At 37.0% G+C, this 226,781-nt stretch overlaps 7 protein-coding genes across 12 annotated transcripts; 3 read left to right on the top strand and 4 right to left on the bottom strand.

Moving 5' to 3' along the window:
* Window positions 1-11,742: 11,742 nt before the first annotated feature.
* On the top strand, window positions 11,743-16,018 carry LOC149069553 (uncharacterized). Its single transcript, XM_089249581.1, has 2 exons — window positions 11,743-12,290; window positions 15,538-16,018. Exons 1-2 carry the CDS (start codon window positions 11,856-11,858, stop codon window positions 15,973-15,975), a joined length of 873 nt encoding a protein of 290 aa, XP_089105707.1. The 5' UTR covers window positions 11,743-11,855; the 3' UTR covers window positions 15,976-16,018.
* Window positions 16,019-24,329: 8,311 nt separating this feature from the next.
* RpS3 (ribosomal protein S3) lies at window positions 24,330-34,107 on the bottom strand. The gene is made up of 5 exons (XM_089249437.1): window positions 33,985-34,107; window positions 30,285-30,509; window positions 29,958-30,052; window positions 27,443-27,630; window positions 24,330-24,564 (listed from the first exon to the last, which is right to left on the bottom strand). The coding sequence occupies exons 1-5, from the start codon at window positions 34,012-34,014 to the stop codon at window positions 24,389-24,391; spliced, it is 714 nt and encodes a 237-aa protein (XP_089105563.1). The 5' UTR covers window positions 34,015-34,107; the 3' UTR covers window positions 24,330-24,388.
* Window positions 34,108-43,393: 9,286 nt separating this feature from the next.
* tim (timeless) lies at window positions 43,394-106,113 on the bottom strand. 2 transcript variants are annotated; one of them, XM_089250231.1, is made up of 24 exons: window positions 105,925-106,113; window positions 85,926-86,039; window positions 82,262-82,356; window positions 81,164-81,222; window positions 68,706-68,892; window positions 67,764-67,933; window positions 65,511-65,571; window positions 64,744-64,797; window positions 62,594-63,465; window positions 60,888-60,957; window positions 60,525-60,637; window positions 60,257-60,373; window positions 59,832-59,938; window positions 59,517-59,709; window positions 57,672-57,734; window positions 54,359-54,494; window positions 54,143-54,255; window positions 51,722-51,878; window positions 51,515-51,580; window positions 50,775-50,940; window positions 50,341-50,385; window positions 49,857-50,057; window positions 46,539-46,652; window positions 43,394-45,561 (listed from the first exon to the last, which is right to left on the bottom strand). In XM_089250231.1, exons 2-24 carry the CDS (start codon window positions 86,029-86,031, stop codon window positions 45,542-45,544), a joined length of 3,285 nt encoding a protein of 1,094 aa, XP_089106357.1. In that variant the 5' UTR covers window positions 86,032-86,039; window positions 105,925-106,113; the 3' UTR covers window positions 43,394-45,541. The 2 variants fall into 2 exon arrangements, with proteins under 2 accessions (XP_089106357.1, XP_089106356.1); XM_089250230.1 differs by lacking the exon at window positions 105,925-106,113 and adding an exon at window positions 90,161-90,290 and having other exon boundaries at window positions 45,420-45,561.
* Window positions 106,114-108,046: 1,933 nt separating this feature from the next.
* LOC149069550 (transcription factor IIIA-like) lies at window positions 108,047-122,199 on the top strand. 2 transcript variants are annotated; one of them, XM_089249837.1, is made up of 9 exons: window positions 108,047-108,278; window positions 108,395-108,507; window positions 111,634-111,700; window positions 112,632-112,714; window positions 113,634-113,707; window positions 115,716-115,796; window positions 116,319-116,542; window positions 118,843-118,899; window positions 121,681-122,199. In XM_089249837.1, exons 1-9 carry the CDS (start codon window positions 108,171-108,173, stop codon window positions 122,038-122,040), a joined length of 1,167 nt encoding a protein of 388 aa, XP_089105963.1. In that variant the 5' UTR covers window positions 108,047-108,170; the 3' UTR covers window positions 122,041-122,199. The 2 variants fall into 2 exon arrangements, with proteins under 2 accessions (XP_089105963.1, XP_089105964.1); XM_089249838.1 differs by having other exon boundaries at window positions 108,070-108,278; window positions 108,407-108,507.
* Window positions 122,200-134,870: 12,671 nt separating this feature from the next.
* On the top strand, window positions 134,871-182,223 carry nvd (cholesterol 7-desaturase nvd). 2 transcript variants are annotated; one of them, XM_089249711.1, is made up of 9 exons: window positions 134,871-135,020; window positions 153,393-153,625; window positions 157,216-157,449; window positions 158,808-159,003; window positions 161,560-161,748; window positions 168,444-168,622; window positions 169,313-169,558; window positions 170,401-170,574; window positions 181,916-182,223. In XM_089249711.1, the coding sequence occupies exons 2-9, from the start codon at window positions 153,395-153,397 to the stop codon at window positions 182,078-182,080; spliced, it is 1,614 nt and encodes a 537-aa protein (XP_089105837.1). In that variant the 5' UTR covers window positions 134,871-135,020; window positions 153,393-153,394; the 3' UTR covers window positions 182,081-182,223. The 2 variants fall into 2 exon arrangements, with proteins under 2 accessions (XP_089105837.1, XP_089105838.1); XM_089249712.1 differs by lacking the exon at window positions 134,871-135,020 and having other exon boundaries at window positions 153,519-153,625; window positions 157,221-157,449; window positions 181,916-182,177.
* LOC149069549 (uncharacterized) lies at window positions 165,265-167,581 on the bottom strand. Its single transcript, XM_089249713.1, has one exon. The coding sequence runs from the start codon at window positions 167,514-167,516 to the stop codon at window positions 166,455-166,457; it is 1,062 nt and encodes a 353-aa protein (XP_089105839.1). The 5' UTR covers window positions 167,517-167,581; the 3' UTR covers window positions 165,265-166,454.
* A 3,419-nt stretch (window positions 182,224-185,642) lies between the features above and the next one.
* Window positions 185,643-226,527, bottom strand: LOC149069547 (long-chain fatty acid transport protein 1-like). 3 transcript variants are annotated; one of them, XM_089250055.1, is made up of 14 exons: window positions 226,286-226,527; window positions 225,435-225,567; window positions 208,277-208,946; window positions 200,840-200,990; window positions 198,656-198,893; window positions 198,354-198,524; window positions 198,127-198,196; window positions 197,762-197,963; window positions 193,567-193,759; window positions 193,199-193,342; window positions 192,698-192,835; window positions 190,968-191,132; window positions 189,739-189,882; window positions 185,643-186,186 (listed from the first exon to the last, which is right to left on the bottom strand). In XM_089250055.1, the coding sequence occupies exons 3-14, from the start codon at window positions 208,408-208,410 to the stop codon at window positions 186,029-186,031; spliced, it is 1,908 nt and encodes a 635-aa protein (XP_089106181.1). In that variant the 5' UTR covers window positions 208,411-208,946; window positions 225,435-225,567; window positions 226,286-226,527; the 3' UTR covers window positions 185,643-186,028. The 3 variants fall into 3 exon arrangements, with proteins under 3 accessions (XP_089106181.1, XP_089106182.1, XP_089106183.1); XM_089250056.1 differs by lacking the exon at window positions 208,277-208,946 and having other exon boundaries at window positions 226,286-226,524; XM_089250057.1 differs by lacking the exons at window positions 208,277-208,946; window positions 225,435-225,567; window positions 226,286-226,527 and adding an exon at window positions 204,875-205,250.
* Window positions 226,528-226,781: the final 254 nt, after the last annotated feature.

Raw genomic sequence — 226,781 nt, 5'->3', positions numbered from 1 at the left:
GACTGTTGCTCTCTGTGGCGAGACTTTTTAACGGGGAGATCGGCTAGTATTTGCGCCTTGAAGTTGGGAACCACAGAAAACCAACTTCAGCCGACCACCACTGTGGGGTTCGAACCCGGATCCTCGCATCACGAGTCCGGCACTATAACCACTCGACCACCACAGCGGCCAATTAATTTTGAAATTATTTCTACCATTAGTTCTGAAATGTTTGCTAAAGTTTATTTTGAAATAACTACTTTTTTTCCATCAATTCAAGTTTTTTCATTGTGGTCGTTTTTGTTTCAACATTTCTATGAATTTTGTGGCAATGCAAGTCTTTTTCTTCGGCGGGCCACTACGAAGAAACATTGCGGACCACATGCTTTGAAAACTCCTGATTTACTGGGAAATTTTTGAAGAAGAATATTTTAATACAGAGTGTCCTGTAAGTGCTAATGCGGCCTTCGTCTCATCAACCGTCCGTCGTAGAGGTATGATTACAATTTAAAAAATGCTCAAAAGCCGTTCAAAAACTACCCTGTACCAGTTTCGAGAGTAAAAATACAATGTGTCACAAAATAAATCTAAATTTCTATACGGTATCCTTGTCCTCCAACTTCCGATTAGAAAGTTGTTGCCCTGTACCTCCTGAGGCCAACAGAATAAATTCCATGTTTGTAAGTGCAATATCCGATAAGATATTTGAATACAAAAATGGCTATGAAAGAACACCAAAAACTAACGGACACAACACTCCTTTCCTTTCCTCATTTATGTTGTCCTTTCCCAACTTATCACCGATTTTTGAATTAGATTATCTCGGTGAATATTGCACTTAGAAACAGGTTTTTTTTTAAGTTGGTCTCAGGAAAGACACGGCAATAACTTTCTAATCGGAAATTAGAGGACAGGGGCACCGTATAGAAATTTAAGTTTCTTATTTTACTATACACTGCATTTTCACTCTCAAAACTGGTACAGGGTAATTTTTTAACGTCTTTTGAACATTTTCTAAATTGAAACTATACCTCTATATCATACCTTTCAAAAAATGGCATATTAAATTGAAGGAAGGGGATAAAATCATGTTATAACGATCCTAAGGCCCCTTTCACACGGAGCGGATGCGGACGCGGGTCCGCATACCCTTTCAAACGAGCACTGAAGATGCGGACGAATCGCCCGCATCTTTAGTTCGAAATTCGTGCATAAAAACTGTTTTTTCGCAATTTTTGTAATTATTTTTCTCCTTCACCCCTGATTCAGTGCCCATAGGCAGCCTAGAGGCATTCTTTGGTGGTTTTTATCATTGAGCCTAAAGATGCCTCCATTTCGATCCTCACAAGTAGTCGATAGGAGAAAATATCTTAAAATATTTTCAAAAAATTTTGAAAAAAAATCTGTCTTTTCGGAAAAATACGAAAGAAAATTCCAAAAATATCCAAAGCATTCGATGTTCCAAAAAAAAAAAAAATTCAGCAAATATCAAAGAATTTGCAAGTATAAAAAAAGGGAGGAGTTGGGACTTTCAAAATGTCTGTGCTTAGAAGTATTCACATCACAATTCTGTCTTAGGCCGGGATTACACTATAAAAGTTTTGCAAAAGCTGATAAAACGTGAAAAATTCAACCATTAAGATCACCGGTTGCATTTGCTTGAATGCAACCGATGCGCCTATTGGTTGAATTTTTCAACTTTTATAAAAGATCTTTTACAAAACCTTATAGTATAATCCCGGCCTCAAGTATGGATTGCACTATAAAAATTTTATAATAATTCTTTTAAAAAAGCAACTAATATATTTATCGGTTGCACTTGCAATTTATTAGTTGCTTTTTTCAAGTTTTATAAAATAACTTTCATAAACCTTTTAGAGTGAAATCCCATCCCTAGATTAGTCACTTCTGAAATATAAAATTTCATTTTTTTAAGTTTATAGACTAAATATTGAGTAAAATATACTTGTAGGTATTCGGGGGGAACCACCAAAACTATTCAAGCGCTAGGGTCTTCAAACGTCTTAATCCGGCCCTGAGTGAACACCGTACGTGGATAACGTTGTTTAATAAAAGTATTTTTTTTTTAAGTTTAAAAAAATTAACAGATCAAAAATTTAAAAAAATAACAAATATTTAAAATAATATTTCAGATATTTATATTTTTTAAATAATTTTAAAAATTTAAAAAGAAAAAAATTATTATTTTTAAATTAAATTTGAAAGTTATTAAAGTATGTAGTCAATTAAATATTCATAATGAACAGAACGGCTTATAGTTTTGGTCCCGTCAGTGGCCGTTGTTGGCAGGTTTTATTGTATAAAATTGTGAAATATGGTCAAAAGGCAGTTGAAGTTGCTATATCTCAATCTCAGAAGGAAACGAAGGGATCCACGTATGTAGGTACATTATATTAATGAGCAGGGACCATCATATGGTGTTTTTAAGGGTATTTATGGCAAATAATTAAAAAAATTCCGTGAAAAATCACCTTCAAAAAGTAGCCAAAGATGCGGACGAATTCGCTCCGCATCCGCATCGTCTGAATAGCTCCGAATAAACCTATTGTCAAAACTTCTATGTGCGGATGCGGAGCCCGCACTTAGGTTTTGACACATGCGGACGACGTCCGGACCCGCATGAACATTTCCTAGGTGCGGAGATTTTTCGGCTCGTCTGAAAGGCGCAGTATATTCCAATTGTTAAAACTTCTTCCGGACCCGCATCCGCATCCGCTCCGTGTGAAAGGGCCCTAATCATAAGAAAATCACGTGAACACGGGACACGTCAAATCATTTCGACCCTTCCCCCCCCCCTTCTCCATAGAGCCGCCATCAGAGGTGCAGATGAGGTCGCTCCCGTTTTGGGGACCAAGAACTTACGATGATAAGTCGGAATTTGTGAAAGAAATTATTTTCATCCAGTCTGGAATAACTTCTTTCATAAATTCTGAATTTTCATTCATTCTGCATTTTTATCTAGAAAGAGATAATTCTGGGAATTAATTCTTTCATTCTATTACTCTGGCATTTCACCAAAATTCTAAAATTATTTCTTTTATTTAGTCTTAATTTTTGACTTACATTTATTCTAAATTTTCGATTCCCCTACTCCGCTCCACAGAATATATTAAATATCAGCCCCTTCGTCCCGATACTATAAGGATACCTCTGGCCCCACTATTATTTCGCAACGGTGCCCCACGTCTGGTAGGGGGGATGTGTGGCCACCCTGTCCCCCCTTCCCTTCCCTCTAATTTCCTTTGCATAGGCCTCCCTGACTATGAATGTTGTTTTTGTTTTTTTATTCAGAATAAATTTGTTTTCCCCAGCTGGAGAGACAAAACACGAGCTGAAAATCCCTATATGGAGCCAATACCAACAAAGAGGAAAAAGAGGCTTATGTTTAGTCTTTTAACGCCAATTCTGCTTCTAGTTTTCTTCTGTTTCCAGTTAATTGGCCGATTGCGTGACGTTTACCTTCGCGAATTGTGGTGTTATGATAGAGATTTGCGGAAACGTAATCCTCTCTCTCCGAGTTTCGTGCATGACTGAGGAGTCATCCAACTGATTCGTATACAAAGTATAGATAGAAATTATATGTACATAGAAGAGAGGGAGAGATGTAGAGAGCGTGTGCCAGAGAGTCACACTGTGTAATTGAATTCCTGTATCTGTAATAGTATCTTCTCTGTCTCTATGTGTGTATATGTAATTATATTCCTGTGAGTTCTTTGTTATTGCTTTGGGGTGATAGAGAGCTTTGTAGTTATCGTCCTGCGTGAGAGCCTAATTCAACGTTCTGGAGCATTGTTTACTGTATTAACGTTCATAAACGTCAATTTTAACCAGCGTTTTGGGCTCCTAGATAGAATACGCTGCCCTTCCCCAAGTATGTCCTGAATGTGGCCAGGGCATGCTTGCATCCGGAAAGGGACGATGGGGCGATCGCACCTCCCAAGAGCCAAAACACGAGGGAAAAATTTATCTGTCCCGTAAAATACGGGACGATTCAACAAACGGAAACAATAAATCGCCCCTGCCAACACATCGCCCTGGATCAGCAACTGCCTCGGCTTCATTCACAGCTGAAGATGTTAGATTTCGCTACAGTTGATATTGAATATGTTCACCTTGGCTACATTTGAAGCTGGAGGCATCTGCTGGGCTTCATTCGCAGATCATGATGTCTGCCTCCACTCCATTCCTAACTGGATACGTCTGCCTCGTCTTTATTCGCCACTGGAGATGTCTGCCTCCACCCTCATCGCTGTCATGGCATTATTCGCAGTTGATGGTATCTTCTCCGGCTACATTCGCAGATGCTGGTGGCTTCATCGGATACATTGAGATGTAGGTCTATTCGGAGATGTCTGCGTCTGCTTCATTTGTAGCTAGAGATATCGCCTCGGTTTTATTTGCAGCTGATGGTGTTTACCTTGGCTCCATTCGTAGCTAAAAATATGTTGCCTAGGCATTATACGCAGCTGAAGACGTCTGCCTCGGCTCATGTGTGGATCAAGACAAAGATTGGGGACCATGGGGGAGGATCGCTACTCCAAAAAATGAGGGGGACATTTATCTGTCCCGTAAAATGCGGGACGATTCAATGAACCTAATTAATAAATCCCCCCCCCCCCATCATATCGTCCTATATCCGTGCTTGGTTTGGGAGGAGGAAAACAATTTTGCGGATCTCTATGGGCTGACAGCGCGAGAAGTGTGTTTGCAAGAGAAGAGGGGGAGAAAGAGAGGGAGCTGGACCTCCTACAAATTCGAGCAGTAAATTCGGATGGGTAGCGGGTTCGAGTAATGCGCTCTATATTCTTAATGTCTTGCTACTAGATTGGAAATTGGGAAAAGAGCAGTAGAACCATAAATCGACTTCTGAACAAGGTTTTACCGCGTAGACCGACTGTATACATAGGGATAAGCGAAAAATGATCAACTATGGCATAAAAAAATTCGTAACTCTTGTATAGATGTGAACAGGGCAATCTTGAACATCATGCTTTGAGCCAAGGGCATCATTTCCCCCCCCCCCCCTCCTGCCTCAGCAAAGGGATTTTTCTGAAGCACCCTACCTGTGTAACTATAAATTTCTTCTCGAAAATTTTATCCAGATGTCACTATCATGAAACCACAGGGCCGTGCCAAAGCCTCCTAGATACTAGTACTTCTAGGAGGCTTTGACCGTGCCCATGTGCATCCTACATATTCGAGGGGTATGGCTCCTACGTATTTTCATGATAAGCAAGCGTCCTACGATTTTCAAGGGGAACCTGCGAACCGGCGCTTCCTACGAATTTAAAGGGAAGAACCTACGTACCTGCGCTTCTTAAGAATTTCTATGGAAACCTACGCCTCTTACGAATTTCTATGGAAACCTACGCCTCTTACGAATTTCTATGGAAACCTACGCCTCTTACGAATTTCTATGGAAACCTACGCCTCTTACGAATTTCTATGGAAACCTACGCCTCTTACGAATTTCTATGGAAACCTACGCCTCTTACGAATTTCTATGGAAACCTACGCCTCTTACGAATTTCTAGAGAACCTAGGCCTTCTATGCATTTTAAGAAATACTACGCAAGCTTCGAATTTATGTCTGGGGGAAAAAGCATAATATTCTACGAGTTTCAATTGATTTTTCTAACTTTCAAACCGGAACTTATCCAGCCACGACGCATGGTTAGCTAGAACCTATACCATGCTGACAATGTTCATGCCCATACAGTGGCAATGTTTTACAATGAAGTTTTAAAACAGTTGATGGTGTTTGTTTCAACTATTTAACGATCAGAGACGAGATATCTCGGTTCGGGACTCTTTATTGATAAAACTGTAAAAGAAACTCGACTTTCTTTTACTTTTACTTTACCTCAGCATTGTCTTTTCAGCTTTTTCTCCTTTACTACGGTTTGACCAACACCATCGATAGCAGAAGGCTTCCGGGCGAAGTTCGTGACGTCACTGAAGAAGGTCATCTCACTTATTGCCATTGGATATAGCAGGCTGACGCATGTGCTATCTTTACCCTTTTTTATAGTATATCCAATGCTATAGGTGAGATGACCTTCTTCAGTGACGTCAGAGGCCTTCTGATATAGATGGTGTTGGCTTGACACGATTAAAGGAAAAAAAACGAGTATATCTTACATAGAGTAAGGGAAGCCGAGAGAAAGAGAGGGAATGAACCTGTTCCTTGTATTTCCGATGTGCGAACAATGATACAAGTTTTTTGAGATTTATCTCTGTCAGTTCAACTGCGCGTCTTCTATATTTGTTCGGAAAAACCTAGTGAAGGGGTCAGGCTAGTGAAACTTCATCGCGGTGCATACTGGGTATTGCAATAGATTCGAAGTCGGAACTTCCGAAGACGATGAAGACAAATACTGGTTGCTGCCGGAAGTTGATGCTATGTGGTTTTACAACATGCCGCTGTGATGGTCGAGTGGTCATAGTGACGGACTCGCATCGCGAAGATCCGGGTTCGAACCCCACAAGCGCCGCAGTGGTGGTTGGCTGAAGTTGGTTTTCTGTGATTCTCAACTTCAAGGCGCGAATGCGAGCCGATCTCCCCGTTAAAAAGTCACAGACAGCCCTATAACGATAAAATTATTGAGTCATAGTGAGAAAATTTGGTGGCAGATGGCAGCACATAATAAGCATTACACAGAAACGAAACTTCGTCAGGTTCCCAATTCATTAGAAGTTCCACAGAGGAATATGGACGAGGTGTATGTGTGTGTTGTTTAGTAGTACAGTCGAATTCCGTTTTAACGAATAGCGAAAATCTCGTTTTAACGAACACTTTTCTAATCCCCCAGATAAGCTTACATAGGAATAATGAATAAACCTGGAATTCCTTTGTAACGAAATTTCATTATAGCGAAGCGATTTCTCCGGTCTCTTGTAGTTCGTTATAACGGGATTCGACTGTAGTAGGTTTTATAACTTCAAGGCGCAAGTGCAAGCTAGACTGCCCTTCAAAATGAATCTCGCCACATCGAGTGAGAGTCAATATTTGCATTTCAAATATACAGGAGGAACGGACCTCGTATAGAGAGAAACGATGTCACTCTCCACTGGTTATAAAGACTTTCGTACTTCGCACCTCCTAAACTCCTCCTTAGCATACGTACCTGGCACAGACGAAAGTGGGGGCTGGCATAGGGGGCCGTGCTGCCGCCCCTTCAAGATGTTAAAGAATTGAATTTTTTGACAAAAGTAATTGAAATATTCAAATAAAATAATTTTTTATGATGTTTCAATCAATATTTCTGTGTTTAAATGTTTTTCTAAAGAGGTTAGTAATTCAAAATTTCTCTGAAGAGATTGCTTTGCGTGCCCTCCAAGGGGGTCGATCTAACGTATACCTCCCTGGGAGGAGGTATACATTTTTTTTTTCATTATTCTTTTATTCTTACTCTAAGGTACGTCTCTGACGAGACCACAGGAACCTACACAGGATCGATTTTTAGAGGAATCATACCGATTTTGGGAAGGGGAGGGGGGAGCAAGGAACCTTTTCCCAAGAAATTTCGAGTTATTAACCTTCAAAAGCATTTTGAATCACCAGAAACTGATTAAGATGCACAAAAATTTATCTTCCTTCGATGTTTTAATCTTTTTTACGAAATTTCTTAAATATTGTTAGTTTTGGATCGTCTAAAGAGCCCCGTCCCTGCTCTATTGACCAGAAGAAACGCTTGTCCACGCAGTCTTAACAATTGTTTGTCATAACGAAAGAAAAAAAGCATTATACGCGTTTGATAAGAAATTTCAAAAACTGCGCACTAAAAGCACTGCTATTGAAACGAATAGTTTAACCCCCTTAAATGCACGATTTTCTTCTTTTTTTTCGATCTGACAGGATTTTTTTTCATAGTGACTGACACGTATAGAAAGCCAGAAAAATCATTAAAATCTGTTGCGAATTGTATTGCCTAAACAGGGCATTATAAAGGGTGTATGAAGCCTCAAAAATGACATGTAAAATAAACGTATTGAAGTAATATTACTTTTTAAATAATTAATAATCCATAATTACCTTGTTTGGGATTCAAACTATAGTAAGAAAAAAAATTCGAGTTACAAACATCTAAGTGAAAAAAGAAATGATAATAAAACATTTTAACAAATAAGTGAAATCACAACCACACATGCCCTGCAACAAACAAAGAGCTGTTGTCGTTAATAGCCGTTAATCAAAGTTTTACTGTAACATTTTTTTTCTTCAAAAAATAGACCCCTCTCCCCCCCCCCCCCCCCATATTGCCAAAGTATGCATTGATTCAGAAATCTAAAAAGGGATTAAAGTCAACAGCAGATGATGCTAATAATCTCCTTTTTTGGAATTGGCATTACTCATCGAAACTAAAAAGGCGAGAGATGGTTTTTTTCAAAAGGGCTTAACGTAATGTACAGTGGCATTTTAACAGAAGGGTAGATCGGGGCCTAGAGTTGAAAAAGAGCCCCAAATTATTTAAGACTTTCATTTATTCTGAAATTATTTCTTTCGGTATAATTCTGAAATTATTTCTCTCCTTAATTCTTGAAATAATTTTTTTCATTGCGGCGAGATTTTTAGAATTTCCTGTACATTCTATAATTATAAGATGCCTGCATGAGCGACGGAACCTGGGGATTGAGGATATAATAGCAAGTGCCGGAACTAGATGCTTGGACAGCTGGAGCAAGCACGCATTTTGGCACCCCCCTTGTAATGTTGAAGGAGAGGTTAAAGGGTGAAATTTGTGCCTTTTTTTTGGTCCGGTGCCCGGAGCACCTGACCCGCCGGCTTCCCCCTGGTTGCACTTTGATTTCACCCTCCCTCCTCTAAATGATTAAGGAATATGCAACGGAGGCGTCCTCCGTCCTTTTGCGTACGAGTCCCCTATATTGGAACGATTAGCACCTTTCAACCCCTCTTCAATGTTTTATTCATGTAGACACCTCTGAATGCCTTTTTGGATGTCGATATTTCTTTCCTTAAGAAGAATGTTGTCGGGGTCCTTCAAGCACCCCCTTCCCCACTTATACAGTAATATTAATTTACCATATGCTGCAGGGGCGTAGCCAGAAATTTCGTTCGGGGGGGGGACCACTTTCATTTCGGGGGGGGACCAAAGTGACAGAACAATGGATTTGGCCATCTTTTTCCCTTTTTTCGGTCATTTTCTCACATTTCGGGGGGGGGGGACCAGAACCCCAAGTCCCCCCCCCCCTGGCTACGCCCTTGATATGCTGCACAACGTTGTTAGTGGGGTGTCTAGAAAGCCTCACATGAGGCTTTTTCGAACTATTTTCTAAATTTACTTTTTTTTAAAGTTTTTAGCTATTATCTAAAAATGGCCCACGTCAAATAGCTCCGAGCACCATATGTAGCCCACGGGCCATGCGTTGAAGCTACTGGTAGTTGAAGAAACGCTGTAATGTGAGTACGTTGCGCCATCTACCTGGAAGAAAACGGAAAACAAACGTGTAGGAAAAAGTGATTTTTAGCTTCGATTTTCCGATTTTTTGTATTTTCCGGAAGTTCTTCCGTTTCTATTCCCTTTATTAGGGTTTAAAAAAAAAATATATATATATAAAAAGAAGAATGTTTCCTTGGTGTTGTGCCAAAACCCACACACAAATTATATCGAATTTTCATTCATAAATTCAGGTTTTCATAAGAGCATTTTTATGTTTGCATACAGGGCTGCAACTAGGGGGGGAAAAAGTAAGCGGGTCTGGTGCCCCAGGAGCGGGAACAGAGAGGGCGCCAATTTCACTTTATTCCCTCCACGAGGGCGGCGGCAAAATGCGTGATTGTCCTGGCAGACCAAGCATCTAAAATAGTTGCTACCCTCTTTGTGTGTGATATCGGTAGGAGATGTCGAATTGGTTCTAGACAGGTAAAGCGGATTTTAGTTGGTTGAGGTCCGGGCCCATCGGGCTCTATAGATCTGGAAAAAAAAAGGTTGGTTTATTCCTAGCTCCAGCCTCGACTAAATGTTTCCCGCCGTGATTCAAAATGGCTCTGTCCAGTGTTCGCCAATACGCATCAAAATTCTATGTTATTCCTCCAAATTGAGAGTTGAAGTTAATAGAATTATTTCTCACTGATAAGAAAAATGTTCCTTATAATTTTGAAGAGTAGGGCAGATATTGGTTGGTTGAGGCCCCGGGCGCAGAAAAGAATATTGGGCCTTTAGAAAACAAAGTTTCAGTTGGTGTTTGTTTTACGGGGGTCCAGGGTACGCCCACCGTTAAATCCGCCTCTGAGAGGAGTGACATCAGTTCTTGAAAATTATTTTTACGATAACAGAAAAGCTGCATTAAGAGTTATAACCAGGGCCCAAATGTTGATGGCATTTGCGTTTTTGTTTTTTTTGCATTTTTCGACATTTTTTCATGTTTTAGGACATTTTTTGGCATTTTAGGATATTTTTTCACTTTTACATTTTTTTTTTTTCAAAATAAAAAGTAGACAAAAAAATGTTTAAGCGAAAAAAGAATGTAATATCTAGTATCTATAAAACTAGTATCTTCCTTTATAGATGGCAAACAAATTTTAGAATCAATTCCAGGTAACTCCAGTGAAAATTCCAAGAGCTGGCCACACTTAACCAAACAATAAATGAAAATGAATTCAAGAAATTCTGATCCTATATGGGATGTTGAGAGAGAGGAATATTTTCATTTCACGTATAAAAGGGAACTTGGTATATTACTTGCATGTAACTACAGAGAGAATTTTCAAATCTGCAAATTCATTTTGAATGATCTGGATCCGTAAGAATGCTGCATACAGTAAGATTTCGTAAGCTTCGTTTTGCGTTGGGAATATTGAAGAATTGATAGCGCGCATTAGATCAATCTTCAGCATTCTGGTCATAGGCGGGGATTGACTTGGAGGTCTGGGGGGGGGGGGGGGCAAGGTCATTATTGCTGGGGGGGAATGACGATGTCAGCTCATATATATACATTAGATCAGGGAACTCCACCTTTGACGCTGGGCGCCCCCCCCCCCCGTATCTCCGCCCATGATTCTGGTTTCCATAATTCAGTCCTTGCAGAAAAGTATGGAGCTTATTGAGATGCTATCGATAAAGTCAGTGTGCTAAAAGTGAAGTATGCCAATTTGCCATCATGAAATTCGAAAAAATAATGTGATCAAATGCAGACGTATTACCCACAGAAAATTTTTTGATGTCTTTACGGGAACGTCTGGAAAATTTGAAATGGAAGATAAATTTTAACTCTGTGAATATAACAGATCCCCCCCCCTCCTACTCCAAATATCCCCACTAACGTCTGTTCACTTGGAGAAAAGTTTATCCTGTCCATTTAACAATTTCTATTTTTTTTTCTTTTACATTTCCTAACACACTCATAAATTATGAATTGTTTATCTGAAAAATTCTATTGGCAACTTCTGATGAAATCTGATGTTGAGAATGAATGTGATTTTCAATAGGCACTGGAAGATTATTTTTTTTTCTTTTACCTCCACTCACAAAATAATGACTTGTTTAGTTCCCAACGAAATTTGTTTTCCTATTTTAACAGCATTTTTAGCCATTTTTGGGGAATTTTTCAGGATTTTTTTGTTCAACATCCGGGCTCTATTTATAAACTTTCAAGCCTCTTCTCTGCCACTTCTTCACGTCCATACTCGTACGCTTTTTCTGCGGTGGCTAGCGCATGCGCATTATCTAATCGAGTGAACCTCGGAGAAACTTGCTCATGCGTTAAGGCATGCCTCAATCCAGTTTGAAGGGAGCCATTTTTACAGAGACGCATGTGCACTCGTGGTTCGTCGTTCAATTTCCACCCGTGTTTGTTAGTTTTTCGGAAATACGGTTCTTTTTTTTTTTGGCTTCATGATGTCGCCGGAGGAAACGTTAGAATTTATAAAAGATTACCAATCGCTCGCTGTGTTATGGGACGTTCGGCACAAGGATTATTCGAACAAAATCGAGCGAAATCGTGCCTATAACGTTTTGTCCTCGAAATATCGGTTGACCGTCGGCGGCGTAAAGAACAAAATCAAATGCCTTCGTTCTTATTTTTGCAAAGAGCACCAAAAGCGCACGTCGACGAAAACGAGTGGCGCGGGACCGACCACCGATGAGGAAAAGAGCTCTTCTTCTTGGTTTGCGTACACGTCGATGCTGTTTGTTCTGGAATCGGTATCAGCGAAGGCAACTAAAGACTCGATGATAGATGGCTCTTTTAGTACCGAAACTTGTGTAGAAAGTAGCAGCAATGTGGATATCAATCCTGAATCTGCTGAAGTTACTGAAGAACACAATACCGTAAGTATAGATTGTTATATATAAATTGTTCATTAGTTTTATCACAAACTCCAAATAAATTTTCAATAATTTTAATTTTTTTCTTAGGGGCCGTTCATGTATTACGTCATCATCGATGTGGGGGGGGGGTCCGACTTGCTGACTTTTGATGACAAGGGGGGGGGGGTGGATTTTGCTTACGTCATCAACCACCCTTTATGAAAATATGAAATTTTTTTAACTGCATCTTACTCGGTGCGCCAAAAACGAGAAAAACCTTTCGATAGTTTGTGGGCACTTGAAGTGACATCCCCCCCCCCTATTGATAAGTGCCCTACAGAGCCACTTTAGTGATCTCTAAATTTTTCGCGGATCCAAGTGATCTGGAACTGCGCCACGAATCACTCAGGTCAGGGGCGTAGCCAGAAATTTCGTTCGTGGGGGGACCACTTTCATTTCGGAGGGGGACCAAAGTGACAGAACAATGGATTTGGCCATCTTTTTCCCTTTTTTCGGTCATTTTCTCACATTTTGGGGGGGGGGGGACCAGACCCCCCCAAGTCCCCCCCCCCCGCTACGCCCTTGACTCAGGTGATCCATAATTATATGCCGCGGATCACTTAAATAATCCGCTAATAATAAAATGTGCCGCTGGTAACATGAGTGATGTAGAACGCACTGGGGGCCACTTAAGTGCTCTAAAACTACGTCACATGCGACTCAAGGGATCTCTAAATGTGTCACGGATCGCTTAAGTGTTCTGGAACCCGGGTCATTTAAGTGATCATTAAATCATTTAAGTGTTGATGTGATCATTGTTCACATCTGAAAATGTGCCACGGGCCGCTTAAATGTTCTGGAATTGTACCACGGGACACTTAAGCGATCTGTAGATATGTCGCTTAGTTCATTTTTTTTACAAAATTAGGTTTGAGGAGGACAGGCCGCATCAGATAACCCCCCGGGGCTATATTTCGCCTGCGGGCCAAGGGCCTTTATGCGATTTATCATTGTATGGCTTAGAGGGTAGGTCGCGATGAATTTATTAAAGATAAATTTTGCGTCCACATAGCCTTCAAATAACATTGAAATTAACAGAAATTGATTATAATAACATATAAATGTAGTTTCTTCCGAAATTTGAAAAAAAAAATATTTTTTTGCATTAAAAAAATAAAGTTTTGCTCGTTCACGAGCCCCCCTATGCCCCCTCCCCCCGTGTACGTCTCTGATCCCACCAATATGCGTTAGAATTCAAAGGGGCAGAGCTGATGACGAAATTTTGCTGATAAGGGGGGGGGGGGTCAAAAATGGCAAAAAATTTGCTTACGTAATACTTGAACGGCCCCTAATTTTTTTTCTTTCAGGAAAAAAATTTATAAAAAAAATATTTTTTTTTATAAAATACAGTATTAACAGTATTCTAACCCTGCAGACCTGCTAGAGGAACCTTCAAGTCCCTTGGGGCCCCACAGTCCTGGATCAGAAACCCTAGGCCAGACTTTAAACCATAGTTTCCCAACCATTTTTGTCCCATCGCCCCCTTCTTCAGAAACTTTTTCCCCAACGCAATCCAACCCATAGGATCCTATGTTATACCCGTAGTTTCTACCGCCCCCCTGGAACATTCCATCGCCCACGTTGGGAATCATATCAATCATGCTTTAAACGGACCCTTCTATAGTGAATTTGTAATATGAAAAAACAAAAAAAAAGTGATGGTAATTGTCCCGGGCTCTGTCAGCCCCTCCACCCTTGTGGGGGCCATGGTCAGAAAGTGTATATATTTTACGTTAAAATGTTTGTATCTTATATATTTTTGTGTTTTGTTATATTAAATAATTAAATACAGTAATTATCAAAATTTCTTTTTCCCCCAACCCAAGTTTTTAAAAATGAACTAAGCGACACATTTACAGATTATTTAAATGTCCTGCAGCACATTCCCATACATACAGATCACTTTAGTGACCAGTATCACAGTCATGGCCGGTTCTGGGCATTTTTAGTGTAAGCGAATAACATTTTGGTAATACAAAATCGCCCTGCCCTTCAGTTGGCGCCTTTTGCTGCCGCGTAGTTCGCAGGATTGAAGATTCGGCCCTGAGCTGACACCATGTATTCTATAACAATATCAAAAGGCCTCCACGCGAAGCTCGTGATGTCACTGAAGAAGGTCATCTCACCTATAGCCATTAGATATAGCAGGCGCCATATTTACCCTTTTTTTTAAGTACTGTGTATCCAATGGCTAATAGGTGAGATAACCTTCGTCAATGATGTCACGAGCTTCGCGCGGAGGCCTTCTGCTATAAATGGTGTTGCCTGAGTACATTTTACATAAGAATTAAATGACCCACAGTATATTTACAGGCAGACATGCCAACTTTTGGAATCCGGAGATTCCAAAAGTTGCCGGAGATTCTCCCGAAGGGAGGTTTTTGGTACAGAAATAAAATTAGTTCTAATTTTTCGAGACGTTTTCTGGTAGACGTATTCCATTGAAACTCGGTTTATACGCTATATGGAGAAATGTAAAATGCAATAAAAACGCCACTTTTTCACCTGGTGGTCGAAAATTTATTTTTTTTTCTTTATTCCATAAATCTCTATCCCATTAAGATATCCTAAAAATTTAGCTGTATTCGGATCAGTTTTTAAGAAAAAAGGAGAACATTTTAATTATAATCACCCTGTATATATCTGAATAATAACGGTTATGTAAAAATGCTCTTTCCGGAAGGAACGGGAAAATTTTTCCCACGGGTTTTGCGAAGGGTAATCGTCTCCAACTGGATTCACGCCTGAGCGCGAAACACTTGTAAAATTTCGTGTTTTGCCAAAGAAAAATTGTCATCGGCAACCAAATTTGTTTGAGCCTCGACGTGTTTGCAATCAGGTGCGCCTATGCATTGGTGAGCATTCCATCGTCAAAAAATTCCTTTATGATTTAGTTAAATCAAAAGGCAACTGGGATTTGCACTGGGAAAGTACGGTATACGTACTTTACTTTTATCATCTAAAATCGATGATTCAGTAGGTTTAGTGAGTGAATGCAATGGGTATGAGGTGTCAGACTTTGATAGGGGCATTTTAATATGCGAGGGTCTCTCAGAATAGAGTATCACAATTAGACTGATTCATAGACCTATGTGACATACCAAAATGCTCGTTTCCATTATATCTATCGGAATCTGACGGTGTGTACCCATTAGCGCACTCTGCAAATAGCTCATAATCTAAAGTGAATTAGAAACTTTTTTTACAGGATATTCAAGTTGAGGATAGGCCACCTGAACCGGTAATTAACAAGAGACCAACTAGAAAGACCAGACTGAAAACAGAGACAAATAAAACCCAACAATCGCAGCCTACACTTCTATCGAAAACTGAACATGTCTTAAACGCAAAGAGAAATGTGAAGAGAAAATTGCCCGAACGTGACGAAGAGGAAGAATTCCATTGCGAAGAATTACCCGAGGTCGAAACCATAGAATCAACTGGCAGAGATGTGCTAGATATCTTCGGCCAATTCATTGCATCCCAAATCAGGAAACTTGGCAAGCGAAATCAAGCAATTGCAAAAAACCGCATTCAAAACTGCCTTTTTGAATTAGAAATGGATGAACTGAATAATTCTGTAAATTCGAACAATACAGAACTGCTTATTTGTCAAGTATCGTCTCATTACCCTAACCCTTCATAAAAAACAATCATTCTAATCTAATAAAACGTTTTGCATTGGTTGTAATCTCGTAGACTTTTAATCATTGCTTTTCAAATCTCGGGTAGCAATAATGAAATTAATTGCTTGTATACTTCAATTATATATTTCAAAAAGAATGCATAAATTCCTCATTGTTCCAAAGCTGGACATCTTCTAAGTAGAGAGAGAGATTCCCACACACACCCAATTTCTTTACACTAAAAACCTTGAAATGCAGAGCTTATACCCACTAGCACAATACAGTCAAACTCCGATATAATGTACACCTCTGCTGTAATGAAAATAATTCCTGGTTCGGACTTATATGGAATAAGGTTAATGAACCTCGATTATAACGTTGATGAAAAGCAATCACCATTTCGGATATAACAGCAAATTTTTCGACAATTTTGTTTGTTTCAATGACAAGGGTTGGGTTTCTTCCGGGACAGTGGAAGAAACAGGAAGAAAAAACGAAGGAAAATAAATGTACACCAATTATTGTTTAATCAAAGTCCCTATAATAATTAATGCTTGTTATTTCACCTCATTGGTTGTGAAATAATAAATAAATTTTAAAAACAATATTTTTTTAGCATTTAATTATAAATATCTTACCACACACACACACAGGATGTGCAATATATATTTTTCCAATGAAGCACTCATATTAAAACAAATTATTTTAGTTACCACACAAAATTTTAATTTGAATGTAAAAAAATATTATACATGTTTTAAAGTGTAATTAATACATGTTTGTGCAAAATAAACAACTGTATTGCATAATAATTTTATGGTAAAAATGTGTTAAGAACTTGAAAAAGCTGATCATCGGCTTCATACACGATAATTACGGATGCGTGAATTTCGCAAGAAAAAAGAATCCGAAATTTCCAACAACAAAAAAAATTCAGGTTAGAAATTTCGTATTTGTTCACAAATTTTATTTTTTCACAAAAAAACAAAAATTTAAAAAAATAAATAAATATATTTAAAAAAAAATAACATATATATATCATAGGCCCTCGGCTAAAATGATTTTTCTGAGGCCCCTCCCCACCTTGCTAGAAATGCTTACTCCCGATAATTTGAACCAGATCTCATTTTCACGAGGCCCCTCTGCACTTTGAGATTTCTGGGCCGTGATCGGTCGGACCCATGCATCAAGACGGCACTGGTTGGATGTGATGCGTAAAGTCAATTTATTTTAATTCTTTTCTGCTGCTGTGTCTTCAGCAGAATACTATGCTGTTCATCAATTTCAACATACAGTAGTCTCGTTTATCCGACCTTCTGTATTATCCGACGTCCCACCGAAAAAAAACACACACACAACAGATCAATCACCAACTGTTGAGGTTTCAGAATTGCATATAACAACGTATTTAAGGCTCTAGAAACTGCAATTAAATACATTGAGCAACAGGAAGAAGCTACAGGAATCGACATAATGATGCTGCAAAGATGGCGAGATTGGACAGCGAAGAAACGTACGATCAAAAAAAAATTTTAAATCATCACAGGACTGAACTTTTTTAAGTACTGCATTTAATTTCAAAATATTCTGTAACTGTAAGTTCATTTTCTCAATTTTTTCTGTTGTTTTGCTGTAAACACGATTATTAGGTCCGTAATGTGCAAAATTATAACAGTTTGACGTTTAATAGGCTTTTCCTTAACACCTCCGTATTATCTGACGTTCTGCCGGTCCGAGAGACTACTGTACTCATTCGTCAATTTTTTTTTTTCTCGTAAAATTGCCCTTGAAATTTGAGCCCAAAAGATTGCTAATAACAAAGCATGCTCCACAAAGCATGCGCGAAATGAAAAGTTTGATCCTTTGAAATTGTCGATTTGCATAATTTTCCTACAGGACTAGGAAACGAAAGTCAATTGAATCCGTCTTTTAGGAGCTAGAATTTCATTGTCAAAACTTATTTTTAAGAAACTTATGCTGGAGTAATCGTCTTCACATTTATTGAGAAAAGCAGCAATGTATGATATTCGCTCAGATGAATGACACTTTTGAACCACGAATTCTGCCTGGTTACTACAGGCGTCGGGAAGAATTTTGCTGCCAGTAATAGCTCTTACAGATAATATATATATATATATATACACTTATACAGTCATACACAGATACCTTTTTTTCTTTTTGGTAGCTTAAATACGTACTGCTCATTTTTCTTGCGTGCAAAAAAAGTTATCTTCGTCTTGGCCACAACAGAATTAAATTCTATGAATTCTTTAATGAATGTGTCATCCACAAGATTTACTTTATTCGCCCAGCATTGGTAATTCAAAATGGAGTCACCAAGATGTGTTTTTAATAACTCGAAACACACAGTCATGTAACGCGCAGAGTCTGATACTAGATTCTTTAGTTTCGTATTGTTTTAAGGTATTAATTGTAGCTTGGAAACACACGGAAGAATAAACGATAAAATTTAAATTATCGAGATTTCGCAGAAAAGTAAATGCAAAAATTAAAATTTTTGCATTATTCGTCAAAATTGGCAAATTTCGTATTTATCGCGGTTATTTCGTAAATACGAAATTTACGTATCCCTAACGATAATGCAATAAGACCCAAGCTGCTGGGCGACATCAGATATTACAGCCAATTGAAATGCTTAGAAAAATTTTTAATTGTAATGTTTTTAATCGTGGTTGTGACTATCTGCATGTGAGTGGTTAGAAGCATACTTGACATAATTAGAAATTTTAAGTTGCATGAGGAGAGTTCAAAGATTTAATGGAGCAACTATAACCTATTTCTATAGCACTCAATGCATCAGTGACAGAAAGATTGTGCAAACAGTGCTGATTTTTGTCACTAACGGATGGGGCTTTTTACAAAATGCAGACTTGATTCCTTATTTCCAAGTCATAAAATTAAGATATGAAGAGGCCATTCTCTTCTCTATCATTTGTTTGCATGTCTTATTCATCCTGAATTCACCCTTTCGGGTGAAAGATTAAATTTTAAACAATAACAAGTGGCGAGGAACTGTGGCAAAATTTAGTAACTTGAGATTTTTTTTTTTAATGCATGTGCAAAAACTTATTTCAGTAATACTCTTCAAAGTACTTTTAATTTAGTAATGTGGAGAGAAATAATATGTTCAATATCCAAAATTCACAGAAAAATGTGATTGTGTTCTAAGTTGACACGCAAATTCAGCAGTTTAAAAAGAATTATATATTTTTGGATTTATCCACTTAACTTTGGAACACTAATGCTACCATAGCAAAAAAATTTTCATTACACCATGTTGCACTGAACTGAAAAAAGAATTTTAATTTTAAAACTCTCATTATATCAATAAAAATAATTTAAAGTTTATACATGAAGGATTTTTCATTCAAATATACAACTAATAGCCTTTCAAAATGGATACTATATTAACATTATAGTTGATAAAATCCTCTAGTAATTGCAGTAAATTATGATTGTATGAAAATGACTATAAAATGAAGTAATTTTTCATAAACCAGTTTCTTCCATTTCTTTTGCCTTCAGTTTGGAAGACCTATTTCTTCTATACAGGCAGTTTTTTCCAACTTGGGAGAAACTTTCCTAACTCTGGCAGCGCATACTTGATGAATTTTGTGGATATGTCGAAATGCTTTTAAGCACTCCAAGTTCTGCTGGACTCAGAAATCAGTGCCGTTTAATAAATGAATAATATTTAGTTTTTTTAAATTTTTTTGTGACTTGAAAATAATTTTGTCAATTCGACTGAAATTAGATAAACGAGTTCTAAAACTTCCGATGAAATTTCTCCAGGTCTAATGAAAAGATTCGGCTAAATATGTGAACTTGATCAAAAGACACATAATTTTTACATTATAAATGTAAATACAAAAGGAAGACTAGTTTCTTCTGCTTGGAAGAAGCAGAGTTGCATTATTCTGCAGCAGTTTCTTCCGCACTCTGCAAAAGACTGATACACTTATTAATTTGCATGCATAATTAAGTTAGTGAAATTAAATTTACTTAATGTTATAGAAAATATACATTTGTCATAAATGGAAAGCATAAATTCCAACTTATACGATAAATTATTGAAGGAAACCTATTTCTATTGGCAGGTTTTTTCTGCTTCGGAAGAAACTGTCCAACCCTGTCAATGATGTTTTCCCAAGATTAGAGCTGATCACATCCAGGGAATGTTTTTGCCTGTTGTATTTATATCTGTCATTAAAGCGCTTTTTGGCGCACTTGACTTGCTGATTGACATGATCACTATATGAAACATTTCCATATTTTCGCTTTCCCAGCCCCGAAAGACAACCCCCCCCCCTTTTTTTCAGCAAACTTTATTTTAATCTGCAATCTTCACTATAAGCATAAACATTCATCTCACATATTTGTCAAGTTCACTTTTTTCCCCATAAAAACATTTTTTTAGCAGACTGGCTATGTTACTAGCCAGGGGTTATTCATATATATTACAGTAAAACCTGTCTTTAACGGGAAAAAAAAATCTTCCCGTAATTTTTTTTTAATGCCACTATATACATTAAAAAAATCCAGGATTAAACGGAACCTGTCTAAAGCCGTTATAACACTATAAAAGTTTTACAAACGTTCATTTATCAAACTTGAAAAATGTAACCGATACACTTTTATTGGTTGAATTTTTCAAGTTTTATAAATGAACTTTTCTCAAACTTTTATAGTGTAATTCCAGCCTAAAGTCGGTATTACAAGTTTTATAAAAGAATTTATCAAACTTTTATAGTTTAATGCCGGCCTAACGCGGAAAAGGAAACTACCCTCTTAACGAAAAATTTCACATAAACACTACGACTGTGTTCCGCGACCAATATACAAAAGGATCATACAAAATGGTATTACAAAGTGTTCTATCGAAATTTTTAATGCAAATTCTTGCTTGCCAATGTGAGTTCTAACTTCCCCTCCCTTAGAATTAGCGAAACTCAATTCCGTACGTGATTCTACGGTTTAAAAAGCTATATATTTGTTGCTTTCTTTAACAGTAACGAATTTTTTTTTTTCGGAAAACAGGCTTATTAAATGTGCGACTTACAAAATTGTATGCTTTCCATGATCACAGGGCTGAGTATGGCCGGAATTAGAGGGAGGGAGGATAATTGCACGAGCAGCAAAATTAAGAGGTGCAAATCATCGAGTTTTACAGCGGTCGGGGGCAGCAGTCATGTTGCCTCCCACCCCACAAAAATCCTAGTTACGGCTCTGGTGCTGAGGATTACATAGACCAACTGAACCTGACATATTTTGACACCCTCATTGAAAATTTTAGAAAAGTAAAAAGAATGTAAATGGCGCGCGCGTCAATTTAGATGAACAGTGAGATGTGAAGTTTATACAGATGACTGTGAAAACGCTCAAATATTAGTTTCCCCTTCCTTAGACAGCATAACGAAAAAAAATTCCTATTTTTTTTTCATTAATATCCCCCTAGCACTATTTCAGTTATCCTATAAGATTGGTTCAAGACAAAGCAAAATGACTAGGCCAAAACAGGGAATATACTAGCAACCAGATAATTCTTTTCTCCCTCACGATATAAATTACATTTTTTCCCCCGAGTCTTCCACAGTCCAATCTGTCAACTCTCTTCGACAACTCACAGCAAACTATGAAGGCATACAAGATTTTTAAGAATGACGCTCCTTCGGAAAAAGCGTAGTGTAAAATGTGTAAATTTTTTACAAGCTCCAATATAAATAAGTCTAGGTGAACCGGATAGTTTTGCTGCGCTGCCATTCCCTTTTTTTAAAGGGATTTGTTTACATTTTACTGTTCAATATAAGTGTAATCGTTTTTTGAAAAATGAGACTCTTTCATTTCTAGCTCTTTGAAGTATTGTATACATTATTTATGCCTCTGCATGCCCTAAAAATACAGAAGACAATTGAATGGGTAGCATCAAAATCACCAAGCCTAGAATAGGCCTATGTATTCAATTGCTTTGTAATGCACACTGTTGTTTCACCTATACACAAAATATGCACCATAATTTTGAATGATGAATGTTACTGTCCAAGACCATGGAAAGTAAATACAAAATTATTTTTTCCATCCAGACAGAAGTGTTTTATGACTACTCTATTTGTTGAATCCTCAAACTAAGCAAATGAAAAATTAATAAACAAATGGTCCGCATACACTCCACTCAAATAATCTTGAAAACGATACAATTTCTGCTTTGGCAGAATCATTAATTGTAATCTACGACATTTGTACTATTTTGCAATATATCGATGATTCCCTGCTCAATTAAAACCAATTACACGAATTTTGTTGATAGGATTTGGTAAAACAGTAGGAAACGTAGCCCTGCATACTAGATCATTACATAATTTTACACGTCTAATGAACCTGTGTTCAACGGAAAAAAAATCTCGGTCCCTTGAAAGGTTTTACTATATTTGACATTCTCGCTGACATTTGGCAGCGTTTCACAAGAAATAACCAAAATTAATGAAATAAATTGCATTAACCCGATTTCTCATTTCTCTTGATCAAGTGTGGTCACCCTGATACTAAAACAAATCACACACAGTATTGGATTGCCTTACATTTTGATATACTTTTCATAGAAAAATTTCTTAATGTCAACCTTGGTTTACAACCAGTTATGACAAAATTTCATGGAATCTTCCATTTCGTTTTATACAACGAAATCAGTCTAAGACACTGCAAGAGACGGAAACCTGTCTTAAACCGCATCAAAATATAGTTCAATGATTTTAGTGCTTTTATAAAATGTATAAAATGGAAATGTCCTAAAATACAGTAAAACCAGTCTTCGACAGAAAAAAAATCTTGGTCTCGTGATTTCAATGATAAAGTGCACAATAAAAAAAACCTATGTAGAAACAGGAAACTTGTATGCTCTTTACGGGAAATTCCATACAAATGCTACGAACGTTTCCTAAACCAATAGGCCAAGGTAATCAACCTCACAAAATGTTGAATAGCTCCACCGAAATTTTATGCAATCTCTCCTTGCCAATATGAGTTTTACATCATCCGCCCCTACATTAGCAAAAACTTTATACATATATCTGTACTGGATGCTGCGATTTTAATAAGCCATATATAGTAAGGCAGTTGCTTCCTGAAATGCTTACAAAATCTTTCGGAAAAGCAGGCTTTTCTACAGGGGGAAATCGGTGTAAAGGTTGAATTTGCAAATGATGTATGCAAGACTTACAAAATTAAATGCAAGCTGCTTTCTGTGATTGCAGTGCTAAGGATTACACACACAGAAGACAATGTACAAATTTAACCTGACATAACAAATATAGACTCTCATTGAAAATTGTAAAGAAAGTCAAAAAAAGAACGAAGATGAGATGTCATTTTAAGAGGAAAAAACAGTGTCGAGTGGAATTTTATACAGATTTTGTGAAAACCTTGGACTGAAGAAATTGTGCTTTATAGCATAATGATTGTCATTTTTTTGTATGATTTCTGAAACAAAACTGTTTACTGAAAGGCAGGCAGCAAAGGGCGTGAGCTACATACAGAACACCTTTTATTTACTACTGGAAAAAAAAAAAAATTATTTTCACAGTACCATTTTCAATTTTTTATTCTGCACTATTCAGCTGTGAATAGTTAATGTATTTAATGGACTGTACATAATGTAATGTTGAAATATAGTATGCGTGTATTTTCAATATCATATCAAGTGATAAATAATAATTACTAATTATTTTATTTTTAAATCATTTACTTTCAATTTATTTTAATTTTTTCGAGATTGTTACATTTTACATATTATCTCTCAAGTGGAAACCTGTGTACAACGGGGAAAATATCTTTTTCCTAAACCAATTTTTCCTACAAGTTACCATCACAGACACCCCAATTCAGATGATTAATCTATTTACAGCCACACACCAGTGTCCTTTGAAGGGCTAGTATTTTTTATGTTCCAAAAATTCAATGTCTTTGCTGATGGGTTGAAAAATCTGAATTTAAGGATTTTTACCAATCAGCAATGGCATGTTTCATTTTTAGTGCGTAAAAATCATAGCCCTAAGAGCTCTCGTCAGAGGCAGGAACTGCAAAAAACCAGTCTGAAGTGGAATGCAAGAAAAAACAATTTATCAAAAATGATGAAATATGCAAAATGTCAGTTTTGAAAATATGCTCCATCGTGTGAAATAGCGAAATATTTTAAAAAATGAAAAATATACAAAGACCAAATACGAGTCCCTAATAATCACCTTGGAGAAGGGGAGGAACAAGCTTTATCCCCCCACATGAAGGAACAATGAAAAAAAATTTCCTCTCATCCCTGGTATATAAAGCATCTTACTCGCACCAGAACTCCAAATAAGCAAAATAATTTTTTTTGTCATTTATTTTAACTTTTACAAAAGAGAAAAATGTCCTCTAATAATTTCAAGCTGTCAAAGGTGTCTTGGCATCACCACCTTTAGATTCACTGTAAGGATTCTGTGGCAGCTCCTCTTCCTTAGGCTCAGTTATTCTTACATAATCGGGCAGGGGACGCTTTGGCCCATTCTTTCCAATGGGGTCGTGTGGCAACATAATTTTCACCTTGATGCCAAGGACACCTAGAATAAGACAGGGCGAAAACAGTTTCAAAAAGAAAAGTCATACAATTCAAAACATAAGCAATAACAAATAAAAACCTGAAATGGAGATTTTTGTCCACTAGCACGGAATGTTATTAACACATCAAAAACAGAAGACAGAGCTCAGTCCAGCTGTGTCCAACTGAAATTCAAAACTTGTTCTCTGGCTGCAGAAAATTGCCAGGTGCCGAATTCTTTGCCAAAGTTTGAAAATGGAAGAAAAGAAATGGTGTTATAGTTTAATCCCCCACCCCACTTGTCTAATTTGAATGAGTGAAAAACAAATACTGTTGAACTTGGTTATAGTGCCCCCCAAACATATGATGCCAAACCTGCTCAGCACCAAAAAATTTTCAGCGAACAAATCATGTTCTACATGTTACACATTGATGATTTCATTAATGATTTTATCAAACATTTCTACAGATCACACGTCAAACTGTAATTGGATATAACACTATAATTTAACAAAATAATGGTGTTAAATCGACGTCAGTTACACATACGATATATTTCTGCATCTTATATTTATCTTATATCTATACAGGGTGGTAACAATCACCCATCCAATAACTACACAAGTGATTCCTTGTGAAAAACTTGCATAGAAAAGTGTTTTCCATTTTAGGATCCAATATTTAATGAGTTATGTTTTGAACTTTTGTGACATGTCATTTTTCTAAGTCAGTTGCTGGCCAAACACCCAACGAAAGTAAATTTCTCCGCCAGCAACAAGATACTTGAAAAAACTGAAATATTCAATCCCGTTAGAAGCCAAGTTCAGATTTCTTTCATGATTGTTCCCCCCAATACAGTGTGATAAGTGTTTGCCAAATGAGATCTATTTACAATTTCTTTTAACCAAATCAACATTTTTTGCCAAAACGTGGTAATTTGCTCACCTTCATTGTTTACTAAAAACTTTGGAGGAGAGGTGCACACAGTGCATAGTGTTTGCTATGCAATCGCGTTTTCCTACCATCTTTCGAATTAAATCACATGTTCGTCAATAAAATAGAATATTTTTTTTCAGTTATTTTAAATTTGCATCGAAACCGTTAAGCATAAAATGAAAGACGTAAAAATGGTAGCTTAACGAAGGTGGAAACAGTAAAATGACTGTCAGAAACTTCTAATCTCCAAACTAGTTATTTCATTAATTGGTATATTCAACATAATTACAGGTTTCTGATTTTTTTAAATGATTATTTATCAAGTCCCATTTTCATACCAAATTCTACAAGTTGCAAAAAAGATTTTCAATTTTCCTTGTGACTGCAAGTGATCTTTTATTGAGCATCAATAAATTTACTTTATTTTTTTACAAGAAAGATTTTGATACCACTTCAAAATTTATTATAGCCCATACGATTTGTGCCCGGGCCCCTCTTAACAGACAGACTTCAGGCTGTTGTCACCCTAGGCACTAATTTTAATGCTCCTTTTAGATGCTCTTATATTCTTAATTTCTCCCCAAAAAAATCATGCTACCACACACACATCCAGCTCTCAATTTTTTAAATGAAAGCAATCTCTACCATTTGTTTCTCTAAATACGGTTGCGTATGAGAGGCCTACTGTTTCACACACATTCACAACATAAATGAAATGTTGCATTTATTGTTACACTTCTTTGTGACAATTTATAACTGTGACAAAGCATACATTCACAAAATTGCTGAATAAACAGAAACTGAAATACAGAGACTGTAGCAACACAATCCAATTTTGACAACAAACGAGTGTTCAATTCCAAGGTATCACATATCGCAGCTCACATATCAATGGTTTCTGCAAATCTGATAACAATTGTAACAAAATAATGAAGCGAAATGTGTATTTTATAATATCTAGAATATAAAGAACTGGTTTTTAAAAAGCATCAAAATGTTTGACATAGCTGCAGCGACCATTTCAAGAATCTAAACATGGACAGCCATCAGCAGACAAAGTCAAATTTGTTATTGGAGTGAGTCCACAGCAAAAAGCCACACTGACCAGATTGCTTTGGTATACACTCCACCAGCTTGCATATTCAGTGTTCTCCACAGACTTTGCTGCTAGGTGGGAGAGCTTGGTGCACAAAACAAATAAAGTTAAATTATATAAGTTTTGTGCAGGTGGTCAGTATCAAAACGCTGGCCAGACTGCAAGCTCAAATTGCCAAGCTTTGTGCCTCTGGTATTCTGTGGAATTGGCTCTGGGAAGAACACTGCATACATAAACATATGTACAGAAACAAGTTAACCTACAGCCAATATGCAGCAGACTCTCGATAATTTGGCCGCACATTAGTCGTGCTTTTAAGCAGGTTTTCTTGAGCATTGAAAAATATGTCCTTTATGTCTGTGCACAGAAGTTTATATAATTTAAATGTGCTTTTTCAATTAACTTCCAGTAATTTCAAATTTGATGAAATGGCACGCACTCTTTTCTTTCAAACCGAGCACAACTCAGGTCTATCGCTATCTATGGGCAATTTACTACCTAGTGAGCTGTGCCGGAAGTGTAACTGTGTGTACTTAAGTGTCAGTGCGTATATAGTGTTGTGTGGCCTTTCGGTGCTGCCATCTATATTTCAGAAGTGAAGTGAATGTGTTATATTTGAATTACATTTATACTGTTTGTAGGCTTGTGGCTTTCTGTGGCGAGACTTTTTAAATGGAAGATCGGCTCGCATTCATGCCTTGAAGGTGGGAACCAAAGAAAACCAACTTCAGCCGACCACCACTGTGGCAACAGTGGGGTTCAACGGCAGAAAGTGGTCTGATTTGTGGCAGATTAACAAAAGTCTACTGTATATCGGAATGAAAGAATTCCAATTAAGTTCCATTCAATCTATTTTTTCTCCACTTACCTTGCCTAAGTAAGACATGACGTACAGCTGTATCAACATAGTCGTTGGTTGGATCACCGCTGTGGATCATCAATCCATCCACAAATTTCATAGACTTTGCTCTCTGGCCACGGAGTTTCCCAGACACGACTACTTCACAACCTCTGGCACCACTTTCCATGATGAAACGTAGCACACCATAACAAGCTCTAAGATTTTTAAAAAAAAACGATAAGATATACTCATTGATAAGTTCTGCTTTTTATAATATAATTCATGTTCTTTTTACACACTTATTCGGCTGATGCTACAGATTCCAGTAGACACAAAATAAAAATCTATTAGAAAAAATGAAACTGTCCAATTTCACTGCACAACTGTCATTCCACACATAAGAAAGCAAGTAACGGCAGCAGAAGTCATTAATTTTGGAGTGAGTCCACAGCAAAAGGACACAAGACACTATTGCTTTGGTATACACTCCGCAAACAGATAGTCAAGCCTCTTTCTCAAAAAATGAAAAAAAAACATTGCATTTTCTATACTAAATCAATGAATTTTCACCTGTCTCTCGAAGTAATCTTTGAAAAACTTTACTCAAAAACCAAGAACAATGGTAGTAAAAAGAAAACACAAAAATTTTTTCTTTCGCACAAAATTTCCTTTTCTTGCAATTCTCCAGAAGTGAAAGAAACTGATAAAGAAAGAATTACTTACAGCCCATTGTGTTGATGGATCTTGTCGATTATAGGCAAATACTGTGATTGATGGAGGAGTGGATGCCATGTTCAGCATGGCGAAAAGTTAGCCAACAGATAATTTAAAGTTGCTTCAAGAAAACTACGGGTTTCGAACCAATCATCTCAGTGATGAAGGAATCAGATCTAACGAACCACTCAAATTTCAACAAATCCAGAAGAATGTCGAAAATGGAATTTCAGAACACTAGGGCATTATTAAAAAAAAAAATTTTAATGTATTTAGTGCGACTTAATATCAATTAACTTAACCAATAAATTTTATCAGCATGTAGTAAAATTCAGTTCAGTATTTTGTATTTTATAATCAATAAAATTTTTAGCAATTTTTTTCAGGTTTTCCTTTCCTACAAAAAAAACAAAATTTTTTTCAATCTTATCAGTTTCGAGATAAAGGTTTGACTATTTAGAAAATAACACACAGAAACCTTGTGATTTTGAAAAGCGAGCCTTTTCAAGGATGTTTTTGAAGGCTTTTGAGAGTTTTATATCCAAATCCTAGTCATGGTCAGATTTACGCAAATGAAAAATAAGAATGCAATGAAACAAAAGTGGGACAAATCACCATAAATTCACATGCCTGAATCAATATTTTACTAGCATCAAAATGTGGTGAAAAAATGACAGGTGAAATTTACTGGGCAATAGATTGCCTAGCTGTGAATGATACAGATTCTAACCATATACCTACCACAATCACGTACTTACTAATCAGCATAGTAGCTGGAAACGGGAGAATTGGGAAGGTTTTTGAGCACATGAAAATTCTGTACAAAAACATATATAAAAAGGATTTTCGAACAAATAATATAGGAATTTCCATAAAACAGTAAAATTGTATAGATCTTTTCCCTTTGCAAAAATGTAAAATTGCGCAAGCCAATGCTGATTATTGCCAACTAACACGATAAATTACCTGTCATTACTACTCCCAAATCAAATTACGCCAAACAAACAAAAAAAAAAATCAAGCCGGTAACAGGACACATGGTCTAAACAGATATTTGCAATAAAATCTACTTAATCATTTCCCAGACCAAAACTACAAAAAAAAAAAAAAGAAACATACGAAGATGAGTAATTAAATAAGTCAGAAATTTTATAGTAATAAATACTTTCAAAGAATGTTAATGAATAAAAGCATCACCCAGCTTTATGACATTCATTTCATATGAACTCGTAGCATTCACATGCATGCGTTCAAAATGGCGATGGTTCTTGATGACTGCACGATAAGAAGAGCAGCGTGCTATCATTGATTTTTGTGGGCAAAAGCACTTGATGCAAAACAAAAATTCACAAAGAAATATTTCCTGTTTATGGAGAGAAGGGCTCTTCGTGTAAAGCAGTGTACAATTGGGTCAAAAAATTTTCTCAAAGCTACTCAAAAATTTTACAATGATCAAAGCGGGTGTCCCATTTTGACAGAATCAACAGCGCAGCAAGTGGAGAAATTGATTCGGGCTGATCAACACACAGCTCGCCAAACACACACACAGGAGGTAATTCCAAAATTCCGTTGGGAACTTCAACACCTACCTTACATCCCACTTAGCCCGCCCCCAAGCAATTTTCACCTGTTTAGTCAACTAAAAAACCATCTGGGAGACAAACACTTTGCAAATGATGGAGAACCCAAAGAATTTTATGCAGCTGGTATTGATACACTAATAAAATGATGGGATGTGAGATTATGTGTTGAAATAATTTTTTTTAAATAACAATGTGATCCTCACGTATTCCCAAGGGATCAGCATAATCCACCCAGGGAAAATTACCTTCTGACAGCCAAACCACCAATGAGCTTGAACCTCAAGGACTCGCACTGAGCGATTGCACACAGACCTCTTGAGGCGACTTTCTCAGCATACAACTGAAAAGATAGAAAACATTATGAGAACACAAAAAATAACTAACACTGATGATAAATAGAAAGAACTACAACCAAGCAAGCCGGAGCATAAAATAATTGTGAGGACTACATTTTTTTTTTTCAATTTGTTAAGCTGTCTTGGTTTTCTTTACTTGCGTACCCCCCAATTTAGATCATCAAATATAGTACAGAATTAAAACTGGGAAATGGTACAATGATTGAAACAAATTACTTCAACTGATCCTTTGGGGAAGTTGAATCGCTTCTGGACAACAGATGTCAATTCCCTGATCCTTCGCCCTTTCTCGCCCAACACTTCTTGCGTCTTTGTTGCCAAGATAATGATTTCCGTTCGGGTCGGCGTCACACGGACATCAACACCACTGTAACCATCTTCAGCCAACTCCCGGTGAAGAAACTCGTTCAACTCTGCTTTGAAGACTCCATCAGCAACAAACTATTATATAGTAAATGAAAACAAATAGTACATTATTAAAAGCTTTGAAACCCACTAGTAAAATACAAAGCTTCAAACAACAGGCAAGAAAACAAAGTGATATGCTGTTAACAAACTGCATTTTCAGCTTCAGTGAGAAAATTTGGAATTAGAACAAAAAAATATAATCTTGATAGCAGGGTTTAAGCTGGATAAAAAATTCCTTTCGCAAAAAAGCAAAAATGGGGGGGGGGGAGAAAGCTTTAGCAAAATGCTACGATGCTAAGGGGCCATTCAAGTATTACGTCAGCAGATTTTAGCCATTTTTTACCCCTCTCCCCCCCCTTGTCAGCAAAACACGGACCCCCCCTCTACCCCTTGTCAGCAGCTTAGAATATTTCATATCTTCAAAAACAGTGGTCGCTGACGTAAACATCCTTCAAACCCCCCCGTCATCAAAAGTCAGCAAATCCGAAACCCCTCCCCCCAATGCTGACGTAATACTTGAATGACCCCCCTAATGTAATGATTGATGGTTGGGTGTCTACTCGTTGCCTACCACCTGTACGCATTTTTGCGAAAGTGGCTACTACTTTTTCGCATTCTACGATTTTCTTTTGCATTTTGCGAAAAATGCGACAGTAACTTAAACCCTGCTTGAAAGATAGAAGCAGGGCTTGGCAGATTCCCGGCTGCCATAGCAACTAAATTAGTATCCGTGCCAATTTCCATAAGCTTTACCATATTGGGGTTTCGAGGAATGCACACACAATATTTTCAGAATTTGTCAATCAGCTTGTATGCAAACCTAAAAAGGAGTCAATAAGTCCCAGAAAAGTAGAAAAAAAGACTTGTTTCAGACAGTTTCTCTACATAAAAATATTTTCGGTCCCCAAGACATTTTGGATAAGATATTTTGGCTGGCCCAAAACTTTAATTCCATTTGTGAAGCCCTGGATATAAGATGCCAATGCATTTACAACAAGACTATACAGCACACAATGCCCCTTCCCCCTTTTTTAAGAACACAGTGCAAGTACTGAATCATACAAAGGCAAGAGAAGAGAACAGCTAGTGTTCATCCCTTATTTAATTAATTGGCTTTTTCCTTTCTGGCCGGTGATGGCCACAATTTCTTTTTTTTTTTTTTTTTTTTTGCTACTGATTATTGTCTGAAGGTGACATCTCCAGGAGTTCGATAGTAATTATAATACACTTTGCAGCAGCCTTTTAATTCATCGAAAAATTTCCAGAGTTTATGTTCAATATCCATTACATAGCTGCCAACGTTTGAAAAGGAAAATTAGGGAGATTTTCGTGTGGACCTGTATTTTATGCTAAAACCACTCCCTAATAAATATAAAAGGGATTTTCCACGGAAATAAAATCCCTACGCAAAAAACAAGTGAAATTGGAGGCCAAAACTTCAAAATGATCTAAAAAAATAAACATTGGGTTCAATCAGAAACATAGGCGGAGATTGACTTGGAAGTCTGGGGAGGGGGCTCGATGACGTTAATTCATCTATACATATATACATTCGATCAGTCGAATCCACATTTGACTCTGGGGACCATTGGCGCCCCCCCCCACCGTATCTCCGCCCATGATTAGAAACGATGTGAACAACATTCTGCGCGAATTACCCCAAAAGCATTGGAAGATGAAGGAAAAAAAAAAACACCAATTTTGAAGAACACAGACTTTTTGTGGCGCTGGATATTTCGGTAGAATTTGAGTCCAGGGGCCCCTTTAACGCCAAACTTGTTACTAATAAAGTAGTCTGAACCTTTTTTGCACATCTACGATCATAGGTGTAGGAATTTTACTACATTCTCTCTTACGTCTTATTTGCATATTCACATGCAACTATGTTAGGGTTGGACGAAACGTTTTCTGCACTAATGCATTGTTGAAATACATGTCATTTCACTGCCATCGCACGTTGTTGCAGGAGATTCTGCTCACAGTCGCATTTCAGCATCAATTTTTTTTTCTTCTTGACGGTGTTAAATAGCTTCTGTTGGGCCAAGACCTAGTAACTCCAAACAATTCTGAATTTATTTTTCTGATTTTAATTTCGTATTGTTATGACTTATTTTTAAAATTCTGTCGTATGTGTTTACCACCCATTCAATTCCCTTGGTTTATTTAAATTTATTACGGATATTTTGGATTATTTCACATGTTTGGAAAAAAAACTTTATTTCCTTCTCTTTTGTGGGGTTACATTAGACTCGGCACTGCTTGGCGCCATAGTGGTGACAAGAGTGTTTATACTGCTTTTTAACCGAAGAAAACACAGGCAACGCCAAGTATTTTTGCTAGTGATCTATAAAAATGCTCTGTGGCCACTTGACTGTAAATGTGATGCAAGCCTCTTTAAAGATCTGTAAGTATACAGCGAGCCATTCAAGTGCTGATCTGGAAGCATGCCGAAAGTTACGAGTAGGACCAAAACTAAGAACGAAAATTTACTTCATAATCCGGAGGCCAGAATAGATTTCTGCAGCCTCCGTTATTTTGAACAGATGAGTAAACCCTGTCTTTCCTGATCCAGCATCTGGAGCACCAGATTCCCCTCACCCCAAGTTGCAGCCTTGCACTCCTGTGATTTGGAAATAAGCTTGAGGTTGCTCAAAAAATGGACTTGTACCGTTTATGGCTTAAATTATCTACAAATATGCCGCAAGCAACCAAAGTAATCTGGAAATGTGCCGCATGATTCCACGGTGGTGTATTTCGTGTATTTGAGTGGCTTGAGTTAAATCACTGGCCACATGAGATGACCAGAGGTGCATTTATGGTCTTTCCACATGTGGGCTACACAAATTACTCGCACAACATACTCTAGGCACTCTTAGTCATTCACGCACTTTCACACACTACGTCAGCGGTTCTCAACTGGTGCTCCGCGGTGACTCAAGATGAATCAGTAGATTTGATAGATAATAGAGGTCTACAAGGTTCTGCCATAAAATTTATGTACAAAAAATGGCTCCGCGAGTCAAAACAGTTGAGAACCGCTACTCCAAGTCATTCACATGGTTGCAAGCACTCTAGGTCACTCTTTTAGTCACTCGTACATTCACTCTCTCTCTAGGTCACTCTTTTGATCACTCACTGACCTAGTGCCTTGCTGTCACGGCAAAGGTGGATTTGAGGCTTATAAATTTTGTCGCCCTTCTCCCATTTTTTTGGACACTCATTCCTCAAATTTGCCGTCCTGCGGACATAGCGCCACTAGACTCCAGAGGGCCACATTTATCAAGCGGGCCATGGGTTAAGCATGTACGGCATTGGCGCTGGTTGTAAGGCGAACTTTTATCCCTTCCCCCATCTCAAGCGATGGGCTACCCTCGGCCATCTTAAAACATCCGGGACTGGCACCATCAAATGTGGATTTTCAAAGTTCATCCATGTTCGACATGAAAATACCTATCATCGTATTCAATTATTTAGTGAATAAATCAATTTATGAATTAAATAAACTCACCTTCCTTTTCTTCGAAATATGGGTCGCCATTACTTATGTTAATATTTCACCTACACATATGTTGTTCAAAGGGACTGCTTTTCGTCTAGCAATCAGCATCAACAAACGGAATACCGTTGCCAGATTCTCAGAAGAATGAAGTTTCAATATAAACTCAATTGCCATATGACCCGTTTGTCAGTTGCGATCCTGTATTTTTTTTGTGTTATTTTTTTTCATTTATTTATTTTGGAAAAATTCAAAAAAGACCTTTTTACTAATAAATTTTTGTTAAATTTTTTTTCACAGAGAAAATTAAAGAGGGAGTGACAATAAAAAAAAATTCAAGAAGTGCCATCTAGGGAAAAAGTTGTGAACCATTCCAAAGGTAGCATGATTGTCTTGTTCACAAAAAAAAAAAAACAGGATACATCATACAGGGTGATTCAAAAGTCAGTTAACATTTTAAAGATCAATAATTCCCAGAAAAAAAAATTCATTCTCATTGAGAAAATGGAACTTTGTTGAAGCCTTCAAATATACGAAGGTTTTAACAACTGGATGTTGCGAAGATATATTTTGGAAAGAGAGAAAATTCAACTGCCCCTGCGGGGAATCGAACCCACGTCCTTTCACTGTGTAAAGTGAAAGGACGTGGGTTCACTTCGCAACATCCAGTTGTTAAAACCTTCGTATGATAGCGGAGAGTGACGTCATCCTTGTGCCTTCAAATATAACTACAAAATAACTAACAGATGGCGCTTCATCCGATTACAGATGCTAGAATTAGCATTTCAATGCATTTGTAAGCAAGCAGGATCGCAGTCATCGCACCCAGCGGGGAGCAAATGGGTCTAGTGTCCCGACCTAGAGTGGGGGGGGGGGGCAAATTTCACCCTTTAACCTCTCTTTCAACATTACAAGGGGGCGCCAAAATGTATGGTTGCAATCAGACAGCATTTTGATTTGTTTGAAGAAGTATTGAGATCACACCACTCAATTCCAATGCAGTCAAAGCCGCTTGAAAGGTTTGATGCAGCTTTGAATGCAGTGCATGATACCACAACAAAAAGAAAAGCACCTAGAGACTTGTTCTTTGATGATGGGGATACTGCTTCTGTAGATCTTTCTCCTAGGGACAATTTCAGAGTAGCATGTCATGTTATATTATGTGATATTGCAACTAACATCTACAAAAGTTACTAATATGAAAGTATTTTAGAAAATTTTTCTTTCTTATAAATTGCAAAGTAGATGAAGTTTTTCACAAAGCCCAAATGTTCCAGCAACATTACAATACTAATTTTGATGATTTTGCCAAAGAATTTCTGTAATTTTTGCCAATTAAAGAGGGAATCGAAAACCCTAGTGAAATTTTACAAAAGTTACATAGACTTCTCATTAGACGTTCAATCAACAACAACAATGTTGAGAAATGTCTAAGTATGAATATAGCTTTTTGATTTCTCCTCTACCTCACTTATATAATCTTGCACTGGTTCTCAAACTTTTGCCTGGGGTGTTTCTCGGCTCTATCACACAAGGTGTTGTCTCATGGTGACTCTAGGTATGGAACACCATGAAACAAATAAATCAAAAACATTTTTCACCTGTGACTCCCTTGCCCCCCCCCCCCCCCCCAGTCGTCATCATTTACCCACAACTCCCTGAGAATGGTTTAGAAAAGAACACTCTTCAAAGCACTGAATAGGCAAACTTCCACTGAATAGGCTCAAACATGAGGTGAGGCTCATGGTGAGCTTGACAGCTCACCATGAGCCTCAGCACACTCTACGAAACACTGTTTTAAAATTAAATATTTTAAATGTGATTTATGAGAACAAAAGATTATTCCATGCATTCACAACATTGTTGGGGAAGAAATTCCCTGCAACACTTTGGCTGGTAAAATAATTGAAGGGAATGTGGGGGGGTTACCTCTTCATTTGGGTTAACACAGATGCCAGAACCTGGGGATGAGGGTAATTGAGTCTGTCCTCCCTGATGTATTTTTTAATGAAGCCCTCCTGTATGCATGAAGATACAATACTGCCTTCCCCCACCAATTTATTTTAGTTGGTGCCTTTGCTGTAATGGACAATCATTTTTTAAATGCTGCGGAATAGAGCTTCTACATTGTGAAAGAATTCTACATAACTTTTCAATTCCCATGGGTGTCCATTACTAAGTGGTTCTATATTGTAATTTCAAAATTATTGAAAATTCATAACCAATGAGAGGAATAATTTCAGAATTTAATGAAAATCCTCAATTTTGGGAGCCCAATGTTTGACTTCACTTGCCAAGCCCCACTGAACCAGCTGTCAAGACACTCCTGCTGATCAGGAAAGAATTATGTAAAAAGTATTGCAGTCTTGTTCACGAATCGAATTGCAATGCTGTATATCAAAATACAGTATGTATATGCAGAGCTGCCCTTAGGGGTGTGTGACAGGTGCAGTCGCACCAAAAAACCCCACACTTATGGTAATAATTTCTTTCATAAATTTTCACTTTTTTATCATAATTCTGGAATTATTTCTTTCATAAATTCTGAATTTTTATGGGCGATGAAATATATCTATCAATCATTTTTCTTTTTTTGATTCATAAATTATTTTTTAATAGTTTTTGGAAAATTCCTTTCTGATTTTAGGTTTTGGAATTATTTCTTTTGATTTAAACTTTTCTTCAGAAGAGAAGTCCAAAGTTTTTATGAATTTATACATTTAATTCTGCCCCTATCCTTTTGTAAAGATATGTTTCAGCATTCCTATATATTTTGCATAATGGATTATTTTATGGATGTGGATTCTCCTTTCCTACCGAACATATAAAATCAGGGCTAAGGGGCCCAAAATTATTAAGGTGTTTCTGGCCTCGCTATTATTTTCACACCGGTCACGTGTCTGGTGAGGGTGGTCCTGTGTGATAAAGGAAGGAATAAGACATTCAACAACAGTGAAATATATGCTTTATTTATAACAGATCTAAATATATATATAGTTACATTATGGACGAATAACACCAAAAAATGAAAAATCTTTAAAATATAACCATCACATAATACTCCATCTTGATTCTCCCAAAGATTGTTACATAAATTCCAGTAGATGGTTTTCAATATAGCAAATGAAATTCCAATACAGACAAATATTGAATATAGAAAAGAAAAAAACACTAAAGCAATTCATCAAACCTATGTTTACAAAATATATGTATAGAAATATCAAAACAAATGCTTCATTTCCTGAGACAATGGCATAAAAATTGCACATTTTTATTGAGGAATTGCTTGGTTTGAGAATCTCCCGGGTTAAGCACCAGGGAGTAAATTACACAGACAAGTGTTGGCAATGAATAATCATAAACGGCACTAAACATTGAAACATAGAATGCAAGAACAGTACACCAAACTACAAAACGTGAAAAACATGATAAATCATGAAATGAAGAGAATGATTAACTTTTAATGATGAAAGTGACGAGATAAAATGCATTGATACAAAATGACAATCCATAACAGACGAGACAATGAAAGATGTGGGATATTTCTGTGATCAGCCAAACAATTAATATACTACGTTTGACAGAAATATAGCTAGTTGTTTTGTTTTTTCATTTAGTCTGAGCAGAATCCAACAAGGGATGCTCATATTATGAGCAGTTATATACTTGAACATGTGACCTAATTTATTTTGGACGGGGAAATGCATGTTTCATCTCTGGTTGCCATATTGTATTGCACTTTTAGTTATCGAACTGTTAACTAATTATCATACAGGGTGTAACATAATTTCCTCCAGGGTTCAGAGAGGTCATATTAAAAGAAAACAAAAAAACTTTCGAATACAGCAAAAAGTTTCATACCATGATAAAAAGAATAAATTCAAGTTATGTATAAGCTTTACAAGTGTTCAATATGTGCACCCTTGGGGACGCAACATACATAACCTCTATATTACTAAAACCCCCTCTTCAAAAAATGCCATATATTCTTTAATGAAGTAGGCTTTCTTTCGATTTTCAGCAGGTGCTAACTAAGGGGTATAAGGCTGGGATTGCACTATAAAAGTTTTGTAAAAGTGCTTTTATAAAATTTGAAGGATACAACCAATAAACTGATCGGTTGCATTTGTTCAAATGTAACAGATCAGCTTATTAGTTATATTTTTCAAGTTTTATAGAAGCACTTTTAAAAATTTTTAGTGTAATCCAGGCCTACGGAAAAGTTTTCCATTGAGAAATCAACTTTACAAAAGCATCTGGGCTTGTCAATATTGAAATAAGAGGATTTAAAGTTCGAATTTTACTTGTTGAAGGTATAAATTTTTTCACCCCAGTATGTGGCCCAACTCACACGGGTAAAGGGCTAATATCCCGGGCCTTTTCAGTACGCTTTTTGTGATGTTTATATATTCCAATGGAGCCTACAGAACTCCCGGTCAGCATAAAAAAAGACCAAGGATCCAATAAACAGACTAAGACCTATTCATAAGAAACTCATGATGGGGGACAACACCCATGCAGCAAAGCCAGGAGGTCCGTACGTGGGCTGGAGCGGGATGCCGACCAATATTTTGCAAGCTCTTATGAACAACAGACTCTGAACACTCGTGAACTAAATGTGGCTGGATTCCAGTACACAATTCATGTTGACCCCCTTGACATGTGAAACCCCCTCTCAAGCAGCGCCCTACAAAATGACTTTTCCAAACCCTGGAGGGAATTACATTACTTTCTGTATATATTCAAGGACTTTTTTGAAGTGACACTGAATAAATCATAACGAACATCCACACACACATACACAGATCACGATACAATATCATAGCTGCCAACTTTGAATAATCAGAATTAGGGAGATTTTTCCTGCATGGAAGCCAATTCCATACAAAAACAGTACACAGATAAATATAAAATAGTTAAAAAAAAGGAAAGGATTTGTTTCATTGATGAAAGTTAATATCGTAGGGATTTTTTTCCCTTTGGAAAAACATGACATTGTGCAAGCTATCTCCAGTTAATGCAAAATCACAAGTAGTCATCAGAGAATTATTGTCATTAATCACCACCATTGTTATTTCCCAATATCATACATGAGATGATATGATGGTGGCCCATTACTACACTCAAATCAAAATTACGGCAACAAAAAATTCCCATCGGACTAAAAACAAGACAGATAGACTGAAAGGAACATTTGACCATCCATAAGATACAGGTCATCTTGCGATTCAACTGTGTTGAGGCACAAGTGAGACGCTTTATTTCTTTTTTTTCTCACCAAAATAAAACATTTCACCATGATTTGGTGCAATGGCGACAATTTACTTTATGCATGTCATGTTATTTTGGAGGGGCACACAGGCAACACACATTTTTTGCAGATAAACACTCTAAGGAGAATTCTCCCTCCCCCGAAAAGTAGAAATTTTTCCCACCATGGTCAAAAAATTTGGGAGATATAAGAATTTTTCAGAATGATGAAAGATGAAGTTAAAATTCATGAGACTTAGCAGCAATGTGATATCTTCACAACGAGCAGCAATGTGATATCTTCACAACGAGCACCAACAGTACATACTAACATTGGAAAAACACATGAAAAAAAAAACATATATATGAACAGATTTAAAATGAAAACACTTTTAAACAAATAAAACAAAACATTGATAGATAGGTAGAGATTATGATAGATCAATATGATAAAACACATAGAGTATTACATATATATACAGTCGATGCTTGATATAACAACCCAACGTTATGGTGACCATTCCATAACAACGACTGGTAGGATGAGTCCCAACAATAATTTTCATATGTTTTCCTTTCGATATAATGACTCTGCCAATATTACATTTGTTTTCAATGGGACGAAGGGGGGTTGTTATATGTTATATTGAGCGTCGACTGCATAAAGAAAACATCACACATCCCCGTTTTTAATAGATAGATACAAAATTGATGCATAAAAAATGGGATCGGTTCTGAACATTTTTCAAGCGAACGACATTTTAGTGATAAAAAATCACTCCTCCCATTCAATTGGTGTTCTAAAATATAGTCCCTTTCAGTTGGTGCCTTCTGCGGTCGTGTAGTTTGGAGGATTCAAGATCCAGCCCTGATGAGAAATGGTAAAATGCAAATTTATGTCAAAATCGTAAGGAAAATGTCAGTGTAATATAGAGTCAGTTCTCTGAAAACTCGCTCCAAGACTAAATCATATGAATAAAAGACACATTTTTACTTTAATATATGTACTAATCAGTACAAAAATATGGAACTTTCTTTAACTGGAGAATCGCCTCCCCAAATTCACGTATGTATCAGGCAAAACTACACGCGCTTAAGAACAGAAATTTTTTTTGTACAGTGCAGATTTGCAGAAGGCTTTCATTAGGAATCAATTAAAAAAACAATGTGTCTTTAATGATTTAGTGGACATGACATGATTCTATACTTATATACGCAGGTAATAAAATGAGTACAGTGGTACCTCAGCTAACGAATGCCTTGGTCTACAAATTTTTTCTGCTATTAAACACCTCACCTATCAATTTTTTGGCTAACGAAATTTTTTTTTTGTCCCTGCAAATGAATATGGGTTTGGTTAATGAAAATTTTCATTCATATGGATAAACATGCCAATCATCACCCGAATTACTATCAATCAAACCCGATTAACCTCATATCCACTTCAGAATCTTTTTCCAAATATACCTCCACTTCTCTTCCTAAAAGTTTTTGAACCATTTCATGTAAAATGAGAGATTTAGCTTATCAAAAGTGCATGAAAAAAAAAGAAAGGGAACCAATGTTTTCATAGCATGTGTTCTTATAGTGCAAAGATTATTTAGCATCACACTGAACAGTCTGGACATTCTAAGAGCTTATCTTTTCCATCTGCATGTAACAGACACAGAAATGAACTGATAAAATCACAAATGGATGAGGACACCTATTAACTCAACTGGGTTGTGTCAACACTAGCGTTGGTTGTGTATATAGTGTAAAATAAAAAGATCTCCATATATGAATTCTGATTTATGCAATTTTAAATTTCGAAGGTGTGAATTTGGAAGGAATTTGGCCTTCTGAGAATTTTTGTTTTTTTATAGCTCTCTATAGCATAAAAAAAACTTGTTTCTAAATTAATTTTTTGGCAGAACATGGAATGGCACTACACATAATAAGCATTACACAGATACAAATGTCATGTCAGGTTCACTACACATACATTCTAACATGTACCAATTCGTTAGAAGTTTTGCAGAAGAATGTGGACGTGTGGTGCATGTGTGGTTTAGTAGTAGTACCTGGAACGAATTAAATGATTTTTCATAGAAACCAATTGGAAATCATCTTCCAGCTTACAAAGATATTAGCTAATGAATGTGATTCTGGAACAAATTATTTTCATTAGCCAAGGTATCACTGTATATAGAAAATGAAAAACTGAAGTGATTAATTTTATTGATAATAATGAAAATCATGTTTAAGTAGCTTTTGAAGAAAGACGATATACATAATCTTATCGCAGAATTCATCTTGTTTCAAATGATTCTGGAATAATAAATACATAGGGGATGCTTTCCTAATCTATATATCCCTTTGCAAAAACTAGTGGAATAATAAAACTTGAATCCACCCAAATCATTACCATAGTACCACAGTTCTCCTTAAACATAATGCTCTCTCTCTTTAATAATTATCAAATTACAATATGACTTTTCCCTACTTGGGAAACAATTTGCTGTTTCACATAGTTTGTCACTATTAAAATTTTGTATATTCTTTTTGTATAAAAACTATCTAAATTCATCAGTAATGCTGAAAGCTAAAGTTCATGAGATAAAGGTTAAATGGTGAAATTTGCTCCCCCTCTGTTCGGGCACCCAAGGCAACAGACCCATCTGCAACCCCCACTTGCGACCCTGGGCACGACCATGCATTGCCTGTATGTGAAATAAAATGCACATAATAAAGAACTTATAAGTTTGTTTTTTTCGCTGTTGATTCTTTCCCTTTTTTGGAAACATTGTCTTCTTCTCAATAGCCATTCGGATTAGGAAAGTTTTCAGATTAGTGGGGTTCTAGTGTAATTGTTACATCGTTCTGAAATAGACAGACATCTAACTGGAATGTTTATCAACTATTTTGATACTGATTAGCCAAGGAATGTATGAAGTAAATAATACAGGTGAATCAGCAATGAAAGAATAAAATATACATAGGATTTAATTCAGACATATAGCAAGGAAATACAAATGTAATCAACTGCTCAAAAAATAATTTCTTTCAGAAATACATCAAATCTCATATTCAAGGGTATAGCAAATGCAAAAAAGTTTTGGTATCCCTGTATTAAATACCACAAATAAAAAAATATAATAATTTATGTTCACGTTGAACAACATATTTGAAGTCATAATATGTATAAAACTTCAAAAATTTCCAAAAACATTTCCAGAATTCTAGGAACTGTTTTTCAACTATAAATCTCTTATTCTAATATTTATATGATTACAAAAATTTAATTTTGATACAAAGTTATCAAAAATACTTTCAACTCGTAAATATAATTCAATAGTTTTAGGAAAAATGGAGCAAAATAAAATTTTACTCATGTTTTCATCAATGTTTCAGAAAATAGAATGTTGTTGACACTCACAAAAGCCATGATGGACAAGTTTTGGTAGAAGTTCACCATCTGTCACAAGCAGAACCACAAACAATTTTAAAGCTTCTGACACTCGGTCACAAGAATATTTTATCAAATAATAGTGCCAAATTCTTTTCACATTCATATACACACACAGTATATTTCTTGATGAAAATATGCCTCTTTTCTAAAAATGTCTTCCACTAAAAATTCTTGCAACTACCACCAAGTAAAAGAAAAATAGGGGCTTCAAAAAATTTCCCTATTCATATTATTTTCTTTCATCTCTTTGGTTTTATTCTTTCTTGGTTACCTAAATACTCAAGTATCTTACACAAATAAATCATTCATTGTTCCTTTTCGTATACACACAATAAATTAACACAAAAAATTGCACAGTTTTTCCCACAGTGAAAAAAATTCAAATTTGAGTTATACTGAAACTAATGACAAAAATATTTCTTACTGATTTAATTATTACTGAATACTGAATAGAAATAATTACTGACGAACATCTTTACATTTACTATATTGTTATCACTATCACTACAATGAATTTTCCAAGTTTCAATAAAAATGAGTACTGAAAATTTCAACTGAACTTAATGGTTAACACCAGATTTTCACTCCATTATGAGTATTTCTAAAATCATCATCAGTTGAGTATTCGATTGCTACTAAAATCTCACATGTTTTACAAACAGTTGGCTAAATACAAGAAAATATTTTACACTTGGTGCTAGTTTTTTTTTTTTTTTTTTCGGTCTTTAGTGTATATTGTGGGAGAACTTGATTTGTTACAAAATCTCTTTGTTGGTTGAGAAGTATGATAAAATGATAAAAGTGAACAAAGAATCTGTCAAATCATCCATGAAGTGTTGAGATATATTGAAGAGTCATGTCTTCAGTAACTCCTTTTTATACATGCACCATTTTAAAAGGTGAGACAGTAGTGTACTTCTTTTGCCAGTTTTTATTAACAGTCTACAGCAAATCTGATAAGAAATGAATCCATGTAATAATTTAATACCAACTGTATACCTTTGACTCAATTGTATCAGATTTTGCTGAAACGAGTGTACACAATTACTGAGCTGCTCAAAAAGCAACTACTACTACAATGATACCATGGCACGAACTGCACGGAAACCTGATATTCGCAATCAATACAAATTATTTTTCATATAGCTTCATATGTAGACTATGTATACATAATATAGTCTAATATTCATTCAAACTTTAAAATGTTAACCAATGCATTGAGGTTCTTATATTTCCACAAAATTATGCAATATTAAAACACACGTTTATGCAAAGAAACCATGTAATGATGAAATCGACATACTGGAGTGAACTTGACTGACACAATGAATTAACAATTATGTAGGTATGGTATGAATGATAGATGAAAGATAATCCTTGTTACAATTTGTACCTTCAATGCTCTATGATATGATTATGCAAAAAAGTTCTCAATCAATATATATGTGGTAGGAAAGGTACTCTCTCTCTCAAAGGTACTCATGTCAATTCATGTTCTATCCACACATATATGCATGTTGCAGACAATGTAACAAATAATGTATTTGAACAGTTAAAAGCATTTTTTATCCACAAAACATCGTATTTCACATCATTTAAATTAAAGAAATATTTATGTAGAATTCATTAATTAATTGATGAACCGGATGCAAATTGAACCGGAATCTACAGTTTATTGCCGGTTCTGGACAGCAGTGGTTTTTTTTGTTTGATTCTTCCCAAGAGGTTTGTGCATTAAACGCTTGGTAAGGACTTTCTGTGGTATTACTACTACAGAAAATGTAATGTATTCTATGGTCTTTTAATCGCCACTGTTTCTGTTATACCACCAGGAAAGATTCTGAAAAGAATGAATCGGTTATTAAACTTGTGACACGTCTTTGGTACTTCAGGCAATTCGCTCATAAACCTGAACTACTCCACACTCTACACACAGATGAACACAGTTAAACTATTAAGTGACAAATCACCATTCATGATTGTGACATTAAAAGAAAGATGGAATAAATTGCAATATAGTGTCATTGACTATGCAGCTTGCATGGAAAGTTCGTCATTTTTTGTCACACCAAGGTCATTTTACATCCAAGAGAGAGAGAATTAGACCAGAATTTATATTTCGCCAATTCCAAATGGCTTTTCTTCTACAATGTCTCTCACTGAGAGGTTCTTGCACTAACCACTCACTTGAGGTAGTTATGCACACACACAGTCATCTTGGTGCCATCTCTCTCTTTACCAGTAGAAATTATGTCTCTGTGTCAAGAAAGGCTCAAACAAGGACTATGCAGGTTTCAAATTCATGAACTTGAAGAACATCCTTTGGCACAGAAGGTTTCTCATATACCTGAGCTGCAGCGCCCAAACAGAAAGTTTATTGTCATGAACAAAATGCTTAATATGTTAAATATTTTATTTTGAATAACAATAAAGGAATTTTAACAAGAACTACAAACAGAATAATGACTAAATTTAGTCATTAAAATAAAATATTAACTGTAATAAATGTTACTAAAATATTCAAAAATAATGTGTACAAAAGTCTCAAAAAATGCTTCTCAAACATTAAACTCCTATTTCCTAGAATATGTTTTTAACATAAGAAAAACAAAAATTGCACAAAATACCCAAATTTTAACAGAAGTGTTGCGAAATTGGAAAAAAATTTCCTAAGGTGAAATGGTTTTCTGTTTCATTTGCTCAATCATCTATTACTCTATTGAATATAAATTATATGTTGCTGCTTTTCATGCTTCTTTCCCCTTTTGTTTTTCTTGTATTCTCCAACATTTTATCATCTGCCCCTCATATCTTAGTCTCTTTTATGGTTTAGTGATTCTTGTTTCAATATGTCTGCATGGTGGCAAATTACGATGGATCTCTTTGTTCTGGAAAAAATATGCGTGATAAATATAAATATCATCATCAAAAAGAATTATAACAGTTATAAGCATCATAAAAACATTTTTTCAGAATTAAATACCTTATCAAGATAGAGAGGAAATCACTGTACTTTTTATGCCTATAACCAACGAAATATACGTCAAAAAACATTGGACTTTCTTAGTGCATACTATTATACAGGATTTCCACTTTTCCAATACATAAAAGTGAGGATTGCTATTTGAGTTTTTCTAAATTTTGTTGCTGTAACCATAACTGAAACAAATAGGTTTTGTGTTTCTAATCTCATTCTTGGGATCACATACTCTGAATCACCTATATCTTAAATTTCATTAGCATTAGTTGAATTTTGCAGCTGCTAGGTGCTCATGTATCGACAAAATTATTTGATGACTCCTTCTCCCCATATGTGTAGTCACGAAGTATTTGCAATGGCATAAATGTAGAATATCAATTCTGGCAGCACCAAAATGAAAAGAATTAGCTATACATACATGTCGAAGTTCTGGAACATTGGGTCTGGGCATTTCAAGAACATTTTTACATTTTTCAAGTCTAAAAGTATCAATACTATTATAATAGGAGATTTCATGAAGATCTTCATAATCAGAGTTGAGAACTCTGACCCTATGTTGATATTCATGACCATATAACTGCTTCTTTTTTTATCCAACTTTTTTTCCCTAAGAGGTCGCAACAAAATTAAATAAAAAAAATTATTTGCAGAAAATACATTTCAGACACCCTATAGATGTGAGTAAAGAAATCTATTTGTATTTTCTGCAAAAATGTGACTAACTACTACTCCTATTCTTTAAGATTTTATCATTGGTGAATGGAATTTTTGAATGTTGATTATACATATTGACTTTACAATGATACATTTCTTGAAAGAAGCAGAATTTGCATCTGATTATACGCAAGAAACTATGGTATATGCTACTAAAAATATATGACTTACTGTAACATTCATTTTGCGGTAGATGGTTATTTCCCTCTTTGACAGTATTGTTCTCAGTGATCATGTTGCACGATTCGAAGCCTTGAAGCTCTTGAGAAGTGAACTTCAGTTTTTCTGAGTGTGAAATAAATAGATTTGTTAATAATGCAAACTTGGAGGAAAAGATATATGTTTGAAAATTATTGATGAATAAATACGTCTTTTTTAGTCATCACTTTAAATGAACAAATGAATGGTAAAGGCAAAATGATATTGATTTAGATATTACTTAACTGAAATATGAATGGAAAATATTGAGATGCAGTATTTTTAACCTAAATCAGAGGTGTTAATATGAAGAAAATATTGAGGGTGGTGGTGAAAGAGTTGCTGGTCGTCCCGTATACATGGAACTCAAGTGTGGATGCAGGAGAGAGAAACTGGATTGCATTATTTTTTCAAAAATTATTGGAGGGCTCAGCCCCATTTACAAAATCTATTGGGGGGGGGGTCTCAAAGGGCCTCAGTCCCTAGGTTTTGGCGCTTATAACCTAAATCAATACCATATGAATTTTGTTCCAAGCAAACAAGTTTAATAAAATGTGTAAGGAATATATGTATAATAAATATCGTATTTACTCTAATTTAGCATGCACCTTATTCCTCAGATGGAAAAATGTGCATTGTTTCTTAATATCATCGCAGATTCTAATGAACATCCATATAAACATGCTCGATTGCAGAGGGAAAAGTGTGTGTGTCCCATTCAAGTAAATACTGCAGTTGTAAATAAATTGATTGTGGGAATGAAGCACTAGAAACTAGATAAAATTTTCTTTATATCTCAAGATGAATTCCCCCCCCCCCTGAAATTAGTGAAGTGAAACATGTATGTGTTACGGAAAACACCAAGAAACAAACAATTTTTTTGTTTTATAACAATGCACATCAAAGCACTAACCCTAGTCTTTGATTCCGCTCAAGACAGGCTTCCAGCTTATATAGTGTCCACCTTAGACAGGTTTCACTTGGTGTTTTTTTTTGTATGTTATTGTAAAAAAAAAATTTTAATCTTAACTTTTATTGATTATTGCTAGGTCTTACCACAGCAATGTCACAAGGTCTGAAAAATGCTCAAAAGTTTGAACTTGAACTTTTCACAGGAATACTTCTCTATTTATTTAAAAAAAAAAAGTTTTTCTTCTCATTGCCCTCAACTCAAGCCAACCGATAGCATCCAATACTAGAGCCAAAGCTTCTTCCGCCCCCTGTACCTTTCCATCACCCCCCTATATTGCTCAGTTTGGGAAACAGTTATAGATCAATGGTTCTCAACTGGCGCTCAAGGAAAATATTTTAATATTTATGTTTGATAAATACAGTCAAAATTGATTATAATGACATTAAAGATTGCACGAAATTTTATAGTTAAAACTGAGGTGTCATTAGAAATCAAGATCAAAGTTTCACAACCTTTTAAGTATGAAGAATATAATCAGATGCAATCAAGTAGTCTGCATGAAGTTATTTTATTATATTCACACAGTGTGACCATATTTGATCAGAAAAAATATGGGAAATTGAGATCACAAATAGGGGACATTGCCAATTCTCGCTAAATGTTGCCAATTGTCAGACAAATCGCCAACTTATTAAAAATAACCATTGGTGAGAAATACAGTGCTACAACAAGTCTGCATGTCTGTCAACAAGTCTGTAAGTGACTTAAAATGTATTTCATAGGAAAAAAAAGGTTGAACATGGTCAGAGTCATCTTAATGATATCATAGGATCACAGGCAAAGTGATCGGGCCTACTACTTAGCTAGAGAGAGGAAGAGAAATGCCTGCTATCCAATTTTATACTCACTGTGGAAAATTTGATCAAATCTCATTTTCATTAGGCCCTCGAACCATGCCTAAGTGAGCCTATGCATTAAGACGGCACTGAATATGTCAAATATGCAAGATTAATATTGATTGTTAATCATAACTAACACACACACACACCCTTTCCCTGTTTTAGTAAGGGTTATGATTTAAAGTAGGCTTAGTTAAAAGAAAGGGGCTTTTTTAAGTCAAGAAGAGCAAATTTCCCTTATAAGTGTCATATTATCACCCTAATTATAATAAAGCAGAGTAATCAAGAAAAATCAAAAGAGTAATAAAAAATATGTCTTATATCTGAGGTTGTTGTTTTAACTGATGTTATAAACAAGATCTGTTTATGCTTACTCACCATGGGATTCAATAAACCATCAATTAATGATGTTATAACCGAAGTTGCTATAATCAAGTTCAACTGGGCTCTGCCATACAAAATGTATACTAAAAATGTCTCAATGAACCCCAACTTCTAAAAAGGGCCTTGAAAAACACAAACTTCACATTATTTTCTAATTTAAGGGGCCCAATATTTTCTTTTGCACCCGGGGCATTGACTGAATTTAATCCGCCACTCAGAGAACTGCTATTATAGACTATAAACTTGCACTGTCCTGAGGACAAATCTTGGTGTAAAACTCTTCCTATTTAGCTTGACTTGTCTAGATCTGGTTTTTGTGGATGTATTTTTTCTAAGTGACTCATACCGCTGTAATCTGCCTCGTTATGAAATCTTTTTTCAGCTCTCACATAGTAATATTATCTATCGCACAGTTATCCCATTGTGTATATAGCAACAAGATGACATTAAGGGGCAACTAACATCAAACATATTTTTTGCTTATTTTACTCTCTAATAGGGTTAATAATAAATGGAATAGCTTACCCCTGGGGGTAGTAAATTCTAATACAATTGACAAATTTAAAAAGAAATATAACATGTTGGGGTAAACCATAAGTATGCTTTATAGGCATTGTATAATATTTTATCTCACATATATATATTGTTTCTAGTTTTTGTAATTGCATTTTTAATTGGGTTGCTATATTTTAGAAATATATGACATCCATGTTTGTTATGGGCATCTTTTTCTCAGCCACTTTGTTGGGCATCTTTTTCTCAGCCACTTTGTTGGGCATTTTGCCTGTTGTGGGTTGTATTTGTGTTCATTTGTATTTAGTTACAATCAATTGTGAGCAGGATAACTGTTTCTGGACACAGTCAAATTTCAATCTAATTTCTTCTCACATTTTTTACAAAATATTTTAAGAAAAAATACAATACAGGATATTTTTGACTAAAATTAAACAAGGTATTCTGAACATAATCTCACAATTCACAAGAATAAAAATAGTGATACTAGAAACTAGTTTCCACGGATATAAAGAAATTGATACTGCAACTAAAAAGCAACACAGATATTAAAAAAAAAAAACAATAACAGCAATAACTAACCATTCTTGATTGGCCCCAAGCGAGATGCCACAGAGAGTAGCATTTCTGCTGTCCAAAACACTGGTATCCTTGGATATAACTTACAGACATCTGAACCAAGGAAAACCCCAAGCTTACGAAGAAGGTGAATAAATGTCTCATCTTGCAAGATAGCCTTCTGGTCATCAGTATAGGGCACAATTGGTACATTCAGAGACATTTCTACAAGTTTTTTATAAAATAAAAAAAATTGGTATCAATCAAATAAGCATTTAAAACATAATTCATGATATTATATAAAAATTGAAAGCAAGGATTTATGAAAAGTGTAAAGTGTGTCTTTTGTTCTGTGGTAACATTCATAATAAGATGCAATCTTTTGATGTATCAAAATGCACCTTTCACACAACATTCTATTTGTACATTAACACATATGAAATAAACTAAATGTTAAATGATCTGTGATAAAAGAGGTTAGATAGAAAATGAATAAATTAACACTTACGGCAGCAACATAATATGACAGGCTCTGGAGAGTGATTGGGAGCTCCTAAAAAAAGAAAAGAACATGATAAAAAAAAATCCAGAAGTCAGTTTTTTCAGAAAACAGTTTTTCATTTGAAAATAAAGTGTAAAACATAAGGCAACAATTTTTTTTAAGAAATAGATTTAAAAAAATCTAGAAATTTGCTAATCTGAAAACCTACTCAATCAAAATAGCTCAAAAAATAAAAATGAGGGAAAACTTTTTTTTAAAAGAAAATCCCATGCGGAGAGTCATTTCAACAGCATCATGGACCAATTCCAATTAAAATGGCCTGTAGATGATCATGATTTTAAAGAATTGGTTCAGGAAAAAAAAATTAAAAACCAATTTCATTTACTTGGAAAATAACTATATCATACATATACATCGAAAAATAAATTGCCATAATTTACCAATTTTGATGAAGCAGGTTTCAAGAAGCTGATCCTGAAGCCACGCAATATGTTGATGATGTCCAGATTGCACAAGTTTGCGAAGGATATGAGTAATTTCATCATCAGCATTAGTAAAGTTTTCCATTTCTTCCGAGTCAGAATAAGCAATATTAGTATCATCAATCTGAAATAAATAAACTGCTAAATACATAAAAGTTTAAAGATATATGCATCAGACACAAAATAATTAATGAAAATTTAAAATCTTTGAAATCTAACAAACACTTTCTCATTGTTTTTTTTTTATTACTAATAAAATATGAAATTAATATGCAAAACTAAGATATTTTCGTAGAGATACAGCTCAATCTTTACAAAAAAAGTTCTTTATGTACAAAAATTTTTATACAGAAAATTATTTTGCACATAACTTGACAAAAATTCGAACAATTGGGAGGGAGATTTTTATTTATTATAACATTCAATTAAAAAAGAGCCTGTATTTCTTATTTTCATATTTCAACAAATCTGTTATTAACTTCAAGGGACCCAAAACTTGGTTAGCTGTATCTGATCTCATAAAAGAATATACCAGACAGGAACAAAAAAAATTTGTTAATTATATTTGAAAGTTCATCATTAGCCACATCTGACTGTCTATACATGGTTCATATAAGGCAAGTTTTATGATCACTTTGAAAAACCAAATTTAATGAGCCTATTATCAAGGTCAAAAAATAAAAATTTCCACAACGCACCAGCTTTTTCACCTCTTCAAACTTCTCTTCAGTTATTATTCTCTTTGAATGCAATTTCTGTAAAATCTGTTAATACAAAGTTAGAATGTTAGAAATTATGAATGTTAGAATGGTTAATTAATTGATTTGTTTGGACTTGAAAACTTAAATATTATTACAATAATTTTATTAGGAATATTTGTATATCGAGTAATTAAATCAATTCACCTCTTCCTTGGAAGCTGAAATGTGCTCAGCAATCCTGGAAATTGGGTCCTTATCAAGTTCAAACTGCAAATACCACCAGAAAAGCTCATCGTCATCATGCTCTCGATTCAGGAATATACTGTTACTGCTATCACTGCTGTTGCATGAGCTTTTCTCACTATGGGTATTTAAATTTCAAGATAAGTATTACAGTCATCACTTAAAAAAAACTGGGAAAGCCAATCAATAATGAATCTGTCTATAAAGCTGGTTACGGTGATGCCCAGGCCGAGACTCATCTCAGTAATTTGTTCCAAGACTAATGACATAAGTTAAGGTAAATCTTTCCACTTCTACTTCCTTGGGGGGGGGAAGAAGGGACGTAAATTTGACTATTTCCTTTATTTTTTCATATCCATTCATCTTTTAGACGCTTCTATCAAAAGTAAGCATTGCTATTCTAAGAACGTTAAGTTAAAAGCTTTCAAGATTTGCTCAAAGTGTATCTAATTGAAAAAAATCATTTTTAGGAAAAGACGACATTACTAGGGCTTTCTCAATTTATCGATGGGGTGTCAATACAAATGGTGTTATTTAACTGTTGTATAACCATTCTACGATGCATGTTGTAAATACAGTGAAATCTTGATATATATTTATACTCAAACAGACCAAGAAAAAATATTGTTGCAGAGGGACTATAGTTATGATGAGAAATAGCATTACATCAGCTGCCACCAAATTTATGCTGTTGTGTTGGCATCTCTTCTGAACTGGAGTTGTTATAGTAGCACCATAAAATACATTTATTAGTATTTATTCACAGCAAAAAAATCTAATTGATTAGTTGATGAATAAAATTGAGTTTGTCGTTTTACCCTGTAAAGTAGTTTCCCCCATAACACTTTTGCGTAACCCACAAAAAAAAGTAGCTTCATGGACACTTCATTAGCACTTTTGGAGGGTAGATAGTGCAAAATATACCTATATTATTTGAAACTCTTAGAAAAAAATAACACTGGTGAGGAATTTAAAAATATATTGAAGGTGATTTTCACAGTGAAATATAAAAAGTATCCTTGTAGGAGGATTGTAGTAAAGGATATCACTGAGAGGGATTTAACGTTAGACCAGTGGTTCCCAACCTTTTCTTTAGGTCATGCTCCTCGAAATCACATCTGAAATCCTGATGTTCCCCTGCACTTTTGTTGTTGGGTGTTGGGTGGGAGGGGGGGAGGGAAGAAACCCCTTCCCTCTGATGAAACTTCATAGTTCCATAACAGTTTTTTTCTTTAATATAAGAGTCATTTTTTTTCATTTTAAAATGCTGAATCTTTGCCCCCCCCCCACTCAATTTCTGTCTAATTTTACTTAATCAAAAGCAGTGGTTTTTAATCAGGGGTCCTGGGAGAGACTTTGATAGGTCCACGAGTTTGGCGGAGAAAACCATAAAATAATGGTTGAAATAATGAAAATAATTAACTCATTGCCTCTGCATAGGCTTTGATGGCCGGCGTATAAGAATTTATCAGTCTATTAGGTTGTGGTCTGCTATTTCTTTCAAATTTTTTGCCCGCAGCTGAGGTGGGCATCTTACAAGGTGAGTCAGGTACCAGTGGGTGCCGACGATAACAATCTATAGCAAATGAACCCAGAGCAGTTGAAAAGAAAGGCATCTTGGGGGCACTCAGTAATATCAGACTTATCTCTGAAGATGCCCACCACAGCTGCGAACGAAGCATTGGAAAAAAATAGCAGACCGCTGCCTAACAGTCCGGTAAGTCCTTATTCTCAATCAACTCATTGTAAGTACATTGCTATACACAGAATATTATTTTGTAAAGGATTTGCGCTTCATTTTATTGGCACAGGGTGGAAATTATCTTACTGGCAAAAATTTTCCCTGGACCAGAAAACATCAAGAACCCTTAGTTAGAACCCTCTTCCACTGAAAGAAAAAAGTCATCAAGAAATTACTTGAAAATTAAAAAATTTGAACTGATATAAAAAAATGAAGAGAGTTTGGAATATTCTAAGCTTTTATAGAAAAACTCAAACTGCCCCACCAAGAAAATAGAATTTTTCCACATTGGGAATCATTACAATAGACTATAGATAATTCCAAACAAGATTTGAAAATATAGTTGTAGAGGGATTTCTTAATATATCAAGGTTTCACTGTATATAAGCTTAACATCATAGAACTGTCTGTTATAAATACATAAATAAATGCAGGACTGGAGCTAGAGGGAGCAGGGAAGGAGAACTGCCCCGGGAGGCAAAATTTAAGGGTGGCAGTTTTATGTGGAAATAAAGAACATCATATTATAAAATTATCAAATTTTAAAGTTGTGGGGGGTGGAAAATCATGTTTGCCTTAGGCGGCAAAAATCCTAGTTATGGCCCAAGATGAATGTTTAGATAGATGAATGTGGAACTTACCAGCTGCAAACATCAGAACAACCTTCTTCCTCCTCTTCATTCTTACGCTCATAATGCTTTCCAACACTTCGGCTGAATTTATTCAGAATGTACATCACCAAGTCTTCCCAGAACTGAAAAATGTACATGATGGTTATTTTAACAAACACATTTCTAAATTGTGAATGATGAAATTCTATATACATGTTTATATGTGAAATGCAAAATATTATGAACCTGTTCTAGTTCCATGTCCTCTCTAAGAATATTGGAAAATGTTTTCAAAATGTTTGGCTGCATTAAGAGCTGAGGGGAATTGATGTCTCCAGCCAGGTGATGCATCATCGTAAATACACAATCATTGATGAAGGAGCTTCAGGATGGGAGGGAGGAATTGGATTAAGAAAATAAATAAAATTTTGCCAAAATTAGAAACATTTTCACATTACCTGATTTTTTATTCACAATGAAAGAATTGAAAATGTAAATTTATGCAAGCATTACTTTGAGTGTATATAATAACTGAAGTTTTTAATTATAGAGTTTAACACTTTCCTTAGTTTCTAAGAGGCAAAGAACTTATATGTTTCATTAAACATTTAACAATAAAAAAATCTATATTGAAAAAAATCTTTACTTAATCTTAGTGCCTTGTTTCAGACAATATAAAAAATATATAACAAAAGATATTCATAGCTCATCATTAATTAAGTATACATATGGTTAGAAAAAAATTACTATTTAATATGTCAGACTTTTAAAATGGTTCAGGGAGTTTCCTATAAGCCAAGCAAAACATAGTATACAATCACTGTTCATGAAACAAAATAATTTCTTGATTTCTGAACCGGTGAAGAAATGGTAAAAAATTCTTTTGTATAATGATGGAAAAAAATATTGCTGTTAAGAAGCAGGATTTTTCCATGAAGGGTTGATTTTATGCTTTTAATAACTTATACTGAAAAAAATTTATACATAATACTTCATTTAGACTTTTATAAACTAATTGTCAATCATTTTAAACAAAATAAATGCAATGTATTTAAAATACATAAATTGATTAAAAATAAAAATAATGTATTACATTATTCAAAATTCACATTTCAGAATTAAAATTATGAAATAACTTTGATATACTTGATGAAAGAAAATCACATGCACTGCACCAATAGTGCAAAAAAAATTAAATTAGAATGATTTCCAATAGAATTTTTTTACTGTTCTTGTATCGAACATATCACTGTTTTTACAGGTTTCCCATGTTTCCTATCTGGATAATGGGCATAGCATAAAAAATATTATTTTACGATTACCTATCTTACCAGATGATTACACTGTGTTCAGAAGGGATTCAATTCCCCCATTATTTTTTGGGTGGTTAAATGACTTCTATGCTGCAAGAAATATTCACATATAAGTGCTTTGACTCAGAGATATAAAGAAAAAAAAGATATCATTCAATGAGTTTCAGCAAAAGTTTGTAATTTGAAAATATAAAACAGTACTGACTAGCTCAATGTAAGGTTCAAAATTACATAGTGTGTCTTGTACTAATGCATTAGAATTAATCTCAAATATCTAAATCCTCAGTAAAGTTCAATTTATTATTTGGGGATGTTCATACTTGTAAAATTATAATTAATTTAGTTGTAATTAACTTTAAAGCACATGTGAAATGTTCATAAAATTCTAAAAATTCAACACTTGCACTGGTATATAGGGGCGAATTAATTGGCATAAATCAAACTTCAAAATCTATCAAATCAGGAAAAACTGGGTTGCTGTTAGTTTTTAAGGTTAAAAAAAAAATGAGAATTAGAGTAGGATGCTTCTTTGCCCTTGACTGCAATTAATGTTTTTTCTTGATATCTATAGAGATTTTGATATATTTTTACTAAATTTAACCTTATCTCTTTTGATTATGCTCAAACTTACTTTTTCACAGAAATTTTAGAATATAAATATACAGGGTGGTTATAAAAAAACTATCCCGACATATGGGCCCCTAACTACCATACCATTCACCGAAACTGAATGAAATTTTGGCATAAGGTATTTTGATGTATGTGCTCAAGAATGAAATGGAAAACAACAGTGTCACTCTAACAGTTACGGTTACAGTGAGAAAATTTCGAAAATATCAAATGGCAACACCAAGTTTTTTGTATTGGAATGTGATCTACATTGTGAAAAACCCTAAATAGTGTTCGAATGACAACTGTAGCATGAAAATCACCGGCGGTTGATAGGCTAAAAGTGAGAACAACCAATAAGGACAGAGAAGCAGCATAAAATAAAGCATTTTATTGTGTTTCACAAATTTTCCACATGACCTTGTGGAGGACTAATCAGGCTGGGATCTCAGCCGAAGAAACGGTGTGACGAATGAAACGAACATTAATGCTCTGGTGCACGGCAAAGTCCTTTTTACTTTTTCCTTGCCTAGCTCCGGGCATTTTCGTGCTACAGGTGCCATTCCAATGCTATTTAGTGTTTTTCAGTATGGAGATCGCATTCCAATACAAAAAACTTGGTGTTGCCATTTGATATTTTCCCACTGTAACCGTAACTGTTAGAGTGACACTGTTGTTTTCCATATCATTCTTGAGCGCATACCTCAAAATACCTTATGCCAAAATTTCATTCAGTTTCTGTGAATGGTATGATAGTTAGGGGCCCATGTGTCGGGATAGTTTTTTTATAATCACCCCGTATATACACCTGTTAGCAAAGATACACAAATTTTTTAATCATACATAAAAAATATAAAATGACTGAAGCCTAAATAAAATTCACATATAATAAGAATTTTTTTCAATGAAGTGATTATACAGCCAGACCTGGCTATAATTGACTTCAAATTACCATTTATATTCAGCTTTGTATGTCTGATAGAATAATGAAAAGTAGAACTTGCAGAAACAAGCATAAAAAATATTAGCACTGCCACAAGTGTGTCTGTATAAGTCAATTATAAAAATAAATATTATAAGTTTACATCATCACAATATAAAGTTCATAAATAAACTTTTCACATTCTCTGAGGTTTGCTTATACCTGAAAACACATAGGAAATATAAAATTTCTATTAATTGTATTTGAAGGTTCATTATAAAAAGTTTAGTTTAACTATATTTTATTTTCATGATTTTTGTTTAAAATGGGGTGAATATTACAGTACAATGTCTCCACGAAAGAAATTTAGAGAGAGACTCTGGTTACTTAAAACAAATATATATAAATTTTTGTTTAACCCAAAAAAAAAAACTCTGAACTCATTTATTCATTGACTGAATTTTATGACAAAGGTTGAAGCATATCCTATCTGTATTTAATTTATGATCATATGCATGTAATATGAAGTTTAGAGGCAACATTGATATGCAACATCAGAAATTTGTGATTGGAAACAAATAATAAAAAAGATGTACTTCACCTATTTCAGTGTTATCAATTCACAAAAATAAAAAAAAACAAACTTCACAAAATTAAAGGTGTCTCATAAATAAATCAAGTACATACATTTATTTCAGGCTGACAATTTTGTTACCTGTTAGTCTTGAAGTCTTCTAAAACCCTTCCATAGTTTTGCACAATATTTTGACTTGCAAACCTAAATGAAAAGTACAGCAAAATGTGCATAAAATATTTTAATAATAATACATGTTTCTTTTTCCTCATGGAATACATAATGCCACTACTGAACAAAAATTACATGATAAATATCAAGAATACAACAGAATTTTCACCATTATGAAAAAGAATAAAAATCAAGTGTAAGGAAAAAGATGAGTGATGACATTTGCTTCTCCTATTTTGTTGAGCTGTGGTCTAATGGTTATGCCCAAAATCAGACCTTTAGTCTTTAATACATCAAACATTTTATGAGTTACTAATCAGGAATCAAATATGTATAAAAAAGCTAGAGAGCACACTTTTCTCGCAGCACACATAGAGACCCACACTTGTAACAACACCAGTGAAAGTACCCACCACTGGATTTGGATGAAACATCTGAAAGTGAATTTCCTAAACCATGGCTCGACAACACAAAAGCTGTATACATTTCACCCAAGGATTTTAGTACAACAGACATGAAGAGTATACTATGATAAATTTACAAGATCTTTTATCCCTATTTGACCCTTATGAGCAAGATCAAAGGATAAGTCTGGGTTTAACTCTTTTGCATCACCACTCTAAATATGTTACTCACATTATAAAGCTAATGCATTCAACTCACAGTATGTCCATATCTTCATTCATCAATAATGAATCTGGTTTTCATGTACCAGTGCTATACTGACATTGGCATCGTTTGGCAAAGAAAAATAAATATCACATTTCAGAACACAATGAAACTGAAGTATTTGAACCTGTTTTAATTAGTCGAAGTCAGCTGAATTGTAACTGCAGAGTATTTATCATATTTGGCATAAAGCGCCCATTGGTAAGAACAGATTATCATGCATTCAGTGATAAGAGAGACTCACGATTTTGCAGATTGTTCCAAGTGTGGTGATGGCATGCAATAAGTGTTTGCAGATTGTTCCAAGTGTGGTGATGGCATGCAATAAGTGTTTGCAGATTATTCTGCTTGTGGATGAAAATAGGTTAAAAGTCCTGCTGCTATATTTATTGTTTGCTATATTTCAGGCAGCTCTACGCTCAGTTCCCTACCCAGAGTATATAGGGTGCATAGGAGAGCCTTTGTCCTGGAATAACTCACAGACTGTTGATCCTAGAAGCATACTTCAGATTGGAAAAAGCATCCAAGTAAAGTGTAAACTTCAGATACATGATTTATATTTCAAGGGGTTGTATAGTAATTAAAACAAAAAAATTAACTTTTCCTCATCCTAAAACCCATTAGAAAGTAGTTGCCCTGTCTCTCCTGAGCCTCCCACTTAAAAAAAAAATCGATGTTTCTACATACAATATTTTGCTGAGGTATTTGAATTAGAAAACTGCCGAAAATGAAAGAACGAACAGCATAAGTTAATTGAAAAACTCATTATGTATTTCATATGCCATTTTTCCCCCATTTCCAGAATTTTTCAAATTCAAATATCTCAGCGAATATATCACTTAAAAACATGGAATTTTTCAATTGACAGACAGAGCATCAACTTTATAATTAGGTTTTTTAGGAGTGGGTAACCAAATAGAAAGTTGTTTTTTAAATAACTATACAACCCTGTTGCAATACGAATGACTTATCTGGTCTATACATTATTTGGATATTTATTCTAATTCAAAGTATGCTTCACAGATCAATGATTTGTGAGTTATACCAGGATAAAAGAACTTTCCTACGCACCCTGTATGAGCATAAATAATCAGCTGATGAATTGCAATATGCATGAAAATAATCACATAAAATATTTGTACTTACTGTTTGAGATGGGAGTAAATATTTATACGCTTTGGCTGCCAACAATGTTCTGATCCTCTTTCGATAAGGAGCAGCAAATAATGATTGAAAATAACAATATCTTGCAAGTACTGCTTTGTATGATATGATGAATGGTATGCATGAAGAAGTAATAATGGAAGTTGCCTCAACTGATGAATTTCAGCAATGCCACCTGTATACAAGATGAAATGCCTCATGAAGTCATTTGCATTTCTAATCATGCATTCCTTTTGGTAAAAAAAAAGACATCACATCATTGGCAAATCAACTGATGAAAAATTTACCGCAACTTACAACACAGTTTACGGAAGAATTGCCTGCCTTTTGGATGACTTGCTTTTGATGAATATACATGTATGGTAGTAATGATTTCTTTCAAAGCAGCTACAAGTAAATGTGGGCTGAAGGATGAAAAACAAAAATGTAGATCATATAATAAATGAATTTATTTTCACATTAATTAACAAACAGTTTTCATTTACTAAGAAAGATACAGACAGATAAAGAGATGCACCTGACCAAAATAAGGATTTGTGAATATCAATACATTCTCAATGCAAATCATTGAGAATAAACAGACACCGGAAAATAATTTCATATATATACAGATTTCAAAGTAATAAAAACATAAGTGAAATGTACTTTTCAATTATTTTTAGTAATAACTTCAATGGTCAATATAAATTTTAGAGCTGAAGTATGGCTACTAGTAACCTTACCGTGAAATAACAACAGCAGGGACTGGTTGATTTGAGACAATATACATTTCCATTTCTTCGCAAGCTGAAACACTCTCATATGTAAGATATCCAATCATGTCCAATGAAATAATATTGCTGTGGAAATGAAGCGGGGGAAGAAAAGAACCGCTTTAGCAATTTATTCGCAATTTTTTTCCTTAATTCAAATAAAACCAACTATTATTACTAAGAGCACTTCAAGGTAAAAAAATAAGAAACTGATGAAAAATACCATGGAAAAACTCACCAAATATGACGTAAATTCAGATGAAACGTTTTTCCAAAATGCATGAAATAATTCAACAGCCAAAAGAAATTAGTCTTATCAAAGTCTGATGGTAAATTCTTTGTCAAGAGATTCTGTGTAATACAAAGAAAATTAAATGTTGAAACTAACACACATAAAACTAATGTTAATAGACAAAAAATTTATTCAACAATATAATAAGCAATATAGAGTTACTTCACATGAATTGAAATATATTAAATACTGTTAACAAATGACATTCAAATATTATTGAAAACGTAAATTGGAAAAAAAAAACCATTGCACACAAAAACAGATTATTTTATGATTATAATCAATGCATTAAATTGATAGCACACAAACCTTCAAGTCTAAAATTAAATTTTGAAAGCCACTGTGAAGGAAGCACAAGGTGAAGTCTTTCAACAAATTTCTAGAAGAAAAAAAAGTTGGTAATGTTAGCTTTATTATATTCCAAAAATATTAACCACTAGAGAATCGTAAAAGAAAAATTGATCAAATCATTCATTATTTTTACTCATGATGCATCAAAAGAACGGCTGGTCCAATTAATTATAATTGTTACAGCTGCATAATTTAATTTCAATTCAATAAATTTAATTTCAGTTTTAAATTTCAAAGCATCAGCTTCACCCCCAGGCCCGTAACTGGGTCAGGGCAACTGGGGCACTGCCCTGAGGCAAATGGAGGCCTCTCACAAAATGCTTTTTCCCATTCGGCATAATAACCCTTTCACGTTTGCCCTGGCTTCCCCTCCCTCTTTCTCCTTTGTGAAACACATGTCAACAGATTTTTCTGTTGTTTCTAAGAGAAACAAGCAGCAATATGAAGATGAGAATGATTTTAATATCAGTGAACAACCTAAAAAATTCCTTATTATCTAAAAAAACAACAAAGCGAAGATATTCTAGAACTTAATAGCTATAGTTTAGAATACATTAATTTTTTTCTAGCAACAGCCCTGATTTATTGAAATAAAATCCTATATTGAGTATCAGTGACAAATAGGTGTATGAAATGAATAAAATAAATTTTCACAGCATCATTCAATAATAAACTATGCTATATTAAAGTAGAGATGAGTTTAATGAATGCACAACAGCGCTCAGCCAAAATGAAAAATTTTTCCAGACGTATTTGTTGTGACATATGCTAGCAATCATTTGAGGGTGCAGGGTTTACTAATAGTAGGCTTCCTCATGTTGCAACCTGGATAAAGAAAAATCAAACACAAGTCATTTTGCCTCTTGTCATAGCAAGGATCAAGAGAGAGGGAGACGATCATTCCTCCCAAGTGCTGAATAATATGGAAAAAAAAATGCTGTATCCCATATTTTACAGAGTAATCCAAAAAGAACCTATACAATAAATCTCTCTATAACATATTTCTCTGGATCTGCCCCTGACTTCTCATTGTTTGAAGCAGCATGACCTTGATGGCCCACACACAAACAGAAACAAAACTTTGGTTTCTATTGGTGCATATGTACCTTCGAATTGGAGTTTGGTTTTTATTCATGTGAGGACTATCAAGGTTATGCTGTGCCAAACAATGACAAGTGGTATAATGTCTTGTGGTAAATAGATGGCCGGAACCCACGTCCTTTCACTTTCCAGGTAAACGCCCTAGACCACTAGACTACAGAGGCACAGAATCTTTCAATCTTTCCTTGGAGCTTGTGTACACGGAACCATACATGGACGGCTGGACCAGACTCAGGCCAAGCTCACAACTGCTGATGCTGCCACCAGATGGCGACTTATACAAGGATGACGTCACTTTCCGCTACCATACAAAGGTTTTTTTTTATTTCCAAAATATATCTTGAATAGTTGAATTTTCTCTCTTTCCAAAATATATCTTTGCAACAGCCAGTTGTTAAAAAAAAAAACCTTCGTATGGTAGTGGAGAGTGACGTCATCCTTGTATATTCTGTCTATATTCTCAAATTTATATCAAATTTTACTCACAACCTCAGCAATCAAGTTAACTTTAAAGTGTAAGACTTCACAAGCAAGAAAGATACTTAGTATAAATATTTATATACCCAATTTCTTCGTCAGTTGGTGAGCTAGAGTTTACGTCCAAAAGGGCACTGATGCTGTTTCTTTTTTCCCAAAGAGGATACTTGAATCGTTTGTGGGAAACGTTAGTTGCAGCATCTAAGCATATAGATGGTGCACAACCAAGTGTCTTCCTGCTAATGTAGGCTTTTCCTTTCCAAGTAACTTGAGTGTGTACCCTAGATTTTGCCTTATTGTTTCGTTTACAGCACATACTAGAATCACTTTCCTCAATATCTTCCTCCACATGTGAATTTCTATGCTTATGTTGACTTTTGATATTTCTGGGAATAATTTTAATATTTTTATTATTCTCCTCTGAAGAAGACAGTTTATTGCTAGTTGATATGTGTTCCACACGTTCATCCATTGAAATTTCTTCTGATTCCATTGCTTCTGTATTTGAGAATTTATGCCATGATGCATTATTCACATCCACAAGCGATTTTCCTGTTGTATCACTGTTACAGGCTTTCATGCCTTCACAACTGGAACTAAAATCAGAAGCACTTCCCATACTGACATCCCCATCAGTATCATGCAAACTGAAGGTTTTAAATCTCGCATCTATCTCTGAATCATAACCTTCCTCATCATCGTTGCTATTTAGCAATTTTTTAAAAATCTCTAGATCCTTCCCTAGATTTGCATTTTGAACTTCATCAGTGGAAATATTAGTGTTGAAATCATCTGAACTTTGTGGAAAACCTGAATCTGTTTGATTACATGGATTTTGGTTAGGTCCACTGCTCAAAGAAGCTGAAGAGTTTTTGGAGCCATCACTTTCTTCATCATCTTCAGCACTCTCTGATGTTGAGGAAACTTGCTCTAAAGAGCGTTGAACTCTCGAAATGCTCTACAAAAAGATAAAATTAGAAAAAAAAAAACAATCTTGCGTTAGCTGTAAAATAAATCAATAAATGAAACATCCCCGCCAAAAGATTTGTTTTTCTTCCTAATATTAAAGCTTTTTTTTCTCGTGGTTCATAATTCTTTTTCCACATTCATTCATTAAATTTTCTCCCATGACTACTCAATAAATTAAAATTTCTCTGGCACAGAATATTTTTAAAAGATTGTGATAATCAAATAGAAATTGTTTATTCAATTACAATACTATATGTAATAATACTATGCTGATTGTTGAAAGGCTGCAGCAGGGGTTTTTAACCTATCTTAGCCTCTCCCAAAATCAACAACATGATCTAACTCAATGCTTAGTGATCTCTTTTGAATTTAAAATAACCTATTAAATATTTTTTTATTACCAAAATGTTTAGTTTTTTGAAGTTAAATAAACCAATTTACATAACAATCGCATTTCATAATGGTGTTGTGAGTGGATTCGTACATCCCATTCCAAAAGTTCCTGTGACCTAAGTTTGAGTCAAGACTCATATGTGCATGCTCTGCTTTGTCCTTGAGAGGGGTTTGCTGGAATTTCCCAACCATGTGTATGGCTGTCGCAAATATTTTATCACAAGCCAAAAAAAAAATGCATTTAGGCGAATGCCAGATCCGCCAAAAATGAATTCAACAAAGGATCTTGCTTTGTGTCTTTGTCTAGCCAAGGCTGCAATCGGAACCAAGTTGTGCGTGGGGGGGGGTGTGGAAAATTGGCAAAGGGAAACTAACGGTGAACAGGGGGAATGAGACTGTTTAGGGGGAGAGTGAGCCAATGGAGATGCACCTTTGGATATAGTGGAAGCTTGTGAAGATGAAACTTTGCTATGATTTATAAATAGAATCTTAGGGCTTGTATTATATGGTATCCACTATTGTTCCAGACTTGACAACAGCTGCAAATTTGAAATCCAAAGTAATTGCTAGTCTTAAAAAACCATTCTTTTATCTATTTTTACAAACTTTTTAAGAACCAGATTGGTCAAAGCAAGTTAAATTTTATGAAGCCATTAACTAACAAAATACCTCAATATTTAATGTTGGGCAGGAATAACAGCAGTTTTTATTGCAATTTCCCTTAAAAGGCAGGTGTTCTTTTTAACTGATCAAAATTGTACTCCAACTTACATTTGGGGGTAGGCAACTAGTTTTGGGGGTAAAAAAAAAAAAAAATATATATATATATATATATAATATATATATAGGGCCTATACATATAAATTGAACATACCTGGTTCCTATACAGCAAAGTTATGATTTCTGCCATCGGAATAGTCCAATGAGCCTGAATAAATAATGAAATGAAAGTTTTGAAGTTTCACATATTTTGCCCACTTCAATTTATGGACAAGAAAGGGTGTGAAGCAATTTGGGTGTGAAAATAAGTACCTTAATTTTCCGTAACCAAGCCACAACCTATGCAATAAATTTTTTTCCGAAGTTTAAATTTAAGGTATTTTAATAATTGCTATGAACATTTTTTTATTATTTATTTTCAATCCAGTAAAAAAAGTCAAATTTTTACTCTAGAATAATGTTAAGTATAGAGTAATATTATAAAATTCTGAAAGAACACTTGAAAAGTGAGTGAAACACACAATTTAATTTTATTCTGATATATTTCATTTAGTTTTTTAATTAAAATTACAAGTGGCTCATACAAAGCAGCGGAATGTAAAAAGTAACTGCGTTTCTAAAAAATGCATTTTCCCTGTTTCTTATTGTGGATTAACTAAGTATTTTGCTGCCTGGGGCAAACATCCCCACCGCTTTGAAATTCTATAATTTTATAACAGTGTTCTTTGTTCCCACCTAAAACTGCCTCCCCCCTAAATTTTACCTCTCAGGGCAGTTGCTCCCCCAGTTCCAGCCTAGGCTTATACATCCCAGAGGGCTCATTAGAATTACAATACTTAAATCATTCGCTCATAAAAGTTAATCTGATAATTTTTTTGGGTCGAAAACATGCTTAATGACTACGAAATATTGAATAAATACCTTGTACTTGCTGTTCAACATTAGCAACAAAGCCCCATCCAAACCTTGTACAAACAAGTTCCTATAAAATTCAAGCAATTTTTTTTTTCAAATACAATTTGAAAGTACATCAAAGTAATTGAGTAAGTACACAATACCAAAGTAATTAGTATGCTTTAAATTAATCAATGATTGATATCACATTTGATATAATTTAGCATTCTAGCAGTGATATTAAACACCAAAAATTAAAGACCAAAATTCTTAGATTAATTTTATTGAATGATCACAATTCTCACTGGATCGCCCAAAACAAGTTACATATACAGAGAACAGAACAAGCTTGAAAAAGCCCAGCAAAAATGGGTTCTGTGTTTTACACCCTTCATGCCCAAATCAAGTTTCAAATACAGAGAAAAAAAAAAAGGCTTAAAAAATAGCCCAGCAAAAATTATTTCTGTGCTTTACTTCAACAGAAGATGTTATCTGTCTTATTGCATTGTGAAAATGTGTATAGATATAGAAATATATCTGCTTGGTACTATAATTCTTTTAATCTCCAAAAAGATTATAGTGTTTACATTTTAATTTGAGTTAAAGTCAAAGGACCCAATTATAGGACTGCACAAAAAACGCTTACGTGTAATGTGTATTCCTAAAAATCCATTAAGCCAATACACGTCATTATCAGATAACAGAATATGTATCTAATTATCTGGTTAAATTCCACAAGAAGTCACTATAAACATGTTTGAGAGTGCTGAGATAAATTTATCAAAATTAAGTCTTAAAACTCATATTTTATATAAATTAAAGTTGCAATTCAAATTTTAACCAAAACTTCTGGACAAAAACAGTGTGCTTATGTGTGTTGAAATGTCACCTCACATGCACTTGAGAGAAAGCACTTGACATGCACATGTGAGAAAAAAACAGAAGCCATCAAAAACAAACTGAAATGATTAGAATCAATTTCTAATTGAAAAAATGAAAAGGAAGTGGACATATCATGCAAGGTACAAATACATAAACAGTATAATTAAGAGGCAGTGAAGTAAATGGCTATATCACGCTACATTGGGCATGACCTAACATTTTGTGAATCATTTGTTTGGCAATGGCAGAACATGACTTTTTAAGCATGCAAAATGTTTTCTAAAAATTGAAAGGGAGATTTCTCAAACATTTTGCGACCTAGAAAAGAACATTGATCAAAAAAGCTCTTTTTAACATATTTTTCATAGCATTCATTCATTCATGCAAAAGTTCACACAAATTTCAAAGTAGGTGTCAATCATGCATTACGACAGAATATTTTATGCACAATGAGTAAAACTTTGCATCAAGAACACACACATTCCTGCCATACATATACAGTATGATAACCATATCATGCACAAGCCACATTGCATAATACTGATACAAGGTGTAAGTATAATGGTAATCATTCCATCATAACTGGCTCTGATCATAAACATGGTGAGAGCTGAAAGAGCTACATAATGAATATTTTGAAATGAACTACCCCCCCCCCCCCAATAATTTAGGAGGTGTGCTTAAACGAAATCTATATTCTTAAGAAAAAAACTGATGTCAGGGAAAACACAAACTCATCAACTGTAGGGCACTCTTAAATGAATAAATCATGACTTCAAGCTAAACACGAAAAGCCAAATATGCAGAATTGCAATCTAACAATATTACCATTAATGGACACTAAGTGATGAATTAGGGGGTGTGGGAGAATAAATTTTACATACTTTGTACTTATACATATTCCGGCTTTAATTAGTGTTTGGTGCAACTAATACGGTGGTCTTCAACACATGGCTCACTAAGCTTTAAACACGTGTAGTAAAGATAAGTGACATGTAGGCTTCAATAAAATGCAGCCTACACTGCATCAAGGATTGAATGCACTTAATGTAATTTATAGTCGCTTGGTTAAATTTCACATGAGCAGAATATTTTTTATATCAATAAATGCCTCTATAGTTATCTTTTCAAGCAACTCAGCTAAATCTGAGTTTACTGCATCAATATGCATTTACTTAAGTCACAAAAAAAATTAAGAGACTGAAATCTCACATTATAGTGAATTCAGATACACAATTCAATCTAGAAAATATTAAACTATAGTTTTGAATTCAGATTGAAATTTTCTAACATTTGACTTGAATAAGTATGATGAGTTGTTTTTTCCCCAATTTCACAAATGTGTTCCTCTGAAGCTAGAGCCAGCTCGTCCTACCCTTCATGTGCTTATGTACTTACCACACTAATTTGCTCTGTACAGATTCCCATTCAGTGAAAGACTCTTTCATAACAACGATGGCTGCTGAATCGTTCTTGATATCAGGACAGTGCAAGATATTACGCAAAAGTAGGAGACAGTTCTTAAGATGCTCACACCTCGTCTCAGTTAATGGAAGCTGAAATCGTTCCTACAAAATTGATCATATAGAAATTTAAGATTGTCAGAATAATTTAAACTTATTTGCTATTTTTCTTCAAAGAAACAGATAATAAGCAAACATTCAACCGAATGATAAGTATCGATGGTGTTTGGTTGAAATGTACAGCTTAAGAAACAAAACAAGTAGACATTTAATTTTTGACATTAAAAGATAACCCTACATATCTCTGGGGCATATAGTCATGCCAATACCACACTTATACACCAGGTACTACAGTCTGCAGATGTCTCATCTAGCAAATGATCAGTTAAAAATGGAAAAATATAAAATAAGTCCATTTAAAAGTAAAAATTCAATTAATATATTATGAGCTCACTACACCTTTAAATTTAAGTCTTAAAACAGCCAGTAACATAATATAAAATGCACATTTGAAAAATTATGTTCTAGAGCATACTATAACTCAGTTCTATGAATATCCTAAGCATAAGAAGCTGGCATAGAAAATACACCCCTCTCAGAGAAAAAGCGCAAGTTCTTATTAGCAAAGATTTGGAAGTTTTTAAATCACAGTGGTCACAAAAACTAGCCAGTTGCCATGTAGCAATGGTAACAATTATGTTAGTAAAATTGAACATTTGTATCAGCTTATCATCTTTACAGGAAAATCAGGCATGCAACCCCCCCCCCCCCCTCCTTCTCGGGAAAATAGGTAAGGATATGGGCTATTATTTGGAACCAGTTGATGCACAGATTCACCTACAAAAAATTATAACTAAGAACAATAATTATTACTTACAGATTTCAGCATATCATCTCGAAGGTTGTTCACAATCAAAGCAGTAGAAGCCATATGCAAAAATGCTGTGGCCGATGTCAACAGGAAGGAATGCAGCTGAGACACTGTGTTGCTGACATTCATGGTCAGTTTTATAGTGGTTGGTGGCAACACACATTCTACTGGTAAAGTCAAGTTTGCAAGAAATCTGCACAAAAACAAAAGTAGCCCATGTGTTTTATAACTGCAATTGTAAGTGGAAACACATACGCAAAAAGAATAATTTTTTGCTCTATTCAAAAAAATGTTTAGTGAATAAAAATAATAATTCCAAATGTATAACTATATTTTTTGGTATCATTTTTATAGAATTCATATAGGATGATTTCAGATCATTTCCACATGTTATTTTGACAGTACAGAAATTATAAAAAGATTAGCTTTGAAATATTTACCCAAAGAAAAAATATATATATACAAAAAAAAACGTAAACAATCCTACAAATTTACAAGTGAACATTATTAAATTTAATTATATGTGCAACAATATGCTACATGCTTTCCTTTGTTACATGAAAGCAAAACATTTCACAGTAAGTACTATGTGATAAAATTAAGTTATATTTCATTAAAAAACATAGGATTATATATAAAACATTAAAAAACCTAACAACCACAAAAATGAGAAAATACTGTAAAATTTCATGGCTTTCCCAATCAATCAGCCAGTAATATAATTTTAGAAAAATTCAATATATAATGAAATGAACCACGACAGGCAACAGCCAAGGAAGCTCCAATTCCTCCAAAAATAAAAAATGAATGGTCAAGAGCACAAACTATCTGCATGCAACAACCATGCATATGAACAGATATTTTTTTATGCATTTTTTTTTTTTTTTTTTTTTTGGGCATCAAATGTTCTAAAAATTGGAACAATTCAGTCCAGTATAGATGCCCCATTTTACTTATATAATTGAAAACTTATTATTATTATTATTTTTTGTCCGCTTTTATAAAAAGAAATAGTTTAATTTTGGCCAATATTAAAAAAAAATAAATCAGAAACAATTGAGATCTTATTTTCTAGAAAGCGCACAAAAAAAGAAAACATTCTGATCTTACCCCCCAGAAATTTTTCTCTCAGCATCCTCAAATGCGGCCAACTTCCATATGATCCAATATTATACCTATGCGAATTACCTAAACAAACTATCTAGAAATCATTTTGTTTTTTCTCAAGGGAAATGCCTCTGAAAGCCTGATGAAGTCAAGCTAGACTGTATTGTACCCACAGGTTCCCCCCCCCCCCCGCCCCTTGATAAGAAATAAGTGTCCTTTTTAGACATCACATAATACTTTATACAATGTACTCTAATATGGCTGCAAATAAAATGTCCTTCACAAGATCACTGATCAATCAGTTACACTTTCTTCCCCTATGCACAGCTTATTAGGCAGGAGGTTTCTTAGCATTGAACAGTTCTAATATAAAATTCAGTCGGACAGTGGATGAAACAAAAATTATGAAATGCAACTGTAAATAACTGCTATTTTAGCCCCAGTTACTTCAGATTACATAGAAAGTAGTAGAGCATGATATAAAGGTTGGTAAAACCAGAACTATGCAAACGCAGTCTTTAAAATTTGAGTAACCCATGGGACAGGGGGATAAATTTTTTCATAGTGATAGCAATAAATAATTGCATAATGAAGTATGAATCATGGAAACAAACATCTCAAAACACTTATGTACCAGTAATACAGAGTTGGTTTCCAATTATTACCAATGAATAAAAACACTCCCTCAAACAATTTTCATAAAGTATTATTCATAAGACTTCAATAACTATGTTTCGTTAATATCTTGATGTTACCTCAAAGAAACATACAAAAATTATGCTCGAGTCTTGGCAAACAGTAAACTTGAATAAATTTTGAATTTAAGCTGTGTGCTTAATGATTTCTCAAAAGTAAATTAAAAAGACTTAATAAATACATTTTTTAAATGCATCAAATTATACTGGTGTGCAAAATTCAGTTTAAAAAAAATCTTTTTTTTAGTATAAGCAGTTAAATTTATGGGTATAAAATGGGTCTGACATCAAAATTTTAGAATGATTAGAATATCTATAGCTTAGAAAACACAATAAACACAAATTCAAAATTTTCTAATATAATTGTCCTAGGTGAAATACATACAGCATTTATATTTGCAATTTTTGTCCAAACTAAAATTATTTTGTGTACACAAGGGCCTAAAGTGTAAAGCAGATTCTGAATGGTATATTTTCGCCAGGATTTGAACGAAAACCTGCTGAATCAGATAGGTACACCAACCACACAGCTGTTTCAGCGACTATGAACATTTTTATTAATATATGAATTAGCTTATCGTATATTCCCTTACTCTATTAAATATTATTTTTATTAAATATCGTATATTCCCTTACTCCAGAATTGATCTGTATGCTCAGTGTGCTTATTTCTGGGTCTTTGTAGTAATAAAATATTCATGACTCCAACAGTTGGTCAGACAGTCATCATTTCTCTTAAGAGAGATAATTCTAGACAAGTTATTTGACTATTTTTAATCACAGAGGATCAGGATTGATTGAAGATGGTGTGACTTCAAATATCAAGGAATATCAAATTATATGGTCTCTAGAATTTTACATACACTGTAAAATTCTAGTACTTTCTTTGGATGCAATGAGCACACAGTAGAGTTTCCATATATATATATATATATGGAAAAAATATTACATATTACAATATATTATATATATAAATATATATGGAATAAATGTATAATAAATATATATTCCATATATATACATATATATTGAATATATATTTATTATACATTTATTCCATATGTATTTATATATATAAATTTTTGATATAGAGAAAATGAATGAAAACACAAAGCTTTGCGCTAAACATTTTGCTATATAGGAATTTTTAGCATAAATAAAGGTTTGTCTTGTATAGACGTTATTGTTTACATATTTTCGGCTCGGATAATTTTTTTTAAACTTAACTTTCACACACCATAGTATTTGAATTGCTTCATGCAAAAACATGTTTTAGTCTTTTTTTCCCCTCAACATTTACTTTCCAATGGCGTCCATTTATGTTTATTTGCATAAAAAGTTTATCATTCCATAGTGATTAGAAAGTATTTATAGCAACAATTTATGCAGAAAGGGTTTCAGTTTCGAATAGTTTTCAGCAGTGATGTTGGAGCAGGGGATGGCATACTGCAAAATACTGCAGGCACTCAAGTATTTTGCAGTACGCCATCTTCTGCTCCAACGTTCAAGCTACGAGGATGAGCAGCCCAGAATTCATAAAGAAATCAAAATCTTTTACATAAAGCTCAAACTGATCACCCACAAGTCTAAAACACTTTCAATAACCCTTTTAGTTATTTTTAAAAAAAATTGGTTCAACGTGACTAATTAATGCACTTTTTGTATGAAGCAATTCATTTGTGATTTCCTTTTACACATTGAAATCAAGATTTTCTTAATGAGCTTTTACAGTTAGCAAATAATGAAAGTAGATATAAGCAAACCTATTTTTTCACCACAAATATCAGTATAATAAATGTGGCAAAAAAATTTGTGCGCATAAAAAATTAAAATATCCACAGCAAAATAATCACATTTGCCACAACTTGGAAAAAATAATAATTTTAACTACTTTCAACTATTTATAAAAAAGTTGTTGTTTCTTGCCGTTTTTTTTTTCTTAGAGAAAAATTTTGTACTGAAAATTGATATACATACCTCAATCCAGGTTTTTGTGAAATAAACCCTATGCTTAATGTGTGTGTGGAAAGGCATATTTTATATCTTTATAGAAGAAATAATTTTATTTTATTTTACAGCTTTTTTTCTTCATTGATAACATGTGGTAATCAAAACTGGCACATATGGTTTGAAGGTAGATGCATATATTCACATAGCCAGAATACATGTTAGGCAAAGTATATGTGTCCCTATGCATTCGCAACCTGAACCACTCCATTTTTGTTTTGAGGGGACCAAAGGATTCACATAGCCAAATACACTCCTGTATGGGCCCATAGGACACCAACTGATCCCAATAGAGTCCCGCCATGGGTTGATGTCCCAGCTGTAAAAACAATAAAAGATTTTATTGTAATTAATAGTTCATTCAGTGTTAATGAGTAAGTCAGGCTGCACATGTATGTACAGCAAAAGGATTGCAATATCCTTTATGGCAAAAGAATTCTTTTAACAATCTGCAATAAACAATACTCAAATGAATTGAATAAAAAGCAACTATGGTCAAATAGAAATAAATTAACAATTAAAAAAATACATTTGTTCAGCCACCAAAGTAAATTTTTTTGTGCACAAATGCACACACAATATCATATCAAACAAATTGTTACCAAACATAATAGTACAATTTAACAACTCATGGGCTAGAAACATGCCAGAGTATCAATTTCAGGCAATAGAAATAGCTTTTGCATTTCATTACTGTTAAAAAAATTTGCCTCTGAATCAGATACCCGTATCATACTCTTACAACATTCTGAGAGAAATGTCTGAAGGACCAAATTAAAGAAAAAAGCCATAATTCAAATCAGATATCCAAGAAATCAAATTGCTGGAACCCAAACCAGCTAAACATTTGACTATCAGGGGCATAAGTGTAAAGTTATTGGAATTATTGGGGAGCTCAAACACTATATTTCAATAAATGTAATGGAGTAGTGGATCAGTAGCAAATATTGGGGGTGGGGAAGCTCTGGCACATAGGCCTAGATGAAACGTATGCATATGGAGGATATTTTTAGGATTAGCTTATCATACTTTTGTTTTTTAAGACCTTTCAATTCCATGAAATGAAAAATACATACAGTTGATGCTCAGGCATATTTCTAATACAGTGATGCCTCACAATTCAACAATTATATTATCTGGGACAGTACATGCCTAAAACTGCCAGACAGACATACGCAGGAACTATTGACCTGCAATTCTGAGGTTTTGACATTAGTTCAATATGAATACATAGAACACTAAGATCATACTTTGTAAAATCTTCAACAGGTGAGGTCTTTTCAAAAACTCCAGAATATGTAGGGTGTCCTGTAAGTCCTAATTTGGGCTTTATATCATCAACTGTTCATCGTAGAGGTATGGTACCAACTTACAAAACGCATAAAATGTGTTCAAAAATCACCCTTTATTAGTTTTGAGAGTGAAAATACAGTATGTCACAAAATAAAAAATCTGAACTTTTATACAGTCGCCTTGTCTTTTAACTTCTAATTAAAAAGTTGTTGCCCTGTCTATTCTGAACCCAAAAAACACACACGACCCCCCCCCGTTTTAATTGCAATATTCACTAAGATATTTAAATTCAAATGAGGAGCAAAGTGGAGAAAGAACAGCATAAACAAACGAATGTTTATTTCCCCTCATTTACATTGTTCTTTCCCAACTTTTCTCCGATTTTTGCATTCAACTCTCTCAGCGAATATCGCAGTTTAAAACTTTGAATTTTGTTTTGTTGGGCTAAGAAGAGACAGGGAAACAACTTTCTGATTAGAAGTTAGAGGGAAGGGAAATGAATAAAATTTAGATTTTTTTTTATTTTGTGACACTGTATTTTCATTCTATAAACTAATGCAGAGTTATTTCTGAACACATTTTGAACATTTTTTAAACTGAAACCATACCTCTACGATAAGCGGTTAATGAGATAAAGGCAGAATTAGGATGTACAAGACACCCTGTATACACATACTGATTTGTCAATAATATTCACATTCTCATACATAATGACACAAAGTAAATGTATCTTTATGCTAGAATAATTATCACTATATAGAAGGAATTATCACTTGAAGTTCTCATACAGATACTGTTATGAAATTACCCTCAGTTCAAACCACACTATGGTGGTCATTGTTGGAATGTGGCACTGATGTTAAAAATTCACATGTGGTCAAAGTTCTGTTATATTCCTATCTTCTATTTCTTCTGGTAGGACAGTGGTCACTGCAACAACCTCCGATTTGAAAACAAGGTCTGAGCTAGAATCCAGGTGATAGACTTGAAAGCGTATCTGAAATGAGCTATAAAGTAAGGTCCCACTTTGCGTACGTAAATTGATTTTGAAAGAAAGAAAAATCACTGACCAATGGTCAGTGATATTTTTCTCCAAGATTATTCGCAAAAATGTTCAATCTTATTATCCTTCACAATTCTTTCGTATTTTTCCACAAGATTTCAAGAAAAAAGGGATTTTAGACGATATTTTTAAAAATCAAGATTCAACATCAATTTACGTTATTTCTTATTCATATGCAATAACGCTTCGTTCATAATCGCGTTCACTCATTTGATCATTTTTTGTCGCACCACGGTCATTTTCTGCACACGAGGGCTAATTAGACCGGGACCTACTATTTATTGCCGATTCCGAAAGGCAGCCTTTTTCTTTTTATACTCATCGAGAGGTTGGTGCGCTAACCCCTCGAAGGGGGACTAAGAAGGACGAATCGCGTTCACATCATTTCCACTAAATCTGGAAGCGCAGTAACGAATTTCCTGATTATCGGCTAAACCAATGTTTCCCAAAGTGGGCAATATCGTCCCCCTTGTGGACGATGAAATTGTGTAGACTCACTATGCAGATGGCGAAAACAGATGAAGGGGGTATGTGCCACTATTACAGTGGCGATTGGGACCCCAGCACACCACTTATGGTTATGGAATTGTCTAGGGGGACGATAGAAGCCACCGGTATAGCATAAAATCTTATGAGTACGCTTGAGTTGGGGGAGGGGGGGGGGGAATGAGAGAAAAATATTTCTTAAGAAGGGGCGATGGAACAAAATGTTTGGGAAACTATGTGCTTAACCAATGGTTCTCAAAGTGTGCGTCGCCAATTTGTGTCAGGGGCGTTGCGAAGAGTTGGTGTATTGATGTGTGCCCGTTGAGTGCTTTGAAATGATTCATTTCTAAACCATTCTCTGGAGTAACGATAACTAACGTATAAACGATGTTAGCGGGTAGAAAAAGTTCGAGAACCTCTGGGCTAAACGCTTTTTGAACCATTACACATAGTTCACGATTAATCTGAACCACTGTCATCTCGGAGGTAAAAAAAATCAATTTTCCACCCAAATTTTTTTTTTTTAATGCTAAGCCCACCTGCGTCGTGTATATCTTTTCACAGATCTACACAAAAAGAATCATCATCTCAGAAAGATTTCCAACAAAACATATGAAATCGCTGTTGTTCCGCATAATTTCAATATACCCATCCTACGCTCGGGCGATCACTTCATTCTCCTGTCACGTGCACAAGATTTAGTACAATAAAAACCTCCAGGAAGAAAGCATCGCATTACCCACAGCCAAGAGCACATAATGCTCATACAAAACCTCCACGAAAACGATTGAAGATGATTGCGTACAGCTGTTTACAAGGTGAGGTTGACTCCCCCTCCCAAACAAACCCTTGAAAGAAAAAATATATTATCGTATTTCACTATCCTGCTATGATGCACTTGAGTGTGATTGAATGCGTGCGATGAATTGTACACCAAAATCTTTGGAATAAATGGCTAATAAATTTCTCGCCGCAAATAATAAAAAAAATATCAGTAAGCAATCAAGTCCTTGCTTCATAGATTACGCAGATGTATAAGTGCAAGGTGCAATTGAATTTATTTTCAGAAATTACCGAAAATTGACAGTTATACAACTTCGTGTAGGTATATGCTCTCTCCCCCCACCCCGAAATGTGAGAAAATGATCGATGTACAGTGTACTAAAAACATATTTAAGTCTATTGTTCTATCACTTTGGTCACCTTCCCGAGCCCCCGAAAGAAATTTCTGGAACGGTCTTGATAGAATGAGTCTTTCTCCTGGATACGGAGTCACGGGCGGAAAAAAACGTAATTAAAGTAACATATTTATACTAATCCGGTTCGGATAAGAGTTAACGATAATTTTCTGCTTAAATTACTAATCACGTGAGAACATGAAACAAGTCTGTACATACAGTATAAAGAAAAAGAAAATGATGATGCCAATAGTCAATTATTCTCGTCTTCCTCGTCACGAGAGGTACTCTTATGTTTGACACAATATAACATACACCAAAATTTCCTGCTAATAATTCGTAGATGGCGAATTTTCCTGCTCCGAGAAAGAAAAAATGTCGTCGCACAATCCGCAGCGGTGCATAATCCACATATGTAAATTTTATTAACCAATAATAAAATCTTGAATAATATGCAGGCTGGCTTGTTAGCCACGCTTTTTTAAAAAGAAAAATTCCGATTTTTCTACTAGCATATTTTTACACATATTTATAAATCTTTGAAAAAATATTTTTTGTAAATTTGTTTATTTTTTTAAATATCGATTCCCATACCAAGCTTTCCGAAAAAAAGCTGCAGTTTAATCACAGTGGAGGTCTATAATCCCTGATAAGAAGTTCTGTTTTTTAACGTAGAAATCCACGGGTTATAAGTAGAAAAATACGGTGAATACAAATTTCGGTAAATGACTGAAGTAAATTGCTTGACCACATTTCGATGTTAAGATTATTTCCTTTTAACTTTGTTGGACGATAACAAAGATGAATAAAATTTATCCCGCTCAGAAAATGCAAAATAGTACGATCCCGACTTTTCTTAACAAAAGTGTCAAAAAGTGTTTCCCTCCAAAAAAAGTGTCTAAAGAAACAGAAAGGAGAAAAAATGTCAGTGAATAAAAAATAAAAATAAAAATTCTCCGCGAAAAAAATAAAAAGAGCAGAATTATGCAACTAAACTACTTCGTGAAGAAAAAAGAGCGTAGGGGGGGGGGACCACTATTATATTAATCAGGAATGTAAAGTACAATCTTAACCTGATTGGGTTGATCGAAGAATCTCTTTTCCTCACATAATTCAAGTCAACCGTCTCTTTTCATCATTACGCAAACTAGTTTAAATCACAGGAACTAGTGATAGCCAGAAAGAAGGGGGAGGAGGAAGAAACCAGCGGCACTGAAATCTTCATTCAGAGGCGGAGCAGCCACTCGATTTTTTTACACGTGAGGTCCAACTCACGTGTACGCTCGCTGCTTAACGTAAAAATGGGTACCGTCGGACAAGGGAATGGGGAAAAGTTTCATTTCTTTCCCCGTGAAGTTAATAATACAAAAATATATCAGGGCTCTCTTTCAAAAATTCCAACTTTTCTCGTATTTTGAGATATATAAGACACGGAGACGTCTATTCAACCTGCATTATCGTATCCATTGGATGGCCCATCAAATCCCAACACCAAAATTTATACATAGAATTTAATAAAAGGGTAGAGTGCACGAGTCCTCAAAGGATTAAAAACTTTTTTTTTTCAAACATTTTCTTTTCAAACAAACACAATTATTGATTCTCGTTCCATATCAATTAATCAAAAGAGAAATAATACGGTTACGGCAAGCTGAACAATACTAATCGTTCATAAATCATTTGTAATGTTTCTTCATCGATGCGTTCATAGCCTGTGATAAAATTTCCAAATCCAGCTCATGGCCTCCCTACAGGTCGGGGGGGGGGGTGGTAAAGCTCAGAGAGCTCTAACGTCTGGCCTGAAGGAAGGGGACAGATCCCAAGAACTGACAAAGAAAAGTTGTTTCTCATGGACCTCGAGAACATTCGAGACCTCTCGAATGCTCTCGCTGGAAGTCCCCTCCATGCTCAAGACCAGCGGTTCCCAACCGGGGGTACGTGAGAGGCCATTAAGGGGTACGCGAAAATAAAATGATAATGGCGGCCATCCATCTAAAAAAGAACAAAATAATTAAAAAAGATTAAAAAGAAATTTTAAAAGTAGGTAGAGGTTTTTAGTACTATTGTCAGTTGTAATATATTGACCTTTCCCTATCAATGAAATCTTCTATAACAGAGAGGTGCGTCCGCTGGAAGGGGTTCGGTTTTCCCTCCTCCCGCCCGCGCCCAACCTATGATCGGAATTTGCGAACTCCTTCCTCTCGACTCACTTTTCTCCGGCGTTTTAGATTTGATTGTTGACGCATGCCGGGCTGTGCATAAAAGTGAACAATTAATTCGCGTTATGTTTAACTTTTGTTGTGGGAGTTTGTACTGAGGCGTGTGCGTGTTAATCCCACAATTTTCTACGTCAACTTTTCTACAAAACATCTACTACTCACAGGATTTGCGCTATGGATCAGTGGCTAAATACTAGATCTGTGAGGAAGCGGACTGAAACACCAAAATGAAATACCTTGCACCCGTAAACGTGAAAACATATTTTAAATCTTCCAAAAGTTTCTGCCAAAGCTACCGAAACCTCCTACTACATTCGATATCGCATTGCGAGACGAGGAAAAATCACACTATTGGTGAAAATATGCTGTCAGATGCATGTTTGCAGAGGAAAGTGCTCTTATAATGAGTTTAATATCTCTGTCAAATACGGTGTCTCGAAGAATACAGGACATGCTAGACGATGTCGAGAGAACAGTCATAAGTCACGTCAAAGGTTGTGAATTTTTTTTTTCTATCCAAGTCGACGAAAGTATCGACGTTTTGCACAATGTTCTGTGCTACTTGTAATTGCTAAGTACTTGAAAGAGAATTCGAAGTAAATCTTTTTATTTGTCACCCATCGAAGGGGTGGTACGGACTTATTGAAGCTTATTTGAAGCAATTAATCATTATTTCCTTAAAAAAATAATTCAATGGTCAAAATGCATTGGGCTCACAACAGATGGAGGAAAATCCACGGAAAGTTGTTACTCAGGCCGTCGTGCACGCGTGGCAGAAGTCGCTCCCAAAATGAAATGGACTAACTGTACAGACAGATCCCTGCATCGAAACCGTTATCTTCAAATTTGCGAAACGTTCTTGATGAAGAGGCCAAGGTTGCCAACTTTGTCAAGGTGAATCCTACCAACTACAGGTTGTTTAAATTGTCGTCTGAAGACATGGACATCCTTTACAACGCTTTGCTTTTGCACACCGAAGTTAGGTGGTTGTCCCGGGGTTAAGTCCTGACGATGCTGTTCGAACTTCGGCACAAGGTAGCCCTTTTTTTAGGAAGTGTTTAAAACACTTCACGATTTCTTGTCACGAGCTGTGCTAAATTTAACAGTCGGTCACTTGGAAGGATTCAAATCCTTGTTTGAAAAATATTTTTCAGAGTCGGAAATAGGTGATCGGTGGACACCTAATTCTTTCAAAAAAGAGTATTTTGAACCGGCTTTTCATTGTTGATTGCAGAAAAGGAGAAATTGCTAGAGCTCGCATCAGATACCCTTCTGAAGATTCTCTTCAATGGCGGAATGGCGAACCCAGTCAGTTTTTGGGCTTGCCGCGGTGAGAATACGTTGAAATTTCTAGAAAAGCCATAATGTATTTGTTACCGTTTGTTAGCACGGAGCTTGTTGAGCAAGCGTTTTATTCGTATACTTACATAAAAAATAAATAAAGAAGCAAATTGAAAGCAGCTCCGGATTTGAGTTTGTATTTATCCCCTTTTGAGCTTAATTTTTCAAAACTTTGTAATTCAATACAGTCTCAAACAGCACATTAATTTTTTCCCAATCTTTGTGTTAATTTGTTTGCTTACTTCGAAAATAAAAAAAGCTGAGTAATGAATTTATTTTATTCAATTCAACGTGTACTTTTTTTTGAAGTTTTTCGATAACTGTAATGGTCGAAATAGATTGGGGGGGGGGGGGGGGTACGCGGAAAAGAACCGACCCAGCTGGCGGTACGTGGACTGAAAAAGGTTGGGAACCACTGCTCAACACGATGAAGGAAGTATAACATGACTTTCTCTAGAGCAGCGGTTCTCAACCGGTACTCTGCGGAGCCCTTGAACAAGATATTTAGTCTTGTAAAACGAATTTCAGAAGAAAAATAAACTATGCATGATACGAGTTTTACGCGACTGGCACGAAATAACATGCGTTAAATATTTTTTGTTTTTAATTTAAATAAAATTCTCGTCGCATTATACGCTACTATTAATGCAATCATGCATATATTATATGAAGAGATAAAAAAAAAGACGCTGCATATATGAAGATCCGCGACTCCACATCCACCATACACGATCCGATTGCAATGCTTGTTTTTGAGGGAAATTCAAAAAACCATTAATCATGTAACTTTGTAGTTCAGGCCTATTTAAAATTAAAACTGTTACATGATAATAACACCAATTAAGAACTTCATGCAAAATTCAAAACTTGGATTCAAACATATTCATTTAAATGTAAGGATAAAAATGAATAAAGGAACAAAAAAAAAAAAAAAACTTGAAAAATTACAAAACAAGCAGAAAAATAAGATGATATTCTTTCATTGACGAATTTCCAGGAATTGCATGCATTCAAAATGAAAGGTCACAAAGGATGTCCAAAAGTTAAATATTGAAGATCATAGAACAACACCCACCTCACCACTGTGGCACGAAGTTTGACGTCTTTGGTATGGAGAAGTATAGGAATCAGATCCTGCATGGATAGTAGGAAGAAAAACAAAGACACTTATGTTTAAAGTTTGATAAAATAAAAACTATCACGATTGAAAAAACATTTTCTGGTCCTTGGTTAGTTCAAAAGAGAATTTTAGGACCTATATTTGTATTTGTATCACGGTCAATATTAACCCTGAACAAATAACCGCTGAGAATTTTCAACATTGGTTGCAGTAGAATTCCGATTTTCTGAGGTAATGGTGGATAACCGAAAACCCACGATTAAACCACCAGAAAAAGAACATAAGTTGAAACATACCAATAAATTACAAAATATAGTCGATGCGCGTCATAACGACCTCACGTTATAGTGACCATTCCATTACAACGACCAGTACGTGAAGTACCAAAAACTTTCGTATAACCACATGTTTTCCTTTCGACTTTCGATACATCGACCACCCGATATTACGTCCGTTTTCGACGGAGGTTATGACGATCGTCGACTGTATTTCGAATTTTATACATGTCTCAATGAGTGCAATTTCTGCAAATTCTGGAATCAGTATATTAATCAGCATTACATTGATTTAAAATTAACCATGCCAGAATTTTGGCATTTACAGTGAAATTTCTATACAACTATAATCGCCTGTAAAACGATTTCTCCAGTGCCGGCACACTCCCCTCCCTGTAGACATTAATATGTCCCACCTCTATAATAATTTTTTTTCCCTTTCTAATAATGATGGGCATAGATAGTATCACGACTAGCAAAAAGTTGAAGATCTCCGACATAACCACAAGCACAGAGCGCTTCTTGAAGGCCCTCCTCTCCGGAATAAATTTTTGGCTACGGCCCTGTATATGGGTCTAGTATTATTGGTAAACAATAGGCGTTATTCCATGTTTGGTCAATAACAATTATTCAACCCAATACTAAAATTTTTCTTCTTGATCGTTCATGTGTATAGCCTACATAGACTTCTTTAAAAGTGCAAACTGACTTTCGAAATTCCATGCTGCACACAAAAGTTTTGGTAGGAAAAGAAAGTTTAAAAACGCTTTCAACTTACATTTTCAATCAGCTTTGTTTGAGAGAGTTGGAGACGAATGCTTCTGGTGAAAACATCATCTTCCAACAAAAGATTTTCAAGTGCTTCCACGGATTCTTGAAAAATAAGTGGGGTTGGAAGAATGAATTCACATACATAGAATAATCTAGGAATTAGTATTGAGAAATTAACATGCACAGCAAGGTGCTGGGAAAAAGTTTAAGGACATCTGAAAAACCGCTATATCTTGAAAACTTATACTTGTGAATGCATGAAAATTTTAAAATGACAATGTGTGTTTAATTCCACAACTACAAGTGGAACTAAACACTTTCAAGTAAAAATAATTCTGATGAGTGCTGCACTTTTTCAGAAAAAAATTGTTGAATTTATAGGCTAAAACCTGGAAAAAAAAGTATAAGGGCAATTTAAAAGTTATGCGCAAAAATTTGCATTGATCAGAAGAGATACCTTTTTCTTTATAAGATTTATCTTTCGAGATGTCACTGATAGATATGTCATTAATAGCTAGTTGTTTAATCGTCTTCCAAGCTTCTTTGATCAAAGCAATAACGTCATGTTTGTTTTCGTACTGTGTACCACTTCTATAGGCTTCGTGAGTCAAAATATCATAAAAACTAAAGACTAAGCAATAGGACTAAGAAAAGGACTTCTCAATCACCACTCGAGGGGTTCAACTGAACTGGCTTCAAACAAATACCTTCTAGACTTTAAAATGTACAGGAGAATTTTATTTTTGAAACAAAAACTGTCTAAAAGTTATTAGAGGTGCCTCAGTAAGGTGAATTCCGCCAAAACTGTTTCTATATGCCTATATTCCCAAGACATGGCTCTGTCATTGCATAGGTCAGTAATATTTAAAACCATCGAGTCCATCTAAATTGATTTTCATCAAAGAAAATATCTTCATCCTACTAGGTATCAGAGATACATGCTGTTTGGCCGATTCACGTAGCTTTTATCTGCGCTGTTTTATAAGGCGAGATTTTCATTTCTGGGTTTTGCATACTAAACATTTGAAATTTTTTCTATCACATTAGGCACAGTTCGACGTGTGCAAGGCAAGTTGTATTCCTTCTGGAATTACACCAGAGAATTTCTTCTTCACGCAAAAAACTGTGAATAATCGTCTTTTTCTGACGAATGGTAGGAAAAAAAACCTTTTCGCTCAAGCTTTCAGTCCACATTTATCGGGCCCATTTATGAAAATGTAACAATCTTCAATCTCTTTTCATTCTCCTCACTATTGCAGGAAAAGGCATCATGTTTTTTCTGAGAGTAAGCTTTTCGCCCCTTCAATATTCAATAAATATGTTGTCTTTGGCGCAACTTCACAATTTCAGAAAAAAATTTGATTTCACAGCGCATGATTGATCGAAACAGTCTCGGGTGTTACGCCAATATGAGAAAAATGCAAATTTCTTTCTTCAACGTCAGAAACCATGAATGTCCTTAAACTTATTTCCAGGTTTTGGCTTTTACTATAAATTCTACAATTTTTTTTTTTTTGAAGAAGTGCAGCATTGATCAAAATTATTTTTAGTGGAATGTTTAATTCAATTTGTAATTGTCACTAAACTTTTCATGCACCTACAAGCACAAGTTTCTAAAATATAGCGGTTTTTCTGTTGTCCTTGAACTTTTCTCCAGCACCTTATATCACAATATGAAACTAAGTCCATATCAGAAGAGATAAACCAGAAATCTGATATTTATGTATCGACGTAAGTACGATATACCGCCTCGTATCATCAATATTAAATAAATTAATTCATTCTTAAATTTTTATAATTGAGGAGGTATTGATAAACCATCATCAACAAAAATAAACGAAAAAAAAAAAAACACACTGTAGTAATGAACATTGCGGCAAAAATAATATTACGCATCCGACGTGAAATGCCTAAACAGCTGCCGCCGAATATTGTCGGGTAAAAAATCGCTGTTTTGCATTCGATTGAGGTTTCTCAATCTAACAAATGGAAGCAATCAACAACAAAAAAAATTTGGAAAAATACAATGCTTGTCTAATGTCATTCACAATAGATATGGGGAGCAGGGAAAACCATAGAAAGAAAAATGAATTTTAAAATGATCATGTTTGTGAATGTCATTTTCTCTCTTTCTTTCCTAACGGCGATTTCTGGGACTAGTACCGCATGTGTGTTCTTCGATTTCAACCAAAGATATATTTAGTATTCCCTCCGTATACACTAGACGTCATACAGCACGTCGTTTCAAGAAACAGAGGATACGCCAAATAAATTATTGTAAATTTTTTTCCTGGAAACAAAAAAAAAAGAAGAAAATGGCTAATTTGAATCTTTTGTGTGTTTGTGTTTTGTGAGGCTCCACGTGAACATCTGATGACCTGATAGTTTTTTTTTCTCCACCCCCTTTCACGTTATTTGATGAAGCTCATGCAAATGAGGAGAAAGAAGTCTATATGATAGGGAAAAAAATAACGCGTCTCGTTTTCCTTATTTAAAGAGCTAGGTGTTAAAAACAAATATCCAGCTTTGATGTCCTTTTATCGACACGTGTTTCAAGGGCCTCGCACAGCTAGAGAAGCCAAAAATCCGAGACGTCCATATGTGTTGCTTTCTTATTCCCGGTATCTTTCATAAAGAGTGCCCAGCTTGATGAAAAAAGTGTGATCGGCTAATTGTGTCTGTAAACTTAGCATGTAGTGTGGTCATGGAATAACTTTACCGACATACGAGCCCCTGGCGACAGCAAAAATTAATTAATGCAAATGAAATTTGAGGTTATAGGCGTTTCAGAGTATGCGCTGGAGAATTGGTAGAGAAACAAAAACCTAGCTTTCGCGGTTACGGCAACAAAATTTCGAAAAGGTCAAATAGATATTCATCACATAGCACAACTTAAGGCTTTAGTATAGAGTGTCTTACAATCGACTGACGGTTTTCAAAATGGGATAGCAATAAAACAGTGACAGATATTTGTCATTCTTGCGGAATATAAATGTGCAAAGTCAAAAATGTCAGCTACGCCATTCATGTTACAAGGGATTGTATAGTTACTGAAATAAAAAAATTAACTTTTTATATGGACACCCTGTGCCCAAAAACTAAATTATAAAGTTGTTGTCCTGTCTCTCCTGATGCTGACAAAGAAATTTCCTCGTTTCTAAGTGCAATATTTTGCAGAGATGTTTGAATTCAAAAATCTGAGGAAAGTTAGAGAGAACAACAAAAACTAACGGACAACGCTTTTTTTCCCTAACTTTTTCCCGTTTTTCGAATATCTCAGCGAATACCGCACTTTAAAACGTGGAAATTTCTTTGTCGATACAGTAAGACACTCTGTACTAAAGGCTTAAGTTGTGCTATGTAAATTAAAGGTCCCACATTCTGGAACCAGGCTCCTAGACCAGGATATTTCGGGGGCGGGGGGCTTTTATAAATTTATATATAAAAAAAACATTAAAATAGCAAGATTCATCCCGAGTTCCTGGTTGGAGCCTTGCCAATTTCGACTAACGTTATTAAGAAAGAAGCTGTACAGTGTGTGTGGCTAAATAAAATAAAAAAATCAATGAATTCCAAGTAATAAAACAAAAATGTATGCAGATTCAAGCAGTCTGTGATATTTAAAACAAAACAACTTGATTGATTCGTTACGTATGGCAAGCTATACTTACGAAGGCAATCCGCACTAGTAACGTAAACATCATCTTCCGTCCAACCCAGGGAAGACGTTAACGTCCGGATCTCCTGCTTTGCTTTAGATGCCGTTAACGAGTTCATGACACTGACTAGAATAATGAGATAGAATGAAAAAAAAACCATTTAATGGGTGTAATGTAATCTCATAATAAGTCTATCCGATCAGGAAAACGAAGTCCATTATTTCTAAGAAACAAACTCTATTCCTCTTACGATAATACTCCCGAGTGGTTATGAATAGCAAAATCAATTGCAAACCGTTTTCATAATCAAGCTAAAATATAAAATATGAGATTTATGCTAGAAATGTTCCCCTCCTCCCACCCGTTAACAAAAAGTGAAGGTCACAGACACTGTTGAGGAACAATATTCAGCATATAGTAATTCAAAAACAATTTTGTTTTTTCCTCAAAGCTCATGAACTTCCGCCACATAACACTCTCGAAGGACCGCCAAGCGGTTTCCTGGGCCCCAGATTAAAAAAACCACTGATGGATTCGGGAGTTGAGGCAAAATTCAGATAAGCCCGAAACTTATTCGTGTCTTCCGTTAGACATGATGATCCGACAAGCATGATTCAAATAAACAAGAGCAAGCTTCCCCCTCATTTTAAAAAGTCATAATGACCTCTTTCTGTTAGAGTTCAAATTTTTAATAAACTGAAACTATTCAGAGCATTCATAAGATCGGTGTTTAACATTGATGTCCTACGCAGACCAAAGCTTTCAAAGTATAATACGTAGCATACTGCATATTTTTCCCCAGTTTAAGTTCAAGAGGAAAAAGAGAAAAAAAGCAAGATAAAGGAAGGGAGAAATATTATGAATATGAAAATAAGAAAAACAAGTTTATGGGAATAAAATCATATAAACTTATCGAATTTCCTCTTTAAGTAAAAATTTACCATTTAAATCAAATTTAAAAATTTCCAGCCGACACATCTTTCTAAAATTGTACAGTTAACAGATATTCTTAAAAGCCTCAAAAAAAGCTACAGAAATAACTTTCTTTTCATTACATATGAATTTAAAAAAAACAACTTTTTTAATGTATAAAACGTTAAACACACTGAAACGGAAATCTTATGTGCTACATAAGCTAATAACGGTTTATTCAACTTTTTGAGTCTGAAACGTTGATAAAGGAAAATAATACTAATAATAATACAGTCGGCCCTCGGTATTCGCGATTTTCGCCTTCGCCATCTCTTTCCCAGTTTTTTGGAAAACAGTTGCAGTGCCACTTCTCGCATCGGCAGAAAATATACATTGCATAAGCAGACATGCCAACATTTGCTTAAAGCTCGTCAGCAGTGATGAATCTCAGCTTTACCATGGGAGGGTGGCACCCCTAGGACAACGTAATCATAGCACAATAAAAAGTTATCGCACTCATAAATTTTAATTCAAAGTTCATTAATATAGCACCTCAGTGGCACTGGAACCTAGAGGACTCAGGCCACAAGAGTGCGCCCCCCCCCCCTCCCGAAATAACGTTCCGAGGTCACAGAGTCCCTTAATAATTCATGAATATTCAATGCAATCCCAACCTGCATACGCCCTTGTGGGCCGTATATACGGACGTCTAGCAAGCCCACACTCCCTCCCCCATCTTCTTTGTGTCAGAGTTCCTACGGCACCTACGACGAAGCATTCTTTCCGACATAAGTTCCACGAGCTCGACCATGTACTATGCAAATGAAGTCGGGTCCGAACAGCACTTTTTACAGATAGAAGGCCTCCGCATGCTGCTCGCGACGTCAGCAAGTAGTCCATTTTCCCTCAGAATATTCAGGGAAAAAAATTCCCTGCTTGTGCCAGTATCACGGTTGACCGAAAAAGAAATGATCGGGATCAGAATTGGCGATTTCTATGCCCTATATCCAATCATCATACCGTATTTGTTAGCCAACCAGGAAGATACTACACTAAAATACGAAGAAGCGAAATAAGATGAAGTTCAAAATGCGGCAAACTTGTTAGGGCTAAGAACTCAAAATTTTAGACCCTTGTTAGGTAATCTTAATGACGCTACAGATGAACTTGGCAACCCGTGCGGAGGCTTTTTATATCAGCACCTCTTACAGATAGAAAGCCTCCGCAGTCTGCTTGTGACGTCAGTAAGTAGTCCATTTTCCCTCAGAATATTCAGGGGGAAAGATTCCCTGTTCGTTCCAATATCATCGTTGTGAGGAAAAGAAATGATCGGGCTCAGAATTGGCGATTTCTGTGCCCCACATCCAATCATTATGCGGTATTTGTGAGCCAATCAGGAAGATTCTACGCCAAAATAAGAAACGAAATAAGATGCTGTGTTTCAAAATGTGGCAAACTTGCTAGGTAGTCTAAATGACGTTTATGGCAAACAGTGTTGCCAGAGGCCTTCTATCCCTGGGAGGTGCTGTCCTAACCCGCCGCGCTGAACATTCAAAAACCTGTTTTTAGTCCACATAGTGGGTCGGTTTTGGCGGAAAACAGGTTTTTGTGCGTTTTATCGAGCAGAGACAAACACTTTCTGTAATAGAAAGTCTTCGTGCGAAGCTTTGACGTCACTTAAGTCGTCCATTTCGCATGCAGACATTGGATAAAGCAGGCCGACGTATGCGAAATCTTTACCCCTTCTTGCAGTATATCCAATGACTATAGATGAAATGTATGATTTCAGTGATGTCACGCGCTTCGCGCGGAAGCCTTCTGCTATAGGTGTTGGTACAGTGGCGGGTTTAGACGCGGCTCTACAGATTGCCTTTCGCGCACAAACAAAACAGATCGGTGCAATTTTATAAAAATAATAATAAAAAAAAGTGAAACACCAGAAGAAACTGAAAGACCCGTTTTTTTAAAACCGATTTCCGTAGTATTGAGAGTCTCCGGTAGCTCCGTATTAGCGGCCGTAGAAACTATGGACAATCTCCGTAGAATTTGGCAACTCTACATGTGTTAAAAAAAGCTAGAAAAGTTTTTTTCTAGCGCTTAAGGCCGCCATATTTATGCCTCCTAACTCAACTTAACGCTATTTGTATACACAGTACTCAACGATGATTATACAGGCAATCGAAGATGCAAATGCAAGAAACGTTTAAAAGTCATGGATGAATTTTATTAATGCCATTAGTGTCATTGCTAGAACTGCGGAAGTTATAAAGATGGGAACAACCACATGTTGGAAGAACTTTTGTGTACTATGCGTAACTGAGGGCACATCTATTTCCACGAAGCCAATTGAAGAAATTATGAAAGACGTTGTCACGTTAGCAAAGCGGGTGGATGGAGAAGGGTTCAGTGATGTGGACATCACTGAACTTAAAATTAGAAGAATTAAGAATTAAATCTTTTATTGAAGAATTAAATAAACAGCAAATCAGAAATCGTCCGGGGAAAGATCAATCGAGTTGACTGCTCCTGAAACAGAAGTGATACTGCATGGTGATTAAGATGAGGAAGACAAGTTCTTTATGAGCAACATAACATAGCACAAGGGCTTCGTAATTTAAAATCGGCAATGGATTATTTCCATGACAGACCCATCTATGGTACGTTCTTCACATGTAGAAAGATTGGAAGAGGAAGCCTTGTTCCCATAATCTTTCTTTCAAACGGAACACGGCCCAGGCTTAAGCTTTAGCCAGTTTTAGCCATTGCCCCCAAATGAGTGGTTGAGGGGCAAGACCACGTTGCAAGGATGACATACAAAATTGAAATATACAAGTAATAAATTACAAATCGTTAGTACAACTCCTAAAAACAGAATATCAATGTAAATTAATCAGAAACTTAACACCGTCACACCGTCGTTAAAAAAATAAAACAGTTTTCAAGTTTGATTTCCAGATAAGTGCGATATTTTAAAAACAAAGTTTTGTCTAGTGGGATTGCAGAAAATGCACGATTTTAAAGGCAAAGCTCTTTGTAAATTATGTTAAAATTATGTTAAAAAAAATTACGTCGAAAGAATGATTAAAGTTGTAGTTACAGTTGGGGCAGTTCTGTTGAGGCTTTAATATGACATAACCGCTTGGAACAGGTAAAAAACAACCGTCCGTTCTAGTTTGGAAAATTAAGGGTTTCCATGATTGCTTTTCGACCTTTTGGCCAAAATAAAAGTGTTGAAAAAGGGGAAACAATCGAATAAAAAAAATTTCCAACAAAAATACGAATAAGAAACTAATCGAAACCGTTCAGAAAAAAAAGAAATGAAAATAGAAACATACCTTCACCTATCATCAAAAAGTTATTTCATAATAAGCACTTTATCTATAACCAGAAATTTTCATAATTTGAATCACCGCATATATTTATAACACTGGGCAACTCACAATGACATCACCTTTTTTTTTAGTTGAATGAAAATCAACCGTGACTGAATATTATGAATTTTTCTTTTCAGATTTATTCTGAGTGCTCCGTGAGATGTTTGTGTTACCTTCTGAAATGACGAATTTCAAGTGAGTCAAAGAGAGGACCGACAGAGTTTTCGCAGCCATCGGGAGATCTCCTGTTTTCTCGGAAACAAAATCACCCATTGCGCCAAATCCGGAGCAAAAAGTTGCGCATTCATCGCCACCTGGGAGTGGGCATGCTACTTGATTCTGAAATGTGCTTCCAACTTTTTTTTCTCGATTCACTAACTTCACTGAAATTTCATATTATTTTCAAGATTATGAATATAAATGGCATTGCAACATCCATTCAAAAAAAATTAGAATAAAGTGAAAAATGGATGTTTGAATTTTTTTAAATAAATAATATCTTGGAAAATAAATAGTGTTAATGAATAAAAGAAAAAATGGCCAAGCTCTGAAGACTTGGAAATATCATATATTATTCACACTTAAAATCAATATAGAAAGAATATTTAAAAAATGTTGTAACTGTTCTCAAAATCAGAATACTCTGGAGAGACAAAAAAAAACTTATAAAATACTTGTATATTAGAATACTTGTGAATATATTTCTTATTGGTTGTCACTGAGGGCAAAATTAGTGCAAAATTTTCGATATTGCGCATGTGCTATTACTATAAATATCTGCGCTAGCAAGCAGGTGTTCTTTAGTGATAACGTTGAAAATGGTCAGAAAGACGTTCTGATTTCTACCAAACTTCTCATAGTGAGGCTGTGGAAAGAAGACTCACCAGGTAATTGCCCGAAAAGCAAGATTTTCTCAAACAAATATACGTAAAAATGGAATCAACAGTAGTTTCCAGAATAATCGTAGTCGTAAGACAGCGACTACACATTCGCCAAGACAGAAAATCGTGCAGAAAAAACCGCTTTAGAAGTTTGCTATATTCGGAGTGGAAAGAAATAGGAGTGACCGCATCATCCTTCTTCTCCCATGGCCCCACAGACTGGAGCAGGGCCCCTTAGGCTGTCATCGTTTGCGGGCCCCTCAGTCAGACTTTTCACGGAAGCACTTCTAAAGTTAATTTATAGCGTGAAAAAGCAATGAGATTTGTCCCGGGCCCCAGGAATAGAGCCCTTTTAGCCCCACCCTTGTGGGGGGGGGGGCATGCCTCCACCGCACTCAGACGTGTGCCTAGGAAAAACGTCACTTCTCACTCCCAAGAAAAAAATTGCTAGAGTTTGATGGTCATGGAGCAAAAATACGCTTTCACACCGGGAAACCATACTTTTTAGTGACGAGCCAGTATTTTGCGTGCCCCTCGGTCAACAAGGCATCCGCGTTTGGCGCTGCAAACCCAAAACATTCACAAAACAATGTTTGAAACGTCAAGTGAAATTCAATACTTCTGTTATGATGTGGGGCTGTATGAGCGCTGGGTTCACGAAAGCTTTGCATTTTTAATGCAAGGGGCTATTCAAGTATTACGTCAGCATCGATGGGGGAGGGGGTTTGATAATGCTTAAGTCATCAACCACCCTTTATGAAAATATGAAATATTTTTTATTGTATCTTACTCGGTGCGCCAAAAAGGAGAAAAACCTTTCGATAGCTTGTGGGCACTTGAAGTAACATTCACCCTCCCTATTGATAAGTGCCCTACAGAGCCACTTCAGTGATCTCTAAATGTTTCACGGATCCAAGTGATCTGGAAATTTGTCAGGGCCGCTTAAGTGCTCTGGAACCAGGGCCGTTCCCACCTCCCCCGGCTTCCCAGCTTTTAAAAATACACTAAAAATGGTATATATATACACATAAAATTATAAATACATTGAGTACATGTTCTTTGTCCCCCCTGGAAAAAGTTGAAATGATGACCCTGTCTGGAATTGTGCCACGCATCACTATATGTCGCGGATCACTTAAATAATCTGACAATGTGCCGCGGGTAATTCGAGTGATGTAGAACTAATAAATGTGTCACGGATCGCTTAAGTGTTCTGGAACTGTGCCCCGGGTCATTTAAGTGATCTGAAAATGTGCCACCGATCATTTAGGTCTGAAAATGTACCACGGGACACTTAAGCGATCTGTAAATGTACTATTGTAGCTGCCAACTTCAAAGAATGAGAATTTGGGAGGTTTCCGCGCGGATCCAAATTCCGTACAAAAATAAAAAGAGATTTCTCAAAACATTTTAGGGATTTTCTATTGGTAAAAGGGAAATTTTAAGGTCTTTTTCCCGCTGCAAAACCGTGACACAATGCAAGCCATCGCCAAACATGGCCAACCAGTAGGTTAAAGTCCTTGGGTTAAATTAAATACCTCTCAAAAATCAAATCTCGCAAACCAAAAAAAATCTGTCGGGCCCGAAACGGGACATATGGATAAAGCAGATAGACGCGATTGTGCCAATTTTGGATTTCGAAAAGCCGGATTGACGCTTGCTGATTAGCGAATTTTGTGTGTTCTCCCTAAATTTTTTTTTTTTTTTTTTTGTGATTTGACGAAATGGCGACAATTTACACAACGCTCATAAAGCAGCAGTTTTTTTCGAGTATAAATTCTTAAGGAATAATTTTTTCCCTAAATGTACGGATTTTTTACAATCACGGGTGAAATTCGAGAGATTTTTCTCGGAAGTCCGGGAGTAGAAATGCGGGAGACTTGGCGGCTATGCTATAAAATGCATAAGCTGATATTTTTTAGGGTGCAATGCTCCGTAATTTACAATCAATTTACAAAAAAAAGAAGCATTATATTTTTTAAATATTTTCGCTTCATGTATTTACGTAGATATCGATATTTACCGAATATAGGGTGTATAGAAAAAGTCCCTTTATTCTGGAATAACGATCCAAGAAGCATACGACCAATTAGAAAAATTATCTCAATACTGTGTAGACCTCAGATACGCCATTCATACAGTAAGAGGTTGTATAGTTATGCAATAAAAAATAAACTTTTACATGGATACTCTGTCCACTTGTAAAAGCGTTTTAGGCGCTAATATTGATTTTCTAGTTAACATAGCGATCTGGCTGTTGTGATTTGTCAAGGCATGTTGTCGACTAGTCAAAGGAGCGACGAATATTGCATTTCACTACAGTTGTGGCGTGGTAGAGAAAGGTTAAGAACCACTGTAGAATACGAACACTAATTTTGAGAGGCATCTCTTTAGCAATGGGAGGGGGGGGGGGGGTACGACATTAAATTATACAGCTCTTTTAATCTCATATCGCTGCTACATCACGTCTGATAAACTCTTTCTACGAGCTCTCACGGTGTATGAGTATTAATTCGAACAAAAATCGGCATTTTTTGGTTTACGCCAGTCGTTAAAAAATACACGGACGTTTCGATGTAGTCACCTTGAGTAGAAATGCACAAAACCTGCAGGCAATACGGTACGACACTCATCAGGAAACGCTGGATTCACAAGAAAAAATTGCAAAAAAGAATGTTCGGATTACGAAAATTGTTTTTTTCCCCCGTGAACAAGGAAGAAAATATTTTTTTGACTTTCAAGAGAACACAAACACGTTTTCTTGTAAAGTGGAATAATCACTGAAACGTTTGCGCAACTTCGGTAAATCGATCTCTCTACCACCTCGGCTGAAGCTTCTAGTTCTTAACCTTTAAATGTGTGATTTTTTTTTCGAGCTGATAATTTTTTTTCATAGTTACTGACACGTATGGAAAGCCGGAAAAATCATTATTTTTTTCTTTCTCGAATAGTGCTGCTTATACAGGGCCTTAAGGCAAGGGTCTTCAATCCATGGCCCGCCGACAATTTTCGAAAATAGCTACTTTACATATAAAAACGATCAAATTCCAAAAAAAAAAGAATAAATATTCGTTAGAGTTCTAGACATTGGGAATCTTTACTGCTGTATTTAGAACTGTGAGATACTTTCCAGATTCAATAGTTATGCTATGCGTTTGATACATTATAAGGGCCGTCGTCACGAATTTGGGGGCTAGCAGCCAAAACAGTTTTTGAGGTCTATGATTTCTTGTATAAGCTACTTATTTCGAGAGGCCAAATTCAGCATCCACGAGGTAAACAAAATTTACAGAAATGCTAAAAAATCACCTTAATGAAAGAAAGTTTCAGAATTATTGAAGGAAAGTTTCAGAATTATTGAAGGAAAGTTTCAGAATTATTGAAGGAAAGTTTCAGAATTATTGAAGGAAAGTTTCAGAATTATTGAAGGAAAGTTTCAGAATTATTGAAGGAAAGTTTCAGAATTATTGAAGGAAAGTTTCAGAATTATTGAAGGAAAGTTTCAGAATTATTGACTTTTGACAGTTCTTTCAGAATTATTGACAGTTTTTTCAGTATTATTGACAGTTTTTTCAGAATTATTGACTGTTTTTTCAGAATTATTGACTGTTTTTTCAGAATTATTGACAGTTCTTTCAGAATTATTGACAGTTCCTTCAGAATTAGACCGTTCTTTCAGAATTATTGAAAGAAATAATTTCAGAATTAGACAGTTCTTTAAGAATTATTGAAAGAAATAATTTCAGAATTAGACAGTTCTTTAAGAATTATTGAATGAAATAATTTCAGAATTAGACAGTTCTTAAGAGTAATTTCAGGATGGTTAAGAGTAATTTCAGGATGGTTAAGAGTAATTTCAGGATGGTTAAGAGTAATTTCAGGATCGTTAAGAGTAATTTCGATTAAGTTCGTTAAAATTTTATGAGTTTTTGAAGTTTGAAAAAAATATATAAATTATAAAAGTCTGAATTCAATATTTTTAGCAACCCTTTATTTGGCAGTGTTGCTCTCAAAAGCAACACGAGTTTCTTATATTTTTCAAATAAAGACATTTTATATTAGGGTTCGTTTCGGAATTAATGCTTCTAAACAATTCGTAAATATTCGATTTTTACTTGTGTGCGCTGTTCATGAAGTTTCTATGATTACCATCAGAATAGCTCAATGGTATACGTAAATGTCTTGACAAGCCAAGGAAGAACGATTTGAAACCCTGGCATGTTGGAGAGAAATATTGAGAATGTGTAGAGGAGATATATTGCTGAGCGAATGGCACAAAAAATTTCCAATTCCGGAATTACTTCATAACCAAAAAATATACAATAATGCTAAAAGACAAATTGAAGAAAATCTTTTTGAAAAATCATAAAAATAGAAATTAGAGCTTCTCATCGTTCCGAAATTTTACGCATTGGGATTTTAAGAAAAATGTACGCCCAGCCAAAATTTTTACATGCCCCAGGAATGTCGGGGAAGAGATTTGCCCAGCTTTGGTTCCTGCATTCGAAACATTAAAAATAACCTTTACGAAATACATTGCAACGGAGATCAAGTTTTTTTTTAACGTAAGTTCAATGGTTAATGAAGGCCGAGGACACATCGTATTAACCGATATTTCACTGCATCCGATTATTTTATGTGTTGGTAAAATACGACTCATCAAAATTATCAATTATTTTACAAATTATTAAGAAATTGATTTTTCGGATAAAAAAACGATAGGAAGTGAAAAAATATGACCGAAATTCAAACATGTAAAATTAGAAAGTAGTAATTAACCTCTTTGTTTACAAGTTATTGGCAAGAAATTCGGATGGTCTCTATTTGATGAATCGGCGATAAATATGGTAACCTTGTCCTAATCTAACCGCATGTTAGAAAATGGAAATGATGAGAAGTAGTAGAAGAAAAAGAAATAAAAGAAAAACAGTATAATAAATAATTAGATAAGAGAGTAGGAACGACGCAAATTTCTGTTTCGACCCCTCCCTCACCCTACCTGTTCCATTTTTCACTTTTACATGTATATAGTAGAAGGATACGTCGTATGTGGGGGGAAATCACTGATAGGAGTAGACTACTAATATACTGACTGACACTGAGGTAAAAAGAACAATTTTGTTTCATAGGGTTACAAAAAAGCTTTGCGATGATGAGAGAGGAAAGAAAAAAAAACAGAATTTGTTTCAATTTATTCCTTGCGCAATATTCGTCCTTGATCTTAAAGTGGTTAAAGTCAGACATAGCTTTCGCTATAAAACGAAACTAAATCATTTTCGAAAGCTTAAATACCGATATTAAAGTTGTTTTAAAATGAAACAAAAAATTTAAAAAAATATAATGACCAACATCTGACTGCATCAAATTCCTCTATGAATGAGATCAACTGTAATACACTTCATCAAAATAATAACTTAAAATTCAAATTTATCCGAAAGGACAGATAAATATAAACATATTGTTAAAATATTCATCAATTCAGAAATTAGTGTTCTAAGTCAGCAGCAAATGACGCTAGTAAAAACGTTTTTTATACCGTAAATTTGCCTTTTTTTTGTACAACATGCATATCAATTATTAGAAATTTATAATTGTTACCCAAACTTTTAGCCTACTGAAACTTAACAATACTAAACAATAATTCACGAAAGAATAGAAGGTGGAGGAGGGAACTTGAAAGCATCTACAATTATGCTTTTGTACATGTATATGACCAGCAGGCATTTTGAGTCATGAGATTCGTATTTAACATCTTGTTTGAATAGCTTTATTTAAGCTAGGCATAGCCGGTGGCACGCACGACATAAGCCATAACAAAAAAATAAATAAATAAGTAAATAATAATAATAATGCAATCCGTTCTTTCAGTTGAATAAAATTAGTACTATTATCCGGCTATTACACAAAGGGCTGCATAGTTTTGTAACAGATGTGGTTTTACAGGCTTGCTATCGTGTTTATATCTCAGTAAAACAGGCATCCGATTCATATATTGAAGCAATAAGAACAGAAAACTACCAATAAAATTCTTCCAACATCTATATGTCACTCGATGAATATACTTTTAATATTACTTAACCGTACATGCACCTCATACACATTCTTCTGCGGAATTTGTTCTTCTAACGAATCGGTACATGCCAAAATGTGTGTTCTTAATTGTATGTGTGCCCCCCCCCCCTAACGTATTTATGTTGTCAGAGAGTTGTGCTTGTTTCGTGTTCAAAATCCAGATGGATTGCTCGTTAGGAAAAATAGAAATCTTCCACCATACAGTACATTCAAAAACACCACTTTTTTTTATGTACTCCTTCAGTTCTATTATCAGAATATTAACGCATTGAACAAATCCTCACTTTAATCGCCCATAGGCTAAAGAACGTGAGTAGACAGCACACAATCTCAAGCTGCATAGAATGATGAACTTTTTCATACAGATGTATGTACTGGAAATCACGAATATAGATGCAAGATATATCGCAAATAAAAAGACTGAATCACAGATATCCACGCGTGTTAAGAAAAATTGAGAAAAATAATCATTACTTTCTCAAACTATTAACTGGAGATCTTTAAAGCTTTTGACTCCTGGAGGAGAATGTCCTGCATATTAATTCTATGATAGTAATAACAAGAGCAATATAGATGGGAGTTGTTTGCCGAGAGGCATCAGAATAATAAAAACGGAGTTTTTGTGGGGGTGAAAACGGCTATTCCAATGCCGCATCTTCTTTGACGTTCTATATTTCTATAAAACAAATAATATCAGATGGAAAAATGTGTATCTTAACATCCCTACTATATGAGGTATGCTTCGACTTTTTAGATTTAGAGCACTGTTTCGGCTATAGCAATAGATTACTATTATTGTTATTTTTTAGAAATTGATATACGGTTACAAAATAGTTTTAATGTTTTGGAAAGACCTATCAGCAGGGACAATGAATAATTTAAAAAAAAAGGAGAGAAAGATCGAACATAATGTGAATATTCCTTTCCCCACTGGCCAAGGATAGGCCCCACTATAGGCCAAAATGCAGGGCTATATAATAAGGGTTTCATCACTTTGAAATCACGCTTGCCGCTTTGTTTCAGTGGGCGTGGTCTCGGTAGTACTGCGTGACGTCACTGCTCAAGCACTTTTTTAGCAGACGACAACAGCACACGAAACATGCTGTTTTTTGAATTTCGGTTGCTTATTTACTGTTTGAAGTGAGGGTTCTATCGTTCAAGTTTAGAGGAGTAAAAGTAAGTCAATTCATTCCCGAACTCGATGGGTCTCTAACTGGACGTCGCCAGCCTTTGTCAGACACGTCGCGGTACACAATACTGATATGCGCCGGTTAGGTCTTTGAAGCAGTTCGTTGTTAGCCTGCTCTGAGGAGCCGCGAACATGTGCTAATTAGGGGAAGGGAGCCCGCGGACGACCAAAGTTTGAGTACCGCCGTCCTAATCAGTCATGCAGGCCAAGCTACTGCGGCCAACATTGTGAAACAGTCCGCCGGATATCGGTTACAACGTGATACCGAGGTTGGCTTCTTCTCGGGATAGTTATACTAAAGAATTTTATCATCAATTCTCTTGGAAGAAGAGCGGCAGAGAATTTTTTCCCTTTTTTACAATTAGTCAGACAAACAAAGCTACTAAAAAAAGAATACTTAAGCCAACTGGTAAAACATTTTACGAAACAGAGAGAGATTCCGTAGAATAATAAAACCCAAAGGAAAGACATCGAAAAGGAAAAAACGTAAACTTTCTCCCATCACCGTGAAACTGGGGGGAAAACTTCATAGTTGGTAATAGTGACCTGACCTATGTAATTGTCAACCCTGGCACTGCATCCGACAACCGGTTTTATGCTCACAGCAGAAAATAATAAATTGAATCGGAAATTACGACACCATTAAATTCTCACTCAGTTAAAAAAAAAACCACAATTACAATATAGGATTATTAACCGTCTTTCAAAATTTTCCCATTTTTTAATGAAAATGGAGTTGCTGAAAATCTTGTTTTTGATTGAGAATTGCTGTTGAACCTACCTCCCTCCCTCAGCACAACCCCCACACCTAGTATATGGTTCCTAGGCTATGATTTTTTTCGATGGAGCTCCCTTCCTGCATAGTAAATTTATAAACAAGGATACAGCTTCACTTGATATTATTCGCAAAGTTACATTGACAGTAAAAAAAAAATGCTCTAAAAACAAACAATTTTTATTTTTACGTTGTCAAAGATGAGGACGGCACTGAACACATACCACTTTTCTCCATTGATGGTGATGTCATCTCAAGTTCGAGATCATCTCCTGCGCAATGATACGCATGCATCATCACCCGAGCATCATAGTGAATTAGTTAAAAAGACTTGAAATTCAGGTCTATAACCAGCCGCTGTGGTGGTCGAGTGGTCATAATGACGGACTCGCATCGCGAGGATCCGGGTTAGAACCCCACCGTCACCGCAGTGGTGGTCGGCTGAAGTTGGTTTCCTGTGGTTCCCAACTTCGAGGTGCAAATGCGAGCCGATCTCCCCATTAAAAAGTCTCGCCACAGAGAGCAACAGGCCTACAACGAAACAATTATTCAATCATTACACTTCTCATAGTTAGAAAAACTGGTGGCAGATGGCAGCACTGCACATAACAAGCATTACACAGAAACAAACTTCATGTCAGGTTTCACTACACGTACACACACATTCCCGCATGAACCAATTCGTTAGAGGTTCCGCAGAGGAATGTGGACGAAGTGCATGTATGGTGTAGTAGTAGGTCTTTAACCAATCAGCAACGGCGCCGACTTGCAGAATCGGAAACCGGGGGGGGGGCACTATGTTCGTACACGTATTTCCATATCCAGAGGTGGATTTATCATTTTGTCGCCTGTGGGCTACACAAATTTTGACGTCTTTTTCCCATTCTAGTTTTATTTTCTTGACCACGCATTCCTCAAATTTTCCGCCGTGGGCTTTTGGCTCCCTTGCCCCCGTCCCTGCAAAAACACCTGTCTCTAAATTACTCATTTGCTTGCACACTTCCTTGGTCACACACTGGCATAATCCCTCACTGTCCAGGTCATTCATTGACGTAATACTCTCACACTACAGGTCATTCATTGACGTAATACTCTCACACTACAGGTCATTCATTGACGTAATACCCTCACACTATAGGTCATTCTTTGACATAGTCCCTTACTATCTAGGTCACTCACATGTTCGCAAACTCTCTAGGTTCATCCTTTTGCCATTCGTATGCTTCCACATTTGCTTGTCCCTTACTCTCTACGTCACTATTGGTTGCTCACTCACCTGATCCCTCTCTGCTTGCACACTGTTTCTGTTTTGGTCGCTCACATGGTCACAAACGCTCTAGGGCATTCACTGACTTGGTCCCTTGCTCTATAGGTTGAGGTGTCTGTTGCTGGGTGCATTAAGCCTGTGATGCTGGCTGATATCTACCTTCCAGATTGGGAGTGAGAAGTTGGAAACTTTTGTGAATATTTAATTTGAATTTTCATTTTTGCGTCCTAGGAGAGATTTTTGTGACGGGGACATCAACCCTCTAAAAATTAGAAAGTTGCAGAAAATCTAATTCCGCCGACCACCACTGAGAGGCAGCAGAGGCCGAGCGGTGCCGTCTTAACGCATGCATGGGCCCGAGGTCCTCAAGAGAAAAGGAGGCCTCACAAAAATTCTCGAGAATACGCATGTAAATTTGCCAAGTAGGGGCTCAGAAAAATCACTTGGCCCGGGTGCCCATGATAATCTTAAGACGGCCCTGAGCCCGGGCTCAAACCGCATCGAGCAATTAGTACTAAAGCTGCAGATTTATTTATTTGTTTATTTTTGCTCCTTTGCAGTTATCGTGATGGCTTTTGTTTTAACTTTTTTTTTCGAGAACTAGCTTACCTTGTATACACATGACCTACATTGTTCATATTTTAACAGTGGCCAAATGACAGTATTGACTCTGAAATTATGCGTCGTCGATCTTGGTCGACGGGGTGTTATTGTGACGTATTATTGTTAAAGAGTCGAGGGTGTTATTGTGACGTGTACCCATTCAATGCTTTGAAGTGATTCTTTTTTAGACTACTCAGGGAAGCCACGGATTGTGGTGGTCATCCTTGCCAGACGCAGGACCTAGTATACTTTGGAAAACAAAAATAATACTGTAATATTAACTTGGAGGGAGGCAAAGCTGAAGTGCTTGAAGCCTCTCCCACATAAAAGGGCCATGGGCATGTCACATCTTTAATTCAATAGTTTTTGTTCAATGAATTTATCATCCAAAACACTTGTGCTTGGAATAACAGTTACTAATAAATAATAGTAAAACAAGGCTTGACTTCTGTTGTACTCCCGCGTCAGGCAAGTACCTGACAAGGACGAACCGGGTATCGAACTCGCGATACCTCTAAACACTCTTTGGTACTTTAGGCGAGTATCTTATCGACCTGTGCTATCGCACTCAGGGGGCCGAATTTTTTTAGGTCACCAACTGAAGGGGAGGGGTGATTTTTTATCACAAAATATTATTCGCTTACATTTGAAAAATGTAAAGAACCGGCCCTGCTCAAGTCCCGAAAATATTTGCGTTGTCCTCAAGAGTCCAAGTTAGCCATCACTTATAGAAAATTAGAAAATTTTAGGCACCAACGCCGATTTTTCAGTCGCCATAGCGCCCTGTAGTGAAGTTAAATTTGTAATTTAGGCTTTTCACAATTTTTCTAATTGTAACTTTTTAAATCTGTATCTTTTTTTTTTTTTTGTGTGTTTTATATTCGTGTATTATGCACCCCACACAGCCCAATCCTTCATCCGGAGACAATGGCTAAAATTGACAATGGTCGATAGAGCCTAGTCAGTGCAAGGTATGAAATAGCTTTTCAAAGATTTACAAATGCCCTAGAGTCGATTGCGCTTTATGAATGCTCTTTTTTGTGGGCTAGCTAGTTTTAAATCTCTTACAAAATGGCCTGATGTGATGGATTGATGAAATATTTTTTTGTTTTTTCTGATAAAAAAAATTAGGACATTCAAAAGGATTATCTGAAATAACTGATTGGCCTACTTTTAAGGTACATAATCAAAACACAAACATATGCTTATAACGAACAAATTTTCCCACCAAATCAATATATGAATCATAGATACCGACGATGCTCTATAGATTTTTAAATAAGTTAAGATCAAAATATTTTGTTCTCACTTTCTACCTAGAAAACACCGCAAACATATTACCAGGGATTGACAAATTGCAAAGAAATTTATGCGCCAGACAAATTTATTAGAAGCCAAACATTTAATACCCTGAGAAAAAAAATGGTCTAAAATATACAAGGTTTTTGTTTCAAAAAGAATCACCCGATTTAAAATACTGAACATAGACACTTAAGATTAATTTTATGATACATGGCTAACCATAAAGTTTTTTTTACAAACCAACTTGAAGGTGCTCAATATGTCCACTCTGGGATGCATGGTATATGTCTCTACGGTAGTCGAATTCGTCCCAAACTTTTGCGAGCATGTTTGCACCCACTGCTGCTGTTATGCGTATCTTCAGTTCGGCTAATATAGCTGGAAAGGGGGGGGGGGCACATGAACATAGTCTTTTATAAGCCCCCCCCCCCCACAAGAAGAAATCGCACACTGTGAGGTCCGGCGGTCTTGAAGGCTAGTTATGCTTAACTGAATCGTCAGGTCCCGTACGGCCGATCCATCGTTTAGGAATGCGATGGTTAAAAAATTCTCGAAAGTGCAAGCTCCAGTGTGGTGATGCCCCGTCCAGCTGGAAAATGACGTCGTCCGAATCGGTTTCTAACTGTGGGAAAAGCCAATCTTGACAAACACTGAAGTGGCGGCCGAAGGAAGAGCGTTAGCGCTAACTGCGTGAAACTCGAGATTTCCCTCTTTCTATCTATACATTATTCGATCAAAACGGATTAAAAGCTGAATAGCTACGATTTTTCTTTAAATCGGATGATTCTTTTTGAAACACCCTGTATTTCTTTTCTGAATCTTATGAGACTGGAAGCTCCTTTCCATGCTGGTAGACACGCTGATATAAATTCAGAAAATTTTGTGTTGTCCTTAGAATCCAATTCATCAACCAGAGAAAATTTTAGGTGCCAGTTCTATTTGCATTTTCTTTTAAATTCACCAGGGGATTTTTCAAGCCCTGCGTACTATGAGTACAAAAGTATACGCGTTCCATTCAAAATCTAGCAACATTATAGCAAGACTTCAGACATCAGCTAATTTGTTAACTGGCCAAAAACTGGGTGTAACACATATAGGCCTACTGCATATCAGGTCTCCCTGGCGACTAAAATATTGTTACCTAAAATTTTCTTTGTGTAGTTTCTAAAATGCAGGGTGAGAGTAGCACAAAATGTTTGGAATTTATAGCAGCATATCTGCCAACGTGAAAGAGGGTCACTAAACCCTGAAAAAGTCAAAAGCAGCATTATTTTGGACCTTTTTCTTTAGGTAAAAATTTTTTCAATCTAAAAAAATTTTTCTGGTTCCTAAATTTTTTTGAGATCTGTCTAGCCCTGCTACAAATATAATCATACCTCATCATCATAAACTTTAAGGAACCCTCACTCTAAATCCCATCTTAGAGATCATTGTATAAGATGGAACCAAAAGTTTTGTTAGATGTTTGTAATTAGCCATGTTCAAACTATAGCATTCTTGCACACAAGTTAGGTCACTGCTTTGGTCGCTCACATGCTGACACACACTCTGGGTTATTCTAACAATTGTTCACTGACCTGGTCCTCTGCTCTCTCAGTCACTCATAATTCTTGCAAACCCTTTAAGTTACTCTATTCATCACGCACTGCCCTGATTACTTGCTCTTCGGTGTAAGGCCACCTTTTTGGTTCGTACATGTTTGCAAACTGTTTTGGTCACCTACATGCTTATACATTATATTGATCATAAACATTACAGGTCACTTACAAGCTTACAAATTCTCTAGGTAACTCGTTTGGTCACTCACTGCACTAGTCCCTGCTCTCTAGCAGAAGTGTATTTTTGGTTTTGAGATAAAAATATGTGAGGGACGTTGACATGAAAGGGTCCTGATGGGGTTGTCTTTGGAGCATCATAGAGAGGAGGCCCCAAGATAAAGTGATACTGAAAGCCCCCCACCCCTTTCCATGAAGCACCAGTTGCCAATTATCATTAATATTCTCAAAAATCCTTGTAATCATGAAGACTGATCAACTGGGGGCTCAAGTGTTGGGACGATCCTGGGCAAAGGTGTATGTTCAGAGGTGTATGCTCAGAGGTGAATTTATGGTTTTGCTGCCTATAAAGCCACACAAATTTTTCCATCCTCCTCCTATTCTAGTGCAATTTTCTGGACTATTCATTCTCCAAATTTGCCCTCCTGGTCTATAGTCTACTCATAAATACATCTCCGTCTTCAAGTCATTTTTTGGTCAGTCCCATGCTTGAACACCACTGACCTGGTCCCTTACTCTCTTGGTCACTCTTTTCATCATTCACATGTTTTCTCACTGTTTTGGTCACTCTCATCATGCTTGCTCACTTTTTTGGTCCCACTTTTGATCATTTACTGACTTGGTCCCTCACTCTTTTGGTCACTCCTATGCTGCTGTACTTAACACATTATGTCAGAGGTTGTAAACTGTGCATTGCAGCTCCGTAGTGTGCCTCCAACCTTTGTTAGGGACACCATGGAGCAGCAACTCAGACAAAAGTTTTTCGAAGATTCTTTGTTAAACTGCTCAAGGGAGCCATGAATAAGCACTGACTAGGGAAAGAGGTGCCACGGGTAAAAAAAGTTTGAAAACCCCTACACTATGCCATTCTTTTGGCCACTCACTGACTTGATCCTTCACTCACTAAGAAACTCTTTTGGTCATGCACCTGCAGGGCCATTTCTGGACATTTTTGAAGTGTAAGCAAATAATATTTTGGTAAAAAAAATTGCTCCCCCCCCCCTCAGTTGGCACCTTCTGAAGTTGCGTAGTTCTCAAGATTGAAGGTCTGGACCAGCTCCCATGCTTGCACACTGTTTTTGTCACTCACATGCTTGCACACTGTTTTGATTACTTACATGCTTGCAAACTCCAAAGATCACTCGTTTGATCACTCACTGACCTAGTCCTGTGCTATCTACACAGACCAATTTATTGTTTTAACGCCTGTGAGCTATAAACATTTTGTAGCTGTTCTCCCTATTCTACTAATTTTCTTAACCACTCATTCCTCAAACTTGCCGCCTTTCCAAACTTGCCCGCTCAGCCCATCCCCCATTAAGAGCCTGTCCCCTCTCCTTAGGTTGATCCTGAGTATGTCCCTGATTTGGAAGCTCCTCTTGTAAGGTCAAAGTTGGTTCAGCCAATATGTTCAAATACATTTTAAGTCCCCAACAATATGAGAAGCCATGGGAAAATGTTTCCTACTTGCTCATACAAAAATCATGACCAGTTTTGAGACTGATCAGGGCTGCAGCTGCAAGTAAGGTGGAGCAAGCGGGTCTGGTGATGGACTAGAGAGGGCGCCAAAATGTGTGTTTACCCCGGCTCACAAGTTAGCTAGCTGCGACCCTGAGACTGATACACGCTAATGAAAACTTCTATTTTATTTAACCGCGGAAGCGATCTCAAGTCATTAAAATACCGATCAGTCAATTTTGAACTGTTGAAAATTGAATTTTTCGATAGTAAAATTGCTTGTACATTCAAGATTTTTGGAATAATTACCGCAATTGAAATAAATGAGGTTATAAACGATAACACGAATTAGGTAGAAGTAGAGGAAAAACAAGTTCAAAGGTTTTTCATTCAAAATGCTTACCTAAATTTACGAGTTATTAAGTCATCCTTGATCTACAAAATGAATGCAAAACTTTAATAATTAACGATTAATAAATTATTAAATGTTAGAGCACCTTCAAATAAACAAACTTTGCTTTTCGATAGGAGACGATAACTTTTAGCGCACTTTCGTCCACCACAACAAATCATTTGAGGAAAAAAAACCATCAGACGAGACTGCTCAGTTATTGCTGAACTTTCTGACTAAAATCTTATAGTTACGATATATTGGTGATTACAATACGACGAGTTCCTTTCTAATTATCCCAAAAAAAATCAAGAAGAATAAGACAAATAATTGACTCTTTGATGTAAATATGATTATAAATGATAATCAATTATGAATCAGTTTTTTTTCACATTGATGCGTTGTTATTGATAGCCAAAATTCCAATGACCATATTTTATCCAAAAATATACGGGACATCAACAACGTATATTAAAAATTGTCAATTATTCTTAAAAATATGCTTACAGTGATCAGATTAACTACTAATTATTGCTAATTTAAAAATTTTTCTTGTCGCTGTTGAGAAAATAAGAAGTTATTGCACGTTATCACTTTAAATATGCGTAAAGCCGGGTTTTCCTAGGAGTAAAATTTCTGCGCCGTGTTCAGCGTGAAAACGTTAATTGGTTAAAAACCTGAAATTCAGATTTTTTGACCAATCATCGTTTTCACGCTGCAAATGTTGAAGAGCTGCTCTAAAGCCGGGTTTTCTTAACAGGTTACCTGCAACGTGTGCAGCGTGAAAACGCTGATTGGTTAAAAAACGTGAATTTCAGGTTTTTAACCAATCAGCATTTTAACGCTGCACACAGCGCAGAAATTCTACTCCTTGGAAAGTCAGGTTTTCCTAGGAGCAGGTTTCCTTTGCCGCGCGCAACGTGATTCGTCCAACGCGACAAGCCGTCCACTCACCAGTAAGAAAAGCAGCATGACTGTTTTCCTACAGAGTACAATACGGCTCACGACAGCACTTTACGTTGGACGTTATTGGCTGACTCCTTCTGGAGGAGTCAAATGCGTCGTGCACCGCGATTTTGCCGATATTCTCTTCACTCTTGTGTGTTTTATTTTACTTCCCTTCAAACCGGAGCATGCAGACGACAGAGTAGCTGATGCCAAAGCCATATACTTTATATAGCCGCCCTCTGATCTGATGCGCCTCGCTAGGAAAACACAAACGCGTAGCGTGATTATGTAACTCGTTTCTGTCGACGCAAAACAGTCTAATTCGGTTCACGCTGCGCAACAAATCTGTTCCTAGGAAAACCCGGCTTTAGATGAAAAACTGAGGACCACTGAAGAACGGATTTTTCATTTTCAGAAAAGCAGAAAATTAAAAAGTTCTGTCACTATACGACCCAAGAAATGTTCACATTTTCTTGATAATGTTAAGTTTTAATGTTAATAAGATAAGTTTTCCCTGACATGACTTTTTTTTACAGAAATCTGTTCCATGGCTTGTGTTCCATTCTGTTCCATCTTGACTGTAACACCACTTTTTTACCCACCACTCCGTTATTTTTCAGGTGCATTTCAGTCATAATTAGCAGTTTTGTTTACTTTTGGCATGATTTTTGCCCACTGAGCTATGAGTAAGCTGACCATATTTTCTCGAGAGAAATACGGGACATCGGGATTCCAAATACGGGAAATACGGACATCGCTAATTATCGCCAAAACCAAACAAAGTTGCCAAATATTGTTGAAATTACGGAAAAATAACAATGGCGGAAAATGGTGCATTACTGCGAATTGCAGTGGATTAAAATGTATTCCACGAAAAAAAAAAAAAAAAAAGTTTACTAATGCAAATATGGGAGATTAGATTAATATTCCCATATATAGTTGTAATTATCATAAAATAATTTATGAGTTGAAAAATAATTTCAATCTTTCACTTCAATAAGGAATAAAAATTCAAGTAGGCTTCGTGTGAAATACGGGGAAAAACCGGGACACTTTTGCCAAAAAAACAAAATACCGGAATTGTCCCGGGAAATACTGGATGTATGGTCATTCGAGCTATAAGTAAACTTTTATTATAGCTCAGTGTTTTTGCCATGTATGTTTGACAAGTAAATTTTCTAAAGGCGTAACGACCAAAGCTTCTATAAAATCTACATTTTTTTTTCTCTACATTCCGGGAGGTTTCTTTACCTTATTACGACCACGTTATTTGAAAATAAATTTTTATTGTAAATTTTGTTTACCCATACATGGTTAGGAAACGCGTAGAAATTTTCATTTGTTCCGAAGATGGATGTAATGCTAAATTTACGCGCCGGGATCGGTTCGAAATACATATGCGCACCCACACGGGAGAAGTGAGTCAAATTTCCCGCATATTTTTATTGACAATTAAACCTTCTTTTTTAATTAAATCAAACTTTGTGTAGATTTAATTGATTATATTTCTAGTGAATTAATTAATTTCTTCTAGTGTTTCTTGCAGAGACCCTACAAATGTGAATATAAAGGCTGTGGAAAAAGTTATGTGAGATCTATGCATTTGACCCGACACCAAAGAAAATCTCATCCCGAAGTCAACTTCAAGTTTGTATTAGTTCGTTTCTGTAAAACATTTTCAGTAATTATTAATGTTTTGCACTTAAGCGATCGTAGACATTTCTAGTAGGAAAACTTCTGTTTGATTATTCCCGTTGCAGTGCAGGCTCTGTGTGTGTGTATATTGCAAATTCTGCAATAGGACAGGCAAAACTGCTCAGCACTGTGGACGGAGGCTTTGTTCCTTCATTTTCCGTCACAGTCGAGGCGCTGTATGTATGTAATTTGTATACATTGTGTATTTTGATCATTCTCAAAGCTCTCCCACTTCAACATGCCAGCTCCTTCTTCTTTCTTGCCCATAAGTCTTTTCCCCATTTCTTTCAGAATCCCAGGCTGCGGTCTCCGACCCTTATGTGCCACTGGGCGCACGTGCAATTTTTCTCCGTAGTCATTGGAATCTGTCACCTATTTTTGTCAAATGGCTTGTATGTTGCATTGGTTGATGGCTGTCTTCATGGGGAGAACGACGCGAGTAATTTGAAACTTGCGGGCAAGGGGAGCCACCACTATAAATCTTTGTTAACTTTTCCGGCACAACTCTGCCTCTTTTGAGGTAACGGAAGTAAGGTGCTTTGCATCAGTCCGGGGTTGTGAGCAGTTCTATCTATCTAGTAGGAAAATTACCAATACTACTTAAAATATAGTAGGTTAACACGTTCGGGTCTGAGCTATTTCGACTGTTTCTCCCTGTAGCCTAAGGGTTTTTGGCACTTTCATGATTTTTTTAAAAATACTTATTAGAATATATATATATGTGTGTGTTTTGTTTTAGCTAGAAATTTCAAACTCGGAATTTCTAGTAATTAATTAATCTAGAATCTCTAATAATTAATATTTAATGAGAAATAAAAAAAAAACATGTTTTCGAGTTTTAAAAAAGTTCCGCATATAAGAAAATATTTTTAACATAAAATTGCTAACAATTCTGAATAAAAACTTAGCCAAACCCATGGGCGAAGATGCGTGGGGGCATTGTTACCCCCCCCCCCCCCAGCGTCAAAGGTGGAGTCTACTGATCTAATGTACATATATGAATTGACATCATCATCATCTTGCCCCCAGCAATAACGACCATCCTTCCCCCCCCCCCCCAGACTTCCAAGTCTATCTCCGTCTATGACCAAACCCAAATGTTGTACAAATGTCTGAAAATAGTTTTTATTAAAAAAAATACTATTTTGTAAAATTTGCTTTAGTATGGTACACTTCAAAACACGCATTTGCACACAGAGCAACACCACAAGGTTCGCAATAAGTTCAAGTTTCTTTCCTTAATCTTTTTCCAGTTTCTGCCTTTGATTTGCTCTGTTGCTCCTTTTAATCATCTAAAATGAATAATAATTTTGTAAAATATACATCCTAAAACATTTGAAATAAAAATAAGTAATATGCACAAAATTCTTCAAAACCAAAAAATCAAATATATTTACCTGTGCTATCTTCGTCATCTGAGAACTGATATTTTGAATCCCTTATACAAGCGGGCTGGTATTCTGGATCACCTAAATCTGATAACTGACAAAGAATTGTATGCTAATATATCTCTAAGTTCAGCCAAATCATCTGATAAGTCTAAAAATCTGATATGAGACATCATGAAACACAATAAACATGGCTACCTTACCTAAGAAGACAAATGTGTTTCAGCTATACTTCTACATCATTTCATAAAGCCACATCCATTTGCTGCTGCCATCTATATATGTCTTTTGGAACTAGAACATTTATAAATTATGTTTAAAAACACTGGGAACATATATATTCAGCCATTGTATAGTTACGAGAGTTAAAAGTTAAGCCCGAGTCAGACTCTGGCTTAGTTCCCTTGAACAAAAATGGCATCCCAAGTCAGGCTCGGGCTTAGACCCAAAAGTGTTAAGACTAGAAGTGTGTCTATGATCGGTCAAGTGGAAGAAAGTGTAAGTCCAGAAGGAGTGCAAGTCCAGCGCTGTCATCCAAGAAGATGTCACCGCTGTCTACACATTCATCGCTGCTGTCAAAGAAGATGTCATTATCTTTATTGCTGTTGTCGGAGAGGATGTTGCCACTTTGAAGGGAGACATCACTATTAGCTGAGGTGAAGGATGACGTCGCCGCACACACAGCCATAGCTGGGGTGAAGAATGAAATAAACACTGCCGTTGCTGAAGTGAAAGAAGGACTTTCCCACACAAAAAATGAATGCAGTCGACGAGAAGCTTTCGAAGTCTATACTGGAGCTAGAAAAGAGCATTCAAGAGCCTACGTTTTCCGCGGACACTCACCAGGTCTTGCTAGCCAAAGCTGATGTCGGTCAGTCGAACATCAAGCCCTCAACATACGATGGAAGTACATCGTGGTCGACTTCAGGATCCAGTTTGAGATGATTGCTTTTGGAGGGGACTGTATTCACACACACAAAGCATTGTAAAATTGAACATTTTTATTCTTCTTGGTACTCGGACCCTTGGTTCCATCAAGGGTCTGTCCAGACTTTTTGATAGGGTCCTGTTTTTGTAAAAATGTTCCTTATTTTTGTTAAAAGGATCATTAATTTTGTATTAAGCGAAATGATTTGAAATTTATCGCAAAAGAAATGAAATTAGTTTTTTGAAGAGTCTTTTTTTGTATTCAGAATTTTATGAGTTCCTTTTTCACATCCGGAATTTCGTGAAGAGTCCAGAAAACAGATCCAAATTGTGGCTGGACAGACCTCTGCCGTTATAACCATATCACTTGCCACCTTTTCTGCCTTGGCATATTTTCTTTGAATTTATGCCTTATGTTTAATGTTAAATATTTTCTTCAATGTTATTGTCCATAATGGTTTTTTTTCAAACAAGGCATGTGGGAAAGAAGCAAGATAGAATGTGCCAATTTGGCGTCAAAAATGTGTGTTATGGTTATAATGGAAAAGTATCATCTCTTTCAGCAGGGTTTGAAATCCTTTGAATACCTAGAAAGCAATTTTAATGATGCGTGAAAACTTAACAAAGCTATTGAAATAGAGAACATCATGACTACATTTGCTTGTAATTTTCCCTGTGTAATAATGATGACTGTTTGTGCTAATTGTGTCATTCACTTGAATTGATGCTGTCATGAAAATTAATCATGCAATGAATATTGCAGCTCAGAAGATGAACTGGACATTCAAGGCTCAGAACATCATCCTAACAAAAGAAAAAGGTTATACAAGGTGAATTTTTAGTTTTTTTGCATCATTTGCGCTAATAAAATATTATTTATTATAATTTCATCAATAAATATGCATGAAGTTGTTAAAATATACTTACTATATTTAGTTTTTCACAGTTGTAAAGGATTGTCTCATTTTCTCCTCTTCATTTCTAAGAATAAAATTTCAATTACCGTGTTCCCCTATTTTCCAGTGTGTCAGAAAATTAGAGTTACTGATTCTGGAAAATTTTTAAATGTTGTGTATTTTAAAAATCCATTGAATTGGCTAAATACATATATGATGATGATACATATATGTGATCCTTATTAAACCTTGCTTTTCCTGGCATGCCAGGAACAGACCAAACTCCAACATTCAAAAAGCTGATGTCCCTCGAGTTTTACAGCATGTCGGCAAATATGATATGAATTAATGTCTGGCCTGCCAAAATTTTTTCTTTTTTGGCCTGCTTCTCAAAAAGTTTTGCCCATCACTGTTCTATACTATTTTAAAAAAAGGTTGTCAAACATAACGCATGAGTTGATTTCATTCTTACCCATCAACACATTGTCGATGGGAGACATGGAAAGATATTTTCAATTTTTTACAATGCTGAAGACTGTAAATAAATACAGTCTGGGGTATGGTTTGGTCCCACACTATAACATAATTACAATATAATGGGTACATAAATATAGTTTTTGTTAATTCAATAAACATAAAATTGGAGGACTTGATATGCTCCTTATTTTGATATATGCCAATGTTCAGCAATATAGGCCTACTGAAAATGTGTAGGAGCCAAGGATCATTTCATTTCGCAGCATACCATCTAACATGCGTTGAATATGAATTTATTGTGTTCATAATAATCAAACAATTTTCATGAGTTGAAAAGTTATAAACTATGTGCATAGATATTTTTGCTCACACGTCTGTATTTCACCAGTGTCAATATTGTGAGAGGGGATTCAGCAAGAAAAAGTGGAAGATAAATCATGAAAGTAATCATACTGATGCAACGGTTTACTCGTATGTGTTACATTTCTCTTATTATTGTATTCATTGTATTTTGCATTTGAATCTATTATTGTTTTTAGCTTTCTTCTAGTGAGTGATACTCTGTAATCTCCTCATACTGCACCGATATATTGTTTTTTCTTGCATGAATGTCACAATAAATTTGAACATTAGAAATATGATCATAAACTCCACTCAAGTTTGTGATCATGTTTCTCAAATATTTTGATCAGTGAAATTATAATTCTTTCAATCATCTTTTTTTGGTAGACATCCAATCCTCATATGTAACAAAAGTTTTGTTCCTATTTGATTTCCTATGCATCAGGGGTTTACAAATTCCAGCAGTCATTGGCTTGCTGAGTCTATGATTGTCAAAAGCTTAAAGATGGCAGTACGTATGCAGGCTGAGGAACAGGAAAAAAAACATTTTTTTTCTCTCTGTGGGGCACACCATATCTTCAGCAGTTGATGTCCTTTACCATGTGCTATCGATTTAGATAGACAGGTTTTCAAGTTCTCATTGTAAAAATAAATAACTATATTCGTTACAGTATCAACATGTTTCAGTTTGTGGTATGAGTACTTCAAATATCCAAGGTATGGTTAGACGAAATGTGCCTTCTTACACTATGTGATTGCTGTCTGTGTTATATTGATTCAGAGCAATGCATTGCTTTTTCGTTTAATGTTTTGCTATGGGAGGTGTAATATGCAGTAGAAGTTCATTGTGGCAACAGCTCGCACAATCACAGGAAAAATTTCATTATAATGGACTTCTCATTATAAGCGGATGTTTTTGTAATATTAGCTCTTTGCCAATCATCTGAAAATCACACATTAGATTGTTGTTATAAGCCATACTCGTTACAACTGGCTTTTACTGTATTCTGTCATTTGCTATTTTTTATATTTATTTATTCTCATTTAGATGTACGATGGAAGGATGCGAAGCCCAATTTCCTACACCATGGAAGTTACGGCGACATATAGATGCTCATAAAGGTGATTTGTTTCCTCACTTCACTTCAAGTTGGTTGCATCACTTCTCAGCAGGGTTGGGCATTTTTCTGGCAAAAAGGTATTTTTGTCAAGACAGTGGCAAAACTGTGGCTTTTGACAGTGACAAATGGTAAAAATCAGGGCAAAAGTGATAAAAAAAAAAAAAAAACAGGCTAAGTTGATAAAACCGGCAAAAATGGTTTTATGGGGAAAAAAAAACATTTGACTCAATGTGTATTAAACTGAGACTTAAAATCATTGCAACAATCAACTTAATACTGTTTTATTGTGAATTAATCTGGTGGAAAATACATTTACAAATAAATAGAGATACAATTGATGCTCGTTATAGTGACCCCATATTATAGTGATCATTCGTTGTAAGGAAAGTCCCTAATTTTTTTCATTTAATGACTATCCTACAATATATTGTATATTTTTCTTTTGATGCAATGACTGCCCATTGTTCGAGATAATTATAACAATATACAGTTCTTTTGCATAAATTTTTTGTTAATGGTACTAGACATAAATAAATGCAGGAACACACTATCAATTTGTTTTATGCTTGGCAAAAAACCAATTTTTGTCAGGACATTTTTTGCTCTAGTTTTTCATGCTGTTGTAAAAACCTACCAACCTTAAAAATTTATTATAAAACCAAAATGCGAGTTCAAATCTGTCATTTGCATAATAAATGGAAAAATAAATGTATTACAATGTCTCGCATGCATAAACAGATGGGGAAAGAATCTGTTACTGATGGAACAATTTTTAACAACAGACTGTGGTTTTTTCAACCTATGGCAAAAACTTGCCAACCCTGATACAGTGAAATCTTGATGTAATGATACTTTTTGGCCCCAAAGCAGAATATTCCAAAATCTGTGATATACGTCACAGAGCGATCTGGAAGAATTTTAAGACAGGTGTAGAAAAAATATCATTATGGGAATTTTTACCCCAGAACATTGCCAGTCAGCGGAGGGCTCATTTCAGAACAATGCAAAACATTCTGCTTTGGACTCTGTGGATGAAGAAAAAAATGCTGCAGAGAGATTTATTGTTATATTGAGAATCGTTGTAGTGAAGTTTCACTGTATAAAGTAATACCCGACTTAAACTATCGTGATTTCAGAGTTACACTATTTTTTGTGAAAAATGCATTTCTGTAATTCAAGCACAATCACTGGATTATTGCTGAGATAGTGGAAATCATTAAGTGATAATCAAGTGAAAAATTGTTTTATTCGAGATCAGAATATTATACTTTTAATGAAATCACACCAATTTTTGAAAGGTTGCAGTGTATATGTATATACATATATGGAAAAATGAAAACTTTGCTGGAATGGAATCCCAAGGCTTATTTTATATCATATTTTCACATAGAAGGTTGCAATTTTATACCTGAAGTCCAATGCCAAGTTTAGAAAATAATTTGTTTAATGTATTGCTCTTTGATGACAATGTATCTGGTCTGCAACTTCCAATTAACTTCAACTCATGGCTGAAATTTGTTTCTTTACCTTCAAACGTGAGCAGCTCATTTCTTTCAATTGGTCGGGGTGTTATCAAAACATTTAAAGTGCTTAACACACACTACTTTCATTTACACATATTTCTTAATGAAAATGCAGATTTTAATAGTCTTTTTTGCCAGACTAGATTGCAGTCACAACACAAGTTAAATTTATGAAGCCCCATAGAAGTGTATAGTAGCACACAGTAAGAAAGAAAAAGACAGGTGTTCTTTCTAAAATTTAGTCCTAATTAACTGATATATATATGTATTTCTATAGAAAACTGTACCCTGACATCTGTTGTCGCCGGTTCTACCTATCACATAACTTCTGGGTATTACTGTGTGTTTTGTCTATTTTAGAAAGAAATGGTTTACTTTTCACAAAATTTGCTGGTTCCATTGCAAAAACAATTGAGTGAATAGTAGGATGTTAGATGTTTTAAATGCTTTTGTAAAACATAATTTATTTTTAATTTCAAATTACAGGTCATGCATGTAAAAAATGTGGTGCTGGTGGTTTCACATGGAGCTTGCTTCGAAAACATGTGGCAATTGAACATATGGAAGGTAATTCTTGCATTGAAAACTAAAGTCATAAAATATATGTAAGTGTTTTTGGAACATAGACACCAAGGTTCAAGACAAATTGCAAGAAAAAAAAAATCAAGGTGCACAACAATTTTCTAGGAGCCAAAAACATTTTCCCTGAGAAAAACAAATATAGAATAATGTTTCTTGAGACTTTTCCAGGATACAGCAAACTCTTTTTATCTTGTAGATATGCTTATATAAATTCAGAAAATTGTGCTATTCTCATACTCTAATTAAATGAAGAGACATCACATAAATAATTTTAGGTGCAAAATCAATTTTTTAGTGGTCGTGGCAACCTGGCACTGGGTTTTTGTCAGGGCCCGGTAGTCACCCATAATCATAGATAGAGCAGTACCACTGAACCAGCACTTTTCCACATGTTTAAAAGCAAAAATTTCCATAATTTTTTGCATAAATTTTTGCAGTTTTTCAAATTATTATATAGTATGGTTAATAACTATTGCAAATTTTAACAAACATGAACTTTTTCTTTAGAGAGACGATGTGGTGTGTGTTCTCTGGTTTTTGCAAAAGTTTTCAATCTCAAGAAACATATGAAAATACATCTTGATCCAAGCGAAAGGCACAAATGTCCTGTTGGCACATGTACTCGTTCTTACACAGAAGAAAAAAATCTCAGGTACCACATAGAAAACTATCATGCGAAACGTCCTTTCCAGTGTGACAAGCAGGGTTGTGGTGAAGCATTCATTGAAGAGGTAATCATTGCTTTATTTCCTTTAAGAAAGATACATTAAATGAGTATAAATTGTAAATTTAATTTTTCATGTAAAAGTAAATCTCTATATAATGACTTCCAATAGACCTTAGTAAAATTTCATAGTAATTGTGTGCCACTTATATTTTTAGAAACAACTATGGATCTTGCAGTGCTTTTATTCATTTCACCTTTTTCCTGAATCGATACTCAAGAAAATGATTCAAATGTTGTTCTAAAACTGCTGGCTCATGTTTAACATAAACTCAATTGGATCTGCAAATCATGTAACTTCAAATAATAGCATCATTTTGTTACTTTGATGGGTTGCAACATATGAAATACATGAAGGAAAACATCAGGGGAAACATATAAAGTGGAACCCTGAGTTACGAGTTAAATTTTGTTCTTGAAATTTACTCCTATCATGCACATTTTCATTTAAAGTACAGTAAAATCTTGATTATCAAATATAATTTGAAAAAACCTACATCGGCAAATCAAAAATATCTGGGTAATCAGATGCGTCAATTAACCTCTTTGCTCCAGCGGTACACATATATAAGGGTTTTTAACGATTTTTTCAAGTTAAGGCCTGAGATGGTTCTAGAGTAAAGATAACAACCCTAATTAATTTTTTTTTCTTTTTAAAGGAAATTTTTGCATACAGTGAACACAAATCAATCGGAATTTTTTTTTTTTTTTCAATTGTGAGCTTTAGCTCAGGTGTTAAGAGATTAAAACAGGTAGAAGAGAGATTTCAGAAATGAAAAAAACTATACAATTTCTTGAGACCCGGCATCAGTGATTCTCAAACTTTTGTCACCAATGATGACTCCCTTGCCCAATTAAGGGTTCATCCGTGGCTCTCCAGAATAGGTTAGTAGATATTTTACTTTATAAAAGAATCACTTCAAAGCATAAAAGGCGTGCAAATAAATATCTTTAGCTCACAAGAAACAAAGGTTGGCAACTTTTCCTAGGACCGCGACACACACTTTTGAGAAACACTGGGTTAAAAGATCCAGTATCACTATGCAAGCGCCTGAGTAGCGTAGTGGTAAGATGCTCGTCTCTACGACCGTGGAGGTTGCCATCAGGTGCCAGATTCAATCCAGGGAAAGAATAATATAGACAACAAGATATTTTCCCTTATGAGCTGGCTTTATTACTGAGAGATGGCTTTATTTCCAACCCAACTCTATAAAAGCAGTAAATTGCTATGTTGGGTGTGGTGACTAGCTGTGTGGCCAAAGTTGGTGGCTATTAAAGTAGTATTGCTAGGCACTAATCGAAATTGAATATACTTTTTGACAGATATTTTCTTTGACCCATGGCTATAATAATATATAATTATTTAACTATAACTATTTTCTGCTGTACTTCTTCCAAGAAATACAGTATTAAAAAGCTTATAACTAATTGTATTTGATCAGTCACCTGGGTATTTGCAACACCTCGTGACAGCTGTGGCTATCATGCAGATTTCTGGTCAATTTGCCATTCTATCTATGTGCATGTGTCTGAATATAACAGCTTTTTCTGGGGTACTATGGGTGAGTAACCTGAAAAAGTTTTAGTGTTTATTACAGTAGGCTCTCGATAATGTGGCACCTATCAGACCACAATGCAGGATTACAGAACTTGCCGGATTACTGGATGTTGATCAAACAAGCCCATTTAAATAATATAAACTTGTGTGTACAAACATGCAGTGAGATGTTTTCCCCTCTTCCATGCTTGAAGAAAATGGGCCTAAAAATACCTGATTACTGGACGGTCCGAACTTGTGCACGGACTGTTGAGATTTTACTGCATATTTTCCCAAACTTTTGCATTCCATGCCCCCTCCCCCAACTTAAGTCGGCCCATAGGATCCTGTACTAAATCCTAAGCTTCTATCGCCCCCCTGGACCTTTCCATTGCCAAGAGGTGGCGATATTTCCCACTTAAGGGAAACACTGATCTACTGTGTAAGACAATGGATTGTATCAATTATAATTTTATTGTATTCAAAAAATAAATACTATTTAAAATAAAATTTTTAGATAAGTTCAATTAAAAATAATTATTCCCCCTCATCAATTATGCCATAGTGCTAATTGCTTTTGATTCTCAACACAGATTGCACTGTGAGAATTTAAATATTTGGATGACTAATAAATATAGAAAACCTCATAGTAACAGGTGATAAAATATGATGATTCAAATAGTTTAATTTTGCTTTCATGTTCCTTTTCCCACCCCTTAAAAAAATAGCAATTTTCTTCACTCATTCAATCAAATATTTTTATTTTCCAGTCTGACTTAGCGAAGCATCAAAAACGACGTCATGATCCAAGTGTCCCATTACCAAAGGTAAAAATAATTTTTCAAAAATTTTTTATTGAAAATTATTAGTTTTGCTCTCTTAATTTTAATTGTGCATTCAAATTTCATGACATTTAAATCATTTTTTTTTTCCATTTTAAGTCTTCAAGTCCATTGTAAATACAGTAAAACCTTGATAAGTCGTCACCCAAGTTATCCAAAAATTATGATGGTTTAAGCGGAGTGGCGACTTAAATGGAGTGCCATCAGTTTCGATGTTTATAAATTTAAAATTTTATTATAAATTTAAAATAAGGCACTATTTATCAAAATATGAATTAAAACTACAATATTAAAAAAAAATTTATAGATGATAAAAGACATGAAACAAACTTTAGAACTTTTTAAGCGTTTAGTATTCAACTCATCGTATTATAGTTAAATACACTGGTAAATTTATGATACCATAATTAAAAACATGATTAAAAAAAATACTGGTATAACTAGTATTTTTTTTTCACTAATCAGAGCAAATGTTAGAATAGTTAGCATTTCTCTACAACACAGTTTAATGCACATTAGTTTTATATGTGCATGGCACATTTAATTTCAGTGATTTCAATTTTTTTCAGCAATTCATGGTACAAATATGAAGTAATTTCGAACACGGACAAATTTTGACTTGAGGGGTCCCTGGGCAGAGCAAAACAGATATTAGAGAGTCTTCTCAACTGGGGAAAAAAATCTCTGGTTTATCAACAAAGATATTTTGTTTAAATTGAAGCCCTAAATTTTTTTTTTTTAATGAGCTCGAACAGTCCCCATAACGCTTCAAGAACTTCTGTCTTTTTAGTTGAAAAATGAACTTCCTGGGCGCTACTATCTTTGTTTGAGCTGTTCCGTTTTGGTATATAAGGCTTTTATGGTCACTTTCAAACATATAATAGTGTTGTATCAAGCTTTTTCTTCAAAGGAAACCATAGAAATCATCCATTCCTCTCCAACTTTTCCCATAGTGATGAGTTAACCGAAATTAGTGATGAGTAACCAAGGGTTTAATAACATGGTTATCTATGGAAGCCAGGCGAGACCGAATTAAAATGATGACTTATTAGTGTGATGATTTACTGAGGTTTTACTGTATCACAGTTTAATAACAAAGTTATATAATTATATATTCGTGGGACAATAAAGAATTATATACTCTTTAAGTTTCTGAATTTATTTACACAAATGGTATATAAACGATAACTCTACTATTTGCAAACAGCACATATTGTCTTGTGAGTTTGTCAGTACCATTTCTCAACTCTCAGCCGAGAGCTGGCAGACCTTCAACACGATACACACTTCACATGAAAATTATTACATTTGTCATTTTTAATTCAAAATATGGAAGACAGATGACAGCACCAGTGCAACACAAACAATGTGCAGCTCTCTGACAACATAATTATGTTAGGCACAGTAAAATGACTTGTGAAATGCCTTGTGTGGCGACAAACTGGTTCACAGAATTGGTGATATTACCCTTTGTGGGGAAGGCCTGGTGGAAACTACAGATACAACTGTAGCCTATACCATACAATACCTAAGGTTTGGCTGAGGCTGAGCAAGGGAATAGGATTTTTTTTTGGATGCAGGGGAATGATGAATGGAATAAGTTTGTAAGACTCTGGACTACCACTACTCATAGGTGATTTGAGCCTCCAATACATTTTTTGGGGGACTTCCCCCCCCCCCAATAATTATGAATATACAATGCAAGGAATCCCTCCTGCTTATGGTCTTGAATCCCGTGTATATATATAAGGTGACTAGCAACTTTTAAGGCCCCCCCCCAATTCTCCCTCTTTTCTACATGTTAGCACCTCTTCTGCTACTACTTAACTGTACAGGCACCTTATACATATTCCTGTGCAGAATTTCCAATAGAATCAGTACATTCTGGAATGTGTGCTCTTAGTGCAGTGGTTCTTAAAGTGTGCATTGGGAGAAGTTTGTGTATTGATAAGTTCCATTCAAGGCTTTAAAATTATCATTTTCTAGACCATTCTGGGGAGCTGTAGGTGGAAAAAGTTTGAGAACCACTGTATTAGTGTATGTGTGACTCTAATATACTTATGTTGTCAGATGAGTAAACATTCCTCTGGGGAATTTCTAACAAATTGTGATGCTTGCTGGAACGTGTACTGTGAGTGTGCATGTGGTCCCTATCATATCAATGTTGTCAGATGAGTAAACATTCCTCTGGGGAATTTCTAACAAATTGTGATGCTTGCTGGAACGTGTACTGTGAGTGTGCATGTGGTCCCTATCATATCAATGTTGTCAGAATTATGCTTGTTTTATTTTATACTGGTACTGCCCTCCATATTTTGAAGTGAAGATGATAAATGCTTAAATTTTTCATGTTATGTGAGTATTGTGTTGGAGGTCTGCCTGTTCTAAAAGTCTCTATACTCTGGACTAGACAAAATTTAAAACCTGTTGCTTGTGAGCACCATGGTGCTCCCTGAATTAATTAAAAATTAGCATCATTAATTAACAATTTTGATGACGGAAGACATCAAAAGTCTATTTTTCAAAATAATCTTCATAATGTTGTAAACTTAAATATATAAAATTTTGTCGTTTAATTTTATACTTCATTGTGATTTGATCTTTTAAAGCTAGCTTTTTTTTTTCCCAAGAGCATTGCACAGTTATTTGAAATGACTTTCGTGCAAACAATTTTTGGCTTCATTTCATTTTATCCTAAGATTCTGTATGGTTATTATCCAAGTTATGGCTGGTCTGCATTAGCTTGTGAATTTTTTTTTTACACAGCGTAAAAAGAAATCAAAGAATTTTGCTGCTTATTTGTGTGGTGATATACAGCCAGTCAGAAGAAAACTCATTCCTTCTGCCGCTACCGCTCCCAATCCAGATAAAGAAACATTTTTAACTTCTGAAGGAGATGCTCAAGTTAATTCTTTAGATCAACAGTCTTCCAATGGACAAGATCCAGTTCAGGATACAGACTTGACAGATGCCCCTACGGTGCCTTGTAGTTTATCGGCAAAATGTGATGTAATTTCTCCTGTAGCTGCTACAGAATCTTTGTCAGCTGTGGATGAAAATTTAATACCTTCGCCTTCCTTACAGGATTCTGTCTCTTTTCAGTTTGCTTCAGAAATATGCTGTTAGCATTATTAGTATTATTCTTGATGCTCGGTTTCAAAATAGACTAAAGTGATGAATTATTTGACGCAGGTTCCATACATCAGTATTTGTATGGTTGTATTTATTTTTGAGAGGCTTTACTACCTCTTGTTATTGATAAATAAAATATTTATAAAGTTTTCCCATCGTTTGCAGAGTTCATGAAATAAGCTCCTGAAAGCAAACTTTGAATTCCCATATCAATATACTTAGTATACAGTGTGAATTTCACCTCATCTGCCAAATGAAAGTAGGCAATAAACAAGCCTATGTAGAACATAAAATTACCATACCAACTCTGTCCTATCTCTAATCATTTTTGAGTTATGGTGTATAGAAGGGAAATGCGTCAAGTCTGAAAAAAATTCCAAATTTTTCTAGTTTCCATGAAAGACCTACATGGAAACTAAGCATATATTTGGAAAGAGCGGAAAAAATCTTATATGGTGACACCATTTTCATCAGGATATCTGGATTTAAAGGCAGCAAACTACAAGGATGAAATCAAGTTCTTGCTAATATCTGTAACCACCTATTCCACAAACACCTTTCTAACTACAATCAGTCAAATTTGCCAATTCCAAGCAAAATGTTAAATTTCTCCTTAACTAGACCTCCTAATGGTTTATTGTGTGCTCTTTTGAAAGCTGATGCAATGGTCAAGTTTTTGGTAAATTATACACAGATTGTGTTAGCTAGAAGGGTGGTTCGCACAGAACAGGTGGGGTTACATATTTTGGAATTCGATTTTCCAACTTGTAACTCTGCCATTAAATTCAGATATCCTAATGGAAACTGTCATCTTATGGGATATTTTCACCTGTTTGTTTAGTTTGTGTGTAGGCCTTTCACAGAAACTTCACAAATTTGGGTTTTTTCAGACTTGACGCATTCCCCCTTCTATAAACCATAACTCAAAAATGGTTAAAACGCAGTTGCTATTGTGTTTTATGTTCCCATTGGCTTGTCTATCGCATGCTTTGTTTGGCAGTTTATGTGAAATTCACCCTGTGTATGTTATGGCCACTCAGTTTGTTCACTCAGCGCCATCTTAACAGTGTCATGGGTCCTCAGGCAAAGCTATGTACTATGCAAGCCCACAAGCCAGTAATCTATGTATCTGCAGGTTGATTCTAAATTCATGGGACAAACTTTAAGAAGTTATAGTAGAAACCTAAACAAGCATTTTTGATGCCTAAACAAGCCTATCACATTTCCATGTCCTGCACCCTGGAATGGATGATTGCACTTATTGCAGAAAATCCATCTGAAAAATATATTTGTGTTTTTCATGAAGTGCTGTTGTGCACTCCCTAAAAACACCCTCTACTGCCTTTGCTATCGCGATTCAACTGTGCATTCCATGATCAAAAATAATTGTTTAGTAGTCTCGTATCACCTCTTAATGTTTTTCCCATGAATTTAGAATCACCCTGTGTACATATCTTATTGAAAAAGATATGTATTTGGTGGGATCAAGGAGATCCCGCCAAAGATCTTAGTCTTGAGGGGCCTAGCTTCAGGATGAAGGTAGGGGAGTGGTATGATGAGCACCGAAATGCTCACGGTAAAAAAGAAAAGTTTTTATTCTTCCATGAAAAATGCCCTTTAACTCTAAGATTTTTGGTGGGACCTACTTTATAGTGAATTTATATTGTAAAAAAGAATATGGTTTCTCCCGGGCTCCTGTGCTAGAGCCCTGTCAGCCCTACCCAGGGGTCATAGTGCTCACTGAAATCATTGAGGATAGATGTGTGATTTCATACTCAGGAAATATTCACAGACAACTCAGGTGATTCAATGATTATAAATACAATGCCACAACAGGCAAAATGCCCAACGAGGTGGCTGAGAAAAAGATGCCCATAAAAATATGGATGTCATATACACTGAAGAGCCAAAAAAACTGGCACACCTATCTAATATCGTGTAGGGCCCCTGCGAGCCCGCAGAAGTGCCGCAACATGACGTGGCATGGACTCGACTAATGTCTGAAGTAGTGCTGGAGGTAATTGACACCATGAATCCTGCAGGGCTGTCCATAAATCCGTAGTAGAGTAAGAGGGGGTGGAGATCTCTTCTGAACAGCACGTTGCAAGCCATCCCAGATATGTTCAATAATGTTCATGTCTGGAGATTTTGGTGGCCAGCGGAAGTGTCTAAAGTCAGAAGAGTGTTCCTGGAGCCACTTCGTAGCAATTCTGGACGTGTGGGGTGTCTCATTGTCCTGCTGAAATTGTCCAAGTCCGTCGGAATGCACAATGGACATGAATGGGTGCAGGTGATCAGACAGGATGCTTACGTACCTGTCACCTGTCAGAGTCGTATCTAGACGTATCAGGGGTCCCATATCACGCCAACTGCACACGCCCCATACCATCACAGAGCCTCCACCAGCTTGAACAGTCCTCTGTTGACATGTAGGGTCCATGGATTCATGAAGTTGTCTCCATACCCGTACACGTCCATCAGCTCGAAGCAATTGGAACCGAGACTCGTCAGACCAGGCAACGTGTTTCCAGTCCTCAACAGTCCAATGTCGGTGTTGTCGGGCCCAGGCGAGGCGTAAAGCTTTGTGTCGTGCAGTCATCAAGGGTACACGAGTGGGCCTTCGGCTCCGAAAGCCCATATCGATGATGTTTCGTTGAATGGTTCGCACGCTGACACTTGTTGATGGCCCAGCATTGAAATCTGCAGCAATTTGCGGAAGGGTTGCACGTCTGTCACGTTTAATGATTCTCGTCAGTCGTCGTTGGTCCCGTTCTTGCATGATCTTTTTCCGGTCGCAGCGATGTCGTAGATTTAATTTTTTTACCGGATTCCCGATATTCATGGTACACTCATGAAATGGTCGTACGTGAAAATCCAAATTTCATCGCTACCTCGGAGATGCTATATCCCATCTCTCGTGCGCCGACTATAACACCACGTTCAAACTCACTTAAATCTCGATAACCTGCCATTGTAGCAGCAGTAACCGATCTAACAACTATGCCAGACACTTGTTGTGTTATATAGGCGTTGCCGACCGCAGCGCCGTACTCTGATTGGTTCCATATCTCTTTATTTGCATACGCATGCCTGTACCAGTTTTTTTGGCTCTTCAGTTTATTTCATAAATATAGCAACCCAATTAAAAATGCAATTAATAAAAATGATAAACAATATATACACGTGATAAAATATTATACAATGCCCATGAAGAATAGTTATGGTTGTCTTACTCTAAGTATGAATAGCTTCTCGATTTACCCCAACATGTTTATCGTATTTCTTTTTAAACGTGTCAATTGTGTTACAATTTACTACCTCCGGGGGTAAGCTATTCCATTTATTAACAACCCTATTAGAGAAAAATTCCCTGCGACACCATAACCTTGCATCTAATGAGAATCATCTCTAGGCTTCAGGCAGCAACCTTGCCCGACCCACTCCTTTTGTGGGGGCCATGCCGAGTTGAATAGGAACTTCTACGATTAGACCTGACACAATTATGTGACTTCAGAATGAATATGATGTGATTATTACAATAAATATGGAAATTAAGAAGTGCTCTAGGCACTCTTTCATTTTGCCTTGGGGTTATGATATAGTTGAAACGGCAGTAGCCTACTGCCAGTAGGGACACCCTTTTTTTTGGATTAAATATATAAAATTTAAGTTCTGTAGAACCGCCTCATTATCATCAAAGGTTCCGCGAGAAACTACGTTGGAAACACCTGATATAAAAAGCAGATATAAGAATACGGGAAGGGGGAAATCGGAACATTCCGGAGCTGAAACAGCACCACACTAGAGATACTTCTAGTATGGTGTTGGCTGAAAGAGGCATTTGTCGGAAGATGAACAAGGAAGTACACGTATTCATCTCACATGTCAGGTTTAATGTTTTGCCCAAAATTTCTTTAGAATTTAAATTACGATGGGTGAATGTTCCTACTTTTTTCTGACTGTTTTTGATGACAATAGGCGATGTCCCGTATTTTAAGGATTATTAGTTAAGATCACACAGTTTACTGAATTTTATTTTTCTCAAATGAAATATGGTCATCAGATCATTTGAATAATTTTTTCGTGAAAAACGTTTTTGTTTACTGTGATTTCTAGCAACCCTTTATTTCCACACCCTTGAGCAATTTTAGCAGTAATTAGCAAGTTAAAGCATTAAAGTGCAGTTTTTGACGAAATTTAGTGATATTCCGCATTTAGGATTTTTGACCTTTGAAGACCGGACACACCCCGCTTCCCATCTCAGTGATATCGAAGTGTTCCCTAAGGATGGATGTATCCGGAAAGTTTTATTATAAACAACAAAATATTGTCGCCTCAGACGAAGGCAACAAAAAAAATAAAATATGTAAAAACGCTCGTCAATCTGAAATTACATAACATGATTAAAATCGAAACAACAAACGCCAATGGGCAATCAAAATTATAAACAAGATCAGCTAATCAGTCATCCATGTTTTTACATTTTCCAGCTTCCACATCAGTTCGATTGTCGGCATCGATCTTCAGTAGTCATAGGTCCGCTGTCGTCTAGGCCGCAAGTTGTATGGCCTCGTCTGATTGCTGCACTCTCGCGAGGGCGGGTATGTGGCGTCAGTAACTCCTCTCAGTCTTGGCTGCAAGTCGTACTCCCTCACCTGACTGCAGCATTCCCCTTGATGGTACATACGTTGGGTCGATGCCTCCTCCTTGTTCACGTGCTCCTCTGGTTTTGTCGTGCATTTGATGCAAGTTCTGCTCCAAAAACCTGACGACCTATAAGGCGGGCGGAAGTTCGTAGGACTACGAAGGGCTCTTATCTTAGGCTAAGGTATGAGACTGGCATCTTACCAATGTGGAACTGGGCCTATTTGTTGGACACTGCGTTGCATAATGCCAGAGGGATCTAGAAGTTCCACAATTACAAGCAGAGGGAGTTGAGCGCTTAAACCGTTCTAAATAGACCGGAAATGGGCCGTGCTCTGTGACCACTATTATCTTTTCTCTGGACCAAACATGATGGTGCCACCAGAGCCGTAGTTGGACTTCATAGGCGTCTTTGGCCGCATTGGAATTCCAACTACATTGCCACGTCTTCAACAGATCCTCACGCAATAAACGTTGGTCAAAGCTCCTTGGCCATGGATGCTCATCTGGAGTTTGAGATTAGTGGCTTCCTTAGCAAGTTGGTCAGCTTGCTCGTTGCCAGCTACTCCAGAGTGCGCCTTCACACAAGACAGCCGTATTTTTGGATTTCCACACAGGATGCGGCGAAACTCTGACATTGTAGTACGGTGAACGTGAATTTTTTATTGCCCACAGCACTGGATGCTGTTCGGATTGCGTCCATTGAACTGCATGTGAAATTGCGTATACCTCAGCCTGGAAGACATTGCTCTCAATTACAAGCCTTCTTTTCCAAGATAATTCACGAGGATCATCCTGCCGCAAAACCACAAATGCACTTCCGGTTCCTTCGGGAGTCTTCGAGCCATCCGTAAATACCAGTCTAGCATCGGGTGCTATCGCAAGATTACTTTGGATAGCATTATCTGGTTTACCGCTATGTCCATACTTGGTTGCTGTGGCCAGATCTTGAGCGTCTTTTCGAAGTCGGCTACACGCAGTCGTCTAGCTTCCACCACAATATCCTCGTCGAGGTGAAGCAGTCGTGTTTTGCGCGCCTCGTAATCAAGAAAGCTACTGAGATATGCATTACCAGTTGCTACATATAAGACGGCGTTGGACATGGTAACGTATGCCCCTGTATTAAAGTACGAATGATCTCTGAACTATACTCAACTCTTCTTTGCCTCTGCGTAGGATCCCGATACCAAGAAGCGCATCCATAGGGTGATTGCTGCTGCACCACAGACTTGTAAAGCATATTCCGGAAATTCTGTCGGAAGCCCTATCGTTGTCCGGCCACTCTTCGTAACAACTGCAAAAAAAAGTCTCATGAACTTTGTCAATCTATTTCACCAAGTATGGCATAAAGTTAAGCCGGCTATCTATATGTACTCCTAGATACTTTATTTGCTTCGAAGGGCAAATGCGGTTATTATGCGCTGTTTATTTTTCTTCGGATGGAGCCAAAGAAACTTGTGGTCTTCTCGACCTGCATCTCAAGATGATTCTCATCAAGCCATCTAGTCAGTTTGTTAAACGTCATCTGAAATTCAGTAGTGATGCCGTCGTGATTAGCATCAGAAATCACAAAAACCAGGTCATCCGCAAAGACTTGAATATGGATGTACGGTACCCAATCAAGCTTAAACAGAGTGTCCAGGACCAAAGACCACAGAAGAGGACCGCTGCAAGAACCTTGTGAACAACCTTTACGCTGGGCTTTTACTGCAACGCCGCCATCGGTGGTCATCGTGATACATCTACCTTGTAGCATGCTATACTTTGTACGCACCAAGTTCTCAGGGAGAGGCACTCCTCAGAGCTGATTGATAATAATTTCGTGACCCAAGGAGTCAAAGGCTTTACGTATGTCCACAGAGACGAAAAGATAGTAGGCTTAGTACAAACTGAACATTTTTACGAAAATAAGAGGACAGGCGAACAATATTTTGCAGGAACAGAGGGAATGCTCGTACCCCGAAAAAAACGGGATGTTTGGTGTACATGTTAAAATTTGTAGTGGCACGAGCATCGAAAGTAATCTTGATTGTGGCACGGCTTGGAAAAAGATTGGCCACCCCTGGACTAGAGCAAGGGAGCCGCAGATGACAAAAATTTAAGAACCACTGTTGCACGGGCGTGGCAGCCCAGGTCGATATGATACTCGCTTAAAGTACCAAAGGATGTTTAGAGATGTCGTGAGTTCGATACTATGTTCGTCCTTGTCAGAAACTTTTCTGATACTTGGGGGGGGGGGGGTACAATAGAAAAATGGTGACACGACCACAGGAAAAGATTGCTACCGGAGGGAGTCCCACATCGAGGGGTTAGCGCACCAACCTCTCGGTCAGTATAAAAAAGGCTGCCTTTTTTTCGGAATCGTCGATAAACTGTAGGTCCCTGTCTAATTAGCCCTCGTGTGCAGAAAATAACTGTGGTGCGACAAAAATGATCAATGACCACTGTTCTACTGCATATAGGACCGCTTAAAAGTCTGTAGTATTAGTGCTGTCTAAAGTTATTCGTACCACTCGATTTTCCATTCCTACCGCCACCACCACCACTTCCCATGCAACCTTCAACATTCATTTATAAATTTGCAACTCGTTTTATTCTGAGGGTCGGTGATGGACTCCCCTTCTATGGACACTTTTATCCATCTCCTTGCAGTTCGAGATATCACCCTGTTCGTGTCAATCTGACTCTGTCTCTCTCTCCGCATACAAAGCAATCAGTCGCTTCGAAAATAAGTCTTCTTCACTTCATTTTAACCATAGAAGGGTTCTTAAATATGCGGCGATGTTTTTAAGGTTTTTTTTCGTCAACATATACCTGTCCTTGTATCCTGTACTATCACTTTGACTCATTAACGAGTTTGTGCTGTATGTACGTTTGTGTGACGGCGCTTGAAAATAGAATTATCATCAACAACACACAAACATGTGACATGAGTAGCGATAAACTACCCCCAGGGGGCACCACCGTAAAAAAAGCCTTCTCTTATTATCAGCATAACATACACACTCCGAGTTTGTTCTTTTTTTTTTTTTATCAGGGACAATCTAAGAAAATGGTTATGGACGTTAAAAATGGTAAGAGTGTGGGGGATAATAATCAGTGGCATTTAGCGCTAAGAGGTTTTCGCTTCGGGGAGAAACTTTTAATGTTATCTTTACCTGTCTTTTTTTTTCTCTTGTTGTATCAATGAAGTCCTCAAGCTGGATGGAATGCCATGATGTTGACTCATTCTCTTGGACTCCTCTGGAATAGTGATGGTGGTAGAAGAGCCTTTTCTCTATCCAATTAACCAAAAAAAAAAATCAGAGCTTCTTTCCATAATAAGTCTTGCGAAAACCAGTATGATAATTTTTGATGAGAAAATCTTTTTGGGATCCCTAATGTATCTATATGAACGTTTCCGTGTGAGGAATATATTCTCCTTGAGGAATAAATCTCCTTGTTTATTTTTACTATTTTTCGAGCTCTTTGAAATTCCTAGAAACTTGAGCTTTCGACGAATGTTTATGCCACATTTGGTGTGGAAAACAATACTGAAACATGATCCCCACATTGTAACTAGGTGATGGAAGCACCAGTTGCGGTGAAATCCCGCTACAATGAAATCCGAAGTAACATTATATCTCACTCCGCCAATTGGATCCAAAATGAATCTCTCAACAATGAAGTACAAAAGTGCAGTAAATCGAAAACAGAAATCAAAATCCCTACAACACGATCCAAAATGAAAATCTCTCTATAGCTAAATCTAAATTAGATCTCTCTACAACTAAATCTGAAATAAGAATTAATCTCTCTCTATACACAAAGCCCAAAATAACAACAGTATCCTTCCCCCCCCCCCATTAGCCGTCATGCCGCCAAACTCTAGGGACACCAGATTTTCGAATGTTGGGGTCTGGTTCAAAAAGGATCACAGTATGCATTCAGCCCAATTTTTCAAGCATTACACTTCATTCATGGGTCCGAAAAATAGATAGCAGAATTTTGACAAGCATTACACAGAAACAAACCTCACGTTAGGTTCACCAAACGTACACGCACATTCCAACATGTGCCAGTTCGTTAGTGGTTCCGCAGAGGAATATGGACGTGGTGCATGTGTGGTTTAGTAGTAGTAGTAATATGCATTTGACCAATTCAATGAATTTTTATAATAATGATATCCAAGAATTTTTCAGAATCAGTGATTCGAATTTCCCGCCCTGCTGCCCCCCCCCCGTTTTCCAGCAGGCTAATGCAGGAGGGGGAACGCAGTATAAATTTCTCTACTAAACCACACATACACCTCGTCCACATTCCTCTGCGGAACTTGTAATGAAGGTATAAATTTCTCTACAACGAAATACAAAATGATATTGAAGGACCATACACACACATCTTCCCGTTTCAATAGAGATGTCGAAGCGTTCCTGGAGGATCGGCGCGTCAGTATGTACAGTGTACAGCATCACCACAGAATATTCACAATATCCTGACCCAGCCTGAGTCATTATAATTATGAATGTCACAGAGAGCAGTGGCGTATTTTTGCGGGGGGTTCAGAGCGGCACATTTGAGGGAAGAGTGGTCGCAAAATTTTTAAAGATCACAGGTGGGGAAAACCATAAATCCGCCTCTGTCTAGACAGTGTGGGACTAGGTCAGTGAGTCACCAAACGAGTGACTTGGAGAGTTCTCAAGCACGTGCGTGACAAAAACAGTGACCTATAGCATGTGAATGACCGAAAATGTGAGCTGAAGAGTGTTTAGGCATACTAGTGACTAAAAGGGTGACTTCGTGACGCAGGAGTATTTATAGGAACGGGAACGAAGGGGTAATACAGAGAGGTGAGTTCGAAGAATGCGTGGGCGGCAAAACCATAAATCCGACTTTGAAAGGTATGCTAAAGTGTAGGTTTATGTAAATACCACAGTAACTCTCAGCCAATCGAATAAAAACAAGTTAAATATAGGTTAGTCTGACAAAGATATTCTCGTGAAATTCACCAGTATACATAATTACAAAAAAAAAAATTAAATCTAAAGTCAAAATCCCTACTAAATCCAAAATAACTAATCTCTCTATACGTAAAAATTCGAAATACGAATAAATCTCTGTGTACACAAAATTCAAAAAATAACAGTAAATTCCTCTGTAACGAAATCTGAAATAACAATAAAACGTAATCAAAATCCCTACAAAGCAATCCAAAATGAAAATAAATTTCTCCATATCTAAAAAAATAAATCTTTTCTAAACGCCAAAATGAATTTCTCTACAATTAAACCCGGAATAACAACGAATCTCACGGCAACGTAATCCAAAATGACATTCGCAAAATCTTTAAACGAAATTCAAAATGAAAATAAATCTTTCTTACAACGAAACCAAATAATAAATCTGTCTTTAATAGTTTTTTTTGGCTTGATTAGGATTGGTTTCGACCGTATAATCAAACTCATATCATATAGTATAATATTTATGTATATATATATATATATATAGCTATACTAATTTTTTCCTGCGATATTTTTCATGTATTTGAACCATCTGGGTCGTTAGTAATTCTTATTGAAAGTGGTGTTTGGGCAGAACAACGTAGAAAATATTTCAATTCGCTTCGACTTGATTGCAATGATTCGGAGAATAAGTGTAACACATGAGCGTGAAAATAAAATTGAAAATTTTCATTAGATTGACGTAAATGTTTGAACCTCTGCTGGCTAATATTAAATGTGAATAATATATCATTTTTTAATTTCACAACACATACTGTATTAATGTGGAAATACTTGCACACGTCATACTTGTTCATCGTCAGTTCCCAATATGTTGAGATAAAGCTCAGCGAATTGATATTTGTACGTTTTAGTATAAGATAATTATACACTCGCTTCCAAAAGTTAAGCACGCGACGGCTTATATAACATCACGACACCACTTCAATCTTGTCCCTCTAGATTGCACGGTTAGTGGAACACAGCGCGGTACACGCGCATACAGTCCCTTCACGTGGAGCCGTCGGTACTCAGTACCAGCAAATAGTATCTTACCAAGTGATATTGCAACCTTGGAAGTAACAGTTGTGGAGGTCGCTCGTCGATTCTGCTTAGCTACTATAGCAATATAGCGATTACGAAAACATTTCCAAGCAAGTCAAACAGCTGACCGGAGACATGGGCCCAGTCAACCAGGATTGCCACCCTCATCTGATCGATATATTGCTATAGTACTCAAGCAGAATGCACGAGTGACTTTCACCACTGTTACATCCATTGTTGCAGCATCATTGCCAGTACTGTGTGCCGAAAACTCCACATGAAGGGAATATGCGCCCGAGTACCACGCATTTGTGTTCCATTAACCGTCCAATCCAGAAGGACACGGTTCAAGTGGTGTGTCGTTATGTTATACAAGCCGTCGCGTGATTAACTTATGGAAGCGAATGTAGTTAATACACTGTAGTTTTTTAAGGTTTTTCGTATGCCTCTTTTCCTGGAACAAAAATTAACGTGTGAGACATCACCGTAAGTACTGGAAGTCTCAAACTATGTTTCAAAACAACGTAAACCAAAACATTCCCACACATATTCAAATATATAAACTGTAAAATTCTAAAATTATGTTTTAGATTTTGTAAGTACCGCAAACCTCTAAATTTCTAAAATATGTAAGCCCCATAAACCTCTCAAATATGTGTGAGTGCTGTAAATCTCTAAAATATGCAAGTCATCAAACCTACCAAATTTGTAATCAATGTAATTTGCAAAAGTCAATAATAAGATGTAAATCTCTAAAATATATGTGAGCACCATATATCTCTAAAATTACTTATTCAAATAAATATTCATGGTAAACCAAAAAAAAAAATGGTGAATTCATACAGTGGAACTTCCTTAAACGGACACTACACGTTAGCGGACACTTCCCGTTAACGGACACGTTTCTGATCCCCGGTCCCGTGGAATAGGGCTTATTGTTTTTCACTCCCCGTTAGCGGGCAGAAAAATCTGGCAAACTTTTCTTTTTCAAACTCTGTGAATTTCAGTACGTAAATCGAGAATTTATCATATTCAACAGTGATTATGTATAATCCGAAGCTCGTATTGGTAAGCATGATGGTCGATCAATTAATTACTTGATTAACTGAACACAATTATTGTCCAGGATGCTGAATTCCGAATGGTAATGGTGGTTTTGTTTGCACATCTTGATACGTGTGAAGAAAGCCAACATAACTGATAATGTTATGAACGTTTTTACTTCTCTCTCTCTTCTTCACACTTAATTTAATTTTTTATTGCAAAATGCGTGTACTGCACGTATCATGTACTGGTAAAAATAATTAATTTGTTTAGTGACGAAAAGAAAGGTTAAAAATTTTCCTGTATTTATATCACTTTCCAACTTTATTTAGGAATTATAAATAATTGCCGGTAAAAGTGATAAATGTAATGTAGTGAAATTTAATGAAACTTTCTTTATCTCTAAACGATTGATGGTTATGTTTAACCACCGGTGTATCACTTTTACAGACAGTAACATAAGAATCAATCGCGATCAGAGCCAAACGTCGTACAAATGTGGAAGTCGTATAAACGAGGTTATGCTATATATCGTACCTCCCCAATAGCGGACACTTCCCGTTAGTGGACAAAAGTTTCGGTCCCATTCCGTTATCGAGAGGTTCTACTGTAAATCAAAGCATCCTCAATCTCATAAATTATGTATTTAAATATGTAAGCACTGCAAACCCCAAAGATCGAATGAACACCACATGCTTCACAATGTTTAATACTTGAAAACTGTTTTGGATGCGGTAATTATTTAAAAAAAATATTAGATAATTTTTTTTAAACATAAACTTTATGCTTTACTGCTCATTAGTCAATTCACCTGTGTTTTACAAAAGTATTTTTCATAAAAGCATTTCAAATTGCGTTAATAACATTTGAACAATCGTTATCATGTAGTAGGTTTAGCATTTGGAAATTGAAAAATTCTAGAAAAAAATCTTTTTTTTTTATTCTAAGAAACTTTTTTCTTTCTCTACCTTCTTCTTTTTTGAATCTTTCTTTTCTGTGATTGGCCAGCGTCGGACACCGGCTGTGATGGAATATGTATGTACGTGGTGGTACACGTGGTTCAGTGGTTTTTCAGCTTTGCTGGCTGTAAAACAGAGTGATTCGATTCGCTTCTTTTTGTATGCACATGGTATGACACTCAAACCGAATGGAGAAGATGTCCTCTCTCAATTTGTGACTGACTCTTATATTCAATCAGGAAAATAATATTTCTCTCCTCTTTTTTTTCGAAAGATGGTAATTAAAATTCAGTAGATTAACAAGGTAAGCTGAAATTTTTCTTGATAATTGTGATGCTCTTGTTTATCTTCAAACATTTGACTACCTTAGAGCAGTGATTCCCAAACTTTTTGAAGCATGGGCCCCCCCCCCCCCACTTTTGACCAAAAATTTTATCGGCGACCTTCACCCATATGCTGACCATATGTCCGGTATTAATTTTTTTTTTTTTAATATAAACTTTGTGCTTTACTGTTCATTAGTCGATTCGTCTGAATTTTACAAAGCTGACTGTCTATCCCGGTTTTTCGAGACATTCAGATTTTTTTGTAAGTAAATGTGCTGTCCTGAAAGCACTTTCTGGAACACTTTTTTCGGTTCAAATTAGGCGATACATTGACTTTTAAAAATATAATACAGGGTGGTTAAGAAAGGAAACATCCGATTTCAAAATGATTCTACGCTTAAAATCGACTATTAACAAAAAATTGTTGATAAAACGTTAGATATTTTCCCTCCTATACAGTCGAATCCAAATATGACGAACTCCAAGACACCGGAGAAATCACTTCGCTATAACGAAATTTCGTTATAAAGGAATTTCAGGTTGTTTGAATTGTTCCTATGTAAACTTATTTGAGGGATTAGAAAAGTGTTCGTTAAAACGAGATTTTCGCTACAACGGTATTCTTTAAAACGGGATTCGACTGTATTCCACATATATAAAACTTATCATTCTGTGTTTTTAAATTTTTAAGAAATATACAATTTAAAAAATCGGATGATTCTCTCTGAATCACAATGTATAAGTATTAACTTGATATATTGATTAGTTAGTACGAGTAGAATTTGATAAAATTACATTCTATATGATGCTCAGCTTAGTAAAGGCATTTTTTAGTTTTAATTAACACCCCTACCATTTTTATTTTAAAAATATAAATGCATTTTTTATTTGGATGTTTTTATTTTGGAGAAGCTCTCGCGACCCCTCCTCCTACTTCATTGACACCCCCCTCCAGGGAGTTGTGACCCACACTTTGAGAACCACTGCCGTAGAGAAGTGATGCGCAAACTTTATTTAGTAGCGGGCCAAAAGACAAAGAGGAAAAGTTTTGGCGGACTGGACATATTCTAACATTGATTCATAATTGGGACTTTTATGCTTAGAAATGAAGGAGGGGTGGGGGGGGGCATTGTATAATTTGAAGACTTCCACGGTTTCATTGCAAATGAGAGACAATTGTTCATCCTTTACATCTGTGAATAAATAAATACGTATAATTTAATAACTTTATACATAATTATTGCATATTTGTTTCATTTTTCGCGAATGCAAAAAAGTTTCTATTTATAAATTCTCACAATTGTATTTTCCATGTGCAAAAAAAGAAACACCCAAAATTAAATGAATCAAAAATTTCTATACTATTATTTGTGAATCTCCGGCGGGTCGGATGGGACTTCTAAGCGGGCCATAGTTTGTGCCCACCACTAACTTAGAGCAGTGGTTTCCAACGTTTCTGAAAATAAGGATCCGTAAAATGCCTGAAACAATTTGACGGACCACTTGTGTCCCGTATTATGGGTCATCCCTGTAATTTTCGATGCTCCGATTTTTTTTATACATTCGTCTCGTTTTTTCAACGATAATTATTTGGATTTGTAATACTTGTTAATGTTATGAATACACAGTATTTTCATAATATAAATTACATTATGATAATTATTGGAAAAATTATAAATATTCATCTCACGTATTTGTCAGGTTCAACGTTTTGTCCGTAATTTCTTTAGAATTTTGATTACTATTGATTTTTAAGATCGCAGTTTGCGGTATGTTTCTCAATGAAGTATGGTCATCAGATGATTTGAATACTTTTCCGTGAAATACATTTTTATTTACTGTGATTTGTAGAAGTCCTCTATTTCCCACACCCATCATCTATTTTATTAGTAATTAGCAAATTGCATTTATAGCAATAAATTGAAATTTTTGGCAAAAGTTAGTGATATCCCGTATTTAGGATAGGAATTTCTTGCTTTCCCCGATGGTGAACATGAATATGAAGGTAAGTAGTACATATATAATCATATCTGGGCCTACGGGGCCTAGATATGATCGTGTAGTAGAGGACCCCCAGATATGAGAATGATCATATCTATGCCCTCGCTTCATTAATGATCATATCTATGCCCTCGCTTCATTAATGATCATATCTATGCCCTCGCTTCATTAATGATCATATCTATGCCCTCGCTTCATTAATGATCATATCTATGCCCTCGCTTCATTAATGATCATATCTATGCCCTCGCTTCATTAATGATCATATCTATGCCCTCGCTTCATTAATGATCATATCTATGCCCTCGCTTCATTAATGATCATATCTATGCCCTCGCTTCATTAATGATCATATCTGGAACCCTCATTTGTTCATCATTATCAATTTTAGACCTACTGAAAGAATGATGCATCGAATGATACAAAACAAACTCAAAGTTTGTTTAATTTATAAAACGGGGTGGTATGATCAATATGGGAGACCCCCACGTACATCCTACTAAGGTATAATTTTATTTGTACCCTATGAATAATAATCAATTACAACGAATGTGAACAATTTTATCAAGTCTGCCTGCGGATCCACTCATAATTTATAATTGTTATACTTAATAATGACTTGACTATATTTCCTAGGATCAGAGTTTATAAGGCAGTCAAACTCGGTTGTAACCACACCTCGGCTATAACGTCAATAATTCTTGGTGCCAGCTGATTCCTATAGGGAATGAGGTTAATGAACCTTGCTTATAACGTCGATGAAAACGTAACGACCTCGAATATAACGTCACATTTGCTTCCGTTCCCCAAAAAAAAATCTTACGAAATTCCTAAAAAAATGTCTGGCTTTTTTTTTCATCAAAGTTTTCTTTAATTCAAATACCGAAGTCAGGAGCGACGATATATAATGCGCATAATTTTTAAATTTTTTTATTAAAAGAAAATATGAATTTTCATTTTGCATAGGTGAATTCATGTAGAACATTTTTCCCCGCAAAACAGTTTTCAATTCCTTGCAGACTCGCTGAAGCACTTAATACCTTCAAGGGTAATTTATGAGCAATAATTGTCAATTTGGCAATTGGCAACATTTTTTGCAATAATTAGGAACTTCGTTGACAATTAGCAACATTTTTGGCAATAATTGGTGATGTCCCGTGTTTATGATCCCAGTTTTCGCATTTTTCTCGATATAATATGGTCCTTCCTCTAATCTAGCTTTTTTATATTGGATTCCATCTGAGTATATATTTCATATTTAAAATGTCTTGGAAAATGTCAACCTCGGTTGTAACGATACCTAAGTTATAAGGAAAAAATTTCAAGGAATCTTCAGTGTCGTTATAACCAAGTTTGACTTCATGTTCTCTCCATTGATTAATTTCAATATTTTGGAACTACAGTGAAACCTCGCAGTAAGGGATGCCCAATGATTGGACTTTTTGTCTCCTAAACACAGGAGTCCTTTATTTAATGTCCCTTTTTAGTGTCCTTCCATTTATATATATATAGAGAGTCCCCCACCACCTTCAATAGAGGTGTCTCTTAAACGGAGGTTTGTCTGATATAAAAAAAAAATTAAGGTTTAAAATTTTAGCGGAATGTTGAAAATGATAAATGATGGTAATCATTTTCGTGATGAAATTTTCCCTTCATTACAATTTTTTCCTCTAGTATTTTTGAGCGGGCTCTTATAGCGATTTCTAGTGAATGTATAAATATAGCATAAAAAAATTGAATAAAATATAAGTTCGTGCCTCCCTCCCCGCCCCCGAGTCCTTCTGGCATATTTCTTGGAGGCAGGGGAGTGGTCAGGATCGGCGTTTGCAGGGGGTGCACCGGGCTTGTGGAGCACGTAAAGGATTTAAAAAAAATATGCTAAAAATTCAGAATGCAGCCGGTTTATCATTTAAAAAAATATGATAAAATCTTAAAAAATATGATAAAATCATTAAAAAATATGATAAAATCATTAAAAAATATGATAAAAATCATTAAAAAAATATAAAAATCATTAAAAAATATAAAAATAATTAAAAAAATGTGATAAAAATTCAGAACTTAACCAGTTTATCATTTAAGGGGCCGCGTAGGAACCCGCTTCAAGACTACTAAATCGGTGGATTATTAATTTCTCTCTCTCAGTCACTATTATTATTTCAGTTATGTGATGACCTTTTAAGCGACCGAAGTTTGTCTCCAGCGACTCCGGGATAACAATGGTTGTCTGATTTTTCTATGCGGGGATTCGAGTTGGCTACAAAAATCTCACAGGCCCACAATATTACTGCAATAAAGAATTCGACGTCATATTATTTAACTTCTGATCTAAAAAATAGATGGCAGCATCAACAGAACCTAAATAAGCCGCATTTCGTAGTTTGAGCACGTAAGACACACAAAAGCGCAGTGTCAGGCACACTTTAGTGTGACCTCAGAAAGATGGTGTCTGACCTTGTATGGCTTTCATCACGAAAATAGAGGGTTCATTCTTCAGTAGGGAGAAATAGGGGGGAAGAAAATAAACATCCTCCATCCTTTGCCCCCTTCTATTGAAGAATGAACCCTCACTTTTCTCGATGAAAGTCATGCAAGGTCAGAAGCCATCTTTTGATGGTCATACTACACCTCATAATTAATAGTAATTTTCGTGATTTTCATCATATGATAGCTCTCCCAAAAATAAGCCCGGAAATATGCTCGAATCTAATTCTTTACATTTGTTGAAAACCTAAATTTAAAATAATTTTCAACCATGCAGTATTTAGACATGTGCAACATGGGCAAAACTTGACGGGACAGAAAATTTTCGTGGGAATTGTGAATTTTTTTTGTTTTGATGGTGACTTAGACGGGGTAGATGCGTAAGAGACCCTTGATACGGGCCTGTATGTAACCATACTTTAAACTTGATATGTATTTCTTGAACATGTATCGAACTCTACCTTTTAGGGGAGTCACATTTCATGATTTGAGCAGCGCGTGTCCTGCCTTAATCATTAGCTGTTTTAGGGTTATTTCATGCTTCGAATCCTTTCTTCCCGCATCAGCTACTTCTACTAGTTGAAATAAGTATGTACTCTTTTCAATACGTGTGATGCGTTCAAAATAACGTATCGAGAAGATACTCATAGTCTCTTATCACGACTGCGCCGCAAACTCTTGCTTTCTTCATACACATACATAACTTAAATTGTTTTATAATGTACTCTTTATTTCATGGACGTTTCTATTTGCTTCTTTTTTTTTCGCTTGTTATCTATCGCCGATATTGTGCATGACTGGAACTCGTTCAAGGGATTCCAATTCTGGAGATATCAACTCCTCGGCGTTGTTTACTATTTAAAGAGCAATTTGCGCTCCGATATGGAGGTTAGTGTGACTTGGCACTCTCTGGGAATATTGTGGTCACGTGCTGATAAATATTTCTAGAACATGCGATGTTTTGCCAATGTCCTATTGTAATTCATTGCCCATCAACTGATGAAGTTCAGGGCCGTCTTAACGAGTTCGGGGTCTCTTTAAACGGCAAGACATCAAATTAAACGGGGAATAAAAACTAAATAGAATGAAAACTTGTAGAGTAAATAAGTGAAAAAAAAATTAGTATGAATCTCTAGGGATGTTTGTAAAACTCGTATTCTAGAGCTGAGAGGAAAGAGGGGGGGGGGGCATTTGCCTACCTATTAAAATTGAACTGGCCACATTTCCTACAATGTTCCCTTCAAACTGCAACGTAAACAACATTTTTTCCACCAAATATGGAACTAAAATAATCTTACTCGCAAATTCATGTTAAACTTTTTGTATAACAAACAGCCACTGTGGTGGTCGAGTGTTCATAGTGACGGACTCAAATCGCGAGGACCCGAGTTCGAATTCAACCGGTGCCATAGTGGTGGCTGGCTGTCTTTCTACAACTTCGAGGCGCGAATGCGAGGCGATCTGCACTTAAAAAGTCTCTTCACAGAGAGTAACAGACCTACAAAACGGTACAATTATTCAATCATTACACTGTAGTCAGAAAAATTGATGGCTGGTGGCAGCACTACACAGATACAAACTTCGCGTCAGATTCACAACACTACACAGATACAAACTTCGCGTCAGATTCACAACACATACACGTCAGTAAAATTCAGCACCAACTGGGAAATGTCTGAAATTATTGATGATCCGATCCATGTTTCCGGAAACATACATAAGCATTCCATATATCATACATATCAAGCAGACAAAAGCACTGCATAATAAGACCCTTTGTCGTCAAGATATAATGAAAATACCTTTTTAGCACAATGTAGAAAGATAAGTACAGTATAGCTATATTTTTAGCGAACATCATTGGAATTTATCTTTCTGTATAGGGCGTCTTAGCAGCAGGTTTACAAACTTCTAGGAGGGGGATAGGGGTACGCCTAGACGACTCGGAATCACATAGCAATGCATGGCTGCAAACGCTTCCCTGATGCTGTAGGGTGCACAGAAAAAAAACACCAGAAGTGAATGGACACTACGTAAGTGAACATGCGTTTCACTAATAAATGTGCATCGAAAAAGTAACGGAGCTCAAAGGTGTTCAAAGTGTCATCCACGAGCTGTAATGCAGGTCTCACATCTCAGGCACATTGAATTTCGAACATTCTGGACGATTCCGGACATGTCTAGAACTTCCCTGCAATGCAGGCAACAAGTTCCTCAGCGCTTGCTGTCAACAGGAGTGTCACACACTAATATTTTGTATGCTTCTAGTCTGGGGTGCTCGGAAGAATAATCAAGGCATGATAGATCTGGCGATAGAGAAGGCCAATGCACCAAACGCCCGGAACCACCTCCCTCGTATAACGCCATCTAACGCTTCAGGAAATCATTTCCGACTCTGCATTACACGTAATTCCGAATCTCAATTAAGTTGGTTTTCTGTGGTTCCCAACTTTGAGGCGCAAATGCGAGCCGATCTCCCCGTTAAAAAGTCTCGCCACAGCGAGCAACAGTCCTACAAACAGTACAAATATTCAGTCACTACACATCACTCACTTCACTTCTGAGATATAGATGGCAGCACTGAAAAATCATACACAACACTAGATACGCACTCAGACTATTAGGTACACACACTTACACTTCCGACACAACTCACTAGGTAGTAAATTGCCTATGGCGATAGACCTGAGTTGTGCTCGGTTTCGAAAAAAATAAAATAAATTCCGAATCGTCTGGGTGCACCCTACCCTTTCTCGAAGTTTGTAATCTTGGTACTGAGACACCCTGTATATATAAACATTCCTCACCATCTTCGATCAAGTTTTATCGAGTAAAAAATGGTATATACCGGGGTGGCCCAACTTTTCAACATTCAAGGGCCAACATAATGGTCAGCTGCAGCGGGGAGGGGGGGGGGAGAAGACAAAAACACTTCGGTGTATAAGCCGCATCAGTAAAACGACCCAAAAACTAGCAGATTTACGTCCACCATAAGTAAGCGAAAATAGGCATTTTAGTCACTAAAATTTGACCATGTGCTCCACTTCATAAACTGATACATAACCATTGTTTCTTGTTTTTTTTTTTTGGTTCCCAGATAGCAGATGCAATGCATCAAAACTTACTGTTTCTTCTGAAAATTAGTCCATTCAATTATATCCAAATATATCCATAGTTGAAATTTTACATACAAACCATTTTTTTCTACATTTTTCTGCAATTATTTTTATCCCTTGCTCCTGATCTGGCAACCGATGGGGGCCGCATGGGTCGAACAGATGCTCAAGGAATTGATTCACACACCGGTAGACTTCGAGATGAGTTTTATTATTGGGATGGAAAGCCAAAAACCAGTCGGGCGGATAGTATTGACTATTTATCATGGGTGAAGACGTGATGGTACCAAGATAAAATGGACTAGGCAGACTATCATTAGCTGATGCTCCTCCTGTACGTCCATGAGATTACACGGAACCAGATTTGCGATACATGTATTTATATTAGTGGAGTTACCTTCTTTGAACAGAATATATATCGGTATTTTGGTTTGAGAAAGTGTAAGTCTGCTTCAATGTTGGAATGCCACCAACCTGCTATGTCGAAATTTAGAGATGATTACTTCTCTGCTTTCGAGACACACAAAAAAAAACATCGTGTCTGTGTGTGGAACTCTTTTGGCACAATATGAACTCTACTATCTCATAACATTATGGCACAGTTTTGTTCTTTGGTATTATTATGGGTCTGTGCGCAACCTAGTAGGTTGTAATTTCAAGATGTCATTGTGAGTTGACATCCACTTCCGAAAAGTTTCGTCATTGTGAGCAGAACACCAAATACGCATTTAGCTACAAATACGGAGGCCACAAAAGGGCAACTTGGCCAACAAGGTGACGGCAATAAATGGGGGTGGGAATGCCCATATCAAACATTAAGAGCAATACGTGTGTACACGAAAAGGCAATGTGATGAGAACATAGCTAATTATTGTCGTTATTAGAAATAATGAATAGTCTGTTGATCAGGTCTGCTGTGGAAAATGTTGGTTTAAATAATGATAAGAAAATATGAAAGATAACTGCCGCCTGGCAGTCGAGTGGTTAGGGACTGGCTTCTCACTGTGCAGGTCTGGGTTCGGATCCCGGCTCGGGCATGGCTGTTTACTAACACTAACAAATTCCCTGGACGGATCATACTGATCCCTTAGGAATACGTGTGGATCACATTATTATTATTATTATTTATTAAATCAATTTAATACGCAGTAATTTTACCTATTCGCAGGCTGCACAAAATCACCTCACAAGCCGCATGCGGCCATCCCTGGTATATATCAAGGGAGCCATTATGCTGTATTTCCGCTAGAAACCTGTATATATGAGGATGACCATATGACCTGTATTTTGAATATATTCCTGAAATTTTGGCGGTCCCAATTTTTTTTAATATCCCGTATTTTCAACCAAGCGTGCTTGAATTTTTATTCTTTACTGGAATCAAAAATATCAAGATTAAAAAATTGTATTATAATAATTATGACTCTATCCTCTGCTTGTCCCTCAAAGTGATGATTATGTGTGTGACGTCTGTGTGTTCAAAAAACCTTATTGGGCTAGTTACGCCACATAGTGGTCAGTCAGTTGGAATTAGGGAAATCAGAGAAGCTATCGTTTTGGGATATGATCATGTTTTTATATATGAACATTCCTCTTCGACATGTTTGAATTTGTGTATATGTTTGTACTTCTGAAAAAAAAAAAAAAGTTAGGTAATTGGAAATATATGTTAATTGCTAATAAAAATGCATGTTAATTTACAAAATACTGACACAGTATTTGAAAAAAAAAATAGCGTTTCAAAATGGCACATGGTTTGTGAGAAGAATTAGCACATTAGTAAGAAAGGTATCACAAATGCAAAGGCCACAATAGGCAAAATGCCCGAGTTGACTGAAAAAAAGAAAATATCCTGAGTGAAGACGTCTTCTTATCCATAAAGAAACTCAACATATTAAAAATTAAGAACTCAATTCAATTTTCATTCACAGACGTCATGGAAACTCCCCACTACATTTTAGCATTTCCACGTTTGAAATCGTCAATTTTAACATTGATTTCTACGGTGCTGATCCTGTGATTGTCCCTCAAAGTGATGATGATTATGACGTCTATCGTAAATCTCATTGGACAGAACGCCTAGTGGTCAGTGAGTCGGAATGAGAGGCAACTGGAAAATATCTGAAAATCAACCGTTGTTGATCCGGTCAATGTTTTCGGAAACAGAAATGAACATTCCCCCCCCCCCCCCACTTTCCTTCGATGAAATTTTATCGCGAAAAAAACATAACTGACGGTACTCGTGTTAATTTGCATAACACGGGCATACTTTATTTGTAAAAAATAGCATAGCAACAGGACATGGTGTAATTAGTTAAGAAAGATATCTTGGGGAAGGAATGGAGCTGTCTTGTTTTGGTGAGAAATCTTGTGGTTTTTTTTGGAAGAACGTACCTGGCTAAACTTTATCTTAATGACGCAGCATCGTGAGAAGATTATTTATACATAAGGAAGTTTACGTTGCGGCGATGTATGTTCGAAAAAGCGTCATATCTCTCTCAACATTTTCCAGAAATCCGTTCTGAATGACAAAATATCCATGCATGCATATTATGTTTGTTTTCGCACCCCTTATCGCAAAGTAGTAAATACATGAATCAGTATTCACATACCGTGTAATTTTCTTGAGTCACGTGACTCAAATGGATGTTTCTTCGAAAAATAAGAAGAAAAAATTAACAAAAAAAAAAAAAGTTGCCAAAAAAATTACGATCCCCAGGACCGTAGCAAGTCACGTAAGAGACAACTCTTATCAGTACCTAGAATTTCGAAACCCGACAGCTAAGTACTTTTTTTGCCTTATGCTTTACAAGGGCCATAAATGTACTAAATGTCTTTTTTTACTTATTTTTACATTACATAAATTAATTTGTCTTCTTTTTTACGCATTTTTTCCCCTTTGACCTCCGGTAAAATATGAATAAACAATTAAACTGAATAAATTAAACTTTTTATGCTACTTAACGTGTAGGTACAACTCTGTGCGACTTTTCTTCATAGCGACTTTTACAAGGAGGGAGCGCCAAAGTGCGTGCTTGCCCCGGCTAACCAAGCATTTAGTGGCGGCCCTAGGACTCGCTACTATAAAATCACTGCTATAAATATATTCTTCATATACCGTATTAACTCGCATTGACCGGCATACCTTTAAACATCGGGGGAGACCAGCATTCCGGGAAGTTCGAGTCATAGATTCTGGAAAGTTATGAGATATCTTTTTTCTAAAAAATCGTTATTTTGGCTAAATGCATAGCGTGACCCTTATTAAACCTCGCGTTTCCCGACGTGCCGGGAACGGACCAGACCCCGACATTCACAAAGCTAGTGTCCTTCGAGTTTTACGGCATGCCGGCTGACGCAGGGAATACGGTAACTTCTAATTTTCTATACATCTTCCGTTTCGATATTACGGTATTTAACCCCTTCATGTACAAGCTTTTGGCAACGAGTTTGAATGACCTATATTTTGAGCCGCAACTGGAGAGGAGGGGGAAATGGATCTGATGTTCCTGGTGGCGGACCAGTGGGGGCGCAAATTTCACACTTTAATCTCTCCTTGAACGTTACAAGGAGGGAGCACCAAAGTGCGTGCTTGCCCACGACCTCCTATATAACCTAGGTTAGTTATGTTATCTAGGTGGTCGTGGCTTGCCCCGACTGACCAAGCATTTAGTTGTGGCCCTAGGACTCACTACTATAAAATGTAGTCGTGAGTAGTCATTTTTGTGAGTTTCATTTGAATCAAATCTTATAACTTCTACTTAATCAGTTAGAACCTAGACCTAAGCTCCAACAGATTTTCACCTCTTCAATGAACCTACAGTGGATTACTGAGCACACCATTCATTTTGTGTGTGTGTTGTCAACTATTCGTCATTTTGAAACCGCTTACACAGTGAGTTTCTAACATTTTGCAGTCGTAGCACTCTTACCCAAGTGATCATTTATCCCGTATCTACCTTGGTCTACTTTTCATTTACCAGTGACCCACCCTTGTTCCATTATCTAAACTTAGCCTTCCCCTCCAGAAAACGTCTACGGTGAGGGTCGCACGTAGTGAATTTTACATTCATAAATTCCCCCTTGCACAAATTTTATAGAAAGAGAGAGAGGTTTCATTTCCCCGAGCTCTCACACACAGGTTGCGGTGCCGATTGCCAGTCACTGAAATCACCACAGCTCTCCAGCAAGAATGGGCGAATAATCTGAGCGAGCCAACACCAAAAGAAATTGGTGGACAGCCATGGTGGTGACCATTATGAGAACTCCCTTCTCCATCAACTACCAACATCTCCTCGAACAAAAGTAACTCCACTCGTATTTGTGAAAACAAACAATATCTTTAATTACTAACGGAGAGAACAAGAAAACCACATTCTCTCTCTCTCGAGCACACACACATCATAATATATAAAAGAAAAACCCTCCGGCCTTCGTCACCAGAGATGCACTCCCCCTACGTCTCTTCTTCTTTTTCTCTTCCTCCGGGCCCCCCAACAAGAATTCACTCCCCCGCAGTCTCTTTTTTCTCGATCAGTTCTTTCCTGTAAGACCCCTAGGCATGACACCTCCCCTCCAGTTTACAATTACTGGACAATTGTCCATAATTCGTAAACTCATTCACCAAAATAATCAAGGTGCATTCATTATGTCACTCTGAGCCATGATCGGAATTTAAAAAAAAAAACAAAAATACACTATATGCAGATAATACATAATACGCAGATAACATATAAATACTTCAAATGCCAACATAAATACATGAAATGCCAACATAAATACATGAAATGCCAACATAAATACATGAAATGCCAACATACAAATACATGAAATGCCAACATACAAATACATGAAATGCAAATAACATACAAATACATGAAATGCAAATAACATACGAGTACATGAAATGCAAATAACATACGAATACATGAAATGCAAATAACATACGAGTACATGAAATGCAAATAACATACGAATACATGAAATGCAAATAACATACAAATCCATGAAATGCAAATAACACACAGCACAACGTACATTTTTTTTTTTTTTTTCCCACATCCACACTTATTAAATCACATATGAGGTGGATCATACTGGTAAATATAATTTGCTATGACATTTTTCCCCTTTTCGTGCAACATCATTAGTAGAGCCTGGATAGAGCATCCGCATCTGTATTTTGGCTTCCGGCTTTGTGACTTATAGATAGTTGAAACTTTGAAAGAGCCAGAGCCCATCTCTGCAACTTTGCATTTCTGGGCACCCCTTCGCATAGAAATTTGAGCGGATTGTGATCCGTGTACAGGTGGGTCATCCTACCTAAAATCCAGTGCTCAAATTTTCCCAAAGCCCAAACGACCGCATAAGCCTCTCGTTCTATTGTACTCCATTTACTCTGAGTGGGAGTCAGTTTCTGGCTCACGAAGGTGATCGGTCTGACTTTGCCATCGACACCTCGCTGCGCTAAACAAGCACCAACTCCTGTTTCTGATGCGTCGGTATGGATTTCAAATGGTTTCTCTAAATCGGGCGTGAATAAAGAAACCACACTGCACAATGCTCCTTTTAGTTTCTGAAAAGCGGTGTCTGCCTCTTCCGTCCACGGAACATCATTCGGTATTGACTTCTTCGTTAGATCGGTCAATGGTTTAGCCACGGTCGAGTAATCTTTCATATATTCCCGGTAATAGTTAAACAGTCCTAACACTGACCTCAGCATCTTTTTCGTCTTGGGAACCTTCAGCATTTTTATAGTTGCCAACTTCGCCGGATCAGGACCATGTTTCCCTGAACCAATGACGTGTCCCAGGTACTTTACTTCCGATTTTCCAAATGTACATTTCTCCAGATTGGCCGAGAAGTTCAAAGATTTTAATGTGCTCAGCACTGCTTCCAAGTGAGTCATATGCTCTTCCCAACTACCTGAATAAATAACAATATCATCTATGAAACTCTCTGCGTACCCACTATGTATTCTCAAAGCCTGGTTCATCGTCCTTTGGAACGTTGCCGCAGCCCCCGATAAACCAAATGGCATCACCTTCCACTGATACTGGCCTCTTGGTGATACGAAACTTGTCAACTCTCTACAACCCTTATCCAAAGGAATTTCCCAATATCCTTTTAAAATATCTAGTGTAGTCAAATAACGTGCCGCTCCTGCTTTGTACCTCAATTCTTCGGAACTCTGCATTGGAAATGGGACCACCTTACTAGCTGCGTTAAGTGCCCGATAGTCACAACAAAGTCTTACAGTACCATCTTTCTTGGCCACACACACAATAGGGTACACGATCTCAGCTCTAGATGGTTCAATTAGACCCCTATCCAACAACTCTCCAATCTGGCGTTCTACTTGAGGTTTCAGTGCTTCTGGAACTCTGTAGATGTGGGGCTGTTTCCTTGTTGTTCCCGGTTTCAGCTGGATTAAGTGAGACCCTACTTTGGCACGTTTTATTTCCCCTTCAAACAAGGTTTGAAACTTCCTGATAATTTGTTTCAGATCCCTGACCTGTTTTTCATCCAAATGGCTTAATTTTTCCATTCCGTTAGATTTTTCTAACAAACCGTCTACTTTCCGATGCTCCACGGGGACATGCCGAATTTCGCCAAAGTCATCGTCTTCCTCATAGATTAAACCCACCGCCCGTATCGGCTGTATGTATTTGCGTAATTTGTTTTGGTGTAAATTCCTTACGCTTCCGTCGGGTAACCTAACAAAATAGGAATGGGGACCCCTGATGTCTACGATCTCTCCTGGACCACTCCATTTCGAACAAAGCTTGTTTGTTGAATCTGGGATAAGGACTACCACCTCATCACCCACTTCGAATTTTTCATCCTTAGATCGCAAATTATAATGATGTACATACTTTTCTTGTTGTTTATTAACAGTTGTAGACACAAATTGTTCTGCTTCCGCTATATTTTCCCGAAGGGATCGCAAATACTGTGACACTGAACCTCCAATACCCTGTGGTAAAACCTCATCATCCTCCCAACTAGACCTTAGTATGGCCAAAGGACCCACTGGCATATGACCATGCACAAGCACAAATGGAGGTACTCCGGTCGTTGAATTGGGAACCTCTCGGTAAGCCCACAGTAAAAACGGTAATTGTTTATCCCATGCTCTACCATGACTATGAATTGCGTGATGCAGCATGTTTTTCATCGTTCCCACGAAACGCTCAACCAGCCCATTCGACTGTGGATAACCCGGCGTAGAAAACTTAGGGCAGCACCCCAGTCTACTCAAAAATTCCTGTGTGAGACTCGCCGAAAAATTTGTAGCATTATCCATCGCTATAATTCTCGGTATTCCCGTCCGCATGAAAACTTGGATAAATGCGTCGCAAGTAGCCTTAGCAGTTAAAGATTTAAGTGGTATAGCTTCCGGCCACCTACTGTGTTGGTCCATTATGCACAACACATAACTATGCCCTCTTGATGACTTCGGCTCGATGGGCCCTAACACATCCGCGTTGACTACCTGAAATGGTAACTCTGGCCTTCCTACAGCTTCGATGGGTGCTCTATCTTTAATCTTCACTCTCCGACGCATCTGACAATCATGACATGACTCACACAATTTTTTAACATCAGCTAACAAGCCATCCCACCAAAACGACAAGGCAATCCGGTCTCTGGTCTTCCTATAACCCAGATGACCCCCCGAAGTTTCGTGAGCCAATTTGAGAATTTCCTTTCTCCGGGATTTCGGAATCACCAACTGACTATATTTCTGGCCAGCTACGGACCCTGTATGATACAATATATCAGTCTGCAAATAATATCCGTTTTTCCCCCGCCGGGCTTCCTCAAACGCTCTCTTCAAGGATTCGCATTCTGCTTGTTCTTGCCTAAATTTCTGAGTCTGAGATAATGGGTTATTATTACCTCCTCTCTCCCGGTGTACCTCAACACTTTCGCTTGCCACTGGACACACAGGAACTACCAGCCTGGCATCAGCACCTTCCCTCGTAACCTCCGCTGATTCCGCCGTGACCTCACCCCCTTCCCGCTCCTCCAGTTCTCTAATTTCTTCAATTACCCCATGACCACTACATGGTCTGAAGAAATCAGTCTCTTCTCCAAGGTACTTTATTTTTTGATCCTTTAACAATCTATACACTTCTGGTGTTATCAATGCCATTTCGTTCAGATTTTCAGCCACTGCTACGTGAACGTTCACAAAGGGTCTTATTTCCCCCTCCTCCGTCCACAAACTTAAGGGCAATGTTACTAATTTAGATTCCACTTGTGGTCCAAAAGCAGGTCTCAACATAACCTTACCAGCTGATTCGAGATACTCCTTGGGAACCAAGCATTGTCGTAACACTGAGATTTCGGCACCACTATCCACAATGCCCTGAAACTTTACCGGACCGATTGCCAACTCAATCTTTGGTAAACCCTCATCCGTTCCTCTGTCTACTATCTCGTCCATCATTTCCATGGTACTTTTCACTAGAGCGCATGCTTTGTTCCTCTCTTCATTGCTCTTGACTACAGATTTTGCGATTGTGTTTATTCTTGGGCAAAACTTTCGAATATGACCTTCTTGATTGCATTTGAAACATTTAACAACCCTACCCTGTACCGTTTTAATGGATGAATCATGAAAATCACCAATCTTCCCAGACCTAGCATCAGAACTTCCTAGTCTACCTCTTATATAATTCGAATATGAGGTTTTGCCTGCTAATACAAAATTGTCCATTTCTTTAGCTAACTCATCGCTCGACAACCAAGTTTCGGTTTCTTTCAAATAGATATGAGACTTGACATCCCTTGGCAGATTATCCTTAACTCTATCTACAACCAACAGGTCCCTCAACATTTCTAAAGTATCCACTTGTCTAGATTCCAAATACAGTTCCCACGCATGTCCCAACCTATTCACATACTGGGTATACGACTCATTAATCCTTTTTTCACATCTTTCCAGGTTCTGTTTATGTTGTAGGGAGGTGATTTGGTGTTCCTTGAGCACACAGTCTTTTATTTTAGTATAGTTATCCAACTCATCACCAGTCAACATAGTGCTCAATCCCTTTATCCTTCCCTTTAGAGTGTACAACATAATCTTACCCTGATAAGATTCCGGGACTTCATACAATTTGAACATGGTCTCTACCTGGTGAAAGAAAAATGGCCATTCCTCAGACCGCTCTGGTGGCTCCGGTAGGACTCCCTTGATAACCTTAATCAAATCCATAAAGTTATTGCCAGCCCTATTCACCCCGTTACCAGACGCTGAAACCAAATTTTCTTCTCCCCTTTGAGCACCATTCTGATTTTCCAGTTGTCTTAATCTCATCTCATTTTCTTGCCTTTTCAACTCAAACTCCCGTTCTTCTCTTTTCGATTTTTCCTCACTTTCCTGCTTTTGCAACTCATACTCCCGTTTTTCCTTTCCTAGCCTTTCATCGACTATCGCCTTCGCTAACTCTCTCACCGCCTCTTCGTCAAATTTGTCAGACCTCAATATCATTTCTTTAATATCATACACCTTTGTATTTGGTGGTACCTCCACTCCTATCTCTTCCGCCAAAACAAGTAAATCTTCCTTCCTTGCCTTACCGAAACACGCCATGATTTATTTATTTTTTCTTTTTATCTTCTTATAATTATGCAATAATAATAACTATGCATACATAATTCATACAAAAAAAAAATTACCTATATATAATATATACGCATACGTAAAACTGCTATTACTCCTGAATACACTACAAATGGCTCAGAGAACACAAGTATAGGGATTCACTCACCCTGTGTATGAATGACCTTCGCTAGATATTGATCACAAGACCTTGTTCTTTTCCTCGCGATTCGACGTAGAGAGTTATATTGCCTCGTTGACGGACGTTTCCTCACCAATCACATCACCGACGATTGCTGATCCTTCACCATCCCGTTGATACAAGCACACTGGTCGGATATCACCATCAACAATCGCTGACTATCCATAGTTATTTCACGATGTTGAATCACTGATACCATCACCACAGACGACCGCTGACCATCCCGTTGACGAAACCACACTCGTCGCGCATCAAACAACCATCAAGCCTAGCGCGTCTTCCTCCCTGGAAATGGAAGCCATGACACCGGAAATTCACTACGAAGATACAGCGTTCTCACGGAAAGTTTATTCTAAATTGGTTCGAATCCATTGCGACTGCGACACTATGAGAACTCCCTTCTCCATCAACTACCAACATCTCCTCGAACAAAAGTAACTCCACTCGTATTTGTGAAAACAAACAATATCTTTAATTACTAACGGAGAGAACAAGAAAACCACATTCTCTCTCTCTCGAGCACACACACATCATAATATATAAAAGAAAAACCCTCCGGCCTTCGTCACCAGAGATGCACTCCCCCTACGTCTCTTCTTCTTTTTCTCTTCCTCCGGGCCCCCCAACAAGAATTCACTCCCCCGCAGTCTCTTTTTTCTCGATCAGTTCTTTCCTGTAAGACCCCTAGGCATGACAGTGATTATCATTGAAGCGAAAAGTGGGGACCTACCTGATATTTAATTTCGGCACATGTGCAGCCCAAGTCAAATTTCGCAGGTACTACCATACAAATGCAAATTCAACTGCCACAACAGGCAAAATGCCCAACGAGGTGGCTGTTAAAAAAATGTCCATAAAAATATGGATGTCGAAATATCTAAAATATAGCATTTCGGCTTATAATATGCAGTGTCTACCGTGTTTCTTTCAATTGAAGGGATGGAGTGCCCGAATCGTTCGATGTTCGATCCGCCGAACTCGAGCTGTTCGGTGTTCGAAGACGTTCGCACGGCAGGACGAGGAGAAGGCATCTTGCACCACGAAGCCGGCCGCGAAGAATGGGCAATGATGACGATGACCACCACTCCATCGAGGATCGTCTTGGCCGCAGTCTTCTTCGTCTCGATCATCGCCATCACCATCTACATGCGATTCACTTCGTTTATTCGGGTAATTTTTTATTTTTTTTCCCCTCAATCATAGTTTAAACTTCTTCTTTATATTTATTATACTTATCTATATAATTTATTGTTCATGTTATTGTTATAATAAAATTTATTAATACACTGAAGTGTCAGGAAAAATGTGGTATAGATCCGTGGTTCTCAACCTTTTTTTAGCCCACGACCCCCTTTGGACCATATTTATTTTCTTCTCAAGGCCCCCTCGTCTTACCTAGCCCCCCCCCCCCCATAAAAGGACAAGACACTCTCTACGGTTAGGTACGGATCCAGAAGGGATGGGGGGGGGGAAGAGATGATCATTCCTCTGACATAAAAGCCGAATTATGTAAGAAAAATACGGAACGATCCAACGAACCTAGATAATATATCGCTCCTCCCGACACATCATCATGGGTCCTCATCTACCCTGGGCTAGAGTTCAGTAAGGGGTCTGGGTTCTTGGGGGGGAGGTGTTATATACATGGCCGTCTCATCACCCTAGGTTTCCGGACAAAGTGATGTTCTTGGGCCCTATACTTAGCTGAACGTAACCGTAACAGCTCGAAAATTTACACTCGAAAATCCATAGTGCCAGATGCCATCATGTAGGCTCTCTATGGAGGCGGGAGGATATATATCTGCATGAGAACCGTAAGTGTTATCCTAACCATGCCCATATGGGTTAGGATAACACTGGCTCCATGGACAGCTCTGCTGGATTTGTAGTAGTATAGTCACATTTTTTTCCCCCCAACATATTTCAAAACTTTTATTTTCAAGATGTGATTTCTTCAGATCACTCTGTGGCCACTTCACCACTTGTCGTGGCTTTCCTTTCACCCGATTTTCACCGACGGCCCCCCTCAGAATATCTCAGGACCACAAGGGGACCATATGGGCCCCCCAGGCTGAGAACCACTGGTATAGATCATCCCATGAGAATTAATTTGCCGAGGCTCAGTCTGATTTTCGTGGTTATAGATGGTGCTGTGGGGCAGAGGGGAGGGGGAATTAAGAACTGCTGAGTGAGAGTGATAACATAAGAAAATAAATAAATAAGAAAATAAATTGCCGCTGTGGTGGTCGAGTGGTTATAATGCCGGACTCGTGATGCGAGGATCCGGGTTCGAACCCCACAGTGGTGGTCGGCTGAAGTTGGTTTTCTGTGGTTCCCAACTTCAAGGCGCAAATGCGAGCCGATCTCCCCGTTAAAAAGTCTCGCCACAGAGAGCAACAGTCCTACAACGATAAATCATTCAATCATAACACTTCACTCATAGTTAGTAAAACTGGGGGCAGGTGACAGCACTACACATAACAAGCATTACACAGAAACAAAAAAAAACTTTACGTCAGGTTGCACTACACGTACACGCACATTCCCGCATGTACCGATTCGTTGGGGGGTTCCGGGGGGAGGGGTGAATATGTGGTGTAGCAGTAGTAGGTAGGGGTTCGGGGATCCATGATGTTCTTAAGTCAGCCACCTCGTTGGGCAATTTGCCTGTTGTGGCGTTGTATTTGTATTTGTATTTATTTGTATAAATAATAAAGAATGTATAAAACCTCCCTTATACCTCCTGTAAGGTGTCACTCCTTATAAAGAGACAAGAATGCTGCAAAAAAGTAGAAAGCAGCCTCTGCAAAAGAGAGAGCGAGAGAGATAATTCTGTAGAAGATTTTTAGATATAGATGTTTTTTAATAAGAATTTATCGTTCACTCATACACACAAAAAGAGAAGACTAGTGTTTATACTGGGTTATGTTATACAGGTTAATGTTTATACAGGGTTAAGTTATACAGGTTAATGTTTATACAGGGTTTAGTTATACAGGTTAATGTTTATACAAGTTATACAGTAAGCAGAAGCGGCTCGAACTTACCTGCCACCCGGATGCTAAGCCTCATGTGCTACCCCTAAAGACAATTCTTGTGGGAGGCTGACAGGGATTCAGCTTAAGGGACCCTCGAATGAGCCTGATTTTTTTTCCAAATATCAACACCCACACTCACACCAGCAAAATGTGAATGACCATACGTCTTGCTTTTAATGTCTCGCTCTTTGGTTCAGGATAATTTTATCGTTCTTGATGTAGTTTCCTTCCTCTGCATTTCACCGTTCCGGAAAAATTACTGGATGAGGCATCAAAATGCATTCTTGCCCTTGTGACAGAGTAGTAGTACGTTATTATTTCTGGGATTACGGCTCCAGGCATGGCTCCCACAGCTGAGCCCCCCTAAGCCAGACTTTTCACGGGCTCTTCTATAGTGTATTTGTAGCATGAAAAAACAAAAAAAAAAAGATTGTCATCCCCGTAATCGTGGGGAGCCATGGTTCCACACCCTGTCTGTTACCTCAAGTTTTCTCAACATCTCCGTCGCCACCGTACGGCTTAAAAGCGTGATGCAATGTGAATTTTTAATACTGGAAATTTTTAAAAATTTTGGTTCCTGACTAAACCTTAAGCTGCCGCCTCTTATAACCTGCCATCCGGGTGCACCGCACCCCCTTGCACCCTCGCTTAAGCCACACCTGCCTGTAAGTGCTAAAATCCGGCCGACCTTTATCTCATCAACCGTCCGTCGTAGAGGTATGATTCCAATTTAAAAAATGCTCAAAAGGCTTTCAAAAATTACCCTGTACCAGTTTTGAGAGTGTGACAAAAATTAAAATTTTATACGGTCTCCTTGTCCTCTAACTTCCAATTAGAAAGTTGTTGCCCTGTATCTCCTGAGGCAAACAGAAAAAAGAATTCCATGCTTTTAAGTGCAATATTCGCTGAGATATTTGAATTCAAAATCGGAGAAAAGTTATGAAAGAACAGCAAAAATGGGTGCAACACTCCTTTCTCTCATTTTCATGCCGTCCTTTCCCAACTTTTCTCCGATTTCTGAATTCGAATATCGCAGCGACTATTGCACTTGAAAACTTGCATTTTTGTTTTCCTCAGGTGATACAGGGCAACAACTTTTTAACTGGAAGTTAGAAAACGGGAGGTTGGGGGGAACCCTATAAAAATTTAGATTTTTTTTATTTCCTTAAAAACTGTGTTTTTCACTCTAGAAATTGGTACGGGGTAATTTTTTGAACGCCTTTTCAGCTTTTTTAAATTGAAACGCCTCTACGACAGATAGTTGATAAGATGAAGACCTCATTAGTACTTACAGGACACTCTGTATAGCAGAGGTTTTCAACCCTTTTCTAGCTGCGAGCACTGTCTCTGTACTCATTATCAAAAGAAGAGCACCCCTTACAGAAAGTAGGACATGCGCATGCATGAAATCACGATGATTTCAATCTTCGAATGCAATTTGTACAATTTGCTAAATTAAAAGCGCTCGCAGCACGAAATCGAGCACAAGCATAGAGCACTCTGGGTGCTTCAGGGAGCACCGTGTTGCTCGCGAGTAACGGGTTGAAGATGCCTGCTGTATAGTAACAAACACTCCTCATTATCGGACAAAAACTTTGGTCTCGTGGTTGTCCGTTATCGAGAGGTTAAACCCGTTACCCCCTAAACCCTAAGTTTTCCTGGCACTTCGTTGTATAATTTTTCATGTTTTTTGTCATGTCCAATAATTTTAAATTTCTGAAGATCAGTTTGACGCTGTACCTGATGAGCTGGATGACGAACCTGATATCCGGAGATGCCCTCGGTCAAGAAGCCGTTTCCGCAGATGGCACAGATCCGTCACCGTCATCTTGTCCGCTTAACTGGCTGTGGTTCGTGGTATTTAGGTCGGAATTTTTGAAACTCGTCTTCTGCATTACCTGCCCGGTGTCATTGATAGCCTTCTGTTTCAGGACAGAGAAACTCAACATTATCAAGGTTGGTGCCTAGAAAAAATACTACAAATGAACATTTGTTTCACCTAGGGCAACCTTTTTCAGACGCGAGGACTGGCTCGAGGGCAATTTCGGGGCTCGTTAGCCCCGATTTTTGTGAAGGAGGGGAATCGGGTGTATACCAAACATTCATGCATCGTCGAAGAATATACAAGATAAAAAATTGAAAAAAAATCTACTCATCAATGGAAGTTCAGAATTGCTGAAAGCAAATAATCGAAGAATTGCTGAAAATCCAGAATTAATTAGAGAAAATATATCCCAGCATTAATGAAAATGCAAAATTAATATTAAAAAAAAATCCAAGAATTGTAGAAAATTTAGAATTAATGAGAAAAATAATTTCAGAATTAATCGAAATTCAGAATTAGTGAAAGAGAAAATCCCAGAATTATGGATGAAAATTCAGTATTAATGAAAAAAAAAAGATCCAGAATTGGCGAAAATCCAAAATTAATGGGAGAAAAAAAATCCCAGGATTGATCAAAATTCAGAATTAGTGACAGAAAAAAAAAATCTTGAAATCGGGATGAAAATTCAGAATTTATGAGAGGAAAATCCCAGAATTCCTGAAACAGAATTCGATGAAAGAAATAATTCCAGAATTGATTAAAGAAATAATTCCAGAATTGATTAAAGAAATAATTCCAGAATTGATTAAAGAAATAATTCCAGAATTGATTAAAGAAATAATTCCAGAATTGATTAAAGAAATAATTCCAGAATTGATTAAAGAAATAATTCCAGAATTGATTAAAGAAATAATTCCAGAATTGATTAAAGAAATAATTCCAGAATTGATTAAAGAAATAATTCCAGAATTGATTAAAGAAATAATTCCAGAATTGATTAAAGAAATAATTCCAGAATTGATTAAAGAAATAATTCCAGAATTGATTAAAGAAATAATTCCAGAATTGATTAAAGAATTAATTCCAGAATTTATGAAAATTCCAGAACCAAATCAGTTGAAACTCAGACACCTCGTTTAGTATGAAAGAAATATATTTTTTGGATAGATAATGCACAGTATATTTTTTCAATTCTATCATCCTAAGTTCGCCCTTACCCCACTAACCATGGAGCCCGGTGTGACGGCATCTGTCGCACACCCCTGAGGGTAGAACCCCCTTCATACACGAATATGAAGGTGTTTTACCTAAGACGCCTTCATATTAAGGAGTTCTAGTTTTACCTAAAGGTGGTTCTGAGTTTCACCCCTGCTATTCAATAAACTTTCCGATGTGCTGCCATCTGTCGGCATGATTTTCTATTTTCAGTTTCTAGTTCACGTTTCTTTGGTACAAAAAAAAAATTCTTTTTTTTTTTTTTTTTTGCCAGGACATGAGTGACGTTGGCTTCGAACATTTGGTCGAAATGTCAAACACCACGGACAAGACCACCAGAGAACTCGTATCTGAAGCTCTCCGTGGAAGAGATCCCGGAAACATACCGCCAGTGTTCCCAAACGGATGGATACCGATAGTGGAATCTACGAGCATCTCTTTAGGAAAATGCTTGTCGGTCTCTGCTTTGGGTGAGATTATTTCTGCTTTGAAGATTATTCTGGATATAACTACATATTCTTCCTCCTCTATATCATGCATTTATCGCACAGTCGAGTCACATTGATGTGACCATTATCCAGAATAAAACAGTATCGTGCAGCTCGGGCGGGCAGCAGCTAGATCTGATATTTTTATATACACTGGTGAAATAAATTAAGGGAATTTGCATATTTTATCGAATTTCAAGAAAATAACTGAACTGAATGTAAAACCACTGCTTCTAGACAAAAATGCAAATCTTATACGTCAAACAAATACGTAAGCGTACACGTGTGTGTTGGCGGAGCCAGTAGAGAAACAGGCTTTATAAGCGCGCGTAAGTTAAGACGCATTTCGTTCGCTAGCACACCTCGGCGAATTTCTTGGTGTTATTTTGCAGCAATCGGTTAATTTCAAATTGTAACAGTAAAAATGAGTAACCACCGACGTTTAGATGATGGAATGAGGGGGCGAATTGTGAGGAGGCTAGAAGCAGGCCAATCTCAAGTCCAGATTTGTAGAGCTTTCAATTTAACGCCCAGCGTCGTGTGTAACTTATGGAAACAGTTCCAGGATACCGGATCCATCGAGAGAAAGCCTGGACAAGGTCGTCCAAGAGCCACGACGGCCAGAGAAGATCGCCATTTGTCGATTATAACGAGGCGTAACAGGAGTGCTACAGCTTCTCAGCTCTCTCGTGACTTTGTATACAGCCACAGGAACCCGTGTATCAAGGGTGACTGTTTCCAAAAGACTTCATGAGAGAAGGTTGTTTGCGAGAAGACCTGCTGTTTGCGTCCCGCTCACTTCTACGGACAGGAGAATCCGTTTATCATGGTGCAGAGAGCATAGAGATTGGAGTATGGATCAATGGGCGACTGTTCTCTTCACTGATGAGTCCCGGTTCAGCCTAAGCACCGATTCTCGCCATACGTTCATATGGAGAGAACCAGGGACCCACTACCTACCCTTCAATGTCCGCGAAATCGACCATTATGGCGGAGGAGGTTTAATGGTCTGGGCAGACATCATGTTGGATGGGCGCACTCTGGCTCCATGTCTTTGAAAGAGGCATTGTGACTGGTGTGAGGTATAGGAATGAGGTCTTGGAGCCATATGTTCGCCTTTTCAGGGTTGCAGTTGGCCCTGAGTTCATTTTAATGGATGATAACGCGAGGCCACATAGAGCTCTTCTGCTCGACGATTTTCTAGAGAGTGAGGATATTCGCCGGATGGATTGGCCAGCGAGATCTCCAGACCTTAACAATATAGAGCATGTCTGGGACTCTCTGGGGGGGGGGGGGACAATTGCAACTCGCAACCCCCCTCCGGGAACCATCCAGGGAATGAAAACAACGTTGCTGAACGAGTGGGACCAATTGCCACAGGAAATGATAAACTGCCTTATTTCAAGTATGAAATCACGCTGCGAGACCTGTATATCTGTAAGAGGGGACCATACCCCCTATTAACCCATCTATTAACCCATTTTTTTGTTTATTCTACAACCGCTGTCTCATACCTTCCGACTCCAACGAGTGTTACGCACGATCATGTGTGTGTATTACAATTATTGAATGGTTATTTGTTTTGTATTGTATTAATGTATGTACATATCAAATTTCATTAAAATTGGCACAGTAGTTCTAGAGATAATCGACCAAGTCTGCAAATTCTCTTAATTTCTTACGCCAGTGTATATTGGTCGCGACCCAAATTTGTGTCGTAAAAGCTCCCGAGACGGGTCGTATAAATCCACCACAGGTTTCATGGGGCGTTACAATCGGTTTTGGTGGCTTCGACTGCGGCCGAGATATTTTTTGTGTCCTATTGAGATATGATTTCATGGACAGTATTTTTTGGGGAGAAATCGGCACCAAAAAACAATATCATTATTACTGAATCAATGAAAAACATTTCCATAATTAATAGAATGGAATGGGTTTTCTATGAATTATGATTCTAGAATTAATGGGAAATAATTCCAGAATTAATGGGAAATAATTCCAGAATTAATGCAAAATAATTTAAAATTAGAGACAGAATTAATTCTAGAATTGGGAAAAAATTATTGAAAACTAATGGCAGAAATAATTCCACGATTGGGAAAAATTATTGAAAACTATTGGCAGAAAAAATTCTTAAAACCAGTGAAAAATTATTCAAAATTAATGAAAAGTAATTGAAAATAATGGCAGAAAATAATTACAAAATTAATGAAAAATTATTTAAAATTAATGATAGAAATAATTCTAGAATTAATTGAAAATCCAGAATTTATAAAAGAATTAACTTCAGAATTAGTGAAAGTTTTTAATAATTTCAAGCCCCCACCCCTCGTTTGATTCTAAGCCCTGTTTAGCCACCACCTGTTAATACGTCAGGAACAAGTTTCAATAATTCCGAAAACTAAACATTTCGCCAATCAGGAACATCTCTAATAAGGATTTTTTAATTTAAAAAAATCTGGGGACGTCCAAAAACTCTCGATGAAGTGCTTAATTTTCTAATGGAATCCGATGCTCTCCGTTCCGTTGTTGTTCCAGGCAGGCAGTTCGCTGTTTTCAGAGGACAAGACGGTCAAGTCCGCGTCCTGGACGCATTTTGTCCTCACCTGGGAGCCAATCTCGCCGTCGGTGGCAAAGTAGAAGGAAACTGCCTCAAGTGCCCTTTCCACGGCTGGAAGTTCGACGGTGAAACCGGCAAGTGTCTCTTCATCCCGTACGCCAAGCGAGGTAAGTTAGCCACAATTATATGCTGTAGGATATACATGCTCGACCCGTGGCCCGCGGGCGTAAATGTAGCCGTCGGAGTCATCTGATGTGGCCCGCGACTAATTTTATAAAAATGAACACAATTATAGATCACTCAAGTGACTCGCGGCATATCTAAATATCACTTGAATGGCCCGCGGCACATTTTCAGATCACTCATGGGATCAGCGACTTATTTACAGATCACTTGAGTGACCCACGGCACAGTTCCGGAGCGCGTAAGTGACTCGCGGTGCAGTTCCCCATCACTTTATTGACACGCGGCACTACTACTACTACACCACACATGCACCTCGTCCATATTCCTCTGCGGAACCTTCAACGAATTGGTACATGCGGGAATGTGCGTGTACGTGTAGTGAAACCTGACGTGAAGTTTGTTTCTGTGTAATGCTTGGTATGTGTAGTGCTGCCATCTGCCACCAGTTTTTCTAACTATGAGTGAAGTGTAATGATTGAATAATTGTAACGTTGTAGGCCTGTTGTTCTCTGTGGCGAGACTTTTTAATGAGGAGACCCGCGGCACTTTTACAGATCATTTAAGTGGCTCGCGGTGCAGTTCCGCATCACTTTTGTGACCTGCGGCACATCCTAGATCACTCAAGTGGCTCGCGGTGCAGTTCCGCATCACTTTTGTGACCTGCGGCACATCCTAGATCACTCAAGTGGCTCGCGGTGAGTTCCGCATCATTTTTGTGACCTGCGGCACATCCTAGACCACTCAAGTGGCTCGCGGTGCAGTTCCGCATCACTTTAGTGACCTGCGGCACATCCCAGATCACTCAAGTGGCCTACGAAGCATTTACAGACCACTCAAGTGACCCGCAGTATATTTGCAGATCACTTAAGTGACCTGGGGCACATTGTAAGATCACTTAAGTGACCCGCAGCGCTGTTACAGATCTCTCAAGTGGGCCCACGGCACGCTTCCAAACCAATGAAGCGGCCCGCACTCTCCCATACTATAGAGAGGATATCCCAGGATAACCATTGCTGTAGGATATCTTGATAACGGATCCCCACGGGACCGAAAATTTTTTCCGCTATCGGAGAGTGTCCATTAACCCACAAGGGTGGGGCTGACAGGGCCCTTGGGGCTTGGATAGCCTTGGGACTCGGGACGATTGCCATCATTTTTTGTATTTCATATTATAGGGAGCCCGCTTAACATATCAGCCTAAAAGCCATGCTCCAGGATGGGGCATGATTGAAGTCCTACTCCATACGAGGACTTGTCAGAGCAGGACCTGCAGTTTGCAGCCAGTTACAATCGGCTTCTCTTGTATGTCTCGCACAGAGAAGTAGGTATCGCCCCCGTATGGAACTCGCGGTGGTTGTACTAGAACAGGAGTTCTTAACCTTTTGTGTTTTACTGACCTGCCGTGCCTTACCTTAACTTGTACCAGTAAAATATAGGCCATGGACACCCCCCCCCCCCAAATTTAGATGGCAGCACTAAAAACTCACACACAACACCATATGCGCACTCAGACTGTTAGGTACACCTACTCACACGTCCGGCACAACTCAATCGGTATTAAATTGTCCATGGCGATAGATAGAAGTTGTGCTCGGTTTTAAAGAAAGAAAGAAAGTGCGGCCGCTCCACCATTGGCAATGATAGTCGAATGTTGGAGGTTGGAAGGCAACAACTTCCTCACCCACCGACTCCGGCGATATCGCTATACTGCAATTTACTGCCGTCAACGAGTTGGGTTGGAAACGAAGACGCCATCTATCGGTGGTTACTTCAAGCTCTAGGGAAAATATCTTGTTATCTGGCCCCGGTTCGAACGTGGGATCTGAACCTGACGGCAAGCTGATCTGAGCTTCACGGTGATAGACGAGCATTTTACCACAACGCCACTCGAGCGGTATTGTTACTTGAAGGCTGGTCGAAGAGAACGACCAGGACCTTCCAGAACCCCGGCTCCACGTTAAAGTATCGAGCATTTAATTCTCATTTGATACTTTAACGTGGAAATAACCGGTGTTTGGCGTTTACCAGTTTTTTATCCTTCAATTAATGTTTATGAGAATTTGCGTTACGTAAAAATCTACCTTATTTTAACAGGAGCACCCTTTCAGCCGTTTAGATGTAGCCCGATGTGAAAAAAGGGCACTCATATTCAAATACAATAGTTTTATTTTATGTATTACGTCGAGGTTTTCGTTTCACAGCGCCACCTGTGAGTTAAATTTGAACTTTTTTTTAAATTTATCCACCAAAAAAAATAGTCTCTAGGTCATAAGTATTTTAGTGCAATGGCTGATTTGTGTTACTAATTATTAAAATGTGTCCAGGACAGTTTAAATATTTCCCATAAGTTAGATTTATTGATAGTAAACGATACTTTACAATGAAAAGAGTATGCAACAATGGCCATGCGTACATACAATGTTTAGCCGCTTCGAGAAAACATGAGAAAATACACAAAACATTATGAATACAAGTTCATGCAAAAGAAATACAACACATAAAAAATGAGATTCCACAGAAAAATGCAGGCCACCTATCGGCTTTTTAATATTGTGTCAACTCTTGCCAAACAGTTGGTGGGGGTGGGGGGGACTTCTGGAATCCTGTACTAGCTCAAATATGCGCCCTATTATTCGTCTGGGGGGGGGGGGGACTCACCATCTAGACCATTTGGCTTTAATTACTAATATTATAGATATGGATCCAAGTCTGTATTTAACACGAAATTTAAGCCAGGGATATGGGTGGATGGCTAAGAATTCGTTACAATGGACCAGTGATTCCCAGCGTGAGCATTAACGCCCCCTGGAGACGATAGAATGTTCCAGGGGGTGATAGAAGCTCCGGGTATAACATAGGATCCTATGGGTTAGATTGCGTTGAGGGGCGATGGGAGAAAAAAATTTCGGAAGAAGGGGGCGATGGGATAAAAAAAGGGTTGGGAAACTATGCAATTGACAATAGTTTCCCAAACTTTTCATTCCATCGCCTCCTTCTTCAAAAATTTTTTCTCTCATCGCCTCCTTCTTCAAAAATTTTTTCTCTCATCGCCTCCCAACTCAAATGAATCCAATAGGATCCTCTATTAAATCCGTAACTTCCATTCCCCCCCCCCCCGCACCATTCTATTGGTCACCAGGGGACGATATTGTCCACTTTGGGAAACACTGCAATAGACGCAACGGAAAGTAACTATGGCATTACCTCCTATATGCATCGATGTATATAAGAGGTAGTGATAATGGTCAATCGGTGGTGGGTTATCGGGACGCGTTATTCCATCCTATACATGAGATTTTAACATGGAGTAACGCTCATTGGCCGAGATCACTATTACGTCACTAAAAGGGGAGGCGGGGCTAAAAAGCCAAGGGCTTAAAATGTTTTAGTATATAATATGTTACAAAAAATGTAATAAACGGTTATAATGCACAACAACTAATCGATTTATTTGCAGATCGTGTCCGTAAATTTGATTTTTTTTTTTTTTTGCTGCGATTATGCATAATACCCTAGCATCGTTGGTAAATTTGATAAATACTAAAAAAATTACATAATTTTTATCGGAGATGCACGCAATGCCCAAAGCGTACCCGGTTAAGTGGATACTTGAAATTTATCGAATGCGGTGAATGTAGAAAGATTTATAATGTTCACCAAGCGGTGCTTGGGTATTATGTATAATCGCCGATAAAAGTGATAAATTTAGTGAAATTTATAAAAGTTAACAAAAGGCCTGTTATTTTGCGTAATAACCGGATTAATCCACATTTAAAACTTAACATATTATGTGGTGAACGTAATAAATCCAGTGATTATGCATAATCACCGGTTTTATATTCGCTTATCAACAGCAAAGAAGAGTTTTTCTGGACAACTTTTCAATCTATATTTGAATGTGACAGTCGGAACCCATATTTCAAGAACTTGCACGCTATAACTATAATAGTGTAAGCAGGTTTTGGTTGATCGCCCATCCAGATGGCGTTATAGTCATAGACAAAAACCACAACTTGGCCAACAGCAGCTATAGCAGACGTCGTCTACTATAGCAGGTGTTGGCTTGCCTCGCTTTTTAGTGACGTAATTATGATCTTAGCCTCCATGTTAAAATCGTATGTACACGATGGAATAATGCTACTGGAACCCATCAACGACCATGACCTCTACCTATTGGCATCTTTAACCAGTCACCTGGCCAATTAATTTCTTCAACCCCCCCCCCCTTTTTTTTAAAGTTTAAAGCTAATGAAATATATTTTTCTGATTAATGTTTTTTTATGAATACATTGAAATTGACTCTCCACACACATCATGTTAAAAATTACGTTTTTAAATCAAAAAATATATGGCATGGCCAGATGACTGGTTAATCGAAGCGTTATCACTTCTTGCGGGTACGAAAACTCGCCAAGACTTGATGGAGGAAGCTAAGGTTATGTCTACGCGTAATTACAAGAACAGCCAAATATTAACGCTTTAAGAGCGTTGTTAGTTGGTTACGCTAATAATAATGCATTCATAATAAAAAGAAATACATATTATTGTAAAATGTTTACATGAAGAATAAATAGCCAAGAGTCGTTCAGCTTAACGTTTATTCCATTTGCTGTCGACGCCAATACGTGACTCAGACACTATGTCATAAGGTTTATAAGGTCTATTTAGGGCACTATCTCTATAAGGTCTACTTTGGGGCAGAAGAGGCCGATGCCTGGGCGATGAGCAGCTCCTTGAGCAGTTTCGGGCTCTTCAGCAGGATGTCGAACTGCTTGTGCTCGAAGGCCGAAAGGTGCCACTCCACGAAGTCGAAGGCCTTCCTCTTGACCGTCGACGCCGAGTAGATGTCGGAGAACAGCAGGATGTCGAAGGCGTTCTCCATCGCGATGTTCTTCGACAGGAACCTCTCGCACTCCTCCTTGAGGTCCGGCACGTCGTACATGTCGGCGGCCCTCAGCAGCTGCAGGGCCCGCTCAACCGACAGCTTCGGCAGGTAGGCCGTGTACAGGTAAGACACCATGTCCTGGACGGTGGACGCCGCGAAGCCCGTTATCTTGACCCTGTTCTCCTTGCTCTCGTTCAGCTCGGACCTGAACATCGCCGCGAAGAACGACGAGCGGCACGAGATGATGTTCCTGTGGCACGGGATCGACACGCCGTCGACGTCGATCACGAAGTCGCTGTTGTCGCCGCTGTCCAGGAGGGACCTGAAGTCCCTGGAGCACTTACTCTCGTACTTGCCGGTCGTGGTGAGCACGCAGTCGCTGCAGGAGCGGCCGATGAACCCGAACAGCGCCCTCTTGACAGGGACGGCCTTGACCGTGACGCCGATGTTGATGGTGTTCTGGGCGCCGAAGTCGAACAAGAAATCAGGCGAGGAGTCGCGCTGGTGAGAGAACATCGAGGCGCTGGTCTTGGTGATCCTCTTGTCCGTGGACAGCTCGTCGGCCGTCACGGCCACGAACACCATAAGCTCGTCGACGAACTGCGACTGGAGGTAGAGTGACGCCTCGCAGCTCAGGGTCTTGCCCTCTATGAGTTTCGCTTTAAGGTACCACAGTTTGCCGTTGGATCCTTTGAACGGCTTGCTCTTGATGAACTGGACCTTCACGAAGTCGTGAGACCGATTGTCCCAGCGCTTGGAGTTTCGCAGGATGACGACGTGTCCGCTCGGTGACATTCCCTTCAGCGACAACTCCATGTTATAGTTGTCTATCACCAGGTCGCTTTCGGAAAACGAACTTTCCATATTTTCACGGATTTCTGCGCGTACGGAAGCTCAGCTACCACCAGTTCGATCTTTGGAAAATGTTCTGACATGTCCACTAACAACAGATGCTGAAAGATTATTGAGAAGTCACCATGGAGACAAACGGTACGCATGGACGACTCTGACTGGTCCGTTCGGTCGGCTAGGTGATAGACATTGTGGCAAATAGAGTACGTGATCGATCATACTCAGAATAATAAATGTTTTAAATAGGGTGGCCAGCTGTCCCGATTCGAAATACCCGGAATATTTTGAGTTGAAATACATATATAATATAATATTTGTACTCTTAACCTCTTGGCCAGCTACTTTTCAAACCATGGGTGAAGTGTAATGATTGAATATTTCTACAACGGTACGAATATTCAATCATTACACTTCACTGATAGTTAGAAAAATAGATGGCAGCATTAAAAGATTCACGCAATTCACCCGCCCCCAGTGCAACCAACCTATAATAGGGAGGAGATAAGAACCTCAGTGATAAGAGGGGGGAGGGGGAACTCCAGTGCAATTGACCCTCTTATTTTGTGAGCAGATCACCTGACCCTCGTCCAGTCCCGTAGCCAGATATTTCGTTCGGAGGTGGGGACCACTTTCATTTCGGGGGCGGGGGAACCAAAGTGATAGAACAATAGATTTGGTCCTCTTTTTGTTCATTTTCTCACCTTTCGGGGGGAACCAGACCCCTTTCCCCCTTCCCGCTACGGTCTTGCCCTCGTCCATTTCATGGTTAGTTGAACGACGTTTGGTCGATTGTCGAATTAGCCAGTAAAACCCTGAAGTAGCCTAATTATAGCTTCTTGTATAAGTCAGATTCGTGAACTGGCAAGACTTCGGACACTTCCCATGAAAAAGTACACATTGTACATACATTTCACACACAATTTGCTCTTTATTCCGTAGTACCAGAAGTTGCCAAAACGAAGAGCTGGTTGTGCTGCGAAGAGAACGGGTTCATCTTCTTGTGGCACCACGCCGAGGGATCGGCACCGTCCTGGGAAGTTCCACGAATCGACGAAATCGCTCGAAAAGATTGGGTTTACAAGGGCCGGACTGAACACGTTGTACGATGCCACATACAAGTAAGTGGATATGCAAAAAATTCACCGACGCAACCAAAATTCACCATTGGGAAAATTCACTAACAAATAATTCACCGACGGAAAAATTACCGCTGGGGAAAATTCACCAACAACAGTTCGTCAAAGTGGGTGAGTGACAGAATGATTGAGCAAGTGAACGAATATGGGACCGAGTGATTAGTCAAATGAGCTGGTGAAGAAACTAGCGAAAACAGAAGAGAGTGACCGAGTGAGTGAGCGATTGAGAGCTTATAACTTCTTGAGTGAGTGATCGTAGAAATAACCGAGTAAATGATTAAGTGAGTAAACCGTTTAAGTGATCAAGTGAGTGAGTGTATTAGTGATCGAGTCAATAGGTTAATTACCAATTGAATGAGCGACTGAGTGGCCTAGTGAGTGACAGTATGAATTGCAGAGTGAGTGGGTGAGTTTCCGAGTGATTCACCCACTTGTTCAGTTGCTCATCTGTTCACTTGCTCCCTCCTTCGCTCATTTTCTCCATCACTATCTCCCTGACCCACTTGATCAATCACGCATTTTCTCACTCACCTGCTCATCCACTCACTCACTATGCCACTTCGTTGATGAATTTTCCGCACGCGAGTAACAGTCGTTTCGGGCCTTTTCAAGGCCTTCTTTCAGATTCTTCCCATGCTTTTCGCAAGAATAAATGAGCTGTCTTGATTTTAGGAGATTCCGGAGAACGGAGCGGACGTGTTCCACCTCCACGAACTCCACTCGCCGTCCATATTTTGTGGCAAGAAGTTCTTCAACCGCAGGTTCGACTGGAGGTTCATGAAACACGACTGGCGTCCGAACTGGGAGCCTTGTCTCGACGAAGGCTTCGGCCACACGGCCAAAGTCACCCTCAGCCAGCACGTGACCGTCTCCGACTTCAAGGTACCTCTCACGGGCTTCAACATCGACATCAGACAGGTAGTATCTAACCCAGTGTTTATCAATCTTCATTAGACCCCATGCCCCCGACTCTAGACCATATTTTCTTCCCATGGCCCCTCTGTCTTATCCGGACCCCTTTCAACTTATTTAATTGAATTTATTCAAAATTTAATTTATGAGATGGGAACCTGAGATCTCAGGGTACGTGAGCACCCAATCCAACAATAATTCAAGAATATACCTTTCCCCCACGCTGTTTCTTCTATTTACCGGGGTGAGCGAATTAATGAGAATAAAGAACGTACGGCGAGAGTAAAAAGGCAAAAAAACTATCACTTCCTATTGTATTTCTAGCTCTTTGAGAAGGGGGGGGGGCTGTAGGACCAGACATGACCCGGGCTCTGTCAAAGCCTCCTAGATACTACTCTCTAGGAGGATTTGGCTCTTTCCCCCTTTACGGTAAGACGACGCTAGATAGGACTGGGTGTTGAAATTCATTTCATTGGTCACTCTTTTGGTCGTTCACTGACCTGGTAATTTGATCTCTAGGTCTCTCCGGGTCCTTTTTTTGGCCTGGCCCGGCTCCTCGCTATCTGGGTCACTCGTTGATTGGTTCTATGCTCTCTTAGTCACTCTTTTGATTCCTCACATGGAAGGCTACCATTCCAATCCCACCATTCTAATAATTTTCTTGGCCCACTCATTCCTCAAATTTGCCGCCCCTCCGAACTGGCCATGCTGAGCTATATCACGCAAAGCCCTTCTCACCTGTAAATACGCATCTGGTTGTATATTTAGGCATTACTGTGGAGGGGGGTGTGGTCCCCTCTTCCGGTATAAACGGCGCTTATCATAATAATGGCACTTTATTTTTTCAGATTGGTCCGGCGATGGTTCACTTGCATTTCAGGACAGCTTTCGGTCGGGCAGTGTTCCTCCAGAATATAATCCCTGAAGGTCCCCTGAGACAGAGGATCGTCCACCTTCTTTACGGAGAGACTCGGTTCTTTCAACCAATCGCCAACATCCTTTTACGAGGGGAAGCCATAATGGTAAGTCGAGCTATATGGTTCGCCCTTATTCCCAGGGCTATATAATAGGGGCTGTTCAATCTCTTTAGCCGGTTTTCCTAGGAAAAAGTTATTTTTTTTTGCATCGCGTGAACAGAATAGGACCCTTTCGCGTCGGCAGAAACGTGTAACTTTATCTCGCTACGCGCTTGTGTTTTCGTAGCATAGCGCATCAGCTGTTCTGACGTCTGCATGCTATGGTCTGAAGGAAAAATACAAAAATGATGAGAAGATCGGCGAAATGCGCGGCGCACAATGCACTTGACTCATGGTGGTCCACACAAGGTTAGGGTTGACAGGGCTCCAGCCGTGTGGACCCGGGAAGATTTTCATCATTTTTTGTTTTTTCACGCTGTAAGTTCGCTATAAAGGGGCCCGTGGAAAGTCTGGCTAGGGGGTTCTGCTCCAGGATGTGGTGGCCATGACGGAAGCATCAGTCGGCCAATCACGCCCGACCTAAAGCGCTGGCTTGAGGCGTATTGCGCTGCATAGGAAAACAGACATACTGCTTCCATTAGTGATCAGAAGGTCATTTCATCATTTTCTGCACAAGAGGGCTAATTAGACCGGAACCTACAATTTATTGCCGATTTCGAACGGCAGGCTTGTTTTTATACTCGAGAGGCTGGTGCGCTAACCCCTTCGAAGGAGAACTCCCTGCTGTAGAATTGGCGCCATGTCTCGCTGGACGATTCACCTTACACGCGACGCAAAAAAAAAACCCTACTGCTGGGAAACCCGGCTTGCGATGTTGCGCTTGCCGCCTTGTCTCAAAGGGCGTGGTCCCGGCCCTGCTACTTTTTTCTCACAGACGACAACTGCCTATAAAACGTTATTGAAGAGGATCATTTAAAATTTTAGATTCTGATTTTACTGTTTTTAAGTGACTGATGCGGTATTAGTGCCACTTGTATGTGCTGTGATGTGGTATTTTCATAATATTTTTTTGTGATTCTTGAGTAAATCAGTGATAAACAAATATGCGAACAAATTGTGCGATTGCGTCCTGCAAGAACAACTCTCGCAAAACAAAGAAACTTCGGATTCAAGTCTTTTATTATACTTTTTTCTAAAGGTCCAGATACTTGCAAAATATGGTTGTCCTTTGTCCAAATGGCTCGATCGAGTATGTAAACTACGAGTACGCTTATATTTGCTTCCCATGTTTTTACGCTGCAGTTGTATTGGTAATAAGAACGAAACTAACACTTCTAAAACCTACACCTAATTCAAATGCAAACGAAAAAGTAATTAAAAACTGTTCAAAAGGTAACTGAAATTATCTGTCTAGAGTTGGCTTTCCATCAACCCAATAAAAGTTATAACGTACGTGATTCAACTCTGGAATAGATACAATATTCTTAGTGAAAGTTACTTCATAAGCAAATGCAAAACTCATTTTAAATGTTCAAATGGCTGAACGAAGCAAGTCAATAAATAAACTGATACTAGTGAAAATAATCAAAAAGGTAATTTTGGAAAAAATTCAGCAAAATGGGCAGTACAGGGATTATGCAAACTACCGTAATTGACAAGGTAGCAAAGAGCACACGCGGTTCTGCAGGGGAATGACGTCACGCGTGACGTAAGCGGGTACCGACTACAGTGGAGTCGTGCTCCACCACCTCATGAGACCACCCTTTATGTGCTGTAAAACCGGTTTTCTAGCTACTCTTTTCGAAAAATCAAGTGACGTCACCCGATTCCTCACGCGACCGTCTCCCGTTGGAACACTGAGTAAAATTACTGTTTTTTGATAATTTTTTTTGCATAGTTCTAATTCACAAAACTCTATCATTTTTTCTGAGTAGATGCCACAAATACCGCTAATTATCAAAATATATATTTTTTATTTTTTTGAAAGTTTTTTTATTTTTGACAGATTTTTTTTTCGACCCTTGTATGCAATGTTAAATCAATGGGAAGTATTCACGTTTGTGAAATCAAAAGGGGAAACGGAAAGGGAATTATCAGAATGGGGAAAAACATTTTCCCCATAAAAGATGGCCTTTAGATATTCAACGTTCAGTGGGAATGTATAAATTGGAATAAGTTAAGTTTTCATCTTTTTCTTATAACTCGGCCTTACATTCAGAGCCGCAACTAGGGGAGAGCAGGCGGGTTTGGTCCGGGGGAAGGGCGAATTTCACCCTTTCACCTCTCCTTCAATCAACATTACAAGCAGGGCCGTAACTAGATGCTTGGTCACCCAGAGCAGGGGGTAGCCAGAAATTTCGTTCGGGGGGGGAACCACTTTCATTTCGGGGGGGGGGGACCAAAGTCGCAGAACAATGGATTTGGCCATCTTTTTCCCTTTTTTCGGTCATTTTCTCACATTTCGGGGGGGGGGGGAACAGACCCCCAAGTCCCCCCGCCCTGGCTACGCCCTTGACCCAGAGCAAGTGCGCATTTTGGCACCCCCCTTGTAATGTTGAAGGAGAGGTTTGGGAATAAAATTTGCGCCCCTCTGGGCCAGCGCCCGGGGCACGAGACCCACCTGCTCTTCCCTAGTTGCGACCCTGATTACAAGGGGACGCCAGAATATGTACTTGCTTGGCTGACCAATCATCTGGTTGCGGTCCTGCCCACATTACTTATTGAACATAGAGAACAGGGCCTGATTTCCGCATGGGGAAATGAAGCATTTGCCCTGGGACAGGACCGCAAATAGATGCTTGGTCAGTCGGAGCAAGCAAGTATTTTGGCGCCCCCTTGTAATGTCGAAATAAAGGTTAGAGGATAAATTTCAGCCCCGGATTCGGAGCACCAGACCCGCCCGTTCCCCTCTGGGTTACGGCCCTGCCCGGGAGCGCCAATATTTAAACAACATGCGTTCAATGATTAACAAAACATCTTTGATCCAGGTCACGGATTTCAGACTCTTCGGTTTGCGGATGAAAACAGGGATAAACTTAATTTCAAAATGTTTAAGTGATGCTTGAATAATTTCTGCATAGTTACTACTGCACCACAGGCATTAGTGCGTTATGTTAATATAATTCGATTCCGTATACGTGTTACCCAGGCGTGTACTTTTTTAGTCTGCGGCCCACAAAGTGATACAATTATCGTGTTGTAAGCACTCGGTACTTACTTAACAACACTTTCATGGAGCCGGATGATATCTCTTGTCCCACTGTCCCTGGACTGGAGGGGCAGTGGTACGTTGCATTATATATTTATTAATCATTGGGGGCTCAGCCCCTTCGCACAATTTAGTAGGGAGGGGCTCAAACATCTTCAACCCCAGGTTGAAGTGCCTTTGGCCAGGGGACAGGGCCGGATTTAGTCATTCAGCGGCACGGTGCAAGAAAAGTTTTGTGGTCCTGGTGATAGGGGTTAGGCTCTGAAGTTAACTAATTTTTGCTCTATAAATCCACCGAAATTTCTTTTAGGGGTGGGGGTCTTCGAATTTGGATCCGTAAAAAAATTTTCCGAGGAGGAGGCCCCAGTAAGTAGGGCCGTTTTAGCGCATGGGCTGTGCAGGTGGTTACAAAGCTTCACGTTCACGAGAAATATGTAAAACAATATTATGTCTACAAGGGCTGCAACTGGGGGGGGGGGTGCAGGCGGGTCTGGTGCCCCGGGCGCTGTGCTAGAGGGGGCGCAAATTTCACTCTTTAATCTCTCCTTCAACATTATGAGGGGGGCGCCAAAATGCATGTTTGCCCCGGCTGACCAAGCATCTAGTTGCGGCCCTGATGTCTAATACTCTGAAATAAGATTTTGAATCGGGATGACGGGCGCACCAAGGGCTCATCACAGTGTTAAAGCCATGGCCAATTTATGGGAAAGGCAGACCGGGCTGTGGGGGCTTTAGTTATCGGTCTTATGTTTATATATATTATATATAAAAATATAAATTTTCTTGAATTTCAACTAAAGAAGTAGATAAAAATCTTAGTCTGGGGGTCCTTTCAAAAATTAAGGCCCCCATCCAAGGATGTGGGGTGCTGCAGATTCACTACCATATGTGTGTGTCTTTTAATAAATCGACGTATTTTTCATCAATGGATTCAATAAAATTTCAAGTTTTGACTTTTCAAATTAGCGTAAAATATTATACATAATCAATGCAGTAAAACCCATTTTTACGGCCCATAATATTTTGCGGCCCGGTGCGATCGCACCCTTCGCAGCTGTCTAATTTCGCCCCTGGGGGCCGGAAGTTGTGCACGCTTGGTTTAACCAAACGTATTATAAAGCAGGGTTCTTCAACCTTTTTCTAGTCGCGAGCACTGCCTGTACTCATCATCAAAAGAAGAGCACCCTTACAGCAAGTTTGACATACGAATGCATGAAATCACGATGATTTCAATCCTTGAATGCAATGTGTACAAGGTGTTTAATTGGAATTGTTAATCATGTGCTCGTGAGCACGACATCGGACACGAGTATTGAGCGCTCTGGGTGGTTCAGGGAGTACCATGATGCTCGCGAGCAACGGGTTGAAGATGCCTGTTTTAAAGCGTATTTGTAAATATAATTTTTTTCGAAATCGTACAGCGAGCCGAATAAAATTATTGAGTGGATCAGACTGGCTTGCGGGCCGAAGTTTATGCAGCTATGCATTAAATTACAGTGAACCTCGATATAACGATACAATGTGGGACAAGAAAAAATATCGTTTCATAAGGATTATTGCTAAATCGAGAGGCAGCAGTTTAACATTAGAGTATAGACATTTCCAAACCAGACTTGAGAAAATAGTGTGGAAGAGGGATTTATCGCTGTATCTAGTATCGTTATAGCGAGGTTTCGTTATATATGGAAAAGAAAAATAACACTATTAAAGATAAATGAGATGAAATGAAAAAACTATTTTAAAGATGTGGGGAATTGAAGCGAAGGTTAAAATATTGTGTTACTCACTCATTTTTTTGAAGCTTGCCATCTACGAGTTTTCTTTTGGGCTCTTTCCGAAGCTTTCCTAAGTTTCGTCTGAAGATTTACTTGCCTTATTCTGATGAATGTTCTTACTCGTGCATAAGTGTTTATAATTTTTTCGTTCACTTCGGGATATTTTGATGATATAGTTTTGCACAGAGATTTAATTATTTTTTTCTCAGAGCAGAACGAGGTTCCGTGCAGTCCAGCAAAAATAATTTCCCAGTTTCTGATTTTTTCAAGCCAATTTTGGGATGGAATTAGGAGTCCTCCTCTCGAAAGTTTGCAAATCCATCCGGATTGGGATGAACTTTGACAAGGTGTTCTCATCAACTGCCCAGATGGAGTTCCCATTGTGGAATCGATGTCTCGGCACTTGAAAGCAATGTAGCCTGCCAGATAGTGGAGGCCTTCGGAAGAACATTCAGATGCTGATTCTGATGAAAAAGCAGACACCGTGTTATAAGTTTCCTCTAACGATATATCTGCGAGTTCTTCCTCACCTTCAACCATCCTTAGTGCTTCTGACATATCCGGCAAAAGTCCAGAAAAAAATTTTGTTGTCATTATTTGGTCGTCATCAAGCACGGGTAGTGTAGCAGATAATGCTGATGCGGAAAGTTCTGGACTGATGATTGAGAGTCTCAGGCGATGTTTAAACTCGACCGGCAGTGGGTTATCGTAAAACTGCCCAAGTCCTCTGATTCTCGAAAAGAAATTTTCCAAGGAGTCTTGGTTCAACCTTGATGTCAATATGTACTTGATACCAAGTTCCTTCATATCAGAGAACAAGCCAGTCAGGGCATTAATTGACACGATCAATCCCTTCTGAAACGGCATGAGGTTGTTTCGTTGGCCTACTCTTTTAGTTTCAGCCATATGTTTAAATTTTTTTTAAATTTCATTTTGAGACTCAATATGCATTCCATATCCACATGCTGTGGGAACGGCATTGTTCGGTATTCTGGAATTCATAATGTCGAAGCAGTCATTGACCAGAGAAAAAAAATCCCCAGCCTCTTTTTCCTCTGGAAACAGGTATTCTATGGCTTTAGCAGCTGTATTCGAGAAGAGTTCTGCCGCAAGGTGAACTCGTTGGCGGTCTCGGCCAGCAACAGTTATATGATTTAACGTCAATTTGTGACATAGCTTTAATTCGCCTGTGCTGTCTAAAGCGAGCAGGTTTTCCATCAATGCACGTTCAATTTTTTTACCACTAGAAAGTGTGAATCCACTATCTAAAAAATGGTTCCGCAGTAGCTTTAATAGGTGGGGAAAATCAGCAAAAACCCACACTCTTTTGTTTTCTTCCACAGGATGTGGGAAGCTACAATTACTTTCACTGATATTTAGTTCCTTCCATAATTTTTGATTTTTTCCCCCCATATCGGACACTACCGCTACGATTTCGTAACCTGCTTTATGTACAGCTGCTATTATAGTTTTGAGAAGCAGGGCAGTCATCTGCTGGTCAAATTCGTAGAAGACGGGCTGCTTCCATTTTGCGAACAGACCCCGCACCATCGCGACTTGAGCCTGGCTATATGGTCCAAGAATCCTATCAACGCTTCTGTCATACTGTATTCTGGAGTCGATGTTCATCTCATCAAAAGATAAAACGCAAAGGCGGTCAGTCACAGAAACGTTGGGGATACGAATTTCCATTAAACTAATGACTTCGTATAAAATTCCGGGATAACATCTGAAAGAGCGTGCGATCCATTTTCTAAGTGTGGATGGTGAAGGCAAGGGGTATTTTAACGTATTCCGAAGGTATGCGTAACACTTCTTCGATAACGTTCTAATAGCTAGAGCTTTGCTGATGTCTTGCTTAGACCAATTTGATCTTTTTTTACCTTCAACCAGATGCTTTATTTGATTTTCAGTAAAAACGCCCCCTAGAATCTGTTGCACTCTATCATTTACGTTGGAAGAAAATTGCATTTCGCATTCTTTGACTTTGCGTTCACTCGCAGTCATTCTGCGTCTCAATTCTCTATTTTTCATTTGAAGATTTAAAATTTTATCTTTCAACTTCTTGTTTTTTACACGTAGCTTATGCAACTCATCGGTATTTGCTCTTTTTATGCTATTTTGCGGATTTTTTTTTTAACGATGCATCGAGATTATCTTTAGATATCTTTTTTGGTGACAAATTAGAGAACGTTAAAAAAGCACGCTGTCTTACCTCACGCATCTCTGCTCTTGTGCTTCTTGAAAATTTAGACGATGTAGTAGGAGTTACTGCACCACTGCAAATTGATGGAGATATCACTGAAGGTAAAATCACTGTTGGAATTGCTGTTGATTTCAACTTTTTGGCATGTGGTGTTCCCAAAAGTTCTGATTTCAAGTCCCGTTCATAATCAGTAGCAGTAAAATGTTCCGAGCAAACAACAGCATTTTTCACATTAATCTCGTCAGCTCTTCGACACCTCACTACCCACTCTCTTCTTACAGTTTCATCCTTGGGAAACCTGTGAAACTTAATTTCTTTTCCACTAGTATTTGCATAAGTGTTTGTGCAAGACGCAACAGCACAACTTGGCATGGTTATTTTGCTGTAGTAAATTCACAACAGACAAATATCAATAGCGAAATAATTTCTTATGACTATCGTACACACGTTATTTCGAGAGAAATCGACTTCTCTGGACGGAAGAAAGAACCGTTTTGAATGAGAAGAGTATGCGTTTGGAAATGGCAAACTATACAAAAAATATTCGCTTATAGATTCCCAGAACGGAAAAAACATTTAACACATGTATGTTATATTGTTGCGGCGCCTAGACGGGTGGTGTTACATTTCCGAGGAGCCTAGACGAGTGGTGTTACATTTTCGGGCACCTACTCCGACGGTATAACGTGTTTCAAGTACGTAAAAGACTGAAATGTTCGAAAGAGATTATCTTTGATCACCCGAAACCATAGTGAACCATCCTGAATAACTATAGTGACAGAAGAGGGGTAGATATTTTTGGCATAAAATTATATGAGCCATATTTACAGTATAGTTGGGCTGTGATTCCTAAACCCCAGGGTGCAACTGTTATAAAGATGTGATTCTCAGATTCTCAAACGGCATGTCGCGTTTTGCCGCAAACATGGATGGAGATACGGGGGGGGGGGGGAGCAATGCATTCCCTACGTCAATGACTGAACCGACGGATCTATAATGCATGTGCATGTATATGAACTGACATCATCCTGCCCTCCCCAGCATCATCATCGTGCCACCCACCCAACCTTTGAAATCTGTCTCTGCCTATGGCTATGAAAGTAGTGAACTTCCAATTACAAAATGGTTTGCCATTAGATTGGCTATGAATACCATGAGCTATTCTAATAAATTTGTTTAGAATTCAATTTAAAAGTACGTCACGGCACTCAATATTGATCTCATGATGATACTTTCATCATTAGAGGATATAGGGCACTCGGACCCTCCCACATATACCAATAATACAATTTTTTAACTGACTAGGCGGAGATCACCCATCTCATCCCCCCCCCCCTCCAGGCCCGTCATTTGGAGGGTCCGGGGGAATCTTGCTCCCTTCCCCGGCTTTAAAAAATGCACTAGAAGCGATATATGTGTATACATATATTGAGTATAAGTTCTTTGTTCCCCCCCCCCCTCCTCCCCCCCCCAGGAAATATTGAAACGACGGGCCTCCCACCCCCATCAGAAAAAAAATGAAACCCCGACCTCAGCCCTTGAGAAAATCTTGCGTACGCCTATATGTAGTAATAAGACAATTTTCAATAAAAGTATCAGCAGAATATCAGAATATTTGCGGTACAAATAGCAATGGCATCTCAAGATGATGTGGCTCACCATTCGGGAATCACAGCCCCGTCACTGTCTTTAATATAATCCCTAACATTCTCGCGGCACTGCCGTACTCGGAGGGAAGAGCAGAGTCGTCCTAAGAGCATCTTGGACGACATTGATTTTTTTAAGACCTCCCTACCTAACTAGAAATGGTTACACAGTGCCACAACTAGATGATTGGTCAGTCGGGGCAAGCACGAATTTTAGTGTCTCCTTTTAATATTGAAGGAGAGGTTAAAGGTTGAAATTTGTACCCCTTCTGGTTCAGCGCCCAGGGCACCAGACATGACTGCTCCCCCCTCCTTGCGGCCCCGTGATTGCTTACCAATTTGCATGCTTAATCTCGAACGATATCTCATAATCATGCGTGAGACCCCCCGGGCCGTGTCCGGGTGGGCCCATGCGTTAAGACTACACTAGGAAAGAGCGCGATTACTTTTTTTAATGCAGTTAAAAAACAAACGAAAACCCTTCCTCTTGTTATTGCCCCTTACCCACGGTTCCGTGGCATCTTGTTTGGGAATCAATTTCACTACATTATAACTGTTTAAACAAGTTCAGGTGTGGGCGAGTTCAAAATAATAATTAATAATAAATAATAATTAATAATAACTAGTAATAAATAATAATTAATAATAACTAGTAATAAATAATAATTAATAATAACTAGTAATAAATAATAATTAATAATAAATAGTTATAAATAGTAATAATTAATAATAACTTATTATCAAGAAATTTTTTTAATTCAACCAAAATTATTAAACACTTTCAAATGTATCTGATATTTTTCTTTCCGTGTATGTTTTTTTCTCCGTAAAAACGCGTTCCTGATAATTTCCCTCTCATGGTTTCTAGAATTTCCCTCTCGTGGATGAGAGAAGCTGCTTCCATTGACTTAACATTGCATACATGAGTTGGGAAAAAAATTCATTAAAAATCAAATAAATTTTTTAAAAATAAAAAAAAATTATCTTGACAATGAGCGGTTTTTGTGGCATCCGCTAAAAAAAAATGATGAAGTTCTGAGCGTGAAAACTATGCAAAAAAATTCATGAAAAACCAACAATTTTACATTATGCTCCCGTTTGAGGGGGTCATGTGAGGAATCGGGTGACGTCAAAACCAGTTTCATTCTGAAGCGCGCGCTTGCTAATACTTAACCTTATATATTCTAGAAACCTTGACCCTTTATATACTCTCAAGTGATTTGACTAAAGATACTGAAACGTGTTACCTCTCTCTCTCTCTGAAGGGCTACCTAGAAGGGCTAATGCAGGGTGTCCTTTATCTCATCAACCGTTCGTCGTACATGCATGGTTCTAACAAGGCCGTAGCGATGGGGTGGTGGGGGGGGGGGGGGCATAGGGGTCTGCCCCCCCCCCCCCCGCCCGAAATGTGAGAAAATGACCGGAAAAAGGGAAGATGGCCAAATCTATTGTTCCATCACTTTGCTCCACCCCCGAACGAAATTTCTCGCTACGGGCAGGGTCTTAATTTAGAAAATGCTCAGAACGTATTCAGAGAAATCACCCTATACCAGTTTTGAGAGTGGAAAAACAGTGTGTCGTAAAATAGAAAATCTAAATTTTTATACAGGCACCCTGTCCTAAAAAAAACAATTAGAAAGTTGTTGCCTTGTGTCCCCTGAAGCCAACCAAAAAAATAAAAATAAATTCCATGTTCCTAAGCGCAATACTCGTCGAAATATTTGAATTCAAAAATCGGAGAAAAGTTGGGGAAGAACAGCGTTAATAAGGGAAAGGAGCACTATAGTTCGTTTCAGGTTAACTTTACAGTGGAAGGGAAGCTACAAGGGAACCGCATCACACGTTACTATGACAACGAAAGCCTTTCAACCAATGTATCGATGCGCGGTCGCGGTAAGGTATAGCTTATTCTCACTGAGAAAAATCTTTTCACGTATAATGGTGACCATTTTTTTTTCTAATTTAAAATTCTTAAACGAATAAAGATCGATTCAGAACACTATTTTTTCAGTATTCATTTTCAATCATTCAAAAAATTGAAATATTCTGCATAAATGATCATCGTAAGCCTCCGATATATGGGAACTATATTTTGTGGCGAAGGAATACACTCTCTACCTTTCTCTGCACTGCAAAGTTAACCTGAAACGGACTATAGGCGTTAGTTTATTCTGTTCTTCCCCGACTTTTCTCCGATTTCGAGCCCCTCCAACATTTTTGAGTCCAATCAATATTTCCATTTATTACAGTATATTTACGCCTATGCTACTAAGGAGGAGGGTTTTAAGCAAGCATCCATTTTTGGAATCTCCATTATAATGATGAGCAAGTGCTGAAAGGAAAGCAATGGTTTATTCAGAGCTCAACACATTGCTATATTCTCTACTCAGATCAGCCATGTTTTATGCTTTTGTGCGCTCACTTACTACAAATATTAAACTGCCTGGTGCTGCGACCTTTTGATCAACCCACCAAATATTTGAGCTGCTGTCAGCTCTGGCTATGTTTCATTTCAATAGTTCATAAGAATTTTCAGCATTGAATACAATACCAGTACATGCTTTTTTTTGCATGTATTATAAATCGTTATTGAGACTTTTATGATTGACAGCTGGAAAGGGACATCATGATATGGAACAACAAGAAATTCATCAGCAATCCAGTCCTTGTTAAAGAAGACAGACTCATCAACCGCTACAGAAGATGGTACTCACAGTTTTACACAGAAAACAGTCCCACGCTGAGAGATATCCAAGATCGCAGCCTTGATTGGTGATGCCTGGGGCCCACCACAGAATACAAACAAACGTCAACTGTTGAAGCATTTATATACATACATATATTTACAGTATTTGCTTCTGGAATATTGTTGAAAATCGTAAATATGATATTTTCCTTTTTAAATAAAGTTCTCTCTATAAACCAGTGGTTTTTAACAATTCTTTGTTGCACTGTACACCCGAAAATATGGCTAAAATTCTGCCACATCTGAAACTACATTATAGACAGAAACCCCAAACCAATTACCATAAGAGAAGCACATATACAAAAGTATACACATATAATTAAATTTCCCCTTGCAACTTAAACATGGGGCCAAACAGCCAGAGCTTCACGCCAACTATACACCTAAACATTTCCATTCTTATTTCTTCACTAAAGATTATGACGCTGACTTCACAATAACGTACTTCACTGATGGAACTCTTTCACAAACACCGCGATTTCACATTGAAAGCTACGTCAAATTTTTCGGTCTTTGAAGGTGTTTCCAAAAAAATTCTGCCCACCCCTTCATTGAGACGTTCCTAAAGTTTCATAATTTTTTGACAGGTAGTTTTAAGACTGCAGACAAATCGGAACATGCAAACTTTAATTATATACACCCTGTACAATGATAGATAATGTCTCAGTAATTAAAGCAAATACTCATCTCCAATATTTACATATAGATATCGACGACCCAGTTCAAAAAGGCGACAACACAAAGTTCTATGTTTTGAGATATCCGCATTAAAGATTCACTTTGTATGGAAATCACCTCAGATTTCTTTACGGTAGGAAATGTATATGCAGAGTTGGCTATTGTTGCTGTTTTGCAATACGTAGAGGCATTTTCCACCATTCTCATGGTGAATGAAATGAAATTTTCTGAGTTGTTGCCTTTTTGAACTGGGCTGTCGATATATATCACAGCACACTTTTCTAAAGCTCCCATACTAGTAACACTGGTATGTATGTAGCAATATACCAAGTCAATTTTTTGGTTACATAGTGTATTACATACTATATTTCGTGAGAAATATGTACAGAACCAGCCCACATAATGAAGTACACCACAAAATATACCATACACATAATTATCTGCTTGATATGTAACTGACCTTGGATTGTGCACTGTATGTTCGAGTGTCATTCATTGTGATTAGAGCAGGTATTGAAAGTGGATGCCGTTTTCTTGAAGGCATGTGACCACTTGATATTTCACATTTTCAGTGATGTGCTGCAGTGTTCCTTTGGTGATCGTCCTGATTACAGCAGGAGTGTTATTCTAAAAAACTTTGTAATGTGTGTGAACTTTGCTTGTGTACACTCCAGTATACACCCATCCTTTGGGATTGATACCTCTCTTGAGATGTAAAGCCGGATGTCTACAGTCTTTCAATGTTTAATGTATACACTTTTTCTTCAGAAAAAACCATCTGGGGGGGGGGGGGGGCTTATGTGTCCTTGAACTTAGCACAGTATGTGTTGCCAAATGTTTGTACTATTCACAAATTATTCGACTATTCCATTCTCAAAGCCAAGAGATTGGCCACATCTTAATGTTTAGCAGTCACATATATCAACTTTGTATATGTTACATGACTTAACTGAGTTACATGAGTAGCTAATTCATTGGGCTGTTTCTATAAGAATCACCCTGTACCATACAATGCTGAAAACATCAGTTCTAATCTGATCACTGGTTAAGCAGCATCAAGTGGAGTTGAATCACTGGTACTCATCGCCATTTCATTTACATGTATAATTGTTATAGGCAGTATCGATTTATGATATTGCTATGTAGTCACATTTATATCAATACATTTCAACACTCAGAAAGTCACCAATGAATAAATCAAATACAAGAAAATTTCAAAACTCCTAATGCATTTCAACACGCTATGCATGTCCTCTTCAGAGGATAAAAAAATGTCACGTGATTGAGAATCCAACTTGGATTGGTTAATAAATCTTAACTCTCTGTTGCTCAGCAGAAAGAAAAATATATGTCTATCCTAATGAATTCTGGTTACAGTGTTTGACTTGAACAGACATATAATTTTCTTTCCACTGAGCAACCAAGAATTGAGATTTGGTAACCAATTAAAGTGGGATACTCTGTCAGCGTGTTATTTTTATCCTCTGAAAACTGACAGAATGCACCCATAGCATGTCGACGTGCATTAGAAGTTTTGGAATTTCCTTGTATTTGTATTATTCATTGGTGATTTTCTGAGTACTATTAAGAAAAGTTTATCTACTCTTCCATACATTTCAACACTCTGAGGCATTTGCTACTTCATTGAAGATGCCACTTTTATTCAGCGTTCATATGGTTCGGCTACTCACCCTCTGCACACAGTTTTTCTAGGGTGGAAAACTGGAGTACTTGAGTAAGTTATTTCAATTTGGGATAATGGATCAAAGTCTTGTGAACTCAACAAGGACTTTGCATGTGAGGAAAAATTGCTTATCCACACTATTGGTCTGCAAATCAGTCACGACTTTCATTAATGAATGAGGATATTTGCACAAGCTGACAAGCTCTCCTGTCTGGTCAATTTTTGTGTATTTTTCTGTGTTAAGTGCAGTAAAGTGAAGTAGTACCCAGTGGTGGTCGACTGAAGTTGGTTTTCTGTGGTTCCTGCTTCAAGGCGCAAATGCAAGAGAGAGTCTATCTTCCCGTTGAAAAGTCTCATCACAGAGAGCAACAGGCCTACAACAATACAATTATTCAACCATTACACTTCATCCATAGTTAGAAAAAATTGGTGGCAGCATTACACAGAAACAAACTTCACGTCAGGTTCACAGCACACACACACACACACTCCAGCATGTACCAGTTCATTAGAAGTTCTTCAGAGGAATATGGATGAGGTGCATGTATGGTTTAGTAGTGGTAGTAAAGTGAAGTTGAGTGTCATAAAGTTTACTGGTAATGTGCTGCTCTATCTTTCACGACGAGTGTAGAAATCAAAGTGCTCGTTCGAATTTTTTCAGTCTTTAATGTAATGGACTTACTTAACACCAAGGGTGAAGATATTTGGGAGGGGATCCCCCCCCCCCCCCACCAACGTCAAAGATGAAGTCGACTGATATAATGTATATGTGAATATATGAATTGACATCGTCATTATCATGCCGCCCCCCTCCAGCAATAATGATGTGCCCCCCCCCAGACTTCCAAGTCTATCTCCGCCTATGCTTAACACTTATTTGACTGCAACTTCATCTGTTGTGTAAAGTATCAAACACAAAATTAACTGATACCAACAAGTTGAGAAACAGGCATGCTTGACCTTTCACCTAAACTTTTGTCTTTCAGTTATCAAACGGAATTGTTCTTTAACCTTAAAATGCCAGTCTACCTGAATTATCTGCAAACACAAGTTCTAGCACTACGCAATCAAAATGACATACTCTACAGAAGAAACAAAAACCTGTACTATATATTTTCCTAATGAGTGGTCATAATTTCATTAAAAATGCATTATCAACTCCACAGTGGTGTCACCATGTATTGTATACATAACTTTTGAAATCCTTGTCTACATCGAAGATACTAAAGAAAAGGTATTCAACATATGATTTTATTCATATTGAAAATATGCATTGTGTACTTAAAAAATTGTATTAAATCACAGCTATGATAACACAGGGATGTTCATATGATGTGCTGCACTAAGAAAAATATTTTTATGTTCTCATGTTCAAAATATCGTCATGTTTCAAAATACATTTACAAATACAATACATTGATTCAAAAAAAAAACAATTCTGTTAAACAAGTAAGACTATACGGATGAACATATTTTTTGTGTGTGCGTGAGCATTGAATTATAAAACAACTATTTACATGTAACATGTTCAATTACTAATATAATCGAACAAACTATGATTACATATGATTTCTTTTCTTATCGCAGTAAATGCATATGATGCCATGTACCTCCTTCTATAGCCTTATTTCCTTATTTTGTATTTGTTTGTGCAGAGCCTCGTTTAGCCTCACATAAGTCTTTGCTTTCACATCTAGAAAGAATAACCGATCCTCGACAACATCTAGATTGTAGCCTTCTTTTTGCAGTTCAACTTTTCTAAGCTTGTATGTTCCTGAAATTCAGCAATCAATATAGTCATTATTATCATGGAATACATCATATTCATGTTATAAAATTATATAATGTTTAATTATGTAATTATGGACACACAGTTTTTTACTTTAGACTCTTGGATGAGACTATAGAGCAGGGGTAGCAACCTTTTTTAAAGCTGTGCTGCAATCTAGATTATTTTTAATGCTCGTGCCACTCTATAAATTTTTTACCATGTGTCCTGTTTTTTACAGGACACAAGAAATCTCTTCATTCCTGCAAAATATTGTTCGGTCATCCTCTTATTTTCGTAAAAATGTTGTGTTTGTCACTCTTTTCATTTCTAAATTATTTTTATTTTTTGAGTCTTAAATTTGATTATAGCAATGCAGAGTTTGTACATACATATCCATATACCAGAAGAAGTTCATCTTACCTACACCATGCTGGGCATAGACACTGGAACCTGAGGACTGGAAGTGCTTGCCCTCCCTCCCTCCCTCCCTCCCAAAAAACTTTGTAAGAGAGCTTAGTGCTTGCCTGCCCCCAAGAATTCATGGTTGTACAATGCCCTTAGGTGAACGATCCTGAATCTCATTCGGGATGTTCAGCAACTATGGCGAAACATGAAAAACCAAATAGAAACACATCGAATAGAAAGTAATCAAAAAGTTATTATTTTTGATGTATGACAGGCACACAAGAGTGCCTGTGCCTGCCATACTAAACATAGGTTTGGTAACCTACAAGACCATCATATTCATAAGGAAAAAGATTATTTGAAAGTTGAAGAAAATTTCTTTGATTGAAAAATGGCATCAAATTATGTTTGTGTGCCACTTTTAATACCATGGCATGCCGCGGATTGACCACCCCTGATATAGAACATACGTTGTCCAAACTTGAGAAGATACGAGGGAGTCACTGGAAATAAATTTTTTCTAAAATAAAGCCAGCTATAAGCTCTTTAGGTACTATCATAATAGAAATAGGACATGGGGGAAAAAAAGTGCAAATTTTGAGAGTTTAGGTGAGGCATCTGCAATTTTGGGGGGGGGGGGGGTGGGCTACTGCTACTTACCCATACATGTGCGCGCGAGCAACCCCCCCGTACACATTCCCCTACAGAATTTCTAACGAATTGTACATGCTGAAATGTGTGTGTACATGTTGTAAGCCTAACATGGTTTGTTCTGTGTAATGCTTGTTGTGTATAGTAATGCCATCTGCCATAAATTTTTCTAAATATGAGTGAAGTGAAAGGATTTTGTTGTAGGCCTGTTGCTCTCAGTGGTGAGACTATTTAACTGAGAGATTGGCTCACATTCGCGCCTCGAAGTTGGGAACCACAGAAAACTAACTTTACTCGACCACCACTGTAGCAACAGTGGGGTGTGAACCAGGGTCCTCACGATGCGAGTCCATCAGTTTTGGGGGGCTGAAAGAAGCCACCATGGTAACAAAATTTTAAAAGCCAATGATATAAAATATGATTCAATAGAACAGCACAGTAGCATCACAGCGGGGTGTGCTCGAGTGCTTCATACACAAAGCTCAAGACGAGCGAGCACGTACAGATTCGAAACACCCCTGGAACAGCGTTTCTCAATCACATGGCCTACAAAGATGTACTTGAAATTGTAGTTGAATGAAAGTTTTTCTCATTGTAAGCAACTAATACAGAGTGAACGAGAAGTCCTGGACACATTTTAAAACTTAATAACAAATCAATTTTTATGTCAATTGACATAAAAAGGTGCAGTTTGCACTAAAATACTTATCATGGTCTAGAGTTTTTTTCGATAAATTAAAAAAATTCAAGTTTCACTTACAGGTGGCACATTAAAACAAAAAAACGCTACATAATACATAAAATGCAACAAAAATAACACATATAAAAAGAGCATGCAAATTATAAGCATACTGAAATGTGGTAGTTTTACGTAATGCACTCATAAGCATTAATCATTCACTGTTTGTGTTGCATTTCATATGTTGTATTGAATTTTTTTTGTTCCACGGTGCCACCTGAGTGAAATTGAATCTTTTTTTAATTTATCGAAAAAAAATTTTAGGTCCTAAGTATTTTAGAATAAACCGCACTTTCTTATGTCAATTGGTTGATTTGTAATTAATTTTTAAAATGTATCCAGGACTTCTCGCCCAACCTCTATTAATTTTACCATAAGGCTCAAACAAAATATCAGACCTGCATACCGTATATTTATGGTCCATAAGATTTTTAGACATGTTACTGGTCCTTGGGTTTAGAAAAGGCTAAGGAAAAACTGCTGCACAATTCATAAAGATGATAACAGTTTTGTTTCAAAAGTTAGGAATAGCCAACAAGAAGACTTGAAAAATAGTCACCATAACACCTACAGTCAGGCTTAGAAACCTAAAACACCAGTAAAGTCTTTTGGGTTTACTAGGCCACATTGGCAGGAAAAAAAAAAGTTTTGATTATAACTGTGATTATGTAAGTTTGAAATTGCTCACTGGGCCCAATAATGATCTATTCTAAGCTGCATATGCCATCAGCAAATTGGACACCCTCGACTTATTAGTGTTGCTCAAACCTTTACCACATGCAGCTCCCTTGGCTTTGTTATCCATGGCTCCTCAGAATGGTGTAGAAAAGAATCACTTCAAAAAAGAACTGAATGAGAGCACATCAATACACCATCTTGTCACGATACCTTTTAGGAGCCACAACACACATTTTGATTACCACTGACTTGAGCCATAATTTATTATAAAACTTCATTTGTAGGACGTGCTTCACAGAGGACTATTTTTGTGGAATATATGACAGCTTTGTCATGAGATTCTTTGAAAAAACTCAGAGAGATAATTGATACAACATTTATAAATAAAAACACACATGACAATGAGTAAAAAATTCTCAGTTTATTTAATACAAAAACGTTCCCACGTAGTTGCCATTGATTCACATGCAACTGACACTTGATCAATGATTTCATGTCCTTTATTATATTTTAAAGAAGGACCTATAAGCACTCTTTGAAGCCAGTGCCATCTTAATGCATGGGCCCACCCAGGCATGGCCCGAGGACTTCAAGAGAAGAGGGGCCTCACAAAAATGAGATCCGGCTGAAATTTTCTAGGATTTACCAGGTAGGGCCTCCGAAAAACCACTTGGTCTGGGGGCCCATGATAGCCAAGGGCCAAGCTGCTCTGCAGGTTGGGCAAAATTCTTGAATGGCTGAAAATTTATGCACTCATGCTTTAGACATATCTAGGCTGGGGGGAATGCTAAAAAAAGCTATCCCTGGGATTTTAGAAGCCTTTTCTCATTTGAACTCAATTATTATTACAAGGTTTCACTATTGTGATTAAAGCTCATATACTCTTTAATCCTGCCTTAGCTATTACGAATTCGAATTCACATTCATTTAACAAATTAAAGGAAGAGTTTCTATCAACAAGAACTCTTAAAAATTACATTTATTTCCATAATTTAAGAGTTCTATTTCAGGAAAAATTAAACTCTAAAACAAACCACTACATTTAGCACATTAGAAGAGAACTGCCAAAGCCAATGACTTACCAGTTGATTCAATGTTTCCACACTGCCTTATGAAAATCGGGACAGCATATGATGGCAATGCCTGACTTAGATCTCTGTAAAGGGACTCCATGTTCAAAGTTGCAGTGTTCTGAATCGCAACCATCCCAGCTCGTCCTTCAGCACCTGTAATATGTATCAGTGTTTGATGTTGACTGAAACTTTATTGACTGACACTTTATTAAATCCTTTAAACCGATTACAAATAATTGAAAACAATGACTTAACAGGCTGTTAGACCACAGCCTAACAGACCGGTAAGTCAATGTTTACAATTAGACGCTGGCCGTGAAAGCCTACGCCGGGGGAGGGGGTCTTCAACTTATCTTGAGTTGCAAGCACTGCCTATATGCTTACCATCAAACAGAGCACCCTTTATGGCAATGGTGCTCAACGTTTTGGAGAGTGCAGTCCACTTCATCGGTTTGAAAACACATTGTGGGCCATTTAAGTGATCTGTGAATATGTCACGGGTCATATAAGCAATCTGTAGATGTGCTACGGGTCACTTAAGTGATCTGTAAATGTGGCACAGGTGCCTTGCTTAAATCAGCTGGAGATATGTTGTGGGCCTTTTCAGTGATCCGCAAATATACTGAGGGTCGCTTGTGTGATCTGGAACAATACCACGGATCACTTAATTCACCTGTAAATATGCTGCAGGTCACTTAAGCGAGCTGTAAATGTTGGCTGCTTAGTTCATTTTCAGATAGTTAGGGTTTGGGGTCAAGGACCTCATTACACAGCAGGTCATGAGTTGAGCATGTATGCCTTACAGCAACGTTAACATACGCATGCTTGAAATCTGCATTTAATCATAATTCTTGAATGCAAGTTTTACAGGGTGTTTAATCAAAGAGTTGATCAAGCATTCATGAGCACAAAATCTGGCATGAACATTGAGCACTCTTGGTGCTAGCAAGCAATAGGTTGTAGATGGCTGACCTACGTTGATGGATTACAAATAAGTTCGAAAAATGTCTCATTAATCAGTTACATTGTGAAAATATTAGTGACACTATTTATGACATTCAACTGATTGATTTGATACATTACACTATTTTACAAGCACCACAAGTTGCATTTCAAGTGAAAACAAAAGTTTTTTTTGTTTTTCATAACTAAGGAAACAAATTATAACTTACAGAGCTTTATATTTTTTCACTAAATAACATTCGTCTTTAAAATTTTGATCATTATAATAGCATTACCTGGAACTTCAACTCCGTATACAACACATGCTGTTAGACCAAGAACTTTGCTTATTATTCCTTCAACTTCAGTTGATGAAACATTTTCACCTCTCCAACGGAACGTGTCACCAGTGCGGTCCATGAAATACAAGAAACCATCATCGTCCATCACTAGAATATCCCCTGTACAAAAAAAAACATGACATTAATACTTTATTGAATCTCTATCATGTCCTATCTCACCTAGAGTTTTTTTTTTATGTACCAAGCTTTTCAAAATTCTATATTTGTAGACAAATATTAAAAATAATATTTTATCAAAGGATCAGTTGTATTTTTTTAATGTTTTGCATTAGAAATTTACGAGAAAATCAATACAAAGGGTCCGCTGAAAGTCCTGTGCCTCAACACCCATATCTAATGGCATATATAGTTAGACCAATGAATCATTAGGTAGGTGTTTGTGATTCAGTGAGCACTTTGTGTAATATAATTATTGTAGGAAAAACTATACTAAACATAACAAATTGTCATAGATTGAGACTATTATTATTTTTCGAGCCCAACTTGGTACTTCAAAATAAACAAAGCATGAAATCAGCACAGTTGACGTTCATAACCACATTTTGATAAATATAAGAGTCCATGAAATTGGGTGCAGGATAAAATTTCACGTGAATCTCGATTCACTGAGATCTTTTCAGGATGGTGGAACACCCGCTGGAACCACTTGTTTTAAAAACAATCTTTTGCTGACCTTTTATTAGAGGATTCCATGTAATTTTTTTTAATCCTGCACTTTTTGGCAATTTCTAATGCCAAGTTACAATATAATTTCTTTCAAAATATTTTTTTTTTCATCCACTGCCAAGCACAATCTTTTCAGCTTTGTTAACATTACAAAGAGGAAAATAGACGAACAGCAGTTGGCTAAAACAGAGTTTGCTCAACTCTCGACTTAGAAATAGCCTATCAATAAGCTAATGCAGCGGTTCTCAAACTTTTGTCACTCAAGGCTCTCTTGCTTAATTCATTGTTAATCCGCGGCTCCCCAGAATAGTGTTTAGTAGATATTTTCACTCATAAAAGAACAACTTCAAAGCATAAATGGGCAGAAAAATAAATATCTCCACCTCGCCATGACAAGGTTGGCAATGCCTCTAGGAGCAGCAACGCACACTTTGAGAAACACTGATCAAATGTATCATACCATTTCTGAAACACCACCAGTCCATCCAATCATAATACACAATGATTGAATTATGTTGTCAACACATCTTCAATTCATGGTTACCCCCCCCCCCCCGCCAACAATCAAACCCCTCCTCCCACAAAACACCTACATGTTGGCGATGACAAATTGGTGAAAACTAACTAACACACACACTCTCACTCTCTCTCTACTTGGAGGTGGATGAAAGAATAGGCCGTAAAAAAAATATAACAAAAGGAAAAACAAAGTTTGTAATATAGGGAGTTGATAAAAATGAAAGGTCGTAAAATAGAGTAGATTCTAACATCAGCTCTACGGCATGCTGTTCGTAAAAAAAAAATACGAAGAGGACCTGTTTGTAAAAAAAAGATGTGCTCTTAAATTAGAAGTTCATAAAATCGAGCATCTACTGTATTCTGATTCCGAGCTTGCAAAAACTATTTCTCACATGTGTGAGTGAATATACTAGCAATGACCAAACACAAAGATATAGAAGGAAATATAAATTAAATTATATCATATCAAAAAGGTATACCTGAAAGAAAAGCGGCATCTCCTTTCTCAAAGCAATTCCTTATTATTTTCTTTTTTGTTGCTTCCGGATCTGCATAGCCATCAAAGGAATTGACTGGACTGTTTTTGACGATTTTCCCAACCATTTCTCCTGGTTCACCTGAAAAATCAATATTTTTTTCTAAAAAAAATCCTTCTATTTCTTTATATTTCATTATTCATGAATGAAATTTGTATATGCAGATTATACTATGACATTTTCTCTCAAGGTAGCACAATTTACATCTGCAGATTATACACAGGAAATATCGTAATACAGTATAACGTCACACAACGTCAAGGCAACAAAGAATTTTCTGACTGGTGTAGGGAAAGATTCGGTAAACAAAAAGCTGGTGAAGAACGATTCTATTGTAAAGTTAAAGTTATAATGTTTTCAATTATTATATGAGATCTCTGCTATAATATCAATAAACTTAGAATGATTTAGCTAGTTAGACTGATTGAAGGAAAGTGTGCAAACCTGGCTTGCAAGGAATGCAAAGTCCATTCTTGTCTCGAATAGGTTCTCGAGTTTCTGGATTAACTTTGATAATCTGCACCGGATAAAGACGAGAAAATATTCTTGAAATGAATCCGACTGCACCTATTTTACCAAAAACATTCACTGAAAAGACAAGAAAAAGAAATAAGGAACTGCTATAGATAATGTAGCCAGAATCAAGAAACTAAATTTTAAAAAAAATTTGTGAATTACAAATTGCCTGTATTTATTAACTGATATTATTTAATTCATTTTATATGCTTTGTAACAAAAAAAGAAGAAAAAAAAAAGGAAAAATTCCAGATTAATATTCCACTCGCAAAACTGAAGTATATATATTTACATACCTACATTAGCATTACCCTCAGTTGCTCCATAAATTTCCACAATATTATTTATTCGGAAGCGTTCTTTAAATTCTCTCCAAAGCTGTGGCCTCAGACCATTTCCACACATGAGGCGCATTTTATGCTGTGTATCTTCTGGCTTTTTTGGCTGGTTCAGCAAAAAGCGGCAGATCTCTCCAATATATTGACTAGCCTAACATAAAATTTATTTTTATTTGTTTATAGAACTGGGAATGAATGAGCATACATGTTTTATTCACTTTCAAGTTAAAATATAATATATACAAGTTATATATATTTATAGAATCTTCAAAACAATGTAGGCTATCTTGCAACCTGTAGCTTTTCTTAAAAAATAGGTGATAAGCTTATATTCAAATAAAAAAAAAACACAGTAATAAACAATAACTATACAGTTATAATATGTATAGTATGCTGATAACAAAGTAACATAATTTACAGTGCATAACCCACACGCTATCCAAGAAAAAAGTTGTTTTTCAATGCTCAGCAAAGGAATACAAAAACACTTTTCAATTTTAAAGCAGGATAAAAAATTTCAGTCCAATGATACATTCAATTTCTAATCATATTGTGTGATCTTACCATGGAAACAGGTTACAAAGAAATGGTTTACGTAGGCTATATTTAATTGGAGGTTTTCTCACAATCTTATTCTCACCTCCCTACGAAAGAATTGGGGAAGAAATAGTACAAACCCATGCAGGGGCGTTGGAAGTGTTTCGAACCTGTGGGTGCCCATCTTGCTTTCGATTTTTGAATCAATTCTGTGGGTGCTCGAGCACCCACAGCACCCCCGGCTCCGACGCCACTGAACCCATGACTGAGAGACATGCGCGGGCTTAAGTACTTTGAGGCCCAGTGCAAGAATAAGCCTTGCAGCCCTCTAAAAGGGGTTTCTCAATTCTCTGGTGTCCATAGGCACTCCAGTGCACGCTAGCTTTACATTGGCAATCAATTGAGAATAGCTATCAAACTACTATTTCATGGTCATAAATAAGCCATTCTTCAATAAATTTAGATAATAGTGAGTGCTGCCCAGCGGAAAAATGCAAGTGTGCCTCAGGCACTTGAAGAATGTGGGCATTCAGGGCTAGAGAACCGATTATCTACACAGGGCCACAACTAAATACTCTTTCAGTCGAGTAAGCACGAATATTGTGCCTCCTTCTTTTAATTTTTAATAAGTTGATAAAATAAGAATTTAGCAGCCCTTTTGTCCCCGGGGACCAGGTCCCCCTGTAACACCTTAATTGACTTGGGGGATCTGTCAAAGCCCTAGGCCAGAGGGTTCAACGTCTGAATGCTGGAGGTTCTCTATCTGGGACAGAATTTTAAGCTATTGCTTTGTTAAGAAGTTGAAGTCACAATGTAATCAAAGTAGTTTTATCCATTTCTGAGGTACCCTAAAATTTGCTGCCCAGTGTGGTCGCAGCCTTCGCACTTGCCTAACTCTGGCCCTGCTGAGAGAGCTAATGTATGCATCAATTTTTTTTTATTTTAGTGGGTATTTTCTCTCTTGCAGGCAATTCAACAATGTGGATTATACATAGAGATTACAGTATAAAAGCTTAATAGGATTCAAACCCGACCTGTCAAACTTTGACTATGCTTTCCCATAGGCAGATAATTACACAATTGTCATAAAAAAATTACTTGTCCAGAACCGGTGCCAAGCATGAGGCAGCAAAGCAGCCGCTTTGGGTGGCATCTTTTATGACAGCTTTGTTACTATGCAAAGTTTTGCACATCAAAATCATTTTAAGGGGAAAGGGCGAGTGGGTAAATAAACACAAGTACAATACTTTTGAAATGCTATTCAACTCTTTGCTATTCAATGTTCAATTCGCCAGTCTCTGCAGATAGGCTGGACATAAACAGCCAAACTACATGCATCCCTCGCTTTAAATGGTTAATTGGTTCCGCAAAATAATCACATTAGACGAAATCGCCCAAAGTTGAATTTAATATGAGTAAGATAGGGATAGGAGTTTTCTTCAGAAAGTTTAAAAAAAATTAACCAACCCTCCAACACCAAAATATTTTTTTTGAATGAATTAAAAAAAAATTAAAACTTTTAAATAAGTTCAAATAATCTTTTAATAATAATCAATAAACTTTTAAATAAACTCATAAACTTAAGCTATATCAAAGAATTTATTTAATACTTTTTACTTCTGTCTCATCACTACTTCTGATTAAGTCCAGTGAGTGTAGATGTTTTCTCTGAAGAGCCTGATATAATTGTACGATAACTTTTTTATGGAAAGAGTCATAATTCAGGGAAGAAATTGCATACTCAGGGATGTAACTAGGCTGGGGCGACTGGGGCACTGCCCCTGGGTTCCGAGGCGAAGGAGGATATAACTATGTCATATTTTCAATTTGCAAGCCCATTTCTAGGATTAACATCACAACTCTAGGTCGAATTTTGCAGGCTATGATTTCTAAAATTGTTTTCAAAATCGTGTAAAATGAGGGATGCTTATATATCTTTTCCAGTTGTATCCATCCTTAGAGAAGGTTCAAAATCACATAAGTGATGAGAACGTGGGTCCATCTAGTTCTTGAGGTTCAGATCTCTTCAGAAGATGGTACTCTTTCAGTTTAGGAATATTTTGACCACTCGTTTCGGTATATCAGTAATTCTCAAAGTGAGTACCAAGGCTCCTTGGGGACTTCCAAGGAGTGTCTCTAACCTTTGTCAGGTGGATCAAAGCCAGCTTGCGATATTCACATGAGCCTGTTCGTTGCTTCTAAGTGGTTCTTTAAATTATTCAAGGGAGATGTGGATTGACATTCGCTACGGCAAAAAAGCTGCATGTGAGGAAATTTTGAGACCCACTGCTTTATACCTATGTCTGTTCTCTTTAAGTCTGTTACCTGAATCGTCTAACAGACGCCTTTCCTTAAAAACAAGGTGCTATTAAAAGCCACTATATTTATGTTATTTTTTTTTAATGGTCTTTACGATGGTTCAAAAAATATATTAGATTTTGCTTGTTTTGACCAGACTTATTCCCCCTATTGTAATTTGACAGCCCAAAATATTGCCAGAAAAGTCGACTCTTTATTAGTGCTAAATTGTATCGAACAAAGAACACCCTAAATTTTTGGGTTATTTATTGTCTGTGTCTTTTGTCTTTTCTATGATACTAGACTAGTGTTTCTCAAAATGTGAGCCACACCTCCCAGGGGCATAGCCAATCTTTATCAAGGACGTCGTGGTGAGCTGTTGCCATTGATGACTGCTTATTTAGTTGGTGCTTTAAAGTGGTTCCTTTTTAGACTATTCTGGGGAGCTGTGGATAAATTTTGGCCCAGCAAAAAAGTCACGGATAGCAAAAGTTTGAGAACTTCTGCCCTAAATCATAAGCGTGACTCATCCCTCCCAGGATTGGGGGGGGGGGGTTTGCGACCCACACTATTAAGGTAATAGACCTGAAGAAAGAAAAAACTATTTTCAAATAGTCATATCCAAAGCGCAGCAAAAAATTATTCGTCTTAGGTTGCAAAATTTCTAGGACTGACCCTGTCCATAACAAATAGAAAAGAACTTGATCATAAAATATCTGCTTGTGGTAATCATAGACAATTTTTTTTAAATAACTTCCGTTTTGAATTATTAGATTATAAACTCTTTTAATAAGGGGTCATTCAAGTATTATTATTATATTCAAGTATTATTCTTCCTGAGGGGGGGGGGGGGGTTTGAACGTTGCTTACGTCATCAATCACCCTTTTTGAAGATATGAAATATTTTAAGCTGCTGACAAAATTTTGCTGACAAGGGGGGGGGGGGGGGTCAAAAATGGCTAAAAATCTGCTTACATAAGACTTGAATGGCCCCTAATACCAAAACGTTTGTTTCAAGTACCTCCTGGGACTTATTTACATTAACTCCCATACACTTATACTCAAATAAATGTTTAAAGACGGACGAAATCTCTTTGGCTTTGCACATTTTCTTGTGCAAAGCCAAAAGAAATTGGCACATTTGACATAGGAGAGGAAAAAAATTGAATTATTATTATATGAGAAATAACGATCTCCCTCACCTCTCACAAATTCAGTTTAACCAGAAAAACGAAAAAAAATTTGGCATATAACCTAATTTTCATTAAATATCAGAATTGAGCATGCAATATCAAACTGAAATAAAAAAAAAACTTACAGTAGCATTGTACTTTATGCAGTCTTTCCAGAAATTACTCGCAGAAAACTTCTTCCTGATAACCATGGTTCCACCAAATATTAGTATACCAGATAAGAAAAATATACCTCCAGCGGTATGGTAAAGTGGTAGTGGGTTATAAAATATGTCATCATCTCTTCGGATAATAAGAAACCTTGCTCCGACGCTGATCCACATTATCCTATTTGAAGAAAACGGCAAAAATTTGAAATTGCAACTCAGGAGAGATAACATTCATATGTGCATGCGCCATTGAATACTTTTTCTAAAATTTCAATAAAGTAATTATACAACCTTCAACACAGAGTTGGGTTTCTTTACTACTTGAAAAAATGTGTGTTTACCTGCTATGGCGTATAATTGCAGCTTTTGGAAGCCCAGTAGTCCCTGACGTGTATATGTACAATAGATTGTCTAAAATATAAATTCAATTTATTAAGTTTATTTCTATGATTGTTTTATATTATACTGAAAAATAAAGTAAAAATAAAAATTTTAAATTTAAAGAACATTTAGCGTGCAAACTTCTAGATATGGTTTTTATTTATTTTTTTACATTATGATACTATACCATTAAACCCAATTTTGTGTTTCTTTTTGTCCACTGGATTCTTTGATGCATCCTGCAACGTTGTGTTCCAGTCTTTCACATGGAACGAATTCCCAGATAAGTCAAGCTTTCCCAGGCAGTAGCAATCAACTGCACCTTTGTTCTTCAATAAAGGAAGCACATCTCGCACAGCTGCATAAAAACGTAAGAATATTTTTTTTATTTCAAAAGTGAAAAAATAATAAACAGACAATTCAACTTTTGAAGAACTTACCGATCAAAATCAGGGATACATATAGTGATTTCGTGATAAACAGAATTACCTGAAGCGAGAGCAGCATTGAATATGACAGCCTTTGTATTAATAACATTCATTGAATGAGCAAGAGAATCCATCCTCAGGTTACTGTTTATAAAAGCTGGAACTACCCCAATCTTTGACAATCCCAGCCATATGCACACATATTCTACACAGTTCTCCATGAAAAGGGAGACTTCATCCCCTTTCTGGTAACCAGCATCGACAAACATATTAGCAACCTGGTTGCTGTAGTCCTCCACCTGAAAAAAAAGTAAGGGTAAATAAATATTTTCAATAATAATAGACAAATAATCCACCTGCAATGAACAAGAAATATAAGGTGTCTGGATCAAATGTCGCTATTTTTAACCAGTTCCTATATTTTACAAGAAGTTGAAAAGATGAGAAAAGTATATAAATTGAAAGTAACGCTCAAAAAGTTATAAAAGCAAAAAAAAAAAAAAAAAATCACACACACACAGAGTTTATTTCTTCATATGCCCCTTCTATAGCCAGGATGAAAAATGGCCCAAAAAGCATATCACATGGAAGCACACTACAACTCGATTTTGAGATTGTTTCTTTTAACTTCAAAAATCGCATGGGATGTTTCAAACTCTAAATTCAGCAATTGTGCATTTTAACTCTGCTGGACACATGGAATGTTGCTTATCTAAAAAAAATTATTCTGGAGTGGAAATCAGGTTCACCAATGATGAGAAATATATAGTAAAATTTGCACCTTCTCTATAATGACAACACCATTTTTCTGTTTGTTTGCTCGTAATAATGGTGCAGCGTATGTAATGGCATTTTCAGAAAATTTTTCGTTAAACTCAGAGTTGGGCAGCCAAATTTTTCTAATATTCTCATCTTATATGTTAAGTAGAACTCATAAGATGACGTTTCTCATTACTGATTTTTAATTGTTGTTTGAAATTAGGGGCATTTGATCTGGACACCCTGTAAACAAAAGAAAAATGTGTGAATTTATATCAAAAGTACTGTTCTCTATAAACCTGTCTAAAACTGTCCATTAATTTTGTCCCATCATTCAAATCACTTTTTATATTTCCACCTTTAAACTTGTCATGGGAATGGTACAGTAAAACCTGTCTTCAACAGAAAAAATCTTGGTTCCGTGATTTCAATGCCAAAATACACATTAAAAAACCTGGATTAAATGGAACACTTGTCCAATGCGGAAACGGAAAGGAAAATTCTGCCCTCTCAACGGAAAATTTCACACAAACACAACACCGACTGTGTTTCATGACCAATATACCAAAGGATAGTTCTATCAAAATATTTTATGCAATTCTTGCTTGCCAATGCGAGTTCTACTTCATCCACCCTTAGAATTAGCAAAATATGTTTTCGTAGTTGATGCTATGGTTTTAAAAAGCTATATGTAGTGGTATATACAGTTGCTTTTTTAAACTGTAACAAGTTTTTTTGGAAAAGCAGGCTTTCTACAAGAGAAATCAGGGTAAGGGTTGAATTTTTAATGTATCACAAAATTGTATACTTTCCGTGATCACAGTGCTAAGCAGGACCAGAATTAGAGGGAGGCGGGGGATTACTGCCCGGGGGCAGCGAAATTTAGGAGTGCAAAGCATCAAATTTTTCAGTGGTTGGGGACAAGAAAGTCATGTTCTCCCCTTCAAAAATCCTAGTTACAGCTCTGGTGCTGAGGATTACATAGACTTGACGACAATTGAACCTGGCATGACAGATATTGACACACATCCTCATTGAAAATTTCAGAAGAGTAAAAACAAACGTAAATGTCATCAATTCAGGTGAAAAATAAGGGGTGAAGTTTTATATAGATGGCTGTGAAAACCTTTAAATATTTATTAATTATAGAGTAAATAATGTACATTATTTTATGTATGCCTATTTTTAAATTATTTACATTAATTTCAATTAATCTATTTTAATTTTATTTCAATTTCATACTAGATCATTACATAATTTTACACATTATGCCAATTGAACCTGTATTAAGCAGAAACCTGTGTTCAATGGAAAAAAAATCTTAGTCCCTTGCGATTCCTTTGAAAACAGGTTTTACTGTATCATGAAATGCATGTTAATTGTCATGAAATAAAATTAGACGTACAAAATTGTTATTTTTTCAGCAAATGATTGTAAAATTTTAAAATAATTGCAGTTTCTATCAATGAATGAAAATAATGTATACCTCCTGATATGTCCATTCCTTATCTTCAAAAATGAAGCAAATTTTATTTGGATGTTTCTTAACTAAACGTTGAAAAAGATCGCAGATACTTGAATCATTGTGCTTGCATTTTTGTATGAATGTTTTCACTTTCAAATACCAAAAGCCAGCGCTTGAAAAAAAATTTGAAAAAACTCATAGTTAATGTCATTAAATAGTCCCATATACGAAGATCATTCAGTTATATACAATGGGCAGGATAAATAAATATTTTAGCATAAAAAAACTTGTGCCCGACACTCATAAAATCTTGTCTCATAATTATTTTTTACTGGAACAAATAGATTAAAGATAGTGTTAATTTTTAATGTGAATAGTGGTTATGAAAATTCAAATTGTTTTTTCGAAATGTCACTTGAAGGGTTAATCTACGAGCATCTCCTCTTATGAATAAGAAAAATACTCACTAAAAATGAAATGCAGGAAGATATAAACTCAATCAATGCAAAAGCTATAGCACTTTGAGCCAGTTAAAAGGAGATTTTAATCTATGATGAAAGAATTTTCTTTTTGTGAGCAGGCTCGCTCTTTCAAGAACAAATAGATTCCATAAGTCTAGATACCACTGAATCGTAATTTCTGGGAGAGATACTTTTTTAACTTTTGAAGCTTGGCTCCTGTAGTCTATAAGATTTTTTTCCCATTGTCATTATTAATAGGATAAAAGATTGATATTCATGTAAAGTTGGAACTTTGTAAGTGTACATCGGATAAGAAAATAAACTGATAGGATAGAGTAGATTTTTTTTTGCAGTCCCTCCAAATTCCAATGAAAAATCATATAAGAGGATCCTACCGTTCTAGTGAACCAAATCAATTACCTTAACACTTACTTTTAATTCGAAATCTTCAAACACAATGTAAGTATCTCTCTAAGCAGACACTGAATTTTTTTTTATTGGTTGTCTTGTTTACAAAAAATATCCATAAAGTGTGTTTTTAAAAGAAATTTAATGAAATTTCCGGACCACAGAACCGTTATATTGTTCGCAAGAAAAGAAAAAAACACCCATTGAAATAGAAAAAAGAGTCGATATATTGCCCTATCGTCTTACAGCCCGCACTTACGGATTTGTATAAACCCCCTCCCCGTCACAATTCTTTCACAGGGAGATAATGGTAGATGGGTGAAAACTGAATGAAGCGAAGGTAAAGCATATATATAAACATTTATTAAAAAACCGTTTTTGGGGAATGGTTACAAAGAATAATTAAAATTTAAACGCATTTTTGGACTTTCTTTCAAACCGAGCGCAACTCCAGTCAATCGCCATCGGCAACTATCAAATGAGTTGTGCCGAAAGTGTGCATGTGTAGCCTACCTAACAGAGACATGCCAACATTGGCATGAAGCCTCTGAGTAGTAATGAATGTTGAGCTTTGCCATGGGGGGGGAGACAGCATAATCATGGTCCAATAAAAAAACGCTCAAAAAAGTTTTTTTTTTTTTAATTCCAATTGAATGTTCATTTAAATACAGCGCCTCGGCCTTGGAACCTAGGGGGGCTTAGGAAACACCTTCTAAAGCACACCTTCTAGCTATAGATGGCGTTGGCTTAGGACGCATGACTTTTCCCCCCACTGTTCCCAAGCAACTTTGTGCGGTCGCCGAATTCCTTAGTAATTCATGAAGATTCAACGCAATCCCGCTCCAAGGTTTCTAGAATATATAATTTTCTAGATCCCGCTCTGCATACGCCCTTATGGGTCGTATATACGGACGTCTAGCAGCCCTAGAGCCCTCTGTTTTCTTCGTATCAAAGCACCTACGACAAAACATTCTCCCCGTAACAAGATCCGCGGGCTCGATCGAGCACTATCGATGCAATTAAACCCGGATCCAGACTCTCCGCGCTGAACTGCTCAAAAAGCTGTTTTCTAGCCCTCAGTGCTTTTTGATCGCAAAAACAATTTTTTGTGCGTTTGGGCATTGAGTAGCGCAGCGGGTAGATCAAAACTCACCCTATCGCCATGCTCTAATGTGAGCCTAGATCCGAAGCTTATCATCGTATTCTTCTAACATTCCAAATCACGCGCACGTCTATCTCCTACATATGCGCGCCAGCTGGAAGGCTAAATTCATCAAACGAATTCATCGTTACGGTAAAGATCAACGCGATTTAAAAAAAGAAAAGAGTAAATCACAACAAAAACCCAAAGATCCGAATTTTTTCGAAAAGAAAAGATAATATACAATTTGAAGAAAAAACTATTTCTGTTGTATTGAGTATCCCCCATAGCTCCCAAAGCTGCATTAAGAGTTTCAAGCGGCTTTGATAGCTCCGTAGTTGAATGCGGTCGTGGAAACTTCACATTCGTGTGTCTCGGGGGGAACCAGAGAAAGCCAACTTCAACCAATCACCACAGCGCCGCTGGTGAGGTTGAATCGCTATGCGAATCCGTCACTACGACCGCACAGCGGCGCATTTCTGGACTGAAAACATTTCTTGTTCATTTTCGGAATAAAAAAAATAGTCTATTGCCTGCAAAGTATAAAAAAAATAATATTTTTCTCGGATAGCCCGCGAATTATACAGGGGAAATTTACGGTATACGTACATGCATAATTTTACAATAAAATCAAGCTAGGAAATTTCACCCTATTCTGCATGGGTCAGAGAAGTGAATGAACCGCTCAGGTGATTGATTACTTATTTTTTAGAGTCCCAATTTTATCTGCGTAGAGAGGTTCGACTGTATCAATAATCTTTTGATATCAAAAGAAATGAGCAAGTTATAAAATAAGCGATTTTTTTTCAGGAATACAAATACAAGGCCACAACAGGCAAGATACGAACGAGGAGGCTGAAAAAAAGATGCCCATAATAAATATGGATGTCCTATATTTCCAAAATACAGCAACCCAATTTTAATAAATAATTTATGGTCTATCTTATCTATCCCGTTGAATATTTTAAATACTTCGATCATATCCCCCCCCCCCGACACCTACGTTCCTCTAATGCAGCGGTTCTCAACCTTTTTTGACTCACGGAGCCCTTTTGAGTAAAAAATTCTATGGCGGAGCTCCGTAAGACAATTTTTTAATTATTCATCAAAGTTACTGATTTATTTTTACTATTTAAAAATATTTCTAATTATTATTTTTTTAATTTTACCGTTCTTTTTACTTTCTCGAGCGGCCGCGGAGCCCCTAGAGAGTGCACAAGGAGCCCCAAGGGCCCCGCGGAGCACCGGTTGAGAACTGCTGCTCTAATGTAAACATATTCAAAAAATCAAGTCTGTCTTCATAGCTCAAGCCCTGTGTACCAACGAGGAGACGCGTAGCTCTTCTCTGTACCTTCTCAACTAAGTGTAGGTAAGCTGGAAATACAAAGAACAATGAATTGTCTACATATGTGAGGTATAAATGTAATGGGATTGAGCAATTTCGATTTAACTCGCAGCGGAATCACTTGTGATGCGTAGCATTTTTACACGAACTTTTTAATTACCTAATGCGAATGTATGATCTGCGATTTTACTCTATAAACATCCATCTATATCTCCTATACATATTTTTTTTAGTCAACGAAACTTAGGGAATGATATCGCGATGGTTCGAAGTCTATTTTTTTCCCTTTCTTTCATCATATCTTTTACCTTTGGGAGACGAACAATCAAGTGCATAAGGTACGGGTTCATGTACTATTTATAGAAAACCCATCATTCATATTATATATAATCTTTTTTCCCCCTTCTCTCCTTCCTATGGATTTCAAAAACGTTTTCTCCCCATACACGACACACACACCATGTCGTGGCAAAATAACGATTCTCTACTATGGATCTGGACCAGTAGAGATGAAGCTTACAAATGAAATTTCAGTGTGTTCCCCAAGAAAAAAAAATTCTTCACTGCAAAAACAACAATAATATGCAATGCCAAAGCAACGAAATTCGAGTTTCAATTCAAATTCAACAGAAAACTCATCTCAAAACCGCAACAGAGTAAACAAATTATAAAAAGAAGAAAAAAAAAAAGACTTCCTATACCTTTGAACACATTTGGATTTTTTTCCTTCACGTGCATATGTATCAATCTGTTATCAGGCCACGACAATCTCCTCCCATTAACATATCGCGTAACAGCAGCCAACACCTGATGGTCCAACGATCAAGTAAGATTTTTTTTTGCTTCATTATTAAATCAGGCACGTGCTGTTAACCATTGTTATTTTTTTAATAGGAGAAAAGGAGCAGCAGCAAAACAAATGACACTCACTGTTCCCCACGAATCATAAACTGATAAGCAATCAACAAATTTTGCGTCAATTTCAATTCTGAATAGAATTAAATTGCGTAATTTATGAGTATAGTCACAACAGGCGCGAAACAGTTCGCATTCAAGCCAGCTGGGGTGATTATCTGAGTATTGAACGGAAGGTTTGAAAATTCATCGAGCAGAAATGATCATATTACACAACATTAAATGCAATGCGTAGACAATAGATAAGGATAAATTTGCCGATCGCTGCAGTTAATTAGAAGAAGGAAGCAGTTGAATGATCGGCTGGAATGCGATCATCGATTCCTCTCGAGTTTGTATTGCATAACTAAACACGGCCAAAGGTCATGTTTACATGGCCAGGGTTCATTGGGCAACACGCCGCTCAATGAGTATCGTTCTAGAATGGGGAAAATGAAGCAGAAAATACCTTTCGATAGCGAAGTACTACTGAAGACAAACCTGAACGAAATGAAGGACAGTCGTAAAGAATTTCACCAAAAATATAGGAGGGGGAGACGAGAAGTCCTAGAAAAAATTAAAAAAATTAATAACAAATCAACCAATTGAAATAAAAAGATGTGGTTTGCACTAAAATACTTATCATGGCCTAGAGTTGATAAATTAAAAAAGTTCAAATTTCACTCACAGGTGGTGCCGCAAAAAAAATCTCGACATAACACAATAAATAACGCAACACAAACAGTGCGTAATTAATGCTTATGACAGTTTGAGTTTCATAAAACTATTACATTTCAATATGAGCACCTTTTTTTTTTTAGCTCAGGCTACATCTAAACGGGTGAAAGGGTGCTTATGTTGAACTATGGTGTGGCTTTATGTAATTTAAATTACCGTAAACATTATGCATTATTTGTGTTATTCCGAGCTTTTCGTTTTACAGCACCACCCGTGAGTAAAATTTGAACTTTTTTTTTAATTTATCACAAAAAAAGTCCTAAGCCATTATAAGTATTTTGGTGCAAACTGCAACTTTTTTTTATGTCAACTGGTGATTTTTTATCAATTTTTAAAATGTGTTTATACTGTTATGCTGTAATTTTTCCATTTTGTTCACTGGTTTGTTCCCGATTTAAATTTTACTGAAATTTAAGATTCACAAGTAAATGGGCAGTTAATCTAATCTGACATACTGCAAATAAATTTGTCAGGGGTTTGAAAAATTTAATTAACTAATTCATTAATAAGAGCAAAAAAAATACCGTTTGTGTTGTATAATGATATATGAGACGATTTTCTGAGGAAAACTTCCATCGTTGCCTTTGAAAGATAGAAGTAGGGCTTTCCAAATGCTCTTTTTGAGGAGGAACTTGGAAAATTGTATACTACACTATGCCATGGAGCTAAAATGAAGCTCCATGGTTACTGTCGAATCCTTAGCTTTCTTTGATGAATGACTAAACAGAACTGGCGTGTTTCCCAAAATGTGAGGCGTAATTCGCAGACCTTGCACCAATATTTCCAAAAAAAAAATGTCCTTACAAATCCTGCTTCCTTTTTTTTCACTCCTTCGTGTGAAGCGAAAAAATATTATAAAATTGTTTATGCTTTCTCATGAACAGATAATTATTAATAAAATGAGTGCTTTTCCACTCGAAACAAATATTTTCTATACGACGGTAGATGGATTTTTTTTTGGAAGGATCTTAAGCGGATATTTCTGGGAGAAACCAGACTAATAGGACAGTTAAGTTTAATCATCTTAATGCATCTATAGCCAAGGCTGTAGCGAGAGGGGGCCTTGGGGGTCTTTCTTTCTTTCAAACCGAGTACAACTCAGGTATATCACTATCTATGGGCTATTTACTACCTAATGAGCTATACCGGAAGTGTAACTGTGAGTGTACCTAACAGTCTGAGTGCGTATGTAGTGTTGTGTTTTATTATTCAGTGTCGCCCTCTATATTTCAGAAGTGAAGTGAGTGATGTGTTATGATTGAATTACATTTATATTGTTCGTAGGTCTGTTGCTCTCTGTGGTGAGACTTTTTATAGGGGAGATCGGTTCGCATTCGCGCCTTGAAGTTGGGAGCCACAGAAAACCAACTTCAGCCGACCACCACTGTGGCGACAGTGGGGTTCAAACCAGCGCCTCCTAGAGATAGAAGGCCTCTGCACTGATTGCCATAAACGTCATTCAGACTACCTAGCAAATTTGCCACATTTTGAAACACAGCATCCTATTTCGTTTCTTCTTATTTTGGAGTAGAATCTTCCTGATTGGCTCACAAATACCGCATAGTGATTCGATGTGGGGCATAAAAATCGCCAATTCTGAGCACGATAATTTATTTTCCTCACAACGATGATACTGGCACGAGCAGGGAATTTTTTTCCCCTGAATATTCTGAGGGAAAATGGACTACTTACTGACGTCACAAGCAGACTGCAGAGGCCTTCTATCTCTAGGAGGTGCTGTTCGAACCCGGGATTTTGCGACGCGAGTCCGTCACTATGACCACTCGACTACCACAGCGGCGGACTTGGGGGTCTGCCCCCCCCCCAGTGCCGTCTTAAGGCATGGGCTCACCCGGGCACGGCCCGGGGGCCTCAAGCGAAGAAGGGCCTCACAAAAATGAGATATTGTTGAAATTTTCGAGAATTCGTTCGGTAGGGCCTCAGAAAAATCAATTGGTCCGGGGGCCCATGATACTCTTAAGACGGTCCTGTTCCCCCCCCCCCCCGCTCCCGAAATGTGAGTGGTCCCTCTCCGAACGAAATTTCTGAGTACACGCCTGTCTATAGCAGTCATTATGTCACATTCCGGAAGGGAAGGGGCGGTCTCCACGCTAAAATCTCTGAAATTGGGACAACAGCTTCGACAGTCTATGATTTGGAAAGAAGACCTTTTATTTATGAAATCAGAGAGTGTATAATACTTCTGCATTATAGAATTAGAAGTCACAAATTTTTGTAACAAAAATATTTTTTGAATAACAAATTTCACTGCAGACAGCTTTAAAAATATATATGTTGTTTAAAAAATTTGCTTAATTCATTCATTAGAACCGTTGCTACATCAGTATAGTCGAGTTGTTTCAACTTAATTAAGTTAAAAGAGTCACATAAACTTGGAGGAAACAACATATAAGAAAAAAAAAACATAACAATAACAATGAATAATAGTTTCTGGAACACGAATAACTTACCGAACATCTCTTAAGAAAGTTCTGAACAAACATTTGAAACCAGGAAATTCGTAACTCGCCACAAACACGACGAAAAATAGAAACGTCAATAAAAGCAGCAGCAGTATTAATCCAATGGAATATAACACGGACATTTTAGTTTTTTTCCGACTACAGTAAAGCTAATACAAAAAAAGGATAATTTCATAAATTTTTTTTTCCTTGGAAAAGCCACGTAATTTTGAGCTACCGATCACAGCTGAAGGTTTTTTTCATTAGGAAGAGGAAGCTGAGTTTAGGATGACAAATGGCGATCAACGCGCATTCGTTGGTATCACCAACCCATAAGTTTATCGCTCTCGTTTTTTTCTCTTCTCACGATTTTTTTTTATTTGCACATCGGCAACTGAATAAGATAAAAGAAGTTATTTAAAAAAAAAACCATATAAAAACACTCTATCTAGGCTCCATCGCTATCAGCACAACTTCTTTTAGTCACAAAAAACGGCCGAAATCCATTGTAGTATCCAGATACACATATCTACTTAGTCATCCTTTCCTTTCACTTTTTCATTACTTTCAGCCACAAAACTGTCCGTACTAGAAAAATCGCCTTATGTCTAGGACTGTATGCATATTTCATGGTAGAACATTTCGTTTCATAAACCAGCAGCACAAAACTCCTTTCCCGCTAAAGAGGGGAAAACTACAGTTAGCTACTTTCAAGAGATAATGGGAAAAACATCAATGAATAATAATAATAAAGGTAATTAAAGATTGAGCTTAAATTTATCAAATCATACTATACACAGTATTGTAATCAATCGGCATACAAACACACGGAAACTTATCACTTGTGGGAGCCATCTTACTGTCGTCAAATTTCCGCAGTAGGGTTTTAATTAATTATTTTTGGAACATCACCTGTTTCCTGCATCACACGTGTTGTCTGCAACTGCCCAATGACGAATATCCGAGATTCGTCAGAAAGCCAGGGCTTCCTTTTGAGGCAATTATTCCTTTTGTTTATCCTTTTATTATGTTTTCCTTATCGTAAATAAACAAGATTTCTTTTGGAAGCTAGTATCAGAATATAAAACAGTTGTTAATAGGGCCCCCGATATTGATGGCATTGGCATTTTTTGCATTTTCAATACTTTTTCCCTTTTAAATTTTTTTAAACAAAACAAAAAAATTCATTACTCTCATCACTTAACTGGTATCTTCCTTTATAGATGACAAAGTTTTGAATCAATTCCAAGTGAATTTAGTTATTTAGTGAAAACTCCAAGAGCTGGCCACACTTAACCAAACAATAAATGAAAGTAAATCCAAGAAATTCTGATCCTATATTATATGTTGAGAAAGAGAAATTTTCATTATATAAAAAAGGGCATGGTATAGTACTTGCATGAACAATGGGGAATTTTGAAATATCTAAATTGATATTGAATGATTTTGATCCATAAGAATGCTTCATGCAGTAAGATTTGGTAAGCTTTTTGTCTTGGGAATATTGAAGAACTGATGACATAGATAATGTCAATCTTCCAGCATTCTGGTTTCCACCATTCAGTCTTTGCAGAAAAGTATGAAACTTATTGATGCTATCAGTGTGCTAAAAGTGGGGTAGGCCAATTTGCTATCATGAAATTTGAGAACATAATGGGGAAAAATGTGGACTAATTGCCTGTAGAAAAATTTTTGATGTCTAACGGGAATGTCTGAAAACTGGAGAGAAATTAACACTATAGATTATATCCCCCTCTAAATATTCCTGATGTTGAGAGAAGTTTATCTTGTCTTTTTAGAAATTTCTATCTTGTATTTTTAGAAATTTGTTTTTTCTTGTAGATTTCCTAACCCACTCATAAATTATGAAATGTTCATTTCACAAATTCCATTGGCAATTTTTATTGAAATCTGATGTTTAGAATGAATGCGGTTTTCAATAGATACATCATAGATATTTCATCTCCAGTCAATATAATGACTGGTTGAGTTTCTAAAGAAATTTGTTTTGTTACTTTGATATAGTTTTTTGTCATTTTTGGGGAATTTTTCTTTTAGTCTTTAAGGCATTTTTTCGAGGATTTTTGCAAATTTTTTGGATCATTTTTCAGGATTTTTAAAGTAAAAAATATTCGGACCTTGGTTATTAGCAATGATTATATAAGACTCCGAGCTAATATGAACCGACTATACGGATCTTATTAGTTTTAAATATACATATGTGAAATCAATAAATAAAGACGTATGACATATAAACATTACGTTTGCACAAAGATTTTTTTTTTATTACGGTATAATGCGATAAAAATATCGAATAAATTCTGCATGAAAGTACATTAAGTAAATTATTGTACTGTTCTTACAGAACTGTAACAACATTTCGAGGATTAATGCACGCATACAAAAAATTTCACACAAAGTGTGAAGCGCTCGCTACATGCTGCGGTTTCAATTGAACTAATTTATAGAAATCCACAGCGTTTTATAGGCGCGTTGTTTTACTGCACATCGATTTTTTAAAAATCGAATTGATTAAAAGTTCTAAGGATAACCTAAAACTCGGTCGTAGCCGGTCAATTTGTCGCACTCAACTCGTCGCGCCTCAATTTGTCGCGGTACAAATTCGTCGCAGTGCCAATTCGTCGCGGTACAAATTTGTCGCAGTGTCAATTCGTCGCAATACAAGTTTGTCGCAGTGTCAATTCGTCGCAGCTCCAATTCGTCGCGATACAAATTCGTCGCAGCTCCACTTCGTAGCTGTACAAGTTTGCCGCCGTGTCAATTCGTCGTGACGTCAATTTATATATTACAGCGCAGAATCAATTTGTCGAACCGTCGATTCTTCACTGTACATGTTCCACGCGACCTTGTCTGACACGTGAAATAAACACATGAACAAAAGTGTACACGCAGTTAACTGAAAATAATTAATTTCTGTCAATGTAGAAAGGTCATCAAAATAAAAATTACAATATCAATTACATTTAAAAATTTAACTGCATATAAAAGTTTAATTATATTTGAAAATTTCAGTTATAAAAATTTGAAATGTTAAGTAATTGATTTTTGCTGTGAAAAAATTTCAATATCACGTGGAAAAATTTCGGTTCGCATGATATTCCCCAAATTACAGTGAGCCTATCTTTAATGGTAAAATTTCTATCTGCCCCATGGGCTAGAGAGTTTCTCCCGCCCCCCCCCTTCAAGAGTCACCAACATTTACCATTACAGTATCTCCATAAGAACCTGAAATATTTAATTAATTAATAATTCAATTAAATTAACATTTAATTTTCACCGTATAAGCCGCACTTCCCGCTTTTGTTGGGATTTTTATTTCTCACAGCGAAGGGAGTTGGGCGCAGATCAAGGGTGGAAATGTACAGTGCTTATGAATGACGATTCGATGAAGTTTTCATAATGCCCACAGGATGAGCACCGACAAAGGCAATGTAATCACCAATAAGAAAGATGACTATGGGTCAGTCGCATAGATATAATATAACCATTAATCTTATACAAATACAAATACAACGCCACAACAGGCAAATTGCCCAACGAGGTGGCTGACTTAAGAACATCATGGATCCCCGAGCCCCTACCTACTACTGCTACACCACACATGCACCCCCCCTCCGCGGAACCCCCCAACGAATCGGTACATACGGGAATGTGCGTGTACGTGTAGTGCAACCTACCGTAAAGTTTGTTTGTGTGTAATGCTTGTTATGTGTAGTGCTGTCATCTGCCCCCAGTTTTACTAACTATGAGTGAAGTGTTATGGTTGAATGATTTACCGTTGTAGGACTGTTGCTCTCTGTGGCGAGACTTTTTAACGGGGAGATCGGCTCGCATTTGCGCCTTGAAGTTGGGAACCACAGATAACCAACTTCAGCCGACCACCACTGTGGGGTTCGAACCCGGATCCTCGCATCACGAGTCCGGCACTATAACCACTCGACCACCACAGCGGCCCACTCGACCACCACAGCGGCCGCTGTGGCATTATGTTTATAATCAGTCGCATATCTTTGGCTGGCTTGTTTGAATATTTTCACATAGTTTTCATTAGCGTCTAAGCTTTTGGTACTTGGGGGGGGGGGCTGAAAATCGTCATTCATTCCGTTTATGAGGGACTCAAACCTGTACTCAGGCGGCGAAATGGTGCATTGCATTGTATATTCATGAGTTATTGGAGTTGGGGGGGGGGGGGGTTTCAAATGGCATCAGCCCCCAGTTCTGGTGGCTATGGTCGGAGTGTTTGAATATTATTTCGATGTGATAATACAAAGTGATTTGAAATGTACACTGCATTGCAAAAAAATAATTTGAAAATAATACTTTTCGCAGCTGTTACACATAAAACTTGTCATAAAAAATTCCTTAAAGATATATTCTCTGCATGGATACATTTAATAGTGAATTACGGAAATCGTGCTGGGGGGGCACATTGCATTCCCCAACTTCCTCGCTGAAAGTTTCAAAATTTATTTGATCCCAATTTATTATTTGGGTCAGCTCCCAACGCCCCTCACTGCGAGAAATGGAAATCCCGACAAAAAGTGGGAAATGTGGCTTATACGGTGGAAATTAAAATTTAAAAATTTATTGGATCCCAATTTATTATCTTAGTGTACGTTCCAATGTCCCTCGATGACTTCAATGAATACTTTCCTTCATTTGTTAAAAATTAAAACAGAGATGGGAAGGGGGAACATTTCCAATAAATGAGAAAAAAAAATTAGATCCATTTTTTACGCCTAAAGCAACTACCCCTATTTATAAGATCACAACAAACATATGAATTTTAAAGCAATTCAAATTTGTCGCGACGAATTGACAATACAGCGACGAATTTGTAACGCGACGAAATGAGTCTGCGACGAATTTGTAACGCGACGAAATGAGTCTGCGACAAATTTGTACCGCGACGAAATGAGTCTGCGACAAATTTGTACCGCGACGAAGTGAACCTACGACAAATTTGTACTGCGACGAAATGAACCTGCGACAAATTTGTACCGCGACGAATTTGTAGCACGACAAATTGGATGCGACGAATTGTCCCGCGACAAGTTGATCGCGACAAATTGACCTAGACCCAAACTCGGTTAATCGCGGCTGCACTATGCTGTTCTTCTATGAATTCATTTTCATTTACACTGATAATACGAATATCTACGAATATCCCCGGCGTATATCAAACCAAAGTGTACTATGTTCGTACCCTTATGCCCGATTACTGAAATCACCGGATTGTTGGAAGGCTGTTGAAAAAAATCCATTTAAATAAGAAAAAAAAATTCTGCGCACAGACACACACACGAAGAGCCCAATTTTCGCATGGGAAACGTGAGACATTTGCCCATGGCCGGCCGTGAGTGATTCATCTTTTCATTCCCCATTTATTTCCCACAGCCGTGTTTATGACCGGGCCTTCCCATGGAGGAAAGAATAACAGGAGGTGACATCAGGAACGAAAATTGAAGCCGTTGTGGCTAAGACGTCTTCATATCGGGGTGTATTAAGGAGTTCTAGTTGTGGCAACCCTATGGGCTGACGAGTAAGCCCAAACAAACCGCTCTTTTCCCTATACTTAACATGTGTTTTGCCGGATCGAATTCTGTTAAAATATTAATAACTAAATAAAAAGCACCATGACCATTTAATGCATCTTCAGGTAATCTACATGATCTAATAAAGGGGAAAAATAAAATCTTATCCTTATATAAGGGGTTGTTATATTTTTAATTTATTTTTGAAAAAGGGGAAGATCACTTTTCACTCTCGACTCGTCATAAGTTTTTAGTTTAGTGCTTCAATTTATTTTAAAAATTTGATGCATCACATTAATGTCTATGGATATGATTAATTAAAATAATACGAAGCAGCAATAAAATGCAATTTCATAATTTTTTTCTTTTAACTGTTTATCTTGCCTTTTTGTTTCGTTCATCATTATGATAGATCCGGGACATTTCCAAAGTGTTTCAGGCCCGTGGGCGCTCGTCTTAAGCTTTACATGAGGAATTTTGATTTCTGAATCGGTTCTGAGGTGCTCGAGCACCTCCTGTTATTCTTTCCTCCATGGGGCCTTCCACTCGAAGAAAAAAAAAATACTGAACCGGGACGCGGGTTTCCAAAGGTTGAGAACCAGTATTGACCGAGCGCAAGGCCGAAACATAGGGAGTCTATATAGTATATTAAACTTTTTCTCTTAAATTTTCATTGTTTTTATTGCATCGTTCAAATTCACACTATCGTTTTTTCCCTTGTTCATTCCTTTTTCCTATTTTCAACGTGAAGAGATGGCAATATCGCAAGAAATTATGAATGTAATTCGTTGCGCTTTAAACCCAACTACGATATCACAATATCAGATAGAAGCATCGACTAAGAATAGTAAAATCATAATTCTATGCTTAATCTGTAGATGGAAGTATATCATTCTGTGTAATTACGTACAAACAGGAAAACAAAAATCTAAAGAAAATGCCGTAAAACCCTTCTCAACAGACACCTCTCTTATACGGTCAAATAATTTTCCCTGTACAAAAAGTATGCTTTCCAAACCCCTGATTAACGGTCACCCCTCTTTCAAGAGAGATGTTATGCCGAGATGAGCTTGGTCAAAACCGAATGGAAACTAGGTCCTCGCAAACCACGCAATTGCTATTATATAAATAATATATATTTTTATATACCACTGAAGACACGACCCTGCCTTACTTCACGCACTGGAAGAGGAATTTTTCGCAGCCTGAATATGCCTATTGGAATAAATTAAGATGTTGGGGAGGGCGGGGTTTCACAAGCCCGTGGGCCCAATAAGAGTTTACACTTATACATCTGCTAATATTTACAAAATCAAATTTCACTTCAATGAGGGAATAGCTATAGTAAAAAAGCCGGGAAAATAAATATATAACTCCGCAACAAAGAAAACCACGTAATGACCATTCGCCTGTACCATTCCAAAACACAGATCCACTTCAGTAAATCGAGTTCATAATTAGGTCAAACACGTTCCGAAAAGAGATGCGTTTTCGATCGCTCGATCATCGATCCATACTCGACTTCTCTCTTTTTTCAATGGACGGTGTCCAAGTTCACGAAATTATTTAGCTTTTTGACGTTCTTGAAACAGGCACTGATCCAGAAAAGGACAATCGCTCCCCCCCCCCCCCCCAAGAAAAAAAATACTTCTACCCCCATGAAATACGGGAAGTGTGCGACCGCCGTACAACTTCTATTCCTTTTATGTAGGGCTACTAGATTCCGGATCTTGAATCCTGCGAAGTACGTGGCCGCACAAGGCGCCAACTACGGGGGGAGGGGGCGATTTTTTATCACAAATATTATTCGCTTACACTTGAAAATGTCCAGAACTGGCCCTGGGCAACTGCGTACGCACCCTTGACAATGGTAATCACATATTTTTGCAACAGATGGCACCACATCAATAAAGAACAACCCGTTTTCCAATCAGAGACAGAGCCGCTTGTCGGCTTGTGATATGCAGTGCCGTCTTAACGCACGGGCCCACCCGGCACGGCCCGGGGGCCTCACGAAAATGAGATTTGGTTGAAATTTTCTAGAATTTACCTGAGAAAATTACCTCAGAAAAACAACTTGGCCCAGGGGGGCCCATGATGCTCTTAAGAAGGCCCTGGTGATATGTTTAAATGCAGTGTTCAATGTTTTTGCCACCGCGGACCGGTGAAAGTGGTTTAAGAAGAAGAGAGGCGCAAATGGGAGAGTTGTTAATTCGAGGAACGTCAAAAAATAAATGATAGAAATAATTTGCGTAGCAAAAAATAAATACAGTAAATGGGAGAAATAATTTGCGGACCAGAATGATTAGAAATAATTTATAGCCTGGCAAAACCAGACCAGAATTGAACGTTTCCATTGGTTCTTAGCCTCAGCAGCTTGTCTTCTTACCTACAAATTGTCTATGGGCATATGAAGAGGAAAGACAAGATTGTGATTTTTGAGTCAGTAGTGTGTAAGTGTAGGGAAATTTTCAGAGACACTAATCACAGACATTTTTCAATTACAGATCACATGCATCTTTTTTAAAGATATTTTGAATGGCCTAGCAAAAAAAAAATAAAAAAAATAAATGGGCGAAATAATTCAGACCGGCTGATGGCTAAGATAGAAATAAAAACCAATATAGAGATGGTATAGCCTAATATTTAATTAAATCTAAAATTGAGTGGTGACTACATGAATAGGGTGAAATATTTGGGAACCAGGCAGGAAACTTTCATGGACTAAGACCAGCGGCTGAAGAACACTGTACTAATGTATAAAGCACATAATTTTTAAGGGTGCTTTTCATTGGAGGGTATTTATTAATAAAATCAAATCAGGCATATTAAGTTTTGTTTCACCTGTAGATGCAATATTCTCGATATAATAATCTTTATATTCTTACTGAAGGAGAACATTTGAGAATATTTTCTGGAAGAAATCCTACTATTATAAATAACTTGAGAATATTTTTAATATATATCATTCTTGATGAAAATATTTTCAAGAATATTTATAGTAATATATATTATAAATTATTCTTTATTATTTGCCGCCTGGCAGTCAAGCGGTTAGCCTGTGACTGTGCAGGTCTGGGTTCGAATCCCGGTTTGTACATGGATGTTTACTAACACTAACAAATTCCTTGTGCAGATCGTACAGACCTCGGGAATACATGGGAATGACGTTATTCAATAACAAGAATATAGAGGAGACTGATCATCTGGAAGAACTACTACTATAAATAACTTTGCTTTGAAGATTTTACTGTTAATAAATATTTAAATACAACTCTAAAATGCTACGTGTTTAGTAATAAGTTTCAAAAAATAATAATTAATAGTTAATTTATTAAATTAATGAAAGAAAGCTTTATTTTTAATTTTTCTGCAATAATTTTTCTAACTATGCATGAAGTGTAATGAAGAGAACTGGGCAACTCTCATAATAACATGAGTAGTAATTAATTCTTGCATTCTACATTGAGATACATTTTGGCTGCATGTCTAAAAATTTTTCGAGTCCTATTATGAAATGGATTAGAATATATTTATTGTACCTGCAAAACCAGACAAAAAGCTGGCAAAAATTTTCGTCACCTTTACTCCTGAAAAAGGAAGAGAAAATCAACTTGAAGCTTGTGTAAAAAAAAAGTATGACCTGAATTTTAGCAAAGTGTGGATCATAATTTATCACTTGGCAACCATGAAAGTTACATGTTTGGAAATAATTCTTTCAGAACTGTTAAATATAGATAAAATTTGAACTTTTTTTGGAAAGCTATGTGCTATATAGTCTGCAGAAAATATTAGTTTTTTTTTGTGGCCAAAAGTAAAAGTAGCATGTAATGAAATGCTTTTGACAAAAGTTGCTCTCTAAAATTGCTGCAACAACAAGGAATTCATTGCTATAGAAAGAAAAGGAGAAATTAACGTTTCCAATCCTTAATATTGTAATTTTGAAGCAACAAAATTAAACCAACATGGCTCAATTGAAAAATTTGCAAGTAAATGTGAGTGATGTATAATTTGACTCTATGTCCATTGAAAAAAATAACAGTTCTGTATCTTTTTAAAAGAAAAGTGATTATAAGAACTGCTTCTTTTGCCCATCAATTTAACCTTATTTTCTGCTTTGAACTTATTTTTAAAAATTTAGTACACTTTAAAATGATTTTTATAAACTGCAAAAATGTTTCAAAAATCACCACTATAAAACTTTTAATAAACCAACCAAAATTTCACATAAGTGAGAATATTCTATAATTAAGAGGTATTATTATTAAGTGAGATTATGCCACAGAAAATTGTATTTAAATGTTTCCAAGAATGAAAAATTATAGTTCATAATATAGTAAAACCCCTCTTTAGCGGACACTCGTGGGACAAAAAAAAAATTGTCCGTAAAAGAAGGGTGACCATATCAGGGAAGGGGTTCCTGTTTAAATTGCATTATACATTCTTAGGGGTCATTCAAGTATTACGTCAGCATCGAGGGGGAAGGGGGTTTTGGATTTGCTGACTTTTGATGACAGAGGGGAGGGGGTTTGAAGGTTGCTTACGTCATCAACCACCCCTTTTTGAAGATATGAAATATTCTAAGCTGCTGACGAAATTTTGCTGACAGAGGGGGGGAGGTCAAAATGGCTGAAAATCTGCTTACGTAATACTTGAATGGCCCCTTAACAATAACTGAAATGGTTCTTTATTTGAATATTGATGAAATTCTGACAATATGAGTTGCGTTTAAAGTCATAAAAATACATAATTATTGCATAGATACGTAATTAAAATTACAGTGAAACCTGTATAAAACAGAAGGTAAGAGACTGAAATTATTTTCCAATTCAAGACAGGTTTCTGTTTTATAGAGGTGCATAATAAAAATATATGAATGGATTTATCTCTATTGTTTACGAAACTTGAGTTTTGAGAATATCATCCTAACCTCTATAAACCAATGAGTATTAAACAGAGGCATGCATATTATTATTTTGAATTTTTTCATGTTTGCTGTTTCAAATAATTATACATTTGAAATTTAATGCGTTAATAGTTAAACTTCAATATAAAACGTTCTCCTGAATAGCAATAGAATGAACACAGTTTTCTCAAAAATTAAATTTTTTTAATACAGTGAAACCTTGATGTGATGATATTCTGAGGACTAGGAAAAAATATCATTGCAGAGGAATTATCGTTATATCGAGAGGCAAAATTACCTTTACGTGTGATCAAATTTATGCTGTTGTTGTCATCTTTTCTACATCTACATTGTTAATACCATGGGAAAATGCACTTTTATGTATTTATTGGCCACAAAAAATTATAATTGATTAATTTATTATAAAATTTCACTAAGATGTGTTGCTCCTGTAAAGAAGTTTACTGCATTGCACTTGCATGTCTTACACAGAAAGTAGCAGTATTAATAACCTACTTTATCTTTCAGTGACTTTTTAGAGCAAAATATTGATGTTATCAGATGCCTATATCGTTATAGAGGGATTTATCGTGGTTAAAAAAGATATAGTTGTATTGAGTATCGTTATAGCAAGGTTTCACTACATTTAAAATAAAAAAATCATTGCATACCTGACAATGAGATCAACAACCAATAACGTTTGTGAAAGATTCTACATATCTGTAAAACTTAAATTTTACTTTTATACACCTCTACAAACTAATTTTTGTGTGCAAATTCAATACGTGTTTGTTGTCGCTGGTGACCATCTCTACACCGAATGAAAATCTCTGTAGTAACCACACAACACGGTATCGTTAAATTGTGAATTCAGTTTCCCTCGTGCTTTTACAAACAAGCTTTTACTAAATTTTGAATAGAACCAGTTCAGATAGATAATAAGCGTTCATCATTTTTCCACGAAGTGAAAGAGCTTGCCTAACAAAAGGGAGATCAGAATGACTTAGCTTTCCTCCCATCCAAAGGACAAAAACTTGCACTTGGTCAAAAATTCTTTCCGTTTTAGCAGGTTTTGCATTGACAAATAGACTAAATATGTCTTCTGTTTCCGCGATAGACTGCTTCTGTTTTAAAGAGCTTTCCTATGATTGAAAAAAACATTAATTACTCACAAGACTATATATATGTGTTCTGTTTAAGACAGGTTTCCATCTTAGACAGGTTTCAATGTACAAAAAAAAAAGTTCTATAAAGTTTACATACTGAATTTACATACTGTAGTTTGGAAAAACTTATCAATCGATTTTTGGTGGGTTTTGCCAAGTATTCTAACTACTTCCAAATTCATTTTAACTGCGAGACTAAATCCAATGGCTTTTCGTCATTTGCATTTACAGTATTTAATTAATGCATTGACTTCATCTGCAAAAAAAACATAACCTCCAATTTTATGTAATCACTGTATTTCAGACATCGATTTTTTCTCTTAGTGATAGAGGGCAAAAATTATATTAGAGAACGGCCATATAAAACAGCATGGAATAATGTAAAACATACGAGCACAACCAGCAACACATGATTTATGCCTTCACACACAAAAACAAAGCAATTATCAAATAAATATGTACTACACACACACAATTACAGCCCCTTACCCGCAATGGATCACACTGTGTTTGCAAAAAATACATGTGACCGCTCAAACTTTAAATGGCCACACGTTATCAGAAAAAAGCTGAGCCTATGCGGCACAGCTTTTTCTCTTTCATATGTAGGGTCTATGATAAGGCCAATGTGTTCCCTATCCAGACATTGCGTGCCAGCGTTGGGACCGGCCAAATGAACTTTGTTTACATCAGTGACCCCAAATGGACCTTCTGTGGTCTGTTTGTTTTGTTCGATAGAGAATTTTATCGAGAATAAGTTCTATCTATTTGCCGGCAGATCCATGTGGGGCCCTCAATTGGCTCTGCTTGACTTGTACTAATTCATATCAGCTCAGTACTTGCCACCCGGCACTAGACCCGATCAAAGGGACTTCATTTCCATCCATGGGGGACCCCAAGGTGGTCTCCTCTGTGGACTCTGCTTGTTTCGCTCAATACCTTGTTTAGTATTTACCCATGATCTGCTTGGCGTATGCACTGAAAAGGTTGGAAACCACTGCTGGTAACTCAAGTGTCCACAGCCGAGCTACGCTCACTCCAGCAACTTTTTGTGTTTATGTATACGCTTCGAGGACTTGGCGATTTGTGTAGGGAACATTAAGTATTCTTCTTTCAATTACTCCCATTCTAGACAGTTAATTTGTCTTTTTGTGAACGATTTTAGGAATTCAACAAAAATTTCCTAACACACCGAATACCTGTGTTAACCCTTTCAAGGGTAGACATTTTTCCAAAACCCATAGAAAACAATGTAAACAGGTGGTCTCACTATGGGGGACACCATACTAGAAAGGGTTAAAATGAAAAGAAACACTACAGTAAAACACCCATTTATAACATGTCTGTATTTACAAATAATACCTTTAACTTCCTCATTTACCTCTTATAATTTTCAAATGAGACGATAAAAAAAAAAAAAAAAAATTGATTAAAATTTTCCAGTTTTGTACACCCTAAAGCATGTGAATGACCAAACAAGTGACCTAAAAAGCGAGGGCTCAGTTCAGTGAGTAGCCTAGAGTCAGCGGTATGAAACGTATACTGGGTCCTCAGATAAAGTGATTTTTCTGAGATCCCTACCTGGCGAGACATGTTTACTTTTGAAAATTTTAACCAGATATAGTTTTCACGAGAGAGAAAGAGAGGTCCCCTCTGCATCTGGGCCCCTGCTCAGGGGAGGGGGAGAATGCGTTAAGACAGCATTGCCTAAAGAGTGTGTAAGTAACCAAACAGTGACCAAAACCATAATCAAACACGTGAGTGACCAAAACCAGTGTCAAACACGTGAATGGCCAAGATCAGTGTCAAACACATGAGCAACCAAAACAGTGTGCAAACATGTGAATGACTAAAAGAGTGACTTTAATGCAGGTGTACTTGCAAGGGGGGGGGCATGTAGGCTATAGCATAGGGTGGAGAATTTGTAGAAAGATTAGTCAAGAAAATTAGACTAGAGTGGAAGAAGGGCGGCAAAATTAATGTAGCCTACAGGCGGCAAAACTGCAAATGAACTTCTGACTGAACATCAAAATTACATCTCAATCTTCAAACATAAATTTCTCATTCGGTTTCAAAGAAACAACTCATAAAGAATGAAAACTTTAATTTGGAACCACCTAAATTTTGTCATTCATTTACTGTGTGGAGTTGCATGACAGCTGACAGATTAGGGGGCCGAGCATAGTGAAGCATACATTCAACTCAGAAGTCTACGTGGACATTCTTGAAAACTTTTTGATTCCCAGTGTTGACAATTGGTTTGGGGATTCAACAGACTTTACGTTTCAAGACAACAACGCCTCTTGCCACCGCAGTAAAAAAAGTTGAGAGGTATCTAAGTGCTAACATTTCAATGATGAACTGGCATGCAACAGATGTAACCCAATCCAGAATGTTTGGTACCAGTTGAAGAAGAGGGTAGATTCCAAAAGGCTTAATAATGTCATAGAACTGAAGCAAGCAATTAGAGACTGCTAAGAAATTTCTCTGTCTTAAAGCAAACCACTTATTGCTTCTATGCCCCAGAGGATGAAAGCCGTTATCCGGGTCAAAAATGGAATTATGAAATATTGAATTTGTTATTTTAGATCCCATAATCGATCACTTTTTTCCTCAAAACTGAGGTGGTCAAACTTTTTTCCCTTGGGTGTTACAAGTTTATAAATTTATTATCATGGTCAAATTGTAATAAATTTATAATTTTTGTCATTTATTCCAAATTCAAATTATTGATTTTAACAAAAATTTTCACTCGAAAAAAAAAATTGTTTATTTATTTTATTTATTTTTTTTGTGCATTTTAAATGTAGCATTGCTAGTGTTTTCGTGGGCGAACAAACACTTTCTGATAGGGGTAGTCGAAACAAGTATATCTTGTTCTCGATAACAAGAAATAATTGACGTATATTTCAATAAAATATGTAAGTACTAACTTGTGTGCATAATTAAGAAAAATTTAAGAGTAAAAAACTTCCTAATAAAATTCTAATTGCACGATTTAAAATAATAAATTTTCCTTTCAATTTTGAAAGATACAATAAATTACAAAAGATTACTTTCATGCAAAATGAAGTGATTTTCACTAATAATTTATTATGATTATCAAGTGCACAATATTTTTTAAGATTTTTTGTCTGAAAAGATTCTTCTCATGGTTAAATTTAATTCATGTAGTACATCCCACACCACATAATCAATTTTATATAGTGGATTCCGCTTATAACGTTCCTCAGAGCCGAAACTTAAGATGATGAGAGGTGGGTTTAGTGCTCCTGGCCAGGCCTGTTGCCAGAAATTTTGTTCGGGGGGGGGGGGGGAACCGAAGTGATAGAACAATAGAGATTTGGCCATCTTTTTCTTTTCTTCGGTAATTTTCTCACATTTTGAAAAACTAGACCACTAAGTCCCCCCCCCCCCCCGCTGCAGTCTTGCCCCCAGGCCACTGGAACGGGAAGCATGAATTTCAACCTCTTTACCTGCCCTTTAACATTACAAGGGGCACCAAGATGCTGACCAAGCATCTGGTTGCAGCACTGCTCTTAGAACCTTTTCCTACTTAGTACGATTCATTTTCATGGTCCCATCTTTCGCTGATACTTATTAATATTTCCCATATAAAGCTTTTTTCAGCTTACAATGTCTGTTATGATGGTTTGTGGAAAAGAGTTATAAGCGGGAATGTTTAATCCAGGTACTTATTTATTCGCACCTGAAATATTTCAAATTATAAAGGCTTTAAATTATTATATGTTATTATATGTGGGGCCAGAGACCTATATTTTCATAGATATTATAGAGAGACTATGTTCAAATGCTCACCTTCTGCAGTAGGACTTTTAAGCTAGGTTTTTTTTTTGTGAGGAGAAGGATTTGCTGAGATTTTTCACACTTTTAGGCCCCACTATAATGAATTTGTAGAGTGAAAAATCAAAAAATGATGATAATCGTCCTGAGTCTTGTTAGCCTCACCCTGAGGGGGCCCCTGTTAATGTCATTATCAATGAGTCCACAAACAAATGCAACTTCATCCCCTGTGAAAACCCCAGATGAAAGTAATAGGAGTTAATTTTCTTAACCCACCTATTTTAAAACTAAAATTTTCACTTACAGAAAATTGCTTTTTTTTCAAGATCCTGCCATTTTTTGGTACACCTCAAGCTGGCGTGTTTCAGGACTGAAGTAAAAAAAAAAGAAAAACAAGGGCTAGTAAAAAATGATTCATCTTATTCGATGGCTTATGCTTAATAAAATGTTTGAAGTTCCTTCAAACATTTATTAAGACAAAGCACACAAAACATGATTTTTTCATACCTTGCTAATAAGAGAATATCTCGGGATGGGCAAAATAGACAATGGGGAATGCTGAGCTCCGGAATTGTTTTCCTACATGATAATGCACGTTCGCACACAGCTGCATGCATTATGGAAGAAATTTGAAAATTCAGATGAGATTTTTGATCACCCCCCCCCCCCTACAGTCCTGATCTTGCTCCCACAGTGACTACCATCACTTCTGAGATGGTAGTTAGGTAGATGGTAGATTAACATCTGAAAAACTGCCTTGTGTTACATGTTTTGAAGAAAGTGAGGAATTGAAAATCTCAGTGCAAAATTGGATAAAATCCTAAACTGAATCTTATGCAAAAGGTTTGAAAAAACTTTCCACCATATCAAAAATGTTTGGAATGGCATGGTGATCATGTAAAAATGTAAAGTAAATATATAAATTTTTGAAGATATTAATAAATTTGCCATTTTTTCAATTGTTTTCCATTTTATTACTAATCAGTTCTTAGTCACTTTACATACAAATTTTTGGCTAGAAATTTGGATTATCTATATTTAACGAATCGACGATAAATCTGGTAACCTTGTCCTAACATAACTGCACATTAAAAAAGGAAGAACGTGGAAGGAAAAATATAAAAGGAAAAAGTATAATAGATAAGGTAGATAAGAGTTTTTTTAGAGTTCCTTTTTGCTCTTACACGAACATAGTAGTAAGATAAATTATATGTGTGGAAAACAAATCATTAACAGGAGTATAGAAAGAAAGAGAAGGAAAAAGCAACTTCCATAGATAGAGTTACTATAAACCTTCGTAATGGTGAAGAGAGAGGAAAGAAAACAGAGAAATTGTTTGAATTTATTCCACTGGTGTTTGAACGCAATATTAGGTACACCTGTGATTGTAAAGAGGTTAATTTTGCACAGCGCCTCGTATGATGGTCTCTCAGCGCTTTATTTTGTGAAACCACTAAAGACACGAATAGTTTTAAAAATAAGCATAGTCTAGTGCAGTGATTCCCAAAGGCTATGCTGCAGCATCCCAGGTCCCCCAAGAGATTAGTAAGGGGTGCAGCGAGGTATTTCTGGGATAAAATTATTTTGAACATTTATTTTTTTGACCATGATTCTCAATCAATGTATCGTGACATTTCAGGGTTATGCCTCAAGAATTAGATGCCACCAAACATAAAAACTTTAGAATCCCTGGTCAAGTGAAATTATACAGTATGTTTATATACTTGAACACTCACCTTCCTCCAATTTGTTTAACACTGGTATTCTTACAAATTTGATGTGGCCATTCAAATTTCACCTCGAATCAGGTAACTGCCAAAGCCATAAAACCTCCTCTCATCCTTAATCGTAGATTTCTCATGAGAATCTCTGGAAAATGGTAATAATATGAACATTAGACTGATATTTTAAAATACAAGACATGTCATATTCACCTCTGATATAGGAACAGCAATCTATCTGCATTTTATTTCAGAACATTTTTGAATGCATAAGAAATATACATTATTTCAGTTGGATATTTTGAGAGAGAGATTTAGTTTTTAATAAATTTTCAAATTGTACACAATAATGAGCATGAACTCTGAATAAATATGCATGGGATTGGAGAATCTCATAATAAAAACTATCAAAAAACAACTCGTAATAAATGTTTATAAAAAAAATAGAATCATCTTCAAAACAAGAAAGGGAAAAAAAGATGAGATAAATTAATTTACAAAATACTAAATATATACAGATAGCATGAAAAACTCTTGATACGGCATAATTGTGTTTGCCCTCCCCACAGGCAAGAAAGTTCCTCACTTCTAGTAAGGCTGGGCTCACACTGGACAGATACTAAAATGATGCAATCCATGATATCAACATGAATTGGTTGAAAAATCTGAAATTCAGGTTTTTACCCAATCTGTGTCAATGTTGTAATTGACACAGATTGTTTGTTGTATCATTTTAGCATGCAGCACGCCTCATGACCCTGGATGCCATACACACTTTGGGGATTTGTCAGGCCTCGATAGTAATTTTTTTTGTTCAATCTACGTGTAAATATACCTCTGTTATCCGAGAAATGAATGAAGCTTACCGATGGATATTCGTAAATATCTCCATATACCAGTGGTACTCAGACTTTTATTTTCCATGGCTCTCCTGCTGAATTCGAGATACATCTGCAGCTCCCAAGAATATTTTCACTTGTAAACGAACCACTTTGAAGCATAAATAGGCACACAAGTCAATATTTCCAGCTCACTGTGACACCTCTAACAATGGTTGGGGATGCCCCTAGGAGCCATGACATAAACTTTGAGAAACACCGCCATATACTGTAGCTGTAAAAAAAGAAAAATAAGGATACTTAAAAAAAAATGATAATGAAGGCTACAAATTTCAGAAATTTGCTTGTTTTATTTATACAATTTCACACAAATATAAAAAAATTAACTCATGAATTATTTTCCCTTTTTCTTTGATCTCTGACCTGCCACAAACTCTTCCCACTCACTCCTAACTTTGAGTATGCACATGTCAAAAAATTATTTAAGACGTTTTGAATATTGAAAATTTAGATGAATACGAGT

The sequence above is a fragment of the Pholcus phalangioides genome, unplaced genomic scaffold (genome assembly GCF_987345545.1).
Source record: "Pholcus phalangioides strain wild (caught in Gottingen) unplaced genomic scaffold, Ppha-v1.0 ptg000022l_1, whole genome shotgun sequence".
Taxonomy (NCBI): Eukaryota; Metazoa; Arthropoda; class Arachnida; order Araneae; family Pholcidae; genus Pholcus; species Pholcus phalangioides.
This window is presented reverse-complemented; position numbering and strand designations above follow the sequence as displayed.

Coding starts and splice junctions, on each gene's coding strand:
- LOC149069547 (XM_089250055.1), bottom strand. CDS start 208,410: ATGTCCGTGTTATATTCCATTGGATTAATACTGCTGCTGCTTTTATTG. Junction 198,197..198,353: donor ACACAAAATTGGGTTTAATG/GTATAGTATCAT, acceptor TTTATATTTTAG/ACAATCTATTGTACATATAC. Junction 192,836..193,198: donor TTGCATTCCTTGCAAGCCAG/GTTTGCACACTT, acceptor TTGATTTTTCAG/GTGAACCAGGAGAAATGGTT.
- LOC149069553 (XM_089249581.1), top strand. CDS start 11,856: ATGATGTCGCCGGAGGAAACGTTAGAATTTATAAAAGATTACCAATCG. Junction 12,291..15,537: donor TTACTGAAGAACACAATACC/GTAAGTATAGAT, acceptor CTTTTTTTACAG/GATATTCAAGTTGAGGATAG.
- LOC149069549 (XM_089249713.1), bottom strand. CDS start 167,516: ATGGAAAGTTCGTTTTCCGAAAGCGACCTGGTGATAGACAACTATAAC.
- LOC149069550 (XM_089249837.1), top strand. CDS start 108,171: ATGGTTAGGAAACGCGTAGAAATTTTCATTTGTTCCGAAGATGGATGT. Junction 112,715..113,633: donor ACTGATGCAACGGTTTACTC/GTATGTGTTACA, acceptor ATTCTCATTTAG/ATGTACGATGGAAGGATGCG. Junction 116,543..118,842: donor GTGAAGCATTCATTGAAGAG/GTAATCATTGCT, acceptor TTTATTTTCCAG/TCTGACTTAGCGAAGCATCA.
- tim (XM_089250230.1), bottom strand. Junction 68,893..81,163: donor CTTCGTGCCACAGTGGTGAG/GTGGGTGTTGTT, acceptor GTTTTTGTGCAG/ATTTCTTGCAAACTTGACTT. Junction 50,058..50,340: donor TGTCATATTATGTTGCTGCC/GTAAGTGTTAAT, acceptor AAAAACTTGTAG/AAATGTCTCTGAATGTACCA.
- nvd (XM_089249711.1), top strand. CDS start 153,395: ATGGAGTGCCCGAATCGTTCGATGTTCGATCCGCCGAACTCGAGCTGT. Junction 159,004..161,559: donor CTTGTCGGTCTCTGCTTTGG/GTGAGATTATTT, acceptor TTGTTGTTCCAG/GCAGGCAGTTCGCTGTTTTC. Junction 170,575..181,915: donor TACGAGGGGAAGCCATAATG/GTAAGTCGAGCT, acceptor TATGATTGACAG/CTGGAAAGGGACATCATGAT.
- RpS3 (XM_089249437.1), bottom strand. CDS start 34,014: ATGGCGACCCATATTTCGAAGAAAAGGAAG. Junction 30,053..30,284: donor TCCCCAAAGGATCAGTTGAA/GTAATTTGTTTC, acceptor CTATCTTTTCAG/TTGTATGCTGAGAAAGTCGC. Junction 24,565..27,442: donor TCATGTCTTACTTAGGCAAG/GTAAGTGGAGAA, acceptor GTCTTATTCTAG/GTGTCCTTGGCATCAAGGTG.